Source organism: Anomaloglossus baeobatrachus, chromosome 4 (genome assembly GCF_048569485.1).
Source record: "Anomaloglossus baeobatrachus isolate aAnoBae1 chromosome 4, aAnoBae1.hap1, whole genome shotgun sequence".
Taxonomy (NCBI): domain Eukaryota; kingdom Metazoa; phylum Chordata; class Amphibia; order Anura; family Aromobatidae; genus Anomaloglossus; species Anomaloglossus baeobatrachus.
In genome coordinates this window covers 280,103,241-280,350,583 of record NC_134356.1, presented here as the reverse complement: position 1 = coordinate 280,350,583, position 247,343 = coordinate 280,103,241, and the positions used below count along the sequence as shown (strand labels likewise).

General features: G+C 46.4%; 3 protein-coding genes across 5 annotated transcripts; 2 read left to right on the top strand and 1 right to left on the bottom strand.

The window, feature by feature from the left end:
• Positions 1 to 6,160: 6,160 nt before the first annotated feature.
• BEST3 (bestrophin 3) lies at positions 6,161 to 84,538 on the top strand. 3 transcript variants are annotated; one of them, XM_075342471.1, is made up of 11 exons: positions 6,161 to 6,297; positions 6,480 to 6,560; positions 11,584 to 11,753; positions 26,348 to 26,442; positions 50,641 to 50,874; positions 53,646 to 53,800; positions 54,353 to 54,430; positions 54,525 to 54,677; positions 54,823 to 54,903; positions 56,456 to 56,607; positions 82,326 to 84,538. In XM_075342471.1, exons 3-11 carry the CDS (start codon positions 11,602 to 11,604, stop codon positions 83,170 to 83,172), a joined length of 1,947 nt encoding a protein of 648 aa, XP_075198586.1. In that variant the 5' UTR covers positions 6,161 to 6,297; positions 6,480 to 6,560; positions 11,584 to 11,601; the 3' UTR covers positions 83,173 to 84,538. The 3 variants fall into 3 exon arrangements, with proteins under 3 accessions (XP_075198586.1, XP_075198587.1, XP_075198588.1); XM_075342473.1 differs by lacking the exons at positions 6,161 to 6,297; positions 6,480 to 6,560 and having other exon boundaries at positions 11,669 to 11,753; positions 26,362 to 26,442; XM_075342472.1 differs by lacking the exons at positions 6,161 to 6,297; positions 6,480 to 6,560; positions 26,348 to 26,442 and having other exon boundaries at positions 11,667 to 11,753.
• Positions 84,539 to 100,610: 16,072 nt separating this feature from the next.
• On the bottom strand, positions 100,611 to 145,172 carry LOC142302385 (cathepsin E-like). Its single transcript, XM_075343440.1, has 9 exons — positions 145,117 to 145,172; positions 144,567 to 144,744; positions 134,227 to 134,344; positions 132,753 to 132,871; positions 111,152 to 111,351; positions 110,952 to 111,074; positions 102,783 to 102,927; positions 100,901 to 100,999; positions 100,611 to 100,823 (listed from the first exon to the last, which is right to left on the bottom strand). The coding sequence occupies exons 1-9, from the start codon at positions 145,170 to 145,172 to the stop codon at positions 100,611 to 100,613; spliced, it is 1,251 nt and encodes a 416-aa protein (XP_075199555.1).
• Positions 145,173 to 231,812: 86,640 nt separating this feature from the next.
• Positions 231,813 to 233,052, top strand: LRRC10 (leucine rich repeat containing 10). The gene has a single exon (XM_075342470.1). The coding sequence runs from the start codon at positions 231,908 to 231,910 to the stop codon at positions 232,778 to 232,780; it is 873 nt and encodes a 290-aa protein (XP_075198585.1). The 5' UTR covers positions 231,813 to 231,907; the 3' UTR covers positions 232,781 to 233,052.
• Positions 233,053 to 247,343: the final 14,291 nt, after the last annotated feature.

Sequence of the window (247,343 nt, the reverse complement as noted above, 5' to 3'; positions counted from 1 at the left end):
AAAAATAAACCTGAACCTAATCTAACACTAGTATTTTTTTATTTTTTTTTATAACCCTAACCCTAAAAAAGATTTATAATGATTATAAAAAAAAAATATTGATTAGGGGAGCGGCGCAGCAAGGGATGACGGAATGGGGGGATGATCACGGGGAGGTGATCAGAAAATTGGGAATTGATTATCAGGAATTTTGTAGATTTATAACTTTTTGTCTCTAATATAGCAGCACGTAGTCTCTTTCTCTTCTCTCCCAGATCAACTACAAGGGCGAGAGGAGAAAGGCAAACCTAAGTGCTGCCATATTTATCAAATATTGGCATTTTGACTACTGTGATAGGATCTATCACAGTATTCATATCACAACAGCCAATCAGATTTTTTTATTTTTGTTGCCGGGTGCAGGAGGCAGATTATGCCAAGCACACTGCGCATGCGCCCGCCATTTTCCCGGAGAAGGGAGGAAGGGGGGCCGCGGGGGACCGGGGGGTTCAAGATTCTTTATTGAGGTACTGTGCGGGGGCGGTGGGGGAACGGGGGATCCCAGATCGGGTGGGAGATACCGGGAATAGCGGATAGGACCCCGGTGGACCGGAGGGAGGGCTCTGGAGAACCAGAGGGTGCTCCGGGATACCAGACAGCTCCGGTGGACCGGTGGAGGGGGTCAGGGGGAGGACATTTCCCTCCGATCTGAAATGTTTCATCATTTCAGATCAGAGGGAAATGAATGCACCGGCGGCGGCAGCAGCAGTTTTCAGCGCGCATCGGCGCCATCTTGCATGCTCCGGAGGGGGGCTCTGGAGAACCGGAGGGGGCTCCGGTGGACCAGACAGCTCCGGTGTACCGTGGAGGGATCAGGGGGAGGACATTTCCCTCCGATCTGAAATGTTTGATCACTTCAGATCGGAGGGAAATGAATGCAGAGCCGGCGGCGGCGGCAGTTTTCAGCGCGCGTCGGCGCCATTTTGGATGTCCGGTGGGGGTGGGGGTGGTGGGGGTTGATTTTTCTGGTACCGGGGGCTTTGGGGGCACTAGGGGCTTATATTTCTTTCTTATCTGACATGTTTGATCATGTCAGATGAGAAAGAAATCGTTATTATTTGCCATTTTTTTTTTTTATGTGTACGTCGGTATACGGTGTATATCGGCGATCACATTACCGGGGTCCAAAAAAACACCCCGATTAATAATCTTGGGGGTCTCAGCTACCTCCGGTAGCTGAAACCCCCGAGATTTTTCGTCACTGGGGGGCGCTACAAGCTTTTTCCGGCCTGACGTCTCAAGACGTCGGAACAGAATAAGTACCCTGTTTTTCCGACGTCTTGAGACGTTAGGCCGTCGCTATGGGGTTAATTACTGATGTGTTAACAATGCAGCATGAAAGACATGTTTTTTTCGCGTTTTTGCATGTGTTTTTGATCCAATTGGCCAATTCATTAGAAAGTATGAAAGCTGAAGCAAAAGCACTAAAAGAATTCACATGCTACAGATTTAAATCTACAGCAATTCTGCAAGAAAAAAAATAAGCAATTTATACCGGAGACTTGAGAATCTCATTCACTTTGCTGGGACTTGGAAAATCTTCTGGTTTTGTGAGAAATCTGAGCCGAAAATAAATGGCGAAAATGCAACAAAATTTAATTACTAAATCTCATTTCTAGACTGCTCCTGTATTACACCACCTTGATATCGACGGGCCGTTTTTTTGTGAAATGAATGCCTAGAAGCAGTTCTCTCACAAAATTCCTCTGCATCTAGAAATCATCCCTATGGATACCTTTTTAAGAAATTTTCTGCAGTAGAACAAAATTATTATCCTTGCTACCATCTGTGCTCCTTCCAATTCTCCCATCTTAGGTTCTCTAATTTCAAAAGTACTCTGACAAAAAGTTTTATCTTAGGTCCGTATTTCTTTTTTTGTCCAATCACCAGAGAGTTAAACGAACTGCTGAACTCCATTCTAATTTCTACTGGTAGCCAAAATAGTGACAAGATGTCAAAGAATTTATAGCATTTTTCTCACAGTGTGTGCAGTTCCAGCCTTGACAACAAGAGCCTCTCAGAGTCTTCAGCTTCTTCCTATACCACAAAAAGTCGTGGGCTAGATTTCCAGTGACTTTGTTACAGCTCTTTCTGAGTTGCAATGGTTCACCACCATTTAAATCGTAGTGGAACGTTTCTTCAAAATGCCTCAATTTATTCCATTGTCAGGATGTCTGTTCCACAGTTAAGCAAATTATTTTTCAAATAAATTTTCTGTTTCCATAGCCATATAGCTCTCATAGTCTTTGAACGTGGAGTGTATTTTGTTTCCAGGTTTTGGTGGGCACTCTTAAAGAATTTAAAAATCTTTTTGGACATCTCCTTAGCATATCACCCCCAAACTAATGAGCAGACTGAGAAAATCAAGATAATTGGTTGGATTTGCTTAATTAGACCAAAATTCACCAATAACCATTTAGTTTCAGAGTCTTCTGAGAAGTCTCAGTTGCAGTGTACAGTCAAGAGTATCATCTTTTTCTGCATATTGCACCTAAAAATTTACTCCAGCTGTGAACATGTCTTTGGACATAAATAGCATCTGGACTGAGATTAAATCCAGTTCTCCATCAGCTAAAGCAAAGAGGAATGCTGTTAAATACTGTCAACTTGTTCCCAATACAGTTGAGCGAACCTCAGGCTCGGGATTCGGGCTCGGAAAATGACGTAAAAACCCCAGTGGTGAGTATCGCGCTGTGCTTGTTTCTGAGTGATTATCTGCTTTGTGCGTACTGCTGGAAGTGTTTGTTCATCCCAAATTAGGCTTTCATTCAGTGTACTGAACTGTTTTGTTCATGGAGAATTAATTAAAAAACACTGCCCACCCACCTCCGGAAATGTTTTGCTTTAGGCCCATAGCAAAACATTTCCGGAGCAAAGGGATGTTTACGTCCTTTTGCAAGCCTGAACCTCGAGCCTGAGGTTTGCTCATCTCCAGTTCTCAACATCTTTCCTAAAAATAAGGTTTGGCTCTCCACCAAAAACATCTGTTTAAAGACTTGTTGCAAAAAGTTGGCCCTCAGTTCTTCTGACCTTTCCAAATTTTTCAGCAAGTTAATCCAGTCACTTTCAATCTAAAACTACCTCCTATTTTTAAAATCTCTCATGCCTGTTATGTCTCTCTAACAGAGAGTAGTAGAGATGGGTTTCAATGCCGCACCAATGACCAGATGATCATGAAGGTTTTAAGATTAATGTTGCTTTATTTCATGCACAGGTCCTGTGCATGAAATAAAACAACATTAATCTTAAAACCTTTATGATCATCTGGTCATTGGCGCGGCTTTGACCTGTGCATGAAATAAAGCAACATTAATCTTAAAACCTTCAAGATCATCTGGTCATTGGCGTGGCTTTGAAACCCATCTCTACTACTCTCTGTTATCTGCCAACGTGGGGACCGCTGCCATGGCTTGGAGTTACATGCTTTTACAGGAGTTGTGACTTTCACATCCCTTTTTGTTGAGTAGACTGCTCATTTCTAAAACCCGGTATCTATTGGGGTAAGATCCTATTTGTGCTCCTTTTTCCACAGTTTCTCTCACTTGTTATGTCTCTCTAGTAAATCTTATGGTCCTCAATAATTTAAAGACAGTTCCTGCTTGTGACTCTAATCCAGACACGGATTTGGAGATCAACCAAATTCTGGACTAATAGGTTAATGGAAATCTCTTTTCTTAATAGACTGGAAGGGATACAGTACTGAGGACAGATTCTGGGTAAACAAAAAGAAAATGAATGCTTTAATTTAGCTCAATTGATTTTACGAACAGCATCCTCTTTCTTCTATTGCTGACTCTTCTGGGAGAGGACCTAAAAGAGGGGATATTGTAACACACTTATCGCCACTGGCTCCTTTTCCTTTGGTTGCTACCTTTTGATGTTCTCCACTTTGGGTTTTACAAATTGCCCTGCTGGAATTAGTGACATAATCTCCCTAGGCCCTATAAGCGCAGTTGGACACAACAGCCCAGAATGTGAAAGATGTATTCTCCTGTTATTAATTTGCTTCAATAAGTTAGACAGCATGAAAATAAGCAAGTTTGCTATTGACTTGCTTTTTCTATCTTCTTAATCTTACATACTGTAGAGTTATTTCTAAGGAGATTAGCCACAGGAGCCTTGCAAAGTTTGCTCAATAGTTACATTACAAGAGAGATGTTAAAGGGGTTGTCCAGGCTTTTTTAATATTCTATGTGTGTACTTAGGCTGCTTAATGCTGACAGTTTGTAATATACTCACTATCTGCCTTCTCTACCATTGCCTAGATGCTACATTTTGGCATGTGATCATCCTCAATCCTGATTTTAGAGGATCTAGTCACATCTAAACCATTTTTTTTCCCATTCAGAGACTAGTCATAACGTCACAACTAATCACGTTCAGTCTCTGCCAGATCCTCCTCCTCGTACCTGCACACAATGCAAGGCAGCAGTGGCATGACACAGCTGATTGACTAATCTGTGCTATCAGCTGTTAGCAGGGACATACAGCTGAATTAAATAGTGAAACATGGAACAAAAAGTTCCTTCATCCACTTTTCAAACTCAGGAAAATCTGAACGTCTTGCCAGAACCTTTGAGTCACATGAGGGCCTCATGTTATCTGAATGGCAGGGAGGTGAATAATTCATAAAGAAGTGTAGCTATAGGAAGACACAGAAAAGAGAAGAGATGTGTGTATGTGTTATGTGTTGTGTGTTCATACTGCATATAGTAAGCTGTGTGGGCATCATACCATATATAATGGAGCTGTGGGGGATATTATCCCATAACTAAAGGGTCTGTGGGAACCATCATACCATATATAAGGGAGCTGTGGGGAGAAGTAATACCATATGTAATTGGGTTGTGTGTCTCATGGTGCCTGCATGGACGTCTGTGATCTCACTATTACAAAGCATACAACCCATCTCCACTGCCCTGTTTGTCGGACAAGAACTGGTAGACCTTGTGATGAACCGACTTGTTGACATTGATATTTCGCCTGGACGTCTACCACTTGGATTTTGAATGGATAGACGGACTTCAATTGGTATTATTTTAACTGCCATGGCATTCACATGATGCAGTTGGATAGTGGTCTCTCAGTCAAAAAGATTGCCAATGAGCTGGATGATGTTGTTTCTCTTTACTTGGGAAACCTTCATGGCTGTTTGTCCATTCGAATCAGGGAACTGTCACTTAGGAATCAAATTAATAGCACACCGAGCTATTAGAGTATGTGAGAACAGGTTGTAATTTGAAGTATACAGGAGCAAAACCGTAACAATGTAGTGACAGGACAAGAATTTGTCTAACTAATCATATGTTACATAGTTCCAAGTCAAATTTATGTATGAGATAGCCAAGTTGATTGTCTATAAAAGGAAGGTAGTTACACATACAAAGCTGTAGTGGATGATGAGTTAGAGCCCGAAAGTCAAAAGTTCAAAACAATGTTACCCTTTTGCTCGTCATTGTATATATGCAAATATATATGCAAAGTCTGAGTCTCCCCAGTCAACAAGAACCAATGTGGCAGGTGTATCAGATGTGCATTTTCCAACTCACAGCTAAGGCATATGGAGTCAGCAAAATTTCATGTAATATGAGGGAGGAAGGAGACTTCAATTCAGCTATCAATACAATAAACTCTTAGCTAAAAATAACAATAGGAGTTTCTCAAAAAATGGAAATATTTTTCTGATATTCACCCTGTTACAATTTGTTTTGGAATTGCTGATGTAGTTTACATATAGTAATAAAGGTATTTAAAGTTTCTTATAAATAGTATATACCATACTTTCTAGACATTGCATTTTTATCACCTATACTCTACAACCATGAGCTATACATTTCCCTGTAGTCAGTGCGTTTACAAAGATTCCTTTACAACATGTTTCTTTGGGATAGCACTGAACAAGCTGGTTATCTGTGAGGCTTTGGTGACATCTAGATGTTCCCAAAGATCACTTAGTCAATAGTGTTCTCTAAATGGCAGGTGGATTTATAAATATAGACTAAGAGAGAGCAAGATCAGCAGCTGCAGGCTGTTTTCGTGCCATGGAACAGTCTGTGATGTAACACATAGAGTGTATGTTGGCACAAACAGGCTGTAAGTGAAAAAGACTCCCTTCCCTGCTGTGCTCATCAGGCTTGTCTCCAGGGACTCTTCAGTGCTCCTTGAGAAGACACCATTACAGCAGCAAGCAGCTGGGACTGTACCAATTGTGATCTTCATAATCCTTCATCAGACACACTCATTGACGACATAAATCAGGTTGGTCACATCTCCATACCCATGAATATTTTAAGAACTTACTTACTATCTTACCTAATCATTTATCAGGAAATATTACTTGTACTTCTTAAACTCTGTGCTCATTCCATATTTTAAAATTATTATGTGTTACATATTTATATGGCTCATCTAGTGATTATAATCTGTTTTATACTACTCAGAATACTACATCTACTGGTAGCATACCTTTTCCCAAGACAAAGCTGTAATTTCATTTGATGGGGCTTTATGGAAGAACTTAGGTGAGTTTTGGACTCTTAGTCAACTACAATAACTCAATATAATTTCCCAAATGTGTCTTGAAAATGATATAACTACAGCTATAATAAATGTACTTGACGTCTGTGATAAAACCACACGCATTGGTCTCTTGTAAAAGGTAGATAATAACTTGTTTGTCAGACTATAACCTTCAAGGGGTCACAATGAACTTACTGCACCAAGGACATTTTTCAATTGCAATTTAATATTTGTAATAGAGCAGACAAAACAAGTCAAGAAGAACGTGTAGGTGGACAAAAAACAAGAAGGAAATTACTGGTCTGATAGGTTCATGAGGTGACAAGTTTTTTTTAATTGGTAGGAACTACAAGCTTACTATTTTCAAGTGTTTCATGTATTTGTTGCCCGATAACCTGATGTATCAGAGTCATATGCCTTTCAGTGCATCTTTGTGTTTGAAGAAATTACAAGGATTCCATTAGACAGTGCTGTGTGTACATTACGGACTGTTTCCAGCTACAATCTAAACATTCTGTTTCTTTGAGCTGGGCTTATTGCCAGAGTTTGAAAATTTTGATTCCCCGATGCAACTGTAACATCTATGCTTATTTCCGCTTTGGCCACTAGGCGGTGCGATAGTGTTTTTGTGGGCAGTGCTTGACATAACAATCCTATTTTCTTTCAAGGACTTGTGGCTCTGTCGAATCTAGAACCTATGGCGTTAATCTTGTTGTCTTGGTTTCTGTCTACTGTCATCACTGGGTGGGGCTGTTTTATATAAACCCCAGAGAGTCAGCCCCTACAGCAAGTCAATAGAGATTCTATCTGTTCTCATGTATTTTATCCTAATTTTCCCATTTATTGACCTTGATTTTACATTTGTGTACCTGCTTGTTGTTTGATTGTGTTCCTAACACGACCTACTGGATCTGACACGGCTTCCTGACTATCTTTCTTGCCAGCTTGCGCCACTGAATAGCAGCTGACTCTGTGGCCCTTACCCGTGGACCTCTATTTAAGTCCAAATCCCTGTACAGGGGTTAATGGGTAAAGGCCAGGGCAACCCCTGGGTTCTGGGAAATTGAGCAACTTGCGCTAAGCCTGTTCATGGTAGCCATTTTTGAGCTGCCAGGTGACTACTAACTGTCCACAGACAACAGTGCCCTTGCTGTGGCCAAGAGGCTCATAACCCTGTTCCACCCACTTGTTTTGCATGTTCTGCCTCCCTCACTAATACATGATAGCGCTGGCTTGCATGAAGAAAGCAATGAGTGCAGAGAAAGTGCAGGCATTTCAGTGTTGTCAATCACCAGTGAGGGAGACAGGGACAAGCAAAATGTGCACTGAGCACTCTAATTAGCATATTTGATTAAACTACAGTTGTTACAGAATGGAGGCAGGAATTAGATCAGTAAAGATTCAACTATTTCTATCTCAATATCCACAACAAGGTTCTTTGCTTAGTACATAGTGTCAGTTTAGAATCAACCTACCTAGGATAGAACTGTGTAATTATTGCCTAAATGCTGTTTTTCTTATATTTGATACAATAATTAATGCAATTTATTCTTCTCTTGTGACCTGTTGCAATATGAAAAAATAAATTATTAAATGGGTGTCAACTAAAACTGCTATTTATGTAATGCAGTGCTGGACGAAGGCACCACATGGCATCACATGAAATGTGTTGTTGGCACTCTTGAAATTGTTACAGAAAATTAAGTAATTCTCCCATAAAATTATTGCAAATACACATATTTTGTTACACACTTCTTTATTTCCTTTGTGTGTATTGGAACAACACAAAAAAGAGAAAAAAAGGCAAACTGAGCATAATTTCACACAAAACCCGAAAAATAGGCAGGACAAAATTGTTGTCAGTATTCCAAAATTGTGGGTAAACAAATTTGTTTCGACAATGTGATACTTGTTCAAACCAACCTGTGGCAAGTAACAGGTGTGGGCAATATGAAAATCACACCTGAAACCAGACAAAATGGGAGAGGTTGACTCAACCTTTGCATTGTGTGCCTGTATGTGCCACACTATGTATGGAAAATAGAAAGAGGAAAAGAAAACGGTCTGAGGATTTGAGAAACAAAATTGTTGAAAAATATAACCAATCTGAAGGTTGCCAGTCCATTGCCAGAGATCTTGATGTTCCTTTGTTCATGGTGCGCAACATAATCAAGAAGTTTACAACCTATGGCACTATAGCTAATCTCCCTGGATGTGGACAGCAGAAAAAAATTGTGGAATAAGGGATGAAAGGTTACAATTCAGATAGTTCGGAGGGTGCATAAGCAGCACTAATCAAGTTCAAAGAAATTCAAGCTGTCCTCCAGGCTCAGTGTGTATCAGTATTAGTGCAAACTAACTATCAAAATTTTAATTAAATGAAACGCTATCGCAATGGACCCAGGAGGACCCACTGCTGACACAGAGACTAAAAAACAGATTGCAGTATACCAAAATGTACATAAGTAAGCCAAAATCCTTCTGAGAAAGAGTCTTGTGGACAGATGAGACTAAGATAGAGTTTCTTGGTAAAGCACTGTTTACCGAAAACAGAATGAGGCCAACAAAAAAAAAGAACACAGTAGCTACAGTCAAATATGATGGAGGTTCAAAGATGTTTTGGGATTCTTTTTTCCCTGTGGCACTGGGTGCCTTGACTATGTAATCTGAGGATTACCAAAGGATTTTGAGTCGCAATGTGGTACCCAATGTCTGAAGGCTGAGTTTGCGTTCTAGGTCAAGGGTCATCCGGCAGAACAATGACTACAAATTTACTTGAAGAAGCATTCTGAAATGAATGGAAACAAAGAGCTGGAGAGTTCTGAAGTGTCTAGTAATAAATCCCATTAAACACCTGTGGAGAGATCTTAAAATTGGGAGAAAGCACCTTTCAAGTATGAGAGACCTAGAGCAGTTGCAAAAAAAGAGTGATCCAAAATTCCAGTTGAGAGGTGTAAGAAGCTTGTTGATACTTATAGGAAGAAATTGATTGCAGTTATTTATTCCAAGGGGTGTTCAACCAAATATTAATTTGATGGTGCTAATAATTTTTTCTGATCCATTTTGTGGTTTTCATACATAGAGCTATCTATGGATTTAACATATTGAACGCTAGGCATCCAGAAAAATTGATGAGTTGTCCAAAATGTGGTATGGAAAAAACAAATCTATATCATGAGATATGGCAGTGTGGGAGGATTGAAACATTTTGGAAGCAAGTCCAGAGGGTAGTGAGGAAAATGTGGAACAGAAACGTCGAGATGGATCCAATGGTTTGGGTATATCACTATCAGCATCAGGAGGAGGGAGAGGAAAGGGGGGACAAGTTACCAAATCTTTTCCATGATATAGCAATGATAAGTAAAAAGGTAATTCTTCAGAAGTGGCTGGTGAAGGAAATACCAACGAAAGAAGAACTGGTTAATGAATTGAAAAAAAACGCTTATGTTGGAGATGGTGGTTGTGGAGAGATGCAAAGAGAGGATGACAGCAAATTTGTTTTAGTAAATGGAGAAAGTTTATAGGCATTATATATTCTAGAGAAGAAAATAATACAAATAATGTCCACATTTGTGTTCACGGAATGGTATATGACGGAAGATCTGTCAGTGTCCCTGGGCAAGCTGAAAGTATAGTTGGCTAAATTCTGGGTCATATCACATGGAGAAGGGAGGGGGGATGGGAGGGATAGTGTTTATAAGCAATGTTTGTTAGAAGATATGAAGGAAGGCTGAAGGGCAGCAGCGGAGATTGAACAATGGAAATATACATTGACGAAGAAGAGGAAGGGGCAAATTTGATGACAGTGATAGATATTTGATTGATAAACTGTAGAGACTATGTCATTTGCTATTTTGATTTGTTGACTCCCTATTTTCTTCATTCTGTACCCTATTTTACCATTGCAAGAAAGTAAATAAAAATTTGGTTTAAAAAAATAAACCCGATTGTAAGTGCTGTAATCATAAAAAAATTAAAAATGACAAAAGGTTTTTAATGCACCACAATATTGCAAATAAAAGCAATAAGAAATAATAAAAATATCAGATTTATCCATATATAGTAGAACTAAAAACAGCAACTTGCCCCTCAAGAAAAAGCCCTCACACAGCTTTATCCAACAAAAAAGAAAACGTTACGGGTCTCAGAAAATGGAGACCCAAATCCAACAAAAATGTTTTTAACAAATTTCTGAATTTGTTTCCTCCATTAAAATAATAAAAATAAAACTGCAAGAGTTTGGTATTGCTGCAATCGTACTGACCTGGGAATCACAAAGTCAGGTCGTTTTTACTGCAAAATTAATGAAATAAAAAGAAACCCCCCCCCAAAACAATGTCCTAATTAGGTTTATTTTAACATCTTTGCTACACTTGAATTTTTTCCCGATTTTTAGAACATTATATGGTAAGGTGAATGGTGTCATCCAAAAGTACATCTCATCACGCGAAAAATCAGCTCTCTTACCACTATGTGAAGTGAAAAATAAAAGTTATGGTCATTGGTAGAAGGGGACAAAAAAACGAAGAGGCAAAAACGGAAATTGGCCATGTCCAGAAGGGTTTATATAGGGAATTCATCAATGCTGGCAGTTTATACACTAGTCTTGATTGATGGGCCATATGGGTAAAATGCGCAAGATTCATCAAGATACAAGTGCTACTTTTCTGACTTACAGTGTTTGATGAAAACCCCCCCCCATAATCTTTCCTTTCCTCTGAGGCCATATTCACACGTTCAGTATGTGGTCAGTATTTTACATCAGTATTTGTAAACCAAAGTATAATAGAAACACGGGCACCACTTTTGTATTTTTCACTCACTCCTGGTTTTAGCTTACAAATACTTACTGATGTAAAACCTCACCAAATACTGAACGTGTGAACATGGCTTATGTCTCTATCCTGGTTTCAGCTAAAACATTGCTATAACAATTGTATTAACTGCACAGAAGGGCTTTACATTATTTTCTGCTTACCTATGTTGTTTCCTAACTGCTATACTAAAGTCAAATCTGTTTTTCAGGAGGAAAGTAACTAGGAGATGACTGTTACCTACTCCAGTAAAGTGGCAAATGCCACATTTTTTGGGTTTCATCGACTGCTGCTTAAGTGGAGAGGTAGCATTTACAAATTGCTCTACAGAGAATTCCTTCTCTTCATCAGTTTATATACAACACTGAGTGTTATATACAGGTATGCATTGTTTCTTTCAATTACTTGTGCACATATTGCGTATATGAACGTTTATTTAACCAGAAATAATTTTGCATTGTTTTGAAAGGTCTTTTATGGAAATTTGTTTCAACTAATGTAATTTGCATGGTAATGTAGACAGTACCCTATATGCCAATAGTCTTAATTACTGCTTGAAATCATTAACAAAAAGTATTCTTTTTCATTAGTATACACAAATATGACTGTTTTAGTCATGCATGTAACCTACATATGTTGGATTTGTGAAAGTAATGGCTTCTAAATGAAATTATTTTTATATCTTGGACATACTGCATGTGAGTTCTACATTTATTGTGTTTACGAGAAAATGCTCCTTCCTAGATATTAAATATATCTATAAGGGGGCATCACTTCCCCAAAAAGGCCAAAAGATTATCCTCTTGGCCTCCATCAGGCTAGTTTATTTTAGCATACAATTTAACACGCTTATTGAAATGTATTTAATATTTCATACAAAAGCCATTGTTGGTGATGATAGCTTCAAGATGCCTCCTTTATTATAAAAAGTCACATGCATTGCTCAGGTGTGATTTTAGCTTATTCTTTTAGACATACACTCTTAAAATCCTGAAGGTCCTGTGGGCTCCTTTTATGAACTCTAAGGTCTAGTTCTTTCCTGAGCTCTTGGACAAATCTGATAATTCTTTCCAACTCCTCTATCTGAAATCTTCCGGGCAGCACCTGGTTGTGGTCAGTTTATGGTGAAATGATTTTCTTGCCACTTTCGGATTATGGCCCCAACATATTTTAAGAGTGCATAAAAGTCTTGATTTGGTTGATCCTGAAGTTTCATGTATCTTCATGATAGCTTTGTTTTTTTCTACTAATGTTGGCTTCCTTCACTTGCAGTAATAAGTTACCAAATATTAGACGACATATTGAGAGTCCCATAAACATCTACCAAATGTAAATTTAACACTTAAAATCCACTCTAGACCCTTTTGATTCTTCAAATAAGGGTCTAGAGTGGATTTTAAGTGTTAATTTTGTTTATAATGTTCTTCTTGTTCAGTGCCGTCATTGCTTACATTATTTTTACTTAGAATTTACATTGCATATCTTTATTGTTGGTGGTCTGGTATTCTTGTCTGAAAAATTATCTAAAACATGAGTATCAAGAAAGAAAAAAATTAAAAAATAAATACTTGGAAGGTTTCTGTTTGCGCTTTTTAGCTATGGCAGCTCTACTCATTATTCTTTGCCTAATATTTACTTCCTTTTATGTCATTTAACCTAGGTCATAATGAACTGACAGCAGTGACAGGATAAATTACAGTGACTGGGAATTTGCACATACAGTTAATACTTAGCTGCCAGACTAAAACAGCTGTGTTTTGGTATAATAATACTCTTTTGTCTCAATGATTATTACGCTTGGGTGCTTCTTTTACTTTGATGATTTTAACTTGGAATAGCTGTTACATTATAATTCGTGACATTAACCGGTATAGATCATGGGTGATTATAATGTGGCTCTGAAGCCACCTGCACCTTTGGGGTATTGGGTCTTAGAACAGTGCCTGACTACCAAACCCTAAGACAAACTGCTAGGCAACATTTAGTCAGAAAGCTTTGGATTCCTAGTATTATCATGGCACACAGAACATCTATCCATTGCTTATTTCTTTACTGCTTTGCGAAAGAGATAGCTGCATTGAATTGGCTGTACAGTAAGTGTAACATAGCTCAGGGCAGGTAGGTGGGTGAGGTAGTCATCTGTTGTGCCCCGACGCGCTACATGAAGTTGCGGGTCCTGGCTGTGTGTGTGGACTTGCACTATGGGGGCGTTACATCCTTGCAGGCCACATAATGCCAATGGCTTCAGCTGGCCAGGACCAGATGGCAGAAAGTTCAATGAGCGAGATCACTAGTTAATAATAACTGTTGCTTTACAAAACAGCCATTTGATGACAACTATATACAAAGGATTGCAGGTATACAACTTCTCGTACGTTTAGTTAATAAAGAGCATCTTTATACAGTCATATGAAAAAGTTTGGGCACCCCTATTAATGTTAACCTTTTTTTCTTTATAACAATTTGTGTTTTTGCAACAGCTATTTCAGTTTCATATATCTAATAACTGATGGACTGAGTAATATTTCTGGATTGAAATGAGGTTTATTGTACTAACAGAAAATGTGCAATCCGCATTTAAACAAAATTTTACCGGTGCAAAAGTATGGGCACTTCAACATAAAAGTGACATTAATATTTTGTAGATCCTCCTTCTGCAAAAATAACAGCCTCTAGTCGCTTCCTATAGCTTTTAATGAGTTCCTGGATCCTGGATGAAGGTATATTTGACCATTCCTGTTTACAAAACAATTCCAGTTCAGTTAAGTTTGATGGTCGCCGAGCATGGATAGCACGCTTCAAATCATCCCACAGATTTTCAATGATATTCAGGTCTGGGGACTGGGATGGCCATTCCAGAACATTGTAATTGTCCCTCTGCATGAATGCCTGAGTAGATTTGGAGCGGTGTTTTAGATCATTGTCTTGCTGAAATATCCTTCCCCTGCGTAACTTCAACTTCGTCACTGATTCTTGCACATTATTATCAAGAATCTGCTGATACTGAGTTGAATCCATGCGACCCTCAACTTTAACAAGATTCCCAGTGCCGGCATTGGCCTCACAGCCTGAAAGCATGATGGAACCTCCACCAAATTTTACTGTGGGTAGCAAGTGCTTTTCTTGGAATGCCGTGTTTTTTTGCCTCCATGCATAACGCCTTTTTGTATGACCAAACAACTCAATCTTTGTTTCATCAGTCCACAGGGCCTTCTTCCAAAATGTAATTGGCTTGTCCAAATGTGCTTTTGCATACCTCAGGCGACTCTGTTTGTGGCGTGCTTGCAGAAATGGCTTCTTTCGCATGACTCTCCCATACAGCTTCTCCTTGTGCAACGTGCGCTGTATTGTTGACCGATGCACATTGACACCATCTGCAGCAAGATGATGCTGCAGGTCTTTGAAGGTGGTCTGTGGATTGTCCTTGACTGTTCTCACCATTCTTCTTCTCTGCCTTTCTGATATTTTTCTTGGCCTGCCACTTCTGGGCTTAACAAGAACTGTACCTGTGTTCTTCTATTTCCTTACTATGTTCCTCACAGTGGAAACTGACAGTTTAAATCTCTGAGACAACTTTTGTATCCTTCCCCTGAACAACTATGTTGAATAATCTTTGTTTTCAGATCATTTGAGAGTTGTTTTGAGGAGCCCATAATGCCACTCTTCATAGGAGATTCAAATAGGAGAACAACTTGCAAGTGGCCACCTTAAATACCTTCATGATTGGATACACCTGCCTCTGAAGTTCAAAGCTCAATGAGGTTACAAAACCAATTTAATGCTTTAGTAAGTCAGTAAAAAGTAGTTAGGAGTGTTCAAATCAAGAAATTGATAAGGGTGCCCATACTTTTGCATCGGTCAAATTTTGTTTAAATGCGGATTGCACATTTTCTGTTAGTACAATAAACCTCATTTCAATCCAGAAATATTACTCAGTCCATCAGTTATTAGATATATGAAACTGATATAGCTCTTGCAAAAACCCAAATTGTTATAAAGAAAAAAGGTTAACATTAACCCCTTAACGACCGCGGGCCGTAAAATTACGTCCTAGCGGTCATAATGTTACTGCCCGCGGTCTGCCGGTGGCTGCATGCCGCGATCGGCGCACATCTCAGCTGATTTTCACAGCTGAGATGTGTGCCTGCTAGGCACGAGCAGAATCGTTATCTGCTCGTGCCATTTAACCCCTTAAATGGCGCTGTCAATATGTGACAGCGCCATTAAAAGTGCGATCGCGGTAAACTTTTACTTACCGCCCGATACCGGAAGTCACGTGACGCGATCACGTGACTTCCGATAGTTGTCATGGTAGCACAGGGTCATGTGATGACTCCTGTACTACACATGAATTGCTTTCACTTTCGCTGTGCCAGCGGCACAGCAAAAGAGAAAGAGAGCGTATCTGCTGTTTACAGCTGTATAGCTGTGATCTGCAGATAGTGCAGAGCGATCGGAATGCTGATCGCAATAGCCCCCTAGGGGGACTAGTAAAATAAAAAAAAAGTTAAAAAAAAGTTTTAAAAAATTAAAAAAAAACAAAAAAACCTAAAAGTTCAAATCACCCCCCATTCGCCCCATTGAAAATTAAAGGGTTAAAAAAAATATACACACATTTGGTATTGCCGCGTTCAGAAACGCCCGATCTATCAAAATATAAAATCAATTAATCTGAGCAGTATACGGCGTAGCGGCAAAAAAATTCCAAACGCCAAAACGACGTTTTTTTGTCACCACAACTTTTGCGCAAAATGCTATAAGAGGCGATCAAAACGTAGCATCTGCGCAAAAATGGTACCGTTAAAAACAGCTCGAGACGCCGTCGTTGATAAGCCGTCACTGAGCCATAGATCCCGAAAAATGAGAACGCTATGGGTCACGGAATATGGCGTAAAACGTGCGCCACTTTTTTCGGTCAAACTTCCGATTTTTTTTTTAACCCCTTATATAAAAGTAAACCTATACATGTTTGGTGTCTACGAACTCGCACTGACCTGAGGCATCACACCCACACATCAGTTTTACCATATAGTGAACACAGTGAATAAAATATCTCAAAAACAATAGTGCTATCGCACTTTTTTTGCAATTTTTCTGCATTTGGAATTTTTTTGCCGTTTTCCAGTACACTATATGGTAAAACTTATGGTTTCATTTAAAAGTACAGCTCGTTCCGCAAAAAATGAGCCCTCACATGACCATATTGACTGAAAAATAAAAAAGTTACGTCTCGCAGAAAAAGAATGGCGAAAAAAAAAACGGAAAGCGAAAAATCGGCCGGTCGTGAAGGGGTTAATAGGGGTGCCCAAACTTTTTCATATGACTGTACACAGTTCATAACTTCTTCTCACTCACTGTTATGATTTAATGGATACCTTGGAAAATGATGGCGTGGGACTGAACTGAGACAAAACAGGTGGTGATTCAAGTCTGTATTCACACTGGTGCAACAACAGTGCAGTAAAGTTTACACAAAAGAAGTCCAAGCAAGTTCAAGTAAGTTGTTGAAGTGAAGCAGTAAGTCTATTCAAGTTCATAGCAGGACTTTCCTTAGATATGGAAATAGTTCACACAAAGAAAAAACAAGTCCCTAATAGGGATGGGCGAACCCAAACTATAAAGTTCTCAGCCCATACTGAACACATAGTGTTCGTGCACAAGGTCCCGAACACGGGTTTTCCTGGCAAACCCATTCTATAGTTCAGGTCCAGGGGCTGTAAAAAAAGCACATTATATTAAAAAACATTAGGATTCTACTTACCAGTCCCACGACGCGTTCTGCAGACCCGCTATCTCCCGGCCACTTCTGCTTCCGGGTCCAATCATTAACTTCCAGTGGTATTCACTGCACTGCTCCTCACCCGGCAGTCTTCATCTTTTTTTGGTCATGTTCGCGGTGACATCAGGGTTCATCCGAGTCCATGGCTTATCGGAAGCAATATGCTAATGACCCTCTGCTTTGAATGTCAGCAGAGGGTTATGTGACTGTGATGCGATCTTGCGATGGCATCACAGGTGCAAAGAAGAGGGAGCACTTTCTCCCTATCTCCTCTGCTGCCTGTCTCTGCATATATCGCACTGCACTCGGATTACATGGGATTACAGTGCGACGTTTGACACACTCCCATAGAGTTGTATGAGGATGCGTGAGCCGAGACTCGCTGCCAAACGCAGCATGCTGCAATTCATTCCGCATGCCAGTATGGCATGAGAAATCAATCGCAGATGGACATTGCCCTATAGCTTTGTCCTAGAGTGAGAGCAATCCAATTTTTTATGGGACTGCACTCGCCCATGCAAAATGAAAACGTAAGTGGAATCGTACCCTCAGCCTGCTTCTCGCTCTGTATAGACTCTTGTCTATACAGAGCGATTAAGCAGAGCTGACATTGCCCTCCCTGTGGACTATGTTGAACTAAGGATTTTTTATAATACAGATGGGGTCTCTACATTTTTTTTGTTTTATTTCTAAAATGGTGATGGTGGTAGCACGCTGGGTAATAAAGGGGTTAATACCGGCTTTGTATTCCCAGCTAGAATTTTCATTGTCTGTAAATCATAATCATCAACATTAACAGAAATAAACACTTGAAATAGGTCACTCTGTAATGACTCTATATAATATATGTTTCACTTTTTGTATTGAATTACTGAAATGAATTACCGTATTTTGCGCTTTATAAGATGCACCGGATTTTAAGACGCACCCCAAACTTAGACATAAAAAAGGTAAAAAAAAAGAAAAATGGGGTCCGTCTTATAATCCGGTGTTCTCTTACCGGAGGGGGGCAGCAGTGGTGGTGAAGCGGGGTCACAGGAGGCAGAGGTTGTGCTGGCAGGCACGGCAGGTCAGTGGCAGCGGGGTCCGTGGTGGCAGGTGGCGTCCGGGGTGGCAGGAGCCGGGGAACCCATGGTGGCAGGAGCTGCGGGGCCCATGGTGGTGGCGGCAGCAGCAGCGTCGGCGACGGCAGGTGAGTCATGCAGCAGGCCGGTGCAGTGTGTGTCCCAGTGTCCACGGTCCCGGTTCAAATAATGGCGCCTGCGCAGATGGAGCTCTCATTCAAGACCTCCATCTGCGCACGCGCCCACTGCCATCATTTGAAACTGGGACCGCGGACAAACTGGGTAACTTGCTGCACAGCCGCCCGCCCCGCACACACAGAGTGGCAGCCAGCAGGCTGCCCGCCCACCCTGCGTGCAAGCGGCCGGGTACCTGTGCTTGTGTGCGGGCGGCAGCCACCGCCCGCCGCCCGCACACAGCTCCCGGCCGCTGCCCGCACACAGCACCCAGCCGCCGCCCGCACACAGCACCTGGCCGCCGGCCACTGCCCGCACACAGCACCCGGCCGCTGCCCGCACACAGCACCCAGCCGCCGCCAGCCGCCCGCACACAGCACCCAGCCGCCGACCGCACACAGCACCCGGCCGCCGGCCACTGCCCGCACACAGCACCCGGCCGCTGCCCGCACACAGCACCCATCCGCTGCCCGCCGCCCGCACATAGCACCCAGCCACCAACCGCCGCCCGCACACAGCACGCGGCCGCCGCCCGTACACAGCACCCGGCCGCCGGCCGCAGCCCGCACACAGCACCCAACTGCCGCCCGCACGCAGCCACGGGTACCCGGCTGCCACCGCACGCAAGCACAGGTACCCGGCCGCTTGCACGCAGCCACAGGCACCCGGCCGTCCGATCACCGCACAGACAGGACCCCCAGGTACCGCTATATTCGCTTTATAAGACGCACCCCCCATTTTCCTCTCAAATTTTTGGGAGGAAAAGTGCATCTTATAAAGCGAGAAATACGGTAACTCTTTGGTGATATTCTAATTTATTGAGATGCAATTGTTTAATAGACAATTGGAGAATTGCAGGTTGAATAAAAAAAATCAAAAACATAAAAGATTAATACAGACTTCTTTTACACCACTAAAAATATACCGTAGATAATTCTAAAAGGTAAACATATTAAGTATTGCCGTAAAATTATAATCTATCAAAGCATAAAATTACCTGATCAGTAAAAAATGTAACGAGAAAAAAATGTTAAGCCAGAATTGCGTTCTTTTTTTTTTATTACACAACTCTCCCAGAAATGCAATAAAAAGTGATGCCAAAATAGTACCAATAACAATATCAGCTTACCACACAAAAACACAAGCATTCATAGCTGCATCAATGAAAAAACGAAAAACTTTGTGGATCTCAATCGTGGCAGGAAAAAAATTTATTTATTTTTTTTTACATATTTTCGATTTTTTTTTCCATCACTACAATAATAAAAACAAATTTATTATGTTTAGTATTGCTGTAATTATACTATAGTGGTGAGTCATTATATCAGGTCATGTATGCCGTAAAAACAGAACCCAACAAACAATATCTGAATTGTACTTTTTTTGCAAATTTTGTTTGGAATTTTGTTTTCAGTTTTTCAATACGGTATATGGTAAGATGAATGCTTTGATTCAAAGCTACAATCATCCTGCAAAACACATGGTCTCATATGGCTGTGTTGGTAGAAAAATAAAAAAAAGTTATAGATCTTGGAAGAAGGGGAGGAAAAAACTAAAGCTCACTAATGAAAAATTGCCAGTTCTTAATAGGTTAAAGTATTCTACTATGGGACTATGTTCCTTCCTATTTTTTATATCTCTATCATGTTCACTGATGTAAGGGTACTTTCACACTTGCATTCAGCGGAGTCCGTCACTATGGAGAATAACGCAGTCCGTTAACGCACTGCGCTATTCCCCATAGACTTGTATGGACGACGCACTGTAACGCAAGTGTCAGCGTTGCATCCGCTGGACGACGCAGCGTCGTTATTTTGATGCTGCGTTGGGCGGAAGAAACGCAGCATGTAACTTTTTTTGAGCAGCGCAATCCGTAGGATTTCACTGCGCATGCTCTTTTTTTTTTTTAAATCACAAACTTTATTTTGTCTCTCGGTGGCCGAACGTTCAGCTGAGCGCCCGCCCGCCGGCATGTAACGGTGCTCAGCTGAGTGCCCGCCCGCCGGCATGTGAGAGCGCTCAGTTGAGCGCCTGCCCGCCGGCATGTGAGAGCGCTCAGCTGAGCGCCCGCCCGCCGGCATGCCCGGCCGCCGGCATGTGAGAGCGCTCAGCTGAGCGCCCGCCCGCCGGCATGCCCATATGCTGGCATGTGAGAGCGCTCAGCTGAGCGCCCGGCTGCTGGCTATTGAGAGCGATCAGCTGATCCGTTGCATCCGTCACACAACGCAATGCTACGGAAGCCGTCCAACGCAAGTGTGAAAGTAGCCTAAGCCTGTAAACCCCATAATTTTTCTCCCACATAAAGTTTCTTTCGGGGGCAGAAAATACCATACTCTACCATTTGTAAACTATTGCACTGCAGCTCAACTATTGTAAATTGTCCTTTCCAGTGGAATAAAAAAATGCCTTTAATATTTTTACATATCGACTTAAAGTATCAAATTTATGTAAGACATTTTTTTTCGGGCAGTGAGGAAAGCCTTTTCTACTTCATGAGCATTCCTATACTTTGATTGTATCAATATGTCCTGTTAATTAAAGCACCACTCCAGTGTTTTGGTTTATTTTTCAGCGCTTGAGTGGCGCTTCAAATGTAAGTCTTTGGTATTATACTTACCCTTTGGTGTTTTTATGCTTTATCAGTGCCACTCTGGTTCCACGGCACCACCTGATGACTGCAACTTCTGACGGGCTGGAGATCAGAAGATTTGTTACAAGCTATCAATACAACTCTATGAGAGCCAGAACGAAACTTTCATAGAGTTGTACTGATTTGAGACCTCTGGCACACTCCAGCAACATTGGAGCTGCTCACAGCTCACAAATCACTGGAAACTGACAGGAGCGGTGGTGATAGATGATGAAGCCACCGGAGAGTGACTATAAGACAGGGGCAGGCAACCTAGCTTTAAAGCACCACTTCAATGTTTTTGGCTTTTTTCAGCGTTGAAGTGGCACTTTAAAAGTAAACACTCTGCCCCGTCATATACTTGCCTTCCAGCGTCTTCACCGTTTACCACCCGACTTCAGTGCCATGTTGTGACAGTAACTTCTGAGTGGCCGAAAGTCAGAAGTTATATCATAAGCGTGCAATGCAATTCTGTGAGTGCCAGAACAAGGCTCTCATAGACTTCATTGAGTTGTGACTTCAGGCAAGCTCCATGAAACACTGGAGCTGCTGGCAGGTCAAAAATCACGAAGACCGACCAGAACGGTGGCAATAGAAGGTGAAATCATCTGAAGGTGAGTATATGACAGGGGTCAGGGGACTTACATTTAATGCATTACTCCAGCTGTGCAATACAAAAAAAAATGCTGGAGTGGTGCTTTAAGTGACCGTCTTGGGGTCATACATGTATTCATACATGATGATTCTGTTAGGATTTTGGCTATGGTTTTCTACCGCGAGGCAATGCATTCTATGTTTTATTTACATTCTTCAGAAAAATCATAGTCAAATAATGAACACAATACAGATTTTATCATCCACAGCGCACATTCATTAATATGACACATTCCATGCTGAACTGCCATGATTACAATGAGGCTAATTTGTCTGTTGACTAGTGTTGAGCGGATCCGAACTGTAAAAGTCCGGATCTGCACGGTTTCAGGGTCCGATCCGGGTCCGACCGGACCCGGGAATCCGGCTGCACGATCCGGGTTCGGGGTTTTTTTTTTTTTGTTTGTTTTTTTTCTCTCTCTCTCTCTCTCCCCCTCTCCCTCTCCCTCTCTCTTCCTCTCCCTCTCCCCCTCTCTCTCTCTCTCTCTCTCGTCCTTGATCCGCTCCCCCAGTGACTTACATTAGGCCAGATTCCGGATCGGATCCGGACTTCTGGGGCAACCTGCCGGACCCGGATTATTAGCAATCCGCTCAACTCTAGTGTTGACCAATCAGTGGCAGAATTCTTAATTGCTGCTGCTGATATTTTACAAGTGTTATCACAGGACATATGTGCAGTGGTTACTGGGACTTTAGTTAGTTATTTAGTAATAGCAGCATAGTGGAGGATAAGATTTTTATCCGGTCTGGTAAAACACTAAACTACTTGGGCAATGTTCTTTCACAACCTCAGTAATAAGTATGTGTTTGCTTGTACACTAGCATGTATAGAGTTTCTTGCTGACCCTGAGATCCCAGAGGCATTCCCAAGCTATGTCAGCTATCCTAACCGGATCAATTCTTACTTAGCAGTGACAGGCATGTGTCAGCCATTTCTATATTTCCTCATATGACCAGTATTACTCGTGTGTGACAGACAAACAAGCAAATGTAACAGCACACTGAGTGTATGACTATAGGAATTCAATGCAGTGTCGGACCGAGGGTCCAAGAGTAACATTTGCTCTAGGGGCCCACTGTTCAGCTACATGCTATATTTCATTTTCCTCATTCACAAATTATATGAAATAATACACTGGGTGATTTACTAATTGAATGATGAGATTCTGCCCTTGTACTTAGTGAAACAAGTGCATTGTGCCAACTACTGTTCATATAGATGGTGTTTAAGGACCACTAATGCACAAGAGCCCACTGTGGAATTCACCTGTTCCCCTTGTGAGCCAGTTCATGCCTAAATGAATGTGTGAATTTTGAGCTGCATTACTGCTGCATAGACTATAATTATAAAATAAAGGTACTTAGCGTACAATTTTGTGAGAGACCCTCAGCCAAAACAAGGAGTATCACAATGTAGATGGAAACCTACACTATCAAACTTACCGTATTTTTCGGACTATAAAGGGCCCGTTACACGCGTCGATTTATCGTGTGATCGCATGAGCGATCGCACCCGCTCCCATCGTTTGTTCGTTACGGGCAATTTGTTGCCCGTCTCGCACAAAGTTGGTAACCCCCGTCACACATACTTACCTCCCAAATGACCTCGCTGTGGGCGGCGAACATCCTCTTCCTGAAGGGGGAGGGACGTTCGGCGTCACAGCGACGTCACACAGCGGCCGGCCAATAGAAGCGGAGGGGCGGATATGAGCGGAACATAACATCCCGCCCACCTACTTCCTTCCGCATTGCCGGCGGGACGCAGGTAAGCTGTGTTCATCGTTCCCAGGGTGTCACACAGAGCGATGAGTGCTGCCTCGGGAACGATGAACAAACGGCGCAGAGAAGGTGGGACTATATTATGGAAATGAACAACGTGTCATCGAGCAATGATAAGGTGAGTATTTTTGTTCGTTCACAGTCGTTCAGTGGTGTCACACGGTACGATATCTCTAACGATGCTGGATGTGCGTCACAAACTCCGTGACCCCGCCGACATATCGTTAGATATATCATCCCGTGTAACGGGGCCTTAAGACACACTTTTTCCCCCTAAATTTTTGGGGAAAGTAGGGGGTGTGTCTTATAGTCCGATAACTGCGGGGAAAGGGGGTGCGGTGGTGGTGGAGCAGGTCATCTGAGGTAGGAGCAGGCTGTAGCAGCGCCTACCGTGACCACGTGGGCCCGCTCATTAGCCTCATTTCAAATGCACTGCATCCCGACGCCCATCATCTCTCAGCCCTGACGCCGGCGTCGAGAGGTGGGCAGGATGATGGGTGGGGAGTGCGCGCATACTAAACAGCCGGCCCACGTGATCATCCCTGGCTCCTACAGCCTCGAGTGAACATGTGTGGCTATATTCACTTCTCCCCCGCGTATCATCATCAGTGCGGGGGGCAGTGAATAAATACGATATACTTACCGGTCACCATTCCCTGCAGCATCGCGATGACCTCCTGTCTGCCTTCCCGCTGATGTGTGTGGAGAGCGCACAGCTGCACACAGGTCAGCGGCACTGCTGCTGGCACAGACAGTAACACGAGTGATGCTGCATGGAGTGAGGGAAGGTGAGTATAAACGTTTATGTTTTTATGTGTGCCACAGGATGCGGGCCATATACCAGGATGAGGGTAAAAAAAATACCTGGGAGAGGCAGCATCCAGAGCACATGAAATCAGCATCTATTCTGCAGACACACTGCATCCATTGCGCAGTGTTTCTGCAGCGATTTGAAGCACACATGCACTGCTAAATCGATGCAGGTTTTTCAGCATGGACACTACGCAACATGCGCACATAGCCTTATGATGCTTTGTCAGACCTTTTCTGCAGTTTGCTTCAGTTGTTGCTTGTTTGTGGGTCTATCTGCCTTAAGTTTTGTCTGAAGCATATGAAATGCATGCTCGATGGGGTTGAGATCCGTTGAGTGAGTTGGCCATTGCAGAATATTCCACTTCTTTGCCTTAAAAACTCCTAGGTTGCTTTTGCAGTATGTTTTGAGTTATTGTCCGTCTGTACTGTGAAGTGCTGTCCAATTAACCTTGCTGCATTTAGTTGAATCTGAGCAGAAAGTATAGCCCTGTACATCCGGCTGCTTCTGTCTTCAGTCACATCATTATCAATAAACACTAGTTATCCAGTGACTTTGGAAGCCATGCATGCCCGGCATCACACTGCCTCCACCATGTTTTACAGAGAAAGTGGTGTACTTTAGATCATCAAGCCTTCTCCATACTTTTTTCTTCCCATTGTTCTGGTACAGGTTGAACTTAGTTTCATGTGTCTTCAGAATGATTTTCTAGAACTGGGCTGGCTACTTTAGATGTTTTTTTCGGCAAAGTCTAATCTAACCTTTCTATTTTTAAGCTTGATTAATGATTTGCACCCTGTGGTGAACCTTCTGTATTTGCTCTTATGAAGTCTCTTCATGGTAGACTTAGATACTGAAACATCTACTTCCTGGAGAGTGTTCTTCACTTGGTAGGATGTTGTGAAAGAGTATTTCTTCACCATGGAAATAATTCGGAGATCATCTACCATTTTTGTCTTCTGTGGATGTTCATGCCTTTTGGAGTCTCAAGCTCACCAGTGCTCTCTTTCTTTTTTGCAGAATGTACCAAACTGTTGATTTGTCTTTCCTAACATTTCTACAGTATCTTCTCTCTCATGGATTTCTTTCCATTGACTGCACGTTATGGGCTCACCTCAACAGCTTCCAAATACAAATGTCACATCTGCAATTAGCTCCAGATCTTTAATCTGTTTAACTGATGATGGATTAATAGTGGATAAGCCCATCCAGCCCATTAAAGGGAGCCTGTCACCAGAATTTTGAGTTATAAACTAAAACTAGCACCTTAAGCAGCGCCTAAGCTGCATTCTATAAAGGTACATGTTGTCCTCTCACTCCCCCTGTAGACCCCACAAATACCTTTATAAAATCTCCAGCTATGTATGCTAACCTTGGGTCCGATCCCATGGGCGTCCTATTTTGCGGCTCCTGTCCCTCCTTTTGGTGCTGATCGCCGTTCTCCTTTGATGATTGACGTGGATGACGCCTCCATAATTGGGCGTTTCCAGAGCATGTAGCATGAAATACTTTCCCACGATGAGCTTCTGGTGAGTTTTAAATGTTGCAGAATTTCTCCACCTATTATTTAAATTGGGTTACTTGCATTTTTTCATAGTGTTTTTGTGTGCTTTATTTTAATGTGTGTTTATTGCTTAGTTTTCTATACTTCTTGGTATTTGGCTTTGACAAAACATTATTGATATAGTTAAGTGCTGAATACAAGCGTCTTGATGTGTTTTGGCCTCTGAACCGTTTATGCTTTTTTTAGCTACTGATTTTCCACATCTAATGCAAGTCTATAAGGAAAATCTGCACATAAAACTCAGCATACTAACAAGAGAAATTGACATGTTGTGGATTTGAAGCATGCACCGCAGTTCAGTTTACTCTGAGTAAAATAAGAAGCACAGAAAGCAAGATATTTTTATAGATCCCATCTGAAATTTAGCATTTTGATGCAACGGAAATACGCAGCGCAAAAACTCACCAAAAGCTCATTGTGGGAACATAGCCTTATACTCATTTTCGCAACTTTTTACATATGTAAATATTAATAAAATATCAAATATCAGAAGTTATACAATCTTCTCACTTCTGCTGAAGATTTTTTCTTACAGATTCCCAAAAACGGTATTTTGAAAAGCTATCACTTTACTGTGACAAATATGCAGAACAAATCCCTGTTACCTTTGTGCTCGGTAAGTGGTTGCCACTGGTGGAATGATCCACACAGCAGCTTCGTTTTTGGTGCACGCTGCATGCAGATGACACTTTAGTGATCATGTTAAGCTGAAAGACACATATCCAACTATTAAGTACTTGTTCCCTAACTTTCATCAGTGTTATTATATGCCCCAAATACTGTATAATACATTGCTGATCCTTGCTTTAGCCTACATTCCCACAATGAGTATTTGATGAGTCTTTGATGTTGCAGAATTTCTGCACATAAGCTATATTAGATTACTTGCGTTTTTCCAATTCGGAATGCATTTGTTTTGCTAGCTTTTTTTTATTACATTTTTGAAACTTCGGTTATTATCTCTTTTTAGTATGTCATTGTAAATAAAGCTGCTTTGTTTTGGATACTTTCTGGTATTTAGCTTTCACAAAACTTTATTGACACAGTCATGTGTGGATTACATGTTTTTTTAACTGCTGATATTTCACTTTTAATACAATTCTATGGGGAAAATCTGCACTTTCAACTTACCATACTTGCAAGAGAATTTAACATGTTGTGGTTTTCAGAAACGCACCGAAGGGCATTTTACGCTGCGTAAAAAAACCCAAACATGTACACAGTGGGCATGAGATTTCTATAAATTCCATCCACTTGGTTGGAACTGTAAAGGCCCCTTTACACACTGAGACTTCCTAGTGATCCCACCAGCGATCCCAACCTGGCCGGGATCGCTGATGAGTTGTCAAACAGGCAGACCTGACCAACGACGCAGCAGCGATACGGACCTGCAGAACGACCTAGCTGGTCGTTGGGGACGTGTCAAAGCAGCTATTTGAAAGGGAAGTCGCTAATAAAGTCGTTGTAATGGTGTCAAACACACCGATGCATGCTGCGCAGCGGGAAACAAAGGACCAAAAAATGTTCCTGAGAGATGTGTAGCGATCAGCGACGTCACAGCGGGGGCCAGGTCGCTGATGCGTTTCACACACCACTGTTGCTGGGGAGGTCGCTATTACGTCACAAAACCGGCGACGTTACAGTGATGTCGCTAGCAATGTTGCAGTGTGTAAAGGGGCCTTTAGGCTATGTTCACACAATGAGCTTTTGGTGAGGTTTTGACTTTGCGCGCTTTTTCTGAGTCAAAATCACAGCGATTTACAGTTCCAGCAAAGTGGATGGGATCTACAGAAATATCCTGCCCACTGCACTTCTTTTTTACGCAATGTAAACTGATCTGTGGTGCGTCTTTTAAATCCTCAACATGTCAATTTCTCTTGCGGGTCTCCTGAGTTTTCTGTGCAGATTTTCCTCATAGACTTGCATGAGATGTGGAAAGTCAGCAGGTAAAAAAAATCACATGCTTTTTTTTCTGTTTCTGTGCCAGAAATGAATAACAAATGCATTTAATTTATACATAGCGGTGCCTTCCAAAAGTACTTACTCCCTTTGCAGAGGCGTAGGTAGGGTTTCAGCTTGGGGGGGGGGGGCAAAAAAATCTGAGTGGGCCCCTAACCAGTAATACTGATTACAACTATAGTGTCGCACCCTAATTATGGGTATAGGGGACCCTCAGCAGATGATTGCGCTGTTACTGACAATAAATCTCTACCAAAAGGTAACACTGATGTTATGATTTACAAGACCATTTAAAGAGTTGCAGTGAGTGCATGCTATAAGGATGTTCTGTATGGGATCCACTTTTTCTACACAGCCTTAGGGCTCGCTTACATTACAGTGTAAATCAGATGAAAGCAATGAGAAAATCTCGCATTGTACTTGGCCAAATGTAAGTCATTGTTACAGGTCTGATCTGCGAGTTTTACCTCCGCTCTAAACAGAATGAAGAAAATAATGGCAGCATACAGCAGAGCCAGAGCCGAGTGTCGTCACCAGATCGCATCCCATGCTCTATGCTCATTTGACCCTGGCTTAGACTTGAATGGGCGAGTCTGACCTGACATACAGAAGAAAAAAAGTGCATGCTGAGATTTTTTTTTTACATGCAAATTTGGTCAGTGAAAAACAATTGCTCCTCTGCAGGGTTCCACTGAATAACATGGCTCCGTGTGCTGTCAGTGTGATGTCTGCTTTTTCACATACAGCACTCAGCCGAAAATACACTGATGTGAACCCAACCTAATGAAGGGCTCATTCACACGTCTGTGAGTCTTCACGTACACAAATAACAGTCCGTGTGTCATCAGTTCAGTCAGTGCCAATTTTTGTTATCAGAGTTATGTCAGAGTTTCATCAGTTTTTCTCAGATGAAAAAAAAATGGAAGGAGGTGTCTCCTATCAAATACTCATTAAAAAATGGACAGCAGAGTGCTGGCATCTGAGTGCTTCCAATTTCTTCATGGATCTGTCGCGGACGGAGGAGGGGACGATGCGCTCTCCCAATGCTCGGATCTGGCTGCCGCTGCTGCTGCGGCCTGCTGCTGCTCGGTGGCTCGAGCGATGGGCCGGATCCCGGGGACTCGAGCGGCGCTCCTCGCCCGTGAGTGAAAGGGATTTGGTTGTTGGGATAGTTTATTGTCCGTGACGCCACCCACGGTTGTGGTGATTGTGTGGACACCACTGCCGCTCTGTCTGGGGAGCCCGGGAGTGGTGGTATGGAGCAGCCAGTTGTTGATTTGCCCCTCCGTGGGTAGGGGGTTTGGTGGTCCCGGGGCCCAGTGATGGGGTTGGGATGGTGGACAGGCGGGTTATGGGGCCTGTGGAGGTGCAGGGGCGCATGGGCAGCGCTGTGCCGCACGGCACGGAGGTACTCACTCAGCCAAAGGATGATGACAAAGTGACGGTAAACAAACGGCTGATTGGACGGGTCCCTCGGACGGCTACGGTGCTGATGTTCCCTGCAGTTAGCAGTGACGGTCTCTTCCCTCCACCTATGTATAGTCTTTTGGTAGCGATGGATTCCCACCGGTAACCCGCTCCCCGACCTGGATATGAGCCGGAGGAGCCCCTCTCTTGCCCGCAGGCGCTGGCCCTGGGAAACTGGTGCCTTGGCGGTGGCGGTGTCTCCCCTTAACGGTCGGACTGTTGCCTTCAATCGGGACTTGGTTGTTGGGAGACCCAGTGGTCCCCTTCACTGACGGATTTGGCAAATTATGGCGACTCCTAGCCTTGCCGGGATCCGAAAGGCCCCTGCCCTGGTGCTGACTGTTCTTTGTATGCCGCTCTGGTACCGCCGGGTCACCACCCGCCCACGGTCCTTTTGGCAACCTCCGAGCAATCTCTCCTGCAGACGGTCACCGCCGTCTGCCAACCTTGCTGTCTCAGTCCGGGGTACACACCCGGACTAACTTCAGGCTTCTTGCTGTCACTTTTTTCTGTCACTTCTTCCTTCTCTCACTACAACTCCACTGTTTACTCCTCACACTTTCAACTCTCTCTCTGTCTAGACTCAACTGCCTGGTTTTCCCGCCTCTAGGGCTGTGAACTCCTCGGTGGGTGGAGCCAACCGCCTGGCCCACCCCCTGGTGTGGACATCAGCCCCTGGAGGAAGGCAACAAGGGTTTGTGTTTTGACTTTGGTGTTCCTGCAGGGAATTTGGGGTGCGTGTTGTGTTGTGACCTGTGACCCCTGGCTTGCCCAGGGCGTCACAGATCCATAGACTTGCATTATTTGGATCAAAATCTGACAATCCTCTGTGATTTTGTGCGAACTACTAAGTCTACACAAATACACAGACCTGTGATCAGCCCCATAGACTCTCATAGGTACGGGCTCTATCTGTGATCAGCTCCATAGACTCTCATAGGTACAGGGTCTATCTGTGATCATCCCCATAGACTCTCATAGGTACAGGCTTTATCTGTCATCTCATCAGCCCCATAGACTCTCATAGGTACGGGCTCTATCTGTGATCAGCTCCATAGACTCTCATAGGTACGGGCTCTATCTGTGATCAGCCCCATAGACTCTCCTAGGTACGGACTCTATCTGTGATCAGCCGCATAGACTCTCCTAGGTACGGGCTTTATCTGTGATCAGCCCCATCGACTCTCATAGGTACGGGCTCTATCTGTGATCAGCCCCAGTGACTTTCATAGGTACGGGCTCTATCTGTGATCAGCCCCATCATCTCTCATAGGTACGTCCTCTATCTGTGATCAGCTCCATCGACTCTCATAGGTATTGGCTCTATCTGTGATCAGCTCCATAGACTTTCATAGGTAAGGCCTCTATCTGTGAGAAACACGAATAAAACTCATTAAGTAAAAACTAACATCAGAATGAGGCCCACCGTAACTCAGAGAGACATCAGCGAGCACAAGAGCCTGGTCTGTACAGCGAGGACCTGTGTAACATCTAATGCTGTCCCCACTTATTGCGCTATACAGACCACCATCCACACAATGAGGTCTCATAACACATGGATAAACCTGCAAGGGAAAATTTATATGTGTGATACAGACTGGGAAACAACTGATGAGTCTGGCAGTGACTGTATCACTGATCACGAGGCCAGCGCAACAGCCAATCAGTGAGCTCAGAAGCTCTGAGTGGTGCGCTCAGTTTACAATGGCAGAGCTCACTGAATGGCTGCTGCACTGTCATTGTGATGTCAGCGAAATGGTCAATGCTAGATACCAGTGGCAGAGACTGGCTAGTAGACCCAGGGATGGTGAGGATAGCACGGTTTGTATGTTTTTTATACTGAAGGGCACTCTTGGACGAAGATTAACAGAAAGTGAAAAAACCCTTCAAGGATGTCATGGGGTCACTGACTGGTAGTATTGTCCTATAGTTACAGTTCAGTACAGTATCTGGACAGGAGCATTGTGCAGCGGGCTTCAGTGTACAGTGGTGGGACAGTGTGGCAGAGTTGATGTGGCAGGGCAGTGTCACAGACCTGCACATCAGTGAACTCTCGCTCCCCCACCATCAGGTGCAGACAGAGGTCGGGGGTCACACTATTCCTGACTTTCAGGACCCTGAATCCATTTGCACTGTACAGGGAGAGCACTTCCGTGGGACCTCCGTCGGGTGCCCGTGCAGTCTGTGTGCCGCTCCCTTCCAGCCCCGTGGCTGCCCGCACTGCAGTGTGTCCGCATATGCCCGCACTGCAGTGTGTCCTCATATGCCTGCACTGCAGTGTGTCAGCATATACCCGCACTGCAATGTGTCAGCATATGCCAACACTGCAATGTGTCAGCATATGCCCGCACTGCAATGTGTCAACATATGCCCGCACTGCATTGCGAGCAGCCGCAGGGATGAAGAGCGCTGCCGTCAGGAGGTTAGTAAAGTTTATTACCTGCAGTGATGAACTCCTGCACTCCTGATGTCAATGCTCGTCACTGACAGCCGCGTTCTCACATCTCCTCTGGCGGGCGGGCCCGAGACTGTGACTAGCGGTGACGTCACGGACCGGTCGCAAGAGGTGATCTGAGAATGCGGCTTTCATTGAACTCAGTCACCAGTGCTGACGTCAGGAGTGCAGAGGCTTCCATCACCGCAGGTAATGTACCTAGGTAACCTCCTGAAATCAGAGCTGGTGATGCCCTGTAGTGACCTGGGCTGACCTCATGATGTTAGCTCAGGTCACTGCACTGCTCTCCCAGCCAATGGGGAACATTCTTCATTGATTGGGACAGTGAGTATTGATCGTCATGGGACCCACTTATTGGATTATGCCGGACCCGGATTTGTTTTTTTTTTCAATAAATTGATGGAAGAGGGAATGTTTTGGGGAGTATTTTTCAAATAAAAATTTGTTTGTTGTCTATTTTTTTTAATTACTGACTGGGTTACTGATGTCGGGTATTTGATAGACGCCGTGACATCAGTAACCCCAGGGATTGATGCCAGGTGACATTACACATCTGGTATCAACCCCATACTATACATACATTACTCCGTTTGCCACCGCACCAGGGCATTGGGATGAGCTGGGGAAAAGCACCAGGATTGGCACATCTAATAGATGCGCCACTTCTGGGGTGGCTGTGGCCTGCTATCCTCAGGCTGGGGAGGGTCCAAGAACCGCGGACCTCAATAGTCTGAGAATACCAGACCACAGCTGTCCGCTTTACCTTGGCTGGTGTCTCCTGTAATGTATATGCACCAACCTGTCCTGTGATGTATATGCCCCCAGTGTATCCTTTAATGTATATACCCGCAGCCCCTCTTGTGATTTATATATGCCCTCAGTCTCTCCTGTGATATATATGCCCTCAGCGTCTCCTGTAATTTATGCGCTCCAGCGTCTCTTGTGATGTATTCGTCCCCAGCCCCTCCTGTGATTATATATATGCCTCCTGCCCCTCCTGTGATGTATATATGCCTCCTCCCCCTTCTGTCATGTATATATGCCTCCTGCCCCTGCTGTGATGTATATATGCCCCCTGCCCCTCCTGTGATGTAACTATGCCCCCAGCCCCTCCTGTAATGTATGTATGCCCCCAGCCCCTCCTGTGATGTATATATGCCCCAGCCCCTCCTGTGATTCATATATCCTCCCAGTCCCTCCTTTGATGTATGTGCCCCTGCGTCTACTATGTGATGTATATGATTTACCAATCTGTTGACTGCGCTGAAGACCAAAACAAACCTGGAAAAGTAGTTATGAGAAGCAAAATGATCAATATCACCAAAAATCACAGCCGCAACAATGAGAAACAGCTCCAACTACCACAGTAGGAGTGTAGGGGTGAGCTAATTAATTGTTTGACCACATATATTAGTGTAATTTGCAAGGTGATCATTTTTTGTGGCCACCGAGGGTTGGTATAAATTTCCAAATGCAAGTCAATGAAAGGAGGAAGGAGGCAGGGGAAAACAGAATCCAGCACCAAAAGTTATTTTATATAAAAATCAAAAATGTATTGAGGCATATAAGTTAAAAATCTGAAAACTGCAAAGCGGGGGGAGGGGTATCATGGTATCCTTATGCGTTTCGGACAGGAGGTTAAAAACATGTCCTTATTCATAGGTAAACAAACAGATCAATGTGGCAAGCTTTAATAGCTGATCATCAAGGTTGAGACATGAGAATGAGGTAGAATCAGGAGGAGTAGAAAGAAATCAAGAAACAGGTGTGAAAAAGTGAAGAGAGTAGAGGTGATACTGAATTAACACTAGAAATCTCAGAGAGGGGTCATTTAACATTTCTACTATTGGAACCCTAAGGAGCTCGAAATTCCTGGGACTTCTAGTGTTAAATGCCAATGGAGGAAATGTAGATTATATATGCCTACGCAAACAGTTTTTTTAATAGTACATATTGACATGAGATGTAAGGCTAGTTTCACACTTGCGTTGAACGGCATCCGTTGCATTGCGTTGTGTGACGGATGCAACGGATGTGTTGCATTTAGTGGCACAACGGATGCAATGGATCGTACAAAACAACGGAATCTTTTTTTTTTTTTCTTTTTTACAGTTTTACCAGTGGCAGACTACTGTGAGCGATCAGCTGATCTGGCATCCTGGCAACATGGCCTGCCCAGCATGTCTGGGTTGCCATCAGCAAGGTGAGAATTGAAGGTAGGGCTGCTCTGGAGAGGACTTCAGTGTCAGGCACCTTATCCTGCCACCGGGTCCTTAGAGTTCTACGAAGGCAGGTCATGTGGAAGTGGTTCAATTGCCTAGCATGACTCCTGTATGCAGTCCAAGTCTCACTGGTATACAACAGGGTAGTTAGCACTATTGTGTGCCGCCCCGCTCGCAGCAGCCAAGCTGCTCGGATCCGGACCTTCCGTGGGTGGCTCGAGGGTCTCCGGACCCGGGGGTCTCGCGGTCACTTCGATCAAAAAGGGTGTTGGTAGTGGTGGATGTAGGACATATATGTACGGGCTGAGCCGTGTCAAGTTCGTGACGCCACCCACGGTATGTGGTGAGGTTGGACACCACCACTGCAGCGACGGGGCACCTGGGGGAGATGTTGTGCAGCAAGTCGTTAACCCCTCCGTGGGCAGGGATGGTGGCCCCGGGACCCGTTGGGTTTTTGGTGCAGGGAGATGGGCAACCGCAGAGTGCTGGTGTACTCACTATTGAAGGAAACACACGAGTCTCTAGTAAACCAAGGTGATGGTGGTCGGTGCCCGCAGCCGGCTGCGTTCTGGTCCCCAACCCGGCTTGTGGTCTCTGTCTTTCTCCTGCACCTTTTTAGAATGGTGGACTGCCTGTGCTTGCAACTTCAGGATTCCGCTCCCGGTTGGATGTGGCCTAAGGAGCCCTTGCCCGCAGATGCTGGCCCGTAGGATCTCTGAGCCCTGGCGGTGGCCTTCTATCCCCCTCGGTGGGCTGTTTCTTCTAATAGGGACTTTGGGTGGGACAGGACCTCTAGTTCTGGCCTCAATCGGTTAATTAACCAGCTCCAGTAGCTTCTGGATTTGGCTTCAGGGTCTGAGTACCCCTTTGTGTGCTCCGGTTTCCGAGACGGTTCCCCGGGTCGGTACCGGCGGGCCACTACCCTGTCCCGGTCCACCTCGGTTCCACTGAGCCATCTTCCCGGCTGCTGCAGACGGAGACCGCCATCTGCCTCCTAGCCAAAGGCACCAGGACTCCTACCCTGATACCTGTCAGTTTACATCAGGCCTTACACACAGGCCTGACCTCCACTACTGAACTCTGAAACTGAACTGACTGTTTTCCCGCCCCCGGGCTGTCTAAACTCCTCGGTGGGCGTCTTCCCACCGTCTGGTTGCGCCTCCTGGTGTGTCCATCTAGCCCAGAGGGGGGGTGACTAGGGTTTTAAGGTTGGCTGATGTCACCTGTGAGGGAACGATGTTGTGTAGGGGCCCATCAGAGACCACCTGGCCCGGCCAGGGTGTCATAATTGCTCGGTACACTTTGAGCTTTGTAGCAAGACTTATTCCACGTCGGTTCCACATGTTGATCATTAGTGTGTCAAGTGCAGACCTTGCCTTGGTGATTCTGCAGTTGACCTCAATGTCAATTGTCACTGCACGGGAGAGGGTGCTGCCAAGATATGTAAATTTGTCCACCGCTTGGTGGATAGCCTGTGGACAAGGCCTGATGACTGAATGTGAACAGTCACCAACCGCCAAAATCTAGACAGGTGGAATACATCCCAAATTGGGGTGCATAGCAGGGTGGGGGTCAGCCACCGACCAATTCAATGAAGAAAAAACAAAAAGCCAGCACTAAATGTGCACTTCAGCACTAAAAATTCCAAACTGTACTTATTATAACAATTTTGAGATTTTTGGCAAAAAATTGCAATTTCTTGAGCTACCTCGCCACGTCACGGCAAATCTCATTTGAGGCAGTCCTACACTAAAATATTTTTATAAAATGTGCCATACGGCCTCACATATGAATAGTAGAACTGCTCTTAGAAGCACTCACCTGGTCTATTTCAATCCCGTACCCATGACTGAGTCGTGGCTGTGGGCGGGACAGGTCCGAGCAAATGCTACATGAAGTAAATAGCCTGTGGAGAAGGCCTGATGACTGAATGTGAACAGTCACCAACCGCCAAAATCTAGAAAGGTGGAATACATCCCAAATTGGGGTGCATAGCAGGGTGGGGGTCAGCCACCGACCAATTTATTTCTAATACTGTATGGTGAACAGCGCAAAAATGAAAAAAAAAAATATATTCCTATACTACTGTCTATTTCTTCAGTCTGTCTCCCAAATATTGGAATAATTGTAAAACTGTAGGGGGGGAAAAGCGCAATAGGGTCTTACCCGGTATGAGGGTAGACAGACAAGACAAAGAAGCACTCACCTGGTGAGGTTGTGCCAGTCACAACCCCTTATGATAGCCTGTGAGTGCCTGGTGGTTTAGCTGCAGCCCCGGGAGAGGAATTTTGTATCACACAGGAAGAAGAGAAGAACGGGTTTATGCACTTCTTTTTCTCTCCTTTTTTTTTTTTTTTTTTTCTTCCTTACCATGTGGCTCTGAGTCATCAGCTCTGAGTCATATGGGCAGTCCTTAATGCATACATTATACGGATAAGGCTGCACATCAAACTTAGATAATAGTATAATGCCTCAAGCATATGGACAAATATTGGAATATACAATGAAAAATGCTACTTGCTAATTTGAACATGTGAATAATGAATTGCATACCTGCCATGAATATTAGGAAAAAGGAGATATTTAGCAATCGCATTGATCAATGTAACTGAGCCCCAAGGCCTCGTCCAGGCATATTTCTATATTGGGGTCCCTAGCTCTGTGACCCTAACTGTGTCTCATCTCATTGCAATTAAAAACTGCTATGGGTGGAGAGGGGTAACTAAGGACTTTCTTATATAGGAGATGGAAAAAACATGGCCGAAAGGGGCGGAGCTGTGTTCACATTCAGAAAAAAACTACATATAACTGAATAGGATAACTGAAGTGAGCACTAATATATATATTATGAGTGCAAGCCACAAATTGCATACTATATACGGATAAGGCTGCACATCAAACTTAGATAATAGTATAATGCCTCAAGCATATGGACAAATATTGGAATATACAATGAAAAATGCTACTTGCTAATTTGAACATGTGAATAATGAATTGCATACCTGCCATGAATATTAGGAAAAAGGAGATATTTAGCAATCGCATTGATCAATGTAACTGAGCCCCAAGGCCTCGTCAAGTCATATCTCTATATTGGGGTCCCTAGCTCTGTGACCCTAACTGTGTCTCATCTCATTGCAATTAAAAACTGCTATGGGTGGAGATGGGTAACTAAGGACTTTCTTATATAGGAGATGGAAAAAACATGGCCGAAAGGGGCGGAGCTGTGTTCACATTCAGAAAAAAACTACATATAACTGAATAGGATAACTGAAGTGAGCACTAACATATATATTATGAGTGCAAGCCAAAAATTGCATACTATATACGGATAAGGCTGCACATCAAACTTAGATAATAGTATAATGCCTCAAGCATATGGACAAATATTGGAATATACAATGAAAAATGCTACTTGCTAATTTGAACATGTGAATAATGAATTGCATACCTGCCATGAATATTAGGAAAAAGGAGATATTTAGCAATCGCATTGATCAATGTAACTGAGCCCCAAGGCCTCGTCAAGGCATATCTCTATATTGGGGTCCCTAGCTCTGTGACCCTAACTGTGTCTCATCTCATTGCAATTAAAAACTGCTATGGGTGGAGAGGGGTAACTAAGGACTTTCTTATATAGGAGATGGAAAAAACATGGCCAAAGGGGCGGAGCTGTGTTCACATTCAGAAAAAAACTACATATAACTGAATAGGATAACTGAAGTGAGCACTAATATATATATTATGAGTGCAAGCCAAAAATTGCTAAATATCTCCTTTTTCCTAATATTCATGGCAGGTATGCAATTCATTATTCACATGTTCAAATTAGCAAGTAGCATTTTTCATTGTATATTCCAATATTTGTCCATATGCTTGAGGCATTATACTATTATCTAAGTTTGATGTGCAGCCTTATCCGTATATAGTATGCAATTTTTGGCTTGCACTCATAATATATATATTAGTGCTCACTTCAGTTATCCTATTCACTTAATGCATACATGGCTGTTTGCTCCTTATATATAGGTCCAAGCGGCCTTGCTGTAATATGATTTCTTTTCCTGAGGAAGGAAACTTTTCTCTGAAACGCGTAGGAACTGTCAAATAAAAAGGAAATCTTTTAATTTACACACATCAGTGGTTTTTAGCGTGGCATAAACCCAGTCTTCTCTTCTACCTGTGTGATACAAAATATTGGAATAAGGCTTGGCTGATGTTTGTGCTGTGCTCTCCACTGAGCGTTACATTGGGTTTCATTACGTCTGTGTAAATATAAAAAAAATGCTATTCAGTCAAAACTCTCGTTGGAATCAGTTACTTTAATGAGGCAGATGGATACACTTTGGACTCTGGTCTGTTCCAGCCTAGCAATTTTCCATCATTTTAGGCTTCTTTTTAGTGCACAATCATAGAAAACCACAGTTCTGTGCATGCCTACAAGAGATGGACACTATCAAAACAGAAACCAAACGGAGTCCAAAGTGTCTCTATCTAGCTCATTAGAGTGAGTGGTTTGGTGGGGGGCTTCATCTAAATCGCATTTTTGGGGATTTACATGGAAACCCTGACTTAAGTGCTCAAGGCAGAACACAAGAATGTGATCCCAGCCTTATACTGAGAGTAATTAAAAAATGTTCTGTACCCCCAAAAGGTACCAATTAAACCCCTAACTTAGCCCACACAAACCAAGCCTCCACTCATGTCCATCATCTGTTGCAAGGCAGATCTTGCTCGCCTCGTGGGCTAAGAACGTTTCTGTGCAAGATCAGGTGTCAGCCCAGAACTACAAGAAAGGACCTGATCAATGACCTGAAGAGAGCTGGGACCACAGTCTCAAAGATATTAGCATACGTCCCAACTTTTCAAGAAAGGAAAGAGGGACAAAGGGCAAATTTTGACCACGCCCCTAGCCACACCCCTAGCCACACCCATTTGGAAGTAAGGGTCATTCAGCAGATGCCCCGGACTGTTCATTCATATTTATAGCAGTCAGAATTTTTTTTATATTTCTGTGTCACTATTTGACATGTTGCTTATTTGTGCCTATCAATCTGTGTTCACACGTTGCATAAATTCTGTTTCTTTTTGTTTCTGTCTGCACCAAACTACACAATAACTATCTTCTCTGTTTTTTCCATTTTTGCTGCATTTTTTCTGCCTTTTCTCCATTATTTAATTTTTTGGTTCAGATGTGAATCTGCGTTTTTAAGTGTTTTTATTGTACAGAGAAGCTTTTTCCTGCATTTTTTTAAGCTCCACATAGAAACCTCCAGAGAAACCAACCCCCCCCCCCCCCGAAAACCGCAGAATTCAGCGGCGTCTTTTCATGGAATCACATCCACTTTACTTGGACAATTAAACACAGCAGAATAAATGTGCAAAGAAACAGCAGAAAAAAATGCAGCATTTACACTACATGTGAATATGGATTAATTGTCCAAGCAAAGTGGATGAGACGTCCTGAAATCTCCGCTCCTGGCGCGTGGAAAGACGCCGCTGAACTGTGCGGATTTGGTGTTTCTTTCTTTATAAGCTTCAGGATTCACATCAGCAACAAACATGTATCAAATAAGGGGGACAATGTATAAAAAATACCGCAAACACGCAATAATCAGAGAACATTGTTATTTCACTCGTGGAGCGGACACCTGCAGAAAAAATGCCGCATTTACGCTATGTGTGAACACGGCCTCAGTGATCCATTTTTATTACATTTTTTATGGGTTTTAATAAAGAAAAATAATAAATTGCGCCTTTTTTTTCCCGCCATTTACCGATCCCCATAAATAATCTGTTCGCTGTGTTGTTCAGGTCATTACGATTACAGGGACACCAAATATGTCCATGTTATTTGCTGATTTGTGATGTTTATTATTTTATAAAAAAGTGCAATAAAATTACATTATTCTATTTTTTTTAATTATTTTTAGTAACTTTATTAGAAGAAAAAAAAAATCCTCTTTTCCTCTCCCTCTAGAATACAGGACATAGAGATGCTGCTCTGTACAATGTAGCTGTGTCCTGTGTAATCTGCTGTGTAAGAGGCTGCATTGTAGGTTCATTTATGTGAAATCCTCCCTCTGACATCATCAATTCTAGTGGCTCAACAGCTAGAGCAGCTAGGAAAGCCAGGAGGTTGCTGGACAAAAGTTTTGAACGTTGCTGGTTTGAATCCAAGGTGGTGAAGATAAAAAAAAAAAATTGTATTTGTATTTTTTTCCTCATTTCTTTATAGTAGTTTTATGGGAACAAATGAATCTGACTCTTTCACCAACATTGAGATACAGTATTTATTTATCTATCTATCTATCTCTCTATCCCTATATCTATGATTCTATCTCTCTATCTATCTATGATTCTATCTATCTATGATTCTATCTATCTATGATTCTATCCCTCTATCTATCTATGATTCTATCTCTATCCATCTATTGTCTGTCGTGTATCTATATATCCCTCTATCATCCATCCCTCTATCATCCATCCATCCCACTATCATCCATCCCTCCCTCTATCCCTCCCTCTATCCATCCCTCTATCTCTCCATTCATCCCTCCATTCATCCCTCTATCCCTCCCTCTATCCCTCCATTCATCCCTCCATTCATCCATCCATCCCTCCCTCTATCCCTCCATTCATCCCTCCCTCTATCCCTCCATTCATCCCTCTATCATCCATCCATCCCTCCCTCTATCCCTCCCTCTATCCCTCCATTCATCCCTCCATCATCCATCCATCCCTCTATCCCTCCATTCATCCCTCTATCATCCATGCATCCATCCCTCCCTCTATCCCTCCATTCATCCCTCCATTCATCCCTCTATCATCCATCCATCCCTCCCTCTATCCCTCCTTTCATCCCTCTATCCCTCCATTCATCCCTCCTTCTATCCCTCAATTCATCCCTCTATCATCCATCCATCCCTCCCTCTATCCCTCCTTTCATCCCTCTATCCCTCCATTCATCCCTCCTCTCTATCCCTCCATTCATCCCTCCATCATCCATCCATCCCTCTATCCCTCCCTCTATCCCTCCATTCATCCCTCCATCATCCATCCATCCCTCTATCCCTCCATTCATCCCTCTATCATCCATCCATCCCTCCCTCTATCCCTCCTTTCATCCCTCTATCCCTCCATTCATCCCTCCTTCTATCCCTCCATTCATCCCTCCATTCATCCCTCTATCATCCATCCATCCCTGCCTCTATCCCTCCATTCATCCCTCTATCCCTCCATTCATCCCTCCCTCTATCCCTCCATTCATCCCTCTATCATCCATCCATCCCTCCATCCCTCCCTCTATCCCTCCATTCATCCCTCTATCATCCATCCATCCCTCCCTCTATCCCTCCATTCATCCCTCTATCATCCATCCCTCCCTCTATCCCTCCATTCATCCCTCTATCATCCATCCATCCCTCCCTCTATCTCTCCATTCATCCCTCCATTCATCCCTCCATTCATCCCTCTATCCCTCCATTCATCCCTCCATTCATCCCTCTATCATCCATCCATCCATCCCTCCCTCTATCCCTCCCTCTATCCCTCCATTCATCCCTCTATCATCCATCCATCCATCCCTCCCTCTATCCCTCCCTCTATCCCTCCATTCATCCCTCCATTCATCCCTCCATTCATCCCTCTATCATCCATCCATCCCTCCCTCTATCCCTCCATTCATCCCTCCATTATCCATCCATCCCTGCCTCTATCCCTCCATTCATCCCTCTATCCCTCCATTCATCCCTCCCTCTATCCCTCCATTCATCCCTCTATCCCTCCATTCATCCCTCCATTCATCCCTCCTTCTATCCCTCCATTCATCCCTCCATTCATCCCTCTATCATCCATCCCTCCCTCTATCCCTCCATTCATCCCTCCATTCATCCCTCTATCATCCATCCATCCCTGCCTCTATCCCTCCATTCATCCCTCCCTCTATCCCTCCATTCATCCCTCTATCCTTCCATTCATCCCTCCTTCTATCCCTCCATTCATCCCTCCATTCATCCCTCTATCATCCATCCATCCCTGCCTCTATCCCTCCATTCATCCCTCCCTCTATCCCTCCATTCATCCCTCTATCCCTCCATTCATCCCTCCTTCTATCCCTCCATTCATCCCTCAATTCATCCCTCTATCATCCATCCATCCCTCCCTGTATCCCTCCATTCATCCCTCTATCATCCATCCATCCCTGCCTCTATCCCTCCATTCATCCCTCCCTCTATCCCTCCATTCATCCCTCTATCATCCATCCATCCCTCCCTCTATCCCTCCATTCATCCCTCCATTCATCCCTCTATCATCCATCCATCCCTCCATTCATCCCTCCATTCATCCATCCCTCCTTCCATCTTTGCAGCTGAATAATCTGCTTCTGGTGTCTCACCTGCGGTATAGAGGTCAAGAAAACACAATCTTCCTATTGCTTTCAATAGAGGCAGTAGCTCAGTGGTAAAGCTGCTGCCTTTGAAACAATGAACTCACAGTTCCATGAGTTCGAGTCCCGGCCGCCCCGAAAATCCAGAGCCGATGATAATTTAATTTAATTTATTCACTCCACTGAGGGGAGGAGCCGGGACATCAGCTGTGAGCCGCGGGAGTGCGGGACAGCCCTGATAAATCGTGCAAGTCCCGCAGAATCCGGGACGGTTGGGAGGTATGTATTATTAACACACTATGCCATCATGGATTAAGGGCACGCAAGGTCCCTGCTCATGCCCGCACATGTCCAGCTCCATTTGAAGTTCACCAGTGACCATCTGGATGATCCAGGGAAGGCAACAAGGTCATGTGCTCAGATGAGACCAAAATAGAACTTTTTGGTATCAACTCCACTTGCCGTGTTTGGAGGAAGAAGAAGGATGAGCACAACGTAAAGAATAACGTCTCAAAAGCCAACCTTTTAATAAAAGTAATATTTAAAAACGTAAAATTAGTGTATTGCTGAGCATACTGATATAATTACTTCACAAGCCTTTACATTGACTTATAAAATAATAATTGCAATCACCATAACCTACACAACCTCTTCTAGCTTTCATAAAAAAATCCCATATCAATTTCAATTTTCTTTATGAACAGTGAAAAAAGACCCCTATCTTTATGGACTGTTCAGGAGTTTCTGTACGATTTGTAATCCTCCCTGTCTGTATGGTTCTGTATGGTAAAACACTCAGACAAAGCGATAGATGCAGACGACTGAGGGAAAGAGTGTTAAAGTGTTTTTTTTAAGTGCAAAAGAGGCATTTTTCCAATAAGATTAATTTCATCTTTTGGTATATTCTTTTTATCCATCAATAGAAATAATCACAACTCAAAGGCAAATCCTGTAAGCCAATTTATTAGCGTCTATATACAACCTATACACTCCAAAAATATACATGGGTATACAGTGAATGCATCCAGAGCCATGCCAAATAAATCTTTAAAGGATTTTCAAGTCTGAAATTAAAAGTCTTTAGTCATTCAATGTGACTTTAGAATGCCAAATCATTAAAATGTGCACACTGTCATGATTCTCCTCTATTCACTATGCAAGTCTCCCCTGGCTCCTAGCAATTCTCTTCTAGTGGAAGAAGCCAGAGTAGTCTAGATAGCACGTGACCGCAAGTGAGTAAATCACATACATATGTGACCATTCCCTCACACAGGATGTACCGGGGAAGCATGACATTGTACGAATAACTCACTGTCACGACTCAGCTGTCTGCATGTTAAATAGAGTAACTGCAGAAATGTTAATTTCCTGGTCGACCCCTTTAACTAGTATGTATCGGCATACCTTTATTCTGACTGTCAACTATGCTTTAAAATATGTGCATCAAAAAAACATTACCTGCAAGGTATAAGGTAAATTAACGATTGCAGTAAAGAGCAGAGTCATGCATCTGTATGCCATAAAGTCCCATGAATAAAGTGCATTTTGGGGGGATTTTCCCAGTGTATATGCCGCTTCTACACAGCAAGTAATATTTAGCTTATTATATTTTTCCTTGCTTTCATTTCCTTGGTGGACAACATGAACTATATACAAGCCAATCATATTACTTATTACCTGATTTATTATCTAGAAGTATTAAGCATTAGGAGTTAGTAAATAACCGAAAGTTGCAGATTTTTAATAAATCTTCAGTTGCTTATATTTATCTTCCTAGTTTGTTAATTAAAATATGCAAAGAACCTTTACTCCCAAAAACATTTGTCTTCAATTAAACACCAAACTAATAACAATATACTTCTATACAACATTATACAAATGCCATGATAATGCTAATAATCTTCATTGTATTTTTCTCCTGAATAGTAGCATCTAGATTATCCCCTAGAGGGCAGTAGAGTTTACATCATGGTCATACATAGCACCATACCATATATACACTTTTATACATTGTACAAATTCAATGATAATGCTAATCTTCATTGTATTTTTCTCCTGAATACCACCATTAAAATCTGCAAAAAAAATAAGCAACCTGTGCATGAGACTTCATGATCATGACCATTGAGGAAGGATTCTCTAGCCGTGATGTCTGTGTTACCCCACCATTAACCACTTGTAAATAATACACGGACTGCATGCGACTTGGTTCAAATTGGCCACAGCAGCCTTTATTACCTATTATTTACATTCTAAAGCCTCTGTCACACGTTCGTGCCTCCGGTATGTGTTTGGCAGTTTTTTCACGTACCGGAGGCACGTACACACGTGGACATATGATTTCATAATGGTTTGGACACACGTAAGTATTTTGGAACGGAACGTTTGTCCGTTCCGTACTTACGTGTGTCCGTGTGTTTCTCACGCTGACATGTCCACATTTTCTCCGGCAGCACGGGTGTCACGTGGCCCGCACCCATACCACACAGATGTAGTGTGGATGCGGTCCCGTGTGACACGCGCCGGAGAAACACGTGTCATTATTTTAAAATAAAAAAACACATACTCACCTCCACCAGCCCTGCAGAATCTTCCGCTCCAACCAGTTGCTGCCGCTCATTATGAGCGTGTTAAGGAAGTGGGCGTGATGTCACGGTTGCTGATCTCCGCCCCTCTGCTCGGCCGGAAGCAGCATCAGCGGGGAGAGGGCAGGGCTGGAGCCGAAGATCAGAACCCTGAACAGCAGCATCTACCACGTGAGTATGCAAATTACCGGTTGTCCGTGTGTTATCGCGGATAACACACGGAGAACACACGTGGACCGCGCGTACTGGAGACACGTACTTACCACACGCAATACGCAGGGAAAATACGTGTCTCGCAGCACTTGCGTGATTTCCACGTGAGTGTGGCAGAGGCCTAACACAAGGGGGTGCCGTCCAACAAATAACAATAGGTAATACCAATACATTATATATAACCCTGGGTAGGCCCAGTCCAGGAACCACTTCTTACCCCAATATCCCTTGCCACAACACACCGACCCAGAGATGAAGTATTAATCACCCACGGATTAATACCCCCAAGCTTTTGCAGAAAGTTCTGTCGCGGGCGGGGAGGAGGATGTCAGCACACCGCGCTCACCCCTTCTGCTCGGGTCCGGCAGCTGCTCCTGGTGGCTCGAGCTGTGGGCCGGATCCCGGGGTTTCTCGAGCGGCACTCCTCGCCCGTGAGTGAAAGGGGGTGTTTGTTGGGTGTGGGGATTGTTATAGTTCGTGACGCCACCCACGGTTGTGGTGATTGCACCACCGCTGCTCAGTGTGGGGGTCCCGGGGATTGTGATGCGGAGCAGCCAGGTGTTGTGTTGCCCCTCCGTGGGTAGGGGTTGGTGATCCCGGGGCCCGGTGATGAGATGTGAAGTGTAGGGCCTGGAGGGCGCAGGGACGCGGGGGCAGCGCTGTGCCTTGCGGCACTATGGTACTCACTCAGCCTGACACACGGACACAGTTTGTACGGTAAACCAACGGCTGGTAGGACGGTCCCACAGACGGCTGCACCTGCACTCCCGGTAGGTGACGGTGATGTCCCTCTTCCTTGCACCTGTGTTGACTGATGGTAGCGGTGGATTCCCTCCGGTTACCCGCTCCCCGGCTGCAATCTGGGCCGGAGGAGCTCTACACTTTGCCCGCAGGCGCTGGCCCTGAGAAACTGGTGCCGTGGCGGTGTCTCTCCAATACGGGTTGGGCTGTTGCCTTCAATCGGGACTTGGTTGTTGGGGGATCTGCGTCCCCGTCACTGACGGATTTGGCAAATCTGGCGACTCCTAGCCTTGCCGGGGTCCGAGAGGCCCCTGCCCTGGTGCTGACTGTCCTTCGGAACACTGCTCCAGACCAACAGCCAACGGGGTCCTTCCAGGAACTTCCAAACTGTTCCCCCTCCAGACAGTCACCGCCGTTGCTGACCTTGCTGTTCTGGCCCTCACAAAGCTGGACCCTTCAGGCTGTCTTTCTCTTCTGTCACTTTACTTGCTTTTCCTCCTTTTCCACTTCTCTACTTTCACTTTCTTAACTCCTCTACTTAGCTCCTCACTCCTGCTCCTCCCTGAGCTATCTGCTGTTACTCCTTCCACTTCCTCCTCCTGGACTCAACTGCCTGGTTTCTTCCTGCCTCCAGAGTTGTGAGCTCCTCGATGAGCGTAGCCAACCGCCTGGCCCACCCCCTGGTGTGCATCATCAACCTCTGGAGGAAGGCAACAAGGATTTCTGGTTAGCTGTGATGTGCCTACCTGGAGTGTGGGGTGTGGTGGTGTTGTGACCTGTGTCCCCTGGCTTGCCCAGGGCGACACATTCCCCCTTAGCAAAATGCAGACCGTCCGCGGGCTGCCGTCCTACACCGGTTTTATTTTTCTGTAAAAAGGGGATAACAGGGTTAAGCAAACATAAATACATTTTTAATCAAAAACTCTTCCCAAGACGGGAGGCACATTTACTTAAACGTTGCAACGGTTTACGGTCACGGTTTCCGCTCTCTCCCACCCAAGCAACCTGGTCCTGATGCTGCCCCTAAAACCCAGGCAGCACCCCTTGACCCACAGTCCAGCACAAGTCACCCGAGCGGGATCTGTCCTTGCCCTCCAGAGGGTGGCCACCGGTTCCTTTGGTGGCTGGGCCCTGGCCTGCTCTGCTCAGGGCCCTCCCTCCAACCTGCCTCTCCGGAGGCGGCATAGCGGAAACGGTAACGGTACCCAACATATTTACAAGCCACTTAACGTTTGTGGTGCCCTGCAAGTTCACGGGCTTGTCCATGGATAGTTCCCATGCATATTAACTTTAAACGGTCCCCACGGGGACAACGGTGCCGGCTCCAGCCGGTTGCAAATCAACAAAGCAAATCTGGTGAAGTACTCGGTATCATTTCACTTATCATTCTTTCAACAACTTTTCCAAAACTTTCAAACAAACAACTTCAGTGATGGTCCCAACGGGGACGGTGCAACGGGCATCCGCTGCCCTACTCCGGTCCTTTTGCTGCTTCATCCGAGGGAGGGGATGCAGAGCTCACCTTGCTCTCCGGGCTGCCCTTCAGCTTTACATCCAGGGCAAACCACCCCCTCTCTCCGCAGTGCCGGGTGTAACGCACCATGTCCCCCGGTATAAGATTTCGGCCAGGATGCTCCTCGGGCAGATGGGCATTTACGTCCCGCCGGGCCACAAACACCTCGGCCTCCAGGCCCGGTTCGTATATGAATCCGTAGCCCCGGCGGATATCAAATCGCCTCACCTGCCCCTCGTAGAACGGGCCCCGGACACGGAAGGTCACTTGCCGCAGGTTTTCTTTTTCCCGAATGGCTCGGGCCACCAGCTCGGCTTTCCTTCTCTCCCTCTCTGCGATCTCCAGGCCCAGCTTTGTCGGCTCCCTGTCCCAGTATGGCGCTGCTACCTGCTCCGGCGCACGGGTTGAGCCCCGCGGGACATCCAGCACGTTACCCACTGTCAGGAAGGTGGGTAGCATATCCCGCGGTGTCATGGCCTTGGGCGCTGCCTTGCAGCAACAACCCGGCGCCACCTCAGCCGAGGTGTGGGGGATGGGCACAGGGGCTTTCCGCAGTTGGGCCTTCGGCTCGGAGCGGGTCATCGGCTCCGGCTCGGGAAGCTGCTCGGGGACTGTCTCTGGCACAATCTTCGGGGCCTTCCAAGGTAATGCCTCCGGTTTGTTACGGGCTCCGGCTACAGGTCGGTCCGCTGGGGCGGACGGGCTGGGTATCGCTACCGGTTGCGGTGGTAGCGGGCCTAGTGGCGGGGTCACGGCCTCCGAGACGGGTGGCGAGGGAGGCGACGGGGGGAGAGGGCTTGGACCGGGCCCCACAGCCGCGATGACCGGCCCTGCAAGGGCATCGGGACGTGGGTCACTCACCCTCCCTTTCTCCGCCTCCTCCTCGCGTCTCCGCACGGTGGCTACAACGTCCGCCATGTCGGCCTCCCACTCCTCCACGAGGAGCTGCATCTTCACCTGCAGCCGATGGGAGAGCTGCGCGGTCCGGATCTCCACCCACGCCGCGGTTCCAGGCGCGGGGGGTACGGTATCGCGGGACGGCATCCACATGGTGTCTTCACTGTTTGCTTCCAGGAACGGTATTTTCGCAAGGTCCTGGCGTCCCTGCTTTTATAGCCGCAGCTACATGCGTCCAGCCGCCATCGCGTCCCCCTTAGCTCTTTCCGGCCCCTCCTCTCTCGGGGCGGGGTTTTGGCCTTCGCGCCTCTACTGCTCGAGAAGACGCTCGAGCGGGAACTTTTCACGCCAAAGATGGCGGCTTCTGAAATTTTCCTGCCGGATGCCTCCGGCGGTAACAAGGCGCACCTCTACCTGACGGCAGAGCGGTAAGATCCTGTTCGTGACGCCAAGTTGTCGCGGGCGGGGAGGAGGGTGTCAGCACACCGCGCTCACCCCTTCTGCTCGGGTCCGGCAGCTGCTCCTGGTGGCTCGAGCTGTGGGCCGGATCCCGGGGTTTCTCGAGCGGCACTCCTCGCCCGTGAGTGAAAGGGGGTGTTTGTTGGGTGTGGGGATTGTTATAGTTCGTGACGCCACCCACGGTTGTGGTGATTGCACCACCGCTGCTCAGTGTGGGGGTCCCGGGGATGGTGATGCGGAGCAGCCAGGTGTTGTGTTGCCCCTCCGTGGGTAGGGGTTGGTGATCCCGGGGCCCGGTGATGAGATGTGAAGTGTAGGGCCTGGAGGGCGCAGGGACGCGGGGGCAGCGCTGTGCCTTGCGGCACTATGGTACTCACTCAGCCTGACACACGGACACAGTTTGTACGGTAAACCAACGGCTGGTAGGACGGTCCCACAGTCGGCTGCACCTGCACTCCCGGTAGGTGACGGTGATGTCCCTCTTCCTTGCACCTGTGTTGACTGATGGTAGCGGTGGATTCCCTCCGGTTACCCGCTCCCCGGCTGCAATCTGGGCCGGAGGAGCTCTACACTTTGCCCGCAGGCGCTGGCCCTGAGAAACTGGTGCCGTGGCGGTGGCGGTGTCTCTCCAATACGGGTTGGGCTGTTGCCTTCAATCGGGACTTGGTTGTTGGGGGATCTGCGTCCCCGTCACTGACGGATTTGGCAAATCTGGCGACTCCTAGCCTTGCCGGGGTCCGAGAGGCCCCTGCCCTGGTTCTGACTGTCCTTCGGAACACTGCTCCAGACCACCGGGCACACAGCCAACGGGGTCCTTCCAGGAACTTCCAAACTGTCCCCCCTCCAGACAGTCACCGCCGTTGCTGACCTTGCTGTTCTGGCCCTCACAAAGCTGGACCCTTCAGGCTGTCTTTCTCTTCTGTCACTTTACTTGCTTTTCCTCCTTTTCCACTTCTCTACTTTCACTTTCTTAACTCCTCTACTTAGCTCCTCACTCCTGCTCCTCCCTGAGCTATCTGCTGTTACTCCTTCCACTTCCTCCTCCTGGACTCAACTGCCTGGTTTCTTCCTGCCTCCAGAGTTGTGAGCTCCTCGATGGGCGGAGCCAACCGCCTGGCCCACCCCCTGGTGTGCATCATCAACCTCTGGAGGAAAGCAACAAGGATTTCTGGTTAGCTGTGATGTGCCTACCTGGAGTGTGGGGTGTGGTGGTGTTGTGACCTGTGTCCCCTGGCTTGCCCAGGGCGACACAGTTCCCCTCCACTACTATACCAAGACAGTGTCTCTCGGTCCAGTTACCATTCCCTTCAAACCGCCTCTGGACCAGACCTACCCCCCGCTGCTGTAACAAAACAAATCAACCCAACCGGATATTCCCACTTCAACAAACAACGACAAGACACTTCTGTCTCAGCACTCAACCATCCCACCACATGTTTTTTTCTCCCCCTTTTTTTTTTTATTTTTATTATATATCCACCACACTGTACTCAAGCACAAGGGAGGGTGGGCGGGGATCAGTCTTTGTCCGGAAGTCGCAAGAGAAGGTATAACAAACCCCTTCTCTTATCTACCTTCGTCTACTGCCCCCTCTTCCTCCTAAGACTCCTCCTTCCCTGTGGCGACTGAAGCCTCAGGGGTGCCACATATGTATTATAACACATTATAAAATGTAATCTCTATATCATTTGCCAAAACTAGATACACAGATGGCTATCACCATGGTTAGTATTATTGGTGATACTGATATCTTATACAAACACATATGGCATAGGGACATTAACACTAATATCATTGTGACACATTTATGTAACCTGTATACAGATGCCCATCTTCCCATGCATCATACTGATCATGACAATGCTCTGCATAAACCACAAGTAGCATTTTTAAATTATACTTTTCTCCCTACAGGTTTTTACGTCACTCTTGTAGTGAATCGATGGTGGAATCAGTTTGTAAATCTTCCTTGGCCTGATCGACTTATGTTGCTCATCTCCAGCAATGTGCATGGAAGAGATGAGTATGGACGACTACTTCGCAGGACACTTATGCGTTATGTGAATCTTACATCGTTGCTTATTTTCCGCTCTGTTAGCACTGCAGTTTACAAAAGATTCCCAACAATGGACCATGTTGTGGAAGCAGGTATGATAATATCCAATGCCCTTGAATTCTCCAAAGTAAGGGTATGTTCACACAGGACTTTTTTGGTAAGTTTTTGCTGCGTTTTTTAGCTGCAGATTTGCCTTGGTTTTATGCAAATCCATGCTAATAAAAAGCTGCTTTTTACAGTACCAGTAAAGTTTATGAGATTTCTGAAATCTCATACACACACACACACACACACACACACAAACAGACACACACAAACATATGCAGATTTTTTTCCTGACTGTTTTGGCAAATACCTGCGTTTTTGCTGCAGATTTCAAAGAATGATCATTTCAATTCTTTGCAGCGTTTTTGAAACGTTTTTTCATTGATACAACTCATTTTGTAGAAAAAACACACCAAAATCACACCAAAAACACCACTAAAAATGCACCAAAAACGCAGATGACTCAAAGGAGACTTCCTGCCACAAGATTAGGTTTTGGTCAGGAAAAAACTTACCAAAAAAGCCCTGTGTGAACATAGCTTAATATTGAATGTGTAGTTTAGGTCACCTAACATATAATCTAATTTGTTATTTTATAATTTCATTATATATAATTAATTACAGAGACACTTTCTGGGCCATATAGTGGCAGTAAAGCCCACACACATTAGACTAATATCATCCAAGTCTGTTGATAACAACAGGCTCAGCTGACACTGAAATACGTATGAAGGGATCGGCCAACTGATAGTTGGCAGGGCTCGACTAGGGTGCCTACTGCCCACAGATAGAGTTGACTACAGCTATATGCAAAAAAACATTTAGGCATTATCCCATCCTCAACCGTAAAATACAGGTGACTCCATATATACTTTGTTCACATAGCTGTACACATAACCCATAACTGTCATGCACAATTACGGTAATTTGCATTAAAGGGGTTCTTCAGTGAAAACAATTTGTCATCTATGCATAGTTATCACCTTATCTATATTATTGGTTGGGGTCTGCGTCATTCCTCTTCTATGGGGCTATCAGAAAAAGCCAAGCACGAGGTTTGGCAGCCTAATAGGGAATGAATGAAGCAGTGGTTGAACATTATGCTCTATTCTATCTATTTATCCCTAGATGATCCCCTTTAATTGCCTTTCTGCCACTGTGTAATAGTATGTCACAATTCTGGGAGGTGTTAAACTTCCAAATAATGAATGGTAACCTGATTACTTCCCCATGTCTCACAAACCAGCCTCATGTCTTTATCTCATTTTTACTAGTTCTTTCCACAAACCACTTTCTTCTGTCTTCTATTTAATTATTCTCCATAAAAATTGTTTTTTTTTTAATGTGGCCAGGGATATGTAAATCAGTGGGCGACTACTTGAGGGGGTGTTTTCTTTCCCCTCCACTAATCATGTTATCTCACTGTCACGATGTGACTGGTGGATAGCAAGGGACAGGGGGCTCCTATACTGTCCCTCACAGTAGGGGACCCTAGGCTATCCCTAACTTCAGGGTGACCCTTAATGATGGAGACATCTGAGTCCCATGTCTAGCTATTCTCCTGACCAGATCTAATCTGTTATTCCCCCTGCCACCACCAGGGAAGGAAGAGCAAGGAGTGTGAAAAATAAATTAAGACAGACAGGGAAAATACCAAAACTCAGACACACTGCAAACTCACAGCAACAAACAGTAAAAGACTAAGGTAAAGCAAGAGCAGGAAGGTAGCAACAAAAGGCAACAATGCTTTAACACCATAATCACTCATAGTAATAATGCACAACAACCACCAGTAAGTCTGGATCATAATACCACACCAAACCAGTATAGGTAAACTATAGGGGGCATTGTTAAGGTGTCCCCATAGATTAATAAAATCTCCTCATATAGTATAATATCCCCCATTCTGGATTACAATATAGTAATAATATATCCCTCTGTCGTCCCCATACAGCACACTGTCCCTCTCTGTGCTTATAGAAATTAAAGAAAATAAACATGATAAACATACTCATCTCTCCCCAGACCCATGACAAGCGAATCCTTCTTCTTGCTCCATCGCACACACATCACACACAGCGCAGTGCAGTGACATAATCTCAGTGCGCCATATGCAACATCATCTACTGCTGGTGGTGTATGTAGGTATGGCGAGGCATGGAACTAGTGGTCCTTTGCACCACAATACTTTGTATAAGGATGTATGCTCGATGAGGTACACCAAATGAAACTAGCAGTGGCACTGGCGTACTGTCGATCACCTTGTTCTCCCAGAGATAAGTCACAGGCAGAGATTTATGTCGGCAGCTTTCTCATAGAGAACACAGTAGTGTTAAGCTAAGCAAGTGATCCTGTATATAAGAGAGACAGCTGAGATGGATGTTGACAGAATGTTCGCCCAAATCTTTGTTTGGCTGACACCCATCTAATGTGTATGGACATCTTAGGAAATAACGGTTGCATGATTTTGTTCAAATAATGTGAATAACGGGGTACTCCTGTCTTTTACATTTATGGAATATTCAGGATATTGCAGATGTGGGTCCCACCAATGGGACATGCATCTATCTCCAAAATGAGTCCTAATGTGACCCGATGTCAATGGAGACATGGTCGGAATTCCCATTCATCTGTAACAGTAATTATAATTGTATATGATCCTCCTGAATTGTAAAGCGCTACGGAATATGTTGGCGCTATAGAAATAAAGATTATTATTATTATTATTATTATTATAAGATTTTATAGGACTTACTGTTTGCACTAATAACCTATTCCTTGTCAATGTCCATAGATTTGTCTGATTCTTTCTGAACAGGATTTATGACATCAGATGAAAGAAAACTATTTGACAATCTCAAATCTCCTCATCTTAAATATTGGGTGCCAGTCGTTTGGTTTGGAAATTTAGCTTCAAAGGCCAGGACTGAAGGGAGGATACGTGACAGCGTTGATTTGCAAATAATGTTAAATGTAAGTAGAGAATGTTGTAGACACTTTCCTATAATGGGATCCTTTTCTATTTTGGGAAAATAAAAAATTGTTCTAAAGCATTGGCAGGCAAACAACTATTAGAACACTTTGTTAAGTTAAAAGTCAAGTATTTTGTATACAGAATTGTAATTTCACATTAAATCTGTTTTGACCTAGACAGCTAAGCTTGCCATGCACATTAGATGGCTTTCGGCTAAACGATCCTTTGGCCAATCATTTGGCTGACAGCCATCTCAGCTGACTCTCCCATACACATGGCTCGTTCAGCCAAGAGCTCCAGTGTACTCTTTGTCCAGTGACTTATCTCTCGGAAATGCACAAACGACCTCTCCCGAAACCATCGGCCAGTGTCCCCCTTACACATTAGACTGTCGGCCAACCCTGTCAATATTGGTGGGTTCGACCAACATTAGTATAATTTGGGGGCCTTATGTCTTCAGCATGTTGATGTCGTCATATAGATACATATAGGTGAATGCTTATTAACACAATTCCAGTCATTGGGGCTTATTAATATGTTACTTATTTTAGGAGATGAATCGGTTTAGGTCCTGGTGTGGTCTCCTCTTTGGTTATGATTGGGTTGGAATTCCTCTAGTGTATACGCAGGTACTTATATGTTTTCATAATTAGATTTTTTTTAGTCATTCATATATTAGAATTTGTGAAGATTGACCATGAACCTACACATTTTATATTTCAGGTAGTAACTCTGGCTGTGTATACATTCTTTTTTGCTTGTATAATTGGACGTCAGTTCTTAGACCCTAAGCAAGCGTACACAGGACATGATCTGGATCTCTATGTTCCTGTATTCACTCTCCTGCAGTTCTTTTTCTATGCAGGGTGGCTGAAGGTAAAACTTTCTAAATAAAGTGTAATTACCAAAATAAGTAGTACACCGATTTTGGAAAACATATGGTTAGGTAGATAATATATAGAGTTTGTGATAAGAAATGTAAGTTTTAATAAGACAAGTCTGTTTTGCTTGTTCCGAACAGGTGGCTGAACAACTCATTAACCCATTTGGTGAAGATGATGATGATTTTGAGACTAACTGGTGCATAGATAGAAATCTACAGGTTAGTTGATCCGGATTGTATTTTCAGTAATAATTTGAGCAACAAAATTGTCTGAAGAGTTTCCAGTTCTATTCTAGGGACCTGTGTAAGGCTATGGCGCCATTAACATCTTATAGGCGTTTGTGAGGTTTTCTCTGTGTTTGGACAATATTTTATTGAGTAATATCTCTTCCTTGTACATAAAAAACGTATAAGTCTTACATATTGGGGTGTGTGTGTTCGTGTATGTGTGAGATACAGAGATAATTAGTCTTACTGGGAACTGTGTGTGATTACAGTTGCATGGAAATGTTTGGTCAAGTCAAAATTAATATTATTGTAAACAGTTAACCAAGTTGAAGATTAAATGATTTCTAAAAGGCATAAAGTTAAAGATGACACATATCTTTTGTATTTTAGGCAAACAAATATACATTTTCATCTTTTACATTTTTAAATTAACAAAAAAGGAAAATGAGTTGATGCAAAAGTTTGTGCACCCTGCATGCTTAGTCCCTTGTAGCACCCCCTTTGGCAAGCATCACAACTTGTAAACGGATTTTGTAGCCGGCCAAGTGTCTTTCAATTCTTGTTTGAGAGATTTTCACCATTCATCCTTGGAGAAGTCTTCCAGTTCTGGGAGACTCCTGGGTCGTCTTGCATGCACTGCTCTTTTGAGGGCTTGCCACAGATTTTCAATGATGTTCAGATCAGGTGACTGTGACGGCCATTGTACAACCTTCAGCCTTTGCCTTTTGAGGTAGTCTTTTGTGGATTTTCACCTGTGTTTAGGATCATTATCCATTTGTATAAGCCATCCTCTTTTCAACTTCACAACTTCAGTTTTTTACAGATGGTATGTTTGCACCAAGAATTTGTTGAAATTTTATTTAATTAATTCTTCCCTCTACCCGTGACACAATCCTCGTGCCATTGACTGCAACACAACCCCAAAGCATGATTGACCACCCTCAGGCTTAATGGTTAGCGAGATATTCTTTTCCTGAAATTCTGTGCACTTTTTTTTCCACACATACCTTTGATCATTGAGTTCTATTTTAATCTCATCGATCCACAAGACTTGTTTCCAAAATGAATGAGGCTTGTTTAGATGTTCTTTTGTATACTTTTTGTATACTTTTGACCTTGATTTGTATGGTCAGGACGCAGAAGTATTTTTCTGATGAGTCTTCCATGAAGGCCATATATCTGCAGGTGTCTCTGAACAGTTGAACAATGTACCACAACTAAATGCCTGCCTGTTAAATCTTCTTGAAGGTCTTTTGAAATCAAGCAGTGGTTCTGATTTGCCTCGCTAGCAATCCTACGAATAGCTCTCACAGAAATGTTGCTGTAAAAAAGCTGAAGTTGAAGAGCGGATGGCTTCTACAAATAAACAATGATCCTAAACACTTGTCAAAATCCACAATAGACTACATCAAAAGGCGCAAGCTGAAGGTTTTAGAATGGCCCTCAAAGCCTAAACTATTGCATGCAATATTGTGAAATCAGTTTGAGCTATATTGATAGTTATATGTACTAAAATAGACCGGTATGCATATATTGTTCCTAGGTTTCCCTTATGGCTGTAGACGAAATGTATATGAACTTGCCAAAGCTGAACAGAGATATCTATTGGAATGACTCTGATGTACGACCACCATATACACTTGCAGCTGCTGACTACTGTATTCCTTCATTTTTGGGATCAACAGTTCATATGGGGTAATTATAATGATCATTTACTTAATCATATATTTGGCAAAATGTTTTGCACATAACTGAAAAAAGTCCAGATTCGCGTGGGTTACCTAGTACCCATGCACTAATCCCAGAGTTCTCAGGGAACTCCAGGTAACTATCTGGAAATGGCTCTCTTGGTAATTAAAAAAAGCAAGGAAAAAGAAAGAAAATAAGAATATAGCAGGCGCGTTATACTTACCAGTATCCTCGCGGCTGTAACATTACTTCCAAGGTTGCTCATTAATCTCATGAACATGCACTGCTTCCCCTGCTAACAAGCAGTCCCGGTGTCTGTGATTCGTTGCAGTCAGACTCCGCTCCCACCCTGATTGACAGTGTCTGACTACTTGTGTGCGTCTTTCTTGTGGTGTAAAAATAAATAAAAAAATTAGGGTAGGATCCTCTCATATTATGATACTCAGCACAGATAAAGCATACAGATACAGGCTGCAACCCCCAGCCGTGTGCTTATCCTAGCTGGCCCCCCCCATTTGGATACCCAGCCATGATAAAGCCAACAGCTGGAAGCTGGTATTTTCAGGCAGGGGAGGCCCATGCTTATTGAACCCTGCCAGCCTAAAAATAGCAGCCTGCAGCCACCCAGAAATGTTGCATTCATTTGATGTGACAATTCCGCATCTTCCCAATTGCCCTGGTGTGGTGGCAATCTGCAAAATAAGGGGGTAATAACAGCTCACAGCTGCCACTATCTCTAGATAAGTAATGGGAGGCATCTATGACACCCCCATTACTAATCTGTAAGGGAAAAGAAATAAACACAAACACCGCAAAAAATTCTTTATTTGAAGTAAAATACAAAAATCCATGCTTTTTCACCCCTTTATTATCCCCAAACACCCAGCACCGACATAATCCACATGAGGTCCCACAACAATTCCAGCTATGCTACATACGGTACATACTGAAGTCACAGAACGCGGGTAAAAACCATGTCCGCACATTGTGGCTTGAGGCAGAGACTGACTTAGCCGCATGATGAGTGGTGACGTCACTCAGTTTATTTGCGGTGACAGCTGGAGGTTTCCACGGTACGCCACCTGTCAGCACAGGTAAACTGACCTCAGGTGTCCTTATTAAGCTCAATGATATCACTCAAATGAGGTCACTGAGTTCACAGACCTGCATCTCTTGGCAGAAAACCATTTTTTTAGCCAAGGAATGCAGATTTGATGCTGAAATTTATACACCATATTCCTGCACCAAACCTGCATCTTATGGCAAAAAAACACATCAAAACACAATGCAGTTTTGAATACTTTGTTAAATTTTAAGGGGTTTACAATAACAGGGAAGGGGGTAATTGAAATATTTAAAATGCATTCTTAAAAATGTTGTTGAAAGAACAAAGAAGGGGAAGAGGAAGGGAAGAAAGGGTAGGCTAAAAGTGGATGGGGGAAGGGGTATTGGAGGGGAGATGGAAATGGAAGAGGTTAGGGAATATAAAGGGGAGGAGAAAAAGGAGGAAGACGTTGAGGTAATTCGTTAAGTTTCAAAGTCAAGCAAGATTATAAACTCTTATATTCATTTAGCACAGTAATAAACACATTCGGAAATAACATATTACATTTATATGTTTTAGAGAATGTCAGGGGACTAAGTCAAAACAAGGTTTGGCATGTACACCTGGGACCCAAGAGACCATCTTATTTTATATCTTTCATAGTTTTTTTCTTTTAATGCAATATGATACTCATAAATTATGATCTGAAACCCCTTCTGTAACTTCTGAAATAGATGGTATTCTTTCTTCTCTCCAGTTGGCTGCTAATAAATTCTTAATAACTAAGAAAATGTGACAGACAAAGTATCTATATTTTTTATCGTATTCTTCTAACCCTATGGAAGAATGACCAATTCTGGAGTAAAGGGTGCTTTACACGCTGCAACATCGCTAAGGATATATCGTCGGGGTCACGGTGTTTGTGACGCACATCCGGCATCGTTAGCGACATCGCAGCGTATGACAGCTAGGAGCGACGATCAACGATCCCAAAAACGTCAAAAATCGTCGATCGTTGACATGTCGCTCCTTTTCATAATATCGTTGGTGGTGCATGTCGCTGGTTGTTTGTCGTTCCTGCGGCATCACACATCGCTATGTGTGACACCGCAGGAACGACGAACATCTCCTTACCTGCGTCCACCGGCAATGAGGAAGGAAGGAGGTGGGCGGCATGTTCCTGCCGCTCATCTCTGCCCCTCCTCTGCTATTGGACGGCCTCTTAGTAACGCCGCTGTGACGCCGAACGAACTGCCCCCTTAGAAAGGAGGCGTTTCGCCGGCCACAGCGACGTCACTAGGCAGGTAAGTCCGTGTGATGGGGCCTAGCAATGTTGTGCGCCACGGGCAGCGATTTGCCCGTGACGCACAACCGACGGGGGCGGGTACGCTCGCTAGCGTTATCGATAGCAAAATCACAGCATGTAAAGTGCCCTTAAGATTTATATCTTTTGTAGTTAATTGCTTTAAGAGGTCTCTGACTTCCTTCCTGCCCGTGACGCACAACCGACGGGGGCGGGTACGCTCGCTAGCGTTATCGATAGCAAAATCACAGCATGTAAAGTGCCCTTAAGATTTATATCTTTTGTAGTTAATTGCTTTAAGAGGTCTCTGACTTCCTTCCATAAAGGTTTAAGTAAAGGACATGAATGTGGATAAAGGATTCATTTTTCCCGCAACCTCCCCAACATAGTGGTGAGTTTTTAGCAGGAAATTTGCACAACTTTAGAGGGGTATAGTACCATCTGGAATATACTTTATAATATGTCTCCTGAAGAGAAGCACAGGTTGCAGTTGCATAAGTTCTTTCCAGAGCTTTTTTCCATGTACTTATAAGGAATTCCTTGTGTAAATCTTTCTCCCAATTATTTAGGTTTAGATTTTTCTCAAATTCATAATCTTCATTTAGCGAGGAATATATATTACTGGTTTTCCAAATAATTTGGTTTAGTGGATTATGCAATAAATTTATTAGGGGTTTAGGAAGCTGAAATCTAGGTTTTTTGTTTGTAAGAAAATTTTCTACACGGTACCAGATTTTTTTCTCTTTATTTGGGATGTTGAGGTTAATTTGTATGTTTTATTTTTGCAAACTATTTATTAAACTTTTTCATACAAACTTCAAACTGTATACTGTATAATCATGGTACTTTGACAAAGTATCAACATGACATCAGACAGGGATAAGACAGAGGGAAAGACAGGGCATGGGGAGATATGAAGGGGGGATGACAAACATGTGATGTGCTTCAAACATCCGAACAACGCTCTAAGGCATGACAACTTTTTACTCCGATAATCAATTATCGTCCGTCTACAAAAAGGTCCCAAAGAGTCCATATACGCCAAAATTTATCCAACTGATTATTAATGCAGGCTGTAAGATACTCCATCCTCCTTGTTTCCCTGATCCTCGATTCCAGGTCCTGGAGGGTCGGTGGACTAGTCTGTTTCCAGAATGAGGCTATTAAACACTTTGCCGAAGTCCATATATGAAGGAGCAACCTGGCTGAATCTTTTGCAATCCCGGGTGGAGGGACATTGAGAAGATAGATAAATGGGTCCAATGGGATCATAGACCCCAAAACTTCATGGGTCAGCTCTCTCACCTCCTCCCAAAAAAGAGCAAGGTTCTCACACTCCCAGAAAATATGAGTAAGATATCCCTTATCATTTGTACACCTCCAACACCGATCTGACATGCCGGGGAAGAGCCTGCCAAGGACCTCTGGGGTATAATACCAATGCATCGAAATTTTATACTGGTTTTCTTTTTGCGTAGTGCATAAAGAGGTCTTTGCTGTCCGCTCCCATGTGACCCGCCACATCGATTTCGATATCTCCTTCCCTAAATATGTCTCCCATTTTGTCATATATGTATGCTGTACTTCTACGTGAGAAGTGAATATGCCATATATGCATGAAATTAGTCCCTTTGTCGAATGACTCTGCCTGCAGAGATTCTCAAATGGGGTAAGGTTGGGAAACTAAGTGGATCTGGTCACGGACACAGCCAAGTGGCATATTCTCATATATGTGTAAAAAGCCTCATTCGGAATGTTAAATCTTTCACATAAGGTTGGGAAAGAGAGGAGTGAGTTGGTACAAGGATCGATTATATCAACAAAACGAAAGAGGCGGGCAGCCACCCACATGGCAGATATATGTCTAAGGGAGCTATTCTGCAGCGCCTGAGTGAACAGTAATGGTATGAATGAGGATCCGGCTGAGGTTAGTGGGAAGACCTTCATGGCCCCTCGCCATATCCGTCTGGTGAACATCATAGACACCAGGAGAGACGCATCCGGGGGGCCCAAGGCATCCATCCATAACAGAGCAGCAGAGTGAGTAGTGGCCAACCAAGTTTTCTCCACCTCCATCCACCTACTTGACATGACCAAGCTGGTCCAAGAGGGAATAAGTCTTAGATGTGTGGCCAGATAATATTTCTACATATCTGGGAAAGCTAACCCACCCATCCTCTTAGAAGCCAGCAACACCGACTGAGTAATTCGTTGACGCTTATAGACCCAAATAAAATTATTCAGCCATTTCGGAAATCGCCAGATCACCATTCTAGGGATCGGTATAGGGAGAGTCTCTAACAAGTACAAACATTTCGGGAGAATCGTCATCTTAATAGCAGCCATCCTCCTGAAAAAGTATAGGTGAAGCTTGTCCCATTTGGCCAACATCTTTTTTAGTTTTTCAAAGAAAGCTGGAAAATTATGCGTGTACAATTCTTTATAGTCACCCGTTAAATATATCCCTAAGTATTTTAAGCTGTCCTTTTTCCAAGTACAGTACAGACCAAAAGTTTGGAAATACCTTATCATTCAAAGAGTTTTCTTTATTTTCATGACTCTGAAAATTGTAGATTTACATTGAAGGCATCAAAACTATGAATTAACACATGTGGAATGAAATACTTAACAAAAAAGTGTGAAAGAACTGAAAATATGTCTTCTAAGTTCTTCAAAGTAGCCACCTTTTTCTTTGATTACTGCTTTGCACATTCTTGGCATTCTCTTGATGACCTTCAAGAGGTTGTCACCTTAAATGGTTCTCACTTCACAGGTCTGTCCTGCCAGGTTTAATAAGTGGGATTTCTTGCTTTATAAATGGGGTTGGGACCATCAGTTGTGTTGTGCAGAGGTCTGGTGGATACACAGCTGATAGTCCTTCTGAATAGACTGTTAGAATTTGTATTATGGCCAGAAAAAAGAAGCAAAGTAAAGAAAAACGAGAGGCCATTATTACTTTAAGAAATGAAGGTCAGTCAGTCTGAAAAATTGGGAAAACTTGGAAAGTGTCCCCAAGTGCAGTGGCAAAACCATCAAACGCTAAAAAGAAACTGGCTCACATGAGGACCGCCCCAGGAAAGGAAGACCAAGAGTCACCTCTGCTGCAGAGGATAAGTTTATCTGAGTCACCAGCATCAGAAATCGCTGGTTAACAGCAGCTCCAATAAGAGACCAGGTCAATGCCACACTGAGTTCTAGCAGCAGACACATCTCTAGAAGAACTGTTAAGAGGAAACTTTGTGCAGCAGGCCTTCATGGTAAAATAGCTGCTAGGAAACCACTGCTAAGGACAGGCAACAAGCAGAAGAGACTTGTTTGGGCTAAAGAACACAAGGAATGGACATTACACTAGTGGAAATCTGTGCTTTGGTCTGATAAGTCCAAATTTGAGATCTTTGGATCCAACCACCGTGTCTGTAGAAAAGGTGAACGGATGGACTCTACATGGCTGGTTCCCACCAAGAAGCATGGAGGAGGAGGTGTGATGGTGTGGGGGTGCTTTGCTGGTGACAGTGTTGGAGATTTATTCAAGATTGAAGACATACAGAACCAGCATGGCTACCACAGCATCTTGCAGCGGCATGCTATTCCATCCGGTTTGCGTTTAGTTAGACCATCATTTATTTTTCAACAGGACCATGACCCCAAACACACCTCCAGGCTGTGCAAGGGCTATTTGACTAAGAAGGAGAGTGATGGGGTGCTACGCCAGATGACTTGGTCTCCACAGTCACCAGACCTGAACCCAATCAAGATGGTTTGGGGTGAGCTGGGCCATAGAGTGAAGGCAAAAGGGCCAACAAGTGCTAAGCATCTCTGGGAGCTCCTTTAAGACTGTTGGAAAACCATTTCCGGTGACTACCTTTTGAAGCTCATCAAGAGAATGCCAAGAGTGTGCAAAGTAGTAATGAAAGAAAAAGGTGGCTACTTTGAAGAACCTAGAATATAAGACATATTTTCAGTTGTTTCACACTTTTTTAAATATTTCATTCTACATGTTTTAATTCATAGTTTTGATGCCTTCAATGTGAATCTACAATTTTCAGAGTCATAAAAATAAAGAAAAGTCTTTGAATGAGAAGGTGTGTCCAAACTTTTGGTCTGTACTGTATATGCAAATGCTGACTGTAACGATGAGAGAACAGATGGCTTTAAATTCAGTGGAAGGGCTTCTGTTTTTGTGGCGTTAACTTTATAATCCGAAAGGTTTCCGTATTCAGTCAGGATAGCATGGAGATTGGGTAGGGATATCAAGGAATTTTGAATTGTTAAAAGGACATAATCTGCAAAAAGAGACTGTTTATATTCTTGCCCCTTAATCTGGAACCCTTGAATGTCTAGGCTTTCTCGAATGTGTGCTGCCAGAGGTTCTATGCATAATTCAAATAATAAGGGGAAGAAGGGGCACCCCTGTCTGGAACCGTTATGTATAGGGAAAGTTGATGATGATGCGTGAGGGAGTTTTACCAATGCCTCTGGACCGGTATATAAAGCCTTGATAGCTTGAAGAAAAGGCCCCCCAATTACAAATTGCTGAAGGGTGGCAAACAAAAAGGGCCAACCTAGCCTATCAAAGGCCTTTTCCGCATCAAGGCTAAGGAGCAATCCCTCCTCTTTTTGATGGTTCAGAGCGTCAACAAGACTTATTGTTCTTCTGGTGTTGTCTCCCGCTTGCCAGTCCAAAACGAATCCCACCTGGTCCCCATGGATTAACTGTGGGAGAAGCATCGATAGTCTAGTGGCCAATATTCTTGAAAATATTTTTAAATCTGCATTAAGCAATGATATTGGCCGATAACTGGCACAGTCAGCTGGATCTTTATCTAGCTTCGGGATCACTGTTATGTGAGATGGCAACATTGAAGGGGGAATTGGGGCACCGTTCAGGAACGAATTGAACATGGTTAGCATGTGTGGGACAAGTATGTTTTGATATGTTTTATAGTATAAGTAAGAAAAGCCATCGGGTCCTGGTGCCTTTCCCTGTGGGAGCTCTTTGATAGTAGAAGTTAGTTCTTCAGTAGTAATTGGGGTATTGAGTGCATGTAAGGCCTCCATTCTTAATTTTGGCAGCGATCTGGCCATGAGATACTCCCTAAGCAAACAATCCCTCTCTGTTACATCCATTTGAGGAGCAGAGGGGAGTGAATATAGTCTGGCATAATAGTCTCTAAAGGCATTTGCATGTTGCTGAGGGTCATACATCAACTGCCCTTTTGTATCTCTAATAGCCAGAGTCGTAGACTGTGCTCTTTGTTCTCTGAGTTCTGCCACAAGTATAGAGTGGGCTTTATTGCCCCTTTCATAGTACCGCTGTTTTGTATACACCAGCAATTTTTCCACCTATTGACAGCTAAATCCTTCAGCCTGTTCATCACCTCCACTATGCGCCTTAGCTTTGCAGTAGAGGGGTACATGAGCATTTCTTGCTGTAATTGCACCAAACGACTGGTGAGCTCTCGGCACTGTTCATTAGCATCTCTCTTTAATTAGGATGCCAGGGAGATACAGTTGCCCCTCCTAACAGATTTATGCGCTTCCCATAAGATCGCCAGTGAGGAAACAGTGCCACAACTGGAAAAAATCTTCCAGTTGGTCCTGAAGTTTAGCTTGGTGCATGGGGACCTTTAAGAGGTGGTCATTTAATCTCCAATGACATATCGTCCTTGCCGAGGCGGATATACAAATGTCCAGCATAACCGGAGCATGATCCAACCATGTAATATGGCCAATTTCTGAGTCTTTGGTAAGTCACAAGGCTGGAAGATTACCCAAAAAGGTGTCAATTCGTGTATGTGTAGAATGCGGGTGAAAGTAGAATGTATATTGTCGAGAAGTAGGGTTTGTCACCCGCCATATATCAAAGCGTGCATATTTATGAACCAGGGTCCGGAAAGCCTTTGCCTGCCCGATCAGGTTTGGTCCCGGCTGTTTATTAATCAGGGAATTTCTATCTCTTATTTCCGAAAAAGGCATATTAAAGTCCCCACCTAGGAATATTGTAGAATAGAGTTCTTTGGTTATTTTAGCAAAAACTCGCTCCAAGAAGGGTATTTGTCCTGTATTTGGTGCATATATATTACAAAGAACAACTGGAGGCCCCTTAAGTATTCCTGTCAGGATAATGTACCGAACCCCTGAGTCTTTAACACATTTGGTAACTTGCAGAGGGCAATTGTTAGCAATGAGTATAGCTACCCCTGCTCTCTTCTTGTCACAAGGTGCAGCATATGCTGTGGGGAACCTCCTCCTAGCAAACTGGAATGAGCCAGAAGCGTCATGATGGGTCTCCTGTATAAAAGCTATGTCTGCATTTGAGGACCTAAGTTCCTGTAAAGCTAGTCTTCGTTTGACATTTGAGTTTAAACCCTTAACGTTTATAGATACTATACTGGTCATGATCGGGATCTAGAATGGGCAAAGTCAAATATATCTTAATGATCTGGATCCTACCCCCTGTCATCTGCCAGGGCGTCTCCAGTCCTGTAAGGTGGAACTCAGCCAGCTTGCTCCATACAGCCCTAAGGAGATCAGTGCACACCATGTCAGTCAGACAACTATAGTACAAGTTGAGGAAACACAAGAGGGAGAGGGAGGGACAACAAACAACATAAAGATGCAATACATACAAATTTGTCAACAATAACATCACAAAATTGGGTTTCCCGGATATCAAAAAGAGAAAAAAAGGAAAAACCGTGGCTGAGTATAGATATGTAATACCAAAAATGAAAATAAAGTTATCCGCCTCTAGAACTAATCCCGCTCTAGGATTTGGGAACACTCTATGGGGTCTGCAAACCCAGGAGTGAAACAAAGTTCCCGAATTGCAATGGAAAAAAAAACAGAAAAAATTTGGAAAAATTCAAAAATCCAAAAGAGTCGGACTTTGTGCACGACTGCTCCCCGCAGCCATTATTCACAAGTACTGTTCAATGTGGCCAAAATAAACTGCTCTCTGTGCCCAAGATGGTCAGACGCTTCACCGTCTATCTTCTGTGGGTGGATCCGCCTTCTTCTGGCTTGAGGAAATTTGGAGACGGAGGTGATCGTCGTCTTTTTGATGTGATACGGCTCCAGACAGCTGGTGGTGGAGGTTGCATGGGAGTTAATTCCCAGTTGGGCATTTTCGGTGTAGGGATCTTCAGAATTTCACAGAAGTGGGGTAAATCTGCTGAGACCTTGATTGTAGCAGAGCGACCATCCCTTCTGGCTGTAAGGCTTAGGGGAATCCCCATCTATAAAGGATTTGGTTTTCCCTCAAAATGTCCAAGAGGGGCCTGAGCATTCTCCTTTTTTGCAGGGTGACCAGGGCTGTATTTGGCCTTCGTGCTGCCCTAGGCACTTTAAGTGGTCACGCCCCTTAGTGACAACGTAAAACTATGAGTTTTCACACACGACATCTGTTTAAGGCAGATCTACTCTGTAAAACACTTGAAAAAGTATAAATGAGAAATGAAGGGCACTAACCCACCCAATGGGGATCACCACAGGCACATCAAAACATAGCATGAGTATAAAATATTCCCACCACACCGTACCCACTTACAGTCTTATGAAAACGTTTGGGCACCCCTATTAATGTTAACCTTTTTTCTTTATAACAATTTGGGTTTTTGCCACAGCTATTTCAGTTTCATATATCGAATAACTGATGGACTGAGTAATATTTCTGGATTGAAATGAGGTTTATTGTACTAACAGAAAATGTGCAATCCGCATTTAAACAAAATTTGACCGGTGCAAAAGTATGGGCACCCTTATCAATTTCTTGATTTGAACACTCCTAACTACTTTTTACTTACTTACTAAAGCACTAAATTGGTTTTGTAACCTCATTGAGCTTTGAACTTCATAGGCAGGTGTATCCAATCATGAGAAAAGGTATTTAAGGTGGCCTCTTGCAAGTAGTTCTCCTATTTGAATCTCCTATGAAGAGTGGCATCATGGGCTTGTAGGGGGTGGGCAGACCCCCTACAAAGGAAGCATAGTTAACCCGGAAATGTTATTAATAAAAATGTTTTATTTGTATATACATGTGTATTGTGTTAGGGCACACCTAGTGGCCGGGTGGGACGGCTGTCACCACAGTGGGGAGGAGGAGCGGGTAGAAACAAGGGGAGGAGTGAGTAATGGTGAAAAGGAAAGGAAAAGATCAGGAGAGCAGTTTTTTCTCGGGGACGGGAGCGGAGCAGCAGAGCCGGGGCAGGGTGTGGGAGCTGGAAACCAGGGAAGCCGGAGAGACCAGGAGCGGGGCGGAACCTCAGAGAGTGAAACAGTCCGGTGTGGGTCCGGGCTGCGGGTAGCCAGAAGTGGGAGCCGGGCGAAGAGGAGTAGTCAGGCACATCCCCACTGGAGGGGACGCAAGGGCAGGCTTCCCCCAGCTAACGAAGCGTTTCATCACCTTTATTGCCTTGTTTGGGACTTTGTGAAGAACAAAAGAATGTTTGTTCATTGCATTGAACCCTGCCTGAAGAGTGTTTGTGCGCCGGACAGCATCTGCAACACCACCACACTCTGCCCCACCACGACATCTCCTGTCCCAATAGTGACGGCGGGGCCAGGGGTAAGCCCGATAGCAAGGGCCACGACTACAAGGCCGGAGGCACCCCTGGCACCCCGTTACATGTGGCGTAGTCGGTAGGATGCGGATTCCATGCCAGGGACCCAAGAAGCCGGAGATCAAGTGGTGCCTAGGGCACAGGATCCGGACTATGGGAGAAGATTTCCAGTCCCATGGTGGGAAGAAGAAACAGTGCCTGCAGCGTTGGACCGGGCACAAGATGGCGGCAAGATGGCCGTCGTCTGTGAGGAAGAAGAAAGCACGCGAAAAGTTGGCGCCAAAAGAAGAGCCTGGGGCTGGCCGGTGCCGAAAAAGAAGTTCGGAGTACTCCGCCCAAAGAGGGGAGGTGTCGGTCCCAGGGCACGTACGAAGATATGCGAAGTGGGCGGTGTTGCAAGAAGAAAGAAGTACCGCCGCGGAGGGGTCGACCTGAAGTGTGAGACTGGGGGTGGAGCATGCCCAAGAGCGGGAAAAGCAAGCCCGCCTCCATTTCCTCCAGCTTCTCCACCGACCCTGACGCCTTTACCTGAGACTCCTTCTCCAAGCAAAATGGAAAATGCCGAGGGACGACCCCCTGCGCCTGGCCTAGAGAGGAGTTACCCGAAGCAGAGTGTGGCTACGCCTGCGGAGGGATTCCCTGCCCATCTGCCGGCTGTACCCGGAGGACCGGGAAGAGCCACGAAAGTGACTTGGGTGACCACATGGGACGCCCTGACCGGAGCGACTACCACAGAGGTCCGGGCGACCTATACCGCCCAACTACCGTCAGGGAGCCGGATGCTGGGGGCCCCATACCCCTGCCCGGAGGTACCCCCGCCAGCCACGGTGGGATCTGCGACACTTAGTCGAGCTCTGTCTCTGGAGGAAATCAACGCCCGGACGCTGGAGAAAGACGAGTGGGGCTTCTACTGGGACCCAGTTCCACCGTCAACACTACCAACCCGAAAGTCTCCGTCACCTGAGCCGGACCCAGTACAAGAGCGGCTGCTCGCCGAGACCATCGCCCGGGAGATGATGGTGGGTTCCGGGGGCGAGGAGTTTGAGCACCAGTACACCACCGGAGTGGTGGTCAAATTCAATCAAAAAGAGGGGTACGGCTTCATCCGGGATGGCGAGACCGGAGATGACTACTTCTACAACCGGGTCCATCTAGACACAGAAGGCCTCCCACAGCGCCTTCACACCCTGTACCAAGGCGAGAAGGTACGGTTCCTGAGGGAAGTGGGTTGCCGGGGCCTGTTTGCGGTCGGGGTAACCCGAATGCCCACCGCACAAGAAGCTGCTCGGTGGCAGCAGGAAGTAGAATGGGAGGAATATCAGAACCAACGAGCACAGCGACGCCCGGTATTAGCCGAGACCTCCCATCCACAACGTACCTTGGCTGTAGCTCCGGCAGTCATGCCCGGGCAGAGTACCGATCCGGAGAAAGGAACCCCGCCGGTGCTGACGATCAACCAGCACATCACTACCCATCCGGTCATTGTTATGGGCAGCCCGCCGTCGTCCCGAGCAGCGACCCCATCACCCCCATCGGGGGCTGAGGAGCCAAAGCCGGAGGCCGAAACCGCGGAACAACCCAGCAGCTATGAGCTGTTCCGGAGGCTGCGCCGGATGCCCGGGCAGTCCTTGTCCGAGTACATACAAGCCCAGAGAGAGGAGTGGCAACGGGCCTACCATCCGGAGTAATCGCCAAGGCCGGAAGATTGTGGGCTTGTTTTTTTGTTTGAAGACCGGTATTGTTTTAGACCGGCAGAAGTTTCATTGTTGATCATCGTTCCAGCTGTCCAGCCCGGAGAGAGAGCCTGCTGCTGGACTGAGCCAGGGGCTCCTCCGTGTCGCAGAAAAGAAGAGGTTTTATTTGTGTTCCTGCTGTTAACAACCACGACCGGGAGTGCTGCCAAGCCTCCGGGCACCACCAAGACCGGGAGCTTCCGGGAGGAACTCCGGGCGCTGGACTGGGGCACCCTCTTTCGGGCACCCTCCTGTGGACAGGTTCGCAGTTTTACTGAACATGTTTTTGCCTAGTTTTAAAAAAAAAATGTGATTTTTAGATGGGAGCCTTGCCGGGAGGCTCAGGCTTTAAGAGGGGAGGTATGTAGGGGGTGGGCAGACCCCCTACAAAGGAAGCATAGTTAACCCGGAAATGTTATTAATAAAAATGTTTTATTTGTATATACATGTGTATTGTGTTAGGGCACCCCTAGTGGCCGGGTGGGACGGCTGTCACCACAGTGGGGAGGAGGAGCCGGCAGAAACAAGGGGAGGAGTGAGTAAGGGTGAAAAGGAAAGGAAAAGATCAGGAGAGCAGTTTTTTCTCGGGGACGGGAGCGGAGCAGCAGAGCCGGGGCAGGGTGTGGGAGCTGGAAACCAGGGAAGCCGGAGAGACCAGGAGCGGGGCGGAACCTCAGAGAGTGAAACAGTCCGGTGTGGGTCCGGGCTGCGGGTAGCCAGAAGTGGGAGCCGGGCGAAGAGGAGTAGTCAGGCACATCCCCACTGGAGGGGACGCAAGGGCAGGCTTCCCCCAGCTAACGAAGCGTTTCATCACCTTTATTGCCTTGTTTGGGACTTTGTGAAGAATAAAAGAATGTTTGTTCATTGCATTGAACCCTGCCTGAAGAGTGTTTGTGCGCCGGACAGCATCTGCAACACCACCACACTCTGCCCCACCACGAAATCTCCTGTCCCCATAGTGACGGCGGGGCCAGGGGTAAGCCCGATAGCAAGGGCCACGACTACAAGGCCGTAGGCACCCCTGGCACCCCGTTACAGGCTCATCAAAACAACTCTCAAATGTATGGGGATCCCGGGAGTGATGGTATGGAGCAGCTAGATGTTAGTCCTCCCCTCCGTGGGTAGGGGGTTGGTTGTCCCGGGGCCCAGTGATGAGGTGGGAGATGCAGGGCTTGGTGGGCGCAGGGACGCGGGGGCAGCGCTGTGTCTTGCGGCACTGTGGTACTCACTCAGCCTGAGACGATGACACAGTTCTCGGTAAAACACACGGCTGGAAAGACGGTTCCCACGGACGGCTGCACTTGCTTTTCCCCAGTAGTTGACGGTGACGGTCCCTTTTCCTGCACCTAAGATGATGATGGTTGCGATGGGTTCCCACCGGTAACCCACTCCCCGGCTTGGATATGGGCCGGAGGAGCCCTACTTTGCCCGCAGGCACTGGCCCTGAGAAACTGGTGCCCTGGCTGTGGCGGTGTCTCTCTGTTACGGTTGGACTGTTGCCTTCAATCGGGACTTGGTTGTTGGGAGACAGTCGTCCCCTTCACTGACGGATTTGGCAAATTATGGTGACTCCTAGCCTTGCCGGGATCCGAAAGGCCCCTGCCCTGGTGCTGACTGTTCTTCGTATACTGCTCCAGACCGCCGTGTCACCACCCGTCCGCGGTCCTTCCAGCAACCTCCGAGCAGTCCCCCTGCAGACTATCACCGCCGTCTGCTGACCTTGCTGTCACTGTCCGGGGCACACACCCGGACCAACTTCAGGCTTTACAAACTGTCACTACTCCTACTTTCCTCCTTTTACACTTCCTTCTACTTCACTCCTCTAAACTCATCTTCTTGTTTACTCCTTCACTTCCCTAGCTTAACTGCCTGGTTTTCCCGCCTCCAGAGCTGTGAACTCCTCGGTGGGTGGAGCCAACCGCCTGGCCCACCCCCTGGTGTGGACATCAGCCCCTGGAGGACGGCAACAAGGATTTTAGGTTAGCCTAGGTGTTCCTAACTGGGGTGTAGGGTGTGGTGGTATTATGACCTGTGACCCCTGGCTTGCCCAGGGCGTCACATCAGCCTCTCTTCCCCCAAGTCTCCCGCAGTATCAGCCTCTCTTCCCCCAAGTCTCCCCCAGTATCAGCCTCTCTTCCCCCAAGTCTCCCCCAGTATCAGCCTCTCTTCCCCCAAGTCTCCCCCACTATCAGCTTCTCTCCTTCTACCTTATGCGCAGATCTCCAGTCTGCATTAAAGACACCCAAACACTCCTTATGAATCTTCAGCTCTGCGAGCACTTACCTGCTCCAGTGTCCGCCACCATCTTCCTGGCTCACTTGAGTATCCTCTTCTGACACAGGCTTCCATCGCATCGTCCTCCGCGGCGTCCTGCTGTGAGCTCTGCATGTGATGTCCACACAGCATTAGATGCAGCACTGAGGAAGGAGCTGATTGGTGCGCACCTGTGACCCTGGAAGTGCAAGGGTCGGCAGTTCCGGGGTCAATCAGCTCCCTGTGCCCGGCCGCCGCTGTTTGTCTGCATTTGCGTCTTAATTGACGTGGATACAAATAAATGGAGGTGCGCCTCTCCCTCCCCTCCCCCCTCCAAAAACACAGCGCATTTTATCGACTGTCTAACGGAGAGGGGGAGGATGTGTAAAAAAAAAAAAAAATTATAAAAAAAAAAAATTATTTATTTTTTTGCTGCCAGAGGGTGCCGCCCCCCTCAACCTGCCGCACCAGGCATGGGACCACGGGTGCCTAGTGGTATATACGGCCCTGAGGGTGACCCAGGAGAGGTCTAGTAGAAGTTGGAGAGGGTGACCCTCATGTTCTATGGCACGTAATTTTCTAGCTTGTAACATGACCTCTTCTTTGATTTTGTAGTCAGTGATGCAGCAAGTAACATCTCTGGGTGTCTGGGATGCACCTTTTGGTCTGAGGGCTCTGTGCGCTCTATCCATGCTGATCTTGTGAGATGGAGGAGCTTTCAAGATTTTATTACATATGATCTGTAGGACCGCAAATAGGTTTTCCTCTCCATTTTTTTCTGGAAGGCCCCTGCCTCTAATCTTATGGCAGCGCCACCTTTTGTCCAAATCCTGTAGGTGTCTTTGGTACTCACAGAGGGTATCATGCTGCGCTGCTATGCCGCCCCCGTGCCAGCAGCTGAGCTGCTCGGATCCGGATCTTTTGCCAGGAGATGCAGATTTGGTGCAGGAATATGGTGTATAAATTTCAGCACCAAGTCTGCATCTCTTGGCAAAAAACCCTCACAAAAATGGTTTTGACGCTGTTTCAGGGCAGTTTTCTGCCAAGAGATGCAAATTTGTGCTTAAATGTCTGCGTTCAGTGCATCATGGCGGGGCACCATCCCACTTGTTTTGTTTCCCTTATTTTCTATCCTTCCCTTTTCTTTGATTGACAGCTCCAGTTTCATAGAGCCACATAAGGGCAAAGACAGTAGGAAAACAATTAGGTGGGAAAGTGTAATTCAAGGATTAGCCCCGCCATGATGAACCGAGCACCTGTACTTTGGTTTGAACAGTCATTCACTGCTGATGTGGCGCCCTAGGACCTGGCCGCCACAGCAGCATTGCCCTCCCAAAGGGTTAATGCTGAGCCTGGAGGTAATTGGGAGATCCATTGGCCAGCAGGTTTAACACCCAACACAGTTCTCCCTCCGGCCAGCAGGGGGAGCTCTGAACCTGGAATTCCAGGGAGCCTTCCTCTACCTGACCAGAGGGAGGAAGTGCAGCCAGTCTGCAGGGAGTAGTGGAAGTGAACAGACGCAGAGTGAGCTGTCCTGTGAATCTGGGGCCTAGAGCTGGAGCAGCTTGGCCCAGAGAAGCAGGAATAGCTGAGAGGCAGCAGAGAGAGACTCAGACATCGGAGTCTGTGGTTGCCAGGGTATAAAATCCGCCCCTGGTAGCCGAGTCCGAAGGGCAGGAGAGCTGCAAGCCCCTGGCCCAGAAACATCCAAGGTACAGCTGCAGCATCAGGGCCCGGTGTGGACTCCAGCGGAGAAGCACCAGAGAGAGGGTCTGCGCAGCCACCTACAGAAAGAAGGGACGTGCCATCGGTCCCAGCAGCAAAGAGGGCCATTGCTGGATTCAGAGAAGCAGGGTCCTATCATCACAAAGCAAAGTACAGGAGTAGGCCTCATACTCAGCTGGCCAGAAAGATCATCCCAAGTACTTCCAGGCCGACCGGATCCCCATCACCACCTGTAACGGTCTCCCAGGACTGGACTGTTCCCAGAGTAAAAGAGGAGAAGGTAAAGAGACTGTTGTTTGTGCCTGGTTCTTTCCTCGCCTGTCGGCCCTGCACCGTGTTAGCCACACAACACCATAGACTTTCACGGGCACCAACTGTATCCCGGGGCATCGCTCCACCTGTGGGGAGCAGTAACATCATAGCTGCCATAACATCACCCCGGAGTTCTCCCATAGCAGCGGCGGCTTAATAGCCGCATACCACAGGTGGCGTCACGAACATTAACTTCAACTCATCAGCCACATATTCAACTGACACCCACCAGGGCCACGGAGCCGGGCCCAGCCACCACTGACTACCACCGGACTAGTCCGGCCCGGCACCGGGTGTCCCCTAGCCCTGGGGTGGGCGAGTTAACTTTTGGCGTCACGAACAGGATTTCGTGCCCGGTTCCACCGGGTACTGTGCGCCTGAATAATTGCGCTTTAAAGACTGTGTTACTGCGTGTTTCACTGTTTGAAAACTGCCGCCGCCATTATCCTCACTGAGCGCAGGAAGAAGGGGGGCGTGCCTGACAAAGAGCGCGAAGGGAGCGCGCCATCAGAGCAGAGCGCTGTTAACCCCGCGCGACCCGGAAGGAAATTTGAAAAGTGAACGGAGCCTGGTAAGGTTCACTAAGGGGGAGGAAGATGTCCGACGCAGAGGGAGGGCAGGTGGCTGCCATAGCCCGAGACGCCGCAGCGCCCGCCGAAGCGATCCCTGTCGCCGTCGCCCCATCCCCCGCTGTAGCGCCGGTAATGCCGATCACCATGCCGTACATACCGGGCGCAGAATGGCTGCCGCAGTATTCCGGGGAGTCCCATACCTTGAGCGACTTCAGAGAAAGCCTGCACAGCTTATTCCGGGTGTATCCGCTGACTGAGAGCCAGAAGGTGGGCATATTAATGGGACAGCTAGCCGGCGCAGCCCAGCGTGAAGTGAAGTCCTGGCCTGATACAGATAAAGGGACAGTAACCCAGATACTGGCCAAGCTAAAGAGTACTTTTGACACCCGCACCGCAGCAGAGATAAAGATGAGATTCTTTGGGTGCAAGCAGCGGCCCACAGACAGCATAAGGGACTATGCCTTAAACCTGCAGGAGGCCCTGAAAGCGGTTAAACAAGTGGACCCAGAGAGTGTACGTGAAGAACACAAACTCCTAACTGAGCAGTTCATAGAGGGGCTCCTGTCAGATGCCCACAGGACCCAGCTGCGTATCATGGTCCTGCAGAACCCTGCTCTGGACTTTGCAAAGTTTAAGGACCAGGCCATCCGGGTACTGAGAGAATCTACACCGAATGACCCAGTGCCCCTCCGGCCTCTTGCTATCACGTACCCCGGGGTGGTGCCTGCAACACGAGCCACTGCAGGGGCTGAGGCGCAGTCCCTGGATAAGGATCCCACTGCAGAGCTCAGACAGCAGTTCCAGGAGCTGACCAAGACTGTAGCTGCCCTTGCCAAGATCGTGCAGTCCCTACAAGTGACCCCATCGCCTGCAAAAATCGAGTTGGCCTCCAGCCCAGATGACGTCCCATGGATGCGACAGAGGAGGGTTCCGCCGACCCGAGGCAGAGACACAGACCGGTATGATTCAACGGGACAACCGATCTGCCGCCGCTGCAGCCAGGCGGGCCACATTGCACGATACTGTCCTTTAAATGGGCCGAGCCTGGGGCCAGGAGCCGACCCCCAGGTGTAAGGAAGCCCGGCTCAACCCCCAGCCGCAGCAAGTATGTGGGAGGACGACCGGTCCTTCCTATTGTGCTGGATGGGATCCCTTTGAATGCCCTCCTGGATACTGGGTCCCAGGTAACGACCATCCCCTATAAACTGTACAAAAGATATTGGGCTGATTCAGACATTGACCATGGCCCAGATGATGATTTAACAATTGTGGCCAGTAATGGTCAGCCCTTACCTCAAATTGGGTATAAAGAAGTAACCATTAAAGTGGGGCGGGTGGAATTGCCATGTCAGGGGATGATAATTGTAGATATTGATCGCAAAGAATCTGACCCGCTGGTAACCATTGGTACAAATGTGATAGAAAATTGTATTGCCGAAGTGATAATTTTGTTGCAGCAGGCGTCTGAAACTGCCAGCTCCGGGCAGCAGCGTGCCCTACAGAGGGAGATCAGAGCCCTGATGAGGAGGCAGCAGGTGGAGCTGGCCGGAGGAGAAATTGGCAGTGTGAGGGTAAGTGACCCCCTACCCATTGCAATACCCCCAAGAAGTGAAATGTTGATATGGTGTCGGGCAGCAATAGGCCTCAAGGGTCAGGATTACCATGCCTTGGTAGAACCGGTGTATTCCGACAGTAGGCCTGGAGTCCTGATAGCCAGAGGGGTAGCAGACGTCCGCAAGGGGAGAGTGCCCATCCGTGTCCTGAATTGTGGGGAGGAGGAAGCCAAATTGCCCCGGTACGCCACTGTAGCAAAACTGTACACTGTCAGCAACAACACCATCAAAGCAGTGGAACCCTTGATCCCGTCCGACCAGGCGGAAGACAAGGGCTCCAAGGGGCAGCTGGAAGACTGGTGCCAAAACTTACATGTGGGCACCGACTCCACCCCCTCACACCAAAAGAATGGGGTTTACCGGGTGGTACAGGAGTACGAGCGGGTCTTCAGCAAACACCCCCTAGATTTTGGGCAGGTGAAAGGGGTTAAACATCAAATCCCCACGGGTGATCATCCTCCCGTTAAAGAGAGATACCGCCCTGTACCCCCCGCACAGTATCAGCGTGCCAAAGAAATGTTACGGGAAATGAAGGAGGCTGGGGTTATCAGAGATAGTTGTAGCCCCTGGGCAGCTCCACTAGTGCTCGTAAAGAAAAAGGATGGTACAATGAGAATGTGTGTAGATTACAGGCAAATTAACCGCATTACACATAAAGATGCTTATCCCCTACCCAGAATAGAGGAGTCACTAACAGCCTTAAAGTCAGCTAACTATTTCTCCACCTTGGATCTCACCAGTGGGTATTGGCAGGTTCCCGTGGCAGAGGCGGACAAGGAGAAGACTGCATTCACGACGCCGATGGGCCTCTGCGAGTTCAACTGCATGCCATTCGGGCTCTGCAACGCCCCAGGGACATTCCAACGGTTGATGGAGTGCTGCTTGGGCCACCACAACTTCGAAACCGTGCTGTTGTACCTGGATGACGTCATAGTCTACTCCAAGACTTATGAAGACCACCTGAAGCACTTAGCAGAAGTGTTCGAGTCTTTGTCAAAATATGGCCTGAAGATCAAGCCGTCCAAATGTCACCTCTTGAAGCCAAAGGTACAGTACCTGGGTCATGTGGTCAGCGCAGAAGGTGTGGCACCTGATCCGGAGAAAGTCACCGTAATCAAGGACTGGCCAAGACCCACCACGGTAAAGGAGGTGCGGCAGTTCCTTGGGCTGGTGGGCTACTACCGAAGGTTCATTGATGGTTTCACCAAGATAGCAGCGCCCCTTCAAGATCTCCTGGTGGGCCAGCCAAAGCAGGCTAAGAAGCAGAGCCCTCCATTTGAATGGAGCAGCCAACTAGAAACCTCCTTTGTCCAGCTGAAAGGGGCTCTCACGGGAGAAGAAATTCTGGCCTACCCTGACTACAGCCAGCCGTTTGTACTGTATACAGACGCCAGCAACGTGGGCCTGGGAGCCGTTTTGTCCCAGGTGCAGGGAGGCAGGGAGAAGGTGATAGCGTACGCCAGTAGGAAGCTTCGGCCCACAGAAAGGAATCCAGAAAATTACAGTTCCTTCAAGCTGGAGTTCCTCGCTATTGTTTGGGCAGTGACTGAACGCTTCAAACACTATCTGGCGTCGGCCAAGTTCACCATCTTCACGGACAACAATCCGTTGACACACCTGGCAACAGCCAAGTTAGGGGCGTTGGAACAGCGATGGATGGCCCGGCTGTCTAACTTTGACTTTACCATCAAGTACCGGGCTGGCAAGAAGAATAACAATGCTGATGCGCTGTCCAGAATGCCTCACTTACCCGAATCTGGAGAAGACCTGGATGAACTCGAAGAGATAGAGTTACCGGCTTTCCATCATCAGGGCGTTTCCCAATGTGAGCATGCTGTGGGAGTGAAGCGCTCGAGCCAACACGAGGTCCCGGTTAACCCATTACTCCACCATAATTGGGAAGAGACACAGAACGGTGACCCGGCGGTGCGATTGGTCAAAGAAAAGCTAGCACAAGCTGAGACTCATCTTGGTCCAGATGCTCCAGAAGAAGCCCAGCAGTTGTGGAAAGAGAGGGGACGACTGTTCACCTACCAAGGCAAGCTCTGCAAGAGACACGTCAACTGGCGAACAAATGAACTTGTCTGGCAGATCGTGGTTCCGCAGAGGGATGCTCCAATGGTCCTAGCAGCTTATCATGATAACGCAGGCCACTTTGGGTGGAAGAAGTTGGAGGCCCTACTCCGTGATCGGTTCTATTGGGTGCACATGAGAAAGGTGATCGAGAAGTGGTGCCGAGACTGTGGCCCGTGTAACCTGAGGCGGAAGGATGATGCCAGCCAAAGGTCTCCCCTACAGCCAATTGTTACGAAGCAGCCCCTGGAGTTGGTGGCCCTGGACCACGTGAAGTTAACACCAAGCCGGTCAGGCTATGTGTACGCCCTCACAATTGTGGACCATTACTCTCGTTTCCTGGTAGTAGTGCCTGTGAAGGACCAGACAGCCAGAACAGCAGCTAAAGCGTTCCAGGCATCCTTTTGCCGGCCTCACGGTTATCCGGAAAGGGTACTGACCGATCAAGGCCCTGCGTTCGAGGCGGAGGTGTTCCAAGAGTTTTGTAACATGTACGGTTGTAAGAAAATCAGAACAACACCGTACCACCCCCAAACCAATGGACTGTGCGAGAAAATGAACCATGTGGTTATTGATATGCTGAAGACTCTACCTCTGGAAGAAAGGAACCAATGGCCAGAGAAGCTGCCAGATCTGGTCGACCTGTACAACCATATCCCAGTAAATTCGACCAACTGCAGCCCCGCTTACCTGATGCGAGCCAGACCTGGCAGGTTGCCTGTAGACTTTGAGATGGGGACTGTGTCGCCTGAGGCGGTTCAAGAAATAGAGGATTGGGATACAGAACGGCAGCAGCAGTACCGTAAGGTCCAGGAATGCGTAGAGAGGAGCCTGTCTCAAGCCAGAACAAGACAAGAGCAGCAGTACAATCAAACGGCCCCAGCAACTCCCTTAGCACCTGGAGAACAAGTCCTCAAGAAGAAGCGGAGGACGCATAAATTGGATGATCAGTGGGAGAACGAGCCCTACACCATTATCCCCTCCAACTTTGACAACAGTAAGGTGTGCCTCATAAGCAAGGACGAAGGCAAGACTTGTCAAGCAATATCCAGAGACCGCCTGAAGACGTGCCCTGAGCGGTGCAAAGTTCAAAGGGAAGTGGAGGAAGTTCGAGAAGAAGGGGAAGAGATGATACAAACGATCCTCGGCAAATTCCCCAAGACTTGGACCCGCATAAATGGTGCCGTAGTGGTACCGGTCCTGACGTTCCCACAGTTGGTCGAGCCAGAAACAGAACAGGTTCCGGATCCACCCAAAGAACCGTCCGCCCCGACACGCGGTGACACGCCAGCAGTGGAACAGGAGGATCAACCCCCTGTCAGTGGTGAACCTGTCATACCCTTGGCGACTCCTAGACCACATAGGCAATCATCATGCATACCTATTGGGGTTAGGCCTACCGGTAGTGCTGAGATAGGAGACACACTAAGTAGTCAGGGACAAACACCAGAGCTACGCAGGTCTCAACGCAGCACTCGGGGACAACCCCCTCTAAGGTATAGGGAATCAACTATATAAAGAAAGAGTATTTATTAGGATGTAAATAGTTATGTGAAAAGTCTGTAATGTCGTGTACAAAATGTTTTTTTTGTGATTGCGAAAATGGACAATTGGGCCACTGGACTATGGGTGGCCAACACCTAAATTGTTTATAGTTAGCACCAGTGTGCTCAACACCCCTGAAGAAAAACCCGTCCGGCGTGCATAGAGTGGGGTCATCAATGCTCTGACGCACGCCCAGAGCCTACGTTGGGGGTTTGATCGCGGCGGGTCCCCCATGGAGCAGTGTAATGGACACCCGGCAGGGAGCCACACTGGACTCTTATAGTACTGTCTGAAGTTGTAACGTTAAAAATAATGTGCCTCCCATATTGGGATGAAATGTATGACATGTTATGTTTTGTTTCCACAGTCCGGGAGTACTGAATTTAACTAAGGGGGAGTGTGGCGCCCTAGGACCTGGCCGCCACAGCAGCATTGCCCTCCCAAAGGGTTAATGCTGAGCCTGGAGGTAATTGGGAGATCCATTGGCCAGCAGGTTTAACACCCAACACAGTTCTCCCTCCGGCCAGCAGGGGGAGCTCTGAACCTGGAATTCCAGGGAGCCTTCCTCTACCTGACCAGAGGGAGGAAGTGCAGCCAGTCTGCAGGGAGTAGTGGAAGTGAACAGACGCAGAGTGAGCTGTCCTGTGAATCTGGGGCCTAGAGCTGGAGCAGCTTGGCCCAGAGAAGCAGGAATAGCTGAGAGGCAGCAGAGAGAGACTCAGACATCGGAGTCTGTGGTTGCCAGGGTATAAAATCCGCCCCTGGTAGCCGAGTCCGAAGGGCAGGAGAGCTGCAAGCCCCTGGCCCAGAAACATCCAAGGTACAGCTGCAGCATCAGGGCCCGGTGTGGACTCCAGCGGAGAAGCACCAGAGAGAGGGTCTGCGCAGCCACCTACAGAAAGAAGGGACGTGCCATCGGTCCCAGCAGCAAAGAGGGCCATTGCTGGATTCAGAGAAGCAGGGTCCTATCATCACAAAGCAAAGTACAGGAGTAGGCCTCATACTCAGCTGGCCAGAAAGATCATCCCAAGTACTTCCAGGCCGACCGGATCCCCATCACCACCTGTAACGGTCTCCCAGGACTGGACTGTTCCCAGAGTAAAAGAGGAGAAGGTAAAGAGACTGTTGTTTGTGCCTGGTTCTTTCCTCGCCTGTCGGCCCTGCACCGTGTTAGCCACACAACACCATAGACTTTCACGGGCACCAACTGTATCCCGGGGCATCGCTCCACCTGTGGGGAGCAGTAACATCATAGCTGCCATAACATCACCCCGGAGTTCTCCCATAGCAGCGGCGGCTTAATAGCCGCATACCACAGGTGGCGTCACGAACATTAACTTCAACTCATCAGCCACATATTCAACTGACACCCACCAGGGCCACGGAGCCGGGCCCAGCCACCACTGACTACCACCGGACTAGTCCGGCCCGGCACCGGGTGTCCCCTAGCCCTGGGGTGGGCGAGTTACTGACATAGTTCCTTTAAGGTAGTTAATGATGAAGGTATAGTGAAGGAGACGCAGTGGTAGCAGTCATAACTGGGCCTTGGTGGCTCCTCAGCCACACTGCCTCTACCATGTATGAAGACGCCAGCATTAAAATTAAGAGCATGTTACAGATTTTACATTGTGGGCCTGGGAGCTCAAGTTACATTTTTGGTTAGATGTTATGTCATTATATATGTTATTATTTTTCATTTCGCAGATAAGTTGATCATGTTTTGTCTTGTGTTTCAATGCTTACTGTAGGTTTAATAAATCTTTTTATCTTCTGTAGATGTACAGTACCAGTTCTTTTAATTCTATGTTCTGTATAACCCTACCCTCACCACTGATTGGCAACTTTCTTCTTATGGACAGTGTACACAGAAAACTGCCAATCAGTGGTGGATCAGAGTTAAGGCCCCGTCACACACAGAGAAAAATGTTTGGCAGATCTGTGGTTGCAGTGAAATCATGGACATATTGTTCCATTATTACATAGCCACAAACCTGGCACTGATTGTCCACAATTTCACTGCAACCACAGATCTACCGCAGATTTATCTCTGTGTGTGACAGGGCCTTTATACAGAGCTCAAGAAAATGGAGCACTACATAGCAACAGGTTTACTAGCCATCTAGTGATAAATAATATCCTGCTGATAAAACATTGATTTTATCAAATTTGAAGAAAGCAAGTGACAATTTTCTGGAATCAGGGTCTCTGCTACTACCTCATGCTGCTCTCAAATTAGGTAGAAAACCTGGTGACAGATTCTCTTTGAGACAACTTTTGTCTTTATGCAATATTATATTATATGGAATTTTTGAATGGACTTATTTCTATACACCAGAGCTAAGAGGCTTTATCAAGCAGGGGGTTTTGTGCCATTGGATTCAGGCCTATGTAATGCATTTGAATGTTATATCATCTTCTACAAATGTCAGGCTGGCTGCAGCTTAAACTTTATACTAAGTTTATTGCTTTGATGTTAGGAGCTGAACTAGTGTTGAGCGATTAGTTAACTATTCATACTCACTATGCTGTTAACGAGTACTGTCCGCTACTCGCATATTCGTTACGAGTAGCGAGCGCAATGTAAGTCAATGGGTAATACTCGCTAATTAGCGAGTAACCCGAAAGCCGTACTATTTGCTACTCGCATGAAAAGTACGGCTTTCAGGTTACTACTTAGCAAGTATTTCACATTGACTTACATTGTGCCCGCTACATGTAACAAATATGAGAGTAGTGGACAATACTTGTTAACGCATAGCGAATACGAATAGTTAGCTCAACACTAAGCTGAACCCATGTAAGAAGGTCATTGCTGAAAAGTGATAGCATTTTTCTGTGGTGATATAAGATGTCATCCAAAGCTTATGATCAGTGCATCAGTGGTCACACAAGTAATACCAGTGTATTCTCAAGAAGTGTAAGGAAGAAGTGAATGAAAAGCATGCAATTATATTTGTCTACAATTATTTCCCTCTTTTGCTTTTTGTAGACTTCCAGACTCTGTTTTTCTACGTGAAGACTGGTTTATTGATGAAGAAAAACACAGGAGACAACATTCTGTTTTAAGAAGAGTAAAGCGATTTTTAAGTGTTCACGAACATCCTGAGTCTCCTGTAAGAACTACCGTCAGTAGACAGGGAAGTGATGCATCAAATATGTTTTTCCCTACTGAACCAAGTTTTATTGGAAGTTACCATGATGTGTCTTCACGAAAATCTCACTTAACACATATGAAAAGACGTGAATCTGCTGATAAAAATGCAAAGGTGGGTACTCCTAGGGCAGATCTATCTGTTATTCGGGAAACTAGCAGATCAAATACGTCAGAGAGGCAGCCGTCTGGTGACAGCAGCAATCCACCTAACTCACCTCTACAAGTACCTCAAGTTATGGTTACTACAGCTGGTGAAACTACAGTAGTACAGAGTGATGCCAAGCTTCAGTCAACTCCTCACATCGACATATACAAACAAGAAAATGCAGAGCTCAGTCAGTATGAAGAGAAAAAGGATGACCAGAAACCTATGGAGAATGAGCAACACGTTTCAAAAAAGTTGCAAGTAAATGTACAAAAGGAGAAAGCAGAAAAGACACCCAAAGAACAGCAAAAATCTCCCTATAGGTGGAGTGAAACAGTGTTCCCCACGCAAAATGTTTTAACAAATGCACAACCTCAAAGGACATCATTACAAAATATCCCTCTTTCCTTGACTTTAGCTAATGAAGAACACTGCTCTACGACACACACCCCACATCATCGAGCTGAGGAAGTGTTGCACTTACTAGAACATATTAATGCCAAAGAAACTGATATAGTGGAGTTTCATGTTGAATAGAAAGTATATAACATACTATGGTTCTTGGACAATTTGGAGTCATTTTTACACCACACAAACATATTTTGAATATTAAAATGATTCTTTGTATCTTCTTTCCTCTTCATTGGTCTATGTAAAGGCATACAATGTAACTTATATATTACCTTCTATTAGACCAGGAGTGGGCAATTCATTTTCCAGAGGGGCCACGGACTGTTGTGGAGGGCTGAACCATAACGCTGAAATTAATTTTGTTCAATAGTAATGTTAACATATTGCTATTCATTTTATTTCTTAATGTCTAGTTGATCAAAGCCATATAATTTACCAGTTTATATAAAGTTTATAAAAAAAACCCAGTAAATCATACTGCTAGTATTCAGCTATTGTATTATGTCAAAAAATACCTATTCACTTTAAGTGACAAAATTTTAAAAACTTTTCATCTTTATTCGAATACATTAAAAGGGAGTTTTTTAGACCAAGACAAACATAACACCAACACACATAGTGAGCAATAACACATATAGTGAATGACCAAAAATAGTCTCAACCACTTTGCTGGAGACAGCTAGAGAGGTATAGAGTGGAAGACTCGCAGTACTTCCACCCGGAATAACATCAATATTCAAAAAAGAGGTGAGTAGGAAAGTATTCTATCCTTAGTCTTCCCCTCGCAAAAAGTGTCCCTGCCTGTCAATGGAGAACATCCTTAGTTAAACGATGCCCCCATTCCTCGGCGGCTCACCCTTAGAGGTCCCTTTTCTATCCCTCTCAGAAAAAATAAAGGCATCTCTAAATGTGGTAAAGACCACCAATACCTCTGGCACATAAAAAATACAATAATTTGATTTATACAGACTAGCAGTGTTTCAAAGAAACGGGCTATCCCTCAATAGTCTATCGCCTGCCTGACAATGGAGTACACCCTTATTTTTACGGTGCCCCCATTCCTCGGCGGCTTGCCCTAGGAAGACCCTATACTCCTGAAAAATAAAAAATAAATATAAATAGCAGTTCTTATTCAAGTACTGTTAGTGTTCAAAAAATTACAATAATTTTCTGACTCAGAATAAGCTCATAAATCTCAGGAATAGTACCATTATTCAAGGATTGGGCTTTTCCACTTATCTGCAAGTCTGTATCATGTGTGCTTAGAGAACGTCCATCAAATTCTTTTTACAGAGTCCATGTGATTTCATTTCATCTTTTCAGGATCTCATCATATCTCATCTCAACGCGTTTCACTCCATATAGATACACAACGGAGCTCGTTTTTTCAAGAAAGCATAATAGCCTTAGATGTTAAAGCCTCCAGGAATCAGAGCGGTGTGACACCAACACTGCTAGTCTGTATAAATCAAATTATTGTATTTTTTATGTGCCAGAGGTATTGGTGGTCTTTATCACATTTAGAGATGCCTTTATTTTTTCTGAGAGGGATAGAGAAGGGACCTCTAAGGGTGAGCCGCCGAGGAATGGGGGCATCGTTTAACTAAGGATGTTCTCCATTGACAGGCAGGGACACTTTTTGCGAGGGGAAGACTAAGGATAGAATACTTTCCTACTCACCTCTTTTTTGAATATTGATGTTATTCCGGGTGGAAGTACTGTTAGTCTTCCACTCTATACCTCTCTAGCTGTCTCCAGCAAAGTGGTTGAGACTATTTTTGGTCATTCACTAAATGTGTTATTGCTAACTATATGTGTTGGTGTTATGTTTGTCTTGGTCTAAAAAACTCCCTTTTAATATATTCGAATAAAGATGAAAAGTTTTTAAAATTTTGTCACTTAAAGTGAATAAGTATTTTTTGACATAATGCTGATTTGAGATACCTCCTAAAAACTTAGTTTCTGAGATTTTATTCAGCTATTGTACCATGGAGCTCACAGCTCACCCAAAAACAGTATAATGTTCACAGAGCCCCCCCCCCTCCCCACATCATTATTATGCCTGCACATACAATATGATGCCTCCACAGTCCCCAACACATTATGGTCCCACAGCCCCTCCGCCGCACGTAGTATGATGCCCATCACACATTATGATCCCCCACAGCCTGCCAAAATGTATGATCTAATTTACAGTATGATGGCCCTACACAGAATGATTCCCTAAACAAACCCACAATACTGTATGATCCCCAAAGCTTATTAACAGTGCAGGATGCCTAGCCTAGACCTTCACACAGTATGATCCCACACACAATAATGATCCCATAGCCTCATATACACAGGTTGAGGACCACTATAGCCTTCTATAGATTTCCACAGCCTCCCAACACAGTATGATGGCTACCACAGCCCCCTATACACAGTATGAGAGTGCCCACAGTCTTAAAAATGATTCCACACAGTATGATGGCCATCCCACACACCAAAAATGATGATTCCATACACAGAATGATAGTCCTCACTCAGTAAAATGGTCCCTCAATCCGCAAAACAATATGATTCCCCATATCCCCCTAACTAGGTATTATGACCTCCACACAGTATGATCTCCATACAACTCCCTATATACAGAATTATGATCCCCACAACCTCCAACACAGTATGATGGCCCCAACAGCCTCCTTTGCACATTATAATGGCTCCCATTGTTGACTACAGTCCACCAACACAGAAGGATAACCCCATAGTTTGATACCCCATAACACAGTATTATAGACACCAAAGCTACTTACTACCATACAGCATAATGTTGCCATCACAGCACCCCTAACAGCATCATCCCCAACAGTCCAGCACACATTATGATTACCCCACATATTCCACCAATGCAATTATAAAATATAAAAAACACTTCTCACCTCACCCCCTCTCCTTCATTCTGCTGCCCCAGTCCTTTCCCTGTGCAGAATGAGGCTCCACAGCAGATGAGATCTATTGATGTCAGATCTAGGATTCTATGTGCATTAGCACGATCCTGCTGGTCATAGCAATTGAAAATATCATCCTCAGTTCAGCTCAATGGGAAGAAAAACATTCCACGTGAAACTGGTGCCACAACGTTTTCCTGTTGGTCTTAGATTTTTTGTAATCAATGACTTCAGGCCCCATGTGTACTTGAACTCTGCTGTACCTAGAGCACAGTTCCAGATTATTTCATACATAATAATATGAGGACCCATCCATAATAATACTTAATAATAATATGTTGATTCCACAACATGTAGACATTGCTTAACACAATAAAGAAAATTTCATCCCAACTGCAAAACAACTTTCTATAGTTCCTAGTGGCCTTTTAACAGAATACTTTTGTGCCACTGTTCTAACATATCTAATTGGTCTAAGATATAAAGACATTTTTCATTTGTAGTGCCTTTGCTTATTAATGCTTGGTTGTGAACAGTTCAGGTATGAGAGGTCTGCAAATCACAACTGTTTTCTAAGTTTAATCAGAAGTTTACATACACTCTCTAAAAAGACACATCTGTATGTTTTTCTCACTATCCGACATGAAATCAGAATAAACCTTTCCCGTTTTAGGTAAATTAGTAACCAAAATTATTTATATTTGCTAAATGCCAGAATTATGAGAGAGGGAGAATGTTTTAATGCATTTTTATTACTTTCTGGAAAGTCAAAAATTTGCATACACAGAGTATTATGCCTTTAACCCCTTAACGACCTCGGCTGTAACATTATGTCCTAAGCCATATTGGCGGCTGCTGCGGGGAGCTGGCAGTGATCCACGCACAGGTCAGCTGATTTGAGCAGCTGACATGTGTACCTCACAGGCACAAGTGGATCCGCAATCCACCCATGCCTGTTAACCCCTTAAATTGCACTGTCAAAATGTGACAGCGCGATATATAAATGCACGTCATGGTAAATCTTCACTCACCCGGCTCCATCGGTCGCGTCGTGATGTGTTCACTGTGAGCCGATGGTTGCCATGATAGTATTATTATTATTATTATTTATTATTATAGCGCCATTTATTCCATGGCGCTTTACAAGTGAGAGAGGGTATACGTACAACAATCATTAACAGTACAAGACAGACTGGTATAGGAGGAGAGAGGACCCTGCCCGCGAGGGCTCACAGTCTACAAGGAATGGGTGATGGTACAATAGGTACAGGGTCATGTGATGATGACTACTGTAGTTCACATGATTCACTTCCTGTTTCACCCATCTAATTGCTGCCTGTAAGAAGATGGGAGTATTTCTAGTGATCATAGCTGTGTAGCTGTGATCAACAGAAATTAAAGAGCGATCAGATTGCTGATCCTTATAGTCCCCAAGGGGACCAGTAAAATAAAAAATTCTTAAAAAATGTAAAAAAATAAAAAAACCTAAAAGTTCAAATCACCCCCCATTCGCCCCATTAAAAATTAAAGGGTTAAAGAAAAAAATATACACACAATTGGCATCGCCGCATTCAGAAATGCCCGATTTATCAAAATATAAAATCAATTAATCTGATCAGTAAACGGCGTAGCGGCAAAAAAATTCCAAACACCAAAATTACGTTTTTTTTGGTCGCCGCAAAATGCAATAACAGGTGATCAAAACATAGCATCTGTGCAAAAATGGTACCATGAAAAAACGTCAGCTCGAGACGCAAAAAATAAGGCATCTCTGAGCCATAGATATATATATTTTTTTTATTTATTTTATATTAATCTACTCTGTTCCCTCTGCATTATACCATGGTGCTCCAGGTTGGACTGCATTTTCAAGGTGACAGGATCTTATTATTAAATCTAATGCCTCTGGCCAGAGTTATTTCCCTCCACATTGGCGTACTACATTAAAATATCTGTCATACAAAACATACAAATACACAAATGTAATATGATTTATACGTGGCTTGCTTTTCCTGATATTTCTAGGTATAATCTACAAATTTACATTTTGGGGGGAAAAAATCTTAAGTTTTTTTAAATACATTAATGCACATATGTTTTTGTACCAATTTAGATTTGCTTTCACATGTAAGAATATAGTATTTTTTGTAATATGTAATATTAGGATTCTACATAATGCTGGCTTAAACCAAATAATCATAAATATGGTTCCATATGTGAAGAACAGAAAACCTATGGTCTTTTTTATATTAAAATTATGACTATGCAGAAACCATACTAGTTATAGAAATAACATACTTCTTGTGAATTTTGGCAGTTTCCATAATAAAGACATACTGTACATGCACTATAGCATTCTAATATGGTTCTCTATAAAGTTGACACAATTATTTTTTAAACACTTACTGGCATTTCCATTTATCTAAAGCTGTCTGTGTCTAAATGAACTATTGAATGGTAAACAGCCAGCTGTGTATTCTGTTACGTTAGCCATTAATTGGTTGTATACTGAAATTTATCTTCTATTTGGATGATTGGCTTTGACTGTAGGTTATCGTAAACTATGTTTTTGTCAATTTTTCTCTTGTCTTTAACCCCTTAGTAACAGAGCCAATTTTGACCGTAATGACCAGGCCAAATATTAGAAATCTGACCAGTGTCACTTTATGACGTAATAACTTTGGAACGATTCAACAGTTCCCACTGATTCTGAGATTGTTTTTTCATCACATATTGTACATGTTAGTGGTAAATTTATAATGATGTTTTTTGTGTTTATTTGTGAAGAAAAAAATCAAATTTGTAGAAAAATGTTGAAAATTAGCAATGTTCAAACTTTTAATTTTGATGCCCTTAAATGAGAGGTATATCACACAAAATAGTTAATAAATAACATTTCCCACATGTCTACTTTAAATCAGCATGTTTGAAATATATTTTTTTTGAAAGGACGTTAGAAGGCAGAGGCCCCCTGAACTGGTACCTTATTACTTTGGCTGCATCTGGACTGGAGGGTGATGAACTGAGGAGCTGACTGATGGCTGTGATGGGGATATTGGATCCGCTTCTTATCCAGGGAGTCCTCTGAGGAATGTCCTGACCTGATGTACTCTGAGGTCTAAGATAAGTGGCTAACGCCTTGTATTTTGAATGGTGGCTGCTTTTTGTCCCCTTGAATTTGTTCCCATTGCTATACGTACAGATACCTTGGTTAACCCCTGTTACCCTGATGGGTGTTAGAGATCCGGTACTCTGTACTTTGAGGCTTTCTGGTTGTTGAATATAGCCTGCTTTTGTTGGGACTGGACATTTTCGGGGATTATTTGATTCTCAGTGTTGCATGGGACTACCAGAATTTATTATTGTTTATTATTGTTTATCTATTGTCTCTTTGAACTAACTCTTTATTCCACTCCTGAGGAACCTCAGATAGATGAGGGGTAACGCGTCGGATGGTTTCCGTTAGGAGCCGCTGGTATATAACGAGTGGTTTTCTTGGGTCATTGTACCCCGTTAGGTTCCCAATTTAATCATATTGGCTATAGTATATTTGTATTATCCATATTAGTTCTGACTGTTGGTTCATTGTTGGAATACGAATCCTTGCTAGTACTATCACCTTCACATCCGCTAGGGTCACTCTAGGGCCTGAAGGGATAGTCTTCGTTGAGCGGGGGCGCCAAATGCACAGGCTTGAGGGTGCCAACCTCCGCGGCAAGGAAGGGGTGAGTTTAGGGCGATATAAGGGTCAGGCCCCTCCCTTGTACTTTATAGATCTATTGTAGTGTTTATCTTTAATCTTGATACAGATGTTGGGATTTTTTCTTCCCCCTTTTAATACTGAATATTAATAAAATTGTGTATTTTTAGGAGTTTTTTCTTTAGCTTTTCATGAATGTACTTCTAAATTATTTGGCTTAGAATTATATACCACCAGCACCTTAGTTTACCAAAAGACTCGTGTGATTTATTCAACTGTGAGTAACCAAACATCCTCTGGTATGTCCGGGCGCGCAGGCCCCTGCCATCGCCATCCCCTGCTTAGAGCCACTGGGCCCCGGGGCAACCATCCCTACCCACGGAGGGGTTAACATCCAGCTGCCATTACATCTCCCCTGGGGTGTCCCATAACAGCAGCGGTGGTGCCACCTTTCACCACACACCGTGGGTGGCGTCACAAACTGAGTACGGCCAAGCCCGTACAACTACGTCCTTTCCCCCTTTTTTCATTTGGCGGGTCCGCATGACCCCCGGGTCCGGAGGATTCCTCGAGCCACACATCGGGTCCAGATCCGAGCACCCCTGCTGCTACAGGCGTGGGGGCGTCACACTAACACTCAGCTCACTCTGCCCCTCCCACCAGTCTGTCTGACACCTAGGCGGGTGGCCCTGTTCCAGATAGACCACCCACTGGTGTGCCTGACAGGTTGTGGTGTGTGGTGTGACTAGGATTTGCATGCTGATGGAGCAATACGAAAAGTTAGGATTCCAGAACCATCAGGGGTTGAGTTCTGCACCAAAAGATAAAAGAGTGCAGTACCCTGTGACACCCTGAATAGTTCAGGGGCGTCACATTTTTGCATCGCCATATTCTGGCACCTGATGAAGGAAGCAGACCGTCTCTGAAACGCATTGTGAATAAAACCAGTGATTTTTTTCATAGTAATCCATTAGCTTTTTCTTTGAGCCCTGGGTGTGTGATCCACCTGCGCCCTTTACTGCATTTTTTTGTTTATTTTGGTACTATATCTATACTCTCCGAGGGAGCATGCGGCTGGAGCTGTGGCGATCCCATCAGTGCTCTTGCCTGAATTTCCATCCGTACGAGGTGAAGACTGTCCGGACGCACAGGTCCTTGTGCACGTGACTTCTTGGTGGCTGCTCGGAAACTTGTATCAGCTGATCCTCCTACGCGTTTGCTGGGTTGGGGAATCCCCTGCCACTAAGGTGAAACACCGTGGAGGATTGCATGTGGGCTATTCCAGACCTCTGGTTTCTACAGATGCAATTTACAGAGTTGTGCCTGCTGCACAACTGAGACAGATGAGTGAACTCATCCTGCTTACCTAAGTTAGCGTTGTCACACAGGACCGTTTTATTTTTGTCTTACATATTCTGAAAACGGTAACTTTTACATTTATTATCCAAATGAGCCATATTAGGGCTTGTTTTTTTATGGGACAGTTTGGCATTTTCAAAAATGCAATTTTAGAATGTTTTGGGTTTTTTTTTATAGTATTTGCCATATGGCATAAGTGACGTTTTTATAGATTAGATTATTCAGGACGTGGAGACACTAATTGTGTATGTTTCTTGTTTATTTTTGTTTTAACACAAAAGCTGCATTTCTATAATTTCTGTGCTCTTTTTAGTGTTTTCTTTACTTTTTTACACTTTTTTTTAACTCCTTCATGACTTTGGACGTATATATACATCCTAGGTCGTGTCCCCCCGGTAATCATGGGCTCACCGCCGGAGCTCACGAGCTAGGTCATATATATAACCCCTGCACATGTCTGCTGATCGGATCAGCAGACATGTATAGCTAACAGGCGCAGGTGGACCAGAGATCCACCTGTGCCTACTTACTACCGTGCTGTCAGAATCTGACAGCCCAATTTAAATGGCCACGGCAGGGATCGCGCCGTTCCCTGCTGCTATCGGCGGCCCCATGATTGGGTTATTGCCATGGTAGCGCGGGGTCAGCTGATGATCCCTCACGCTAACGTGACGTATTTCCTGAGAGCCGACATAGCACCAGCACTCACAGGAACACTGCATTTCTGCTGATCAGAGCAATGCTGCTCTGATCAGCAGAAATGCTCTGAAGATCAGACTGTGCAGTGATAAAGCCCCCTATGGAGACTAGTAAAATCAATAAAAAAAAAGTAAAAAGAAAGTTTTAAAAAATATGAAAAAAGTTAAAAAACCCTAAGTTTAAATCAGCCCTGTTTCACCCCATTGAAAATAAAAAAATAAAAAATATACACATATTTGGTATCGCTGAGTTCAATAATGCCTGATCTATCAAAGTATAAAATCAATTAATCAGATTGGCGAGAAAAAAATTCCAAATGCCAAATTTATGTTTTTTGTTTTCTACAACATTGCATTAAAATGCAATAACAGGTGATCAAAATGTTGCATCTGTACAAAAATGGTATAATTAAAAATGTTAATCTTAAGGCGCAAAAAATAAGCCAGCAATCAGCCCCAGATCCCGAAAAATGAGAACATTATGTGTCTTGGAAAATGGCAACAAAAGCGCAATTCTTTTTTTGGACAAACCTCTGATTTTTTTTAACCTCTTAGATAAAAGTGAAAGTATATATGTTTGGTATCTACGAACTTCTGCCGACATGCGGCATCATACTGACATATTAGTTTTACCGTATAGTGAATTAAAGACCAGAAAAACAATTGTGCAACTGCACTTTTTTGCAATTTCACCGCACTTGAAATCTTTTACCATTTTCCAGTACATTATATGGTAAAACTAGTGATTTGATTCAAAAGTACAACTCGTTCTGCAAAAAACAAGCTCTAATATGGCAATATTGACGGAAAGATGAAACAAAGTTATGGCTCTTGGAAGAAGGGGAGGAAAAAACAAACACGAAAAATTAAAAATCATATGGCCTCAAGGTACCATGGCTACAATCGGCATCCACGATTATAATCATGGGGGGCTGATCCTGCCATAGAGGGTCTTTTACCCCCCGTTTAACCTCCTTTATACCGCTGTCGCGATTGACAGAGGTATTTAAGGGGTTAATTGGCCCCAAAACTGGTCATGGCCAATGCCCATGTGTGTCAGCTGTCATGTACTGCTGTCACCCATAGGATTTTCTCCCATGAGGTGGCACTATTTACTTATTCCTCTGCAACCTTAAAAAGCTGCGCTGAGAAATAAGACCCCTGAACGACCACTGTAAAAAGGCATATCTACGGTCGTTAATGGGTTAATGGTATCTCAGAACTTTTGTCAGAAATGTTTATAGAGACCCTGGCCATAACTACACTGCTCAGCAATGAAATTGTAAATCCAAGAAAAAAAGGTTGTGGAATTATGGAAATCGCAGGATCAATGGACATGTTTTTGATAAGCAAATGATGGAAAAGAGTAGAAATTTTCAAAATATCTTGATTTATACAATATGGAGTATGAGCACCACACGTAGAAATACATGCGATAATGTGAAGGAGGAAAGTCAGGCACTGCAGCCTATGTTGCCATACAGTGGAGCCGTACTCACAGTCTGGAGCGTTCAGCTGTTTTCTGGACGTCATGTGTTCCTGGGCTGATGATGCCAAACCGAGTGGTGCTCAGCGTGAACAAAATTCCAGTAATCCAAAGGAAAGAAGCGGCAGCTCACAAGGTAGGTGGCCAAATAACTTTATTCTGCTATCGCAGACAAGCTCAGGAACAGTGGGGAGAGGAAGAAGTGCAGGGACGGAGAATGGACGACAGCCTGTTTCGCGTTGTGAGTAGCGCTTCGACAAGTCCTTGTCAGACTTGGAACAACTTCGTTACTGCTGCAGTAACGATATTAGAGAATGGACACCCATGTCACCAATGAGCGATTTTGCACGTTTTTGCAACGATGCAAAATTGCTCATAGGTGTCACACGCAACGGCATCGCTAAAGCGACCGGATGTGCGTCACAAATTCCGTGACCCCAATGAGATCGCTTGAGCGATGTTGCAGCGTGTAAAGCGGCCTTTAGACAAAAGAGAGACTCATCGCTGAAGTACTGTACATAGATCTCCTTTCTAATCTCCATTGCCATTTGGCTTTGCAGCATAATAGGCTTTGAGAGCGGTGGTGAGAGGTTAATGGAACACTTGTAGCTGGTGTTAGGTACTTGCATAACTTAAACATGGGTAAACAATGACCAATGTCCAAGGAGTAGAAAGCCACGGTATACACCATCCAATATTCCAAGGTGCTTTATTTCATGGTGAAATGCAGATAAAAATAGCAGGGAGAGATCTGGGTGCAGGCCCAGTCGAAGCACTAAGAGGTGCGAAAACGGCTGTTGGCCGTCTTTAGGGGGCCTGCACCCAGCTCTCTCCCCGCTATTTTTATCTGCACTTCACCATGAAATAAAGCACCTTGGAATATTGGATGGTGTATGCCGTGGCTTTCTACTCCTTGGACATTGGTCTGGATTTTCTTTTCCTATGCCCCGTGCACCCACCACTTTTTCCATGAGGAGGACTTAAGCTGACATGTTTATCCAGTTATAACAGGGGTGGGCAATTAATTTTCCCATGGGGCCGCATGAGAAATTGGGATGGTTTTAGAGGGCCGGACTAATATAATTAACTCGGTTCTACATACATACATACATACATACATACATACATACATATATATATACACACGAACACGCATATATATACTGTGTGTGTATATAATATATATACACATATACACAATGTATACATACATACATACACACAATCCCCAAATACTACATCACTACACCCGCCACATACTACACCTGTAATATACATCCCTATACACTACACCTGTAATAAACTACACCTCTATATACTATACCACTATATACTACATCACTACACCCCTATATACACCTGTAATATACTACATCACTATATACACCTTTGATAACCTACATCACTACACCCCTATATACTACACTTGTATTATACTACACCTGTGATAAACTACACCACTATATACTACACTTGTATTATACTACACCTGTGATAAACTACACCACTATACCCCTATATACTACACTTGTATTATACTACACCACTACACCCCTATATACACCTGTATTATACTACACTCCTATATACTACACCTGTATTATAATACACCCCTATATACACCTGTATTATACTACACCACTACACCCGTATATACACCTGTATTATACAGGTGTATATAGGGGTGTAGTATAATACAGGTGTATATAGGGGTGTAGGGGTGTAGTATAATACAGGTGTATATAGGGGTGTAGTATAATACAGGTGTATATAGGGGTGTAGTATTATACTACACCCCTATATACACCTGTATTATACTACACCACTACACCCCTATAAAACTACACCACTATATACTACACCACTACACCCCCCCATATACCACACCTGTAAAACTACATTCCCATATACTACACCCCAAATATTTGTCAACAGTTACCCCCCTCCCCCACCGCCCGCCCCCCATTGTCCCCGCAGGTTACTAGTAACCACTCACCTGTCTCTTCTTGTTGTCCCCTCCTCAGGCACCTCCGTACGAGCCCCCCGCTGAGCGGATTCTCTTTTACATGCCCAGGCTGCACCGATGCTGTTTTCCTAAGAGCCCCCGCCGCTGCTTCTCTATGTATGGGCCCCGGCTGCTGCAGCTTCTTCTCCTGCCGGGCGGGAACTTTTCAAATGACACACGCGCGCCGTACTGACGATATCAGGGTGCGCGTGTGTGTCACAGAGAAAAGTGTCAGGCAGGGAACAGAGGAGAGATTCCTACGTTCTGCTGCCTACACTGTGCGGACCTGCAGGATCGCCCCCTTCCCGGCACGCAGCGTGTGATGAGGGCAATCTGACCACGGGCCTCCCGGAGCCTGGTGCTCCGGGCAACAGGTCAGATTGCCCTCATCAGTGACCGGCCAGCAAGGACGCCCTGAACCAGGCAGGCCGGTCACAGAGAGTATGTGGGCCGGATGTGGCTCGCGGGCCGCCCCTTGCCCAGGTCTGGGTTATAAGGTAAAGCACGGTTTGTTGCAGAAACCGCTTCTGTTTGATATATGGGAAAACAATGAAATAAAGTCTACAATACAACAGTCGAACCCACACCCTACTGGTTCCTGTACAGACTAGAATATCCCTAGCTGCACAACTAAAAAGCACAACTAGGACCTGGCTCCGTGAAAGACTGTCAAGCTGTTTCTCATTCCTCCTGAGGAACCAGAGGGGAAGCTGCTATGCACACCTAAACCAGAGAGAGAAAGTATATAGAGGTAGATGGGGACCCAAGGTGAGAAAGCTTAAGGAGTGACCATAAGGGGAAAAAGAGAGAATCATAATTGAGAGTAAAGGAAACCTTCCACCAACCTAACTGAGGAAGGGTGTTGAGAAAGTAAATGAGCAAACACTGAAAAGTTACACAAATGGTCTTTGCCTAGCAAGAAAAATACCTTAGTTGCAGGTCTGAAACTCCTAGAAATATAGCCAGAAAAGAAAACAGGTTAAAGGTGAGCATAAATAGCCCCACCCAAACTGTAATAGGATAGAGACAAAATAGTAAACTGTGAAACACCTCACTAGCAGCAAAGCAAGGGAAGAAAAGTAAAGATAAGAGAACCATTAGCAGATGGACAGAGACCGACCAGACTGTGGCTCAGCAGGGTCGGAAACTGACTATGCAGCGGCAATCACAGGATTGAGTCCCGAAACTGAGGCATGACAGCTGGACCAGACTGTGGACCACGCAGCAGGAAGTCACAGGATTGAGTCTCGAAACGGAGGATAACATCTGGCTCATAGCCAATGTTGTGCAAACACCTTTTGATTGTTTGTGTAGACACTTTTTGACACTATTTTCACTTTCAATTTAATTCAGCATTAATATGGTAGCTGGGCCCTTCTGGTTTTCCTTTCAGGTACATTTACATCTCAGTGTTACATTGATTTGGTCAAGAAACTAATGGTATTGCCAATTTGCCAGTCTCCAAAGTATCTCAGGACCCATATTTAAACACACGGTCAGGGCGCATGCTGCTCATTCTACTGTAAGCAGCTTGTGCAGCCTAAACTTGTTACCTTGGCCTGCAGCATCTCCAGACTTGCCTTCCATCAAGCACATTTTATGATGTCTTTGATCAACAATTGCAAAGGGAGCTGCCAGCAATTGATCTTCAAGGTTTTTGTGCCTAACTGTATTCAGTTTGGCAGAACATTCTCCAGAGATCTATTAATGACCTCATTGAGAGCATGTCAAGGTGTATGATATCATGTACAGTGGCAAAAGGGTAACAATTAGGGATGATCGAATATCACAAATATTCGGCAATATTTGACTTTGCGAAAATTCGACGAATAGGTCGCCGCTATGCGAATATTCGATGTGCAATGTAAGTCTATGGGAAGCCCGAATAGTTGCTATTCGGCAACTATTCAGATTTCCCATACATTACATTGCGCTTCGACTAGTCGCAAATAGTCGAATAACGGCGACCTATTCGTCGAATATGGGCGTAGCCGAATATTTGAGGTATTCGATCATCCCTAGTAACAATGTTTTGAACTTTTGACTTTCAGTCTCCATATTTCACCATTCGCATCATCTTTGACCTTGTGACTACTTTAATTTATAGACAATCATCTTAGCTTTCTTGTACATAAAGTTGACATGCAACTATTTAGCCTATTATTACTTATGCAGATTTTTGTCATGTTACTGCATTGCTATTGTTTTGCTCCTGGTGTTTGAAAAACATTTTTCTTCCTGTATACTACAAATTACAACCTCTTCTCACATTTCATAATAGCTCAGTGTTTTGTTAGGTTAATTCACAAGCTAAAGGTCATTGTTTTGATTTGAGGAGCAGCTATGAAGAAGATTTCCAAAGAAAAGAGAAACCACTTCATTGATAGCAGTCTCTCAGCCCAGAAAATTACCAAATTGCATCATTTGCGTGCCATGACAGTTTGAAGAATAAGAAATGAAGTCAGTCCATCCATTCAAAAGCCATGAGGTGGACGTCCAGGCACAATACCGGAGTCAACAAGTCAGCTCATCACTAGGCCTATTAGTTATAGCACGACAAACACTGCAGTGGAGGTGACTTATACTTCGAAATAGTAAGATCACAGATGTCCATGCAAGCACTGTGCGACGCATGTTACACAAGTCTGGAATGGTGGCCTTTGAAAAGGAGATGAACCCTCTACTTCAACATCATCATACGAAGTGTTGGCTCGAGTTTGCAAAGAAGTACGAAAAGTGGACAGTAGAAGATTGGAAACTGGTCATTTGGAGCAATGAGATGAAAGTCAAAAGACTAGACTTAAATGGATGCATAATGCATAAGGGTGTGGAAGAAACAAGGGAAAAATTGGCTAAAGAAATTGAAGGAAGTGTTAAGTTCGATGGAGGGAGCCTGATGATATGGGGTTGTTTCACAGCCAAAGGCGTTGGGTATTTGACCATGACCGATGATCTCAGTCCTGAGCTATATGTGAGTATCCTACAAGATGAGTTTCTTTGTACACTCGAGTAATATGGGTATAAAAAAATGACGACAAAGTGTTCCAGCAACACAATCACCCGAAGCCTATGTCGAGATTGAGAAAAAAGTGACGAATAATCCAGCTATATCAAGATTGGTGAATAAATGGTTTAATGACAATGAAGTAGAGGTGCTCGATTGGCTCTTAACGTACCGTCATACTAAGCGACGCTCCAGCAACCTGACCTGGCAAAGATCGCTGGAGCGTCACTACACGGGTTGCTGGTGAGCTGTTAAACAGGCAGATCTCACCAGCAACCAGTGACCAGCCCCCAGCCAGCAGTGACGCATGGAAGCAATGCTGCGCTTGGTAACTAAGGTAAATATCAGGTAACCAACTCGATATTTACCTTGGTTACCAGCGCACACTGCTTAGCGCTGGCTCCCTGCATTCCTAGCCAGAGTACACATTGGGTTAATTACCCGATGTGTAGTCTGGCTATGTGTGCAGGGAGCAGGGAGCCAGCACTGATAGCGTGAGAGTGGCGGATGCTGGTAACGAAGGTAAATATCGGGTAACCAAGGAAAGGGCTTCTTGGTTACCCGATATTTACATTGATTACCAGCGTCCGCAGAAGCCAGCTCCCTGCTCCCTGCACATTCAGTTGTTGCTCTGTCGCTGTCACACACAGCGATCTGTGCTTCACAGCAGGAGAGCAACAACTAAAAAATGGTCCAGGACATTCAGCAACAACCAGCGACCTCACAGCAGGGCCCAGGTTGTTGCTGGATGTCACACACAGCAACATCACTAGCAACATCGCTGTTGTGTCACAAAAGTCGTGCCTCAGCAGCGATGTTGCTAGCAATATTGCTTAGTGAGACGTGGCCTTTACACTCCACAGACCTTAATCCAATTGATCACTTGTGGGCAGAGTTGAAGAAAAAGCTGTATACATACCCAAGTGAGTTGAGAAGTATGCTCCAAAATTGGAAACGTGTAAAAGACACTAAAAACAATATGATTATATATAATATAAAAGCTGCTGCGCAAATCAGTCTACAAGTATGTTGCACACAGCATCTGTGCAAGTAATGAGCCAGCCAAGGGAGAGGGGCTGATCCACACAATCATCCATAATGAGAGGATTAGTCAAGGTATTAAAACCAAGGAGTAAGACTGATGACAAGGTAGTGCGTGGAGGTCACAATGCGGCATACTCTGTCCTTGGTTAGAAGGAGTGGGTTGCTGGGAGTTCCACAGGATGATTAATCCTTTGTAAGGTGCACAATCCTGTTGCTTGACTAAGAAACAAGCTGTTGCTAAACGCGTTGGATTGGCCGTGCAGACCTCCATACTCAGGGTGACGTCACCTGTTTCGCTTCTGCGTACTCTGCATCTGGTGCCTTGCCGCGTTGCTGGGGACGCCGTTGGCCAAGGCGTCCTAGCAGCAGCATTGCACCCAGCAGTTTGGGGGTTGTACAGCTGTGTCGGGATCAACCCACACAGTACCCCGCACCTGGCACCTCTTCTGAGCTCCATCCCACCCAGTGTTGTGCACCTTACAAAGGACTAATTATCCTGTGGGACTCCCTGCGACACGCTACTTCTACCCTAAGATGGAGTTTGCTGGATTGCAACCTCCATCAGTCACCTGGGTCTATATACTGCATTACGCATCAGTCCGTGGCGGTTCATCTGGGGTCACAGTGAGTGGTTAGAGCTTCTGTTTGATATGCACTACCTTGTCATCAGTCTTACTGCTTGGTTTTAATAGCTTTACTAACCCTCTCATTGTGGGTGATTGTATGGATCAGCCCCTTTCCCTTGGCTGGTTCATTACTTGCGCAGATGCTGTGTGCAATATACTTATAGACTGACTTGCGCAGCAGCATTTATATTATATATACCGTAGTCTTCTATTTTTGACACTGACAGGAGTGATCAGTTGCTGCTAGCTGCTTTTCCTCGTCTATTGGGCTATTACTCACTAATTGGGGCGCAGATACTACTCCTTTTAATTTTAAGCACAATATGAACCCGGCCTTATCTATCTGACATCTGCCCTAACAATCACCTCAGCATTCACTTCTGATCTATGTAGAAGGCTTTAGCATGCGAATCTATAGATCTTCAGCAAGTAAAAATTAAAACATCTGCTTAAAATATTTTCATTTATCAAAAGAACTTTTAGACAATGAAGTCACTGGTTGCTATGGGAAACCGCCTCACATTCGCATTGCTCAAGTTTTAATTATTCTCCTCCAGTGAATGAAAATAAACATTTCAGCACCATGACGTGAACTAGCAAATATACAGATTTATTACTATATGTCTTCAACTTTGCATTGCGGTGAGTATCACATGACATATGTAATGATGTCCCTGCCAGAGGTTATATGTAAGAATTTTAGCTGGAACCTTCACAAAGTAGAGGATACCATAGCGTCCGTATTAGGAAGTCTATGCTTCTTTTTGCAGGATTTTGCCAGTCCAACCCTGTCCTTTTCACGGTCAAATACGCTATAAAATTTTGACATGAAAATGTCTCCTAGAATCCATAGTTGTCCAGATTTTGTAGTCAAGTCCATGGGCTGAAATCCGGTCAAGCAGTGCGATGATTTGTCCGTGCGCTCCTGAGAACACAAAGGACACACTGCATTACTGCGCATACTGCGATACCTATGGCTTGGATTCTTGACGGTGGACATACCTTCAGCACATACTGCTCAGGAGTTATGGTGTAGTCTCTGTTATCAATGGTGAACGTCACAGTTGGAAGTTTGGAAGCGTGTCTGCAGTCTACTATGAACTGTGACATACAATACAGATATGAGTATTAGACATCACTGAGACAGCATTTCCTCATTGTTGTACCAGTATTAAGCTTGCATAAGAAGAGAAGGAAAATCCGGAGCTTCGGAGTGACAAAGGCTACAATATGTAGCCGAAACGCGTAGCACTGTCAATATTTTTTCTACATGCTGGAAGTTTTTGTATGGAGATATTGTACATGCTTCACTTTTTAATGAACAGCAATAAACAAGTTGGAACTTAATCCTGAGTGGTGGCTGATACACTCCGAAGCGCCGGATTTTCCTTCTCTTCTTATGATTGCTACAGGTGACGGTACCTGCCTTTCCGAGCAGCAGGAGGACTCAGTATACCTTCTAAAGGGGTGAGCTGAACTTTGATTGTTCTTTAGTATTAAGCTTGCTGCTTATCCAGGGGTATTACAAAATAACAGTTACTTCTATCAAAAACTATTGCTCACTGGAAGATTTTGGAACATGTCCACAAACTAGTGCCAAGAGCTTAATAAACCATAGCAATGGGGCTACTGAATATTTCAAACAAAAAAATACCCATATATATGCAGTCCAAATTGTGTATATACATTGTTTGCATAACAAAGCGCTGCTGTAGTCTTTTGTTTGTATATTATGCAGTCATAGCAGCTTGCACCTGTTCACACAGTTTTTTTTCTGTTTGGAGGTGCTCGACAGGTTTGTTTTTTTTTCGTAGTTGGAAGTAGTCCCATCAACCTAAAGTCCTCTTCACACTTCTGTGTAAAACATGTATGCATGACACTGTCCATTTTTCCCATTCGTGGGGTAGAGTATTTTGTCATCTGTGGGTGCGAGTGTCAACCCGGTGCTATTAGTGGTTTTTAGAGTATGGATAAAGAAAAAGGTATTACAAAGCTTCTCCTATACGTTCAATGTTATACACATACAGCACACAGATGACACGTGGATGCCATCTGTGTGCTGCATGTGTTTTTCACGTACCCATAGACTTTTAGAAAATACTTTTTAAAATAGACATGTGTTTATGTGGTTCACACAGACACAGTCAGTGTAAAAAGCAGACATGTGATTAGTTCCATAGGTTATAATGGGTACACGTGGTATCCAGGAAACAATACAATGCCACACATATGGAAATTCGAACTAGTAAAGGAGACCTAAGGCTGTGTTTTAGAGTGCTGGATCCTACTTGCCCTATAAACATATACACTTTTTGCGGAGAGAGGCAAGATATCAAGTTAGGGACCCATCAAACAAAGGTCGCCTTGTTGTGGCTGATGGGCTCTCATGCATTGGCCAACATGTGCGCTAAATACCAGTAATTTCATAAGTATATTCTATATAGCAGTAATACAGTGCAAATTTCATATATCCAATGTTTGCATACACCTTTACACTTACAGAGTGCTGCGGTATACTTTTGCTTATAAATGCTTTGTAGGGTAAGTGGAGTAACTATGCAACTCCATGTATCCACAATATGGAAACTACTGAGATTGTAGCAAAAGTCTCCAAGGAAAATAATAGAAGTGCTTGCAACTACAACATTGGAAGGTAGGGAAAGAAGCTTGTTTCATGACACTCTTTAGATAGTGTAAAAATGTAATTAGAACAATTTTAATAATTGGTCGCAAACCATGAGATAGTTTAATGGGACTTATAACTTAGCAGTGTATTTTGCTTATGATAGAAAAGCTATAAAGACACATTTGTAGACATGCAAAACATCAGGTCAGTCATTGTCTCATGATAATACCCAATGTAATTTCAATGTAAAGTTTTTACCTCTCCAAATAACAAAGGAGTAGCCCCAATCAGCTTTTGCAACCTTTTAACGTCAACACTCGGTCCAGTAATAAGGGAAGTGCCAGAATCAACTATAGCCTCGCATCCATTAGGGCAAAATGCTACTTTCCCATGGACTTTGATACTGAATGAAAACAAGAGACATGCTGAGATAACATGGATAACCTAGAGTTAACAGGAATCTATAATCAGAAAATGACCTATTATTTAAATTAGGTCTTTGTGTTAAATGTATTTATTTTTTATTCAGATTTTACGGCAATGTTTTCTTTTTCTGTATCGCAATCTTGTAAAAAAAAAAAAAATAGAAATCTTCCACTGGGGCTTTTTTTGGCTCTAACGTCCTGTTACATGGACATTAGCCACAATGAACAGAATAATAATAACATTTATCTATATATATAATTGCCTTATTCTGTCTGTCTGTCTGTCTGTCTTGCTCCAAAATTGTGTCCTTACGGTGACACAAAGCTGATTGGCCGCTGGGCTCGCCATGGCCCCGCCCCCCCGTACGGATTGGCCGCTCGCCCAGGCTGCGCCCCCACATGGATTGGCCGGCCGCTCGCCCAGGCTCCGCCCCCCCACAGATTGGCCTCTCGCCCCGGCACCCTGCAGGCATTGGCAACTCGGCCACGCCCCGCCCCCCTCACGCAATGCACGCTAGCTCTGGCCCCGCCCCCCCATGCATTCCCCGAACCGACACGGTCACGGAGCCACGACTCCCAGGTGAGTACTGTACCCCCGGGAGCCCACATCAGCGTACGCCGCCAAACCAGCCGACACATACCCTCGCAATTGCTGGGGCTGGCCGGCGTATGCTGGTGTGGGCTCCCGTGCGAGCGGGGGACGAGATACGCTGGTAACCATGGTAGCATAGTTACCAGCGCATCAAGGTCCTGCAGCGGCGGAACATACACACACGCACACACATAACAGCACACACACACATCAGATCACACTCACTCTCACACACACCTCACACACACATCACATCGCATCCACACACTCACAACATCCTGGGATATCGCTTGCTTCTCGGCGGCGATACTGTGCTGTGAGCTTCCAGGACCTGCCGGAGGATCACATGGCCAGAAGCATGTGGTATCTCCGGATGTTGTGAGTGTGACCGCGTATGTGCAATATCGTCAATGTGTGTGTGCGTGAGTGTATGCGATCGGGTGTGTGTGAGTGTATGCGATCGGGTGGGTGTGTGTGAGTGTATGCGATCAGATCTGTGAGTGTCGGCAGAGGAGCACGGCGTGCTGGAGGAGGCTGGGAGGAGAGAGGCTGATCCTGGGGAAGGCTGGGATGGGGAGGCTGAGAGAAGAGAGGCTGATGCTGGGGGAGGCTGAGGCTGGGGTAGGCTGGGAGGAGAGAGGCTAATGCTGGGGACCGAAAAGGCTGATGCTGGGAGGAGAGAGGCTGATGCTGGGGGAGGCTGAGGCTGGGGTAGGCTGGGAGGAGAGAGGCTGATGCTGGGAGGAGAGAGGCTGATGCTGGGAGGAGAGAGGCTGATGCTGGGGGAGGCTGAGGCTGGGGTAGGCTGGGAGGAGAGAGGCTGATGCTGGGGACAGAAAAGGCTCATGCTGGGAGGAGAGAGGCTGATGCTGGGAGGAGAGAGGCTGATGCTGGGAGGAGAGAGGCTGATGCTGGGGGAGGCTGAGGCTGGGGTAGGCTGGGAGGAGAGAGGCTGATGCTGGGAGGAGAGAGGCTGATGCTGGGAGGAGAGAGGCTGATGCTAGGGACAGAAAAGGCTGATGCTGGGAGGAGAGAGGCTGATGCTGGGGACAGAAAAGGCTGATGCTGGGAGGAGAGAGGCTGATGCTGGGATGAGAGAGGCTGATGCTGGGGACAGAGAGGCTGATGCTGGGAGGAGAGAGGCTGATGCTGCGGGTAGAGAGGCTGATGCTGGGAGGAGAGAGGCTGATGCTGCAGGCAGAGAGGCTGATGCTGCGGGTAGAGAGGCTGATGCTGGTGCAGCATGGGGGATGGAGCACGATGGGGGGTGCGCAGCATGGAGGATGGAGCACATTTGGGAGTGCGCAGCATGGCGGATGAAGCACGTTTGGGAGTGCGCAGCATGACAGATGGAGCACGTTTGGGAGTGCGCAGCATGGCGGATGGAGCACGTTTGGGAGTGCGCAGCATGGCGGATGGAGAACGTTTGGGAGTGCGCAACATGGCGGATGGAGCACGTTTGGGAGTGCGCAGCATGGCGGATGGAGCACGTTTGGGAGTGCGCAGCATGGCGGATGGAGCACGTTTGGGAGTGCGCAGCATGGGAGATGGAGCACGATGGGGGGTGCGCAGCATGGGGGATGGAGCACGATGGGGAGTGCGCTGCATGGGGGATGGAGCACGATGCACACCTCCCCCCAACACACACACACACACACGCGCGCGCACTGCACAACACACCACACACACACACTGGGAACCACAAACAACTGTCCTACACAGACACCCACACACACAGACAACGCTGCACACACACAACACCCAACACACAAACACCGCGGCACACACAAATATACGCACATAACGCACAACACACACATTGCACAAAACATATCTCCCCCCAAAACACACCACACACACACAAACCGCGCAACACACACACACACAACGCTACAGACACACAGCGCTCCACAAACAACGCAACACACGCAACACACATACAACACCGCTCTCAACCCCCGTCACACCCAGACAACACCCAGAACATGTACAGCGCCCTACACAAACACTTGGTAACTACACACAACAACATCTATATATATATATATATATATATATATATATATAAAACAAAAATCATACATGAACTACACAATACGTAAATTCTAGAATACCCGATGCGTAGAATCGGGCCACCTTCTAGTTAACTTATATAGTGCTATTAATTCCACAGCGCTTTACATACTGTACATTGGCACAAAGTCCCCATTGGGACTCACAATCTAGAGTCTCTATCAGTATGTCTTTGGAGTGTGGGAGGAAACTGGAGCATGTGGAGGAAACCCACACAAACATGGGTAGAATTTCCAAACTCCTTGCAGATATTGTCCTTGGTGGGCTTTGAATGTTTGCTGCCACCCGGCACCTCCTTACCTCCTCCGCTGACCAGGGCGCAGGGTTGCCTACTTGACTTTTCATTTTTTATGGGCAGCTTTTCAAAAAATCACAGGCAGAGAGCACCAGAACCATCATCATTAGATGAATATGTCACCAGAACCACTATCCGTACAGGAATATGGCACCAGAACCACCATCAGTTTTGTTGGAAACTGTATTTGTCGCACAACGGATTTAACAACCATCATACATATCCCTTTATCTATCATAGAGTCTGTTTAGTTCTCATTAGGGTATCAACCAAATGCTGGACACCTTAATTGAAACCATTATTGTTAAGCTCTGTTAGTTTCCATGACTATCCTTGGATTTGACATTTAAAATATAGGACATCAGGGATGAATATCACTATTTGTCCTTCGTATTGTGTCCACAAACAATAAGTGATCCTATATCCAACATTGAAATTGCACTCCCTGTTTAGCCTCACACCTAAAGTACACAATTTTTTTTACTTTTACTGCCATTTTTGGGTGAAAAAGGTATAAGTTCTAGTGAAAGTGTTTGTTAGAGGATGTTTGTTACCTGACACATTTCAGGGGGCAAAGGGGAGGTTAGGCGAGGGAGTGCATTGGGGGTCTTGTTACCTTAGTCTCCGACCCATTCATTTACTTGGGGGCTGAGGGTTCATTAGGGGGTGCCACAAGCTTCATCTGCCTGGGACACCAAAATACCTTGTCTTCCTACTGAAACAACAGGAGTAGAAGACTAAAAAAACTTCAGTGGCCACTGTGAAAATTGCAAGATTGCCACTTTTGTTTTTGTTTTAATGCAAATCGTGATATAAAAAAATGCCAATTTTTTATTTTATTTTTTAAATACATGTAACACAACATTTGATTTATACAATAGGTAATTTCTTCATGACAGGTTCCATTTAATACAAAAATTAGGGGGCAATCCAGTTCTAACAATCTATTCACAATCTAGATAATACGTAAATGCTAGATTGTAGGAGGTTTGACGGCTGGGACCCTCATTACTTACCATCACCAGAACCTGGCCATATGTTCCTATTTGACGGTAGTAGCAGCCACACGTGCCGTGATAATGCCTTCAATGTTTAGACTGATGAAATTGTTATAGGAGGGAAAATGTATATACAGTCAGGGCCAGAAATATTTGGACAGTGACACAAGTTTTGTTATTTTAGCTGTTTACAAAAACATGTTCAGAAATACAATTATATATATAATATGGGCTGAAAGTGCACACTCCCAGCTGCAATATGAGAGTTTTCACATCCAAATCGGAGAAAGTGTTTAGGAATCATAGCTCTGTAATGCATAGCCTCCTCTTTTTCAAGGGACCAAAAGTAATTGGACAAGGGACTCTAAGGGCTGCAATTAACTCTGAAGGCGTCTCCCTCGTTAACCTGTAATCAATGAAGTAGTTAAAAGGTCTGGGGTTGATTACAGGTGTGTGGTTTTGCATTTGGAAGCTGTTGCTGTGACCAGACTACATGCGGTCTAAGGAACTCTCAATTGAGGTGAAGCAGAACATCCTGAGGCTGAAAAAAAAGAAAAAATCCATCAGAGAGATAGCAGACATGCTTGGAGTAGCAAAATCAACAGTCGGGTACATTCTGAGAAAAAGGGAATTGACTGGTGAGCTTGGGAACTCAAAAAGGCCTGGGCGTCCACGGATGACAACAGTGGTGGATGATCGCCGCATACTTTCTTTGGTGAAGAAGAACCCGTTCACAACATCAACTAAAGTCCAGAACACTCTCAGTGAAGTAGGTGTATCTGTCTCTAAGTCAACAGTAAAGAGAAGACTCCATGAAAGTAAATACAAAGGGTTCACATCTAGATGCAAACCATTCATCAATTCCAAAAATAGACAGGCCAGAGTTAAATTTGCTGAAAAACACCTCATGAAGCCAGCTCAGTTCTGGAAAAGTATTCTATGGACAGATGAGACAAAGATCAACCTGTACCAGAATGATGGGAAGAAAAAAGTTTGGAGAAGAAAGGGAACGGCACATGATCCAAGGCACACCACATCCTCTGTAAAACATGGTGGAGGCAACGTGATGGCATGGGCATGCATGGCTTTCAATGGCACTGGGTCACTTGTGTTTATTGATGACATAACAGCAGACAAGAGTAGCCGGATGAATTCTGAAGTGTACCGGGATATACTTTCAGCCCAGATTCAGCCAAATGCTGCAAAGTTGATCGGACGGCGCTTCATAGTACAGATGGACAATGACCCCAAGCATACAGCCAAAGCTACCCAGGAGTTCATGAGTGCAAAAAAGTGGAACATTCTGCAATGGCCAAGTCAATCACCAGATCTTAACCCAATTGAGCATGCATTTCACTTGCTCAAATCCAGACTTAAGACGGAAAGACCCACAAACAAGCAAGACCTGAAGGCTGCGGCTGTAAAGGCCTGGCAAAGCATTAAGAAGGAGGAAACCCAGCGTTTGGTGATGTCCATGGGTTCCAGACTTAAGGCAGTGATTGCCTCCAAAGGATTCGCAACAAAATATTGAAAATAAAAATATTTTGTTTGGGTTTGGTTTATTTGTCCAATTACTTTTGCCCTCCTAAAATGTGGAGTGTTTGTAAAGAAATGTGTACAATTCCTACAATTTCTATCAGATATTTTTGTTCAAACCTTCAAATTAAATGTTACAATCTGCACTTGAATTCTGTTGTAGAGGTTTCATTTCAAATCCAATGTGGTGGCATGCAGAGCCCAACTCGCGAAAATTGTGTCACTGTCCAAATATTTCTGGACCTAACTGTATGTATGTATACTATAATACGTGTATGACTTAGTATCCAGGGAAGTTTTTGTTTTTGAGTCCCCTTTTTGATAACAATGATATCATTGCTTTTTGCAAGACAAGTTGAGGTTTTGATTCCATTTATTTTATCACATAATGTAGTGAAAAAGGGGAAACAATTCCAAGTGTGGGAAAATTGAGTTGCATTTTGTCTTTACTGAATTCACTGTGTGCTAAAGATGACATGGCAACATGATTCTCTAGGTCAGTATGGTTACAGCGATACCAAAACTCCATTTGATTTTTGGTATTTTGAAACAAAATTCAGAAATTTGCAAAAAAAAAATTGGCTTGTGTCACTATTTTCTGAGAGAGACCGACCCATAACATTTTTATTTTCCCACTTATGTGTGGGGATTTGGGTTTTCGTGTATCCTGAACTGAAATTTTTATTGACACTATTTAAAGGTACATACAATGTTGTCATTGACTTTTAATGTATTTTTTGGCAAGTGCGATGTCCAAAAAGTGATAATTCTAGCATGTAATTTTTTTTCTGGCACTTAATGTATGGTTTCAATAATTTTATATTTTGATAAATTGTACTTTTTTGGACATTTCTTATTTATTTTTATTGGAGGTAAAAGACGGATGATTCGAGTTTAATTTTTTAAAAATGCTTATTTACGAGACATGAACCTGCGATCATTTGATCACTTGCACTATAAGCTGAGTATAATGTATACATCACTAATTTTATGGTCATCTATGGTGTGTGTTCTCTTCCTGTGTGGATTTGATAGGCTGTTACTGACATTTGGTGAGAAATTCATGTCAATAGCGTCTTTAGAAATATATTTACTTAGAAAATAGGTGACATGTTCAATACTTATTTCACCCGCTGTATAAATGTGGCGCCCTGGACTAGCCAGGGGCCACAGGTAACAACACACACACACACCCCCACCCCCAGCAGGTCACAGCAGTCATCTCCAGTGAGACCTGATTTCCTCCCTCGGGTTCAGACAGACACACCAGGTGGGCGGAATCAGGCAGATGGAGACGCCCACCGAGTAGTCTAGCTGGTCTGAGGCAGGAAACAACGCAGACAAGTCCAGGCAGAGGAAGAGAGAGGAGATCTGCAGAGAGGCAGACGCAGACTGGGGCCTAGGTTGGAGCCTAGGGCCCTCGTGTAGCCAGTGAGGCAGACGGTAGTGGCCGTCTCCTGGGGGCCAGGAAGACCGTCTTGGTGGAACCGTAGGTAGCCGGGGTTGGATGGTGGCCCACCGGTACCGAACCGGGGAGCCAGCGGGAAACCGGAGCGCAGGAGGAGCGTACAAGAAGGTGCAGGAAAGGACTTACACTACCAACCTGCAGTAAAACACTGCAGCCGTCTGTGGGACTCGTCCATCCAGCCGTTTGTTTTACAAGAGACTCCGTGTGTGTTACTGGCTGAGTAAGTACCACTGTGCCGTCTGGCACTGCGCTGCCCCGCGACCCTGCACCTGGCCAGGCCCCGCAATCCACCAAACAGACAATAACTCCGGGCCCCGGGACTACCAAAATCCCCCTACCCACGGAGGGGAGGAAAACATCCCAGCTGCTTCCTGTCATCGCTCCCGGGATCCCCGTACAGAGCAGCGGTGGTGCCCCAACCTCACCACACACCGTGGGTGGCGTCACAAACCGACATCCCAAACCCCAACAAACCACCCCTTTCACTCACGGACGAGGAGCGCCGCTCGAGTCCCTGGATCCGGCTCACCACTCGAGCCACCAAGCAGCAGCAGCGCCGGACCTGAGCGTGGTGAGCGCAGCGTCCCCTCCCCGCCCGCGACATATATACTTTGCAATAGGGCCCTGTGATTTTTATATATGCCACAGTGTAGGTCATTAAGGGGGTAAAATACATTTTTATCAAATATTTATTAGTAATTTCTAGTAGTATTTAGTTGTATCTAGTAGTATTTAGTAATATCTAGTAGTATTTAATAGTATCTAGTAGTATTTAGTAGTATCTTGCAAGGTTTTGCTCGAGGAGGTTAGTGTACATGTAAGCATGGTAAACCAAAATTAAGCAGATTTTACCACCATTCATCTCAGAGGCTTCACCAATGCAATTTCCTTTTTTAGCGTTAAGTTCGAAGAATTTTATTAACTAATTCTACGAAATAATTTATCACTGCTAAATATCTTGTATTACCAAATCAAGACAATTATCCAAAATTATTTCCTGTGCATTCAACATTGTAATAATTACGTGCACAGTTACTTACTTATCAAGTCGTATTTGCCAATATCCCTTATCTGTAAGGGGAATCCAGTGAATTGGTCCTTTGTACAGAGAGTGATCTATCCCCCCTAATATAAGTTCCCCTCCATATTCAAAATTGTCATCTCTGTAAAACAATTCATAGTAGGTTGAAAATACTGAAATTATTCAACTTGTTTTTCGTTGTTATAGTTGTATACCTACTTATTTAAATGGAAGGAAAATATTGGCTTATCCACTAGATGTTGTTTCATTATTTGGTCAAATACTGGAACTGCATTACCAACAGCAAGTGAAGGGTATCCAAGACCCAATACTCCATCAAACTGTGCCAGCACAAAGGTCCTGCCTGGCTCCATGACTGACTGGCCAAAATCCTGCCCAACAATTGTCAGGTTACTGATCTGCATGGGAACAGAGAATAAGTTACTATTAGTGATGAGCGAGTACTAAAAAGCTCGGGTGCTCGAAGCTCGGGCCGAGCCTCCCAAGATACTCGTGTACTCGGCCCGAGCAACGAGCCCAATGTTATCCTATGGGAGACCCGAGTATTTTTGTGAAATGACCTCCCGGCAGCATGGAGAAACCCTAAAAATGTCACAAAAGTCTCAGAAGAGTGCTCAAATGACATGGCAACAGCATGGGGAAGACCCCTTGAAGCATTTATCACTGAAAAGTCACAGCTGTGAACAATTTTGTCCGCGTTTTACGCCATTTTTACGGACTCACCAGAAAACCTTCCAAAATGACCCCAAAATGATTTTTCATGGCGGAAATGTTAAGGGCACATACCCAATAGTGAGATAGAGCTGGTGTATGTTACTTTTTGAGATCAATACATGAAAGATTTTACGTGAAAACATTGTGTGGCACTCCGATGTCCCTGAGAAGAGACGTACATGAAGGCCTCTTGAGTCTAATGTGCCCATTTTGAGGAAGTGAGTCTTTGTAGTATTTTCCTTTGCCAGGGCAGTCCTAAATTGTGAGGTTCACCAATGCCCCTGCATACAGACGTGCATGAGGGCCTGTAAACCTGAAGTGCCCATTGGAAGGAAGTGGGTGTATTATAGTATAGCCCTTAGGCAGGGAAGCCAAACATTGGGAGGCTCCACGTTGTCCCTGGATAGAGACGTGCATGAAGGCCTGTAAACCTGAAGTGCCCATTGGAAGGAAGTGGGTGTATTATAGTATAGCCCTTAGGCAGGGAAGCCAAACATTGGGAGGCTCCACGTTGTCCCTGGATAGAGACGTGCATGAAGGCCTGTAAACCTGAAGTGCCCATTGGAAGGAAGTGGGTGTATTATAGTATAGCCCTTAGGCAGGGAAGCCAAACATTGGGAGGCTCCACGTTGTCCCTGGATAGAGACGTGCATGAAGGCCTGTAAACCTGAAGTGCCCATTGGAAGGAAGTGGGTGTATTATAGTATAGCCCTTAGGCAGGGAAGCCAAACATTGGGAGGCTCCACGTTGTCCCTGGATAGAGACGTGCATGAAGGCCTGTAAACCTGAAGTGCCCATTGGAAGGAAGTGGGTGTATTATAGTATAGCCCTTAGGCAGGGAAGCCAAACATTGGGAGGCTCCACGTTGTCCCTGGATAGAGACGTGCATGAAGGCCTGTAAACCTGAAGTGCCCATTGGAAGGAAGTGGGTGTATTATAGTATAGCCCTTAGGCAGGGAAGCCAAACATTGGGAGGCTCCACGTTGTCCCTGGATAGAGACGTGCATGAAGGCCTGTAAACCTGAAGTGCCCATTGGAAGGAAGTGGGTGTATTATAGTATAGCCCTTAGGCAGGGAAGCCAAACATTGGGAGGCTCCACGTTGTCCCTGGATAGAGACCTGTTAGGTTCTTAGTGCCTCCGTGCTTGCATTTAAAAACCGCACGTGTGTGCCTGTTGGTGGCAGCTTTCCGCTGCATTTGTGTGAGTTTTGCACAAACTTGGATATAACACACAAGTCTAGTGAATACACATCAGCACAGCATTGCAAAATGCGCAAGGGCGTTGTCAACGAACAAGGAAGTGGACGTGATGGTGGTGCAGGCAGACACCGAGGTTGTGTGCAAGCTCTAATTTCGCCACAACAAAGGGCCACATCTAGTCGCTCGCACGTCCTGTCCCAAATTCTTGGGGACCGCAGCAGTACACCCCTCTTGAACCAAGACCAGTGTCAACAGGTTGTTAGTTGGATAGCGGATAATGCTTCCAGTCAGATTGGCACCACCACAAACACTCTGTCTTCCACACGGTCAAGTGTCAGTAGCCGTGATACTGCACCGCACATTTCAGAACCTGATCCTCCTTCCTACCACCAGGCCGAGTACACGTCCACGGACATTACTGATCCCACACTTGGACACTCGGAATAGCTGTTCGTTCACGTTTCCATTCACAAATTCTGGCCTCTCGCCAGCTCCTGTTGAAGTGGGCCATGACGAGATTGTATGTACAGATGCACAAATATTTGAGCAGCCACGTTCTCACGAAGTTGGCAACGTGTCTCAACAAGGGGTGGCCGATGATGAGACACAATTGTCAGGAAGTCAGGAGGAGGAGCAGGGTGCGGAAGAGGAAGACGACGTGGTGGATGATCCAGTAACTGACCCAACCTGGCAGGAGGATATGCAGAGCGAGGACAGCAGTGCACAGGGGGAGGGAGGCGTAGCATCACAACAGGCAGTAAGAAGCAGAGTGGTGGCCCCAGGCAGACGTCAGTCAACTGTTCCCCGGAACAACACGACACAAGGTGCCTGTACAAATGTTAGGTCTTCCCGAGTCTGGCTGTAATACTATTGTATGTATTGAGGATTTCGATTGCGTTAGGGCAATGACAACCAGAGACGAGTTCTTGGTGCAAGACATTTATAATATGCAACCAGCAAATATGTACATAAACGGAACAAAAACACAGTAGAACATAAATACAGGAAATACCTTCCAGGGACTGAGCGAAAGGGAATTCCCGGTACCGCGCACCGGACTCCCCCAGGGAGACCACCAACAGCAAACCCCTATACAGGGACTGTCTGGCAATCACCCCAGAAGCCCTAAATGCGCAGCAGCCGGGACACAAAAGGGCAATAGGTAAGTCGAAAAATGTCTGTACGTGATGTGAGTCCAGAGTGGTATTAAACGGAAGGAACCGGGCAGAAGTTCCGACCAAAGACGGCAAACGGAGTCCAGGTACAGCTAGATGATACCAGATGAAGTCCAGAGTCGGTGTCGGTTGTTTTCCAAGAGGATCCGAATAACAATCAGGAACCAAAAGCAGCAGGGCAGGAGCACACAGGAAGCAGTATACTCAGGCACTGGACTAAGCTTTAGGGGCGGCTTTTAAACAGATGGACAGGAAGTAGGGCAACATAACAGAAAACTCCATGTTAACAAAGGGCAAGCTCTTTCAAAAGAAAACTGGAAAACCAGGAACTCTGACACTGGCAGTTTTTTAAGTTGGCTCCAGATGATTCTAAAAAGGCCATTTGCAACACCTGCCATGCCAGCATCAGCAGGGGTACCAAAACTAGCAGCCTGACCACCACCAGCATGATCAGGCACATGTCAGCCAAGCACCCGACTTTGTGGGAAGTACAACAGAGTCGAGGAGCAGTGCTTGCTGATGTCACTGCTACGTCTTCGCTGGTTGTGCATGCGAGCCAATCCCCTGTCCATGCTGCCTGCGAACAAGCCTCCTCCACTCCTGCACCTGCAGTTGCCTACGCAGAAAGAACACCATCATCAAGCACGTCCTTGTCCCAGCGCAACGTTCAGTTATCCATTCAGCAAACCTTTGAGCGCAGGCGCAAATACACTGCCAACACCCCACATGCCACAGTTCTAAATGCTAACATTTCGCGACTGCTTGCGCTGGAAATGTTGCCTTTTAGGCTGGTTGAGACAGAAGCATTCCGCGAACTGATGGTGGCAGCTGTCCCACGTTACTCGGTCCACAGCCGCCACTATTTCTCCCTGTGTGCCGTCCCCGCATTGCATAACTAACCACGTGTCACAAAACATCACACGTGCCCGGAACAACGCTGTTTCAGCCAAAGTCCACCTAACCACAGACACGTGGACAAGTGCATGTGGGCAAGGCCGCTACATCTCGTTGACGTCACACTGGGTTAATATTGTGCAAGCTGGGACCCAGTCTGAGCGAGGGACGGAATACGTCCTTCACACACCAAGTTTTGCAGGCCCTACCTCAGTCAGGGTTTCACACACACTCTACAGCTCCGGAATGTCATGCTCCTCAGCCTCCTCCTCCTCCTGCGCATCCTGATCCACTTTACCCTCCACACCAGTCCCAAGCTGTAAGTGTCGCTGGCGGAGGAGGGGACGGTGCGCTCTCCCACTGCTCGGGTCCGGCTGACGCAGCTCTACGGCTGCTGCTGCTCGTTGGCTCGAGCGATGGCCGGATCCCGGGGACTCGAGCGGCGCTACTCGCCCGTGAGTGAAAAGGGGTGGTTTGGGTTTTGGGGATATTGTCCGTGACGCCACCCACGGTTGTGGTGATTGTGTGGACACCACCGCTGCTCTGGACGGGGATCCCGGGAGCCTGTGACAGGGAGCAGCTTTGTTGTTATTTCTCCCCTACGTGGGTAGGGGGGTTGGTTGTCCCGGGGCCTGGTGATGGGGTAGAGATGGATGACAGGCGGGTTGCGGGGCCTGATGAAGTGCATGGTCGCAGGGGCAGCGCTGTGCCGCACGGCACGGAGGTACTCACTCAGCCCAATGATGATGACACAGTTCAGGGTAAAACAAGTGGCTGGATGGACAGGTCACTCGGACGGCTGCGGTTGTTCCTCCCTGCAGGTTAGTGATGACTGTCTCTCCCTGCACCGAAGTTAAGTGTTGGTAGTGATGGTTTCCCAACGGTAACCCGCTCCCTGACCTGGATATGGGCCGGAGGAGCCCCTTTTGCCCACAGGCGCTGGCCCTGGGAGACGGTTGCCCTTGCCGGTGGCTGTGTCTCCCCTTCACGGTTGTACGGTTGCCTTCTATCTGGACTTGGCTGTTTGGAAACCCTGAGGTCCCCTTCAATAACGGATTTGGCAAATTCACGGCGACACCAAGCCTTGCCGGGATCCGAAAGTCCTCTGCCAATGGTGCTGGCTTCGCTTTGTATACCGGTCCGGTACGGCCGGGTCACCACCCGTCCACGGTCCTTACGGCAGACTCCAATCGGCCTCCACTGCAGACGGTCACCACATCCTGCCAACCTTGCTGTCCTGTCCAGGCCACACACCCGGACCAACTTCAGGCTCTTTGCTGTCACTTTTCTCCTCTCTACTACTTTCCTCCTTCCACTTCCTTAGCTTAACTCTCACTGCCTGTGTTTTCCCTCCTCCTCGGTGGGTGGAGACCAACCGCCTGGCTCCACACCCTGGTGTGGACAACAGCCCCTGGGGAAGGCAACAAGGATTTTGTGTTTTGACTATGATATGCCTGCAGGGAGTGTGGGGTGTTTAAGTGTTGTGCTCTGTGGCCCCTGGCTTGTCCAGGGCGATACAGAAGCACTGCAGCACTGCCTCGGCGAAGCGGCAACAGGCAGTGCTGAAGCTAATCTGCATAGGTGACAAACCCCACAATGCAGAAGAGGTGTGGACAGCTCTGAAACAGCAGGCAGATCACTGGCTCACAACTCTGAACCTAAAGCCAGGAAAGGTGGTGTGTGACAATGGCCGGAACCTGGTGGCGGCTTTGAGGCGAGGCCAGCTGACACATGTTCCATGCTTGGCCCATGTGCTCAACCTCGAGGTTCAGCGGTTTCTAAAGTCATAGTCAGAGCTGTCTGATCTGCTGGTAAAAGTTCGCCGCCTGTCTGCACATTTTCGAAAGTCACCTACTGCTTCAGCCGGCCTTGCCGCCTTAAGACGCCGTTTGCATCTTCCGGCACACAGACTGGTGTGTGATGTCCCCACGCGTTGGAATTCAACTCTGCACATGTTGGTCAGGATATGTGAGCAGAAGAGGGCAGTTGTTGAGTACCTGCATCACCTAAGCCGTCGGGAAATGGGTCAAACTCCACACATAACACCTGAGGAGTGGAGATGGATGTCCGACCTATGCACCATCCGCCAAAACTTTGAGGACTACAACAAGATGGTGAGCGGCGATGACGACATTATTAGCGTCACCATACCGCTTCTCTGCCTTCTAAAATGGTCTCTGCTCAGAAAACAAACATGATGCATTGCAGGCGGAGCGCGATGAGTTTCAGCAAGAAACAGTAGTGGGTGTGGGTGATGATAACACACAGCCCAGCCTCGTCTCATCACAACGTGCAGTGGAGGACTATGACGAGGAGGAGGATGAAGACATGGAGCAACTCTCTGGCCAAATTGAGGATATGACATGCAGTCATATCCTCGGTTCAGCGTGGCTGGCCAGAGGACAGGGTAGATGATGAGGAGGAGGAGGACAGCATGTTCAGTCATCGTGTCGTTCAGGATACTGAAGTGATGGCTGTTAAGAGTCTGGCACACATGGCTGACTTTATGGTAAGCTGCCTGTCTCGTGACCCTCGCGTTAAGAACATCTTGGCCGACAATCATTACTGGTTGGTAACACTGTTAGACCCACGCTAAAAGGAGAACTTTATGTCTCTTATTCCCGAGGCGGAGAGGTCAGGCAAAATGCAGCAGTTCCAGAAGGCCATAGTCACGGAAGTAGGCAAAGCATTCCCCTCACAAAACGCTAGCGGCATAGGTCATGAATCAGTGGACAACCGAGGCGTACAGCCGAGAGAGGCACAAGTCCAATCCGCCAGAGGTAGGGGAACAGTCTTTAAGATGTGTGACAGTTTTCTCAGCCCCTCACGTACCACAGCCCCTGAGGTGCGGGGTAGTGCCACAAGAAATCCTAAGTTTGCCCAGATGCTGAAGGAGTACCTTGCAGATCGAACAACTGTACTCCGACATTCCTCTGTGCCTTACAATTATTGGGTATCCAAGCTGGACACGTGGCATGAATTGGCTCTCTACGCCTTGGAAGGCCTGGCCTGCCCTGCTGCTAGCGTTTTGTCAGAGCGTGTTTTTAGTGCCGCAGGTGGAATCATTACAGATAAACGCACCCGCCTGTCAACTGAAAATGCTGACAAGCTGACTCTGATCAAGATGAACAAGGGTTGGATTGGGCCAGACTTCACCACACCACCAGCAAATGAGAGCGGAATTTAAAGTTTGCCATGTACCTCCACTCACCCATGGGTACACACTTCTGGAGTTTGGCTAATCGCTGGACTGCTCCTCCTTCTCCTCATGCGCCACCATGATGATGACCGTTACAAATTGCAATACTTAGGCCTTTGTTTCAGGTATACCCCCAGTGGTAAATTTTTTCGCCCATTCTTTGCAGAATGGACATTACAACGACAGGAGACCCACTCCTTTGCAATGGGAACAATGTTTTGAGGCCCTCATGCACGTCTCTATCCAGGGACAACGTGGAGCCTGACGCTGCCACCGACTGCCACACACGTGCTGTTTTTAAATGCAAGCACGGACGCAATAAGAACCTAACTGGTTTTTAGGAGCGACAATTACTGAGAAGTCTGACACTATCAGACACTGCTGACTGACGTGTATTATACACTAGACTTGTGCGTTATATAATAGTTTGTGCAAAACGCGCACCTGTACCCTGCCACCGACTGCCACACACGTGCTGTTTTTAAATGCAAGCACGGACGCAATAAGAACCTAACTGGTTTTTAGGAGCGACAATTACTGAGAAGTCTGACACTATCAGACACTGCTGACTGACGTGTATTATACACTAGACTTGTGCGTTATATAATAGTTTGTGCAAAACGCGCACCTGTACCCTGCCACCGACTGCCACACACGTGCTGTTTTTAAATGCAAGCACGGACGCAATAAGAACCTAACTGGTTTTTAGGAGCGACAATTACTGAGAAGTCTGACACTATCAGACACTGCTGACTGACGTGTATTATACACTAGACTTGTGCGTTATATAATAGTTTGTGCAAAACGCGCACCTGTACCCTGCCACCGACTGCCACACACGTGCTGTTTTTAAATGCAAGCACGGACGCAATAAGAACCTAACTGGTTTTTAGGAGCGACAATTACTGAGAAGTCTGACACTATCAGACACTGCTGACTGACGTGTATTATACACTAGACTTGTGCGTTATATAATAGTTTGTGCAAAACGCGCACCTGTACCCTGCCACCGACTGCCACACACGTGCTGTTTTTAAATGCAAGCACGGACGCAATAAGAACCTAACTGGTTTTTAGGAGCGACAATTACTGAGAAGTCTGACACTATCAGACACTGCTGACTGACGTGTATTATACACTAGACTTGTGCGTTATATAATAGTTTGTGCAAAACGCGCACCTGTACCCTGCCACCGACTGCCACACACGTGCTGTTTTTAAATGCAAGCACGGACGCAATAAGAACCTAACTGGTTTTTAGGAGCGACAATTACTGAGAAGTCTGACACTATCAGACACTGCTGACTGACGTGTATTATACACTAGACTTGTGCGTTATATAATAGTTTGTGCAAAACGCGCACCTGTACCCTGCCACCGACTGCCACACACGTGCTGTTTTTAAATGCAAGCACGGACGCAATAAGAACCTAACTGGTTTTTAGGAGCGACAATTACTGAGAAGTCTGACACTATCAGACACTGCTGACTGACGTGTATTATACACTAGACTTGTGCGTTATATAATAGTTTGTGCAAAACGCGCACCTGTACCCTGCCACCGACTGCCACACACGTGCTGTTTTTAAATGCAAGCACGGACGCAATAAGAACCTAACTGGTTTTTAGGAGCGACAATTACTGAGAAGTCTGACACTATCAGACACTGCTGACTGACGTGTATTATACACTAGACTTGTGCGTTATATAATAGTTTGTGCAAAACGCGCACCTGTACCCTGCCACCGACTGCCACACACGTGCTGTTTTTAAATGCAAGCACGGACGCAATAAGAACCTAACTGGTTTTTAGGAGCGACAATTACTGAGAAGTCTGACACTATCAGACACTGCTGACTGACGTGTATTATACACTAGACTTGTGCGTTATATAATAGTTTGTGCAAAACGCGCACCTGTACCCTGCCACCGACTGCCACACACGTGCTGTTTTTAAATGCAAGCACGGACGCAATAAGAACCTAACTGGTTTTTAGGAGCGACAATTACTGAGAAGTCTGACACTATCAGACACTGCTGACTGACGTGTATTATACACTAGACTTGTGCGTTATATAATAGTTTGTGCAAAACGCGCACCTGTACCCTGCCACCGACTGCCACACACGTGCTGTTTTTAAATGCAAGCACGGACGCAATAAGAACCTAACTGGTTTTTAGGAGCGACAATTACTGAGAAGTCTGACACTATCAGACACTGCTGACTGACGTGTATTATACACTAGACTTGTGCGTTATATAATAGTTTGTGCAAAACGCGCACCTGTACCCTGCCACCGACTGCCACACACGTGCTGTTTTTAAATGCAAGCACGGACGCAATAAGAACCTAACTGGTTTTTAGGAGCGACAATTACTGAGAAGTCTGACACTATCAGACACTGCTGACTGACGTGTATTATACACTAGACTTGTGCGTTATATAATAGTTTGTGCAAAACGCGCACCTGTACCCTGCCACCGACTGCCACACACGTGCTGTTTTTAAATGCAAGCACGGACGCAATAAGAACCTAACTGGTTTTTAGGAGCGACAATTACTGAGAAGTCTGACACTATCTGGACTGTTTTACACTATGTACACCAGCCCCAGATATGATGAAGGCTGGTATACGGTCACCACTAGGAATGGCTATATATACCCTGCCTGCCTGCCTGTATACTGCTACAATAGTCCTGACAAGGACTCTTCTGGTCACTAGCCTGTATTCCGACCTGGCTATACCCTGCCTGTATATAGCAACAATAGTCCTGAGAAGGACTCTGCTACTGTACTCCGACCTGGCTATACCCTGCCTGCCTGTATACAACTAGAATAGTCCTGAGAAGGACTTCTGGTCACACTGTTTGCAGCCCTGCTCCGGAACTAACTATAAAGGGCCGCAAAGCTTTCCCTGAATCAGCGACACTCTCCCTACACTCACTGTCAGAATAGCTGTGAGCAGAGCACAGCGCGCCGGCCTATATAAAGGCTCGGTGACGCTGTGCAGGCCGGCCAATCACTGCAATTCCACAACTAACAGGGCTGTGGCATTGCAGTGGTCTGCCAGCCAATCCCTGCATGAGGGCTGGCTCTCAAAAGAGCGCCAACATGCAGAAATGAAGACCACGAGTAAAGCACGAGTATCGCGAGATTACTCGGTCCCCGCCGAGCAGCCCGAGTACAGTGATACTCGTGCGAGTACCGAGTAGTGACAAGCATGCTCGCTCATCACTAGTTACTATATATAACTATAACTCCATCATGGCCTTAAAGGAGTTTTCCCACACACAAAGTTAATTTTAAAGTTCATTTTAATCAATAGATCTTGGAATAATAATAATTTACACAATTGGATGTGTTTACAAAAAATGTTCCTGTGTTGAGATAATCTTTTATATGTGTCCCTGCTATGTACTGTGTAATGGTCGTGTCTGACTGTACAGGGACATAGTCTGATCATACCACATCTCCTGTGCTGAGATAATCTTATTTATGTGTCCCTGCTGTCGACTGTACAGGGACATAATCTGATCATACCACATCTCCTGGGCAGAGGAGGACACAAAGACTATACAAATATTACAGCAGTGGGTTATAGCTGATGAATAATTTGTGATCCTGTGCTGTAATATATTTATACTTTTCAGATGTGGTATGATCAGACCATCTCGCTGTATGGTCAGACACAGCCATTAAAAAAATCTGGTTCCGGCCCTGGATGTATCCTGGGTACCTGGCCGGACGCCAGTCCCCATATAAGTCTATGTGGGAAAGAATCCAGAGATTAAAAATTATGGTAGAAGGGATAGGGGGATAGGAGCAAGCGCTCTATACTTACCAAGGCTCTGGCGTGGCTGTAACTGCTCCCGCTGCAGCTCATTCACTTCCGGGGCCATGCATTTGCCTTCATGCATATGCACTGCTTTCCCTGCCCATCAACGTCTGTGATTGGTTTCAGTCAGACACGTTTCACCCTGAGAGACAGCTTCTGACTGCCTCTAATCACAAATTCTATGGCCGTCTATCGTGGTATAAAAATAAATAAATAAAACATTTGTCATAGGGTCCCCCTGTTTTATGATATTCAGCACAGATAAAGCATACGGCTACAGGCTGCAGCCCCCAGGCGTGTGCTTATCTTGTCTAAGAGGAACCAATTGTGGCTTATTTTAAATGTATTTAAATAAATAATATTAAAAACCGATGTGTGGTTCCTTCCAATTTTGATACCCAGGCATGATAAAGCCCAAAAGTTGGGAGCTGAATTTCTCAGGCTGGAGAGACCCATGCTTATTGCCTCTTCCCACAGCCTAAAAATAGCAGCCTGCAGCCACCCAGAATTAAAAGACAAATGGGGTGTAGTAACAAAAGAAGTGCACAAGATGGCGTACCAGAGCAGGCGCCGAAACGTGCGTAGGTGGGATCTGGCGCCATTCCAGCGGTGAGTTAAGCGGTCTGTGGTCTTTTTAACTCTCATTTACTTATATCACCTGGGGGGTTTTTCACCTGTCACGGGGTCTCAACCTTTGACTTATGTTTATCTGACTGTGTACTGGGTGTTTTTCCCTTGTAAGTTCCATACATGGTATACGCTCCTTGTAAACCAGACACTTCCTCCTCACATCTCTGGTACGCCATCTTGTGCACTTCTTTTCTTACTACACCCCATTTGTCTTTTAATATTTTCTTAATAAAGATTATTACTTTTATATGACGTTGCTTCTGATTCTTCTTTGTGTGAATTGGTTCTATATAACTATTTGAATCAGTATATCCATTCTACTGTGACTGAGGGGTGGTGGTAATCTCTCACTTTGAGTGACCACTTAGATTAATTTTCTTGGTCCTTATTTTTTGGCTGAAAATTTGTTTTGAGCCACCCAGAATTGTTGCATCCATTAGATGCGATAATCCCAGAACTTTACCCCGTTCTTCCCAATTATCCTAGTGTGGTGGTAATTGGGGTAATAAGGAGTTAATGGCAACTCACAGCTGACACTAAGCCCTAGATTAGTAGTGGGAGGTGTCTATGAGACCCCCATTACTAATCTGTAAGTGAAAGTAAATAAACACAAACATTGAAAAAATCCTTTATTTGGAATAAAGACCAAAAAACACCCTCTTTCATCACTTTATTAACCCCCCCAAAACACCCCTGAAGGTCCGACATAATTCACATGAGGTCCCACAATAATTCAGCTTTGCTACATCTGAAATTACAGCGCACAATTCTGGAACATGTTCGCACGCTGTAACTGCAGGCAGAGAATGAACCACGATCAGCGGTGATGTCACTCAGGTTAGTTACAGCCACAGCTGGAGGTTGCTACGGTCCTTCACTGTGACTGTAGCTAAACTGACCTCAGGTGGGGTCATCGAGCTTAATGAAGTACACTATTAACCCCTTATTACTCCAATTGTCACCACCGCAGGGCAATCAGGAAGAGCCGGGTAAAGTACTGAGATTGTCGCATGTAATGGTTACGACAATTCTGGGCGGCTGCAGGCTACTATTTTTAGCCTGGGGGGACTCAATAAGCACAGGTCTCCCCAGCCTGAGAATACCAACCCCCAGCTCTCAGGCTTTATCTTGGCTGGCTATCAAAATTGCCACCCACCATTTTTTTTAAATAATTTTTTTTAAAAAGTCGGATGCAGTTCCTCTTATTTTTATACACAGTCAAGATAAGCGCATGGCTGGGGCTGCAGCCTGTAGCCGTAGGCTTTATCTGTGCTGGGTATTAAAATATGGGGGGATCCTACGAAATTTTTCTTTACTTATTTATTTTTACTGTACGATAGATCCCCAGACAGGGTCTGTGTTTGGAAGCATCAGACATGCTGTCGCTCAGCATATGGGCACGCCTGACTGCAACCAATCACAGACGCCGATGGGTGGGGAAAGCATGAAGGCTAATGCGCAGCCCCGGAAGCGAATGAGCGGCCACAGGAGCAGTTACAGCCGTGCCGGAGCCTCGGTAAGTATGGCACCGCTTGTTTTATTATTTTTTTCTTTATTTTTACTTCATTTTTTTGTATTACCCCAGTGCCAGATCGGGATCAATATCCCCTGATAATTCCAGGTCCAGACCCAGCACTCAGGTACATTTGAAAGAGCGCAAATCCAGACATTTACAGTCCAGGTCCGCCCATCACTAGTCAGGATCTATTTTTTTCTTCAAAATTCTATTTAGAAATGTAGTATTGTGGCATTGCAACTGCTAGAGTGACGTATTCATTCCAAAAAAGTGTTATATTTATGACAACCAGGGAGTGCACACCAAAGAAAATAAAAACATTTCTCTGAAGTTTCAGTTAAGTCTAAAACCCAGTTGTTGGATTCAAGGGAGAAAAGAGAGGGCTCCCGATCCATCCATGTCTTCGGCTGGCCAATCAAATTCATTAGAAGTTAATCTGGGAAACGTACTAAAAGGTTTTTAATCTTTCATAATGATCCCAGCCTGTATGAGGCCTTTATGCATTACCACTATGAGGAATTGTATAAACTATGTTAAGGCCGCTTTACACGCTACGTTATATCTAACGATATGTCGTCGGGGTCACGTCGTTAGTGACGCACATCCGGCATCGTTTGACATATTGACTCGCCCACCCCAGGGCTATGGGACACCCGGTGCCGGGCCGGACTAGTCTGGGGGTCGTCAGTGGTGGCGGGGCCCGACTCCGTGACCCTGGCGGGAGTCAATTAACATGGCTTCAGTGGGGGTGCTTAAAGTTTAAATTTGTGACGCCACCTGTGGTTTGCGGCTATTATGCCGCTGCTGCTGTATGGGACCTCCGGGGCTGGTGGAATGGCAGCATGGATGGTCCTGCTCCCCACAGGTGGAGCGGTACCCCGGGGCAACAGTTGGTGCTTGTAAGAGTCTATGAGGGTTTTGTAGATGGTGTAGTGCAGGCAAAATAACAGAGGCAACACCAGGGGGTGCAGTTTCAAGATGTTTACTCACAGTTCCTGGGTTACGGTGCACTGTGCCTTTGGACTGCTGGAACCCCCTGTCAGGGCCTCCGCTGATCCCGGGTAGATCTGGGAATAAAAGCAGGTACACCCTTCTATTGTGTTCCTCTCTTCAGCTGTCTTCTAAGCCTTGCCTTTGCTGGATGAACCTGGCTTGGCCTCTGTGACGACATGGACTCTCATGGGTTAAAGTTTCTTAAAATTCAGCCAGACAGGATGATAGATTGTTTATAGACGGGGGATAAGCCCCTCATTGTTTCTACAAGACTCTTGTTGACTCATGTAATTGTGTTGGCCACTGAAAGCCAGACGTATTGTATCTCCAGACTCTTCCAGTAATCATTGTATTGTAGTTGTGTATTGCTAATGTGATTAACTTAGTAGCCATTGTCTAGTCAGTGGCTCCCAGACTACATGTATACCCTCAGTCTTTCTGTAGACATCATTTGGATGAACATTGTCCATGCAGCTTGAGATTCATCCAATGGGAGAGGCGCTCTTGTCCAACCAATCGATGCGGACGCAGTGTATCTAAGTGGAAGGCTGTGGCTATAAAAGGGACTTCTTTAAGCCACCAGGTGGTTGATGGATGCTGATGGATCCAGTCTAAGCTCTTCGGAGCTGACTAGAGGATCAGGATATCTTATGGCTTCAATCTAGGGACTCCGGTTCCGGTTGGAGACCATATCCACAGCCTAGGGATTTCGACTCCGGCTGCCAGGATTGTATCATCAAACCAAGGACTACTTAAGGAAGAAACCCAGGTTGGGACAATTTGGTCACTTGGCTACAGTCTTTGCAGACCTCACACAGCTTCCTAAATCTGGCGCTATTCCTTTCTCGGTGGGTGCCCGCCGAAAGCGGGGTGCTGCTGGATTGGAGTAAGCGGCCCTGGAACCTCTGAGCAAGGACATTCTAAATCCCTGGTGAGCCAGCGGAAGGGTGAGTGTTGTGAATGTTAGTTATGTTTTGGCTGCTGGGAGGCTCCCTCTGGTGGCCAGGAATGGTTTGGACAGAGACCAGGTGTGTTGTGCAGTGGGTGTTTCCTTTGCTAACTCTCTGCTTATTTAAGTCCTGGTCTGATTGCAGGCTGTTGCCGGATGTCAGTTGTTCTTTGTATCTCCAGCCTGCTTAATCTTGCTCTACACCACATCTACTCCAGATAAGTGCTTGCTCTTTATTTATGTATGACAAGGGCACCTGGTATAGGACAGAGTTCAGATCGAGCGATCTGAGGGCCTTTTTGTACTATCAGGAAGTTGATTTTTTTTGCAGGGTTTTTCTCTGGCCACCATCAGTCCCTTTCCTGTCCTTTCCTATTTTAGTCAGCAGGGGCCTCACCTTTTGCTTATCCTGTCATCTACCTGTGTATTGTGTTTTTCCTATATCACCGCAGTCTTTGAATGTGGGGGGCTTGCTATTCTTGTCTATTTTCTAAGGCAGAGAGTTATTCATCTTTCCTACCTTTAGGATAGTTAGTTCTCCGGCTGGGTTCGTGGTGCACAGGATGTTAGTTCACCCCTCGGCTACTTCTAGTTGTGATGGTTAGTAAGGGGATGGCGGCCAGATTAGTTGCCAATGCTCTTGTCACCTTTTGCCAATGATTTGTGGTGGTCTTCCATGGTTCCGGATCATAACAGTAGGTTGAAAAAATTCTGGATTCCCGTCGCAGTAGGCATCAGCTTCAGTACCTTGTGAAATGGAAGGGTTATGGGCAGGAGGATAACTCTTGGGTTGTGGCTTCTGACATTCATGCGGACAGGTTGGTTCGCGCCTTCCATCATGCTCATCCCGAGCGACCCGGTGGCGTGGGTGAGGGTTCGGTGACCCCTCCTCAAGGGGGGGGTACTGTTGTGAATGTTAGTTATGTTTTGGCTGCTGGGAGGCTCCCTCTGGTGGCCAGGAATGGTTTGGACAGAGACCAGGTGTGTTGTGCAGTGGGTGTTTCCTTTGCTAACTCTCTGCTTATTTAAGTCCTGGTCTGATTGCAGGCTGTTGCCGGATGTCAGTTGTTCTTTGTATCTCCAGCCTGCTTAATCTTGCTCTACACCACATCTACTCCAGATAAGTGCTTGCTCTTTATTTATTGTCTGGTTCTTTTGCTTATCTGGGTTTGTCATTTGTTGTGGTTGGTTTCAGTTTATTTCCTTCCAGGGATTTTCCCCCTCAGTGGATTGTTGGAGTATAGCTCCTTTGGGTCCATGTGTTTGTGGCTTGTTGAATTTGTTATAATTCTTGTTTTCTGTTCATTGGTATGACAAGGGCACCTGGTATAGGACGGAGTTCAGCTCGAGCGATCTGAGGGCCTTTTTGTACTATCAGGAAGTTGGGTTTTTTTGCAGGGTTTTTCTCTGGCCACCATCAGTCCCTTTCCTGTCCTTTCCTATTTTAGTCAGCGGGGGCCTCACCTTTTGCTAATCCTGTCATCTACCTGTGTATTGTGTTTTTCCTATATCACCGCAGTCTTTGAAAGTGGGGGGCTTGCTATTCTTGTCTATTTTCTGAGGCAGAGAGTTATTCATCTTTCCTACCTTTAGGATAGTTAGTTCTCTGGCTGGGTTCGCGGCGCACAGGATGTTAGTTCACCCCTCGGCTACTTCTAGTTGTGATGGTTAGTAAGGGGATGGCGGCCAGATCTTGTCTCTTGTCACCTTTTGCCAATGATTTGTGGTGGTCTTCCATGGTTCCGGATCATAACAGGTGAGACTCTGTTGCCTGTTACATTTGTGTGTTTTGCTGGTTATGTGCTATGTGCCGTTAATTGTTTGGGGATCCAATAAAGTCTAATTATTGTGGTTCCCTCACCCTGTGTTGTCTGAGTAGTGTTACGCCCACGGTTAAGGAGGCCGGTGTTCAGTTGGGATGAGCCCTGAGCCACGCTGTCTTTCTAAAGGCGGCGGGTTTTAGTGGACGAGAGCACCCACTGAGCCCCGTGTCTCCACAGCCTCCACTACAGCTTCCGGACAAGGGGGCTTGCCTAGCTGGAACTTTACCCTCTTCCCAGAGGTTCTGCAGTGGGCTGTGGCCCTGGGCGCTTGCAACCACCCTGGGCCTCGGTTTTTACCTTTGGAAATGACTTCTCTTCCTCCAGTTTCTAGGGATCGTCCCCTGTCTGCAGCTTAATCCCTCCACCTGATCTTTCTGTGGAACAGGCCCTGTGCTTGAAAGCGGGTCAGTGGCCCTGGAATCCCTTCTGTATTTCTCTGCTGTGGTGTCACCTGGACCTAGCTGGGTCCCAGGGTCTCCACCAGGAAGCGTCACTTTCTCCTTCTTGCTTCTGACTGACTAGAGCACTTCTCTTCTCACTCCTCTCAGCTCTCCTCCTTACTTCAACTCCAAACTCTCACTGACTAAACTTGACCTTCCTGTCTCTACTCTACTCTCGGCTGGCTCCTCCCTCCTACCCTATTGCTAAGCCCTACCCTATGGGAGCAGGGATGGGTCTTACGGCCCCCCAGCATACAGCCTGGGAGGTTTGCTGCCACTGTCCCTGGTCCCTGTGTGTGCCTAACAATGAGTGTAGTGCAAATTTACCTATGGACCGGCGTTTACCCCCTTCCTTACCCAGGATGGGACATCACACCTCTGGCTGGGGTGCAATGTTCCTGTGGCGACGGAAGCCTCAGGGGCGCCACAATATCGTAGCGTGTGACAGCTACGAGCGACTGTGAACGAGCAAAAATACAGTCATATGAAAAAGTTTGGGTACCCCTATTAATGTTAACCTTTTTTCTTTATAACAATTTGGGTTTTTGGAACAGCTATTTCAGTTTCTTATATCTAATAACTGATGGACTGAGTAATATTTCTGGATTGAAATGAGGTTTATTGTACTAACAGAAAATGTGCAATCTGCATTTAAACAAAATTTGACCGGTGCAAAAATATGGGCACCGCAACATAAAAGTGACATTAATATTTTGTAGATCCTCCTTTTGCAAAAATAACAGTCTCTAGTCGTTTCCTGTAGCTTTTAATGAGTTCCTGGATCCTGGATGAAGGTATATTTGACCATTCCTGTTTACAAAACAATTCCAGTTCAGTTAAGTTTGATGGTCGCCGAGCATGGACAGCACGCTTCAAATCATCCCACAGATTTTCAATGATATTCAGGTCTGGGGACTGGGATGGCCATTCCAGAACATTGTAATTGTTCCTCTGCATGAATGCCTGAGTAGATTTGGAGCAGTGTTTTGGATCATTGTCTTGCTGAAAATTCCATCCCCCGCGTAACTTCAACTTCGTCACTGATTCTTGCACATTATTGTCAAGAATCTGCTGATACTGAGTTGAATCCATGCGACCCTCAACTTTAACAAGATTCCCGGTGCTGGCATTGGCCACACAGCCCCAAAGCATGATGGAACCTCCACCAAATTTTACTGTGGGTAGCAAGTGCTTTTCTTGGAATGCCGTGTTTTTTTGCCTCCATGCATAACGCCTTTTTGTATGACCAAACAACTCAATCTTTGTTTCATCAGTCCACGGGACCTTCTTCCAAAATGTATCTGGCTTGTCCAAATGTGCTTTTGCATACCTTAGGCAACTCTGTTTGTGGCGTGCTTGCAGAAACGGCTTCTTTCACATCACTCTCCCATACCGCTTTTCCTTGTGCAACGTGTGCTGTATTGTTCACCGATGCACATTGACACCATCTGCAGCAAAATGATGCTGCAGGTCTTTGGAGGTGGTCTGTGGATTATCCTTGACTGTTCTCACCATTCTTCTTCTCTGCCTTTCTGATATTTTTCTTGGCCTGCCACTTCTGGGCTTAACAAGAACTGTACCTGTGTTCTTCCATTTCCTTACTATGTTCCTCACAGTGGAAACTGACAGTTTAAATCTCTGAGACAACTTTTTGTATCCTTCCCATGAACAACTATGTTGAATAATCTTTGTTTTCAGATCATTTGAGAGTTGTTTTGAGGAGCCCATGATGCCACTCTTCATAGGAGATTCAAATAGGAGAACTACTTGCAAGTGGCCATCTTAAATACCTTTTCTCATGATTGGATACACCTGCCTATGAAGTTAAAAGCTCATTGAGGATACAAAAACCAATTTAGTGCTTTAGTAAGTCAGTAAAAAGTAGTTAGGAGTGATCAAATGAAGAAATTGATAAGGGTGCCCATACTTTTGCACCGGTCAAATTTTGTTTAAATGCGGATTGCACATTTTCTGTTAGTACAATAAACCTCATTTCAATCCAGAAATATTTCTCAGTCCATCAGTTATTAGATATATGAAACTGAAATAGCTGTTGCAAAAACCCAAATTGTTATAAAGAAAAAAGGTTAACATTAATAGGGGTGCCCAAACTTTTTCATATGACTGTACTCACCTTATCGTTGCACATTGACGCGTCGCTCATTTTCAAAAAATCGAACGTCCTTCTGTGCTCCGGTTGTTCATCGTTCCCGAGGCAGCACACATCGCTCCTTGTGACACCCCGGGAACAATGAACTGCAGCTTACCTGCGTCCCGCCGGTAATGCGGAAGGAAGGGGGTGGGCGAGATGTTTACGTCCCGCTCATCTCCGGTCCTTCGCTTCTATTGGCCGGCCGCTGTGTGACGTCGCTGTGACACCGAACGTCCCTCCCCCTTCAGGAAGTAGATGTTCGCCGCCCACAGCGAGGTCGTTTGGGAGGTAAGTACGTGTGATGGGGGTTTACGATTTGTGCGACACGGGCAACAAATTGCCCGTAACACACAAACGATGAGGTCGGGTGCAATCGCTCATGCGAACGCACGATAACTCGTAGCGTGTAAAGCAGCCTTTAGTGTTTGACATTCTGGGAAGTAGACTGTGTGTCAGTGAGGGACGCTGCAGTAACTACCGTAGCTAAATGGTAGTCAGTAATTGTCAAAAAGTCACAGAATCTGAGGGACCTGTCACTTTATACATACAGTCTGATCTGTAGACACAATGGTATAGAGAAGGAGAAGCTGAGTAAAATGATATATAGGTTTGTTGGAAAAAAAATCAGTTATCATGTATTTTACTCATTGAAATCCCTGGTGTTTGTGTGACGTCCCTGGACTATCCGGTCGTCACAGGGTTGTGTGCAATCTATCCTACCGTGCAGTATTCCACCTCCCTCTTGGTTCTGGGTTCCTATCTTAATAGTGTTACCTCCAACAGCAAATCAAATCCTAGATACACCCTGCACCACACCCACCAGGCACACCAGTGGACGGCTTGAGTGGAATAGAGTCACCCACCTGGGAGGTCAGGGAGGGGAGAAGAGGAATGTAGTCAGTGAGTAGTGAGTAGTGAGCAGTGAGGAACCCCTCGAGCTGTGAGGAGCTCAGAGGAGGTTGGGAGTAGTGGCTCCCAAGAGAAGCTGTCTAGGTTGCAGACGGTGGTCTGGACCTAGAGGAGTCGCAGGGGATTGTGGCAAGATGTCTGGACCTGTCGAGGAGGACGGCCAGCAGCCTAGCACTGTCACCGATCCTGGACCAAAGGCACGGCGGGGTACACGGACCCTAGGTCGGGGAGAAGCTTCAGGCAACCCAACAATTCATCTGAGGAGAACAGAGCCTTTATGATCTGTTCCCACCTGCTCCAGAATCGGGTCATTAGCGCAACGAGGGGGATAGGACTTTCCAACCCAAAACAGTCCAGAAAATCCCAAGCATGAGCCCTGAGAGCAAGCTCCCACACTTAGCCACAGTGGGGAGCGGGGCCCGGTAAGTTTCAGACTACTGGGCAGCCATGTTGAATTTAAACTTAGTGCCAGGAGGCAGGTCACGGATCACCAGGCAACACTATGGGGGAACGGGACCCCGATGAGCTCCCATCAGCGGCAGCAGTACCCAGAGAATTGGTTTACCCAGTTGTCAGCGTCTGCTTATGGACTGAGTGAGTACGAGAGTGACCCCTGCATCCCACGGCATCCCACACCGAGTCCCGGGGCATTCCCCTATACCCGTGGAGGGCTACGACACCTTGCTGCCCCACTTCATCACCCCGGGTACTCCCAACGGTAGCGGCGGTACTCCCAATTACCGTACACCACGTGTGGCGTCACGAACTATATCTAAATTCCCCTGTACATACTCCCCTTTCATTTGAGTTGCCGCACGACCCCGGTTTCCGGAGACCCTCGAGCCACAGCGAACCCGGATCCGAGCAGCTCGGCTGCTTCCACGGGGGCGGCACATTTGTATATGAATGAAGTGGGAGGTCCTACTCAGTCATTGATATACATCTTTGCATGCACAGTCATACAAGAAGGACTGTTAATCATTAAACAGGACTGCCCACTGCACTCACCAGGGAGTTCAATAAATAAATTGCAAGATTTACTGAACGTTTTCACACAAAAACTATATCTGATCAGCTCCTGCTCTAGAACATCCTGCCTGTAGACCAGATATCAGTTTTAGCATAACTGGTTCACTTAAAGGAATCATGCTGCTTTATAATGACAGCAGAAGTTTTCATGAACTACTGTATAAAGTACATCTTGTACCTTGGGTATCTAAGTATAGTGTAGTCACATGCATTTTTACAACAAATGTGATATGATGATACATTGAAACAAACAATATTTAAAAATAATTATGTAAATTGTGATCCAGACCCATAAAGTGACTATGAAATATATTGAAAAAGACTAAGAATTCCTCTTACCCGAAGTGTATCTTTACCCGATACACCAACAAGTTCTCCAGTTCCATAATGTATTGAAAAGGTTCTTCCACCATGATGATAGGAAGCGGATAGAAAAGAGTGGAACTTCTCATGCACACCTAACAATACATGACGACACATGATTTGATTTTGGTCTTGTATAAGTTAAATCAGAAAAAAGTAAGGTAACTACTTATCCTACATGTAAATGCTGTAATTGTAAATGGCATGTCATGTGAACAAAACAGTGTAGGGAACTTTTGCATCTGTCATAGGTGCATACATTTTTTTCCAGTACATACCGTAAAGAGAGATTGATAACACATGAATAAATTAGATACATGAAATAATCTTTGTCCAATATGGAGGAGCCTCTATAGGTGAATAATGAAAGAGAGATTATGCTCTTGTCTGTGACAATTTGCAGCATACATCAGCTTGGCAAAGGATGGACAAGTTTTGCTAACACCCGCAATCCTACTACTTTAACGCACTGAGGATTTTCTGCCCACAAATCTGTGATGGAGAGTCTGCAGAATATTTGCAATGTGGGAACAAATACAGAGGTTGCACCACGAATTTTAGGATTAATGTTTAAACCCCAAACACCCTCTTTAATTTTACATGCTAAATATTTTGGTTGGGAGTTTGAATATTATAATCCTTATATTTTCTTATTGATGACCTACTCGGCTAGTCCAGGAGTTAAGTATTGATGACGTACCTGGGTTGTCCAGGAGTTACATATTGATGATATCTCCGACTTGTCCTGGAGTTACATATTGATGACGTCTCCGGGTTGTCAGGAAATACGCATTGATGACCTCTCCATGTTGTCCTTGAGTTAAGCATTGATGACCTCTCTGGGTTGTCTGGGAGTCACGTACTGATTACCTCTCCTTGTTGTTTGGGAGCTATGTATTGACGACCTCTTCGGGTTGTCAGGAGTTATGTGTTGATAACCTTTCCACAGGATAGGTCATCAATATGAGGTGAAGTGAATAGGAGATAAGGTGCAGTACTTAACAGCAGACACTAAACAATATATAGGAATGTTGTGTTCCGCCCACATATTGTTTAATCTAGTAACAGCCTGCGTAAATAACAGCTGAGATGGGTGTCAGGTCATTATTATGTAAGTCCTGAACAAACTTTTAACTTTATCTGATGCCCCTAATGTTCTACTTCTGAATACAGGGAATTATTTTATTACCACATCCTTATAGCTTATAATGTATACTGTGTTATACACTGCAAATATTATTTTCTAGCATTAGAAATACATCACTTTCCTTTACCAGTCCTTTAAAAAAGCCTGGAAGGATAGGATTCTTTGGGTAACACAAGTATTCTTTACTTACCGTTTGTTCAATTCTTGATATGTGCGCAGATTTATGCAGTGTAAGTACAAGTACACTCTAGAGTCAGCTGCCTATCCTTTATTCTATGGTAATATATGTGTTGCACAACTTACGGCACGCCTCACTGACACAGAAAGAGGATGGGATCCAGAAATTGGAAGATCCAGTGTCGAACACCACACTGAAGTTCTGCGGAGGAGTCCCAAGACTAATCTGTCCATAGTACTGAGCCTGCAAGTATAAATAATATTGTTGGGTTGTAACTATAGATATTCGCTTGGACAACAGTAATGAATGATAGAGACTTCGTCATAACACCTCTTGCTTCATTCTTGAGTCACAACTCTCTGGTATAACGGTATTGCCAGAAACACACTTTTTCTAATAAAACCAATATGTATTATTGGTATTATTGCTATTGCCATGAAGAGCCATTTTAGATCTAGGGCTTATGCATTTGCTGTAGTTTGTATTCTTCTCACAAATTCAGCACTATTCTCTTAATCCCTTCATGACCAAGGATGTATATATATATATATATATATATATATATATATATACACACACACATATATATATATATACACAGTCATATGAAAAAGTTTGGGCACCCCTATTTATGTTAACCTTTTTTCTTTATAACAATTTGGGTTTTTGCAACAGCTATTTCAGTTTCATATATCTAATAACTGATGGACTCAGTAATATTTCTGGATTGAAATGAGGTTGATTGTACTAACAGAAAATGTGCATTACGCATTTAAACAAAATTTGACCGGTGCAAAAGTATGGGCACCTCAACATAAAAGTGACATTAATATTTTGTAGATCCTCCTTTTGCAAAAATAACAGCCTCTAGTCGCTTCCTGTAGCTTTTAATGAGTTCCTGGATCCTGGATGAAGGTATATTTGACTATTCCTGTTTACAAAACAATTCCAGTTCAGTTAAGTTTGATGGTCGCCGAGCATGGACAGCCCGCTTCAAATCATCCCACAGATTTTCAATGATATTCAGGTCTGGGGGCTGGGATTGCCATTCCAGAACATTGTAATTGTCCCTCTGCATGAATGCCTGAGTAGATTTGGAGCGGTGTTTTGGATCATTGTCTTGCTGAAATATCCATCCCCTGCGTAACTTCAACTTCATCACTGATTCTTGCACATTATTGTCAAGAATCTGCTGATACTGAGTTGAATCCATAAGGCCCTCAACTTTAACAAGATTCCCGGTAGCGGAATTGGCCACACAGCCCCAAGGCATGATGGAACCTCCACCAAATTTTACTGTGGGTAGCAAGTGCTTTTCTTGGAATGCCGTGTTTTTTTGCCTCCATGCATAACGCCTTTTTGCATGACCAAACAACTCAATCTTTGTTTCATCAGTCCACAGGACCTTTTTCCAAAATGTAACTGGCTTGTCCAAATGTGCTTTTGCATACCTCAGGCGACTCTGTTTGTGGCGTGCGTGCAGAAACGGCTTCTTTCGCATCACTCCCCCATACAGCTTCTCCTTGTGCAACGTGCGCTGTACTGTTGACCGATGCACATTGACACCATCTGCAGCAAGATGAAGCTGCAGGTCTTTGGAGGTGGTCTGTGGATTGTCCTTGACTGTTCTCACCATCATTCTTCTCTGCCTTTCTGATATTTTTCTTGGCCTGCCACTTCTGGGCTTAACAAGAACTGTACCTGTGTTCTTCCATTTCCTTACTATGTTCCTCACAGTGGAAACTGACAGTTTAAATCTCTGAGACAACTTTTTGTATTTTTCCCCTGAACAACCATGTTGAATAATCTTTGTTTTCAGATCATTTGAGAGTTGTTTTGAGGAGCCCATGATGCCACTCTTCATAGGAGATTCAAATAGGAGAACAACTTGCAAGTGGCTACCTTAACCCCTTAACGACCCATGACGTACTGGGTACATCATGGATCGTGTGCCGGTAAGCCCCGCCCCCTGCGCACATATCAGCTGTTATCAACAGCTCACATGTGTACCTGCTAGCCGCGGGTGGAATCGCTTCCACCCGCGGCCATTAACCCCTTACATTTCACTGCCAAAATCTGGCAGCGATATGTATATGGGCGCCGCCATGACAGTCACTTACCCCGCCCCCACCGGAAGTCACGTGACATGATCACGTGACTTTTGATTGTTGCCATGGTAGCACAGGGTCATGTGATGACGCCTGTAGCTAACATGACTCACTTCCTCTCAATGCCGGAATACAGCCGGCATTGAAAGTAAAGCAGCAAATCTGCAGTTCTCAGCTCTGTAGCTGAGATCTGCAGATAGTGCAGAGCGATCGGATTGCTGATCGCTATAGCCCCCTAGGGGGACTAGTAAAATAAAAAAAAAAAGTAAAAAAAAAGTAAAAAAAAATTAAAAAAAAATAAAAAAACCTAAAAGTTCAAATCACCCCCCTTTCACCCCATTGAAAATTAAAGGGTTAAAAAAATATACACATATTTGGTATCACCGTGTTCAGAAATGCCCGATCTATCAAAATATAAAATCAATTAATCTTATCAGTAAACGGCGTAGCGGCAAAAAAATTCCAAACGCCAAAATTACATTTTTTGGTCGCTGCAAATTTGGCGCAAAATACAATAACAGGCGATCAAAACGTAGAATCTGCGCAAAAATGGTACCGTTAAAAACGCAGGTCGAGACGCAAAAAATAAGCTATCAATGAGCCTCAGATCCTGAAAAATGAGAACGCTACGGGTTTTGGAAAATGGCGCAAAATGTGCGCCACTTTTTTTGGACAAGCTTGTGAATTTTAACCCCTTAGATACAAGTAAACCTATACATGTTTGGTGTCAACAAACTCGCACTGACCTGAGGCATCACATAGATATCTCAGTTTTACCATATAGTGAACACAGTGAATAAAATATTCCAAAAACTATTGTACAATCACACTTTTTTTGCAATTTTTCCGCACTTGGAATTTTATTGCCGTTTTCCAGTACACTATATGGTAAAACTTATGGTTTCATTTAAAAGTACAACTCGTCCCGCAAAAAACAAGCCCTCATATGGCAAGATTGATGGAAAAATAAAAAAGTTACACCTCTCGGAAGAAGGGGAGCAAAAAACAAAAACGCAAAAACGGAAAGTGCCCGGGGGCTGAAGCGGTTAAATACCTTTTCTCATGATTGGATACACCTGGCTATAAAGTTCAAAGCTCAATGAGGTTACAAAACCAATTTAGTGCTTTAGTAAGTCAGTAAAAAGTAGTTAGGAGGGTTCAAATCAAGAAATTGATAAGGGTGCCCATACTTTTGCACCGGTCAAATTTTGTTTAAATGCGGATTGCACACTTTCTGTTAGTACAAGAAACCTCATTTCAATCCAGAAATATTACTCAGTCCATCAGTTATTACATATATCAAACTGAAATAGCTGTTGCAAAAACCCAAATTGTTATAAAGAAAAAAGGTTAACATTAATAGGGGTGCCCAAACTTTTTCATATGACTGTATATATATATATATATATATATATATATATATTATATAACTAGAAGGTGGCCCAATTCTACGCATCGGGTATTCTAGAATTTACGTATTGTGTAGTTCATGTATGATTTTTGTTATATATATATGTATATATATATATATATATATATATATATATATATATATAGATGTTGTTGTGTGTAGTTACCAAGTGTTTGTGTAGGGCGCTGTACATGTTCTGGGTGTTGTCTGGGTGTGGCGGTGGGTGAGAGCGGTGTTGTATGTGTGTTGCATTGTTTGTCTAGCGCTGTGTGTCTAGCGTTGTGTGTGTGTGTGTTGCGCGGTTTGTGTGGGTGTGGTGTGTTTTGGGGGGAGGTATGTTTTGTGCAATGTGTGTGTTGTGCGGTATGTGCGTATATTTATGTATGCCACGGTGTTTGTGTGTTGGGTGTTGTGTGTGTGCGTCGTTGTCTGTGTGTGTGGGTGCCTGTGTATGGCGGTGTTTGTGGTTCCCAGTGTGTGTGTGGTGTGTTGTGTGTGTGTGTGTTGGGGGGAGGTGTGCACCTCCCATCGTGCTCCATCCCCCATGCTGCGCACCCCCCATCGTGCCCCATCCCCCATGCTGCGCACCCCCCATCGTGCTCCATCCCCCATGCTGCCCACCCCCCATCGTGCTGAATCCCCTATGCTGCGCATTCCCCATCGTGCTCCATCCCCGATGCTGCGCACCCCCCATCGTGCTCCATCCCCCATGCTGCGCACTCCCCATCATGCTCCATCCCCAATGCTGCGCACTCCCCATCGTGCTCCATCCTCCATGCTGTGCACTCCCCATCGTGCTACATCCCCCATGCTGCGCACTCCCCATCGTGCTACATCCCCCATGCTGCGCACCCCCCATCGTGCTACATCCCCCATGCTGCGCACCCCATCGTGCTCCATCCCCCATGCTATAATAGTTCTCCTATTATACTCAGAGAGGAGTATAATAGGAGGACTATAATAGGAGGAGTAGTCCTGGGGGGAGAGGAGTATAATGCCGGCTCCCTGCACATGTGTACCGGGAGCCGGTGTACGCTGGTAACTATGATACACATCGGGTAACTAAGGGACCTTAGTTACCCGATGTATATAATGGTTAACAGCGTTCACCGGCTCCGTCAAGATCCCAGCATCGCAAGGTTATGTCTGGCGCTGCTGGGATCATGACAGAGCCGGTGTACACTGGTAACTATGATACACATCGGGTAACTAAGGGACCTTAGTTACCCGATGTGTATAATGGTTACCAGCGTTCACCGGCTCCGTCAAGATCCCAGCATCGCAAGGTTATGTCTGGCGCTGCTGCCATCGTGACGGAGCCGGTGTACACTGGTAACTATGACACACATCGGGTAACTAAGGGACCTTAGTTACCCGATGTGTATAATGGTTACCAGCGTTCACCGGCTCCGTCAAGATCCCAGCATCGCAAGGTTATGTCTGGCGCTGCTGGGATCGTGACGGAGCCGGTGAACGCTGGTAACCATTATACACATCGGGTAACTAAGATCCCTTAGTTACCCGATGTGTATCATAGTTACCAGTGTACACCGGCTCCGTCACGATCCCAGCAGCGCAAGGTTATGTCTGGCGATGCGTGTGGAGGGCCGGGGCGAGCGGCCAATCCATGCGGAGGGCGGGGCCAGGCCGATGCGAGCGACCAATCCGTGGGGGGGCGGAGCCGAGGTGAGCGGACAATCCATGCGGGGGGCAGGGCCATGGCGAGCCCAGCGGCCAATCAGCTTTGTGTCACCGTAAGGACACAATTTTGGAGCAAGACAGACAGACAGACAGACAGACAGAATAAGGCAATTATATATATAGATATATATGTCCTTGGTCAAGTATGGCCCTTTAATGCAGGCTCGTGCAGCGAGCTTGCATCATTCCCCGCACATGTCGGCTGTTCAGAACAGCAGACATGTGCATCTTACGGGGTGAGTGGATCTCTGATCAACCTGCGCATGTTAACCCTTTAGAATGCGCTGTCAAAGTCTGACAGCGCGATGTAACACACTCTGGTGGCCATTCCCCGCCATCATCGGTGACCCCAGGATGCAATCGCAGGATGCCAATAGGTTGCCATGACAAAGTGGTGTCAGCTGATGACCCCTGTCACTGTCATGACTCACTTCCTGTGAATGCTGGAAGAGTGCCAGCATTCACAGGAGCTCAGCATTTCTGCTGACGCAAACCCTCTGATCAGCAGAAGCAATCGGATTATGTGGGCATAAAGTCCCCTATGAGAACTAGTAAACTCAATAAAAAATGTAAAAAAAAAAAAAAAAAAAAGCACATATTTGCTACCAGGGCTTGCATCACTCTAATCAGGAGAAATAATCAGACTGTGCAGGCATAAAGTCCCCTAGGGACACTAGCAAAATCATCAAAAAATGTAAATAAAAAAAAGAAAAAAGTTCTAAAAAATATGACCACCACAAACGTTCAATTTTGCCCCATTGAACGTAAACCAATAAAAAGAAACAAAAAAATATATATGTTTGGTATCATTACATTCAGAAATGCCCAATCAAAATATAAAATCATTTAACCTGATTTGTGAACGGCTTAGAGAGAAAAAAAAATCAAAAAGCCAGAATTCCGTTTTTTTGATCGTTAATGGCCGTTCGTTGGTGTCACACGCAACGACGTTGCTAACAATGCTGGATGTGCATCACGTAATCCGTTACCCCGCCGATATATCGTTAGATACGACGCTGCGTATATCGGGGCCTTAAGATGCAAAAATAAGCTATCACTGAGCCCCTAAGAACGCTACACGTTTCAGAAAATGGAAACAAAAGCACAATGTTTTTTTGTTTTTGACAAACGTTTTAATTTTTTTTTCGCCACTTAGATAAAAGTAAAACTATACATGTTTGGTATCTACAAACTTGTACTGACCTGGCGAATCATAGCGAATATGGTAAATAAAATACAGAAAAAACAATTATGAAATTGCAATTTTGCTGCACTTGGAATTTTTTTTCCTGTTTTCCAGTACAATATGGGGCAGAATAAATGGTGTTATTCAAAAGTGAAACTTGTCCCATAAAAACAAGCTCTCATATGGCTATATTGACGGAAAAAATAAAAAAGTTATGGCTTTTGGAAGAAGGGGAGGAGAAAACGAAAAATTGCCCGGAAAGGAAGGGCTTAAATATATATATGTGATTTTTAAAATGGTTAATCAAGAAAATATATATACTCTTTAACATGACTTCAAGCAGGATCTTCACTTGAATACATTTTGCAGGCTATGTCTAGTAAACAAGTTTTTTTTAACATAACCTTAAGGCCGCTTTACACGCTGCGACGATCTCATTGGGGTCACGGAGTTTGTGATGCACATCTGGCCGCTTTAGCGATGTCGTTGCGTGTGACACCTAATTGTCGCAAAACGTTCAAAATCGCTCATCGTGACATGCCCCCCTATTCAAGATTATCGCTGCTGCTGCAGCTAGCGATTTAGTTCCTCATTGCTGCGGCAGCACACATTGCTATGTGTGACGCCGCAGGAACGAGGAAGCTCTCCTTACCTGCGTCCGCCCGCAATGAGGAAGGATGGAGGTGGGCGAGATGTTACGTCCCGCTCATCTCCGCCCCACCGCTTCTATTGGGCGGCGGTTCAGTGATGCTGCTGTGACGTCGCTGTGACGCTGAACGAACCGCCCCCTTAGAAAGCAGGCGTTCGCCGGTCACAGTGACGTCGCTAGGCAGGTAAGTAGTGTGACAGGTCCGCACGATGTTATGCGCCACGGGCAGTGATTTGCCAGTGTTGCACAACTGATGGGGGCGGGTACGCACGCTAGCGATATCGGTCACGATATCTCAGCGTCTAAAGCGGCCTTTAGGGCTGGATTAGTACTTTTTTTTTTTTTAAATAATTTTTGATTTTTTAACTAACGCCTCTGCCCTCCATAGCTTTCTGTAGAACAGGTTTTCCAAAAATAAAGCATTATCACTTAACATCATTTGAAGCTCATCTGTCCTAGTGTAGTATCTGAATCTCGTTTGAAACTCTTTCAGAAGACAAAAATAGAACGTGACATGTCAACCTCAAGTGTTACATTCCAGTGCTGCATTACGAGAAGCTTACAGATCTACTTCTTATGTCTTAACTCCCCTCAAGGAAGAATACGGAAAAATATCACGATACGAAAAGCCATAAAATATACTGTACACAACAAATTTGAACTACAAAACTGATCCCAAGCAGATATAGAGACCACCTCAGGGTAAATCATACTACCATAAATGATGACATTTTCCTCTCTGTTGTAATCCATTCTGCTTGAAAAAAGCAAGACAAAAAATTGAAAGGAAGATGGATGAAAAAATCTCTATTGACAAACTTTAGTCTTTTTCACATTTAGGATATAAGCCATAAATGATAGATATGAACCCCTTGTACTAAATTAGAAAGCTCCCCATTCATGCTCCAACTGGATGGTGGCAACACTTGGTAGAAGAACCAAGGGTCATTTGATCCTCAACTTCACAATAAGTGAAATTCTAGGAGGTGACATCCCCACCTATAAGACATGTATGGTATATTCAAATCTGTCAGCAAGATTTCTCTCCCAACCGGCCCCAAGCATCACCTCCTCCAAACTTTGACAAAACTGAGTTTCCGAGAACATTTTTTAACCCATAACATGAAAGTAAGGTTAATAATATAATTTTCATTACAGCACCAAGTCTTCTATTCATGGAATGAATGAGATAACAGGATGGCAACATATTGCAATATCTTTATTTTTCCATATATATTTGTAATTTGCCCCCCCAAGAAATCATAAAAGATTATATAAACATATATTTATTTCTTTATTGCTTATTTTTTCAATCGGTTGATTGAAGTGGGCAATGTCACGTGGGAAAATAACCCACTGCAGTGCTGATCTGGGTCCACTAGGATGCAGCAGATTGGCTACACCAAGAGAGACCGGGCAATTATATAAATGCTAGGGTCCTAAAGAAGCATTGGCGGTGCTAAAGTTTCTGGATACTGCATAGTGCTTATTGAGCACTATGCATCTACCAAAGAAGACAGAAATGGTAATAAACTGCTTCTGTCAGGGTTCCGAGCTATGCCTGACAGCTGGGGAATAGACTTGCTCCTGATAAATTGCAGGAGCAGGTCCGTGCAATTTACAAAGGTGCAGGGTTAAAGCCCAGTAACAAGCACCCTAAATTGACGGTTGTTATAGGGTTAAAGGAGTGATCTGACACCTAAAATGTGTTTTTTAACTATCTATTCTCACTCCTAACCCCTTTTTGAAATAATCTTTATTATTCAATTCCTAATACTTCTACCTATCTAATCCCTAAAGGTGTTTTTTTGACTGCACTTCCTATGATGTTTTGTTTGAGAGGAGTCTCAAATATGACATCACAGGAAGCTGGAGCTGCAGTCACTCCTCACAGTACCATCACTCCTGGAACAGAACGTCCCCAGGGGTGCTGTGCTGCAGTTACTGACTAGTTTCTTGCATCGCTGCCCTCTGAGGTTGTCCTGGATCATGGATGATGGGTGATCGATACTGTGGCTGAGGTTAATGGAGAGAAGGCATGCTATACCTCCCTCTCCCACTGCTTCTGTTGCTTGTGTGAAAAACGTTGGCAAAGGGCAGTGCTAGATACAATGAGTGATACCAGTGCAACCCTACAGCCTCTAGCAGAGCACTCAAATGAAGCATTATGAGGGGCAGTGGTGGTGTCACTCACTTCTTCTTGCACCATCCACAAATGAATCTTCATAAAGGGGAAATGCTAGAAGTAGTGCGTGAGTGTATATGAGCGATTTATTCTGCTCAATAAAGGATTTGCGCTATGCGACATTAAAGGACTCCAATGTTGCACAGTCAAAATGGCTTTTAGAAGATCAAGTATAATGTACAGAATGTTCATGAACAGGAGGACAGGAAGAACGTTGGGTCTGGTTTGCATCATCCTGTACCTCATTCTCAACTATGATTGGATATTTATAGAGTGATTCCTGTTTATAATAGCAGTTATCACTCACAGAAGAACATGTTCTCATTCACAATATGTCATAATAATCATGAAACATCCTGAGTCCCCCACTCCTCTCTTGATGGAAAACAACATTGGACCACAGCCAAATGTAATTGGTAACTCAGAGATGATTAAATTGATGCCCCCATTAACATGTACATCCAACTACGCTGAGTATAAAAGTGGCATAAAAATATAGGAGATTTGAACAAATGACATTTTCCCTTTAAACTTTTAACCTTCCCCCAAAAAAGGTGCTAATATCTGTTCTACATCTTATATTTATATTTCTAACAGTATTTTACCGCACTATTATCAAAAATCAAAATAAGACAAGGAGATATAATATCATCATATATAAGAGCTGGTGCTGATTTGTACTTTTACAATGTATTATCTTCATATATTGGTGGGATTAACATCAGCGTATTATTCAAGACACAGGTACACACGTAACGGCTTGTTTTGCACTCCTTTTCTGACTCATTATGTACAGGGTTACTCTATCTATCTATCTATCTATCTATCTATCTATATATAGAGAGATATAGATATTATATATATATATATATATATATATGTATATATATATATATATATATATATATATGGCAACGTAAAACCTATGTGCATTAGCCCTTAGCTTAAAATGATCAAACTTCCAATTCGTTGCTACATTACACAGCATTGATTTTTCTAAATGTATTGAAGAAATGAAATGTCCTTTTTTGTGAACACACATTATTGTATTTAATTTATTGAATATATTTTATGGAACATTATGGATTTCATTTTTATAACGAATAAATTAAAATGAAATCCCCGGCGTCCCACAATATTTATTTTGTGCAGCCAAATCTAGTGGTCTTGTGTGTTAGACATTAAAGCCACAATCCAGGATCCTTATTGTTACGGTTACACTTACATTCATGTAGTCAAACAGGTATTCTGCTGTTGATCCAGCTGCCATTGAGAGAGAATCTGGGAAGCATTGCGTATACTTCTGAGCAAAAACATGGGATTGGTGTTGTAGCCAAAATTCTTCTAGCTCATTTTTTTGCCGCAGCTGCTGACGGATTGTTTGGACTTTTACCAGCGGGATTCTGAAAGAAATGATTAGAAATATCATCTAAATACATTTAATTTTATCATTGCAGTTTCTCAATACCCAATGACAGTGTGAGACTCAGTTTAAGGCTTGGTGGGCTCCATTTAATGATCCATGTTCCTTGGAGCCCTCATCTTAAGTATCCTTTGAACCTATTAATGTTTAAAAAAAATAAGATCCAGTTTTCCCACACCCTGTCTCTTCCCAATTATTAATTTTTAACAATTTCTCCATTAAGCAAAGGTATTTTCTAAAAATGAAGTCCTTCATTTACTACAACTTTCTGTAAGTTCTGTAGAATGCCATTTAGATAGTCACTATATAAATGCAAGATACATAAGTGATGAGATTTTGGAAATATTCTTACCTCTGTAATGCTGTGCTAATGTGAATAAAGATTAGAAGTATAATTGTGAGCTTCATGGCTAATCAATGATCAGTTAAAATGTTGCCTGGTCTTTTGTATATTTCCTAAGGTCATAATGTACTCCTGCTCAGGTCAATCAATTACCACAGGACGTTCACCTGCTTAGTGATTGTGCAATATTCAGAGATCGTGACGGTTGAACCAAGATATTGATCGGTATCCCGTTAGAACTCTTTCATTCATAACCCTCACAGTGCTCTATGTATGAACGAGATCAGGAAATCACCATTCTAACAATACGTGAGGGACCCAAAGGTCCTGCCCAAATACCAGATATGTCTAACAAGGGAAAGCAAGACCTTCAATGTTTTATTGGTGGGGTTTGAACCCCTACATCAGCACAATATGAGCTGCACATGTCTGTTGATCATGTCTCTTTAATGCACGGCAAGCCCGCATTAAAGAGACAGACACGGCCAAGGATGTATATATGTGTGGCGCCCTGGACAAGCCAGGACGTCACAGGTACTGCAACAACACACCCCACACCCCGGTTAGGCACATCAACCGCACACACAAAATCCTTGTTGCCTCCCTCCAGGGGCTGATGTCCACACCAGGTGGGGTGGAGCCAGGCGGTTGGCCCCACCCACCGAGGAGTTCACAGTCCTGGAGGCGGGAAAAGAGTTCAGTTAGAGTTGAGGAAGTGGTAAAGCAGCAGTCTGACCGTGTCCGGGTACGTGGCCCGGGCACAGAAATAGCAAGGTTGGCAGACGGTGGTGACCGTCTGCAGGCGAGGCCGATTGACGCACAACCGTAAAGACCGGGGACGGGCGGTGGCCCGCCGGTACCGGACCGGGGAGCGAAGAGAGGCCAGCACCATTCGGCAGGGCCTACGGACCCCGACCAGGCTTGGAGTCGCCGTTAAACCGGTCAAATCCGTCAGCGACGGGAACCTCCGGGGTTTCCCAGCAGTAAAGACCCGACTAAAGGCAACCGCTCAACCGTGAAGGGAAATACAGCTACCGCCACAGCTAGAGTTCCCAGGGCCAGCGCCTGCGGGCAAAAGAGGCTCCTCCGGCAAATATACCGCTGGGGAGCGGGTTACCGGTGGGAAGCCATCGGGGCCGAGAACACAACACCGGTGCAGGGAGAGACAGTTACCGCCAACCTATCGGGAGTGACCGCCGCAGCCGTCTGTGGGACTTGTCCATCCAGCTGTTTGTTTTACCAGAGACTCCGTGTCCATTACTGGCTGAGTAAGTACCACTGTGCCGTCTGGCACTGCGCTGCCCCTGCGACCCTGCACCTGGCCAAGCCCCGCAATCCACCTTACAGTCAACAACTCCGGGCCCCGGGACTACCAAAATCCCCCTACCCACGGAGGGGAGAGAAACATCCCAGCTGCTCCCTGTCACCGCTCCCGGGATCCCCGTACAGAGCAGCGGTGGTGCCCCAACCTCACCACACACCGTGGGTGGCGTCACGGACAACATCCCCAAACCAAACCATCCCCTTTTCACTCACGGGCGAGAAGCGCCACTCGAGTCCCCGGATCCGGCCCACCGCTCGAGCCACCTAGCAGCAGCAGCAGATAAAGCATGTGGCAACAGGTTGCAGCCCTCTGCTATGTGCTTGTCTTGGCTGTATATCAAAGTACGAAAGACCGCATGTGGCATATTTATTTATTTAACTAAAAAATGTAAAAAAAAAAAGTATGCGATGTCCCCCAATTCTGCCGGACCCGAGCCGCAAGCGCGGTCGAGCAGCGCACCCCTCCCCGCCTGCAACATATGTATGACGCAGCACTGCATATGATCGACTACAGCTCCATGTACATAGTGCTCTTCAAAAGCTACATTTCTTGGAATCCTGGGGATCCCAGTGTTCTGCACTGAATGGAAAGTCATCCCCTATCCAGAAGATAGATGATAACTTCCAAACTTGGGGTAACCAATTTAAACAGTTTTTTTATGATTTAATTTTACGTCCCCATAGGAATGTTGAAAATGATAAACCAATAGTGACCCCTCCCGAAGTCTAATGCTGCCTCTCCAACAACAGGACACGAGAAATGCTACGTTGCCGTGTTTATATACAGAATAATACAGGCACTGAGAATTACACCCAGTATAAAGGACAGGAGAAATGGCACTGTGCAGAGTATATATACAGAATAATACAGATACTGAGAATTACACCCAGTATACGGGACAGGAGAAGTGGTACTGTCCAGTCAGTGTGTATATAGAGAATAAAACAGAAACTGAAAATTACACCCAGTATACAGGACAAGAGAAGTGGTATTGTGCAGTGTGTATATACCGTAGATTATAATACAGAAACTGAGAATTACACCCAGTATACAGGACAGCAGAAGTGGTACTGTGCAGTGTATATATACAGAATAATACACATACTGAGGATTACACCCAGTACACAGGACAGGAGAAGTGGTACTGTGCAGTGTGTATATAGAGGATAATACAGATACTGAGAATGACACCCAGTACACAGGACATGAGAAGTGGTACTGTGCAGTGTATATGTGCCGCCCCCGTGCCAGCAGCTGGCGCTGCTCGGATCCGGGCCTTCAGGGGGGGTCTCGCGGACACACCGAATAAAAGGGGGACGTAGATGTACGGGCTAGGCCGTATTAAGTTCGTCACGCCACCCACGGTGTGTGGTGAGGTGGGACACCACCGCTGCAGTTGTGGGGCACCCGGGGGAGATGTTGTGGCAGCTAGTTGTTAACCCCTCCGTGGGTAGGGATGGTGGCCCCGGGACCTGGTGTCTCAGTGCAGAGTATAGCGACCACAGGAAGTGTTTGTGTACACACTGTTAATAAACCACACAAGTCTCTGGTAAACCAAGGTGATGGTGGCCAGTGCCGCCGCTGGTTGCATTTGGGTCCCCCACCCGGCTGGTGGTCTCTATCCTTTTCTCTGCACTGTTTTGTGTAAGGTGGACTTCCTAGCATGAAGCTCAGAAGTCCGCTCCCGGCTGGATGTGGGCTAAGGAGCCGTTGCCCCAGACACTGGCCCGTGGGATCTATGGGCCCTGGCGGTGACCTTCTATCCCTGTCGGTGGGCTGTTGTCTTCTATGAGGGACTTTGGGTGGGACAGGACCTCTAGTCCTGGCCTCAATCGGTGAATTAGCCAGTCCACTTGTTTCCGGTTCTGGCTTCAGGGTCCGAGTACCCCCTTTGTGCTACGGTTTCCAGGTCGGTTCCCCATGTCAGTACCAGCGGGCTACAACCCTGTCCCAGTCCACCTTGGTTCTGCCAAGCCGTCTTCCCATCTCCTGCTGACTGAGACCATCGTCTGCCTCCTAGCCTGAGGCACCAGGGCTCCTACCCTGGTACCGTTCAACTTGAACTTCCTGCTGGAGCTACACTTAGCTCCAGCCCACACTCTTCTCAAAACTGAACTCCAAACACTTTCTGCTTTTTTTCCCGCTCCGGGCTGTCTAGATCCCTGGGTGGGCGTGTCCCAAGCTACACTTAGCTCCAGCCCACACTCTTCTCAAAACTGAACTCCAAACACTTTCTGCTTTTTTTCCCGCTCCGGGCTGTCTAGATCCCTGGGTGGGCGTGTCCCAAGCACCTGGTCACGCCCACTGGTGTGTCTGTCTGTCCCTAAGGGGGGGTGACTAGGGTTTCTGGTCGGCTGTGTGTTTCCTAGTGAGGGAAGGTGTTATGCGGAGGCCTAACTGTGACTACCTGGTTTTGCCAGTGCGTCGCATTCCCCCTTGGTTTCATACAGACCGTCCGCGGGCTGTCCGACCACCACCATTTATTGAACTGGAAAAGATAAAAGGGTAAACAGTTTACAATTATAATAACATATTTACAATAAGCATATTTCGTTTTCTTCCCTTACGGGAGGCATGTTACTTAAACGTTGCACATATAAAACCGGGACGGGACGGACCGGGTCCTTCTCACCTCACCCCCACCCAAAACAACCTGCCCCCTGGTGCCACCGCTAAGCATTGGTGCGCACCCCTTGCACAAGTCCAGGACAGGTCCGGGTGTTGCCCAAACAGGCCGGGTAAAAAGTTCCTTACCCAGCAGTCTTTTTCAGGGACCACACATCCAGGGGACCCCTGACCCGGAGGGTATTCACCGGTTTTGCTGGTGACAGGTCCTCGGTCGACTCTACCGCAGGCCGATCCTCCAACCAGCCTCTCCAGAGACTGCGGCATGGTGAGAAGGTTGGTCGGGGGCTATTGCGCAGTTGCTGTTGCTGCCGCTCCCAGTACGGGGCACGGGTTCCATGCCTCGCCTCCTGCTCAGGAGCCAGGCCCACTCGGGTGCCCTCGGTGCCGACTACGACCGGCCTCTCATACTGCCGTGGGCCCCACCGATCAGTGGCCTGCTCCGCCTCTCCGCAGGTTCACACCGGCTGCCCCACAGCTGGGACGGGGCACTTGGGAGCATCCAGCACTGCGGCCGGGGTCAACCTCCGGTCGGGTGCTGCCTCCATCGTGGCAGGGCGGACTGCCGGAGCCGACGTCATCACTGGTGCGGCCAGACTCGGGGCCGGATGGGATGTCGTCAGCAGTGCCGGACCAATGGTGACGGTAAGGCCTGAGGGCCCAGCAGCTGGGTCCCTCCCCGTAGATGGTACGGGCTCCGCTGCCATGGATTGGGGCATCGGGTTGGTCGAGGCATTGGCTGCGGACACGGGCGACGAGGAAGACGGCGTGGCGGACGAGAGCAGGCCGGGCCCCTCAGCTGGGACGGCCGGTTCCTGGGGAACATAGGGGCGTGGGTCACTGCTTACCTGCTCCTCCGAGATCATCTCCACTATGCGCGCCTGGACAGCTGCAGCCAGGCCCTTCATTTCCGACGCCTCTTCGCCAGCATGAAGTGGGATTGGGCCTGGATACTCCAACACATCCTGCCGCGTTGGTGTCTAGGAACGGGTTTCTGCAGAGTCCTGGTGTCCCTGTACTTCAAAGCGCTAGTTACATGCCGTTCCGTTCTCCCCCTTGGTCTTTTGCCGGCACTTCTTTCTGCGGCCTCTTAGTTTCATTTTACCACCTCGGGGTTCACCTTCCGGCCTTGTTCCCAGGGGGAGGGGCTTCGGCTTTCGCGCCCTTTTCTCAGGGAAGAAGACGCTGGGCTGTAGTTTTCGCACCCAAAATGGCGGCAAAAATGGCGACTTCTGAAAATTTTGCAACGGATCACTGATGACTGTCCAATACAAGGCGCACTTCCACCAGGTAAGTGGATGGGTAAGTATCCTGTTCGTGACGCCAAGTTTCGGGGTGTGCCGGCCCCGTGCCAGCAGCCGGCGCTGCTCGGATCCGGGCCTTCAGGGGTGGTGGCTCGAGGGTCTCCGGACCCGGTGGTTTCGAGAACACGCCGAATAAAAGGGGCACGTAGATGTACGGGCTAGGCCGTATTAAGTTCGTCACGCCACCCACGGTGTGTGGTGAGGTGGAACACCACCGCTACAGTTGTGGGGCACCCAGGGGAGATGTTGTGGCAGCTAGTTGTTAACCCCTCCGTGGGTAGGGATGGTGGCCCAGGGAACCGGTGTCTCAGTGTAGGGTATAGCGACTGCAGGGAGTGTTTGTGTACTCACTGTAAAAAAACCACACAAGTCTCTGGTAAACCAAGGTGATGGTGACACTGTTTTGTGTAAGGTGGACTTCCTAGCGTGAAGCTCAGGAGTCCACTCCCGGCTGGATGTGGCCTAAGGAGCCGTGCCCGCAGACACTGGCCCGTGGGATCTATGGGCCCTGGCGGTGACCTCCTATCCCTGTCGGTGGGCTGTTGTCTTCTATGAGGGACTTTGGGTGGGAAAGGACCTCTAGTCCTGGAATCAATCGGTGAATTAACCAGTGCGCTTGTTTCCGGTTCTGGCTTCAGAGTCCGAGTACCCCCTTTGTGCTACGGTTTCCAGGTCGGTTCCCCATGTCGGTACCGGCGGGCTACAACCCTGTCCCAGTCCACCTCGGTTCTGCAAAGCCATCTTCCCATCTCCTGCTGACGGAGACCATCGTCTGCCTCCTAGCCTAAGGCACCAGGGCTCCTACCCTGGTACCGTTCAACTTGAACTTTCTGCTGGAGCTACACTTAGCTCCAGCCCACACTCCTCTCCAAACTGAACTCCAAACACTTTCTGCTTTTTCTCCCGCTCCGGGCTGTCTAGACCCCTGGGTAGGTGTGACGCCCTGGCACAGCCAGGGTGTCACATAAAGAGTTAATCCTCCTTGGTAATATGATCTCACACGGTGCAGCATGACAAAGCACAGCCCCCAGTGTAAGGGAAAAGGAGAGGGGAGGGGCTGGAGGAGAGTGTGTGGAGGTGAAACAGGACGGAAGTCTGAAGCTGTCGCTCCCGGCGGGGAGTGAAGTGGGCTCTGAGAGGGCCGGGAAGAGGCCGTAGTGAGGAAGGGGCCAGAACAGGTAGCCGGGGCAGGGCGGTGGCCCCTCGGTACCTGGGTACCCGGATCACTACAGGGGAGTGATTCCCCGTTCCCGGCTGAGGAGCAGTGGAAGAGAGAGGAGAGAAAGACACTTGCTGCAGGGAAAGAACAACCAGGGCTGCTGCACCGTGTGTGGGATACAAACACCCCCGTACCGGAGGCTGCGGACACCGGCAATTCCTAGTTACCAGTGACTCCGTGTGACTTTATTGTGAGTACACCCGTGCCCTCGGGCACTGCACTGCAGCACTGCGCCCCCCCCGCTCCCTGCCTACCCCATCACCGGGCCCCGGGACTATCAATCCCCTACCCACGGAGGGGAGAAATAACACCTGGCTGCTCCGCATCACCATCCCCGGGATCCCCGCATTGAGCAGCGGTGGTGAAATCACCACAACCGTGGGTGGCGTCACGAACAGGATCGAACCCATCCAGTTATCTGGAGGAAGTGCGCCTTATTCTGGACTGTCAGCGGTGATCCGCTGCAAAAATCTTAAAGTCACCATCTTTGCCGCCATTTTGGGCGCGAAAATCTCCCGCCCAGCACCTTCTTCCCCAAGCGTTGGGCGCGAAAAAGAGGCTCCGCCCCCCCGAGAACGCGGGCGGAAGTGAAGCTCCGGAGGACCGGAAGCGAAAGGGAAACTTTAAAAGTTGCTGGAAGGACTGCTCCCGAGTACCAAGGGGGAGCAGTAGAAAGGAACCGCAGCTTATGTGACAAGGACTGTGGAAGCAGGGACGCCAGGACTCTGCCAGCATTTGGTTCCTGGAAGAGGCCGCCGCAGCGATGCACCGAGCCGTTACCCCTGTTACCGGTAGCGGAGCCCGCAGCGCCTGTTGGGGAGGACCCAGACCTGGGGTCCCCAGGCCTCACCTTTGTCACCACCCTGCCACCGGCCCCGGCAGTCCGCCCGGCCGCGACGGAGATGACGACGGCTCCGGCAGTCCGCCCGGCCGCAACGGCAGCAAAGTACCGGTCCCGTTGACCAATCTGGAACCGTGTCTGGACTGGGGTCAAGGGGTGCTGCCTGGGTTTTAGGGGCAGCACCAAGGCTAGGTTGTTTGGGTGGGTGACTGAAGGAACCGTTACCCTGTTATTATTAAAAGTGTTGGACTGTTACTGCAATGTTAAAGTGATGTGCATCCCGTTTTGGGAGGATTGAAAATGTTTGATGTTTTATCTTTTCCAGTTTAATAAAATGTCGGTGCCTAGCCGGCCCGAGGACGGGCCGTGTTTTACCAAGGGGGTGTGTGACGCCCTGGCACAGCCAGGGTGTCACATAAAGAGTTAATCCTCCTTGGTAATATGATCTCACACGGTGCAGCATGACAAAGCACAGCCCCCAGTGTAAGGGAAAAGGAGAGGGGAGGGGCTGGAGGAGAGTGTGTGGAGGTGAAACAGGACGGAAGTCTGAAGCTGTCGCTCCCGGCGGGGAGTGAAGTGGGCTCTGAGAGGGCCGGGAAGAGGCCGTAGTGAGGAAGGGGCCAGAACAGGTAGCCGGGGCAGGGCGGTGGCCCCTCGGTACCTGGGTACCCGGATCACTACAGGGGAGTGATTCCCCGTTCCCGGCTGAGGAGCAGTGGAAGAGAGAGGAGAGAAAGACACTTGCTGCAGGGAAAGAACAACCAGGGCTGCTGCACCGTGTGTGGGATACAAACACCCCCGTACCGGAGGCTGCGGACACCGGCAATTCCTAGTTACCAGTGACTCCGTGTGACTTTATTGTGAGTACACCCGTGCCCTCGGGCACTGCACTGCAGCACTGCGCCCCCCCGCTCCCTGCCTACCCCATCACCGGGCCCCGGGACTATCAATCCCCTACCCACGGAGGGGAGAAATAACACCTGGCTGCTCCGCATCACCATCCCCGGGATCCCCGCATTGAGCAGCGGTGGTGAAATCACCACAACCGTGGGTGGCGTCACGAACTATAACAATCTCCCTTACAAAATCCCCTTTACTGTGGAGCCTGGGATCACAGACCGGGTCACGCCACCGTGATACCCGCAGGAGTGACTCTGTGGCCCGGATCTGAGTACCCCTGGTCCCCGGGCGAAACATAGGCGTGTCCCAAGCGCCTGGTCACGCCCACTGCTGTGTCTGTCTGTCCCTAAGGGGGGGTGACTAGGGTTTCTGGTTGGCTGTGTGTTTCCTAGTGAGGCAAGGTGTTATGTGGAGGCCTAACTGTGACTACCTGGTTTTGCCAGGGCGTCGCATTCCCCCTTGGTTTCATACAGACCGTCCGCGGGCTGTCCGACCACCACCATTTATTGAACTGGAAAAGATAAAAGGGTAAACAGTTTACAATTATAATAACATATTTACAATAAGCATATTTTGTTTTCTTCCCTTACGGGAGGCATGTTACTTAAACGTTGCACATATAAAACCGGGACGGGAAGGACCGGGTCCTTCTCACCTCACCCCCACCCAAAACAATCTGCCCCCTGGTGCCACCGCTAAGCATTGGTGCGCACCCCTTGCACAAGTCCAGGACAGGTCCAGGTGTTGCCCAAACGGGCCGGGTAAAAAGTTCCTTACCCAGCAGTCTTTTTCAGGGACCCCACATCCAGGGGACCCCTGACCCGGAGGGTATTCACCGGTTTTGCTGGTGACAGGGCCTCGGTCCACTCTACCACAGGCCCATCCTCCAACCAGCCTCTCCAGAGACTGCGGCATGGTGAGAAGGTTGGTCGGGGGCTATTTACAAAACGCAAACGTTTATGGGTTTAGCTGCAAGTTCAAAGCCATTGTATTTTTAACTGAAACACGAGAACTGTAATGGGATCAACAGACGGTCCCAACGGGGACTTTGCAGGGGATAGCCGGAAACCACTACCTACTCCATTCTCCACCACGGGTCTCCAGTACCACCTCCACATGGTACACCGCTCCGGACCTCGATGGTAGCTTGCCGCAGGTGATCTTTCTCCGTATATATGCGGGCATGTACATCCGCTTTACCCTTTCCTTGGGCAGCGATCTCCCTGCGCAGTTGCTGTTGCTGCCGCTCCCAGTACGGGGCACGGGTTCCATGCCTCGCCTCCAGGAGCCAGGCCCACTCGGGTGCCCTCGGTGACGACTACGACCGACCTCTCATACTGCCGTGGGCCCCACCGATCAGTGGCCTGCTCCGCCTCTCCGCAGGTGCACACCGGCTGCCTCACAGCTGGGACGGGGCACTTGGGAGCATCCAGCACTGCGGCCGGGGTCGACCTCCGGTTGGGTGCTGCCTCCATCGTGGCCGGGCGGACTGCAGGAGCCGTCGTCATCACCGTTGCGGCCGGGCCGACTGCTGGAGCCGAAGTCATCACTGGTGCGGCCAAACTCGGGGCCAGATGGGATGTCGTCAGCAGTGCCGGAGCAATGGTGACGGTAAGGCCTGAGGGCCCAGCAGCTGTGTCCCTCCCCGTAGATGGTACGGGCTCCGCTGCCATGGATTGGGGCAGCGGGTCGGTCGGGGCGTTGGCTGCGGACACGGGCGACGAGGGAGACGGCGTGGCAGACGAGAGCAGGCCGGGCCCCTCAGCTGGGACGGCCGGTTCCTGGGGAACATAGGGGCGTGGGTCACTGCTTACCCGCTCCTCCGAGATCATCTCCACTATGCGCGCCTGGACAGCTGCAGCCAGGCCCTTCATTTCCGACGCCCACTTCGCCAGCATGAAGTGGGATTGGGCCTGGATACTCCAACACATCCTGCCGCGGTGGTGTCTAGGAACGGGTTTCTGCAGAGTCCTGGTGTCCCTGCACTTCACAGCGCTAGTTACATGCCGTTCCGTTCCCCCCCTTGGTCTTTTGCCAGCACTTCTTTCTGCGGTCTCTTAGTTTCGTATTACCACCTCGGGGTTCACCTTCCGGCCGTGTTCCCAGGGGGAAGGGCTTCGGCTTTCGTGCCCTTTTCTCGGGGAAGAAGACGCTGGGCTGCAGCTCCAGCCCACACTCCTCTCCAAACTGAACTCCAAACACTTTCTGCTTTTTTTCCCGCCCCGGGCTGTCTAGACTAGGGGTCCTCAACTCCAGTCCTCAAGGCCCCCCAACAGTGCATGTTTTCAGGGTCTCCTTAGTATTGCACAGGTGAGAATTTAATACCTGCACAGGTGATGATTCCAGCACCTGGGCAATACTAAGGAAATCCTGAAAACATGCACTGTTGGTGGGCCTTCAGGATTGGAGTTGGGGACCCCTGGTCTATACCCCTGGGTGGGCGTGTCCCAACTGCCTAGTCACGCCCACTGGTGTGTCTGTCTGTCTCTAAGGGGGGGTGACTAGGGTTTCTGGTCGGCTGTGTGTTTCTTCGTGAGGGAAGGTGTTATGCGGGGACCTAACTGTGACTACCTGGTTTTGCCAGGGCGTCACATATATATATAGAATAATACTGAGAATTACACAGAGTATACAGGACTGGAGAAGTGGTACTGTGCAGTGTATATGTAGCACCACCTGTGGTATGCAGCCAAGGAATGGGCCGCCGCTGCTGTCGCTGTCCTCCGGGGCAGATGTTAGTAGGACCCAGGGATGGTATCACTCTCCACAGGTAGAGCGGGCCACGGGGAGGATGATGAGGGGAGTAGTAATGGCAGCTCGGAGCAGCAGTACGGGTAATAAAGAGTCAGATGTAAATACTTTTTGACAACCACACCATCATGATAGTTATGATGTTATTAACCACTCTAACCAAGGGAAGGTGTGTGATATGTAGAAGTGACAGACAAACCGCACCAGGTATACACACCAAAAGAGAAAGAACCATGATCAACCATCTTCGTCATTAAATAGATTTTTTTATTATAATTTATTCATATATAAACAAGTGCACGGTAGAAAATTGGGGAGCATACAAAAAAGTGGTGCACAGACCCCGGTGAATGATTAACGGGCATTGTAGCTATAAGTCTCCTTACTGTCAGCCCGTCTGGCTTGCAAAGTCTCCTTAAGGAGAATAGGGTTCCTAATGGTGAAAGGTCAGACAGATATTGACAGCTAACAATACCTATATATATATATATATATATATATATATGTGAGCAAGGATGGTTGACCTGAGGGAGATCAACATCCACCACTGCGGAGACACCATCACGTGTTTCTCAACGCAGTGATTCTAGAGCAATGCCCCCTGGGAAATATTCAAAGCAAGAAGGCCTGCGGAGACACCATCACATGTTTCTCAACGCTGGCAGGAAACTAGCCAGGTCTTTCACCGGGAAGGAACAACCACGGGAAGGGCAGTCTCCAGTCAAGGAGACCACCTATGCCAAACATGGTATCCATCCACAAACAGCCGTTTCGGGGTATTTGCCCCTCATCAGTGTGGAGTAGGAATCTGGCTAGTGGGAGCATTGCCTAGTAAAAGACTATGTGAGCAAGGATGGTTGACCTTAGGGAGATCAACATCCACCACTGCGGAGACACCATCACGTGTTTCTCAACGCAGTGATTCTAGAGCAATGCCCCCTGGGAAATATTCAAAGCAAGAAGGCCTGCGGAGACACCATCACATGTTTCTCAACGCTGGCAGGAAACTAGCCAGGTCTTTCACCGGGAAGGAACAACCACGGGAAGGGCAGTCTCCAGTCAAGGAGACCACCTATGCCAAACATGGTATCCATCCACAAACAGCCGTTTCTGGGTATTTGCCCCTCATCAGTGTGGAGTAGGAATCTGGCTAGTGGGAGCATTGCCTAGTAAAAGACTATGTGAGCAAGGATGGTTGACCTTAGGGAGATCAACATCCATCACTGCGGAGACACCATCACGTGTTTCTCAACGCAGTGATTCTAGAGCAATGCCCCCTGGGAAATATTCAAAGCAAGCAGGCGGCTGCGGTGTTGTTGCTCCCGGCAGGTTGGTGGCAACTGCCTTTCCCTGCACCTAAGATGTCTGTACGGTTCCAATGGGTTCCCACCGGTAACCCGCTCCCCGGCTTGGATATGGGCCGGAGGAGCCCCTTTTGCCCGCAGGCGCTGGCCCTGAGAAACGGTTGCCTTGGCGGTGGCGGTGTCTCTCTCACTCGATTGGACTGTTGCCTTCTGTCGGGACTTGACTGTTTGGAAACCCAGGAGGTCCCCTTCACTAATGGATTCGGCAAATTCACGGCGACTCCTAGCCTTGCCGGGGTCCGAAAAGCCCCTGCCAGATGGTGCTGGCTTCTTTCTGTGTACCGGTCCGGTACCGCCGGGCCACCGCCCGTCCACGGTCCTTACAGTAACTTGGATAGGCCACTCCTGCAGACGGTCACCACCGTCTGCCAACCTTGCTGATCTGTCCGGGCCACACACCCGGACCAACTTCAGGCTGCTTACCTGTCACTTTTCTCCTCTCTCACTTTCACTTCTCAACTGTCCTCACTCCTCTGTTTTAACCCCTGTGTTGGTTCAAGCCTGCCCACCTACCTCTTATTGCTGTCCTCTTCTACCTCTTAGGTTCTATTGATCATCCATGATTAAGCCAGCGTAGTTGCGAAACGTACGTCGGATGAACAGGGGGCTCCAAGTTCACCGCCTGCTTGTTTCCCACGCTATTATTTGGGTATGTTGATACGCTTCACTGTTCTCTCTCCCTCCTATTGAGACTTATAATTTAGCCATAGCGCTGGTCCGATAAGTAGGAGGGTTGACTTTAACAGTGTGACAACATGATTTAACCTCTGCTTTCTCTCCCTCCTATTGAGACTTATAATTTAGCCACAGGGCTGGTCCGATAAATGGGAGGGCTGATTTTAGCAGTGTGATAACATGTTTTAACCCCTGTGTTGGTTCAAGCCTGCCCACCTACCTCTTATTGCTGTCCTCTTCTACCTCTTAGGTTCTATTGTACTTTCTACTGAACATGTATTGATCATCCAATTTTTTTATGAATATGAATTGATCTTAACCTTTGTACTCAATGAAGCCTTGATTTTATCCTTTAAAAACTCCTTTCTCTTGTGTTCAAATATTTGATGGAGTAGGCCTTTGCCTTTATTTAATCGCATGGCCACACTTAGATCATAAGATGTACCATAAGTTTCTTGTTTTATTTTTATTTACATGCCACTAGTTTGTGGTTGCCCTGCAAGTTCTCGGGCCTGTTCATAAGTAGTTTCTTATGTAAAGTGGTGAAGGGGGTCCCAACGGGGACCAGCTGCCGCCTACGACCGGTTCCAAATCACAGTTGATAATCAGGTAACTTTCTTCTGTTTCATTCACTTATCATTTTCAAACTTTCAAACTTTAAAACACACACATATAATCTCTCCCCTTTAAAGAGTAGTTTCCCTGTACCTAAGTGGGGGTCTACCTAGGTTGGGACAAGTGGACCTCCGGGGTTCAGTGTCAGTGGGGATAGGCAGTGGGGCAGAGGGAACAATCAATTCCTCTTCCCTGCTATCGTGTGGGGCTGGCGGAGGCATAGGGGAGTTGGGCACAGGTTCATCCCTGGGCACTGGCACTGGCTCACGGTTGACCGCCTCCATCACTTCTTCATCCACGGGTTGTGGGAATAGTATTACTGGAAGAATCACCGCGCCGTTCTGTGTAGGCCAGTCCGCTGGGAAGTCACCCATCACTGTGTGGATTACCTCTTTTGCCTTCTCCGCTGGTGGAGGAACCGGAACTTCAGCCGCTGCTCTCAATGCTGGTGGGCACTTCTTTAGATGGTCCCGGGAAACCGTGGCCAAGGTGCCCCCTTGGTCACGACTGATCTGGTAGGCCTTCCCATCTTCCCAGCCTGTGGGCTGTATGACGTATGGGGTTTGTTCCCATTGATCATCCAGCTTGTGGGTCCTCCTTTTCCACTTCAGCACTACATCTCCAGGCTGGAAAGGGGCAGCAGTCGCCCTCTGGTTGAAGCGCTGCTCCTGCTGTTCCCGACTTCGACTCAAGTTCTTCTCAACATATTCCTGAATCTGTCGGTATTGCACACTCCGTCGAGTTTCCCATTCAGCTGTTGAAGGGAGTGCCTCTGGGGCTTCCAATCCCATGTCCAGATCCACCGGTAGCTGGCCGGGGCGAGCCCTCATCAGGTATGCTGGGGTGCACTTCGTCGAGCTGGAAGGAATATTATTGTACATATCGATCAAGTCAGGTAGCTTCTCCGGCCACAGGTTCCGCTCTTCTAGCGGCAACGTCTTGAGGAGGCCCAGGACCAAGTGATTCATCTTCTCACACATGCCGTTGGTCTGGGCATGGTAAGGCGTGGTCCAGATTTTCTTGCAGCCGTACAACTGACAGAACTCATGGAACACCTCCGCTTCAAAGGCCGGGCCTTGATCAGTAATCACCTTCTCAGGGTATCCATGTGGTCGACAGAAATAAGCCTGGAACGCTCTAGCGGCGGTACGGCCAGTTAGGTCTTTGACTGGGACAACCACCATGAACCTTGAATAGTGGTCTACTATGGTTAGAGCGTAGGTGTACCCACTTCGGCTGGGGGTGAGCTTTACATGGTCCAGGGCGACCAGCTCCAGCGGTTGATGTGTAACGATCGGGTGTAGGGGCGCCTTCTGGCTGGCCTCGTCCTTCCTTCTCAGCGTGCAGGGGCCGCATTCTCGGCACCAGGCCTCTACAGACTCCCGCATCCCGCTCCAATAGAACCGCTCTCTCAACAGCATTTCCAGTGTCTTCCATCCGAAGTGCCCGGCACCATCATGGTGCGCTTGTAGAACAGTGGGCACATTAGCTTGGGGAATCACCAACTGGCGGATTTTCTCCTGAGTCTTCGGGTTAATCAGCTCACGGTACAACTTCCCCTGGTGTAGATACAACCAGGTCCGTTCTCACCACAGGCGTTGGGCCTCAGCTGGGGCGGCAGGGTCTATTCCAGCAGCACCTTCCTCCACCAAGATCTTGACTAGGCGGACAGCGGGCGCCTGGTTTTGAGCTTCCTGCCACTCCTGACTGGGCAGCGGGTCCAGATTCACCCGTTGTTGGTAGAAATGCACCTTCTCAGCTGGTGGCTGGTGAAATGCAGGCAACTCGATCTCTTCGAGGTCGTCATCCTCGCACCCTTCTTCCGACAGGTGGGGCATCCGAGAGAGTGCATCAGCATTAACGTTGGCACGACCGGCCCTGTATTTGATGGTGAAATCGTAGTTGGCTAGCCTGGCCACCCACCGCTGTTCCAACGCGCCCAACTTGGCCGTGTCCAGGTGGGTCAGCGGATTGTTATCCGTGAAAGCGGTGAACTTTGCTGCGGCCAGGTAATGGCAAAACCGCTCAGTGATAGCCCACACCAGCGCCAGGAGCTCGAGCTTGAAAGAGCTGTAGTTCTCAGGATTCCTTTCAGTCGGTCAGAGTTTTCGGCTAGCATAAGCAATCACTTTTTCTTTCCCGTCTTGGACCTGGGATAAGACTGCCCCCAAGCCCACATTGCTGGCATCGGTGTAGAGGATGAACGGGTGGCTGTAATCGGGATACGCTAGGATCTCCTCTCCAGTCAAGGCCGCTTTCAGCTGGCGGAAGGATCCCTCATGCCTCTCTTCCCACACCAGTGGGGCTCCGAGGGGTCTACCACCTTTGGTCTGTCCCACGAGGAGGTCTTGCATGGGGGCAGCCATCTTCGTGTACCCCTTGATGAAGCAATGGTAGTACCCCACCAGACCCAGAAACTGCCTTACTTCCCTCACTGTGGTTGGCCTCGGACAGTCTTGGATGGCAGTGATCTTCTCGGGGTCGGGGGCGACACCTTCTGCACCCATCACATGCCCCAGGTACTGCACTCTGGGTTTCAGCAGGTGACACTTGGAGGGCTTCAACTTCATCCCGTATTTGGCAAGGGACGCGAACACCTCGGCCAGGTGCTCCAGGTGGGCTTCATATGTCTGGGAGTACACAATCACATCATCCAGGTATAACAGGACGGTCTCGAAATTTAGATGCCCCAGACAGCATTCCATCAGCCGTTGGAAGGTTCCAGGGGCGTTGCACAGCCCGAACGGCATACTATTGAATTCACAGAGCCCCATTGGGGTAGTGAAGGCAGTTTTCTCCCAGTCTTCGGGTGCCACAGCCACTTGCCAATACCCGCTGGTGAGGTCAAGGGTAGAGAAGTAGTTTGCGGTTCTCAGTGCGGCCAAGGACTCTTCAATACGGGGCAGTGGGTAAGCATCTTTATGCAATATCTGGTTAATCTTCCGGTAATCCACACACATCCGCATGGTACCGTCCTTCTTCTTAACCAGTACCAACGGGGCGGCCCAGGGACTACAGCTGTCCCTGATAACCCCTGCCTCCCTCATGTTCTTCAACATGTCCTTGGCACATTGGTAGTGTGCAGGGGGAATAGGCCTGTACCGCTCTTTGATAGGGGGGTGTTCACCGGTGGGGATATGGTGTTGGACCCTTTTGATCTGCGCAAAGTCTAGGGGATGCTTGCTAAAAACTTGCTCATACTCCTGTACCACCCGGTATACCCCTTCTTTGTGATGTGTAGGGGTATCGTCAGTGCCTACGTGTAACTGTCGGTGCCACTCATCTGACTCCCCTTGGGGCGGGTGAGTGCTGGCAGTCGGTGGTGAGGTCGGGGGAACTGCCTCGCGGATGGTGTGGGGATCCAGTGTGAGTAACTTGGCAAGTGTAGCATACCGGGGAAGCCGGACTTCTTCCTCCCCACAGTTCAGCACCCTCACAGGCACTCTCCCCTTCTTTACATCTACCACCCCTCGGGCGGCCATTACTGTGGGCCAGTGCTCGGAGGGCATGGGCTCTATCATGGCAGGGTAGTCATGCCCCTGAGGCCCTACTGCTGCCCTACATCAAATCATCATCTCACTCCTAGGGGGCACAATCAACGGGGCAACATCCATCACTCTCACCCCACCAATCTCTCCTCCCATCGAGTTCACATGCTGGCGGTACATCAAGGCTCGGATCTCACGCTGCACAGCTCTCTGTCGGCTCCCCGCCGCCGTGGCAGCCAGCTGCTGCAATAGGGTCAGCACATCACTCATACAGTGCTCCATCACATTAGTTCCTAGCACTATCTTCGGGTTATGATCACTAGGTTCATTCATTATCACAATCATACCCTGGTGTTGCAGTTCAGCTCGTCCCACAGTCATGGCACTTGCTTGTACCCCACTTGAGTCAATGGGAGTCCATCAGCAGCAATCAGTGTTATGCTGGCATCTGGGGGAGCCAGCTCGTCTTTTCCCCAATACCGTTGATACAGTGTGTATGGTATAGTGGTTACCTGTGATCCAGTGTCCAGGAGAGCCATCACCGGTATGCCGTCCACAGCCACGGGGATGATAGGCCGGGCCCCGATGTACCGGTCCCGCCAGTCTGGGGGGCCATGGGGTTCTACTCCTGAGGATTGGCCCATGGCCCCAGGGGTTGCTCGTTTAACGGACACCGTCGGACGTAGTGGCCGGGTTTGCTGCACCTGTAACAGATTGGTGGCCCGTTCCGTGAGCCATTGGCCCTTCTCCGCTGCATCCAGGGGACGTCCTCCGGGATGTCGGCGAGCTGCATCTCCACCGGTGCCTGGGATCTGGTTGGAGGCTGGAGTGCAGCGAGAATCTTAGCAAGGTCCCCATCCATGCGGCGAACTCGAGCCGCGAGCTCTTCCATCGCCCCGCTTGGGGCTGCAGGCACTGGAGGTGCCGGTATGGTAGGAGCCACCACAACAGGAGCAGTCTCAACTGGCCACAGGGTTGGCTCAGGAGCTTCCAATGCGGGGGGTTGCAGAGCTTTGATGGCTCGTTCCTTTAATACGGCAAAGTCCACGTCAGGGTGTTCTAGGGCCCACAGCCGAAGCTGCTTACGGTCTTCGGAGGACCTCATCCCCTGCACAAACTGCTCACTCAACATCTTGTTACTGTCCACACTGCCGATGGTGTCCACCCGCTTCAGTGTGTGGAGTGCGGTTTGCAGGCGCAGAGCATAGTCCCGGATGCTATCTGCGGGCCGTTGTCGGCATTGATAGAACTGCATCCGCAACTCTGCCTCGGTACGGGTCTCAAATGCAGTCTGCAGCTTTTCAAAGATGGTGGCTACAGAGGACCGGTCCCCCTCGGCCCAGGTCTCCGCCTCTTGCTCAGCCGCGCCGGTTAGCTGCCCCAGCACTAGCGCTGCACGTTGCTTATCAGTCAGGGGGTACAATTCTAGCAGCGGACTAAGTTTTTTCCGGAAAACCTGCAAGGCATCAGGTTTCCCATCGTACTGCAGTATCCAGGCAGCTCCGGGCACATAGGGCAAAGAGAACGGCATCACCTGAGCGAGAGCTGGGGCCGCGGCGCCCCCGCCAGCGCGGCCGGGATCTGGGCAGGCCCATTTCCATTTACGGGTGCTTCCGCGGCTGCGTCCGCCGCTCCTCCAGCGGCTTCGTCGGGCGCAGACATCTTGTTTCCGTCCCCCTTAGCCTCTTTCCGGCTCCCCCTCTATCGGGGCGGGGTTTAGGCCTTCGCGCCTCCACTACTCGAGGAGACGCTCGAGCGGGAACACTTCGCGCCCAAGATGGCGGCTTTTTAAATTTTCCGGCCGGACACCTCCGGCGGTCACACAAGGCGCACTTCCACCAATCGGTAGAACGGTAGGATCCTGTTCGTGACGCCAAGTTGTCGCGGGCGGAGGAGGGGACGCTGCGCTCTCCCACTGCTCGGGTCCGGCTGCCGCTGCTGCTGCGGCTGCTGCTGCTCGGTGGTGGCTCGAGCGGGGACTCGAGCGGCGCTCCTCGCCCGTGAGTGAAAAGGGGGTGATTGGTTGTGGGGGTTTTGATTATGGATATTGTGACGCCACCCACAGTTGTGGTGATTTTGGTGACACCACCGCTGCTCTAGACGGGGATCCCGGGAGCGGTGACTGGGAGCAGCCTGGTTGTTAGTTCTCACCTCCGTGGGTAGGGGGGTTGGTTGTCCCGGGCCCGGTAATGGGGTAGGGATGGATGGCAGGCAGGTTACGGGGCCTGGGGAGGTGCAGGGTCACGGGGGCAGCGCTGTGCCGCACGGTGGTACTCACTCAGCCCAATGATGAAGACACAGTTCTTGGTAAAACACACGGCTGGATGGACGGGTCCCACAGGCGGCTGCGGTGTTGTTGCTCCCGGCAGGTTGGTGGCAACTGCCTTTCCCTGCACCTAAGATGTCTGTACGGTTCCAATGGGTTCCCACCGGTAACCCGCTCCCCGGCTTGGATATGGGCCGGAGGAGCCCCTTTTGCCCACAGGCGCTGGCCCTGAGAAACGGTTGCCTTGGCGGTGGCGGTGTCTCTCTCACTTGGTTGGACTGTTGCCTTCTGTCGGGACTTGACTGTTTGGAAACCCAGGAGGTCCCCTTCACTGTCACGCTCCCCGGTCCCTGTGCTGCGCTCCCCGGTCCCCGTGCACTGCTCCCCGGTCCCAGTGCTGCGCTCCCCGGTCCCCGTGCTGCGCTCCCCGGTCCCAGTGCTGCGCTCCCCGGTCCCCGTGCTATGCTCCCCGGTTCCCGACGGCGCGCTCCGCTCACCACTCCCACTCCCGGTTCTCCTGCTCCCTCTCCCTCGCCAGGATCCTCCAGGCGGTCCCGCTCCAGGCGTCCCTCGGCTTCACTGGACACCCTGCCCAGCACTCCTGCTTCCTCAGCGCCGCTTCCTTCCATGGTATCTGGCACTCAGGCCTCGCGCATGCGCGTTAGGGCGCGCGCCCGGTCATTCACCCTTTCTTAAAGGGCCAGCACCCAGAAACAGGATATTGGCTTGCAGGTACAGGGTATAAGAGGATTCTTATTCCAGGTGGGCGGGGCCTGTTCTACGTGTTTAGCAAGCTAGTGTTCAGGTCCCCTATTGCTTTGCCTTGTGCTTTTGCCTGCATTAACCCTGTCCTGTCTCGTAGAGCCTGTCCTGCCACGCCAGCCGCTCCGAACCACGCTCATTCCCGTAACCTGACGGTGACTTCGGCGGATGTTCCACCATCTCTGCAGCTCCGCCAGTCTCCAGTCCCTGGCTCCGTTTGGTGACCCGTTCCATTGCTCAGTAAGTTCCGGATCCCGCCTGACCTTACCACCTGGCCTCGGACTCTGAGCCTCGTCACCCGGACCACCGTCCAGAACTCTGTCCACCTTTCCTGCTCCCCTACGGACTGTCCGGCTACCATTAGTGCTTCGGCTGCCGTGCACCCAGACCCTCTGGCGGGGTGACCTGCCTGGCTGCCTCCTCAAGAGAAACCGGTGTACGGTCCAGAGGTTCCACCACCCGGACGTTACAGCTAGAACAGGCCATGGATCCCGCTGAAGCACTAGCGGCCCTGCAGCAGGAACTCACACGACAGCGCGAGACCCAGACCCGCATGCTGAACTTCATGACTTCTGTGGATGCCCGTCTGAACGCGCTACAAGCAGCAGCCACGCCTGTGACATCTCGGGGTTCCACTGCACAATCCACATCCGCAGCCCCCGTGGCAGCCTCCTCGGATGCTTCCAAGCTTCGTTTGGCCTCACCACCCCGGTACGCTGGAGATCCCAAGACCTGCAGGGGATTTATAAACCAATGCTCTCTCCATTTCAAGCTGCTGCCGCACCTTTTCGCCTCCGACCAAGCCAAGGTCGCGTTCATGATGTCCCATCTAGAGGGAGAGGCACTGGCCTGGATGAACCCCTTGTGGGAGAAGGAGGATCCGGTGACCACTGATATCCAGGACTTCTTGCAGGCTTTCCGTAACACCTTTGACGAGCCCGGACGCACCGCCGCCTCTGCTTCATCCCTCCTCCGGCTACGTCAAGGGACTCTGACGGTGGGCCAATATGCTATTCGTTTCCGCACCTTGGCCTCGGAACTCGGGTGGAACAACGAGGCCCTAACTGCCGCCTTCTGGGAAGGACTCTCGGCTCGCATTAAAGATGAGCTGGCTGGTCGTGACGTGCCTTCTACCCTGGATGCCCTGATTGCTCTGGCGACTCGCGTGGATCTTCGCTTTCAGGAACGATCCAAAGAGGTGTCCCGCGAGAGGCGTCCAATACGGCACTCCTCCCCACCACAGAAGTCCACCGCTCCTCAGTCGGCGTCCCCTGGCGCGTCTACCTACGAGCCCATGCAGATTGACCGCCTGAGGCAGTCTGAGCAACGCAGAGCAGAACGACTAGCAAAGGGTCTCTGCTTCTACTGCGGTGATGGTTCCCACCTCCAAAGCCTAGGCTTGGTAGGAGAGGCTACCCTAGGTGCTGGGACACTCTCAGACTCCGTTACCTGGACTATTCAAGTCACTACAGAAGAGACCCGGTTCACGGCAGAGGCGTATCTTGATTCCGGAGCAGCAGGCAACTTCATCCAGCAGGCCACAGTGGATAAGTACCAGGTGCCGGTCCTCCCACTAGAGAAACCGCTGGTGATCACCTCTGTAGATGGGAGACCCCTCTCTGACACCGACTCACTGATCACCAAGCCTGTGGAAGTACGGATTGGTGCTTTGCACACCGAGAAGATCACCTTCTACGTCCTCCCGCGTATGTCTCATCAGATCCTGCTGGGACTCCCATGGTTACGGACACACGAACCGTCGGTTAGCTGGAGTACAGGTGAAATCACCCGATGGGGCTCCTCATGCCACGAGAGATGTCTGAAAACCATCCAGCCCGTTCGACGCTCTCCGGTTCCAGAGTCTCTACCAGGACTGCCTTCTGCCTACTGGTCCTTCTCGGACGTTTTCGATAAAAAGGAGTCAGAGGTGCTACCGCCTCATCGTCCCTACGACTGCGCCATCGATTTACTGCCAGGAACCACGCCTCCTAGAGGAAGAATATACCCCTTGTCCCCTGCTGAAACACGGGCCATGTCTGCCTATATCACCGAGAGCCTGGCAAAGGGGTTCATTCGGAGGTCCTCATCCCCTGCCGGAGCGGGGTTTTTCTTCGTCAAGAAGAAGGAAGGTGATCTGCGCCCTTGCATCGACTACCGGGGTTTAAACCAGATCACCGTAAAGAACAAATACCCTCTGCCGCTTATCCCCGAACTATTCGATCGGCTCCGAGGAGCCCGTGTATTCACCAAGTTGGACCTCCGCGGGGCTTATAACCTGGTTCGCATTCGCTCTGGAGACGAATGGAAAACCGCATTCAACACTCGGGATGGGCACTACGAGTATTGTGTCATGCCCTTTGGTCTGTGTAATGCTCCGGCAGTCTTCCAAGAACTGGTGAACGACGTGTTCAGGGACCTCCTCTATGTCTGTGTCGTGGTATATCTTGATGACATCCTGGTCTTCTCTCCGGATCTACAGACCCACAGAGAAAACGTGCAGCTAGTTCTCCAGAGGCTTAGAGAAAACCGTCTGTACGCAAAATACGAGAAATGCATTTTTGAGAAGTCGTCCCTTCCCTTCCTGGGTTATGTTATCTCGGACACTGGCCTGCAGATGGATCCTGAGAAAGTGTCTGCCATCATCAACTGGCCTCCTCCCTCCGGACTGAAGGCTATCCAACGCTTTCTCGGCTTTGCGAACTATTATCGGCAATTCATCCTGCATTTCTCTGCCTTGACTGCACCTCTCTCTGCCTTGACTAAGAAAGGAGCTAATCCTAAGGACTGGTCCCCGGCGGCCGATGCCGCGTTCTGCTCCTTGAAACAGGCGTTTGCTTCTTTCCCGGTTCTCCATCGCCCTGAATTGAACCGACAGTTCACCTTGGAGGTGGATGCCTCTTCCTCAGGAGCCGGGGCAGTGTTGATGCAGAACTCCCCCTCCGGCAAGATGGTCACTTGTGGATTCTTCTCCAAGAGCTTCTCGGCACCCGAACGCAACTACACCATCGGGGATCGGGAGCTACTGGCCGTGAAGCTTGCCTTGGAGGAATGGCGCTACCTCTTGGAGGGAGCAGTATACCCTGTAATCATATACACGGACCACAAGAATCTGGAGTACCTGCGGTCAGCCCAAAGACTGAACCCGCGACAAGCCCGCTGGTCCTTGTTTTTTGCTCGATTTGATTTCCAACCCCATTTTTGGCCTGCGGACAAGAACGTGCGGGCAGACGCTTTGTCCAGGTCCTTCGTGCCCGTGGAGTTGGAGGAGGAGACGTTCCAGCCCATCATCAACCCCAGCAAAATCATTCCGGTGAATCCTGTCGCTTTAACTCAGATACCCCCTGGGAAAACCTATGTCTCAGATACTGACAGACAGAGAGTCCTGCACTGGGGCCATGCCTCGAAGATCGCCGGCCATGCTGGTCAGAAGAAGACTTGGAGTACGATTGTCCGTCACTACTGGTGGCTGTCCCTCCGTACAGACGTCACATCCTTCGTTTCAGCCTGTCCGTCCTGTGCCCGGAACAAGACACCAAAGCACCTACCATATGGACGTCTCCTGCCTCTGCCCATTCCTTCTGTTCCGTGGCAACATATCGCAATGGACTTCATTACGGACTTACCCTTATCCTCCGGACACACTGTAATATGGGTTGTGGTAGACCGTTTCTCAAAAATGGCTCACTTCATTCCCATGGCCGGGCTGCCCTCTGCCCAGGAGCTAGCTGACTCCTTCATCCAACATATATTCCGATTGCATGGCTTTCCCGCACACATTGTGTCCGACAGAGGAACTCAGTTTACCTCGCGCTTCTGGAGGGCCCTCTGCAAACATCTGGGAGTATCTCTGGACTTTTCTTCGGCCTACCATCCTCAGTCGAATGGGCAAGTGGAGCGGGTCAATCAAATCCTGACCTCCTTCCTGCGCCACTACGTTAATGCCCATCACGATGACTGGTCCACGCTTCTTCCTTGGGCTGAGTTCTCCCACAACCATCACATCAGCGAGTCCACCTCCAGCTCTCCATTCCGAGTCGTTTACGGACTTCAGCCTTCTGTTCCATTGCCAGTATCCTCGGCTTCTGATGTCCCCGCAGCAGATGCTCTGGTCCAGGACTTCTCAGCCATATGGAGCTCTGTCAAGACTTCCCTTGAGCGTGCTTCTTTGCGGATGAAGAGACATGCGGACAAGAGGCGCCTGGATCCCCCGTGTTTCTCCCCTGGTGATCTGGTCTGGCTTGCATCCAAGTATGTCCGATTGAAGTTGCCATCGTACAAGTTTACAAGTTGGGTCCTCGTTACATCGGGCCATTTAAAGTCATCAGCAAGATCAATGCAGTCTCCTACAAGCTGCAGCTCCCAGCCACGATGCGGATACCCAACTCTTTCCATGTCTCCTTGCTCAAGCCTGTTGTCCTTGGTCCCTTCTCCGCTGATGCCGGTACTGCTCCTCCTCCCATCGCTGACGATGACATCTATGCGGTAAGGGATATCGTGGCCATGAAGACCGTACGAGGTCGGCAGTATTTCCTGGTGGACTGGGCGGGGTATGGTCCCGAGGATAGGTCCTGGGAGCCCCGGGAGAATGTTGGCACTCCTCTGATTCGTGCCTTCCTGTTTCGGTTGCGGGGAGGGGGGGCGTGGGGGAGGGGGTACTGTCACGCTCCCCGGTCCCCGTGCTGCGCTCCCCGGTCCCCATGCACTGCTCCCCGGTCCCAGTGCTGCGCTCCCCGGTCCCCGTGCTGCGCTCCCCGGTCCCAGTGCTGCGCTCCCCGGTCCCCGTGCTATGCTCCCCGGTTCCCGACGGCGCGCTCCGCTCACCACTCCCGCTCCCGGTTCTCCTGCTCCCTCTCCCTCGCCAGGATCCTCCAGGCGGTCCCGCTCCAGGTGTCCCTCGGCTTCACTGGACATCCTGCCCGGCACTCCTGCTTCCTCAGCGCCGCTTCCTTCCCTGGTATCTGGCACTCAGGCCTCGCGCATGCGCGTTAGGGCGCGCGCGCGGTCATTCACCCTTTCTTAAAGGGCCAGCACCCAGAAACAGGATATTGGCTTGCAGGTACAGGGTATAAGAGGATTCTTATTCCAGGTGGGTGGGGCCTGTTCTACGTGTTTAGCAAGCTAGTGTTCAGGTCCCCTATTGCTTTGCCTTGTGCTTTTGCCTGCATTAACCCTGTCCTGTCTCGTAGAGCCTGTCCTGCCACGCCAGCCGCTCCGAACCACGCTCATTCCCGTAACCTGACGGTGACTTCGGGGGATGTTGCACCATCTCTGCAGCTCCGCCAGTCTCCAGTCCCTGGCTCCGTTTGGTGACCCGTTCCATTGCTCAGCAAGTTCCGGATCCCGCCTGACCTTACCACCTGGCCTCGGACTCTGAGCCTCGTCACCCGGACCACCGTCCAGAACTCCGTCCACCTTTCCTGCTCCCCTACGGACTGTCTGGCTACCATTAGTGCTTCGGCTGCCGTGCACCCAGACCCTCTGGCGGGGTGACCTGCCTGGCTGCCTCCTCAAGAGAAACCGGTGTACGGTCCAGAGGTTCCACCACCCGGACGTTACATTCACTAACGGATTTGGCAAATTCACGGCGACTCCTAGCCTTGCCGGGGTCCGAAAAGCCCCTGCCAGATGGTGCTGGCTTCTCTCTGTGTACCGGTCCAGTACCGCCGGGCCACCGCCCATCCACGGTCCTTACGGTAACTCGGATAGGCCACTCCTGCAGACGGTCACCACTGTCTGCCAACCTTGCTGATCTGTCCGGGCCACACACCCGGACCAACTTCAGGCTGCTTAGCTGTCACTTTTCTCCTCTCTCACTTTCACTTCTCAACTGTCCTCACTCCTCTCCAAACTCTATCTGCCTGGTTCTCCCGCCTCCAGGACTGTGAACTCCTTGGTGGGTGGGACCAACCGCCTGGCCCACCCCCTGGTGTGATCAGCAGCCCCTGGAGGAAGGCAACAAGGGTTTTGTGTTCTGGATTTGGTGTGCCTGCTGGGAGTGTGGGGTGTGTGGGTGTTGTGCTCTGTGGCCCCTGGCTTGTCCAGGGCGCTACATATATATTATGTATATATAGTGCATCATACCTATAAAATATTGAAGTTTACCATATTGTATAGGAAAATTCAATTAAATATCCTGTAACCACCAAGCTGTCAAATTCAATTGGACCACAGCTACCGATTACCCCTCCCCACACACATCATCACCAATTACAGGCAAGTGCATAGGGGCAATGATAGTTTAATAGCCCATCGGCTTTAGCCATGGTCAACACGGTCAAAACATTAAACGGGCATATAATAGAGCTAGGCATGCTTCTAGGGAGATAGACTAAGGACATGGAGTCCAAAACGCATCCTGGCTATCTCTAAAGGATTTTAAATGGGACCCTTTTCTAAAAGAATTATTTTTAACATGAAATGAACAAACGTTTTGAATTTTAAAAGGATCGTGAAGAGTTGCTGGATATCCCTCTCCTCTTAATTTACAATTACACCCAGTATACAGGACTGGAGAAGTGGTACTGTGCAGTGTGTATATAGAATAATACAGATACCGATAATTACACCCAGTATAAAGGACATGAGAAGTAGTGCTGTGCAGTGTATATATACAGAATAATACAGATATTGAGAATTACACCCAGTATACAGGCCTTGAGAAGTGGTACTGTGCAGTGTATACTGTATATACAGAATAATACAGATACTGAGAATTACACCCAGTATCTAGGACAGGAGAAGTGGCATTGTACAGTGTATAGAAGTGCATCTCAATAAATTAGAATACCATAAAAAAATTAATTTATTTCAGTAATTCAATAAAAAATGGAAACGCTTATATTATATATAGTCATTACACACAAAGGCATCTATTTCACGTTTTTATTTCTGTTGATGTTGTTGTTTATGGCTTACAGCCAATGAAAACCCAAAAGTCATTATCTCAGAAAATTAGAATAATTACTAAAAAAATACCTGCAAAGGCTTCCTAAGTGTTTAAAATCTTCCTTAAATCTGGTTCAGTAGCCTACACACTCATGGGGAAGACTGCTGACTTGACAGATTTCCAGAAGGCAGTCATTGACACACTCCACAAGGAGGGTAAGCCACAAAAGGTCATTGCTAAAGAAGCTGGCTGTTCACAGAGTGCTGAATCCAAGCATATTAATGGGAAGTTGATACTGTGCAGTGTATATACTGTATATAGAGAATAATACAGCTACTGAGAATTAAACCCAGTATACAGGGCAGGAGAAGTAATACTGTGCAGAGTATATATGTAGCTCCCCTGAGCCACTCACCCCACAACTAGGTACTGCATCTTCACCAGGATGCAGGGCCTACCCCCTGGGACCTAGAACACCAGTGCCAGCAACACCCACACACACCAAAATCCCAGTTTCCACTCCACACCAGGGGTAATTGGCTAGTCGGACACTAGGGGATGGCAACCTAGAGGGCGGAGCTAGACCAGGGGACTAGACAGCGTGGTGGGAGGGGACAGCAGTTAGTCAGCAGTAGTCAGTGCAGAGAAGTAGAAGAGAGGAGAGGTGCCTAAGAGCTGGGTCGTGTAACGGTGACCCGGGAGTACAGGAGAGTTGTCGCCAGGGCAGGTACACTCGAGTACCGCCGGGACCAGAGCACCGACGGGGCACAGGGCCCTAGGTTAGACGTCAGTTTCATACGGTCTGGCAAATAGCTGCACAGTGAGGGGACCTCCACGGACCTCCCTGACGCACAGATCCGGGAGCACTAGCAGTAAAGCAAGGATCAGGATTCGGGACACAGACCAGCCCTACAAGGTCCACACTGCCTGGTGTACGGACAAGGAGACTGACACAAAAAGGGACAGTCGGGCCCCAAACTGCTCCACGCTACAGGGACCCAACCACACTCAGGGTGCCGGGGACAGAGCAACCGAGTCAACAACTGGCACTGGAACTACAGGGACGTGAACCAGCCATCCGAGGGTCAAGAGTGAGTAGAGTCTGTTAACTGCAACCCACGGTGTGGCCTCCCTTATTAATGGCGAAAGACCCCGTCACACATCTCGCCGGGCTCAGCCCTACCTGCGTAAGGCCTATCACCATAGCTGCCATTACCACCAGCCCTAGGAGTAACCAACTCAGCAACGGCGGTTTCCCCATATTACCCGCAGGTGGCGTCACACAAATGACTTTAATCTCCCCTGTAAATATTCCCCATTAAAAAAAGCACCTGCACAACACCGTTCCCTCATTAGGAAACACACAGCCAACCAGAAAACCTAGTCACCCCCCCTTAGGGAAAGATAGACACACCAGTGGGTATGACCAGGTGGTTGGGACATGCCCACCCAGGGGTCTAGACAGCCCAGGGCGGGAAAACAAGTAGTCTAAGTCAGATAAGCTTGAGAGTTCAGTTTGGAGAGGAGTGTGGGCTGGAGCTAGGGGTAGCTCCAGCAGTGAAGTTCAAGTTGAACGGTACCAGGGTAGGAGCCCTGGTGCCACTGGCTGGGAGGCAGACGGTGGTCTCCGTCAGCAGGAGACAGGAAGACGGCTCGGTGGAACCGAGGTGGACCGGGACAGGGTTGTAGCCCACCAGTACGGACACGGGGAGCCGACCCGGAAACCGTAGCACAAAGGGAGGTACTCGGACCCTGAAGCCAGGACCAGAACCAACTGGAGCTGGTTAATTAACCGATTGAGGCCAGGACTAGAGGTCCTGTCCCACCCAAAGTCCCTCATAGAAGACAACAGCCCACCGATTAGGGATAAGAGGTCACCGCCAGGGCCCACGGGCCAGCGTCTGTGAGCATGGCTCCTTAAGCCACATCCAGCCGGGAGCGGACTCCTGAGTTTCACACTAGTAAAGTCCACCTTTCACACAGCAGTGCAGGACAAGGATAGAGACCATCAGCCGGGTGGGGGACCAGAACGCAACCGGCCGTGGCACCGGCCACCATCACCTTGGTTTACCAGAGACTTGTGTGTTTTACTAACAGTGAGTACACCAGCACCCCGTGCGGTCGCCATGCCCTGCACACGCCAACCGGGTCCCGGGGCCACCATCCCTGCCCACGGAGGGGTTAACAACTTGTTGCACAACATCTCCCCCGGGTGCCCTGTAACAGCAGCGGTGGTGTCCCACCTCACCACACACTGTGGGTAGCGTCACGAACTTAATACGGCCCAGCCCGTACATATACGTCCCCCCATTTATTCGGTGTGTCCGCGAGACCCCAGGGTCCGGAGACCCATGAGCCACCACCCCTGAAGGCCCGGATCCGAGCAGCACCGGCTGCTGGCATGGGGGCGGCACACAGATACTGAGGATTACACTAAGTGTATAGGGTAGGAGAAATGGTACTGTGCAGTGTATACACCGTGTGCAGAATTATTAGGAAAGTTGTATTTTAGAGGATTTTTTTATTATTGATCAACAACTATGTTCTCAATCAACCCAAAAGACTCCTAAATATCAAAGCTTAATATTTTTGGAAGTTGAATTGGGTTTTTTTAGATTTGGCTATCTCTAGGAGGATATCTGTTTGTGCAGGTAACCATTACTGTGCAGAATTATTAGGCAACCTAATAAAAACCAAATATATTCCCATCTCACTTGTTTATTTTCACCAGGTAAACCAATATAACTGCACAAAATTTAGAAATAAACATTCTGACATGCAAAAACAAAACCACAAAAAATTAGTGACCAATATAGTCACCTTTCTTTATGATGACACTCAACAGCCTACTATCCATAGATGCTGTCAGTTGCTTGATCTTTTTACGATCAACATTGCGTGCAGTAGCCACCACAGCCTCCCAGACACTGTTCCGAGAGATGTTCTGTTTTCCCTCCCTGTAGATCTCACATTTTATGAGGGACCACAGGTTCTCTATGGGGTTAGATCAGGTGAACAAGGAGGCTATGTCATTATTTTTTCATCTTTTAGACCTTTACTGGCTAGCCACACTGTGGAGTAGTTGGATGCATGTCATGGAGCATTGTCCTGCATGAAAATCATGTTTTCTTGAACGATACCGACTTCTTCCAGTACCACTTCTTGAAGAAGTTGTCTTCCAGAAACTGGAAGTAGGTCTGGGAGTTGAGCTTCATTCCATCCTCATCCCGAAAAGGTCCCACAAGTTCATCTTTGATGATACCAGCCCATACCAGTACCCCACCTTCACCTTGCTGGTGTCTGAATCGGAGTGGAGCTCTCTGCCCTTTACTGATCCAGCCTCTGGCCCATCCATCTGGCCCATCAAGAGTCACTCTCATTTCGTCAGTCCATAAAACCTTTGAAGAATCAGTCTTAAGATATTTCTTGGCCCAGTCTTGACGTTTTATCTCATGTTTCTTGTTCAAAGGTGGTCGTTTTTCAGCCTTCCTTACCTTGGCCATGTGCTTTTTGATACTCCAGTAACGTTGCAGCTCTGAAATATGGCCAAACTGGTGGCAAATGGCATCTTGGCAGCTTCACGCTTGATTTTCCTCAATTCATGTGCAGTTGTTTTGCGCCTTTTTGCCCAACACGCTTCTTGCGACCCTGTTGGCTATTTGACATGAAACACTTGATTATTCGGTGATCACACTTCAAATGTTTGGCAATATCAAGACTGCTGCATCCCTCTGCAAGACATCTCACAATTTTGGACTTTTCAGAGCCCGTCAAATCTCTCTTCTGACCCATTTTGCCAAAGGAAAGGAAGTTGCCTAATAAGTATGCACTCCTTATATAGGGTATTGATGTCATTACACCACACCCCTCCTCATTACAGAGATGCACATCACCTGATTTACTTAATTGGTAGTTGGCTCTCAAGCCTATATAGCTTGGAGTAGGACAACATGTATAAAAAGTATCATGTGATCAAAATACTCATTTGCCTAATAATTCTGCACACAGTGTATATACAGATTAATACAGATAGTGAGAATTACACCCGAAAATAAATCTATTTTTTTAAAAATTGGTTCTGGAATTGATCCCAGATATCTGACCAGACACCGATCCCCATATAAAATGATGGTAGAAGGGATAGGGCTATTAGAGCAAGCACGTTATACTTACTGAGTCTCCTGCACGGCTGTAACTGCTTTCGGGCCGCTCATGCTTCTTCTGGGGTCGCCCATTTACCTTCATACATATTCACTGCTTCCTCCGCCCACCAACAATCTTGGCGTCTGTGATTGGTTGCAGTCAGACACGTCCCCAGCTTGTGTGACAGCGTCTAACTGCTTTTGATCACAGACCCTGTCTGCAGGTCACTATCATGGTATAAAAATAAATAAATAAATTAGCATAGGGTCCCCTCATATTATGATACCCAGCACAGATAAAGCATATGGCTACAGGCTGCAGCCCCCAGCCATGCGCTTATATTGGCAAAGTATCAAAACAAGAGGAACCGCATATGGCTGTATTTTTTATTATTTAAATAAATTATTTTAAAAAAATCGGCATGCAGTCCTTCCAATTTTGATACCCACCCATGATAAAGCGCTGGCAGCTGGGGGCTGGTATTCTCTGGCTGGATATTGGCCGCCTCTGCCTTAAAATAGCAGCCTGCAGCCGCCCAGGATTATCGTATCCATTAGATGTGACAATTCCGGAACTTTACTTACTAATCCCAATCGTGTCGTGGCAATCGGGGTAATAAGGGGTTAATAACAGCCCACATCTGTCACTAAGTCCTAGATTAGTAACGGGAGACGTCTATGAGATTCCCCTATTACTAATCTCTAAGTGAAAAGAAATAAAGAAGCTAACATATAACCTCAAACCCTTGAGGTTTGAGGTTATATGTTAGCTCCTTAAGTATTCTACTCATTACTTATACGGTATTCCTTGTTAGACACTGAAAAGAAATAAACACAAACATTGAAAAAATCCTTATTTTGAAATAAATTAAAAAAACACCCTCTTTCACCAATTTATTAACCCTCAAAACACCCAGGTCCGACGTAATCCACACGAGGTCCCATGATGATTCCAGCTCTGCTACATTTGAAGGCAGCGTGCAGCCATAGAACAATGAACGCTCGCTGTGAACTTTAGGCAGAGACTGTGTTGGAGTGATGAGTGGTGACACCACTCAGGTTATTTGCGGTCACAATTGGAGGTTCCCACGGTCCTCCACTTGTGATCGCAGGTAAGCTGACCTCTGTAAACTCAGTGACCTGCACCCCGTCTATGCCTCCTGGCAAAAAATCGCATCACTATTGCCTCATACCGCATGCAATAGTGATGCGTTTTTTTTTGCCAGGAGTTGTAGATTGGGTGCAGCAATTTTCTGTTGAAATTTCAGCACCAAATCTGCATCTCTTGGCAAATTAACCCATGTCTTTCTGCCAGGAGATGCAGGTATGTGAACTCAGTGACCTCACCTGAGGTGAGGTCACTGACTTTACTGAGATCACTTGAGGTCAGGTTACCTACAATCACAGGTGGAGGACCATAGGAACCTCCAGCTGTGACCGAAACTAACCTGAGTGATGTCACTGCTCATTGCTGCAGCTAAGTCTCTGCCTGAAGCTTTCAGAGAGTGGTCATATTATAAGGCCGCGTTCTGTGCCTTCAGATGTAGCGGAGCTGGAATCTTCGTGGGACCTTGTTTGGATTACGTTGGACCTGGGTGTTTTGGGAGTTAATAAATTGATGAAAGAGTATATTTCTTTTCTATTTTATTTAAAATAAAGGATTTTTTCAGTGTTTGTGTTTATTTATTTTCACTTACAGATTAGTAATGGGGGGTCTCATAGATGCCTTTCATTACTAATCTAGGGCTTAGTGGAAGCTGTTATTAACCCCTAATTACCATGATTGCCACTGCAGCAGGGCAATCAGTAAGACCCGGGTAAAGTTCCAGAGTTCCGGGATTGTCACATTTAATGGATGCGACAATCCTGGGTGGCTGCAGACTGCTATTTTTAGGCTTGGGGGCCCAACAAGCATGAGTTTCACCAGCCTGAGAATACCAGCCCCCATATGTCAGGCTTTATCATGGCTGGGTATCAAAATTTAAAAAAAGACGCATGCGGTTCCTCTTATTTAATACACAGTGTTATGGTCGCCAAGGAGCGGCGAGCGTCTGTGAGGGGATCCACTGGGCCGTGCACCGGATTTCCCTGGAGGAGCTAACCTTGAGCTAACTCTTATACATGGACTGTCAGGCACAGCCCCAGGGGGCCTGAATGCACGACTGCCAGGACCAGTGGTATCGGCTCGTACGGACAGGGATCACTGATGAGGCAACAGCATGTGGTATCTTGGATGTGGTAGCACGAAGGTGGTGGCTCAGACTTTGCAGCAAGGAGGTGGTGAATCAGATGTGGCAGCACGGAGGTGGTGACTCAAACGTGGCAGCATGGAAGTAGTGACTCGTACGTGGCAACATGGAGGTGATGATAGTAGCGAGCTCTAGGGAGAAATACAAATTAACTGGTACAGGAAACTGGTACTAGGGACTAGACACAGTAACAGGTATGGGACCTGAGAACTAGCAACACACTACGGATAGGCAACATTGTTCAGGCACCTTCCATAATGTGAGAGTGCTTTACATACCCTCAGGGTGATTGCTGACCTCAGAGGTCACTTCCGGGTAATAGGATGGCGGCCTTTTAAGAAGGGCCTCTTAAAGGGGGCGTGGCCGCGCGCACCTTACGGGCACTCTCAGAAGACCTACGCGTGACCTGGGAGCAGAAAGAGGCCACGGCAAACCCTAGGGTAGGAACGGAGCGCACGGCCTCGCCGGTGAGGTGATGAGAAGGGCGCCTTGGCAGGGGTGTGCGGGCACACTGCACCAGGACAGGCGCTATACACAGCCAAGAAAGATAAATGAATTGCTGGGGGCTGAAGCCTGTAGCCGTATGTTTTATCTGTGCTGGGTATCATAATACGCCAATTCGCCAATTTCTTTATTTATTTTTATATCTTGATAGTGACCCGCAGACAGGGTCTTTGATCGCAAGCACTTAGACACTCTGTCACACAGGCTGGGGGTGCATCTGACTGCAACCAATCACAAAATCCAGGACTGCCAGTGGGAGAGGGAAGCAGTGAATATGTATGAGGCTAATAAGCGGTCCCCTGAAGAAGAGTGAGCAGCCCGGAAGCAGTTACAGCCACACCGGAGACTCAGGAAGTATAACGCGTTTGCTTTATTTTTATCTTTCCTTGATTTTCTTTTTATTTCCCGAGTTCCTGGATCCGGAACATTAGCCGAAGTTTCCTGAGAACTCCAGGCCCGGGTCCAGCACCATGACACTTTTGAAACCATGTAGATCCGGACTTTTAAGCTGGGTTCACACATAGCGACAGCGACAACGACGTCGCTGTTACGTCACCATTTTCTGTGACGCAACAGCGACCTTGTATGTCGTTGTTATGATCGCTGCTTAGCTGTCAAACACAGCGACGCAGCAGCGATCATAACGTCGCTACATGTGCAGAGAGCAGGGAGCCGCGCACACTGCTTAGCGCTGGCTCCCTGCTCTCCTAGCTACAGTACACATCGGGTTAATTAACCCGATGTGTACTGCAGCTACATGTGCAGAGAGCAGGGAGCCGGCACTGGCAGCGTGAGAGCGGCGGAGGCTGGTAACGAAGGTAAATATCGGGTAACCACCTTGGTTACCCGATGTTTACCCTGGTTACAGCTTACCGCAGCTGCCAGATGCCGACTCCTGCTCTCTGCTCGCTTCATTTCGTTGCTCTCTCGCTGTCACACACAGCGATGTGTGCGTCACAGCGGGAGAGCAACAATAAAAAAATGAACCAGGGCTGTGTATAACAAGCAGCAATCTCACAGCAGGGGCCAGATCGCTGCTCAGTGTCACACACAGCGAGATCGCTAATGAGGTCACTGCTGCGTCACAAAAACCGTGACTCAGCAGCGATCTCAGCAGCGATCTCGCTGTGTGTGAAGCACCCCTTACAGTCCGGGTCTGCCCATCACTATTTGCTAACTCACCCAATGACACAGATTAGTGAAGATTAGAGCTTGAAACATCCTTTGAAAATGAGAACACTGGAGCTGCTTACCGCTCCAGATTAGGCTAAGGCCACACGGGGATTTGTGCAAATGCTCGCATGACACTCGGCTCACGCTTGCAGCACAGTGGGAGCCGAGTGTCATGCGAGTGTCATGCGACTGAGGTGAGATCGTGCGATCAGACCACAGCTGCAGAGGGGTGGACCGGCGCTGCGAAGGGGAGGGAGGGATTTATCTCCCTATCTCCTCCGTTGCCGGTTGATGTGAAAATCGCACTGCTTTCACGTTACACCGGTGTAACGCGAGAGCAATTCAATGTTTCTCTCGCCCATAAACTTGAATGAGTGCGAGTGAAACAGAATCGTATTGCAACCGCAGCATGCTGCCACTGTTTTCTCGGTCCGATCATGGGAGCTGACCCATAGAGTAACATTGGTCCAAGTCGATGTGATTTTTTTATCACATTCCACTCGCTCCGTATTACACGCCGTGTGTACTGACCCTTACAGACAAAGTGGCTGCAATGTTACTAGGACTGCAGAGCAGAGCATGAGCTCTCTGCCCACAAAGGACGCCAGAGTCAGCTTTCCCATCATGTGTGCACTGCAGAATTTAGTTAATGAATGCTACGCTTGTGCACCCATCGTAATGACGTCCCTGGACAATGAAAGGGGTTGGCAACCGGAAAAAACACAGCTGGCCCAACATGCAGTGTTACACCATGGCCTACTGGGCAAATGCTCGCTGAGGCAGATTAGCAATGTGGGCCCAGTGTCTGATCTGTAGCTGTTTTCCACTTGTCAATAATCTTTCTCACTGTAGAATGATGGACTCTAAATTGTTTGGAAATAGCCTTATACAACTTCTTAGTTGATGGGCAGCAACAGCTGCTTCTCTGAGATTATTGCTTACGTCTTTCCTCCATGGCTTTGTGTTAACACACTCCTGAATATGAAGATCAGCAAACTAGGAAAACTTCTGCTTTTATAGAGATGTTTGTACAGTCATATGAAAAGGTTTGGGCACCCCTATTAATGTTAACCTTTTTTCTTTATAACAATTTGGGTTTTTGCAACAGCTATTTCAGTTTTATATATGTAATAACTGATGGACTGAGTAATATTTCTGGATTGAAATGAGGTTTCTTGTACTAACACAAAAAAGCGCAATCCGCATTTAACCAAAATTTGACCGGTGCAAAACTATGGGCACCCTTATCAATTTCTTGATTTGAACCCGCCTAACTACTTTTTACTGACTTACTAAAGCACTAAATTGGTTTTGTAACCTCATTGAGCTTTGAACTTCATAGCCAGGTGTATCCAATCATGAGAAAAGGTATTTAAGGTGGCCACTTGCAAGTTGTTCTCCTATTTGAATCTCCTATGAAGAGTGGCATCATGGGCTCCTCAAAACAACTCTCAAATGATCTGAAAACAAAGATTATTCAACATAGTTGTTCAGGGGAAGGATGCAAAAAGTTGTCTCAGAGATTTAAACTGTCAGTTTCCACTGTGAGGAACATAGTAAGGAAATGGAAGAACACAGGTACAGTTCTTGTTAAGCCCAGAGGTGGCAGGCCAAGACAAATATCAGAAAGGCAGAGAAGAATGATGGTGAGAACAATCAAGGACAATCCACAGACCACCTCCAAAGACCTGCAGCTTCATCTTGCTGCAGATGGTGTCAATGTGCATCGGTCAACAATACAGCGCACGTTGCACAAGGAGAAGCTGTATGGGAGAGTGATGCGAAAGAAGCCGTTTCTGCATGCACGCCACAAACAGAGTCGCCTGAGGCATGTAAAAGCACATTTGGACAAGTCAGTTACATTTTGGAAGAAGGTCCTGTGGACTGATGAAACAAAGATTGAGTTGTTTGGTCATGCAAAAAGACGTTATGCATGGAGGCAAAAAACACGGCATTCCAAGAAAAGCACTTGCTACCCACAGTAAAATTTGGTGGAGGTTCCATCATGCTTTGGGGCTGTGTGGCCAATTCCGCTACCGGGAATCTTGTTAAAGTTGAGGGTCTTATGGATTCAACTCAGTATCAGCAGATTCTTGACAATAATGTGCAAGAATAAGTGACGAAGTTGAAGTTACGCAGGGGATGGATATTTCAGCAAGACAATGATCCAAAACACAGCTCCAAATCTACTCAGGCATTCATGCAGAGGAACAATTACAATGTTCTGGAATGGCCATCCCAGTCCCCAGACCTGAATATCATTGAAAATCTGTGGGATGATTTGAAGCGTGCTATCCATGCTCGGCGACCATCAAACTTAACTGAACTGGAATTGTTTTGTAAACAGGAATGGTCAAATATACCTTCATCCAGGATCCAGGAACTCATTAAAAGCTACAGGAAGCGACTAGAGGCTGTTATTTTTGCAAAAGGAGGATCTACAAAATATTAATGTCACTTTTATGTTGAGGTGCCCATACTTTTGCACCGGTCAAATTTTGTTTAAATGCGGATTGCACATTTTCTGTTAGTACAATAAACCTCAGTTCAATCCAGAAATATTACTCAGTCCATCAGTTATTAGATATATGAAACTGAAATAGCTGTTGCAAAAACCCAAATTGTTATAAAGAAAAAAGGTTAACATTAATAGGGGTGCCCAAACTTTTTCATATGACTGTACTTGCTGCTGAACAATTAATCAAGAGCATTTGATTAGTGGCAATTGCTAACTACTCAGCCTCTTAATTCCTTTGATAATAGTAAGGTTGTGCTTAATTTTTCATTCTGCTCTTGCAATCTATTAAATAATGATACGTTGCAATTTGTAGTGTGTTGTTCATCTGACACTGTATTTACCAAATTTTAAAACTTTCTAAGAACCAGGGTTTTCTATTATCTACTGATACATAGAAACAATGGTAACGGATTTGCAATACTCAACATTGGTCATTAAAGGGTACTTTACATGCTGCGATATCGCTATCGATATCGCTAGCGAGCGTACCTGCCCCCGTCTGTTGTGCGTCACGGGCAAATCGCTGCCCTTGGTGCACAACATCGCTTACACCCGTCACATAGACTTACCTTCCCTGCGACGTCGCTGTGGCCGGCGAACCGCCTCCTTTCTAAGTGGGCGGTATGTGCGGCGTCACAGCGACGTCACACGGCAGCCATCCAATAGAAGCGGAAGGGCGGAGATGAGCAGGACAAACATCCTGCCCACCTCCTTCCTTTCTCATTGCTGCCGGCCGCAGGTACAAGGTTGTTGCTCGTTCCTGCGGTGTCACACATAGCGATGTGTGCTGCCGCAGGTACGACAAACAACCTCATTACTGAATAGGCAACGATTTTTGGCAAGTGAACGATGTCTCACATACTAACGATTTTTGCCTCTTTTGCGATCGTTTGATGTCAGTCATACGTGTTACACGCTGCGACATCGCTAATGACGCCGGATGTGCGTCACAAACACCGTTACCCCGACGATATATCGTTAGCGATGACGCAGTGTGTAAATGGCCCTTAACAGTTTGACTGTTTTGTTTCCTACCATTTTTATATCCTGCTGCTGCTGGAGCTGGTAACAGCTTATCAAGGGGGGTGCACGGTGTAGGACCCACACCAATCTGAAATTCTTATCCTATCCAAAGGACATTTTTACATCGTATATGAGCAAGCCTTAGATATAGATATCTGTCCAGATGTGAATGTATTCATATACTGTAGTAGGAAATATTCATTTCTGTATGCCCTCTGCTAAACAGGCCTTTGCAGTTCACATTTGGCCACAGGGAAATCTTATCATCAATGGCCAAAATATTTAGACTGGATACCCTGTGGATGAGTTGTGGGTAGAAACCACATGCAGTTTTAGAGAACATGTGATTATTCATACGTGGTAGTGGATAGGCTATTTTTTTTGAAAATCCACATGAAAAAAACAAACGTTCATCTACCACATTTTTACAAAGGCATGTGATTTCATTAAAAATTCATCCAAATTTTGTGTTTTCTTAACCTGTGGAATGGCTTTACTTTCCATAGTGGATACAGAGATTCGTACGCATGTTCTTATTTGACAGCAGAACAGGCTCCGTACGTTCTGCAGCTATTAATCAATTTTGTACTGTTGCCATTCAGAATGATTCTAGGGGCATCCTGACATTTACAATCTCTGATAATGATTAATAATGTTGTTTCACTTATTTGTTATTCTCCAGACAGGTCATATTTTGTTCTGGAACAAGCAGTCACAAAACATGACTGATTTAACACCTATAAAATGGAACACTAGAAGATCTGAACTTTTTTAGGGGTTGTACCAATCAATATGATAATCCACCTCTAATGTCCACCGCTATATACAGTGTAGGAGAAAGTTGTTCATGCAAAGCTCTATTCTGAGCCTTTAACTACTTCAAAGCTGCAGTTAATAGTGACGGCAGAATTTAATGGGTCAGACAGACATACATTCACCCCAATTGCCATCCCTCAGGGGCAGAACAATCGCGCTCTCAGGGGTAGCCATTGTGACCGAGCCCAGGGGTTCAGGGGGCCCAAAGACCTCAGCCAGTGGTGCATCGGCAATGGCTGCAGGCAACGCAACCGTTGTGAAGCCTGTGACTCAGGAGAGCCCGGTGCCAGCGCTGGCAGCGGGTGCCCTGCCGAGGATTGTAATTTCAATTGTATCGGCATCGTTTAGAATTACGACTACAGAAATACCAAATTGTTTTTTAAGTTGTACTACTAATACAAAGTCAAGAGCCTTTGGTGAAAAAAGTTTTGCTTTAGGTTGCCATATTCTAAGATCCAAAAATGTTTTCATTTTTTCTTCAATAGAACATTTTGAGGACTTTGTGTGAGATGAGCTGTAGTTCCTATTGATACCAGTTTGCTTGGGATATAACTTTTTAATGGATTAATATTCCAGTTTTTGTTGATTTTTATGGGGTGGGGTGTGAGGCAGGGCTGTGGAGTCGGAGTCAGAGTTGGAGTTGGTATAAAATGGACCGACTTTGACTCCTAAAATATATAATTAATTGGGTACAGTGGTTCAGTGCAGTATTTGATGAATATTTTTTCATAAGAATTTGGGAAAGTTATGAATTGTCCTATAAATGTCTGTTCTATTCCTGATGAAAGAATCTAGGCTTTTAGCTGAGATGAATCAGAAAACCAAAAGTTTCCATCCTCTCTCTATAACGACACATATGCATGTTTTTCTCACTATCTGAAATGAAATTAGAATAAAACGTTCCCGTTTTAGGTCAATTAGGAACCAAAATTATTTCTATTTGCCAAATGCAGTATAATAATAGAGAGAATGTGTGAGGAAATAGGGATATATTCTGAGCTATTAAGAGATATTCCTATAGCCACCATCTTACAAGGTATGTCAGGCCTAAGGAAGCTTCAATCAGTATGCTGATTAACTTGAGGAAATTGTCTGTTAGCAATGGTGTGAACAAAAGGCAATCTCCTATGATATGGAAATTAGCTGAGCTGTTAGGCCTTGAGAACAATAAAAGGGAAGGAAGACCCCCCTCTGTGATGCTGTAGAAGAAGCTACAGACTGATGACAGGCATCCTGAACACCTGAGACAGACAGGCACCAGGAATAAATGTGTAATATCTCGTGAGCCGTGCTTCCTATAAATATGTCAAGCAGAAATATGGCATGCTGACGATTCCAGCACATATTTTATATAGGTGTGGGACCTCTGTAGGTAGCCCAAACTTGATATTGGGCAGTGGGGCACCAGCAGACTAGCCATGTGTCCTATCATTTTGAATGTAAAATCATAACTGTAAAAATGAGAGCATTGGCGTCTGCCTACGACGTTCCCAGGTAAAGTTATGGCCAATAATCACTTTGGGTTATTATTTTAGGCAGTCCTCCCCTGTGAGGTCACTAGGTAGGAGGGGATATGGATTATAGCCAGTTTGATAAGGCAATGGGGCCAGGTTTTGGTTTGTCTTTGCTTGGGGATCAAGTGTACTATACACCTGTGAGAAAGTCCCCGGAACCCTGGTCGAACGGCGCCCTACTGTGGCCAGACACATAAGATAACTACTTGATCTGTGTGCCTGCTTGTGATCTATAACTTACCTGTAAATGTACTCTGACCTATATATGTATATTCTGTAAATTCCATATTGTATATATTGTAGTTTCTAGTGGGCCTTAGGCCGATTAAAATATATAATTTAATCTTGGGCTGTTCTGTTATCTCGATCCTGAACTCCACGTCTGTGTGCTCGGCATAATAGTTATCGTAATCGATTGGTGGCAGCGAGTTTATGCCAAGGATCATTGTGGGGCGACCAGTGAGATTTGGGGAGGTTTAGATATATTGCGCTCGCTGAGGTCGGGGGAATATATACCTTACTCTCACCGGGAACCCTTCAATCATCGGCATAGTAGAATAGCGGCCTCCTTGTTTATTGTCGGGCAATTCCATAATTGGCCTGACTATAAGAGAGGCGCTAGAGAGCGCGTCACGTGCTCTGTCTATCGGGTGGTAGAAAGGAGGGGTGTAACTTCCACTTCCTACCCCCCCATTTTGTGAAATATTGGTGGCCAGCGGTGGTATCGACTATCGAGATAATAGTGTGTGTGAGTGTGAGACCCATACTCCCAGACACTAAAGACTGCCAGTAGCAGCTGTGGCTGCTGGGGTCTTAACACTAGAGTGTCAGAGTGCAAATACTGTAAGGTGTGTGGAGGCATCAGGTGGCAGTTCTGTGTCAGTGACCAAAGTCTGCAAGAATGGCTGAGAACACCAGGAGCAGAGCTATGCAACTGGCTAATGCTAAGGTAGGAGCCGAAGAGGGGGAGGACAGTGTTGGGCACAGCGATGAGGAGGTTGTTCACGAGTCCTCCAGGAGCCCGACGCCAGAGAGCCGCTCTGCAGAGGACAGTGCACAGCCTGGCAATTATGGACAAGGCGAGGAGGAGCCCACCCAAGGGTGCTCAAAGAGCCCGATGCCAGTCCTCCGCTCTGCAGTGGACAGTGAATCACCAGGCTCTGCAGCGTGCAGCAGATCACCACTTGCCAATCCCTCCAGCCTGAGAGGTTCGGAGGCCCTCCTTCAAGCTGCTGTGGCCAGTCTTACAGGTGGAGATGAGAACACCTACCAGTTGCTTGTGGCAGAGCATGGGCGTCTGGCAGCATCTGAAGCTGCGGAGCGAGGCAGCGTGTGAGGCTGCGGAGCGACAGGCAGCGCGTGAGGCTGCCCAGCGACAGGCAGAGCGTGACCACCAGCTGCAGCTAGCTCAGCTCCAGCCCTCGTCATCCACCCGTGACCATCGAGACACCAAGCTTCCAAAGGTCCGTGTTGAGGACTTCCCAGTGCTGGAGAAGGATGGAGACTTGGACTCTTTTCTTACGGCCTTTGAACTAACTTGCCAGCAGCACCATCTGGACAAGGACCAGTGGGCCAAGTACCTGACCCCCCATTTAACACTAGAACTACTGGACTCATGACACCTATATAGAAATACATAGTGCAAAGTAGTCAAAATGACTACCTCAGTAGTTCTAGTGTTAAGGGGTAAGGCCCTGGAAATCCTTGGGGACTTGCCTGCTGAGGCAGATCAGGGCTATGACACCATCAAGCGGGCCCTGATCCAACAGTACAACGTTACTCCGGAGTCCTACCGCAAGAAGTTCCGGAACTTGCAGAAGGGACCAAAGTACACCTGGGTTGACCACCGGCGGGCCCTTGCCAAAGCTACCGACCACTGGACCCAAGCCTGCAGCTTACCACCAGACCGGAGATCCTGGATTTGTTCATCACAGAGCAACTCTTGTGGAACTGCCCTGAGGATCTCTGCCAGTTCATCCGAGACCAGAAGCCAAAGGGGTCCACTGCTACAGCTGCCCTGGCGGATGACTACACCAACAATCGGGCCCCAGAGGCCAGGAAAGCAGCCACCAGCAGCACCTGGAGAGGAGGTAAGAGGAATTCTGCGACTGCCCCACCTGCCTCTAGACTGCAGGGGGTGTCCCCCTCAACTCCCCTTTCCAGGCCAGTGGCAGAACCAAGACGGTGCCATCAGTGCAACCAAACTGGACACTTCAAGGCCATGTGCCCTCAGCGTCCCAAGGCCCCGACTTGTCCCAAAGACCGCCCACGGTGTTGTGTGTGGGTGGGGGTGGAGGTAGGTCCCTGGACAACTTACAACCCATCACAGTCGGCCGATCAATGACCATGGAACTGTGAGACACTGCCACTGAGATGACTCTGGTACGGCCTGAGATGGTGTCCCCCCAAGACTTGGTACCCGGAAAAGCCCTCGCTGTCTCTGGGATTGGAGGCATTGAACCGGCGCTGCCCATCGCCTAGGTTTATATGAATTGGGGCGCAGGACGAGGGGTGAGGGAGGTGGGAATAACTGATAGGATTCCCGCCAAAGTGTTACTTGGGACAGATTTGGGGTGGATAACCTCCCAGTTTGAGGCCATAGAATCCCCAAGGGCTGATCTTTCAGTCAGTACTGACATACCCCCTGGCAATGTGGATGTGTTATCTGTACGTGATGTAAGGGAGGAGGGAGTGAACTCTGGGTCTTCTGCTAACACTGACACCACACACACAGCTGCAGCTGTGACAGGGGAGGGGTCAGAGAAAGGTGTGATAATGCCTTTACAAGTGATCAGCCAGTGAGCTGGGATCTGTTGCCCTCTGCAGGAATAAGCAGAGAGCAGGATACTGCAGGCAGAGAGCCAGTGTGTGAGGTGGGGGCTACCACAGCAAATTCGGGGTCCCCAGAGATTTCACAGCGGGGTTCTGTTGCTGTAGGGGGGGGACAGGCAGGTGAGATTGGGGCTGGCCCAGGAGTGGAAGTGCTCTCAGGTAAGATCTCGGTGAAGGGTTCCCCCACAACGGGGTGTCAGGAAGCCAGGTAGGTCTGCCTGAACCGGCGACTTGGTCAGGAACGGAGGAGAAGCAGGCACGACCCACGGTAACAGCGGCCGTGGCCGCTGTCACCCGCAGTGCGAGTGCTGGAACCCAAAGGGCCTCCCATAGGTCCGATAGCTCTTCCCCTTCTGACCAAGTGGCAGCCGAGTCAGGCGGAGGCCAGAACACAGATCCCGGGGTACTGACTGAAGATGTGACAGTCTCGTCGATTCTGGCCACATCTAGTCAGGGGTTTCAGGCAGCGTTAGAAGCTGACGACAGCCTGAAAGCTCTTAAGGAGCAGGCGGCACAGCCTCCCTTGGACTCGGACCCAGAGAAAGTGGTCTGGGACCAAGAACGGCTGTACCGAGTCATGGTCCAGCAGGGTTCACCAGAGGCGTGGCCCAGGGACCGACAGTTGGTGGTACCCTATCCATTCCGGACGGAGTTGTTGCGGATTGCACATGAGATTCTGATGGCCTGACACCTAGGGATCGCTAAGCCCAAGGCCAGGTTAACCCAGCATTTCAACTGGCTAAAGATTGGGGCCGATGTGGTTGCCTACAGCCGTTCGTGTGACACCTCTCAGAGAGTGGGGAAGGTGGGGCCACGCCCCAAAGCCCCACTGGTATCTTTGCCCATCATTGATGAGCCTTTCAGGAGGGTGGCTGTGGATCTGGTCGGTCCACTGGCCATCCCCAGCAGCTCCGGGAAACGCTTCATACTGATGGTAGTAGATTATGCCACCCGGTACCCTGAAGCAGTAGCCTTGTCGTCCATTTGGGCTGACAAGGAGGCCACCGCATTGCTGGAGATTTTCTCCCGAGTGGGTTTTCCCCAGGAAATGCTCACTGACCGGGGGACCCAATTCATGTCGCAGCTGATGGAGTCCCTCTGTAAGCAAATCCAGGTGCAACAGCGGGTGACCAGCCCGTACCACCCACAGACTAATGGCCTGTGCGAGCGGTTCAATGGCACCTTAAAGCAGATGCTTAAGATGTTGGTCGATTCCCATGGGCGTGACTGGGATCGGTATCTCCCACACCTGTTATTTGCTTATCGGGAGATTCCACAGGCCTCAACGGGATTCTCACCTTCTGAGCTCCTGTACGGGTGACGTGTGCGGGGCCCCCTGGCTCTGGTGAAAGAGGTTTGGGAAGGGGATTTGGCTACCCATGGAGTGTCTGTCAATGAGTATGTCGTGCGCTTCAGGCCTTGACGCAGCTGGTGCACGATAATATGGCTCAAGCCCAGGCCGATCAGAAGCGTTGGTATGACCAGAATGCTTGTGAGAGGACCTACCAGGTGGGTCAAAAGGTGTAGGTGCTGGTCCCCGTACCACAGGATAAGCTTCAGGCAGCCTGGGAAGGCCCATACCTCGTGTACCAGCAGCTCTACCCTGTAACGTACCTGGTCACCCTGGACCCTGCCCGTGGAAGGCGGAAGGCCTTCCATGTGAACATGATCAAGGAACATCATGAGTGGGAGGCATGTGCACTCCCCGTGTGCAACCTGCCCGAAGAGGGAGAGGCGGAAACCCTCTTGGATATGCTTGCCCAGGTCAGGGCGGGTGGCTCCCTCGAGGATGTTGAGGTTGGCCACCAGCTTTTGGAGGACCAACGGTCCCAGCTGTGGGCCACCCTACACCCCTTCCAGGAGTTGTTTACCAACCGGCCCGGAAGGACTGAGTTGGCCGTCTATTACGTGGACACTGGGGGTCACCCCACGATCCGGCGCTCAGCATATCGGGTCTCCCTGGAGGTGCAGCTGCACATGCGTCAGGAGATTGACGAGATGCTGAAGCTGGGTCGATCCAGGTATCCAACAGCGCTTGGGCCTCGCCTGTAGTCCTCGTCCCAAAGAAGGACCAAACCACTCGGTTCTGCATGGACTACAGGGGGCTCAATGCTGTTACGGTCGCCGATGCATACCCAATGCCACGCATCAATGACCTGCTCGATCAGTTGGCCGGGGTTCAGTACCTGACCATCATGGATCTGAGCCGGGGATATTGGCAGATCCCCCTGATTCGCGAGGCCAGGGAACGCTCTGCCTTTATTAACCCATTTGGATTGTACGAGTCCACTGTGAAGCCATTCAGAATGAAGAATGCCCCTGCCACTTTCCAGCGGATGGTCAACACCCTGCTCAAGGGGCTTGAAGGGTATGTGGCCGCGTACCTGGATGACATCGCCATCTTCAATCCCACCTGGGAGGATCACCTAAAGCATCTAGCACAGGTGCTCAGGCGGATCCACCAGGCAGGTTTGACCATCAAGCCAGGGAAGTGCCAGTTGGGCATGAGTGAGGACCTCTACCTGGGTCACCGGGTAGGCGGGGGAGTTCTGAAGCCAGAGCCTGGGAAAGTGGAGGCCATCACATCCTGGCCCACCCCCAGGACCAAGAAGCAGGTGATGTCCTTCTTGGGGACTGCCGGGTACTATAGGAGGTTTGTTCCACACTATAGAAGCCTGGCGAAGCCCCTGATGGACCTCACCAAGAAGAAGCTGCCCTCTGCAGTCAATTGGACACTGGACTGCGAGACAGCCTTCCGGGCCCTCAAGACTGCCCTGTCCAGCTCACCAGTACTACAGGGAGCCGACTTCACGCGGCCGTTTGTAGTACAAACTGACGTCAGTGACTTCGGCCTCGGTGCGGTGCTCAGCCAGGTGGACTCTGCGAGCCAAGAGCACCCCGTCTTGTATCTGAGCAGGAAGCTGTTGCCGAGGTCAGTCGCCTACTCCACGATGGAAAAGGAATGCCTAGCCATAGTGTGGGCTCTGCAGCGTCTGCAACCCTACCTATATGGGCGCCGCTTCATCGTGGAGACGGACCACAATCCCCTCAGCTGGTTACACACTGTCTCCGGGACCAATGGGAGGTTGTTACGATGGAGCCTTGCACTCCAGCATTACAACTTTACCATTCGCCACAAAAAGGGCCGTGACCATGGTAATGCCGATGGGCTGTCCCGACAAGGAGAGGACGCGGACGGGCGCGCGGGGCAGCACAGGAATGTGCTGCCCCCTAGCACCCTCTAAAGGAGGGAGGTGTGAGGAAATAGGGATATATTCTGAGCTATTAAGAGATATTCCTATAGCCACCATCTTACAAGGTATGTCAGGCCTAAGGAAGCTTCAATCAGTATGCTGATTAACTTGAGGAAATTGTCTGTTAGCAATGGTGTGAACAAAAGGCAATCTCCTATGATATGGAAATTAGCTGAGCTGTTAGGCCTTGAGAACAATAAAAGGGAAGGAAGACCCCCCTCTGTGATGCTGTAGAAGAAGCCACAGACTGATGACAGGCATCCTGAACACCTGAGACAGACAGGCACCAGGAATAAATGTGTAATATCTCGTGAGCCGTGCTTCCTATAAATATGTCAAGCAGAAATATGGCATGCTGACGATTCCAGCACATATTTTATATAGGTGTGGGACCTCTGTAGGTAGCCCAAACTTGATATTGGGCAGTGGGGCACCAGCAGACTAGCCATGTGTCCTATCATTTTGAATGTAAAATCATAACTGTAAAAATGAGAGCATTGGCGTCCGCCTACGATGTTCCCAGGCAAAGTTATGGCCAATAATCACTTTGGGATATTATTTTAGGCAGTCCTCCCCTGTGAGGTCACTAGGTAGGAGGGGATATAGATTATAGCCAGTTTGATAAGGCAATGTGGCCAGGTTTTGATTTGTCTTTGCTCGGGGGTCAAGTGTACTATACACCTGTGAGAAAGTCCCCGGGACCCTGGTCGAACAGTGCCCCACTGTGGCCAGACGCATAAGGTAACTACTTGATCTGTGTGCCTGCTTGTGATCTATAACTTACCTGTAAATGTACTCTGACCTATATATGTATATTCTGTAAATTCCATATTGTATATATTGTAGTTTCTAGTGGGCCTTAGGCTGATTAAAATATATAATTTAATCTTGGGCTGTTCTGTTATCTCGATCCTGAACTCCACGTCTGTGTGCTCGGCGTAATAGTTATCGTAATCGATTGGTGGCAGCGAGTTTATGCCAAGGATCATTGTGGGGCGACCAGTGAGATTTGGGGAGGTTTAGATATATTGCGTCCGCTGAGGTCGGGGGAATATATATCTTACTCTCACCGGGAACCCTTCAATCATCGGCATAGTAGAATAGCGGCCTCCTTGCTTATTGTCGGACAATTCCATAATTGGCCTGACTATAAGAGGGGCGCTAAAGAGCGCGTCATATACTCTGTCTATCGGGTGGTAGAAAGGAGGGGTGTAACTTCCACTTCCTACCCTCCGTTTCGTGACAGAATGTTTTAAAGCATTATTATTACTTTCTGCAAAGTCAAAAGTTTACATACACTAAGAGTACTATGCCTTTAAACAATATGGGACAGCCCATATGATGATGTTATGTCTTTGGAATGCGTCTGATAGGTTTATTGTCAACATCTACGTTAATTAGAAACACACCTGTGAATGTATTTTAATGCACACCTGAAACACACAGTTTCTTAGTGTAGAATCACAGAAAAGTCAAAAGAAATCAGCCAAGATCTCAGGAAAAGAATTGTGGACTTTCTCAAGTCTGATAACTCCTTGGGTGCAATTTCCAGATACCTGAATGTGCCTCGTTCATCAATGCAAACAATTATACGCAAGTACAAACAAGATCAAAATGTCCAGCCATCATACCGCTCAGGAAGTAGACAGCTTTGTGTACCAGAGATGAACGTGCTTTGGTCATACATGTGCATATCAACTGAAGAACAAAAGCAAAAGACCTTGTGAAGATGCTGGTAGAAGCTGGTAAGATTGTGACATTTACCACAGGGAAACAAGTACTGTATTAACATGGGCTGAAAGGCCAGGAAGAAGTACCCCAAAAGAAACATAAAAAGTGAGATCAATGTTTGTAAATGCACACAGGAACAATGACCTTACGTTTTTGGAGACATGTCCTGTGGTCTGATGAAAGTAAAATTGAACTGTTTGGCCATAATAACCATCGTTACAATTGGAGGAAAAAGGGAAAAGCCTTGATGCTTAAGAACACCATTCCAACTGTGAAAAATGGAGTGGCAGCATCATGTGATGGGGTTGTTTTGCTGCAGGAGGGACTGGTGAACTTAGATGGCATCATAAGGAAAGAAGATTATGTGGTAATACTGAAGCAACATCTCAAGACATCAGCCAGGAACTTAAAGCTTAGGCGGAAATTGGTCTGCCAAATGAACAATGACCCAAAGCATACTGCCAAACTGGTTACAGAGTGGCGTAAGGATAATTAAGTCAATGTTTTGGAGTGGCTATCACAAAACCCTGATCTCAATCCTATTGAAAATATATGGGCAAAGCTGAAAAGGCCAGTGTGAGCAAGGCGGCCAACAAACATGGCTCAGTTACACCAATTCTATCAGGATGAATGGGCCCTAATACCTACCAACTATTCTGAGAAGCTTGTGGATGGAGATCCAAGACGTTTCTCCTAAGTCTTAGGGGTACTTTGCACACTACGACATTGCAGCTGCGATGTCGGTGGAGTAAAATCGAAAGTGACGCACATCCGGCGTCGCTGTCGATATCGTAGTGTGTAAAGCGTTTTTGATACGATTAACGAGCGCAAAAGTGTCGTAATCGTATCATCGGTCTAGTATCCGACATTTTCATAATTGCGCGGCAGCGACGGTACGATGTTGTTCCTCGTTCCCCTGCGGCAGCACACATCGCTATGTGAGAAGCCGCAGGAGCGAGGAACATCAGCTTACCTGCGTCACAACGGCTCATGCCGGCTATGCAGAAGGACGGAGGTGGGCGGGATGTTTATGTCTCGCTCATCTCCACCCCTCCGCTTCTATTGGCCGCCTGCCGTGTGACGTCGCTGTGACGCCGCGAGACCCGCCACCTTAGGAAGGAGGCGGGTTGTCGGCCAGAGCGACGTTGTAGGGCAGGTGAGTGCATGTGAAGCTGCCGTAGCGATAATGTTCGCTACGGCAGGGATCACAAGATATCGCAGCTGCGACGGGGGCGGGTACTATCGCGCTCGGCATCGCGAGCACCGGCTTGCGATGTCATAGTGTGCAAAGTACCCCTTACATTGTAAGGGCAATGGTACCAAATACTAATGAAATGGATAGAAACTTTTGAGTTTGCAGAAAGTAATAAAAATGTCTTAAAGCAGTCTCTCTTATTATTCTGGCATTTGGCAAGTTTAAATAATTTTGGTTCCTAATTGACCTAAAATGGGAAAGATTTATTCTGATTTTGTCTCAGATAGTGAGACAAACATGCATATGTGTCTTTATAGGGAGTGGATGGAAACTTCTGGTTTCAATTGATTGAAGGAGTCGGAGTCGTAGAGTCAGAATCAGGGAAATTGAGAAGTCGGTTCTGTGGTTCCTGTATGGTCTGATAAGGACTGACAATTACAACTCCCACTATCGTCTTACCATAGTTAAGGACATACTGGAAGTTCTAGGTTCATGCGATAAATATATATACAGGGCTGACCTGACATTACAATTGATGGATTGTGTACCGATTCTTGTGATGTAGTCCTGTACTGATGAGGGCTTTGATGCTGTTTCTGTATTGATAAGGGTTATACGGATGTATTTTTGTACTGCTGGTGGTTCTGATGACGAATTTCTCTACTGATGAGCATTTTGATGCTTTGTTTCTGTGCCTATGGTGGTTCTGGTGATGTATTTCTCTACTGATTAGGGTTCTGATGCTGTGTTTCTTTACCTATGGTGGTTCTTGTGATGTACATCTGTAACTCTGGTGGCTTTTGGTTGATGTATCCCTGTGCTGTTATAAGTCATGATCCTGTACAAATGTAACAGTTCAGAACTAGGGCTATGTTAATAAAGTATTGTGCCACCTGCCAATTTAAGGGTTACTATGTTTTTTTTTAATGTTAGCAGCATTAAAGGGTTTGTCCCACGTTTGTGATATGTCACTATGTGTCACTCTATGTGACTGCACATTTCTGAGTTCTCACAGCGTGCACACTGCATGCTGACAGTATTCTCTGGTAACGGCGGTGAGAGTGGGAGGTCACAAAACCACAAGTGTGCTATTTATATACAGTACATGTGGTCATGTGCCAACTAGACATACCTGGCCTTGATCAATGAAAATGAATTGCATGAGGCAAGACATGTTTAGTCAGAATGTGGCCAGAAGTATACAAATCACATATTTGTGCTCATATGACCGTCCAATCACACCATTGGCACTAGAGAATCCTAAAAGTGTGCAATGCAAATGCTGTGAGAATTCAGAAGCCTGTAGTCACCTAAAGTGACTGCAGACATTTATCTCAAACCTGGACAAGCCCTTTAATTATAAAATTAAGCCCTATACGATGCCCAATCCTAACAGCGTGTAATATACTGACTGTCAGGATTTGGCTCTGCTCGCTGGTTCCAGTAGTCATCACATGGCCACTCCACTCATATATGATTTTCATACTTACGGTCATCTAACAATTAGCTTTTCTTCTTACCGCTCTTTTTTCCTGAACATAGAAAGAATTAGAAAGAGGAGCTCATCATCACATGAGTCTAAAGCGGGCTTTACATACTATGATATCATTAATGAATTATCGTTGGGGTTACGTTGTTTGTGACGCACATCCAGCGTCATTAACGAGATTGCAGCGTGTATCACTTAAGAGCGATCTTAGGCTATGTGCGCACTAGAAATGTGAAGTTTCTCAAGAAAATTTCTTGAGAAACTTCTGCCAGTGAAAGATTTCCGGACCTGCGGAAAAAATCCGCACCAAATCCGCATGCGTTTTTGCCGCGGATTTGCCGCGGATTTGCCGCGGATTTACCGCGGATTTACCGCAGGTTTGTCCCTGCAATAAATAATAAAGATAATCGATAGACAGATAATGGATAGAGGGAAAGATGGATAGATGAATAGATAGATAGATAGAGGGATGAATAGATAGATAGATAGAGGGATAGATAGATAGATGAATAGATAGATAGATAGATAGAGGGATAGATAGATAGATGAATAGATAGAGGGATAGATGAATAGATAGATAGAGGGATAGAGAGATAGATAGATAGATAGAGGGATAGATAGATAGATGAGAAAAACCTATATAATGTTCCACCTCCCTGCATTTTCTAAGCTGGCACCCTTTAGTGACTTTCATGTGGCACTTAGGCTACTTTCACACCTCCGGTTTTTGCTATGCGGCACAATCCGGCACTTTGCATGAAAATCGCAACCGGTTTTTTTTGCTGCCGGTTGCGATTTTCCTGCATAGACTTTAATTAGTGCCGCATTGTGCCGCATGGCCTTGCGTTCTGTCCGGTTTTTGCCGCATGCGGCAGATGTAGCTGATGCGGCGGCCGGATGGAACGTTGCCTGGCACGTTTTTTCGTGCGGCAAAAAAACCCGCATCGCGCCGCATTCGGCCGATGCGGCGCATTTTTCAATGCATGCCTATGGCGGCCGGATGCGGCGCGATGCGGCAATAACCGCATCCGGCCGCCGCATGCGGTTTTTGCCACTGCGCATGCTCAGTAGCATGCCGCAAGCGGCAAAAACCGGACTGGCCGCACAGGAAAAACTTATGCAAAGGATGCGGTGTTTTCACCGCATCCGTTGCATAGCTTGCACAGCCGGATTGAGCCGCAGAGCTCAAGCCGGATGTGTGAAAGTAGCCTAAAGGGTGCTTAGCCTTGTATTTAGCCATAAAATAAATAAATAATTAAAAAAAAATGACGTGAGGTCCCCCCATTTTTTGTAGCCAGCTAGGGTAAAGCAGACGGCTGCAGCCTGCAGACCACCGCTGGCAGCTTCACCTTGGCTGATAATCCAAAACAGTGGGCACCCCACGCTGTTATTTTAAATTATATAAATAATTTAAAACAAAAAACGTGGGGTCCCCCCCATATTGGATCACCAGCCAAGGTAAAGCGGACAGCTGGGGTCTGATATTCTCAGACTAAGGAGGTCCACTGTTATTGGACACTCCCCAGCCTAAAAATAGCAGGCCGCAGCCGCCCCAGAAGTGGCGCATCCATTAGACGTGCCAATCCTGGCGCTTTGCCCCAGCTCATCCCGCGCCCTGGTGCATTGGCAAACGGGGTAATATATGGGGTTGATGCCAGATGTGTAATGTCACCTGGCACCAAGCCCTGGGGTTGGTGAGGTCAGGCGTCTATCAGATACTCGACATCACCAACCCAGTCAGTAATAATTAAAAAATAGACAACAAAAAAAGTTTTATTTGAAAAAACACTCCCCAAAACATTCCCTCTTTAACCAATTTATTGAAAAGAGCACAATCAATTCCACGTCCGGCGTAATCCAATAAGGGGGGGGGGCACGGCGATCCATACCATAGTCGCTGTCCCAGTCAATGAAAAACAGAATGTTCCCCATTGGCTGGGAGAGCAATGCAGTGACCTGAGCTAACATCAATAGGTCAGCTCAGGTCACTGCAGGGGATGACGAGCGCTGCCATCAGGAGCATAGATGAGATCATTACCTTCTGTGATCATCTCCTGTACTGCTGACGTCAGCGCTGTCACTGACTTATCGCGAGAGCCCGTGACGTCACCGCTAGTGACAGTCTCGGGCCGCTCGCGAGACGGGCATAGACAGCATTGACAGCGCTGACGTCAGGAGGCAGGAGATCGTCACAGCAGGTAATGATCTCACCTCCTGACAGCAGCGATCGTCATCCCCGCGGCTCCAAGCACTGCAGGGTGTCAGTGTCTGCCTGCGCTGCCGCGTGACAGGCTGCTGACACTGCGGGCAGACACTGACACCCTGCAGTGCAGGCAGCCGCGAGGCCGGAGCAGGACACACACTGCACGGGCACCTGGAGGTCGCACGGAAGTGCTTCTGTGCGGCGTCCAGGGAGTGTGACGTGTGTTTACTCTGCTCCTCTTCCTGGCATAATGACATCGCTCCCTGCAAAACCGCAGGCAGCGATGGGCATTACCGCAGGTAAATTGCGGCTATTCCGGTGGTATACCGCACATCATTGCTACCTGCGGAATACCCCCGGAATACCGCAGGTACCTGCGGAAATTAATGGACATGCACATTTTCTCAAGAAAGTTTCTCGAGAAAATTTTCTCAAGAAATTTTCTTGAGAAAAATCCGCACAGTGCGCACAACTATTTTTTTTTCTCATTGAATTTCATGGGAAATGTCTGCACAAAGATTGCAGACATTTCTCAAGAAATTTCCGGGGCAAATCCGCGGGTAAATCCGCGGGAAAAACGGTCTAGTGCGCACATAGCCTTAAACGATCGCAAAAGAGGGCAAAATTGTTTGCCGTGGAGCGGTCGTCCTGAAACAAAAAATCGTTTTCAGGATGTTAGCGATGTTGTTCGTCGTTCCTGCGGCAGCACACATCGCTGTGTATGACACCGCAGGAGCGAGGAACATCTCCTTACCTGCCTCCATCGGCAATGCGGAAGGAGGAGGTGGGCGGGATGTTTACGTCCCACTCATCTCCGCCCCTCCGCTTCTATTGGACGCCTGCCGTGTGACGTCGCTGTGACGCCACACGACCCGCCCCCTTAGGAAGGAGGCGGTTCGCCGGCCAGAGCGACGTCACTAGGCAAGTAAGTCCATGTGACGGTGGTAAGTGAGGTTGTGCGACCCGGGTCAAAAATTTTGATAGCATGAGGCCCTGAAATTTCTGATGGTGGCCCTGTCTTTAAAACTGTTTATTGTGTCATACCTTTTTTGCTGGAGAAAAGATTGTTTTACTTTCTGTTGGAAGTTTATGGTCTGAATAAGGCTGGAAACACATCTATGCGAGTAAAATCGATCCGACTGGGCTGAAAAAAACTCGGCTGATTTTAGTTCACGTTAGGCCCGAGTGCAACGCAAGTGCGATGCTTTTTCTGAATAAATTAATGATTTTACTAGCGTGTGTAATGCGTGTGTAATGCGTATTTTTTACCATGTCATCTGCCATTCAGCTCTGCTACATGGCCACTGACAGCAGACACAGACAGCCATGTAGCAGAGCTGAATGGCCGGTGACAGCAGACACAGACAGAGCCACACGATCAGAATGAACTCGGGTTAACTTCACCCGACTTCATTGCCATGCTGCGGCTCTGTCTGTGTCGCGTCCTGATTAGCGGTCACCCGTGAAGGGCTCACCGGTGACCGCTAATCCCCTGAGTGACTGAAGTTAGCAGCCCTCTCTCATACTCACCGATCCCTGATCCCCGGCGCGGCGCTGCACGGCGTTCACACTGCTCCAGCGGCTTTTACTATTTTGAAAAAGCCGGCCACTCATTAAACAATCTCGTATTCCCTGCTTTCCCCGCCCACAGGCGCCTATGATTGGTTGCAGTGAGACACGCCCCCACGCTGAGTGACAGGTTATGGGGAGCCCCCCAGCCTAACAATATCAGTCAGCAGCCACCCAGAATTGCCGCATACATTAGATGCGACAGTTCTGGAACATTACCCGGCTCTTCCCGATTTGCCCATGTGCGTTGGCAAATCGGGGTAATAAGGAGTTAATAGCAGCCCATAGCTGCCACTAAATCCTAGATTAATCATGTCAGGCGTCTCCCCAAGATACCTTCCATGATTAATCTGTAAGTGACAGTAAATAAACACACACACCTGAAAAAATCATTTATTAGAAATAAAAAACACTAACAAATTCCCTTGTAACCAATTTAATAAGCCCCAAAAAGCCCTCCATGTCCGGTGTAATCCAGGATGGTCCAGCGTCGCTTCCAGCTCTGCTGCATGGAGGTGACCGGAAAACCCTTTAATTTTCAATGGGGCGAAAGGGGGGTGATTTGAACTTTTAGGTGTTTTTATTTTTAAAACCTTTTTTTAACTTTTTTTTATTTTACTAGGTCCCTTAGGGAACTATAACAATCAGCAATCTGATCGCTCTTCCATATCTTCAGATCACAGCTACAGACCTGAGATCTGCAGATATGCTGCTTTAGGCCTGCGCCACACATCCGTGCCTCCGGTACGTGTTTGTCATTTTTTACACGTCCCGGTGGCACGGAGACACTTTAACCAATGCTACCCTATTGTAGCAGGCACACACACGTAAAACCACACGGAACGTGTGTCCGTGTGCGTTTGTACGTGTGTGCGATTTTCAAAGCGCTGACATGTCAGTGATTTCTCCGGCAGCACGGGTGTCACACGGCCCGCACCCGTACCACACGGGTGTAGTGTGGATGCGGTCCCGTGTGACACGCGCCGGAGAAAACACACATGTCAGTGAAAAAAAACCAAAACATTTACTCACCTTCTCCAGCCCTCCTGTCTCTGCCGCTGCTGCCTCTTGCTGCCGACCGCCGCTCATTATTCTCATTGAATATTCACTTCACTGCCTGGCAGCAGCAGCAGCGGGGAGACGGGAGGGCTGGAGACCGAGGATCAGCACCACGGACAGCAGCGCGGACATCAGGAAGGACCAGGTGAGTTTAATAATTACCGGTTCTACGTGTGCTATCGCGGATAGCACACGTAGAACACACGTGTCACGCACGTACCAGAGACACGTACTTACCTGCACGCAACACGCAGGGGAAATACGTGTCTCTCGGCACGTGCGTGAAATTCACGTGAGTGTGGCAGAGGCCTTAGTCTCAATGCTGGCACTATGCCGACACTGAGAGAAAGTGACTCATATTAGCTAAAGGCGTCATCACATGACTCTGTGCTACCATGGCCACCAACGGAAGTCATGTGATCACGCACGTGATGTCCGATGGGGGCGGGGTAAGTCAAAGTTATGGCCGTGTGCATATACTGTACATTTTGCTGCCAGATTTTGGCAGCAAGATGTAAGGGGTTAATAGTTGCGGGTGGAATGCGATTTCACTCGCAACTAGCAGGCACACATGTCAGCTGTTGAAATCAGCTGATATGTCGGCGGATCACTGCGAACTGCCCACGGCAGTATGCGGCGATCATAGTGACACGATTCCATGACGTACCCAGTACGTCATGGGTCGCTAAGGGGTTAACACTTTTATCCCCACCCTCCGACCATCACTACTCCCTCCGACCACTTTCATCTCTGTCTGACTGCCGCACATTTCAAAACAAAGATCCACCAAATTGGGCAAGTTTTTACTACTCAACTACAACCCCTATGTATAAAAGTGAGGGGAGGAAAACGGTGTACATCACCACAAACAATAAAGGTAGAAGAAAAAAATATATCAATTATGTCCCAAATTCATAGTATGGGGACCAATCCTGAAAGGGTAGGGGTCTCATAATACAGAGAAAAGACCACATCAAGCTGCCATCTCAAAACAGTTCCTGCTGCACACATATCACACATCACGTATAGCCATATACTTATATAAATATGTGAAGGCAGGAACGGTGAGACAGGACACTTCAATGCGGAAAAAACTCCTTAATCATCATAAGGTCTATACCGTCCATAATAGTACACATCCATGTGTTCATAAACCAAGAGGAGAATCCTAGTCAGTGTACTAAAAGTAACAAATGACAGGAGCAACCATATAGAGGTACTTCACAGATGATATCATAAATGTATATACGCATACACACACCTAATCCCACATGGGTGAAATGACCAAATCCCACATGAAAGTCAATGTGTACATCACAAAGACAAAAAGGCAATGTAGTGGAATACCTCACAAAATAATTATAGACCCGTGTCTGCATGCGCACACATAAAGTCCCACATTGAGGTCAGTGCATTGAAACCCCATAGAAGTCAATGAACTAATCCCATATGAGATCAACGCCTGCATCACACAAAGAGGGGGGAATACCAATATATATAAATATGCCTATGAAAATGTGAGCAGATGGGACTGCAGCAAAAAACCATCACAGGCTGCAATACCCCATATGGAGGCAGGTGTGTGCATGCCACAACATAAAGACCAATAAATATGTGCAAACACACATGGACGTGTTTATAGATGGAACTGAATTAGGGGGCGCATTCAGTTCCATCTATAAACACGTCCATGTGTGTTTGCACATATTTATTGGTCTTTATGTTGTGGCATGCACACACCTGCCTCCATATGGGGTATTGCAGCCTGTGATGGTTTTTTGCTGCAGTCCCATCTGCTCACATTTTCATAGGCATATTTATATATATTGGTATTCCCCCCCTCTTTGTGTGATGCAGGCGTTGATCTCATATGGGATTAGTTCATTGACTTCTATGGGGTTTCAATGCACTGACCTCAATGTGGGACTTTATGTGTGCGCATGCAGACACGGGTCTATAATTATTTTGTGAGGTATTCCACTACATTGCCTTTTTGTCTTTGTGATGTACACATTGACTTTCATGTGGGATTTGGTCATTTCACCCATGTGGGATTAGGTGTGTGTATGCGTATATACATTTATGATATCATCTGTGAAGTACCTCTATATGGTTGCTCCTGTCATTTGTTACTTTTAGTACACTGACTAGGATTCTCCTCTTGGTTTATGAACACATGGATGTGTACTATTATGGACGGTATAGACCTTATGATGATTAAGGAGTTTTTTCCGCATTGAAGTGTCCTGTCTCACCGTTCCTGCCTTCACATATTTATATAAGTATATGGCTATACGTGATGTGTGATATGTGTGCAGCAGGAACTGTTTTGAGATGGCAGCTTGATGTGGTCTTTTCTCTGTATTATGAGACCCCTACCCTTTCAGGATTGGCCCCCATACTATGAATTTGGGACATAATTGATATATTTTTTTCTTCTACCTATATTGTTTGTGGTGATGTACACCGTTTTCCTCCCCTCACTTGTCCACTTGTTCCATGAATATTAATAAAATTTGTAATGAACCACAGATCGCCTCTTCTCTCTTTTCTGTTCGGTTGCTCCCCTAGCGATTTGGTTCGTATAATATAGTCCTTTCTGCGCTATATATGATGAATATGTATGTATATATGCATTTCTATATTTGAATTTACGATATGCAGATGTTTATGCCACTGTCTATTCAACCCCTATGTATAGCAGATCATTTCCTTTTCCCCTATAACCTTTCTCACCACCATAAAAGAAGAATACTTACTCATCTACTCTCCAAATCACATGTAATCACTTCTGCACTTAACTCCATCCCATCTCCTCCCCAACCTCACCACTATGCTTGTCCCGGCCCTAACTCATCTCTTCAACTTATCATTAAATCTATTCCAACAGATCCCACCCTATGTGGCCCCCTTTTCTATACAGATCCCCCCATACTGCTCCGTTTCCCATGCAGATCTCATCACATGCAGCCCCCTTTTCCATACAGACCCCACCCAAGCTGCCTCTTTTTCCATACAGTTCCAAAACCACAGCTCTCAGTATCTTCAGCTCAAGGAGCGCTTACCTTCTCCTGGCTCCAGCGACCTCTCCTCAGCGACACTCTACAGAGATAGTGGCAGCGTGATTATGTAAACTCATCACACTGCCATGACCTTTGGAGCGTTCGCACTCCGCCGCATGTCGGGTCACGGAGCTGATTGGAGCTCCACTGAACCCGAAAATGATGGAGGTACAGAGGTTAATTTGTATTAGTTGCTAAAACAAATGAATAAACAATAGCGCCCCCAGACTCCCAAAAACAGTAATATCCAGTTTTCACTTAGTAGTTTATTAAGTAGATATAACAGAGAACAATTATCACCAAACCACAGGAGGCAACGTTTGTAATAATCTTTATTTATCAAGTTAGTTGACCAGCTCAAGGTCTATAAATTAATTCCCTGATCTGTCATTTCTGAGATTGGTTATAAACAACTTTTGCCAGCTGCTGTTCGTGATGTCGGCCGACTCACACTGTAAGGTGCTGGGCTCCGTGACATTGTATGTAGCAGCAGTGTCAGAGCTAGTGGGCAGCAGCGGTACAACTAACAGAAGCAGAGCAGTGGGCAGAACTCTGACGTATCCGATTAGGTCTCTGTCAGGGTCAAATATGAGGAGTAAGTTGGTTAGACATGGGGGGCCTTAGCAATCCATCAGCACCTGCAATCTCATCGCTGGGAAGCCATTGAGAGTGTAGAGATAGCCCTCTCTTGACTAACCACTTAGATGCGAACTTAGGCATATGAGAGGTTAAGCTGCCAGGAGCGCTACATAGATACTATATTTTCTCTAAAAATGCATGTGAGGTTCTTAGCATGCAATGTGATCAAATTGTGTGAGCCCATCAGCCAACGTCAAGGCGACCTCTTCAGATGGGTCCCTACACTAACGTATCACTAAATTACTGACTAACTGTGACTAAGTCACATCTGATTTTATTACTATTATTTTTACTATTACTGCACTATTACTTTTTTAAATGTCCATCTGTTATTATAATTGTCTTTATTTTTTTTTATCATTTTTCTTACCTTTGTTCAAATTGTTGTATTAAAAAAATCCTAATAAATTATGCCTAATGGTTTTTGATCCAGAAGAAGGCAAAAACCCCAGGACACGTTCAGCCAATTTGTGTCACAGGTGAAAAATTCCTTCTTGACCCTGAGAAAAGGCGATCAGTCCTAGAACCCTGGATAAAAGCTAATGATGTTATTTCTAACTAAGTAATTAATATTGCAGCGCTAATTTAACTAGTACAATAGTGTTTATAGATTGTAGGTGTTATACTATTCTTATCCTGCTCTCTTATTACAGTATTATTCTAACTTTTATATTTTTTTCTAAGTTAGTGTTTTATTTCTATAGATATAACTATTTTATTACTATTATTATACTGAAATCTTATTACAGTATAATTCTAACTTTTCTATAACTATTAGTACTACACTATCCCTACAATGTTGATCGAGAATCAGACAAAAAACCCAGGACACATTCAACCAATTTGTGTCACAGGGGAAAAATTCCTTCTCGACCCCAAGAAAAGGCGATCAGTCCTAGAACCCTGGAACAAACTGCTGTTCTACCTATTACTACTGTTATTTTCTTCATATTTTTACTACTTTCTTATTATCGCTCATATTATAGTTCTTATTATTATACATACCACCGCCATCTTTTATGTTTCAGTCTAGAGGCCCCAGCATGATGGTCCATATGATGCTTTTCCTTCCTCTCATGAACCAGTTGATGTATCGGCGGTTGTTGTCCTGCTGGATTCTTCTTTGTTGTCTCCTCCTTGCAGGGATGTGGATGTTCAGTTTTAGCTTCTTAACCAACTTTTTTGGCATGTATTCTTCTTCTTCATCGAGGTAGTTGCATAATTATCTCCAAATTTTTTTTTTCTTCATCTTCTTCTTCTTCCCTCTTCCTTTTTTGTCTGACATCGATTGCCCTGCATAGCTCAGGCTGTTTGTCTCGCTGTACTGCATATATTTTCTGGGCCTCAGGGCTAGTCGGGATGAGGCACTGGGAAGACGAGATTAAGTTACAAGGATTAAAAGAACAACCGAATACACAACCACCTTATAATAAAAGAAACAACAATGTTGCCCTTAGTTTTCTAAACAAAATAGAGAAGGCACCACCATGAATAATTTTAGAGTAACGGAAGCGTACTCCAACCCGTAATATATAGAGAAAAACAGCAAGAAAGAGGGGAATACGGGCACTGCTAAACCATCTATGCAATGGAAAAATCCATAATAAACAAATGAAGCAAGAGAGGCTCTCAATATATATGCAAAAGTTAAAGAATTTATTACACAAAAGCAGAAACATTAAAACCATTAAAAAATGGGGGGACAAAGAATGACCCACCCATATGCAAAAAGGCATAGAAACCACAATGACCTTACTTTGTAATAATGTGATGAACCAAATACAATACAGCTCAATAGATTATGTACACAATATTATATGCAAATACATTGTCACCCAGCAGGTAACTAGCAAAAGTGTAGTACAAATCAAAGAGAGTCAGGATACTAACCAAGCGGTATTTTTAAACCATAAACCATAAAGGAGGTATTGTGAATGCGCCTGCCCCACGCGTTACACCACCATGTGTGGCTTAATCAGGGGATCTATTGAGCTGTATTTTACCATAGCTTTCATATAACACTATATATTACATGGAGCTGCTCAGATAATGTGTGGGCAGACGCTCCTGTATCTCTTCATATATTATGTAAATTTTCTTAGAAGAGCTTTAGAGATATCTGGGGTAAAATTACTTGTGTTGTCAATTGTACGTGTATAAAAAAGGCCTGGTAATGTCTGTAATGGGCCAAAAATTGTGGATTTATGTTCAGAACAAATCTAAGTATTTTTTCTCAGTCTTCCTATCAACTTTTTGTCGTATTTCCATCACAGAACATTGTTACATGTAGCTAGGAGATGCCATAGCAATCAGACCATTGGGGTTCAATCAGGAGGCATAGCACCAAGGTCCCTTTTGGCTTTTCCCCTGCAGTCAGTCCCCCTGGCTATAATACTTTATGGGACAAAAGTGAGTACACCCCTCACAGTTTTGCAAATATTGTGTTATATCTTTTCATGGGATAACACTGAAGATATGACACTTTGATATAATGTAAAGTAGTATGTGTACAGCTTGTATAACAGTGTAAATTTAATGTGCACTCTAAATAAGTCAACACACAGCCAATAATGTCTAAACCACTGACAACAAAAGTGAGTACACCCCTATGTGAAAATGACCAAATTGTGCCCAAAGTGTCAATATTACGTGTGGTTACTAGAGTTGAGCGCGGTTCGTGATTCGTGGTTCTCCAGTTCGCGGCTCGAGTGATTTTGGGGCATGTTCTAGATCGAACTAGAACTCGAGCTTTTTGCAAAAGCTCGATAGTTCTAGAAACGTTCGAGAACGGTTCTAGCAGCCAAAAAACAGCTAAATCCTAGCTTGGTTTCTGCTGTAATAGTGTAAGTCACTCTGTGAATCAAACTATTATCACATTTCAGTGTATAGTGTGCGTGAACAGCGCCTTCAGATCACTGCTGTTTCTATAATGGCGATCGCCATTTTTTTTTTTTTTTTTCTTGTCTTCCTTCCCTAAGCGCGCGCGTCTTGTGGGGCGGGCCAGCATGTCAGCCAATCACAGACACACACACACCTAAGTGGACTTTGAGCCAGAGAAGCAACGGCATGTGTGATAGGATCTGCATGTCACATGTCCCTGCATTATAAAACCGGACATTTTCTTCACGAACGCCATTATCTGCCTTCTGCGTCTTTGGTGTCAGACATCAGTGTCGCAGCTCCGTCCTCCTGAGTCCTATAGCCGATACAGCTGTATGCGCTGCATACACAGCGTTAGACAGCTTAGGGAGAGCACATTCTAGCAGTCCTTTTAAGGGCTCAAAGCGGCAGGGTCAGAGAGCCATAAGTGACAGGTCCTGAAAACAGCGCCAGCATCTGTGTAGCCCAGGTCAGGGATTTCCTCCCTGCATTTCACCATTAGGAGGGAATAGAAAGGCAGGCTTCCATTCCTCTACCCAGAGCACCACAATCCTGCCACTGTACCCTCTTGTCCTCTGCACACTCCAACTCATTCTAAGTAAGCCATTATACTAGCAAACATTCAGTGTACCTAGTGGCATCCTATACGTGGCTATTGGACTTTGCTATAGTCCCACTAGTGCAAAGACATTTGCAGAGCACGTCTGCCTGCATTGCACACTACAACTTTTTTAAACTAAGCAATTTTACTAGCAAACACTCAGTGTACCTAGTGGCATCCTATACGTGGCTATTGGACTTTGCTATAGTCCCACTAGTGCCAAGACATTTGCAGAGCGCATCTGCCTGCGTTGCACACTCCAACGAATTATAACTAAGCCATTATACTAGCACACACTCAGTGTACCTAGTGGCATCCTATACGTGGCTATTGGACTTTGCTATAGTCCCACTAGTGCAAAGACATTAGCAGAGCACATCTGCCTGCATTGCACACTCCAAGTTTTTTAAACTAAGCAATTTTACTAGCAAACACTCAGTGTACCTAGTGGCATCCTATACGTGGCTATTGGACTTTGCTATAGTCCCACTAGTGCAAAGACATTTGCAGAGCACGTCTGCCTGCATTGCACACTACAACTTTTTTAAACTAAGCAATTTTACTAGCAAACACTCAGTGTACCTAGTGGCATCCTATACGTGGCTATTGGACTTTGCTATAGTCCCACTAGTGCCAAGACATTTGCAGAGCGCATCTGCCTGCGTTGCACACTCCAACGAATTATAACTAAGCCATTATACTAGCACACACTCAGTGTACCTAGTGGCATCCTATACGTGGCTATTGGACTTTGCTATAGTCCCACTAGTGCAAAGACATTAGCAGAGCACATCTGCCTGCATTGCACACTCCAAGTTTTTTAAACTAAGCAATTTTACTAGCAAACACTCAGTGTACCTAGTGGCATCCTATACGTGGCTATTGGACTTTGCTATAGTCCCACTAGTGCAAAGACATTTGCAGAGCACGTCTGCCTGCATTGCACACTACAACTTTTTTAAACTAAGCAATTTTACTAGCAAACACTCAGTGTACCTAGTGGCATCCTATACGTGGCTATTGGACTTTGCTATAGTCCCACTAGTGCCAAGACATTTGCAGAGCGCATCTGCCTGCGTTGCACACTCCAACTAATTATAACTAAGCCATTATACTTGCACACACTAAGTGTTTTTTAGTGGCATCCTATACGTGGCTATTGGACTTTGCTATAGTCCTACTAGTGCCAAGACATTTGCAGAGCGCATCTGCCTGCGTTGCACACTCCAACTAATTATAACTAAGCCATTATACTAGCACACACTCAGTGAACCTAGTGGCATCCTATACGTGGATATTGGACTTTGCTATAGTCCCACTAGTGCCAAGACATTTGCAGCACGTCTGCCTGCGTTGCACACTCCAACTAATTATAACTAAGCCATTATACTAGCACACACTCAGTGTACCTAGTGGCATCCTATACGTGGCTATTGGACTTTGCTATAGTCCCACTAGTGCCAAGACATTTGCAGCACGTCTGCCTGCGTTGCACACTCCAACTAATTATAACTAAGCCATTATACTAGCACACACTCAGTGTACCTAGTGGCATCCTATACGTGGCTATTGGACTTTGCTATAGTCCCACTAGTGCCAAGACATTTGCAGCACGTCTGCCTGCGTTGCACACTCCAACTAATTATAACTAAGCCATTATACTAGCACACACTCAGTGTACCTAGTGGCATCCTATACGTGGCTATTGGACTTTGCTATAGTCCCACTAGTGCCAAGACATTTGCAGCACGTCTGCCTGCGTTGCACACTCCAACTAATTATAACTAAGCCATTATACTAGCACACACTCAGTGTACCTAGTGGCATCCTATACGTGGCTATTGGACTTTGCTATAGTCCCACTAGTGCCAAGACATTTGCAGCACGTCTGCCTGCGTTGCACACTCCAACTAATTATAACTAAGCCATTATACTAGCACACACTCAGTGTACCTAGTGGCATCCTATACGTGGCTATTGGACTTTGCTATAGTCCTACTAGTGCCAAGACATTTGCAGAGCGCATCTGCCTGCGTTGCACACTCCAACTAATTATAACTAAGCCATTATACTAGCACACACTCAGTGAACCTAGTGGCATCCTATACGTGGATATTGGACTTTGCTATAGTCCCACTAGTGCCAAGACATTTGCAGCACGTCTGCCTGCGTTGCACACTCCAACTAATTATAACTAAGCCATTATACTAGCACACACTCAGTGTACCTAGTGGCATCCTATACGTGGCTATTGGACTTTGCTATAGTCCCACTAGTGCCAAGACATTTGCAGCACGTCTGCCTGCGTTGCACACTCCAACTAATTATAACTAAGCCATTATACTAGCACACACTCAGTGTACCTAGTGGCATCCTATACGTGGCTATTGGACTTTGCTATAGTCCCACTAGTGCCAAGACATTTGCAGCACGTCTGCCTGCGTTGCACACTCCAACTAATTATAACTAAGCCATTATACTAGCACACACTCAGTGTACCTAGTGGCATCCTATACGTGGCTATTGGACTTTGCTATAGTCCCACTAGTGCCAAGACATTTGCAGCACGTCTGCCTGCGTTGCACACTCCAACTAATTATAACTAAGCCATTATACTAGCACACACTCAGTGTACCTAGTGGCATCCTATACGTGGCTATTGGACTTTGCTATAGTCCCACTAGTGCCAAGACATTTGCAGCACGTCTGCCTGCGTTGCACACTCCAACTAATTATAACTAAGCCATTATACTAGCACACACTCAGTGTACCTAGTGGCATCCTATACGTGGCTATTGGACTTTGCTATAGTCCTACTAGTGCCAAGACATTTGCAGAGCGCATCTGCCTGCGTTGCACACTCCAACTAATTATAACTAAGCCATTATACTAGCACACACTCAGTGAACCTAGTGGCATCCTATACGTGGATATTGGACTTTGCTATAGTCCCACTAGTGCCAAGACATTTGCAGCACGTCTGCCTGCGTTGCACACTCCAACTAATTATAACTAAGCCATTATACTAGCACACACTCAGTGTACCTAGTGGCATCCTATACGTGGCTATTGGACTTTGCTATAGTCCCACTAGTGCAAAGACATTTGCAGAGCACGTCTGCCTGCATTGCACACTACAACCCTTTTTAACTAAGCCATTATACTAGCAAACACTCAGTGTACCTAGTGGCATCCTATACGTGGCTATTGGACTTTGCTATAGTCCCACTAGTGCCAAGACATTTGCAGCACGTCTGCCTGCGTTGCACACTCCAACTAATTATAACTAAGCCATTATACTAGCACACACTCAATGTACCTAGTGGCATCCTATACGTGGCTATTGGACTTTGCTATAGTCCCACTAGTGCCAAGACATTTGCAGCACGTCTGCCTGCGTTGCACACTCCAACTAATTATAACTAAGCCATTATACTAGCACACACTCAGTGTACCTAGTGGCATCCTATACGTGGCTATTGGACTTTGCTATAGTCCTACTAGTGCCAAGACATTTGCAGAGCGCATCTGCCTGCGTTGCACACTCCAACTAATTATAACTAAGCCATTATACTAGCACACACTCAGTGAACCTAGTGGCATCCTATACGTGGATATTGGACTTTGCTATAGTCCCACTAGTGCCAAGACATTTGCAGCACGTCTGCCTGCGTTGCACACTCCAACTAATTATAACTAAGCCATTATACTAGCACACACTCAGTGTACCTAGTGGCATCCTATACGTGGCTATTGGACTTTGCTATAGTCCCACTAGTGCCAAGACATTTGCAGCACGTCTGCCTGCGTTGCACACTCCAACGAATTATAACTAAGTTACATTGTCAGGGATATTTATTCTTTATTATTCTGCTGTTAATAAAGCTAGACCACCACTGCAATCTTCACCACCTCTCAATTTTTACTACCACATTTTCAGTCCACAATCTTGTCGCAATCAACATGAGTGGCAAAATGACAGATGCTGGTGGAAAGGGGAAGAGGCGTGGTGGAAAAGGCAAAAAAGGTTTTGTCAGTGGGGAAGGTGCCAAAGCTCCATTATCATCTGCTGAAGATAGACCATCTACTAGCAAAAGTAAGATGTCTACTACTTATTGTGGACAATCCGATGTGCTCCCTTTTTTACGGACACGAACAAGAGGAACAAAGGTAGATGATGGGCAAAAAAGGAAAATGCTTGAATGGATCTCAAGTGGTCCAACAAGTGCCCTCTCAGCCACTTCAAGTACCGCATCCAAAAAACACCATTCCTCTGAGTTGTCATCCCAATCACACTTGATTTCTCCCAGCTCTGAAGTCTCCATCAGCCCTGCACAGTATGGTGGAACTGAGATGGCTGAGTCTGCAGAGCTGTTCAGTCACACTATAGCCTGGGAATCAGAGGTCTGCTCCCAAGCTACAGTGAGTACAGAACAGGAAATGGTCTGCAGTGATGCCCAGAACCTTTGTGACTCAGATTCAGGCCGTGAGGACCAAGTTTCTGAGCATAATGTTGACCCTTTGTCACAAACTGTAACACCTGTGGTTATAGACAATGAGGAACATACTGATGAAGATGAGACGCAGATACCCGATTGGGATGACAACTTAAATATTCGGTCAGGGCAAGAAGAGGCTCGGTCTGAGGGGGAGGGGAGTGCGAACACAACAATTGATGATGACGTTCTAGATCCCACCTACTGTCAACCCCCAGTCAGGCACTCGAGGAGGTCAACAGAGGCGGTGGAGGAGGATGCAACCGACGACGAAGTTACCTTGCGCCTTCCTGGACAGAGTCGGAGCACTGGTAGCACGTCTACAACTGCATCCTCAGCCACCACTCTGCCTATGAGCATTATAAGTCCCGGTGGGAAGCTCACCGTGCTGCAATGCCGGCTAGCGGAGCGAACCATCCACCGCCCGCCCCTTCCAGTGCATCCGCGCGCTCTTCATCTTCTAGGACTGTGGGGACAGCTGTCACACCTGTTTTTCCACGCAAAACTTCCACCACTGTAACCGCAACAGGCAGTTTGCTTGTAAGGTCGTCAGTTGGTTTGGAAGGGGAAACAAGTGAGTGTGTACAGCTCTCTCAGACATCGATAGCACCAACGTTGGATGAAGGCAACATCATGTCTCCGCCTGCACTTTCCTCACAAACCTGCATTTTTCCAGGGGCACCCTACTCAACACCATCTACACACAGCAGCCAGATCTCTGTCCCTCAGATGTGGTCAAATAAAAGGCCACTTCCTCCGACCCATGACAAAGCTAAGAGGTTGACTCTATCCCTCTGTAAGCTGTTGGCTACTGAAATGCTGCCTTTCCGCCTAGTGGACACACAGGATTTTAGAGACCTTATGTCTGTCGCTGTGCCCCAGTACCAGATGCCTAGTCGCCACTACTTCTCTAAGAAAGGTGTGCCCGCGCTACACCAGCATGTCGCACACAACATCACCGCTTCCTTGAGAAACTCTGTGTGTGAACGGGTGCATTTCACCACCGATACTTGGACCAGTAAGCATGGACAGGGACGTTACATGTCGCTGACTGGGCACTGGGTAACTATGGTGATAGATGGTGAAGGGTCTGCTGCACAAGTCTTGCCGTCCCCACGACTTGTGTGTCAATCCTCTGTCTGTCCAAGTTCCGCCACAGCTTCTGCATCCTCCACCTCATCTGGGTCCTCCACCTCCGCCCCAAGCCTGCCTGGTCAGGCCACCAGCGTTCTCACTGCGCAGAAGGAATCACGCACGCCTCATTACTATGCTGGCAGCCGAGCGCAACGGCATCAGGCGGTCTTTAGCTTGACATGTCTTGGTAATAAGAGTCACACAGCTGAGGAGTTGTGGTCAGCTCTGCGGTCCGAGTTTAATAAATGGTTGTCTCCACTCAACCTGCAGCCTGGTAAGGCCGTGTGCGACAATGCTGCAAACCTGGGTGCGGCCCTTCGCCTGGGCAAGGTGACACACGTACCTTGTATGGCTCACGTGTTGAACCTTGTCGTGCAGCAATTTTTAACACACTATCCCGGCCTAGATGGCCTTCTGAACAGGGCACGAAAACTGTCTGCTCACTTCCGGCGTTCAAGCGCCGCAGCTGAGCGACTTGCATCGCTACAGAAGTCTTTCGGCCTGCCGGTTCATCGCCTGAAATGCGATGTGGCGACACGCTGGAATTCAACTCTCCACATGTTACAGCGACTGTGGCAGCACCGCAGAGCCCTGGTGCAATACGTCATGACGTATAGCCTGGGCCAACGAGATGCAGAGGTGGGGCAGATCACCCTGATGGAGTGGTCTCAGATCAAGGACCTATGCACCCTTCTGCACAGTTTCGACATGGCGACGAATATGTTTAGCTCTGACAATGCCATTATCAGCATGACGATTCCAGTCATTTACATGCTGGAGCACACGCTAAACACTATTCGGAGTCAGGGGGTGGGACAACATGAAGGGGAGGAACTACAGGAGGATTCATATGTGCAAGGGACAACAACATCACCAAGGTCCAGACGTTCATCATCACCAACGCAGCAGGCATGGGACCATGGGGAACAGGGATCGACAAGGGCGCATAGTAGCAGGCGAAATGTTGAGCAAGGTGCAGGAGAACATGAAGAAATGGAGGACGAACTGTCCATGGACATGGAAGACTCAGCGGATGAGGGAGACCTTGGTCAAATTTCAGTTGAAAGAGGTTGGGGGGAGATGTCAGAGGAAGAAAGAACGGGTAGCACCTCTATGCCACAAACACAGCGTGGACTTGGTCCGCATGGCTGCGCAAGACACATGAGTGCCTTTTTGTTGCACTACCTCCAACATGACAGTCGTATTGTCAAAATTAGAAGTGATGATGACTACTGGATTGCCACACTATTAGATCCCCGGTACAAGTCCAAATTTTGTGACATAATTCCAGCCATAGAAAGGGACGCACGTATGCAGGAGTATCAGCAGAAGCTGTTACTCGATCTTAGCTCGGCTTTTCCACCAAACAACCGTGCAGGTGCAGGGAGGGAATCTCCCAGTTGTAACTTGACAAACATGGGACGGTCTCGTCATCTTCACCAGTCTACCCGTACCAGTAGGACCGTATCTGGTGCCGGTAACAGCAATTTTATGGAATCTTTTCATAATTTTTTTAGACCCTCTTTTGCAAGGCCACCAGAGACAACAAGTCTGACACATACTCAACGGCTGGAGAGGATGATACAGGAGTATCTCCAAATGAACATCGATGCCATGACTGTGCAACTGGAGCCTTGCTCCTTTTGGGCTTCAAACATAGAAAAATGGCCAGAGCTCTCCAGTTACGCCTTGGAGATTTTGTCGTGTCCAGCTGCCAGCGTTGTCTCTGAACGTGTATTCAGTGCTGCTGGGTGTGTGCTGACAGATAAGCGCACGCGTCTGTCCAGTGACAATGTGGACAGACTGACGTTCATCAAAATGAACAAGTCATGGATCCAGAAGGAATTTACTACCCCTGTGTCATCCTGGGGAGAGTAAATGCTTGTGGATTTGGAATGTGCTTGATGCAAATCAAAACATCCTGTTTGCAACTAGGGCCCAAGTGCTGCCACTGATGGGGTGGGTGTCTGTGTGGCCCAATTTTTGGAAAAAAGGGAGACTCCGCTTGGAGTAACCCTTGCTTACATTGTTTTTAAAAGAAGCCAAGATGAACAAGTCATGGGTCAGCAAAGACTTTGCTACCTACCCCGGTGTCATCCTGGGGACGGTTAATTATGGGGTATTTTTGAATGTGATTGATGCAAATGTAGCTGTGAAGTGTACAACTAGGGCCCAAGTGCTGCCACTGATGGGGTGGGTGTCTGTGTGGCCCAATTTTTGGAAAAAAGGGAGACTCCGCTTGGAGTAACCCTTGCTTACATTGTTTTTAAAAGAAGCCAAGATGAACAAGTCATGGGTCAGCAAAGACTTTGCTACCTACCCCGGTGTCATCCTGGGGACGGTTAATTATGGGGTATTTTTGAATGTGATTGATGCAAATGTAGCTGTGAAGTGTACAACTAGGGCCCAAGTGCTGCCACTGATGGGGTGGGTGTCTGTGTGGCCCAATTTTTGGAAAAAAAGGGAGACTCCGCTTGGAGTAACCCTTGCTTGATGTGTTTTTAAAAGAAGCCAAGATGAACAGAGCTGGGATCAGGAAAGACTTTGCTACCTACCCCGGTGTCATCCTGGGGACGGATAAGAATGGCGTATTTTTGAATGTGCTTGATGCAAATCAAAACATCCTGTTTGCAACTAGGGCCCAAGTGCTGCCACTGATGGGGTGGGTGTCTGTGTGGCCCAATTTTTGGAAAAAAGGGAGACTCCGCTTGGAGTAACCCTTGCTTACATTGTTTTTAAAAGAAGCCAAGATGAACAAGTCATGGGTCAGCAAAGACTTTGCTACCTACCCCGGTGTCATCCTGGGGACGGATAAGAATGGCGTATTTTTGAATGTGCTTGATGCAAATCAAAACATCCTGTTTGCAACTAGGGCCCAAGTGCTGCCACTGATGGGGTGGGTGTCTGTGTGGCCCAATTTTTGGAAAAAAGGGAGACTCCGCTTGGAGTAACCCTTGCTTACATTGTTTTTAAAAGAAGCCAAGATGAACAAGTCATGGGTCAGCAAAGACTTTGCTACCTACCCCGGTGTCATCCTGGGGACGGTTAATTATGGGGTATTTTTGAATGTGATTGATGCAAATGTAGCTGTGAAGTGTACAACTAGGGCCCAAGTGCTGCCACTGATGGGGTGGGTGTCTGTGTGGCCCAATTTTTGGAAAAAAAGGGAGACTCCGCTTGGAGTAACCCTTGCTTGATGTGTTTTTAAAAGAAGCCAAGATGAACAGAGCTGGGATCAGGAAAGACTTTGCTACCTACCCCGGTGTCATCCTGGGGACGGATAAGAATGGCGTATTTTTGAATGTGCTTGATGCAAATCAAAACATCCTGTTTGCAACTAGGGCCCAAGTGCTGCCACTGATGGGGTGGATGTCTGTGTGGCCCAATTTTTGGAAAAAAGGGAGACTCCGCTTGGAGTAACCCTTGCTTACATTGTTTTTAAAAGAAGCCAAGATGAACAAGTCATGGGTCAGCAAAGACTTTGCTACCTACCCCGGTGTCATCCTGGGGACGGTTAATTATGGGGTATTTTTGAATGTGATTGATGCAAATGTAGCTGTGAAGTGTACAACTAGGGCCCAAGTGCTGCCACTGATGGGGTGGGTGTCTGTGTGGCCCAATTTTTGGAAAAAAAAGGGAGACTCCGCTTGGAGTAACCCTTGCTTGATGTGTTTTTAAAAGAAGCCAAGATGAACAGAGCTGGGATCAGCAAAGACTTTGCTACCTACCCCGGTGTCATCCTGGGGACGGATAAGAATGGCGTATTTTTGAATGTGCTTGATGCTAATCAAAACATCCTGTTTGCAACTAGGGCCCAAGTGCTGCCACTGATGGGGTGGGTGTCTGTGTGGCCCAATTTTTGGAAAAAAAGGGAGACTCCGCTTGGAGTAACCCTTGCTTGATGTGTTTTTAAAAGAAGCCAAGATGAACAGAGCTGGGATCAGGAAAGACTTTGCTACCTACCCCGGTGTCATCCTGGGGACGGATAAGAATGGCGTATTTTTGAATGTGCTTGATGCAAATCAAAACATCCTGTTTGCAACTAGGGCCCAAGTGCTGCCACTGATGGGGTGGGTGTCTGTGTGGCCCAATTTTTGGAAAAAAAGGGAGACTCCGCTTGGAGTAACCCTTGCTTGATGTGTTTTTAAAAGAAGCCAAGATGAACAGAGCTGGGATCAGGAAAGACTTTGCTACCTACCCCGGTGTCATCCTGGGGACGGATAAGAATGGCGTATTTTTGAATGTGCTTGATGCAAATCAAAACATCCTGTTTGCAACTAGGGCCCAAGTGCTGCCACTGATGGGGTGGGTGTCTGTGTGGCCCAATTTTTGGAAAAAAAGGGAGACTCCGCTTGGAGTAACCCTTGCTTGATGTGTTTTTAAAAGAAGCCAAGATGAACAGAGCTGGGATCAGCAAAGACTTTGCTACCTACCCCGGTGTCATCCTGGGGACGGATAAGAATGGCGTATTTTTGAATGTGCTTGATGCAAATCAAAACATCCTGTTTGCAACTAGGGCCCAAGTGCTGCCACTGATGGGGTGGGTGTCTGTGTGGCCCAATTTTTGGAAAAAAAGGGAGACTCCGCTTGGAGTAACCCTTGCTTGATGTGTTTTTAAAAGAAGCCAAGATGAACAGAGCTGGGATCAGGAAAGACTTTGCTACCTACCCCGGTGTCATCCTGGGGACGGATAAGAATGGCGTATTTTTGAATGTGCTTGATGCAAATCAAAACATCCTGTTTGCAACTAGGGCCCAAGTGCTGCCACTGATGGGGTGGGTGTCTGTGTGGCCCAATTTTTGGAAAAAAAGGGAGACTCTGCTTGGAGTAACCCTTGCTTGATGTGTTTTTAAAAGAAGCCAAGATGAACAGAGCTGGGATCAGCAAAGACTTTGCTACCTACCCCGGTGTCATCCTGGGGACGGATAAGAATGGCGTATTTTTGAATGTGCTTGATGCAAATCAAAACATCCTGTTTGCAACTAGGGCCCAAGTGCTGCCACTGATGGGGTGGGTGTCTGTGTGGCCCAATTTTTGGAAAAAAGGGAGACTCCGCTTGGAGTAACCCTTGCTTGATGTGTTTTTAAAAGAAGCCAAGATGAACAGAGCTGGGATCAGGAAATACTTTGCTACCTACCCCGGTGTCATCCTGGGGACGGATAAGAATGGCGTATTTTTGAATGTGCTTGATGCAAATCAAAACATCCTGTTTGCAACTAGGGCCCAAGTGCTGCCACTGATGGGGTGGGTGTCTGTGTGGCCCAATTTTTGGAAAAAAAGGGAGACTCCGCTTGGAGTAACCCTTGCTTGATGTGTTTTTAAAAGAAGCCAAGATGAACAGAGCTGGGATCAGGAAAGACTTTGCTACCTACCCCGGTGTCATCCTGGGGACGGATAAGAATGGCGTATTTTTGAATGTGCTTGATGCAAATCAAAACATCCTGTTTGCAACTAGGGCCCAAGTGCTGCCACTGATGGGGTGGGTGTCTGTGTGGCCCAATTTTTGGAAAAAAGGGAGACTCCGCTTGGAGTAACCCTTGCTTACATTGTTTTTAAAAGAAGCCAAGATGAACAAGTCATGGGTCAGCAAAGACTTTGCTACCTACCCCGGTGTCATCCTGGGGATGGATAAGAATGGCGTATTTTTGAATGTGCTTGATGCAAATGTAGCTGTGAAGTGTACAACTGGGGCACAACTGCTGCCACTGAAGGGGTGGGTGTGTGTGTGGCCCAATTTTTGGAAAAAATGGAGACTCCGCTTGGAGTCACCTTGCGGTGTTTTACATGATTTTAGAAGGGCGTGCCATGCCTATATCTGTGTGTCCTCCTCTTTTTCCTTGTCCAGCTGTTTTGTTTTCGCATGAGTATATGTCCTTGTCACTTTCCAATGTGTTTGAGTTGTTTGTCACCTTTAGGACACCTTTGAGGGTGTTTTCTAGGTGTTTTTCTGTGTTTGTGATTGCCTGCCATTGTTTCCTATGCAGTTCGAGTTCGGTTCGTCGAACGTTCGACGAACCGAACTCGAACGGGAGGTCCGTTCGGCGAACCAACCTCGAGCCGAACCGCGACCGGTTCGCTCATCTCTAGTGGTTACCAGTTATTTTCAAGCACTAAATAAATAAATTAATTAATTAATTAATAAATAAATGCAACAAGCAGTGTGAAAAGTAATTATACTTTTTTATATTGCAAAAAAGTAAATGGAAGTAGCCGCTGGTAGAGCACAGATTCAGTATCCAGATCTGTCAGATAATGGAAAAAAAAGACAACCAAATAAGTACTACCGCGCTACTAAAGGCTGGAGTCCAAACCACCTGAGTTAGGAGGTGTGGACCCTACAGACAAAAGGGCGCTAATAGAAAATATAGTATATCCAGGGGGTTAATTACCGCGGTCGCAGAGGTCGCCATTGTGACCAGGCCCGGCAGGTTAGGGGCACACGGTCGCCCTGCAGATCAGCAGCCAACTCCTTCCTGTGAAAGAGGAGCTGCGCTGTTCTGTTGCATACCACGCGGCCGCTATATGAACCGTTGTCGCCGCCGCTGACACCGGCAGCGGCACCGGGCCCCCTTCTCCTGTCATCGCACACAGCAATGATAAAGCACTGAGCGGCCCGCGCCGCTCCATCATTCTCCCTCTGTGCCTGGGCGGTGACATCACTCCTGTGTGACGGGAGGATGCTGACCGGAGCAGCAGGGGAACGAGGAGAGAGGTGAGTACTTGGGTTTTTTTTGTTTTTTTTTTTTGTTTTGTTTACATATAAATCAATGAGTAAACGGTGACCAGAGACCTGGCAGAGCTGCATTATACATGGAGGCCTGGGATACTGCATTATACATGGAGGCCTGGTGGGCTGGCTGCATTATACATGGAGGCCTGGGGGTGCTGCATTATACATAGAGGCCTGGGGGTGCTGCATTATGCATGGAGGCCTGGGGGGGCTGTATTATACATAGAGGCCTAGGGGGGTGGCTGCATTATACATGGAGGCCTGGGGGCTGGCTGCATTATACATGGAGGTCTGGGGGCTGCATTATACATTGAGGCCTGGGGGGCTGAATTATATATGGAGGCCTGGGGGTGCTGCATTATACATGGAGGCCTGGGGTACTGCATTATACATGGAAGCCTGGTGGGCTGGCTTCATTATACATGGAGGCCTGGGGGTGCTGCATTATACATGGAGGCCTGGGGGGGCTGTATTATACATGGAGGCCTGGGGGGGCTGTATTATACATGGAGGCCTAGGGAGGTGGCTGCATTATACATGGAGGCCTGGGGGCTGGCTGCATTATACATGGAGGCCTGGGGGCTGCATTATATATGGAGGCCTGGCGAGCTGTATTATACATAGAGGCCTGGGGAGGGCTATATTATACATGGAGGCCTAGGGGGTGACTGCATTATACATGGAGGCCTGGGGGCTGGCTGCATTATACATGGAGGCTTGGGGGCTGCATTATACATTGAGGCCTGGGAGTTGCATTATACATTGAGGCCTGGGATGCTGCATTATACATGGAAGCCTGGGGGTGCTGCATTATATATGGAGGCCTGGGGGTGCTGCATTATACATGGAGGCCTGAGGGTGCTGCATTATACATGGAGGCCTGGGGGTACTGCATTATACATGGAGGCCTGGGGGGCTGCATTATACATGAAGGCCTAGGGGGCTGCATTATACATGGAGGCCTAAGGGGACTGCATTATACACGGAGGTCTGGGGGGCTGCATTATACCTGGAGGTCTATTGGGCTGCATTATACATGGAGGTTTATGGGGCTGCATAATAAATATGAAGGACACCTTATACATGGACTATAGTGGTGCATTATACATGGATGTCTATAGGGCTGCATTATACATGGAGGTCTATGGGGCTGCATTATACATGGAGGTCTATGGGGATACATTATACAACATGAAGGACACTTTATACATGGAATATAGGGGTGCATTATACATGGAGGAGTATGGGGCTGTATAATACAATATGAAGGTTTATGGGGCTGCATTATAATGCATATAGGACTATGGGGGTTACATTATATTATACGGAGGACTATGGAGGCTACCTCATACATGGACTACGGGGGTACATTATAAAACATGGAGGACTATGTGGTGTAGTATAATATATGGAGTACTATGGAGTGAAATATAATACATGAAGAACTATGGGAAATGCATTATAATACATGGAGTACTATGGGGGAGCATTCTAATATATGAAGGGTTATGTCGGACCCGCTATACTATATGGAAGGCTATGTGGGGGCCATTATAGTATTTGGAGAACTACACTGTATATATGAGGGGCACAAAAATACAAGCATGGCATGGGAACATTTTGTGCTTACGAAAAAAGGCTCTTTCCTTCAGCACCCAGCTTTCCCATGCTCTGCTATACATCTTCTCTCAGCACCCAGCTTTCCCATGCTCTGCTATACATCTTCTCTCAGCACCCAGCTTTCCCATGGTCTGATATGGGAAAGCTGGGTTCTGAGGGAAACATGTATAGCAGATCATGGGGAAGCTAGGTGCCGAGGACAAGATGGATATCAGAACATAGGAAAACAGGGTGCTGATAGAGGGATTTCAGAGCATGGCAAACCTGGGTGCTGTGGGTAAGAGCCAAGTGTCAGCATCATTATCCTGTACCCTGAGTGTCAGAGTCATTATCCCGTACCCCAAGTGTCGGTGTACGTGGCGGCGGGACCAAGGTCCAAACTTTGCACCAACGCCCATCAAACTCTAGTTACGCCACTGCCATATATGCAACATTTTTATCAGGGCACTGGGGACCTAATGAAAGTCCCAAGGCCTTAGATCTTTCTAAATCACTTAAACCCTGAATAAGGCCTGGATGTTAAAATTAAACTAATTTTGCCATGTAGAGAGGTGAACAATAGTGATGAGTGAGCACTACCATGATTGGTACTTGTTACGAGGACTTGGTCGGGTCTGGGTACAGCTCTGCCCGCATCTTTTGAGGCCTGCTGGCGAACTAAAGAGTTAAAGTCCATCCTAATTTGGTACACCTTGTTGTGGTGGGATGGCTTTTGCATCTTTTTGATCAAAGTAGGGTCGACTAAGTGACCTATGTAATTTACATGTATTATTATTATTATTATTATTATTATTACTACTATTTACTTACCACTGGAAATTTGCTATTTTTGTTGTTGGTTTTTATCCTAATAATACCCTGAAATGTATAATAATAATAATAATAATAATAAAATAATAAAAAATCATAACATTGTTAATTGCTTTTTTTTTTTTTTATTCCTCTGGATAAGTTAATAAACGTAGATAAAAAAGTTATATGTACCACCCCAAAATAATGGCAATTAAAATAATGAATCCTGCAAAAGTAAAATATTCATAGGAAAATCATAAAAGTTATAATTTTCTGCAGGTGGCAGTAGAAAAAATATAAATAAATCCCTGTCTTTATGGCCTAAAGAGTCTTTAAGAGGTTAAAAAAAATTAAATTAAATATTCACTGTATGTTTCCCGGCTAGCAGTTTATTGTGAGTTGTTTTTTTTTTTTTTGTTTTGGCAATCTAGCATTTTGATAATCAAAATTGTCATTTCTTTTTAGGTGAATCAGTTTACCTAAAACATTGGATTGGGTAACTGTATATTTATATGTTTCATAAACTTTATATAGCTCATTTCGGAGAGTTTGGACCTAGTGAAACATGGGTATAAAATTACCTCTAAAGCAGCAAAGAACGACCCATATACCAATGCAAATAGTTGATATACTGTAATTCTGCACTAAGTATAATGGTTTTCATTAGAAGACAATGTGCAGACGTGTAGTTCTTTTATGTTTCATAAACAGTGCTATGCAGTGAAGAGATATACTTATGCAACACGTGTTAGTTACACAACATAGATAAGAACCTCATTCCTCAATATGTGTTGTAACAAAATTTAAACATAGCACCATACCTAATAAGGATAAAACAAGACAAAAAATTCCACCAGTCCAAGCATCATTAGAGTTCCCACTTGGAAATCTCATTTGTGGCCAAGGTAGAAGGCAATCTTTTAGGGTGTTTTCACACTTGCATTGAACGGCATCCGTTGCTATCCGCCGCTTTGAGGAATTACGGTAACCGTTGCAGGAAACAGTTTTCTTCCTCATAGACTTCTATTAGCTACGGATAGCAACGGGTGGCCTTGCATTGCAGCCGTCAGCCAACACTGTGTTGCATCGCCTGGCAGATGGAGCGCTGCATGTAGCGTTTTTCTGCGCTTGGCGGAGTGTCAAAAAAACGCAACCTGCAGGATTCCGTCGGTGTCCGTTGTTTTTCTAATGGACGCCTATGGTGGCGGATTCCGTTAGAATCCATCATTTGACGAATTCCGTTAACGCATCTGTCTTTACACAACTGCGCATGCCCAGATATTTGAACAGTTTTCATGAACAAAGCGGGATTGTGATAACACATATTTCAGGAACAATGCTCCAATACAGTACAAAACACCCCCAATCTTTTACCATTATAAGATAAACTCCTAAATATTAGACCAAAAAATGTAGAAAACACAATGGAGTTTTTTTAAAGAGCTTTTTATTCAAGATATAAAATGAACACCACAACAGTGTGTGTGTGGAAACATGTGTGGCGGCCCTTGACAAAGGTAGCCGAAACGCGCGTCGGGCCTGTGATCCTGGATATCCCCCATGGGTTTCAAGTTACTTCTGGGTATGTATTTACGATCCTTTGCTGGGTATGATGATTTCGTTCACCGGTAATTAGGTTCTTCTAATTTATATGCATACCAGTCTTATTAGTCCTTTGGGGGTGATTTTTGAGCTTGCATGCTATAATCTATCCACCTTGGTAGTTTATCTTCTATCTATATGAAATCCCATGCAAGCTGTATGATTGATATCTGGATCTCCACTAGTGAGGTTTTTCTTTGTTAGCCTTGTAATCTGTCTATATGTTTCCACACACACACTGTTGTGGTGTTCATTTTATATCTTGAATAAAAAGCTCTTTAAAAAACTCCATTGTGTTTTCTGCATGCCCAGATATGTAAAGTCAAGAAAAAAAAACTATAACGAATTGCGTTATTTTGTACGATTCGTTGCATCCGTTGTGCCACTATATGCAACGCATCCGTTGCATCCGTCACACAACACAATGCAAATGATGCCGTTCAATGCAAGTGTGACAGCGCCCTTAAATTGCGCACTTCAGATAAGGCCTCACTCCCATTAGCGTATAAATCGGAAGAATATAATGCGAGAACAAAATTTCATTGCACTCCCACCAATGTTATCCAGTAAGGCAGTGTTCATCTGCTAGATAGATAGATAGATAGATAGATAGATAGATATAGATAGTTATAGCTAGATATCCTGCAGATATATAATTTCACAACCCCCCTACTTAGTATAAAGCCTCCTTCACACCTCCATGTCTCTGGACCATGTGGTGTCCATTTTGACACCTACCAGTAGCACGTTAACACACATACTAATTAAAGTCATTAGAGGTCTTCACACCTCGGTGTTTTCACCTGGTCCCCATGTCCTGTAAAACACCTGCGTGTCTGGGAGAGTCACACAGAGAAAAGACAGTTTTTTTCCGGCAGAACGGATCAAATATGGAGATCAATCAGATGGTATCCCTGTGATATTCGTGTGATATCCATGTGACACGTACCCGGAAAAAAAACAGATATTACTGTAATTAATTTTTTTACGTTTAAAAGATGTGCAAAGCTAGAAAAATGATAGATAACTGCTAGATAGATAGAACAGATGGATGAATATAATACATAGAATAGATAGATGTGTCACGCTTTACAAATGCTAATAAGACGTAGTACAGAGTAATCTCCACTAGGTGGCAGCAGAGTAGTGAAAGAAAGACAAAGAAACACTGTAACGGAAAGGCAGCTGAAGTACAGCAGAGTAACTTCAGTAGGCAGTTAACAGGCGAACCACCAGGGGACAATAGAGTAGTCAAACAGTCAGGGTCTAGCCAGGAAAGTCGAGTCACTGCAAAGGGAGGATCAATATCAAATTCAGAAAACAGAACCGAGACGGAAGCCGGGAGATCAGGTATGCAGAGGGAAACACAAATAACAGACAGGGTGGGGAAGTCAGGGACCGGGACAGGCAGACGAACGGAGGAGGGTCAAAGTCAGGACATAGTAGCAGGGACACAGAACAGATCAGGAACACTCACCAGAATCAGTATACAAGCTGCAAGGTTGATAGATAGATAGTACAGCTATTTAGCAGAATTAATTACTAATTTTAGAAAAAAAAATGACGTGGGGGTCCCCCCCAATTTTTATAATCAGTACAGGTACTGCAGCAGCTGCAGGCTCCAACCCTCAGCTGTCCCTTGGCTAGTTTTGAAAAGTAGAGGGGATCCCATGCTGATTTTTTGTAGTATTTAAACAAATAATTTAAAAAATCATTGTAGGTTCCCCCCAAATTTTCAAAACCAACCAAGGGACAGCAGACTACTGGGGACTGATATTTTTAGGGTGAGAAGGGCCATGGTTTTTTGGCCCTTCCAAGCCAAAAAATAGCAGCCCGCAGTCGCCCCAGAGGTGGCGCATCTATTAGATGTGCCAACTATGGCGCTGTTCTTGGCTCTTCCCTTTGTCCTGCTGCGGTGGCAGCCGGAGTAATATATGGAGTTGATGCAAGCTGTGAATTGCCAGCTGGCATCAAGGCCTGGTATTTGTAATGGGTGGGCGTCTAGCAGACACTCTCATTACTAATCCAGTAGAAATCTAAAAAAAAATTATTTGAACAACTACAGCCCTCATCAATTTATTAAAAATGTATTTTAGAAAAAATGTCCGCCATAATCCATAGGGATCTCCCACGACATTCCCCAAAAGCGAACCTGAAAGACTTAAATACAGAAAATGATTAAAGAAATATAGACAAAAGACACCCTCATTGACCAATTTATTTCCCTGTAAAACTCCTAATCCACTGTCCGACGTATCCAAAAAGGGGTCCCACGATGTTTAAAGACTCACTGTCCCAGCCAATTAAAAACAGATTGTTCCTCATTGGAAGGGAGAGTAGTTACTGCAGGCTCACACACTGCTGTGTGAGGATTACTGCAGTAAACTGAGATGACCTTATGAGGTCACCCCAGGACACTGCAGTGGGTCACACAGCAATCTGTGAACAGCCGTGGGCAGGGACGAGTGGTGACAGAACTGATCTGATATTGATGGCATGTCTAAGCATATAACATTAATCAATTTCTGAAAATCTATTTTAACTGCACTGTTTTTAAATACTATTTTTCTATTCTCATTCTAATTTACATGTTAAAAGAAATTAATCTCTGCTGGTTGCAAAAGGCTGTCATATTAGTATGATTAAAGGGGCTTTCCCCTACTTTAAAACTTAATAGCCCTAAGGTGGCCTGCTGGACTGTGTGTCTGACAAGTGGCATGCACCTCCATGTGCGCCTCACCACAAATTTTACTCAAGTTAAACTCATGAGGCCCCCATGTATCCCAGGCTCCACCCACTTTTTCAAATCCAAAATTTTGCAACTTTTCAAAATTAATTTCTCCAGAATTTTTAATTAATTAAGAGGTCCGAAATAATCAGCAGCGTCTGACAAGTGGTTTGACCCCCCTCCTGCTGCTTCCTCCTCTACTCCTTTTCTTATTTGCTTGCCTACTTCTCTCTTTTCCTCTGGTATCCTTTCCCTCCTTTGTTAGTGTACACTGTTAGGCTGGTTTCAGACGTCCGTGTTTCAGGTACGTGTGACATCCGTGTTTTAGGTACATGTGATATCCGTTTTTAACATGGATGCTACACGTACCCATGTTATTATTTGCGGTTACTCACACGTCCGTGTTTTCATACGGACCGTGTGACCCCTCGTGGCTCCAAACGCACACATGCATTAATGTCCATTTTTTCAACCAGCAGCACGGGTGTCACATGGATCGCACACTGATGTTATCCGTGTGACATCAGTGTGACACATACCGGAGAAAACACGGGCCTTTTTAATAAAAAGATTTTCTATATTTACCTTTCTCCAGCGATCCTGTCTCCGGCTCTGTTGCCTCCCGCTCCTGACCCCCGTTCAATATACTCCCTAAATATTCAGTGCCCTGTGGAGCTGGAAGCGGGGACCATGCTGGGGACTTCAGTGCCGGTGACCGCATCGCTGGGTGAGTATACAGCAGAGAGTGTGTGTGTGTGTGTTTCAGTGTATACATGCATTTGCGCTATATGTGTGTATGTGCTCAGTGTATCCATGTGTGTCTCCTATGTGTGTATACTGTACATATATGTGTATATGTGCTCAGTGTTTACGTGTGTGTGTGCGTGTGCTTGTGTGTGTAGTGAGAACTTGGAAGCCGAAACATCGCAGGGACAGCATCGGGGACTCATCACAGTTTCCAATGAACCCTGATGAACCCGTGAAGCTGTATCGCAGGTGTCGCGGGGGGGGGGGGTCATCAGGATGTCATCAGAGTTCATTGTGAACTCCAATGAACTCTTGGATGTCACTGTGCTTGTAGAATACTCACCTGTCCCCGCGATGCTGTCCTCAGCAGTGCTGTCCCTGATGCTGTCACAGCGATGCTCCGGCTTCCAGGTCCCGAGTGCAGTGAATAATCGATGAATATAATGAGTGAGGGTCAGGAGCGGGAGGCAGCAGTGCAGAAGAAAGCAGGTGAATATGGAAAATCTTTTTATTTCACAGACCCGTGTTTTCTCCGGTACCTGTCACACGTATGCAAACACAGATGTCACACGTGTGATACACGCGTGACACACGTATGAACATGAGCATGTGTGTGACTGGTACCTGATTAAACACAGACATGGGCAGCACGGTGGCTCAGTGGTTAGCACTGCAGTCTTGCAGCGCTGGGGTCCTGGGTTCAATTCCCACCAAGGACACTATCTGCAAGGAGTTTGTATGTTCTCCCCGTGTTTGTGTGGGTTTCCTCCCACACTCCAAAAACATACAGATAGGGACTTTAGATTGTGAGCCCCAATGGGGACAGTGTTCCTGATGTATGTAAAGCGTTGCAGAATATGTTAGCGCTATATAAAAAAATAAAGATTTGAGACATCTGAAACCGGCCTTACTTTGTTTTGTTCTTTCCCCTCTCTGAACCTTTCATATAATTTTATAAAATGTATGGACCTGAATTATCGGTAGGGAAGCACCGTTTAAGGCTATGTGCGCACTAGAAAATTGACTTTTCTTAAGAAAAATCCGCACCTTGTGGCAGAATACCGCACCCGCGGCAAAAAACGCAGTAAAACAGCACCCATGTTTTTGTCATGATTTGCCGCGTTTTTTTTCGCGGGTTGGTCACTGCGGTTTTTACCATCATCTATGGCAAAAATTGCAGGTACCTGCAGAAAAGAAGTGACGTGCTCATTAATTCCGCAGCGGAAATTCCACGGGTAAATCCGCAGGTATAAAAAAATGCAGTGTGCGCACAGCATTTTTTATACCCATAGGTTTTGCTGGGAAATTACTACAGCAATGTTAGGCACATTTTCTGCAGCAAATCGGCGGTAAAATCCGCGGTAAATCCGCAGCATGCGCACATAGCCTCAAGTGTCCACGTGAGTGGTTTGAGTTTGTTCTAAATGCTGTGCAAATTTGGCTTATGTTTGTTTGTCTCAGTATTGTATGGGTCTGTTTCTAAGTAGAGAAAAAAAAAAAAATTATATATATATATACATATATATATATATATATATATATATATATATATGACGTCCCCATCCATTCCAAGCTCCTCTTACTTTGTCGGATCTGCGATTAAAATTTTGCAACTTTTCAAAGTTTTTTTTTTAAATCTTTACATGTACACAGAATGTCTATAGCTAATGTGGTAAACACTTGCAAGAAAAAGTTGATGAGCCTCATACGTTATGGCCATATTTTGGCATTAATAACTGATAAGATCTGCTCTGATTGTGTTTGAATAGAATTGTGAAATAGATAATCTAATTAAACTAGTAACACATTGTTCTTGTCGTTTATTGAGCATTTTAAAAGTAAACATTCAAAGTAAATAAATGATTCTCATTGTGCGGGGGTTGAATTCTCAAAAAAAACAAACAAACAAAAAAAATGCAGACCAGCTTTGTATGTCAAATTTGGTTGAGATGGTCATGTGACAGTTGCATAGAAAGGTTTTGTAATTAAAGGGGTTGTCCACTACTAGGACATCCCCTTCTCACTCACCATGTTTACCCCTGTTAAAATAACAATGCTTATACTCACCTCCGGTGCTGATTCTGTTCTCCCAGGGCTCATGTGACATTACTATGTCATATGAGCTCCGCACACAATCACCACCAGCTTCATTGTCCCCTTCAGGCGAATTGATCATCAAGTGGAAGTCAGAGCTGCAGCTGGTCATTCACTTGCTATTGATGTTTGATATGATCTAAGGCCGGGACTGTGAAGCCGGTGTTAATTGGGAGTAGAGCTCATGTGACGTAACAATGTCACATGAGCCCTGGGACAGCAAGTGCCGCGACTGTTTGAACAGCGACGACACCGGCGGTGAGTATAAGTGTTATTATTTTAATGGGGATCACAATGATGACTGAGAAGGAGCTATCCTAGTAGTAGACAACTCTTTTAAGGAGATGTGATAATTAGACGTGTGTGTTGCACAGGTGCTTTACATCACAAAGACTGGTTACTGACAGATCTGTTCTAAAGATTGCTTGGTCTCCCCCTGCTTTTAGGCAAACAACCGTAGGAAGACCTCATTTGTAGACACATGAAGCTTAGAAAGAATTCAGGTTACTTTTTCTTACAACTTTAAGATACTTGTTTGGCACTGATTCACAGCTGAAATTTGAGGTACAAACATTATGCAACAAGTAGTTCTTTGGATCAGCAGGAAAATTATACAGGATTTTATACACAAGATATAATGACATCTTAAAGTTTGGCTGCAAAACATTTTTGTAAACTACAAAGCTGGCATCTCTGAAGTAAAATAAATCACAGATGGAAAATATAAGACAAGTGGACTTTTGAAGTTGCTAACGTCTTCATCTGTTAATTCCTACACAACTTTTTACCTGAGTGTGCACTTGATATGTGACGGAGCCTGTGTGCATTAGCAATTGTGATTCTTCAGAGACATTTTAGGTTAGTCACCCATTAGCAATGAACGTTATTCTTAATCCTTGACAGGTATTCTAAACACCATCAGATTACATCTGGACTTTTGCTGGTGTTTTAAAACTTGGAATGTTTATTGGAGATTTCTCCAAGTTTAAAAATCCAGACTCTTAAACATCCACTATCAGGATGTAGATACCTCCATAAATAACAATGTGCATAGCACATCATGTTTTATTTCCCCTTCGCTTTTTCACGAGCATTTGCCAAATACAGTCCATTCACATGGTTTACAATGGTAATTTAACTTTTTCTGTTTGTATAGTTGTTCGGACTTTGGAGACGGAAAAAAATTTCTTCATAACCACTTCTGTCCTTCTCATCACCAGGCACTTCTCTAGTTATCAGTAACTCTTGAGATTAATCGCAGTTTCCATGTAAACAATGTATTGTAATGGAACAACAGAAATGCCACTCTCAGCAGACTCCATAAAGTATTGTCCAAGAGGGAACAGAAGTCTCAGAGCATGAAACTTATGTAATTGTGCAGAAGATGGGAAATACAATCAGAGGAATTATTGCTTTTTTCCCATCTAACACCTGCCAAAAATACCTTCTAGGAGACCTGGAAGAAATGCCTATTGATAAGATGGTTGACTTGAGCAGTATGCAGCTGAGGAGGTTTCCCCTGAGGGTATGTGGATTTACAGAACTTATCAAGTTATACTTAAGCGACAACAATTTAAGCTCCCTTCCTCCAGAGCTTGAACTTCTTCAGAACCTCCAGATCCTTGCCTTGGACTTTAATAACTTTAGGGTTCTTCCACTAGTTGTTTGCAGCCTAAAGCAGTTGTGTATATTATACCTTGGTAATAATCGGATTAGAGATCTTCCCCAAGAGATAAGTTACCTCAAGAACTTACACACTCTGTGGATTGAATCAAATTATTTAACATATTTGCCGGTTGCCGTTTGTGAACTGCCCCTTCTGAAGACACTTCACATTGGCTGCAATCCGATACGTAATATTCCCAAGGAGCTGAAAAACCTTACAGAATTGCGCAGCATTTGGATGTCAGGAAGTCTGCTGACAGAATTCCCACCTGTTTTACTAGAAATGCTTTTCCTGGATGTTATTGATGTGGATCGCAATGGTATAAGATTTTTCCCAAGCCTGGTGCACATGACAGGATTGAAGCTTGTCATCTATGATCATAATCCATGTCAAAATGCTCCTAAAGTAGCAAAAGGAGTTCGAAGAGTGGGTAGATGGTCTGAAGAGAGCCCAGAACCCAAGAAGAAGTTTGAAGTTGAAGCAGAGCTTGAAAAAACCACAGAGAATACAGAATCACAACCTACAGCACCTAATGAGCCTCCAGCTTCTACCACCGATAACCCAGAAGAAGTCACCTCTACATCAATATAAATGTGTATCAAAGACATATAAAATATAACAGCATGGACTCAATACGATGCGAAGCTCGGATTCTTGGAATGAATATGAACTCATTTTATCCTTACATTATATATTAGCTATGAACTCAGTTGCATAAAGTCAAGTTAATTTTCTGTAAGTAAAGCTATATATTTGAGCTTCTGAACTTTATTTTTAAAAGTGGTATATTCTTGTTAACTTTATTTTTATTTTTTTTATAATTTTTTACTGAGCATATGTCTGGGTAAAGCAAGAAGAAATATTATGATGTAAGAAATATTATAACATTACAACAGCAAATTAGTGTATTAAAATATTGTATTTTTTCTTGAAATATCCCATATTTCATGTCAGAATCTTGTGCATGACCTTCACATTGCATAGAAATAAATAAGATCCTTTTTAAGCCACCCTCTAAACTTTTATATCTTACATGTTACTAATAAGAGCAAGGAAGGAATTTTAATTATCTAAACACAATGGAGGGTTTAGAATGAAATACTCCTGAATGAATCCACTCTTTTTCTTAAAAATGTTTTTTCTCGTGTAACTCCAGTGTGCCATTCATATTTCATTACTCCTTACAATTAAAGGGGTATTCTCATCTCCAAAATCCTATCCCAATAGGTGTTAGGCGTCATAATAATAATACCTCCAATTAGAAATGTAGTATGGTTTTCCTGGTATAGTCATGTCTTTTACTTCATGTGCAGGGCATTGCAGCTTGCGTCCTTGGTTACATCCACAAGCACCTAACTAACAGTCACTATATGAGTGGACGTAACCATAAATACCTAAGCTGCAATGCCCTGCACATGAGGTAAGAGACATGGCTAGGAGAACTATACATTTCTAATTGGAGGTATTTGCTAATATTATTATTACATCTACTCCATATTGGGATAGGATCTTGGAGATGGAAATAACCCTTTAACTGTTGAGTTTCCTTGTCAGAATTTGTGACAACGCTTTCAGCAGTGATCAAACTTCATATTTAACCATTAGCTTGTACCATCTAACGCCTCTCTGCAAGAGAAAGAAAGACTCCTCTCATTTGCACAAAAATTGAACTGCAACATTCAAGCAGGTTCTATGCACCTCTGTCAGTGAACGTAGTAAATGAGGAGGAGCAGCATGTTATGAACCACAGCCATAACTAGATATTTAAGCACGTGTTGTAAAGATTCATGTTGTCACTTGTAGTGGGGAAATTATGAAAATTATTCTTATGTATCTTTACCCTATCCTTAGATAAGACTAATAGGTCATTTGATTATATAATTAATGTGCGGCATAGTGACATTTCTTTTTCATAGTAAGAATTATCAAAATCTGTAATGCCTGACCTTAACAGATAGTAATATATTGTTTTAGATGTAACATGTTTCCCCGAAAATAAGCCCTAGCAGGAGTTCTCAGCCTTTTCAGAGTAAGGCTTAAATATAAGCCCTACCCAGAAAATAAGCCCTACTTGCGGTTCAATAATGAAGTGTCCATGCAGCTAAAAAAGTTACAGATACTGCAGAACACTTCATTATAGACAGCAGACACCCCCAAAAGAGAGAAGACACCCCAAAAGAGAGGAGAAAAACTACAAAAGACTCCGCAATCATACTCACCAGACCCCGAACAGGAGGCTCTGTGGAGGAACGCATGGAGAACCTGCAGTGGAATGCACACACTCACACATCAGATCGCACACACAATCACATCAAATTGCTCACACACACACACACACACACAGACACACAAGATCCAGTGATACCTATTGCTTCCAGCAGTCTGGGGAACTGGGGAACCAGGAACGCAGTGCAGTGGAGTGCGATGTCCTGTGGTAGAACACATCGATGTGTTCCACCGCAGGTCCTCGCGCTCCACTGCACTGTGTCCCAGGTTGCCCTGCTGGCCGGAATCAATAGGTATCACTGGACGGTGTGTGTGTGTGTGTGTGTGTGTGTGTGTGTGTGTGTGTGTGTGTGTATGTGATCTGATGAGTTTGTGAGTTCTGGCCCGGAATCAGGGGAGGACCGCTGTGGAGCATACCTGCTGGGAGCACCCGCCGAGAATTGCAGAACCTGGGAGCAACGCAGATGTCCAGGGTTTGGTAAGTATGATTTTCATGGGGGTCTGCCTTTTTTGGGGGGGTAAACTTACCCCCAACCTGTGTTGCCTTACTCCAAAAATAAGCCCTAGCACATTTTTCGGGGTATCTTATTTTTGGTAATAAAAAAAAAAAGTTTCTATTTACCTCATGACAAAAGACTATGCTACTGCCTTCCCAGCGTAACAGTACAGACCCAAATCAAATTGTGACTTATAAAGTGTGAATATTACGCTATAATGACCTCCTGAGGGACATAATGTAACTTTGTTCAGTACAACAAACTACTGCGAGTTCTTTACAAAACATATCATCAAATAGAGTCAACTACACTCCAGGTTAACTCAAATGTGGTTATCCTTAGGAAGGAGATGTTTTTGACTTTGATATCCTTTGACAGTAAACCACTTTCATTTATCTTACATCCTGGAAATTAGTTGGAATCAAATAAATAAAATAAAAATAAAGCTGATAAAAAATAGACATATAAGTCAGATAAGATAAAAAAATAAACACAATCAGTAAACACAAAAAAATTAAAAAAGGTGTTTTTTGGTCACCTCAATACTGCAAAAAATGCTGTAAAAGGCAATCAAAATGTCATATCTATGTCAAAATGGTATCAATAAAGCTGTATTCTCAACCCACAAAAAATAAGCCCTTATGCAGCTCTATCGACTGAAAAATGAAAACGTTATAGGTTTTAAAAAAAATGGCGACACAATCAAAAATGTTTATTTTTACATTTGATCCCCCCCTTCACATAATAATTAAAAAAGACTGGACATGTTTGGTATCCAAACAATTGTACTGATGAGCAGAATCATACTGGCAGATCATTTGTACTTCAAAATGTGCACAGCCAGAACTATTCCTGAAAAATGTCAGAATTGCATTTTTTTTTTGCGATTTTACCGCATTTGTAATTTTTTTTCCCGTTTTCCGATACACTATGTGGTAAAATGTATGGTGTCATTTAACTCGTCCAGCACGAAACAATCCCTCATACGTCTATGTGGACAGAAAAGTAAAAAAAATCTATGGCTCTCGGAAGAAGGTGAAGAAAAAATTAAGGGGTTAAGAAGGTTAGTATGTTACAGCTGTAAGTAAGGCCTTAAATATTTACTACAACATTGATTTTCTGATTCATCCACTTTCTAACAAGCAAATATTACATATGGGGATGTACAGTGCATTGCAAAAGTATTCACCCTCTTGGCTTTTTAGCTATTTACTTATGTGGCGCCCTGGGCAAGCCAGGACGTCACAAGCACTACACCAACACACCCCACACTCCCGGTCAGGCACACCAAAGTCAGACAAAAAACCCTTGTTACCTTCCTCCAGGGGCTGATGTTCACACCATGAACGGGCCAGGCGGTTGGTCCCGCCCACCGAGGAGTTCACAGTCCTGGAGGTGGGAAAAGTAGGCAGATAGAGTATTGAAGTGAAAGTGGAAGGAGGGAAGTAGCAGTTGAGGAGCCTGAAGTTGGTCCGGGTGTGTGGCCCGGACGGAACAGCAAGGTTGGCAGACGGTGGTGACCGTCTGCAGGAGTGGCCTATTGGAGCTAGCCATAAGGACTGTGGACGGGCGGTGGCTCGGCGGTACCGGACCGGTACGCAAAGAGAAGCCAGCACCATCTGGCAGGGGCTTACGGACCCCGGCAAGGCTAGGAGTCGCCGTGAATTTGTCAATTCCGTTAGCGAAGGGAACCTCCTGGGTTTCCCAGCAGCCAAGTTGCGACAGAAGGCAACAGTACGAGAGAGGGAAACACAGTCACCGCCAAGGCTAAAGTTCCCAGGGCCAGAGCCTGCGGGCAAAAAGGGGCTCCTTCGGCACCCATCCAAGCTGGGGAGCGGGTTACCGGTGGGAACCCATTGGAACCGTACACACTACACAGGTGCAGGGAAAGGCAGTCACCATCAACCTGCCGGGAGGAGAAACACCGCAGCCGTCTGTGGGACCCGTCCATCCAGCCGTTTGTTTTACCGGAGACTCTGTGTACATCATTGGCTGAGTGAGTACCACTGTGCCGTGCAGCACAGCGCTGCCCCCGCGACCCTGCACCTCGCCAGGCCCCGTAAGCCGCCTGCAATCCATCCCTACCCCATCACCGGGGCTCCGGGACAACCAACTCCCTACCCACGGAGGGGAGAACTAACATCCAGGCTGCTCCCTGCCATCGCTCCCGGGATCCCCGTCCAGAGCAGCGGTGGTGTCACCAATCTCACCACAACCGTGGGTGGCGTCACGGACAATCTCAAATCCCCACAATCAATCCCCACCCTTTTCACTCACGGGCGAGGAACGCCGCTCGAGTCCCCGGGATCCGGCCCACCGCTCGAGCCACCACCGAGCAGCAGCCGCAGCAGCAGCGGCCGGACCCGAGCAGTGGGAGAGCGCAGCGTCCCCTCCTCCGCCCGCGACACTTACATTACAACCTGTGTTTAATTATTTTTTCTATTTGTGTGTGATGCATCAGCAGTAAATAATTTATGTTGGGGAAGTGAAGTGAGAAAAATATAGGTAAAAATTGAATTTATAATGAGATAAAATAAACAAAAATTGCCATGGCCATATGTATTCACTCCTTTTTGCTATGAAGCCTCTAAACATTTGTGCTGCAAGCAATTACCTTCATATGTCACCTGCTAAGTGAATAGATCTCCACCTGTGTGCAATCTAAGTGTCACATAGTCTGACAGTATATATTGTACACACCTTTTCTGAAAGGCCACAAAGGCTGCAAGTCCATTAAGCAAGAGGCACCACTAACCAAAGAACACCATGAAAACCATGGAGATCTCCAAACAAGTCAGAGACAAACTTATTGAGAAGTAGAAGTCAGGGTTGGACTCTAAAAACATATCCCAATCTCTGATGAATGATCCCCTGGAGCACCATCAAATTCATTATTATCAAAAGGAAAGAACATGGCGCGACAACAAATCTGCCAAGAAAGGGCTGCCCACCATAGCTTTCAGTCCAGGCAAGGAGGGCATTAACCCCTTCAGCCCTGGGGCACTTTCCGCTTTTGTGTTTTTGTTTTTTGCTCCCCTTCTTCCAAGAGCCGTAACTTTTTTATTTTTCCGTCAATCTTGCCATATGAGGGCTTGTTTTTTGCGGGACAAGTTGTACTTTTAAATGAAACCATAAGTTTTACCATATGGTGTACTGGAAAACAGCAAAAAAATTCCAAACGCGGAAAAATTGCAAAAAAAGTGTGATGACAATAGTTTTTGGGATGTTTTATTCACGGTGTTCACTATATGGTAAAACTGATGTGTGGGTATGATGCCTGAGGTCGGTGCGAGTTTGTAGACACCAAACATGTATAGGTTTACTTGTATCTAAGGGGTTACAAAAATTCACAAGTTTGTCCAATAAAAGTGGCGCACGTTTTGCGCCATTTTTCGAAACAAGTAGCGTTCTTATTTTTTGGGATCTATGGCTCAGTGAAGGCTTATTTTTTGTGTCTCGAGCTGACGTTTCTAATGGTACCATTTTTGCGCAGATGCTACGTTTTGATCACCTGTTATTGCATTTTGCGTAAAACTTGCAGCGACCAAAAAACGTGATTTTGGCGTTTGGAATTTTTTTGCCACTACGCCGTTTACCAATCAGATTAATTGATTTTATATTTTGATAGATCGGGCATTTCTGAACGCGGCGATACCAAATATGTGTATATTTATTTATTTTTTAACCCTTTAATTTTCAATGGGGGGAGAGGGGGGTGATTTGAACTTTTAGGTTTTTTTGTATTTTTTTATTTTTTAAAACTTTTTTTAACTTTTTTTTTTTATTTTACTATTCCCCCTAGGGGGCTATAGCGATCAGCAATCCGATCGCTATTATCTATCTGCTGATCACAGCTATACAGCTGTAAACAGCAGATACAGTCACTTTCTTTTCCCTCTGCTCCATGCCGAGGGAAAACGAAAGTGAAACATCATAGCTGCAGGCGTCATCACATGCCCCTGTGCTACGATGGCAACAACCGATAGTCACGTGATCACGCACGTGACTTCCGGTGGGGGCGGCGGTAAGTAAAAAACATGGCCGCGCATTTAGATCTTGCTGCCAGACTTTGGCAGCAAGATTTAAGGGGTTAATGGCCGCGGGTGGAAGCGATTCCACCCGCGGCTAGCAGGCACACATGTCAGCTGTTGAAAACAGCTATGTGTGCCGACCGCCGCCGCCTGCCCGATATATCCGTCCATGGTCGTGAAGGGGTTAAATGGAACTTGTCATGTCGTTTTTTGATATTAAACCGCCTCCAATGTGTTTTAAATGATGCATAAATCCATGAATTTATCTTAAAAAAAAAAGACTTTACATGCATAGGTGAATGCAGTACATACCTTAGGTTTCAGTCATGGGGCCTGCGCTTTTGCTGGGATCAGTCACTGTCACTCAAGTTCAGGCATGATTCTTTTTTTTAACTTAGTCATGCCCCCAGCATTGTAATTGATTAATAATTGTAATTGACTTCTCTACTGAACTCTGCCCATATGGTGACATGATCGTGACATCAGCACAGGTCCTGCACAACCACTTCTCTTCTGCTGATTACACAGGTCCTTCACTATCAAGTCTCTTCTGAGCTCCGCCCACTACAGTCACATAATTGTGACATCAGCACAAGTCCTTCACAACCACTTCTCCAATGCCCAAGCATTGGAGAAGTAGTGGTGAAGGACATGTGCTGATGTCACAGTCATGTGACTGTAATGGGTGGTTTATAAGCAGAGATAGATGTTGAAGGACCTGTGGTACAGTCAATTATAATGCTGGGGGCGTGACTAAGTTACAAAAAGAATTATGCCTGAACTTGAGTGACAGTGACTAATTCCAACAAAAGCTCCACGCTTATGACTGAAACCTAAGGTATTTACTGCATTCACCTAAGCATGTAAAGGTTTTTTTTTAAGATAAATACATGGAAAAAAAAAACATGTTAGTGATGCACATTTCGTCATTTAACCCTAGAACACGCAACTATAGAAATCTACCATAGAATACAAGTGACCTAGCAGGCCTGCAAGGCCCCAGGTTTGCGTTCTAGGGTTAAAACACATTAGAATATGAAAAAAATGACATGACAGATTCCCTTTAATTAGAGAAGCAGCACAGAGACCAAAGATAACCCTGAAGAAGCTGCAGGGTTCCCAAGCAGAGACTGGAGTAACTGTGCATACAACCACAATAAGCCGTACACTCCATAGAGCTGGCCTTTATGGATGAGTGGCCAGAAAAAAAACCTTTACTTACAGCAAAATGGGGAAGGTTTGTTTTGATTTTGCCAAAACACATGTGGGAGACTCCCTAAATGTATGCAGGAAGGTGATGTGGTCAGTTGAGACCAAAATTTAACTTTTTGGCTACCAAGGTAAGCGCTATGTCTGGTAACAAACAGCTCATCACCCCAAGAGCACCATCCCCACAATGAATCATGGTGGTGGCTGCATCATGCTTTGGAGATATTTTCCAGCAGCAGGGACAGGGAAAATGGTCCAAGCCAAGGGGAAGATGGATGGTGCAGAATACAGGGATACTCATGAACAAAATTCGTCTCAGTCTGTCACCGATTTCAATAACGAATAACGTTTGGAACACCATTCTAAGTCTGAACTGGGTGCAAAAAACCTAAAAAAACATCACTATGGGGAGATAAGGTATGCACACCAGTGACTATGTAAGGGGAATACATGGAATAGCAGAAACTGCTGTGTGAATACTGACTTGAAAAATCCAATAGCTATATGAAGAGTGAAAATGTGAAAAATGGAATCTGCATTACTGCCATGAACATATGAATCAAGAGAAATTTAGCTACTGAATTGATCAATGCAATAGAGCCCCAACACTACGCCAAAGTATTTCTCTACGTTGGGGTCCCTAGCTTGTGTGTGTCCTCTCATGCAGTTAAAAAACTTACCGTGTATGGGAAGCTGAGACCCAGGCTATTTATGCGTATTATATGGATTGGTAATAGGTGTGGTGGGGAGGGTTCACAAACGAAAAACTACTAACAATAACGAATAACGTTTGGAACACCATTCTAAGTCTGAACTGGGTGCAAAAAACCTAAAAAAACATCACTATGGGGAGATAAGGTATGCACACCAGTGACTATGTAAGGGGAATACATGGAATAGCAGAAACTGCTGTGTGAATACTGACTTGAAAAATCCAATAGCTATATGAAGAGTGAAAATGTGAAAAATGGAATCTGCATTACTGCCATGAACATATGAATCAAGAGAAATTTAGCTACTGAATTGATCAATGCAATAGAGCCCCAACACTACGCCAAAGTATTTCTCTACGTTGGGGTCCCTAGCTTGTGTGTGTCCTCTCATGCAGTTAAAAAACTTACCGTGTATGGGAAGCTGAGACCCAGGCTATTTATGCGTATTATATGGATTGGTAATAGGTGTGGTGGGGAGGGTTCACAAACGAAAAACTACTAACAATAACGAATAACGTTTGGAACACCATTCTAAGTCTGAACTGGGTGCAAAAAACCTAAAAAAACATCACTATGGGGAGATAAGGTATGCACACCAGTGACTATGTAAGGGGAATACATGGAATAGCAGAAACTGCTGTGTGAATACTGACTTGAAAAATCCAATAGCTATATGAAGAGTGAAAATGTGAAAAATGGAATCTGCATTACTGCCATGAACATATGAATCAAGAGAAATTTAGCTACTGAATTGATCAATGCAATAGAGCCCCAACACTACGCCAAAGTATTTCTCTACGTTGGGGTCCCTAGCTTGTGTGTGTCCTCTCATGCAGTTAGTTTTTTGCACCCAGTTCAGACTTAGAATGGTGTTCCAAACGTTATCCTTATTGTTAGTATTTTTTCGTTTGTGAACCCTCCCCACCACACCTATTACCAATCCATATAATACGCATAAATAGCCTGGGTCTCAGCTTCCCATACACGGTAAGTTTTTTAACTGCATGAGAGGACACACACAAGCTAGGGACCCCAACGTAGAGAAATACTTTGGCGTAGTGTTGGGGCTCTATTGCATTGATCAATTCAGTAGCTAAATTTCTCTTGATTCATATGTTCATGGCAGTAATGCAGATTCCATTTTTCACATTTTCACTCTTCATATAGCTATTGGATTTTTCAAGTCAGTATTCACACAGCAGTTTCTGCTATTCCATGTATTCCCCTTACATAGTCACTGGTGTGCATACCTTATCTCCCCATAATAACATTGTCACCGATTTCAGACTGGGAAGGAGGTTCACCTTCCAATAAGACAGTGACCCAAAGCATACTGCTAAAGCAACCGGTGAATGGTCGAAGGGGAAATGTGTAAATGTATTGGCGTGGCCTTGTCAAAGCTCAGACCTTAATCCAATTGAAAAAAATATTCTTGTGTTTGAATGACACAGTCAAAGTCTAAACCTAAATCCCATTGAGCATTTGTGGAAAGATGTGAAAATTGCTGCTCACAGATGCCTTCCATCCAATCTCACCGAGCTACAGCCATTTTGCAAAGAATCGGCAAAAATTTCAGCATCTAGATATGCAAAGCTGGTAGAAACATAACACAAAATACTTACAGCAGTAATTGCAGCAAAAGGTGATCCTTAAGGGCATGTTACCGGATATAAGAATAATTTTCAGAATTGGTAATATTTTCTATTATTTGCCTTCTTTAGGCTCTGTGTTGCACTGTCTATTGCTGTCTATTGCTGGTTGCAGAACAAGTTAAAGTGACAATCCATCCTGTAATGATGGTCTGAGAAAATCGTAAATTACTCACCGGTAATGATTTTTTCCAGAAGCCTCGACAGTGCCACCAGAGAGATAGGTCCGCCCACCCTAGGACAGGAAACCCTACAGAAATAAAAGGGGTGGCCTCTCTCCCCTGCCTCAGTTAGTTTACAAAGCACAGAGGATGAACAATAATAACGCAACGGCATAAACATGAACCATCACAATCACCAGTACAACAAACAATAGTTGGAACGTGGATCCCAAGAACCAAAAGTGAAACAGAACAGAGGTAGAAAAAAGGGTGGGAAGCAGTGGCGCTGTCGTTGCTTCTGGAAAAAAATCATTACCGGTGAGTAATTTACGATTTTTCCCTTCACCACGACAGCGCCACCAGAGAGATTCCGAAGACCACTATATTAGGGAGGGACCACAGCCTCTAGTAAGCGTCTACCAAAGGTCATATCCACCGTGGCTGACAAGTCTAAATGATAGTGTTGAAAAAAGGTCATAGGACAATATCCTGAGACCGGTGAAAAGACCTAGCAACTTTGGGCAAACAAGCAGGGGCAGTACGAAGAACCACACGATCCTCAAAAAATTGCGTATAAGGGGGATTAGCGGAAAAGGCGTGAAGGTCACTAACATGTCTAGCAAATGTGAGGGCCACCAGCAAGGCCACCTTCAATGTCAGATACTTCAGAGGGGCATCAACAAGGGGCTCAAATGGGGGTCCTGTCAGGGAGTCTAAGACCAGATTAAGATCCCATGGCGGGAACACCAAACATAGAACAGGGCGAGCCCTTTGACAAGAGGAGATGAACCTCCTAACCCACCGATTGCCGGCAAGGTCCGAGTTATATAAAGCCCCCAGGGCTGACACCTGTACTTTCAAAGTACTGACAGAGTGTCCCAGCTCCAACCCCGCCTGAAGAAACTCCAACACCTTCCCCACCAGAGGAACCCCTAAAGGACTTCTCCCGGAAAAGGATAGAAACTTGCGGCAAATTCTGGCATAAATTTTAGTGGTAGCTGGCTTCCTACTCCACAAGAGAGTGGAAACCAGGCCCTCTAACAGATGCCTCTCAAATTCCAGGCTGTCAAATGAAGGCCTGGCAGGTGAGGGTGGAGCAGAGGTCCCTGGGAGAGGGGTCTGTTAACGACAATTTCTGGAGCCAAAAAAACCATGGCCTCCGAGGCCAAAAAGGAGCCAGCAAGATCAACCGAGCTCCGTCCTCTTGAATTTTCCGCAGCACAGCAGGAAGCAGAATCAGAGGGGGAAAGGCATACAAGAGACCTTGACTCCAGGAAACCTGGAAGGCGTCCACCACCCAGGGATTGTCTTGAGGGCTTAGGGAACAAAAACAGAAGACCTTCCTGTTGGCTCGGGTGGCAAACAGGTCCACTGTAGGCAGAGGTGTATCTAGGGTTTCTGGCACCCGGGGCAAGAATTCAATTTGGCGCCCCCCCCCTCATGTGACCAATTATTTATATGTGATTTGCACACTTAGTCATGTGATGACGAGCTGCTCTTAATAATTCTCTTGATGTAAAAAGAGAAACGTAGGAAGAAAAGCTATTGTCTCATGCAAGTATGAACATCACATATAAGTGGAGAGGCCATGTGGTGACTGCTGGAACCAGAAGCAGAGCTGAATCCTGACAGGGAGTATATTACATGCTGTTATGATTGAGCTACAGTGCTTAATTTTATAAGTAAAGAGCTTCTCCAGATTTAAGATAAAAATCTGCAGTCACTGTGTATCACACTGCACACTGTCAGGATTCTCTGGTGCCGATGGTAAGAGTGGGAGGTCACGAAACTGCAAGTATGTGATTTACATACATGTGGTCACGTGCTGACTAGATATGTGTGGCCTCGCTCAATGAAAATGAATTGAGTGAGGCTGGAAACGTCAAATCAGAATGTGACCAGAAATATAAAAATCTCATACTTGCGGTCACATGACCGTCCACTCTCGTCACTGGCACCAGAGAATCCTAAAAGTGTGTAGAGCACGCATTGTGAGAATTCAGAAGCCTGTAGTCACCTAGAGTCACTGCAGAATTTCAATCTCAAACCTGGACAAGACTTTACTTATAAAATTAAGCAGTGTAGCCTAATTCTAAGTAAAGGGGTTGTACAATCTCACAATTTATGTATTGTTACTTGTGTACAGGATCAGAACTAGTAACAGCAACAGAACCACCAGAGGTACAGAAATACATAATTAGAACCCCCATCAATACAGAAACACAGCATCTCAACCACCAGAAGCAAAGAAATTCATCATCAGAACCACCAGCAGTACAGAAATACATCCATATAACCCCATCAGTTAAAAAACACAGCATCAAAACCCTTACCAGTACAGAAATACATAATCAGAACCACAAGCAGTATATGGTACATCAATTGTAATGTCAGCTCAGACATATACACATTTGTATTGCAGGAATCTACAACTTCCAGTACATCCTTAAAGGGAATCTGTCACCAGGATTTTAACACCTAATCTGAGAGCAGCATAACATAGGGGCAGAGATCCTGATTCCAGTGGTGTGTCACTTACTGTGCTGCTTAATGTAGTTTTGATAGAATGACTGTTTAATCAGCAGTAGATTATCATTACAGGACTGCTTGGTATGCTGCCAGGTAGTCCAGCATATTCATCAGCTCTGTATAACTGCTAGATCTGCAGAAGAGAAAACATTGATTTTATCAAAATAACAGCAAAGAGCTCAGTAAGTGACACATCGCTGGAATTAAGGTCTCTGTCTCTATATTATGCTGCTCTCATATAGTGGAGCAATAACTTGGTGACAGATTCCTTTTAACAATGGTAAGGAGATACTTAGGAGTTATCAATCATCATCAGATTGCGGACCATACAGGAACTACAGTAAGGCCTCAGTTCCACTTGCGTCTTGCACAGACGAGTGCAATCCGATAAAACATCGAATTGCACTTGCACCAGTGTAAAACTATGGGGCAGTGTCCATCTGCGATTGATTTTCCATGATATATTGGTATGAGAATAGAATTGGAGCATGCTGCGTTTGGCAGCGAATCTCAGCTCACACATCCATACAAGTCTATGGGATCATGTGAAACATAGCACTGCACTTGGATGTCATCAGAGTGTAGTACGAAGTAAGCAGAAACAGCCCGTGGAGAAGGGGGAGAATAACTCCCTCCCTTCCTCTTGTCCGCACCTGTGATCTGATCACAAGATTGGATCATAATCGCATGACACTCGGTTCAGGCTCGCAGCAGAGCCTGAGCCAAGGTTCATTAGCATATCACCTCTGATGCTCTCATATGGGAAGCAATGCGTAAGTGAGACTGAGGCCTAATGATGAGAATTATTCAGTATTACAAATAAAGGCTGGAGCCACATTAGCATATGGCATGGTGGGGGATAGTCAGTTCTGGTGTATACTGCACTGGGGTCAGGGGACAGACAGTTCTTAGCGTATACAGCACTGCGGTCAGGGGATAGACAATTCTGGGGGTATACAGCACTGGGGTCAGGGGATAGACAGTTCTGGGGGTATACAGCACTGGGGTCAGGGGATAGACAGTTCTGCAGGGTATACAGCACTGGGGTGGGGGGGATAGACAGTTCTGCAGGGTATACAGCACTAGGGTGGGGGATAGACAGTTCTGCTGGGTATACAGCACTGGGGTCAGGGGATAGACCGTTCTGCAGGGTATACAGCTCTGGGGTGGGGGGAGAGACAGTTATGCAGGGTATACAGCTGTGGGGTGTGGGGATAGACAGTTCTGCAGGGCATACAGCTGTGGGGTGGGGGGATAGAAAGTTCTACAGGGTATACAGAACTAGGGGGACAGGACATACAGCTCGTCGGGATGTTAATGCTTCTGCTCCTCTCTTCATCTATGGGTTGAGCCTAGAATGTATGGGCTCCTGTAAGGTTAGTGGGTGTGACCAGTTTCATGACAAATTCAGTCATACCTGGAAGGAGCCCGTATATTCTAGCATCTACCTTCATCTGTGGGAGCACTGTGCACGCTGCGGTTATCTCCGCCCACAGATGAACTTCGATCCTACACACGGCGGTGAAAGCTGCGTGCAGGTGACAGGTGAGGATTTAAGAGCCTGGCTGCGGCTGCCACCATGAGCGCTGCGGTCCCCGGAACTCAGCCCGGGGGTCACAGCATACATCACCGCCCTTGCTGACGGGTGCTGAAGCAAGCCCTGACTGCCGGGGAGACTTAGAGTGCTGCATCGGTCGGCCCAACAGCACCCCCCCTGACACTGCGCCCGGGGCACGTGCCCCGCCAGCCCCCCCTAGATATGCCTCTGACCGTAGGTAACCCCCAAAGCTGCACTATTTGACGGAAGACCTCCCCATGTAGATTCCATGCCCCTTGGCATACTGGACTTCTGCTTAGGAAGTTGGCCTGAACATTGTCTACCCCACGAATGTGTAATGCCGTCAGGGAAGAGAGGTGGACCTGTGCCAGGGAAAATATTTGCTCCGCAACTGTGAGGAGGGAGGGAGATCTGGTGCCCCCCTGATGATTGAGGTACGAGACCGCCACCCTGAGATTGGAAGAACTGAGACGTTCCAGTCGGTTCCAGGCACCCTGAGCCGTGTGACCCCGTAAATGAGCCCTCATCCCCATGCACTACCGTCGGTTGCGATGACGTCAGAACACTTCAGAGACCAGGGG

Excerpts from the sequence above, each read along its gene's own strand:
- BEST3 (XM_075342471.1), top strand. The coding sequence starts at position 11,602 with ATGACTGTTACCTACTCCAGTAAAGTGGCAAATGCCACATTTTTTGGG. Across the intron at positions 53,801-54,352 it reads ATTTGCAAATAATGTTAAAT|GAGATGAATCGGTTTAGGTC; the intron begins GTAAGTAGAGAA and ends TACTTATTTTAG. Across the intron at positions 54,904-56,455 it reads GCATAGATAGAAATCTACAG|GTTTCCCTTATGGCTGTAGA; the intron begins GTTAGTTGATCC and ends TATTGTTCCTAG.
- LOC142302385 (XM_075343440.1), bottom strand. The coding sequence starts at position 145,172 with ATGAAGCTCACAATTATACTTCTAATCTTTATTCACATTAGCACAGCA. Across the intron at positions 134,345-144,566 it reads ACCTGTTTGACTACATGAAT|GCTCAGTACTATGGACAGAT; the intron begins GTAAGTGTAACC and ends TTATACTTGCAG. Across the intron at positions 111,075-111,151 it reads TTTTCCTTCCATTTAAATAA|AGATGACAATTTTGAATATG; the intron begins GTAGGTATACAA and ends ATTGTTTTACAG.
- LRRC10 (XM_075342470.1), top strand. The coding sequence starts at position 231,908 with ATGGGAAATACAATCAGAGGAATTATTGCTTTTTTCCCATCTAACACC.